This window comes from Opisthocomus hoazin, chromosome 1 (genome assembly GCF_030867145.1).
Source record: "Opisthocomus hoazin isolate bOpiHoa1 chromosome 1, bOpiHoa1.hap1, whole genome shotgun sequence".
Taxonomy (NCBI): Eukaryota; Metazoa; Chordata; class Aves; order Opisthocomiformes; family Opisthocomidae; genus Opisthocomus; species Opisthocomus hoazin.
Window position 1 is genome coordinate 142,710,838 of NC_134414.1, and position 267,683 is coordinate 142,978,520.

Sequence of the window (267,683 nt, forward strand, 5' to 3'; positions counted from 1 at the left end):
TTACCAACTGAAATCCTGCATTTCAGTGTTTAAACCAGTAGTTCCACTTATGCAACCCTGTAAATAAGAGGGCACGAAAGCTGCAGCAGAATAGAGAGGCCCTGACAAGGAGGCAGTGTGCAAACTAGCTATTTTCAGCACCACATATATCACTTTATTCCTCAAGTCACTGTACCTTTCAACCACTTGCTTGTGGACATCCTTCCAGTTCTCACTATCTTTGTCAGTTCCCATAGCAGAATTCAGCTCCTGGAGAGAAACGCCTGCCACATTAACTCCGCTCCAAACAGCCACTGTAACAGGGAGAGCACGTAAGTCTCAACAGCACTTAAGTGACTTCCCCTCCACTTTTCCTGTCTAAGATAATTGGAAACAGAGTAGCAGCGGCCAGAACCACAATAGTGTCTGAGGCAGATTTTAAGGTTTCATTTAACTGCAGTTAATTCTGAGAACTCTGGAGGGTCAAATATAAGACTATTTTAGTACTGACGCTTTAACAAGTCAATTGCAACACACAAACAGAACTTCCAGTCCTTGGAAGGTGTAGACAGCTACTTTTGATGTCAGAAGCCTCAAGTTCCAGCAAAAAGGCAGATCTTAGCTGTTCAGCCTTTTAAAACTAATTTTACTCAAAAATTGCAGCAAGTATGTACTTGTTGCCCCACTAATCAGTATTAGGGTTAGTCTTCAATAATTCTGTTTTCATTTTCCTGAAAAACAGGGTAGCAATATGCAAACTTAGAATAGCAAGAGAGGAATTTGCATATATCCCTTCATATCAGGAGCTTACAGGCAGACTCCTTCTCTGTTCCTGTGAACTAACTAGGAATTGTTAGCTACTTCAAAGCAAATGCAGCTGTAACACTGAAGCAAGATGAGCTTCATGTGTGCTCAGCCGAGCTCTGCTTTCATTACAGTGTATGGCTTGCTTCAGTAAATACTGTTGTTGATCAGACACTGTACTTTGATCAAATGCAATGGAACATTGCAGAGGTGACTAAAATATAAAGCAGCACCAATCTACACAGATGTTCTGTGCATCACTCCAGACTTGAAATACATGAACTGAATTAAGACAAATAAGCTGCTTTTATTTCACATGGTTTTAAAAACCATCTTCTCTTTTAAATAGCATGGAGAAAAGTCACAAAATAAGGTAAGTGATAATTTTTTTCAGCCTGAAACTGGACTGCTAGCTTTTTCTACTACTTGCAACAAGCTCTGCCATTGACCTAACAAGAGCTACTACTGCTTTTAGAGAACTGTCCTACAGACTATATTATGATACTGTAAAAACTGAGGATAAACAGAAGCCTTTAGGACACAACTTTAGCAACAAAATTGGCCTTTTCAGCTCATACAACCACAATCACTTTTACTAAAAACTTGTAGCTAGATTTCCTGGACTTCTCTCAACTCTAATCTTCATAAAAATACAGCAAAGTGCTAATTAGTTGAGTTCAGCTGCATCTGTTCTTTTGATTTTTAACACCCCCCCCAAGCCTCAGTCTCTAACATTGTATTTCTTATTCCCAAAATAGTCAGCACTGCTCCTTACCACTAGAATCACCATGTTCTCCCAAGATCCAGCCATGGCAGCTAGTTGGGTGGATACCAAGTCTCTCTGACATCAGAAAGCGAAATCTAGCTGTGTCTAGATTGCAGCCACTTCCAATCACACGGTGTTTTGGCAGGCCACTCAGCTTCCATGTGACATAGGTTAATATATCCACTGAAAAGAAAAACATGCACAGTAAGTGAAACTATTCACATACACCAAGAATGCTCCAGCTACCACCTTACTGCAAGCAGTAGGGCAATCAGGACTCAACACACAGTTGTCCTCGCTGGTCAAAGTATTTAGGTCTGACTATTTGGGAGATTAAAATGAAGGTACTACTTGAAACTTAGGACCCATCAAGCTACTGTTCAAAGAAAACTGAGGAAGGTCTTTGGAGATTAGTATCCTACCAGCTAAAGTTGGAGGTACTTTTTTGTCACAGCTAAACCCCTAGGGCATCCAGAATTGGAACTGAAGTCATGTGGCTAAAAATATTCAAGTAGTTTCCTGAAGTAATGTTACCTTCCACTTCATCATCACAGTAAGAGGTAAAGCAATTTACAGTGAAACATGTTTGAGATTTACATACTCTATTTCTAGTTCATATCTACTTCAGTTTAATTTCTTGAACAGATTCATGCATTAAGCAGTTTCTGCACTAATTACCTCTGTAGCATGAAAAGCCAGATAAGCAATATGCTTTAGCTGCCTGTGGCTCTAAATACGGTTTCAGAAAAAAAACAAACCTAAGTTGCAGCAGACAGAGGGATGTGAGCAGAAAGAAAAACCTCTAATCCACAGCTCAAAGCAACAATAATAAACAGACTGCAATAATTAATTATGGCTCCAAAACTCTCAAAAGCCAGCCAGTTCTCAGAAAGGAGTATATTTGTGTATATAGATCTGAAGCACATAATTTTCTCTGCTCAGGCACCAGAACCATGTCATCTCAGTACAGTTCACACCTTGCTGTTACAAGTGGCATGCGCATCAGGCATAGCTTCCCTACAGTTTCATCTGGGGCAGTTCCTGCCAGTAATCTGTACAGACTACAGAGCATCTCCCTGTCAAGCAGCCTCTGGACAATCTGGCTTTCAAGTCAGGTGCTGAGACATGCATCCAGACTTTGAGCTCTGCTCTGCAGTCTCATCATTTGCCTGCCCTAGGGCTTTCCACAGGACAGGCTGTGGACAGTCCTATCTGAGCTGGAGCACAGACAGATCTGGGGAAGTTAAACAGGGAAGGACATCAAGGTCACACACCAACACATATGCAGTTGACACCCCTGAAACCCCTTCTAATGAGCTCACAATTACTTCCATTATATAAAACTAGTGGACAAAACTCCACACTGAGAAAGCATTACAAAAATAATTCTGAAAAAACAACATGCAATTCTCCTCCTGCAGCTGCTCTACTGGATAGAGTCTGTAGTTTGAATTCAGCCTTGCTAGAACACGAACAATTTGATCTTTGACTCAGTTTGATTTTTAGATAAGTGTTTTAAATTGTCATAACTTTCTGTACTTGCACAGTGGCCATTTGTTCAGTACACTAGTATTCAGTAGTACTAACTGTACACCAGCTAATTATTTAACCACCAGCTGAGTTGCTAGCTTCACATGCACTTTTTTGACTCTGCCAAGCTATGTTTAAAAGCAGTGTCACTTCGTTGCCAGGGTTCTATAGCAATTGCTTCACTCAGACACTGAATCAAGCAAAGACAGCCCTACAGAGACACCCTACAAAGCATATCAGAATATTAGTCAGCTTTAGACATCCAAATATCCAAGCTGTCCCACTGCAATGAGATGCTTACACATATTTGTATGCTTACTTGCAATCAGTTGTAACCAAGTCTTTTCTACTCTAACTGAATTAGCTTCTGAATTAACCTTCTGAATTAGCTTTCTAATCTGAGTTTGCCTTTCCCCCACCACAGGCTTCAGCACGCAAATTCTTTTTCCTGAAAATATAGCCGAGAAAATAGCGAAAGCTCTTTGTCATGAAAAATGGCCATATCATACCCAGACACAAAAGAAAGTTATGATTTACAAACACTTTAGAAGGTCTATCCTTCAGAGATAAAGATTTTAAACTACCCGCTGCTTAAGCCAAAGCATGTAAAGAACTGAAGTATTTAGCATGAGGCATGCTTTTAAGATATAGACACCATGAGAAGTTCTGAATAAAAAGAGCATTGGAAAGTACAGAATATTTGTTTGTATTCTGCTGTTAGCAACTACATGGCATATGTCCACACAAAGCTATTAGTTTTCAACATTCAATCTGTGTTAGAGAAGATTGATAAAATCAGATGCTAGTTCTCCAACAAGCAGAATTTGTAAGTGTTCTAGGAAAAGACTGCCTTACCTGGATTGGAAACCACCAGGATGGTGCAGTTAGGGCTGTATTTGACGATCTGAGGAATGATGAATTTGAAGACATTCACATTCCTCTGAACCAGGTTGAGGCGACTCTCTCCTTCTTGCTGACGAACTCCTGCAGTTACTACCACAATCTTGGAGTTGGCTGTGACAGCATAGTCTATGATTGAGCATGGGAAGAAGACACAGAAGGTGTTAACTAGACTTCTGACTAATTTTAGTAGTATTGCGTTCATACAGGTATTACAGGTAGCTTCTCCCAAAAACCATGAGACACCAATATTAAAGCCAGCACCATCTCCTATATCATCCTGATATACCAAGTGGTGGGTCCTGAGAGTACATTCAACCCCTTTGAACATCATTTCCACTATCCAAATAACAGCATTTTTTCTACAAAGAGGTTCTAGAGTTATATTAAAATCAATTTTACTCAAACCCAAAACTGTGGGGTGACCATTAGAGATGAAAGAAAAAGCCCAGACTAACAGCCACTCCCATTGCTATGGTGTCCATCCAAACTCTCTCCTCAATTCATATACTTCAACTTTTCAATGCCAAATCCTTAGCTTTTTAGGATTGCACAACTAATGTTCCACTATTAAGCAAATTCACAGAATTTCAATATTAAATAAAAGAAACTGAGGTTCACCTTTGTCTGCCACAATCTTGTGAGTGTGAAGGAACAAGCTCCCATGCTGTAGATCCATCATTTCTCCTTTGAGTTTGTCTTCCAGAACATCAACCAGAGCAAGCTCATCACAAAGACCCTGAAAATAACAAAATTTGAAGGAGTCAATGAAGCAGTTAACTTGCATTTTAAAGTTACCCCCGAGCTGAGTTATATTTTAAAGTAACATGTTACACACCTGAAAGCATCTGTTCTCCAAAGATAAACCAGTAGGACAGCACTATCTTGGTGTTCTGATGTATCTCACAGTAACAAAGTCAGAGGCTACTACAGCACAGGTTCATAAAACTCATTCAGACTTCCATATTATTTGTGGGGAGTTTGAGTGCACAGCTAACCCTTTACTAGTACAGCACTTCATAATCTAGTTATTATCTTAGGGAAGAAGTTGCATCTTTCAGAGTCATAACAAACCCTCTAAATCTATCCAGCAAATAGGCCTAATTTAAATATTAAAATACCTATTACAACACACCACTATCAAACGAGTATTCTCTTATAACATTCCTTAAACCAATTAGATTTCACAAAAAATAGAACGGGAACAGACTTATTTTCCTCAACACTAAAAACAGTATCAAGAAGAAACACATTCTTTACCTACTTTTTCTTTACTAGAGCTACTATATTATCTTTACTTTGCAGAACAGATTTAGCCACATGTGCTTGTTGTCCAGGCAGGTTAAGTTGGGAGATAGTGTCATATAGTCTCAGAACTGGAAAACAGTGAAATGTGAGGATGGAGAGGAAAAAAAAGCATTCTGCTATAATACAAAGTTTTACTGCCTTTTGACAGAAGTGATTACTATAAATTCTACTATACTTAAAGGCTTATTATTCAGTAAGCTATACTGAGATTCAAATTACTACTTCTCTCTGTTTTCCTAGGTATTACACCCCATTTGAAAACAGTTAAGTCATTTTTATGCTATTGAAAATATTACTGCAAGCAAGCTTCTCTGTTTACTTTTATATAAAAAGGATCATTCATTACTCCACATGGAAATATTGATTATTAGCATCAGACTACTTTAAACATGCAGCAACAATATGCGCTATTTTTCACATTGAAAAATTTATTTAACAGCAGGTATATTTAAGTTTTTAATTTCATACTTTAAAATCATGTTAGAGTTTATTGCTTTTCTGCATTGTTTCCTTTCACAACTGATTTGATCAATCACTGAAGGAAAACCATAAGAATCTATATCTGCACTTGCTGTGTGCTCAAAATAGTCTGCAGTGTAAAGTTAAAGTCTCAGTTATTTAAACATTATGAAAAAATATCCTTAACTCCAGTCACTGATGATAAACCAAGAAGTTAGTGTAATCAGAATTTGATAATAAGAATATGTGCACATGTGTGATTACAGATGCATTTACACACACAGTCTAGCAATACGGGACCTTCAGTCTCTACCTTGCAGCCAACATTCACCAGACTCAGCAGGGTCAGGGAGCCAGTTCTCACGGCAACAGAAAAGCACCTGGAATAACTCCAGTGACTAGTTTCATGAATTTGCATCAGTGTTGCCTAGAGCAGAATTCAGCTCATTATCAGCACACACAGGAATGAAGTCTGCACAATCACCAAATGCAGCTTAAAATATTCTCATTGAAAACAGTTGACTTGTGACTGTGGAGATGTTTCCATTTCTAAAACAGCATGGCAACACCAATGGCTTGTTTCTGAGAAGTGGCTAAAAATAACCAACATGGAAGTTTTAGTGTTATTCAAATTTATATTGAATATAACACCAGTAAACTGAAATTAGTATTGTCACACTGTTTAATTTTAAAAACTTCAAAGCCATCTAAAACTCTACTGCATCTACATATTAAAGTACAGGGAACAAACTACAGCATTTTATGCCATGATTTAACAAAAAGACATCTGGGGGAGGCAACCATCCTGTACAAGTCAAAGCCACATCTAATTCAATGACAAGAATCAGATGGTTTTGTTATAAAAGTGTTTTATACTGCACCTTACATTTGTGAGAGAAGAAAGAGCAGAAGCCTGGTTGAAATGAACTCCATACCACAATCCAAGCTTGAAAAAATTTAAGACCAGTTTTTACCCTGGGTTTGGTGCATACAACTCATTAACAGTAAAACTTTTGTGTCCGGATTTCTGAAAGCACAGTCTGATTCTGCTTAAAGCAGTGTATTAAACCCAGATAAATGCTGGATTGTAGCGAAGTTCCACAGTAACTTCATCTGACTCCTTCACTGCCAGCTGTACAGGTTACAGTAATCCTTCAAAAACAAATGAATTCAGACCACAAGAGGCAAACATTTGCTTAAAAAACAGAAATCTAAAACCCCAAAGTAAATTGTCATTGTTTTTCCACTAAATTTCTCCTTTAGTTACATAGTTTCAAAAACTATGTTACTTTCACATCAGTACTTACTTTCACTATGACCTTTTCTTGCCATCGGTTTTTCTTGCTCAGAAGGCTCATGAATACCAGCAAGTGAAAACCCTTGCAAGTTTTTTTAACGATTAAAAACCTAGTACTTTAAAATATGTATCCTCAAGGTAATAGATACAGGAAGGATCATCTCCAAACAAAACACAGCTGGTTTAGCTGTACATGCAAGATTTTTGATTTCACTGTGAGCTACGAGATTTAAGATCTGCCCCTGCAAGTGGGCAGGGCATACCTGCTTGTGCATTATTTCAAATAAGATCTACAGCTCCCATTTGTCTTTTCAAAAACCAGCATGAGAGAAATCATATTTAACTCATTCACAACATTCTCTGAAGACAAAGTGCAAACTACAAGAGATCCTTATTGCATAACAAGCCTTTGCTTTGCTCAGAGACTGCAACATTTGCGTTGCCTAAAAAAGGCCCAGAAACCCGTAACAGGAAAAGTCAGAATAACCTCCAAGTCTAACCGTCTATTTTTAGTTGTTGAAAAACTAGCTAAAGCATCTCTGGAAACATTAAAATCAAATAACCAAGCAATACGGGCTTAAGAGAAATAAAGAAGCCTACTGAAGGGGACAGCAGTATTTTCAGCTATTGCGGCACATATGCATTAAAAGAATAAAAAGCAAATATGCATAGTCCCGATTCCCATCCCCTACTTCACACGGATTTCTGCTGTGTCTACATTCTTTGCCCTGCAGAGCTCTCCCACCAAGCAAACTCTAGCTTTGTTGTGGAAGAATAAGAAAATTAAAAAGAGAAAGAAGAGTTTGGCAGGGGCTTCAGAGCCATCGCTCACTGCATTTTCCCAGCAGCCTGCAAAATAACTGCCTAACGAGAGATTTATTGCTAAGCGCAGACAGCAAGGTGAGAGAACAAGGAGAAACTGAATGGGGCAGCCAGCCTTGAGTGAAGGGTGCACGTCACTGCTTTCTTACACAATCTGGAAGCGATTCGTTCCCGGGCTAACCTACCACATTTCCCACCCCGTGCTACAACAAACAGGCGGTGCAGAACACTACAGCAGGGGGAGCTTGACCACGTTGTCCTTGAGCCGTACCTTCCCAAGGACGCTGATAGCACAGGCCATCCCGACCTGTCCAACCCCCACAACCGTTATCTTGTTGTTTGGGACCGTGGAGCCCGCGGCGATGGGGGTCATCAGCTTCTCCTTCAGAGTAGCCATGGTGTTCTGCAAGGAGGGACAGAAAGGTTGGGTTTGAAGGGGGCTAGCAGGAAATGAAACACACGCTCTGAATTCACAAGGTCATCTGCTGCACAGGACAGGGGCAACGGGCACAAACTGAAGCTGAGGAAGTTCCATCTGAACATGAGGAAGAAATTCTTCACTCTGAGGGTGATGGAGCACTGGAACAGGCTGCCCAGGGAGGTTGTGGAGCCCCCTTCTCTTCAAGACCTGCCTGGACAAGGTCCTCTGCAGCCTGCTGTAGGTGACCCTGCTTCGGCAGGGGGGTTGGACTGGGTGATCCACAGAGATCCCTTCCAACCTAACACTCGGGGGTGGGGTATGCTGCCCTTGCTCGAGGGGTCCTTCCAACCCAGCCTCCAGCGAGGGGCTGATAAGGGGCAGAGGCTGCTTTGACAGCCCCTAACCATAACCCTTCTGCTCATGGGGTTTCCATAGCCCCCCCGCAGAAGACAGAAACACCCCCACACACCATCTGGAAGCCCAGACCAGCGAGGGGCCGGCACACGAGGTCACCCGGGCCGAGCCAGCGGCCGCCATCCCACCCCAACCCTCCGGAGCCACAGCTTGGCTCCGGCCGGCGCACCCCCCACCAGCACCGGGACCGACCGACCGACACGCAGGGATGCTCGGCCCTGGGAGGAGAAGGATGGGCCACCCTCCGTCACCCCCCACCCCGCAGAGGGGACCTCGGCAGCTCCGCTCTCCCCGTACCCACCAGCCACGCTCAGAGCAGTGAGAGGCGTAGGGAGCAGTTCCTCCACCGTCCGCGGCTCTGGCAAAGAGGACGCCGCAGCGGAAGGGGCGGGCAGGGCTGGGCCCCCACCACCGCCTCCCTGGGCGTGCCCCGGCGCCATTGCGGGGGGTGGTGGCTGCCGAGCTCAATCCCGTGGAGGTGCCGCCGTCCCGTCCCCACTTCGTCCCGCTCGCCCTCCCCGCTGGCCGCGCAGCCCTGGTTCCCGCCAACGGGCCGGGGCCGCCATGACGGGGCTGTGGCGGGAGGTCGGTGCACGCCCCTCGCGTCATGGCCGCCGCCGGGGCTGGGGGTCGAAACCGGCCGAAGTTTCGGGCGTGGGGTTTGCCGCCGTGGCTGGGCGGGGAGGGAGCGGTTTGCTGAAATTGCTGCGTGCGAAACGGCGGGGAGCAGCGAGGAGTGTTCTCTCCTGGTGCTGCGACATCGCTTCTGTCCGGCTGTCAGCGGAGAGAGCGGAGGGGAAACGGCGAATTGTACACATTTCCAGTTTCGCTGAGGGGAAAAAGGAAAGCTAAAGCTAAAAAAAAAAAACCTAAAAAACCCCTAAAAACCTAAAAGAACCCATCTAGAAAAGAAACCTAGAGGTTCCTTGTCACATGCGGCTAACTCTCCCTCACAAGAGGAAAGACCGACTACTCCCAAATAAGTCACTGGGTTCAACGTGAGCAGGCAGAGAGCCTAGCGCTTCCCGGCTAAGACTATGGTCACCTTCTTTTCCATTGTCACGGCCAGTTTAAGGTTTTATTGATATTATTTTTGCCAGATTGGCAATGACTGGAGTAATTCCCTCTGGCTCGCTGAGCAGCCAAACCATTGCTGGTGCCAGCACAGGAGAGACGGTGAGCACGAGGAGCGCGACCTGCTTCTCTGGGCAGCAGTACAGATGCACGCTGGCGTTCCGTGACTGTCTTACCACGACCTGCTTCGCTTCTGTACCTGTTTGACATGAGAAAGGGTCCCCTGGAGGGAAAGAAACCAGTGAAGTCATCCACACAACGCTTCAGGTGGCAGCTTGCTGTAAGAAAATAAATTCGGGACTTTGGTAATTACGGCTGAAGCGGGAGCTGGAGGTAAAGAATAGTTACACGATGAAATGTAAGGGTGAGAAAACCTACCCTGTATAATCAAAATGAGAACACGCGCAGCTGAATTTTAAGAAAATAAGGGGGAAGGGAGAAGTAAAGGTACAGGAGAGGTTAGATAAGGATCAGAGCAAGTTTTTTTCATTCCTGAGCCAGAACCAAGAGGCTGTGCTTGTACCCCCAGCACCTGTTGTGAGGAGTGTTCTCTGCTGCGTTGTGTCTTCTTTGGACAGGATCCTTCTCTCTCCTTATGAGCGTTCAGCAATCAATTATCATAGTAGCATTTGTAATTAAATGGAGAGGAAAATGCTACTCTCCTGTTAAGCTGTTAAAGGCAGACCAGACCACATACCACATCTTAAAACAGCTCCCCTAGGTCCTGCTTTAGACCAGGCCTTGTTTTGCTTGCAGCATTAAAAGCACAGGGTATTTAATCTCCTCCCTGAAGTGCTTGCAATCTAAATAGACAAGGCAGGTGGAGGATGGCAGAACAAAGAAGATTATTCCCTCTTCCTGCGCTTAGTTACTTATTTCTTGTTCTGGACGATGGAGGGCTAAGGCACAGAGAGGTGAAAAGATCCTGCCAAGGTCACAGGGGAAGCCTCTTGGTGACAGGTCACAGTTTCAAAGTTCAGCTCTAGTTTGGCAATGCCGGTGTTTTTGATGAAGCACGGTTTTCCAGAAAAACAAACCCTACTGTTAAGGCACACAATCTAAATACATATGCGTGGTAACCTTCATACTATTACAACATTATTTTGTGTGTGCATTTTAATCACATTTACCTTCTGGTTTGTATACAAAGTCTGTAATTAGATAACCTGAGATACTCCACTATTTGCATCTGTCCCATCATCTTTCCAAAATACATGAAAGTAGGATATGATTTCCCTGCTGTTACTTTTTTCCAAAACTGCAGTTAAACCTGATTAGAGACAGAGATTGCACTTGAAGAACTCTGTTAATGGAACCCTTTCTTACAGCAAAGCGTCGATGGCCTGATGGCCATGGTCTGATGATGGCTGTAGTCCTAAGGTAGTAAACATCATGAAGAATATGTCCTAGGAGGGGAGGGAGCCCATTATAGTGAAAGAACATGGGATATAGGCGTGGTAGCAGGAGAACGTAAGGTAAGGGGTGATCTTATGTCACTGTGTCACATCTCGTAGGTCAGGTCGTCAGACTGCAGGATTTCACATGGCTGTAATGGAGAAACAAGACTTAGTGGCCCAGTTTTGAAAAATACAGAGAGCTGGATTTGTCTGATGGAAATCACAAAGTGCTGACGCACACACAATGCTGGCAGATGCCAAATTATAATTCTGGTCCACCTATATTTCAGTTCTGTGCTTACTCATCTGGATTTTCCATTTAAAGGGAAAATACATCACGCAATAAAGAAAAATGATCTTGGAGTAGCAGTTCTGCAAGCTTCTTTTATCCCAGTTTTATGTGAAGGAAGAATTCCTTATTTTTGGCATTGGGCCTAGTTTCTATTTAATTTTTGCTTAAAGATTATACAGTATTATGCAGATAACACATCTATAATAGTTAAGTGCTTTATAATGTAGTTAATAAAAAAAAAACCTAAATATACGTAACATGCGTGTGTGCACAAGTTTGCACAGTGATAACCCGCAGCTGAAGTTCCTGGTGTTGGTGGAAGAGAGAACAGGATGCAAACCTTTTCTTCTTTAAATGAAACTTTCTTATTAACTCCTAATAGCCCACATTTTCATAATAATCTTGATTTACCCTCTGTTTTGGGGCACTTGTGTGTGTAAGTACCCCCAATATCTCCAGCTGCTTGCACAGGCACATGGAAGCTGAACAAGAAAGCGTATCTGGGAGCCATGGCAAGTGAAAAATCGGGCTGCTTCTGGCAAACCTGCGTCATGGTGGAGTGGGGTCTGTGCTTCACTGTTTGGGACCACCATGAGATGCGATGACCTCATTTAATGAATTTCTTTGATGCCAGGGGAAACAAGTGGTTATAAAATTTTGCAATTAGCAAAGTAATACCACTCATTTTGTACCAACTAAACTGCATTGATAGCTCTGGCTGATGAAAAAGTTCAGGAGAAACAACAGCTGCGAAATAAAGTGTTAAGTCAGAAATGGGGCAATACAGTACTTACATGATATGCACAGCTGGCTCTGGCAAAGGGCCTGGCATGGGAAAGACCTTCCCTCCCTCCCGTGCCCTCTTCATATCCTTGTGCTATGGTTCCCTCTTCTGTGCCAGTGTAACCCTTCGGAAGGCCTCGTAGGATCTCTGTCATCGTCCTGGTGAAATATAATCTTAAAGAAGAAGAAAAAAGGAAAGAACATCCTAAACCATTTTTGTCAAAGATCCTTTCGAATTTCATCTTTAAATTATCAAATAAATATTTTGAAACAGTTTCTACTTTGTTACAATCCAGTTTGTACACTATCCATGGATAAATCGAAGTCTGTCTTCCACAAGGACTGTTCAGTCAATGCCTTTTAAAATGCAAGCAAAAGCGTATGGAATTGAATGTATGTGTGACATACAGACAGGGATTTTTATCAGTAGATGAATTTCCATACAATAAGGACAATTTCTTTTCTCTGAACTAGTGAAGTGTTCAGAAAATTCAGTAGTCCTGAGATTTTGGTGTGTGGATTTTGTTCATGGCATGTCTGAATAAGTGAATATGGCTTTTTCATCCTAACACCTCTCCAGACACGAGTGCAAGGCCATATTCATGCTGAAGAGTTTTTTACATTAGTGCACCTACCCCCTGTAATGACATGCTGTAGCCTATCTGCCTGAAGAATGATGTGTGCCACCACAGTTTATCTTGGTAAGAAGATTTTTATAGTAATGCTGTATAGTATGATGTATTATATTACAGTAGGTTTTTCAGTAGTGCTTCACATAGAAACACGTATAACCTCTTTAATGACTTCTGACGTAGCTCCACAATGGCAGGACTTACTAGCTCTTCAGGAGTCGATTCCAGGTTTCCTTGCATGTGTATCGTACTTGGAGAAGGTGCTACACTGTTTGAGTCCCGCCCTGTCCGGACATTGCTTGCACTGAATGTTGCTAAAGAACAGATTGATCTCTCCCACTCCCTTCCACCTAGATATTCACTTACCTGATCCCACATTTACCGTGTTAAAAATGATCATAATTCTGAAGACAGACAGAAAGCATTTAGCCTGTTTCACAGAAACACACTTCTGCCCATACGCTTTAGTGCAGTCACAGACTTCCAGCCACTGCCTTTGAAGCAGATTGCTGATGTTAAGGGTCGAGGTTGATTGACCGCCCTCCTTTTGGGGAAGCGTCCATTGATATCTCAACTAACCTTTGCCACATTGCACTCTGGACCCACACTGCTGCGCAGTTCACAGAGCAAGCTTTGTGGAAAATACTGTAAACACCACTGAGCTTCCAGTCAGCGTTATTTAACACATTTCCCAGTACTGAGGAATGTTTGGCTCCATCGCTACAGCCAAGTCCAAGGAAGAACACACTGCGCTGAACCCACTGGGGACTCGTGGTGGTACAGATTTGTTGATGGAATTTGGCAGAAAGCGATCAGGCGATGTGGGGGAGCATCCTACCCTTAATGGTGTTGGCTTTATGGGGAGGGGGAAAAGAACTGTTGGCAGATGCAATGCATCAGTGCATATCTGAATGCTGGGGAGACTCCTGGAGTGTCCTCAGTCACAGCTTATTTCATGTGACCACTATATGTCCTGAGAGGTGGCAAGTGGCAGCAACACAGGGCTGCTGCTCGGAGAAGGCACAGTAACATAGCACTCTGTCAGCCTGGGGGGACTTGATCATGAAGGTATTGAAGTATCTATGCCAGGTTGATCTCATCGAAACATTTTCTGTAACGTGTTTCAAAATAGGGACTTTTCAAAATGTGAAAATAAAACTTGTTGCCTTTAAAATCACATTTGGTGGCATGCCGAGGATAAAGGCTATGCTGTGAGTCCCAAGTGCCCCTTTGACTCTGCTAATCTGTTCCTGTTGCGGGGGAAAACGTTTGTTGCTGGAAGTGAGGACAGATGCATGTCCCACGCTAAGCGAATGGGGTTACATTTTCCCATAGTGGTCCTAGAGGGTGGTACACAAAGATGGTAAGACATCCGTGGACACATTTTGAATCTTTTACTTCAAACTATAAAACTTATCCCAGTTATTGAACTAATCAAACTTTCACTTTGGTTTGTAATGCTATAGGCAAAGCAAAGTGAGCCATGAGCTTTAGGATGACTGAAAGAAATATATTGGATTTGGATTTAATAGGTGCCCACTTATAATTTCTTTGATTCTTTTTAATTATTGTGAGAAACTGTTGTTTCCTTTAGCACACACCATTGCTATATACTGAAAGAAGAGGCAGTGAAACGCTTCAAGGCTGGAATTTGATAATGTGACCTGGAGGATTTCAATGCAAACTCATTGCTCCAAAGCCAGGTCAAACCAGTGGAGACTGGAAGCCGCTGCTTTCTCACTGTCTGGCTCCATCTAAGTACCATTATTTTGGATATTGATACCCCTCTCTTATGAGCAAAGAAACTAAGACATAGAAACTGTTCCTCAGTTCTGCAAGCCAGCCCCAAAGCAACTTTAAGAAGTAGGAAGAAAAGCTTATGTCCTCATTGCTTGGGCCACCTCCTCCAGACACCCATCACCCACAACAGACACCCTTTTTTTGACCTTCTGACTCGCACCTAAGTGAAATGCCTGCAGAAGAGGGGACTTGAACCCCTCCTGTTACGATGAGAGAATAAGAAGAGCCTTCTGGGGGATGGGGTTATTCCAAATGCTAGTTCTTGCCTGGGGAAGCTATTTTCATCCCCCCACCACAGTCAGTAGAAACTCTCCTCCAGAAGCGACTTAAGAGGTGCTGGCTTCAGAAGCTAAGCCAGCTTCAGATGTTTCTGCGCCATGTTGGCAGTTTCCATTCCTGCGTTGCTGTTTGCTGCCAGCTTCTCTGTATTGCTGCGATTGCACTGGGGACTGGCTCCAAAGAAAAGCCCTGTTTTCAGGGAGATCATTTCTATCAGTATCTGTCACGACAGTGACAGCAGCATGAGGAGGGGGGTGGGAAATTACAGTGAGGGTGTAGGGACTCCTTTAAGCTGCTTCCTCCGTCAAAGCTCTCCCTTTACAGAGCGTCCAAGGGTGCAGGTACCCAGCGGAGCGGAGTCAAAGAATCAGCTCAGCGCTGCGGGAATGGGCAAGTCTCAAAGCGCTGCCCTCCACCCCTGCTCATCCCTCGCACCCACCAGCTTTGATGCTTCTCTAATCTCTTCCCGAGCCAGTTCAGCTCATTCAATCAGCTGAAGACTATAACTTTTCTTTCCCTGAAGTAATTTTCTGTGCATTGGCCAACTGACTGGGTTGAGTAAAGTGCCCAGCAGACACCAGAGACAGCTCAAGAAGGGCCAGGAGGAGCAGGCGCGAGGACAGTCCCTTTGCTTTGTTGTGGCTGAGAAACACTACATCAGGTCTCTGCCTCTCCTGTCACGTCAGCCTAAATTAAGCTCATGCTCTGAGCTGCCTTCTAGAGCAGCTTACATTTCCACAGGCTGCAGAAGGAGCTGGGGATGAAGATTAGCTTCACTCGGCTAAATTTAGTCTATGTGAATACCTCTTCCTGTACTTTGTGTTGTAATTCTAACACTTAATAATTCATGCACATTGTTCTGGTTTGGCTGCAGCCGGCAACAAAAGCACCACGCGGTCGCCACTCCCCCCGCCTGGGTGCAGAGGAAAATGGAAAGAAACAGGCAGAAACTGGTGGGTCGGGATAAGGGCAGTTTAACAGAACAGCAAACAGAGGGAACAGAAACAACAACGATACAGATGAGGAGAAAAGCACAACACAAACCGCACCACCCAGAGAGCCGTTCTCCCACACCAGACCGGCGCCCGCGCTCCCGAGCCACGAGTGAGTTCCCGCTGCCCAGCTCCCCCCCACCGGAACCCAGCATGACGGCACATGGTATGGAATACCCGGCTCTGTTTGGCCAGGTGGGGTCAGCCCACCCAGCTGTGCCCCTTCCTGGAGTCTGATGAAAATTAACCCTGTCCTGGCTGAACCCAGGACATTATCCACCCCTTATTCCATACCATCTATGTCATGCCCAGGTCCCCCATTGTCCAGTTGATCACCACCACTTCTCCTGTCTCCAGATATCATTCCCTCAGTCTATGGATCATCACTCTACAGTGTCCATTGAGTTCATTTAATCCATGACTTCAGGCTCCATCTGTCGTAATGGTATTCTGTGGCAGGAGAGGTAATGTGTGGTGATGGGTGGTCACTTGCTGCATCCGGAGCTCATGGCTGATGTATCTGGTGCGGCCTGTGCCCACAGTCTGCAAGTTGGAGATGTCAATCTTGATGAATTTGCTGGGTGCCAGTTGTTGAAAACCAGGTCCAGCTCCATCATCGCTGTGCTCTGCTAGGTTTCATCAAAAAGTCCATCCTTCTTTAATCTGGATGATTCTTACTATGCTACTACTGGTATAACATATAACAATTATAACAGAGATAACAGAGAGTGACAGGGTTATTGTAACAATTAACTTTGTACAATTTATTTATTTATGGACTATTCTCACCCAAAATCAAATCCCCATGAGGTACACATCGGACTTCCCCATCCTTCCGCATTACCCACCAGGTACACCCAGGTCCTTGAGCAAAAGCAGTCCCGCGGACGGGCTTGCCTTTGCCCGAGGCAGGACTAACCCAAACTGTCCTCCCTAACATGTTCCACATGTGCACTACAGGGACTTTATCCCCTTCTATGGGGCGCTGAGGTTTTGACTGGGCAGGACCAGCCCAGTTGGTGGATCCCCTGGTGTTAACCAACCAGGTGGCCTTTGCTAAGTGAGTATCCCAGTTTTTGAAAGTCCCACCCCCCATTGCCCTCAAAGTGGTTTTTAGCAGCCCATTGTACCGTTTGATCTTTCCAGAGGCTGGTGCATGGTAGGGGATGTGATACACCCACTCAATACGGTGTTCTTTGGCCCAGGTGTCTTTGAGGCTGTTGCGAAAGTGAGTCCCGTTGTCCGACTCAATTCTTTCGGGAGTGCCATGTCACCACAGGACTTGTTTTTCAAGGCCCAGGACGGTATTCCGGGCAGTGGCATGGGGCACAGGGTAGGTTTCCAGCCATCCGGTGGTGGCCTCCACCATTGTGAGCACATAGCGCTTGCCTTGGCGGGTTTGTGGCAGTGTGATGTAGTCAATCTGCCAAGCCTCCCCAAATTTATATTTTAGCCATCGTCCTCCATACCACTGAGGCTTTACCCGCTTGGCTTGCTTGATTGCAGCGCATGTCTCACATTCATGGATAACCTGTGCGATGGTGTCCATGGTCAAGTCCACCCCTCGGTCACGAGCCCATCGGTATGTCGCGTCTCTTCCTTGGTGGCCCGAGGTGTCATGGGCCCACCGAGCTATAAAGAGTTCACCCTTATGTTGCCAGTGCAGATCCACCTGAGCCACTTCAATCTTAGCAGCCTGATCCACCTGGTGGTTGTTTTGATGTTCCTCAGTGGCCTGACTCTTAGCGATGTGGACGTCCACGTGACGGACTTTTACAGCCAACTGCTCCAGACGGGCAGCAATATCTTGCCACAATGGGGCAGCCCAGATAGGTTTGCCTCTGCGCTGCCAGTTGTTCTTCTTCCATTGCTGCAGCCACCCCCACAAGGCATTGGCCACCATCCAAGAGTCGGTGTAAAGATAGAGCACTGGCCACTTCTCTCGACTGGCAATGTCTAAAGCCAGCTGGATGGCTTTCACCTCTGCAAACTGGCTGGACTCACCTTCTCCCTCGGCAGTTTCCGCGACTTGTCGTGTAGGGGTCCGTACAGCAGCCTTCCACCTCCGCTGCTTCCCCACAATGCGACAGGACCCATCCGTGAACAGGGCATACTGTTTCCTATCTTCTGGCAGCTGGTTATACAGTGGGGCCTCTTCAGCACGTGTCACCTCCTCCTCTGGCGATGCTCCAAAATCTTTGCCTTCTGGCCAGCCCATGATTACCTCCAGAATTCCTGGGCGACTGGGGTTTCCCATTCAGGCGCGTTGGGTGGTCAGCGCGACCCACTTACTCCACGTAGCATCGGTGGCATGATGCGTAGAGGGGACCCTCTCTTTGAACATCCAGCCCAGGACCGGCAGTCGTGGAGCTAGGAGGAGCTGTGCTTCAGTGCTGACCACTTCTGAAGCAGCTCGAACGCCTTCATATGCTGCCAGAATCTCTTTTTCAGTGGGAGTATAGCGGGCCTCGGATCCTTTGTATCCCCGGCTCCAAAACCCCAGGGGTCGACCTCGAGCCTCCCCTGGTGCTTTCTGCCAGAGACTCCAGGTTGGGCCATTCTCCCTGGCTGCGGTGTAGAGCACGTTTTTAACATCTTGCCCTGACCGGACTGGACCAAGGGCTACGGCATGAACTATCTCCCATTTAATTTGTTCAAATGCCTGTCTTTGCTCAGGACCCCATTCAAAATCATTCTTCTGGGTCATGTGGTACAGAGGACTTACAGTCTGGCTGTAATTTGGGATGTGCATCCTCCAAAAACCCACAACACCTAAGAAGGCGTGTGCTTCCTTTTTGCTGGTTAGTGGAGACATAGCTGCTATTTTGTTGATGACATCCATTGGGATTTGACGGCGCCCATCCTGCCATTTTATCCCCAAAAACTGGATCTCTTGCTCAGATCCCTTGACTTTACTTCGCTTCATGGCGAAACCGGCTTTCAGAAGGATCTGAACTATTTTCTCCCCTTTCTCAAAAACTTCCTCCGCGGTGTCACCCCATACAATGATGTCATCGATGTACTGCAGATGTTCTGGAGCTTCACCCTTTTCCAGTGCAGTCTGGATTAGTCCATGGCAAATGGTGGGACTGTGTTTCCACCCCTGGGGCAGTCGATTCCAGGTGTACTGGACGCCCCTCCAGGTGAAAGCAAACTGTGGCCTGCACTCTGCTGCCAAAGGGATGGAGAAGAATGCATTAGCAATGTCAGTTGTAGCATACCACTTGGCTGCCTTTGACGTCAGCTGATATTGAAGTTCTAGCATGTCTGGCATGGCAGCACTCAGCGGTGGTGTGACTTCATTCAGGCCATGGTAGTCTATTGTCAGTCTCCACTCTCCAGTAGATTTTCTCACTGGCCATATGGGACTATTAAAGCGTGAGCGAGTTTTTCCCTGGTCAGGGAATTTGCTGCTCACCTGCTGTAAAAATGACTTGGAGGTCCCTTCCAGAGAATCGGAATCAAGATCAAACTGTCTGCCTGGTCTGGAGAGCTGGCTGCTGGAAACTGGAGCGGCATTTTTCCTAACAATCCCCTTTTGTGATTGTTTTACCTCGCAACTCACGCACTCGTGCCTCTAGACTTGAGGTGGGTTTTCCATCCCACTTCCTCATGTCCTCTCCGTGGTCACGCAGGTAAAACCACAGGGTGCCCCGTGGTGTGTAGCCTCTGTATTCCCTCTCCTGGGCAGAGAAACACTTGCCCCTAATAGCTGAGATGCGGGCCTGCACAGGTGGGGAGTAGGATATATTCTCTTTGATTTGCCGCAGCTCCCGGACCAGTTTCTCCACAGCTGAGACAAGGGAGGAAGGGAGACTTTCCTCATGTTGCCAGAGTCTGACAGCCACCTCATCCACTGCTGGTGCCTCTTTACCTTTCCAGTTTACAACTGCCAGTGAGTTGGCATATGAGGAGGGTGCGCTTCGCACAAACTTCCTCCACATAGATGCTGTGCACTGGAGTTCATCTGGGTCTGTGGGTACCTGCTCATCGTCTGTGTCACAGTAAACCAGCTCCCGCACAGCTAATTCCCTCAGGTACTGAATACCCCTTTCCATATTGATCCACTTGCCAGGGTAGCATACAGAATCGTCACTGAAGGGGTACCTCTCCCTCACGCCTGACAGAAGTCTCCTCCAGAGGCTGAGGACTTGTTCCTTCTTCCCAACGGCCTTGTCAATGCCCCCATCCCTGGCCAGGGATCCCAGGTGCTTGGCTTCCTTGCCCTCTAATTCCAAGCTGCTGGCCCCGTTATCCCAGCACCGCAGCAGCCAGGTGACAATGTGCTCGCCTGGGTGGCGGCTGAAATCTTTCCTCGTGTCTTGCAGCTCGACCAGGGACAGGGACCTGGTGATGATCTCTGTCTCTGTCTCCCGCGATGACCCTGGCTCATCGTCATCCCTCCCGGGGCGATCTGCTCTCTTTGCATCTTTCTTTAGTTTTACGGGGGCGACTGCTGCCGGCACAGGTTGGTCACTGGGCTCAGCCGCGATGCCTGCAGCTGGAGCTGGGGCTGCAGCCGCTGCCGTGCCTGTCGGGGGAGCCGGGACAACGCCAGTGGCTGCAGCAGCCGTGGTGCCGGTCGGGGGGGAGCTGTGACTGCCTGCTGGGCTGGAGGGGCTGCAGGGCCGGCTGGGGGGGCAGCGCCAGCCGCAGCGCCTGCCGCTTCGTTCTCCCCCTTCCCCTTTAGGGCACTGAACAGTGTTGAACAGGGCTCGGTAGGCATGGGCCAGACCCCAGCACATTGCGGTGATCTGTGTCTCTCTGGAGTTCCCAGGGTGGCAGCACACTTTTTGCAGGTGTTTTACTAGTTTGTCGGGATTCTGTACTTGTTCAGGGATGAGTTTAAAACACACCGGGGGTGCCCACTGCCCTAGGTACTTTCCCATGCTGTCCCACACACCCAGCCACTCACAGCTACCCGGCCCCGGGGCAGGTCTCTGCACGATGTTCTTAACTACTTGTTTAACCCTTGATAACTGTAAATGTAACAAATGTAACATGTAGGGGATGTTATCACTTCAGGTTGTCAGAAACAAGTCTTGGTTCTTTGTGAATAATTCCGACGGTTGCAAGACAAGGGACTCCTGAATAATCCCTTTAGGCGCCTGGGCCTTGGGAGAACAGGTATGCAAACTACAGAGATAAGGAGGCTGCAGGATAATCTGAAGACCCCTGCCGAGAGACGCCAAACAAACATGTGCGATGGACATTACCATATATTAATGAATTCTCGGAAAAGGCATTACTATGATAAACATTTCTTGGAAATGTAATGAATATGTATGTTAACATAGCATAAATACCTAGTAACTGTGTCTCTTCGGTGCACACGTTTGGAGGAGAGATCCCCCGTGTGCCCGGCGCCGCAATAAAGAATACCTGCTTAATAGTCTGCTGACTATTGAGTCTTCAATTCCGGCTTTTCACGGCATCATTTCTGGCACCCCAGGTGGGACCCGCTCTGCTCGGCTGCAGGACCCGCTGAGAACAGGACTCCCTAGGGTACCCCCGGGATTTCCCGGAGGCACTCCTCGCCTCACACGGATCACTGCGGGAGCAGACAAGGACCATCTAAAGGAGTAAAGGTATTCTTTTTTTTCCTTTCTTTCTCTGTTTTGGTATGTGAGACCGGTCATTTGGAGAGTTCTCATAAGTCGTAGGAGACGTCCTACGCTGAGCGCTGTACACCAGGCTACTAGTGCCTGAGGGTGTACGTCTTGGTGCGTTGGTGCAAGCACGGGTTGTGTTTTGCACTTCTGTAATAACGTGCTTTTGGTATTGTTGTATTGGTGCGTTGGTGCAGGCACGGGTTGTGTTTTGCACTTCTGTAATAACGTGCTTTTGGTATTGGTACACTTAGGAAACCTGCTTAAGTTGTACTTCTGGTGATACGGATTTGTTGGTATTGAACTCGGATATCGGATATCTCGGATACTGGCTTGTTAACATACCCATCAGGCATCGTAAAACCAAAAAAAAAAACCCACCTTGCACGGTGAACCTCTTTTCTTGTGACCAGAATATTAATTATGACATTTTTGGAACGTGGTCAGAGCGGGACAGAAGGGGACGACAGATTAAAATTGTTAAGATAAAGACTAACAGAGGTACAGAATCAACAAAGTAAAATGGGGGACAGCAAAGCAGTGGTATTTTAAAGAAAAGCCCCTTAGGATGTATTCTAGCACATTGGAAAGCTTGTGTGACTGTATGAAGCCTCTGTGTGAAAGACAAATAAGTCAAAAAGAAAAAAAAAAAGAGAGAAAAAAAAATGGTGAAAAAAAAAAAAAAGAAAAAACCACCACGTACGTTTGGTATGTTCTGCTGATTTCCAGTTTTTGACTTGGGACTGTTGTATTTGAACTCTGAGTCTTCGGGGACGTGGTTTATGATTTCTTAAGTATCAGTGCAGGGTCTTCCCGCGGGGGGGATTTTGAGAGCCTCTCCCAGGATCTAGACGGCAACATTGGGAAAAGTAGGGGGAGACCCCTCACTCAACAACATCTTAATAATGTATGGGGTTTGGTTTGCTTAAAGAAAATCGGCATGATTTAGGAATTGAGTTGGGAGTTTGGGGATTGGTTTTAAAATGCAAGTTGGTATATATTGTGGGGTTACAAGTTCTCTAGTTATTTGGCATTGATCGATCATTTAGGGACTCTGGTTTTGGGGTATGTATTGAATATACTGTATATATTGTTTTGAAAGAGCTCTATGTATATAAACATGTTAACTGAAGTGGTTTGCCTGTATATATTGTTGTACTTAGGTGATACAGTTTGTAAACAGAAGGATTTTAAAAGATCGCTTCTAGGTTGTGTGTGTGTGTGTGTGTGTTGTGTTAACCGATTGGTGGAGAAGTTGAGAAGTTATTTTATTGTAACATGAGCTTCGGAGGGAGGTCATCCCCTCACAAGGAAACAATTAATTGAATTATGATGTTAGAATTGATGCGGTTTTGTGGACAATTAAAAAGTATAGGAGATGAAAAGTTTAACGCAGTATTGAAAAAAAAACATAAAAAACCCAAAAGGAAAACCCCTCTGGATTTTCCGAAGGGTTGTGTAAAGTGATTAGAACAGAAAGGTATCAAGTTACAAGCTGCTTTGCTAGCTGCTGCTCTAAATGAAGAGAAAAAAAAAAGCAAAGTTCTTAGAAGTTAAGCAACAGAAAAACAAAATGAAAAAGAGGGGAAGCAAGGTAACTTTTAACAGTATGGACTACTAGTGGAGTGTGAATCAGAATACAATACTCCTGTGTTACCAGTAAAAAAAAAAAAAAAAAAAAAAAAAAGCAAAACCAGGTGGAACTTACCGGGTAGTACAGGATTTAAGAGAAGTGAATAATATTGTTAGGGGCATACACCCTGTGGTAGCAAGTATGGTTTACAGTATTGGATTTAAATGATGCATTCTTCTGTCTGCCTTTAGCCAAAGAAAGTCTGAATTTATTTGCATTTGAGTGGGAAAATCCTACCACGGGTAAAAAAAAAAACCCAGCTTGCCTGGACAGTGTTACCCCAAGGTTTTAAGCACAGCAAAGCGATCTTTGGAAATCAACTAACACGAGAACTTGAAGCATGGAACCCGCCCTCCAGAGATGGAACCCTTTTACAGTATGTAGATGACATTAATAACAACTGAAACAAAACCTGACTGTATACAGTAGACTATCAGTTTGTTAAAGTTTTTGAGATTAAATGGGTATCAAGTCTCTCAACAGGAAGCTCAGATGGTGCGGCAACGGGTAACCTACCTTGGATGCAAGCTGTCTGGACAAAGAGAACTAGGAACAGAACAGAATGAAGCCATCTGCAGGACTCCCCTCCGTCAGACAGTAAAAGAGCTCAGGACCTTTCTGGGACTGACAGATTGGTGCTGGTTATGAATTTATAATTATGGAATAATAGTGAGACCCTTATGTGAACTTTTGAAAAACAACCCCACCGGATTAATCTGGTCCAAAGAAGCTCAAAACTCATTTCAGACACTTAAGCAAGATCTAATGAAGGCCCCGGCTCTGGGCCTGCCTGATGTTACTAAATGTTTCTGGCTGTTTTCTTATGAGAGACAAGGCATAGCTCGGGATCCTAGCTCAACAACTGGGACCCTAGAAAAGAGCTGTGGCCTATTTTGCTAAACAGCTGGATGGAGTAAGCAAAGGATGGCCAGGATGTCTGCAAGCTGTGGCGGCGGTGGTCTTGAGTATTCAGGAAGCCTGAAAATTCACCTTGGGCCAAAAGATCACAGTACCGATCTCACACAGAATATCAGCTGTACTGCAACAAAAAGGGAACTACTGGCTTTCCCCATCCCAATTTCCATTCTAATTGAATCAGAGAATATTAATATTGTAGTAACTAATATTACGAACCCAGCTTCTTTTCTCAGCGGATCAATCTCTGAACCATCGGTACCTGATTGCTTAGAAACCATAGAGACTGTGTACTCCAGCAGACCAGATCTGAAAGAGGAACCCCTGGAAGATGCACAGGACCCCTGGTTCACGGATGGAAGCAGCATTGTCGGACAAGGTATTTGAAAGGCCAGGTATGCGGTGACAACAGCAGCCGAAGTAGTTTGTTCTCAATCACTACCTGCTAGAACATCAGCTCAAAAGGCTGAAACTATTGCCCTAACTAGGGCTCTGGAGTTAACAAAAGGAAAAAGATAAATATATGGACAGATTCCAAATATGCCTTTGGAGTTGTCCACGCTCATGGGGCAATTTGGAAGGAGCGAGGACTACTAACTGCGCAAGGGAAGCAGATTAAATACGCTGAGGAAATCCTTCAACTATTAGAAGCTGTTCAACTACCAGCAAAAGTTGCCATCATGCACTGCCGAGGTCACCTGAAGGGTAACACTGACCAGGAAAGAGGTAACAGGTTGGCTGACTCTGAAGCTAAACAGGCAGCAGAGAGAATGTAAGAGATTTTAGCCTTAATTCCAGATTATAGAAATAGAAACCTGAGTGACCAAGAAAATGTTGAGTATTCTAAAGCTGATGAAGAATTAATAGAGGGATTAGGGGTCCAAGTTCCATCCCAGGGGTGGGCCTACTTAAGTGATGGCAGAATTATAATCCCTGCTAAACAGATATGGGGGGTGGTTAAAGAAGAACACAATAGGACACACTGGGGAGTGGACTCCCTGTACAAATTTTTAAATCAGAAATTAATAGGGAAAAATTTGTATACTACAGTCCGACAAGTAACCCAACAGTGTGAAACGTGTTTAAAAATAACCCAAATACAGGTAACCGGGTACAATTAGGAGGTATTGGGAAGTGAAGTATACCGGGACAACATTGGCAAATTGATTTCTCTGAACTTCCAGGAAAAGGAGGGTACAAGTACTTATTAGTACTTACGGATACCTTTTCAGGTTGGCCAGAAGTATTCCCTTGTAGAACAAATAAAGCAAGGGAAGTAACTAAGGTATTATTAAATGAAATAATACCTCGATTTGGGGTACCGACAATTATCTCCTCAGATAGGGGGACGCATTTTTGTGCAGAAGTAGTGCAACAGGTCAGCAAACTGTTAGGAATCAATTGGCAGTTACATACGCCCTACAGACCACAAGCCAGTGGGCAAGTAGAAAAGATGCAAAAATATGCCAAGAAGTGAATCTATATTGGTACCAAGAATTGCCTATTGCACTACTTCGGATACGTGTAAAGCCTAGGGCCAAAGAAAATTTGAGCCCTTTTGAGATACTATATGGGAGACCATATCAGGCTAAATATCAGGGGGAAGATTTGAACCAGTTGGGAAACCAGTACCTACAGAATTATGTTATATCCTTAGGAAAACAATTAGAAAGGATTAGTAAAAATGTTTTGGGTACCAGGGCTAAAGGGTTAGATCACTCGATCCATCCATTTAGCCCTGGAGATTGGGTTTATGTTAAGAGAATTTTTCAGGTGATCCACTGAGAGAGAAGTGGAATGGACCTTACCAGGTATTGCTGACTACCTTCACTGCAATCAAGATTAGAGAACAACCGGCCTGGATCCATTATTCCCGAGTGAAGAAGGCTCCTAAACCAGGATGGATGGTCAAAAAGGCTGGCGGTTTGAAACTATGATTGCGGCGGTAACTTTGTTAAACCTAGGAACAACACCCAGATATTGGTCAGCAATAATAGCTGCCTATGGAAAGCAAGATCCAACACTTGTTTGTGCTGACCCCCTTCCATACACACAAAAATTGTACTTGCAGAGATGGGTGGAATGATTATTTGATCAACAAAACTACAGTAGAAGTAGGAACTTGCAATTTGAAAGGGACAGGCATGATATATATGGATTTTTGTAGCAGAACCCAATTAGAAACCTATAGCCCCTCGAACTGGGATTATTTGAGGAATGTACCAATTGGCTGGGTAAACCGCGGAGCATTTTGCAGAGCTAATCTCACAGCCACTGACGGGGCCCTGTAAATTACACAACACGTATTGGTGGCTATGTGGTGATGGCATTAGCAGAAAGCGACTCCCTGCGGGTTGGAAGGGAATGTGTACCATAGGACATCTAGTCAGCCAGGACCGAATATATAATCGGTCCCAAATACCTAAAGGCATATTAAGAACATCATGGAGACGAGCCAAACGGGAAGACAACCCACTTGTAAGTAGGGGAACAAAGTTTCATAGCTTTGTCAGATGGTTCTTACCAAGGCTAGGAGTAAGCGAACTGGTAAAAGCCATAATAAACATTTCCACGGTTTTAGAAAAGATGTAAAATCTAACAATAAATACTATGGAAAATTTACAGACAGAAATATCATCCCTTAGCAAAGTTGTGCTACAGAACCGAATGGCATTAGACTTATTGACTGCCAAAGAAGGGGGAGTGTGTATGATCATCAGTACCAGTTGCTGTGCATATATCAATAAAGACAGACAGATAGAAGCAGATTTGAACACACTCTGGGAGAAAACACGAGTATTCCATGAAGTATCTTTGGATGATACTTCCTTGGGATTTCGAGACTTATGGGATAAATTAACCTCTTGGCTCCCCAATTTAGAATGGTTGAAACAATTATTCATGGGAATGATCACACTGGTGGTTTTGGGAATACTTGTTTGCATGCCTCTCAAATGTTTCCTTTGGTGTTGTCAGGGCTCAGTTGAGACATACAGTGACTGGAAAAGGAACAAGATTAGGCACCAAACAGAAACTGGAAAATACTTTTCCCAGAGCCTTGGTGTGAAAGACTAAAGGAATTTGAAAATAATACCTACAAAATAGAATAGTGAGGATTCATAGCTTTCTAGCTACAAATCCTCAAAAGAAAAGGAGGGATTGATAACTGTAAATGTAACAAATGTAACATGTAGGGGATGTTATCACTTCAGGTTGTCAGAAACAAGTCTTGGTTCTTTGTGAATAATTCCGACGGTTGCAAGACAAGGGACTCCTGAATAATCCCTTTAGGCGCCTGGGCCTTGGGAGAACAGGGATGCAAACTACAGAGATAAGGAGGCTGCAGGATAATCTGAAGACCCCTGCTGAGAGACGCCAAACAAACATGTGCGATGGACATTACCATATATTAATGAATTCTCGGAAAAGCCATTACTATGATAAACATTTCTTGGAAATGTAATGAATATGTATGTTAACATAGCATAAATACCTAGTAACTGTGTCTCTTCGGTGCACACGTTTGGAGGAGAGATCCCCCGTGTGCCCGGCGCCGCAATAAAGAATACCTGCTTAATAGTCTGCTGACTATTGAGTCTTCAATTCCGGCTTTTCACGGCATCACCCTAAACAAAACCCAAAACCCATTCAGGAGGCAGAACAATAGGAGAGTGCTGGCCTGAGCATCCCACGGGTACTCGAAATTATCAAAAGCCATTAGTATGAGCCTGAGGGAGAGAGGGGGGGTGACAGAGTGGGGGAAGGTATCCCCTCCGGTTTTCCCCACAGATTGGGTTTGATTATTAACAAATTCTAAGACATAGGATCCGAGGTATGGAAATGACCGCAGTGCTGCATGCAAATACAAGCCTAATTTCATGCACAGTGATGTTATCATGTCATAAGTCGATATCGTACAGTACAGCAAAATCATCATCCTGATCCTTTTTCCAGTGATAATGAACAGCACGGCAGTGAACACATAGTGCAAGTACGGATTCAAAAGCCACAGCCATCTGATCAAAGTCAGCAACATTTTTTACTGGCGACTGTTTAACTAACACAATAAATGCGTGTAACAAAATTTAACAAAATCTAGGAAAATTGTTTTAACACCCGCTGCTCAGCCCTGCCGTTATCCCCGCCCCATGCTTGGGCGCCAATTTAAATGTTCTGGTTTTGGCTGCAGCCAGCAACAAAAGCGCCACGCGGCCGCTCCTCCCCCCGCCGGGGTGCGGAGGAGAATGGAAAGAAACAGGCAGAAACTGGTGGGTCGGGATAAGGGCAGTTTGACAGAACAGCAAATTAAGGGAACAGGAACAACAACGATACAGAAAAGGGGAATACACAAAACAAACCAGCAGAACAGAGCCCGCAGAACAGAACCGCTCTCTCGGACCGAACCGCCGCTGTGCCCTCCCGAGCCTCGAGTGAGTTCCTGCCGCGCCGCCCCCCCCCCCACCGGAACCCAGCATGATGGCACATGGTATGGAATACCCGGCTCTGTTTGGCCAGGTGGGGTCAGCCCGCCAGGCTGTGCCCCTTTCCTGGATTCCGATGAAAATTAACCCTGTCCTGGCCGAACCCAGGACAGTATGCCAGTCAGTTTTATTGGTAGAGGCTCACCTTGCAGAGCAAGATCGTGTTTCTGGGATGGTTTATGTTACCTCTGCATTTAAAGCACGCTGTATCAACCAAACCACCTTTGATATCTAGTGGTTATGTGGGTGGGTGTTGTTAGAGAGTAGTTATACTATTGCATAATTACCTTGTTCCATATAGTGAATGCTACTGGTAGAATGTAGTGTTCTGACAAGCTTCAAATTGATGGTACTGTAGCAGCCGTACTTCTAAGGATAGACCAGGGCCCCGCTTTATTTATGGTGTAGTAAATGACAAAAAAATACAGTGGTGACTTCTGGACAACTTCCCAATTGCCTTTTAATGTACCATTTGTGAACTGTAATACTAACTAAATATCAATTATAAGATGTTAGCTATTAAAGGAATGCAGAAAAAATATGCAGAAAGAGCCCAGCCCTCTTCCACCTGTTTTTGCCATGAAAAATGCCCGTGGACACTGGACTTGGGCAACCTTTGCTTCTGTGGATGGCTGATCAGCAAAGGAAAGCACCTCACTGAAGGACCTGTCTGGTCCGAGGCTGACGCTGTGATTCTGAAATCTGACGTGACAGAGGCCATCCAGGGCTCGCTCAGTAGTTAAATGTTGATCTGGGGAATTTAACTGGAGAAAACACAGATCCTTACAGCCATTAATGGCAGAATATCAGCAGCTGACGCTTGATTGTGAGGGCAGTTTGACTAATCCTGAAATACAGGCTAAGAGGATGAAGTGCCTGTAGGGGTGCGTACCTCTCACTAGGATTGTAAAGGGTTCTGGTCAGCTGGTTTACAAAACTTCTCAATGGGGAAATGTAGGAGAGATGAATACACACTTTAATGATGTGATTTTTCTCATCTACCTTTAGATAAATGGAGCATAGGCTTATAGTTATCTAGTTACCTGACAGTGAAAGGCAAAAGAGAAGTTATTTTGATTCATTTGTTCTAATCCAGATGTCTGTTGTGGAGAAAAATGCGTTGAATCCTAGAAGTGCATTTTTCCTTCCCTTCACTTTAGAAGTGAGCTGAATCATTGGGGGGAAAAGAAAAAAATTAATTTTTTGTCTGACCAGTGACACAAGAAAAGCGGGTAGGGACATGTGGCAGAGCAAAAGGAGGAGGAGGGCTCACCACTTTCAGCACTTGCTCTTAGCTCAGTGTAAGCCGGTCATGAAGCTGCACCTTCAGACCAAGGTGAAGGTCATTCATTCCAGCTGAGTGCCGGTCTGCGGGGGACGGCAGGCATGTGATCCTATTGTGCCTCTGCCAGTTTGAAAGGAGAATTATTTTAGCGAAAGCAACTGCCAAGGTCAAGTGACTGCCTGTGTATTTATAGCAGCGGGGCAGTGCCATTAAGCAGCGTTCAGTGCCCAGACTAACAGAGGAAAATGAGCAGGGCTAGGAATGCCAGCTCCAGTTCAGGTTCCCTCTGCTGCTCGTGTGCTGAAAGTCTGGTTTACAGCTATAATTAATTCTGTCATGACCTTGTTAGAAGACATAAAAAAATGAAATCAGATTGGGTTACTGCATGATTGAGACACAGCGGACTCCTGCAAAGAGTGCTCTGTAAAAGCGGGGTTGGCCAGTCCTTAGGGAACTGATGGCACATCAGGATGCAGAATGACCCTAGTGCTAATCATCGTAGCAACACAAGAAGAGAAAAATCTAAGTGCTTCTGGCTGTTCAGGGCCACTGAGGTACTGGTTCTGGGAGTTTTGTGCTATTTAGATCAGTGTGCTTCTTCACTGGTAAATTGTCTTGTAAGGTATTTGCAATACTTGGTATTGCAAAAAGTTATGGATATTTCTGTCTATCTCAGGCAACAAGGTAATAGCAACATCTCTTAAATAAGTGGTTGTGAAGTACATGTGTCAGGAGCCACTGAGGTTGTCTAATTATGTAACTGATTATGTCTGTATCTCTGATCTTTACATTGTGCTACCCTCACTGACGCTAGTATAACCCTCACCTATTTCAGGTATTTGACTCAGGAAATAAAGGGTGCTTTCCCACTAACTGAGTTTCTTATAAGCCCTTTACTACTGCCACTCCCACTCTCCGTGTGCAGAGTCTCCAGGTTACTGTGATCTCTTTCCAGCTGGTCTGAAGATTGAAAAACACAGTGGAGATGGCTCAACTTGTACTCATCTATGGTTCCCTTCAGGTTGAAAATGAAGTCCAGAGCCATCCAGTTGGATGGCTTTCTTGGCACCTGTCTTCGATGACAACTTTCTGGTTTGTGCTCTGGAGGGATAAATTTGTTCGTGAGCTAGTGAGCTCAGGGAGTGCCAGCGTAACGTCTGTATCCCTGATTGGTATCTTTTGCTCTATGCTCTACTTGGAGCTTCAGCCTGAAATCTAATGGAAACTCCACCTGGAACAAAAAGTGTTACTGCTTTTATGGAGGTTTAAAGGTTTCAGGGGGGTGGGGCAATGCCTTTGAGTAGTTGGTGTGGCCTTTTATGCTCTGGGATCACACAATTTGATTCAGATTTCCAGGCACAATCGTAGCAGAAGCAACATTATGTCATGGTGTCTCACAGCGTGTTGCGTCTATCTCTGCCCGGCCTGTCTTGGCTGCCTATTTGCTTCAGCCCCATTGCTTCCTCCAAAGTTATGTTTCACCCTATTCTCAGTAAATCTACTCTGTCCTGAATTCCATCTCAGGGTAATATTTGTGTGCTGTGTGTACCCAGCTCCAAAGTATTTGTAATGATCACATCTCAGCTGATAATTTCTTTTCATGGTCTTTTCTATTATCCAGTTACTCTTTTGACCATCGATCAGATTTTTCTTTCAATCATGGTGCCAGTAATCTATATGAAAGATCAGTTGTCTTTAATGATACCTATAGTATCCAGACTTAAGTCCCCTTTGGTCCTGTCTTCAAGGTCATCACTTCCCAGCCAGAGAAACCTTAGGAAAGCTTACCCAAGCACTGACTGATCTTTCATTTTCCTCTTGGCTCCAGATATTTTTCTTAACATATAGCTCTCTGAAAATGTGTTTTTTTCGCGTGTCCATCCACTAGGTGCAGAAGAACGTAAAGCCAGAAACAAATTGTTTTACAGACTCTGTGGTCCAAAAGCACAAACTTACAGTTGGAGCTTGAGATCTGTTACAGAGGGAATACAGCATTTTACAGCAAGCATGTAAGCCAACACCAAATAGATGGCTCCAGATAGGGTTAGCCATCTGGGAGACAGCAGTATCAAGAGACAATATGAAAGGAGCTGTAAAGGTTGTGTCAAGGCCCAATTATGTGTACTTGGATTTACTGCCAAAGGAGGAAGAAAGTGAGACTGTATCTTGAAGCGAAACCTCATGACCTCTAAAGAACTTAATGCATAATTAGCACTGTGAGTGACAGCCTCTGTTATTATTTATTTCCACCACATTTTATTTCCACCGCATTTCATGTTATAGCAAGATGGACAAATAAGTAAGGGAAGAGTGGTAATCATAGAACCAGAGCACAGATAGAGCTGAGAGAGCATGCTAGAGATTGTATGGGTGTCGAAAGTACCAGAACGACTGAAACAGCTGCTTGCAGACAACACCGACAAAATCATAAACTAGGGGATTTATGAGACTCAAATTCCCAAATTAGGAATAGCCACAGAAGAACAAGAGAAAGAGAAATGCCACAGATGGGCTAAGGAGATCTGTACACTTTTCCTGAGTGCTAGGAGTCAGTCTGCTCAGAGATTGCTGACAAATCCCTTCACTTCAACTGGAAACATTTCTGTGTCTGAGCTCCTCGTAAAGTGCTTTGAGACCTGCAGAAAACAAGCAGGCTGCTGCATGGAATGGATTTTTAGTGACCGCTGTGTTGGGTCAGAGCAATGGGTCATTCAGTCCAGAATCCTGACGCCCATTGTAGTGAAAAAGGAATACAAGAAGCATGACAACTACTGAGAGAAGTTACTTCTGGTGTGTCCTCCTAACTTCCAGCAACCAGTGCTTTAGGGATGGAGTTAGCTGGTAGATCTGTCATTTGTTGGAGTTCACAATGGTAAAGTCCTGACAACACCCTGGCAAGGAGTCTCCCAAAGCAACACCAGCGGTAGGAGGGGACAGTGGTTAAACCTTGGAGAGATCTGGCCACAGTGGTTTCAGAATGAGCTCTGGTATGAAAACCCAGATCTAAACCAGCCACGTTTTGAGCACTTCAGTTCTGGAGTCCTAGCATGGAAAGTGCCTGGGACATTCAATCCAAGCTCATTCCTCAGTAGAAAAATTTTCAGCTCATGACTATGTCTGCCTTGCAGTAATTTTACGTTACAGATAAAGACAGTTGTTTAAAATATGTTTGTTTTAAATTTTCTTAACAAGGCATCTCCAGTAACTCGCATGTGGAAGTAACTATTAGGCAAAACCAAAAGCCCCGTGGTGGTACTATGAATGAAGGGAGGTGATCGTCTCAGGCCTTCTAGAGCGCTGGCTAACACAAGCAAGCAATATCACGGCCTGCGTAACCTAGCCCTTCTGGAGCGTAAATCCGTCTTCCTCAGCTCTCGTGTCCCCTTGCAAGGAAAAACGTCCCATTTCTGCAACCTTGTTGTATCAAGGGCTTGTAAACTTCTTTACCTTGGGTAGCATCTTCTCCTAGTTTAGTTCCATTTACCTCAGTGGGATTGCTTGCAAAGTAATCAGGGCTGATACAGGCTTCATAACCTGGCCGAAACAAGAGGGTCTTTTGACCCCCTGTGGAAGCTGATGATGTGGAGAGGAAATATTAATGTCGGCAATGCTTATTAGAGTTTTTCCTTAAAATGAATGCAAAGAAACATTTCATGTCTATTCACATGTGTTTTCTTCTTTAAAGCAGTTATGGTTTTGTTTAGACAGTTGTTTGCTTGTTTTCACTGTTAAAATAACTTGTGTGTGTGTGGTGTCTGTCCCTATCCCCATGCTCTGAGCAGAATGTCATGTAGTTACATTTTGCCAGGGACCATTCATTTAGACATTCTGCCAGTCAGGCAGAAGTAAGCTCCAAGGCATTTAAGCAAGGAAATTAAAAAGATAAAGCAACTGCACAAAGCAGTGCTCTTCCTCTTCAGAGTCTGGATTCACTGAGTCCGGTGAAAGGATTTCAAAGCAGCATCCTAAGAAGGAAGAGAAATGGTCAACAGTGTTTAGAAGAGAGCAGTCTATTTATGTATGATGTTAGTAAAATAGAGTATCCACAAAGTATTAGTAATCCAGAAATATGTAACCCCAATTATTAAGTGCTTACAACTGTCATTTCTGTTTAATAGGTTGTTCCATGTACAAAGCCACACAGGAACCTTACATAGACTCAGCCTTTTGCAACTGCATCTTTTTCAGGGCAGAAGGAGAGCCTAAAATATAAATGAAAGCATGGGATTTGCTCAGGTTTTAGTTTTTCTGTACACCTAAACCATCTCCCAGTTAGACCTGCTGGAGTCAGATTTGTTTCTTCTCCTGTAACAAAGTGAAAGTGAGGTAAAAAAAAATTAATTTTTAAATTTTCTTTTTGAAATTTTTGTTTCCTTCTTCACATAGATACACGCATACTTTTCGCTGAAACCCAGCAGCTGGAGAAAGGTTAGGTTAAAATTTTACCAGAAGTCTTAAGTCAGCACACAAAATCTGAAGTGCCTTTGTGTTTCCCCAAAGTCCGTAGTGAGTTTGCTTAGCTATTCCTCGATGCTTTGTGAACAAGGGCTCCTACCGAGAAAGATCAGCACTCTTTATGCTTGTTGACTCCAGTTATACTGCAGATAATCTTGATCTCCAGCACTTAAGAGGACGGCTGTAACTGCTATACTTATTGGCATCAACAAAAAGCCAGTGCTGAAGCTGTTTGCCGAAAGCCCTCTCTCCAGCGAGCAGAACAGGATACCAATCTCCCCCCATCAGCCCTCTGGATCAGAGCTGGGAACACACAAAGCTCTGGTACTTTCTTCCTCCCCTCCTAGCATGCTTGCGTTTTTTTTTCCTGCCCTGTCTCCCAAAAGGTAACACAGCACTGATCATTTTTACAGGCTTTGCTTGTGCGTGACTGCTGCTCTGTTCTCTCCTGAGAACTACCAAATAAATCCTGGGCAATGTCAGTAACACATGAGAGAGGAGTTGGGTTCTCAAAACCACCAACTTGCTACATAGTCAGCCAAAGAGGACCAGGAGAGGAGAGAATTTTTTGTGCTTTCTTCCTACATGGAAAGTTAATGGACTTGCTTTTTTCATAGCCATTAAAGTATCCGTACGATAGGGACATTTTGAGAAACAGACTTCATTCCTTCTGCAGCCTGTAGCACGGTTTAACATGCACAGTCATCTGAACAAGATGGAATGAAAGAATCAGCGCATTTTGTCACTCCTGTCAGCGCAGGACAGCAATGGTGCCATCACTGGAATGGGATGAAGAAGTCGGTGTGGGCTGGCATACACATAGGCACAAGCATGCAGTGGAAGTAGAAACTGGGTGGCTGGGACATACAAAGGAGATTGTGAAAATGAAATACACTAATTTGTTAATTAGTCAAAAAAGAATTGCCCACACAGCTTGTTTTCTTTGTTCTTTAGCTTGGGCGGGGCTCTGATGAAACAGGACGGGCGATTGTGTAATGTCAGTGCTGCACAGAAGTGTGGTCAGGGCAAGGGTAAAACAAAACCTTGAGGACAAGAACCAGGAGGTAAGGCTGGTTTGTGAAGACATATCACCAATTAGTGCACCAGCAGCGGTGGCTTGAGACCAAGTGAGTCTGAAAGAGAAGTAAAAGTGTTCTATGAGAAACGACGCTGGAAGAGCTGGCAATAGGGGTTGTGCGTCCATCCCTGGTACACGTGCCAATACAGACCATTGCTCACCAGGCTCGGTTCCTGCTGAATTCAGTGCCCCCTCCAAGACACCTTCCTCTTAGCTGCTCCCTCTGCCAGTTAACGCTCTCTGCTGATTGAACCAGAGCTCCTCTCGTCTTCTGAAGAAGAGAAGGCTGAGAGGGGACCTTATAAACGCTTATAAATATCTCAAGGGTGGGTGTCAGGAGGATGGGGCCAGACTCTTTTTGGTAGTGCCCAGCGACAGGACAAGGGGCAACGGGCACAAACTGAAGCAGAGGAAGTTCCGTCTGAACATGAGGAAGAACTTCTTCCCTCTGAGGGTGACGGAGCACTGGAACAGGCTGCCCAGGGAGGTTGTGGAGTCTCCTTCTCTGGAGATATTCAAGACCTGTCTGGACAAGGTCCTGTGCAGCCTGCTGTAGGTGACCCTGCTTTGGCAGGAGGGTTGGACTAGGTGACCCACAGAGGTCCCTTCCAGCCTGTAACATTCTGTGATTCTGTGATTCTGTGATTCAGACTAACCCAAATCATCTTTTGTTTCTGCCGGTCCCATTCCCAATTTTTTTCTCATCTGCTGGATAAGATGAATCCACTCAAACACAGCCTGACAAAGCTCAAAAAGCTTCTAAGGATGGCAAAACGGTCATCTGTGAAGCAGCCACCCACACGTTCTGCTGTAGGGGCCTCTGCCTTTGTCAGTTTTGTGTGCGGGAGGTTCAGCCACCAGCGGCAAAGCACAGGCATCTGAAGAGATGCATGACTAAAGCTAATGGGGAACATGGGCAGATGGTAATTGCTAGATGTTGTTGGGACATGCTGGTATCAGGTTGGATTGATTCCTGCTTGCATCATTTCTACTCTCCTGATATCTCGATAGGCTTTTTCTTCCCCCATATATTCAAAACCAGCAGTGATGACAAAAGCAGAAAATATCACGCGGGGGGGGGGGGGGGGGGGCCTGCATTTGCAAGAACACACAAGGGATGATTTAACTCCCACTGTTTCTCAGGACCAACCTAGCATAGTTTTTGCTACCAGTTACTCTCCTGCTCCTTTAAAAATCCATCACACTGAGGGGGTTTTTGCCCTTCCTGAGAAGGAAAATTTCCACTTTGCATTTCAATGAAAGGCATTCAGTCTCCTTCCCCCACCCCTCGGCTGCTTCCTGTGCAAACCCTCTGACTGTCACTTTCTTTCTGAAGCAGCTAAATTTGCATTTAACTAAGCCCTCTCAGGCGTCTTCTTTCTCAGCATGTGAGAGAGGGCTGTGCGGGGGGATGTGCTGGGGTGCACATCTGGCTCCTGGGGTTGTCTGAGGAAGCCGAGACCGAGTCCCTTGCAGCACGACACCAGCCATGTCAGCTTTTCTGCGGCTCCCTGCACCAGAACAGCCACTCTTTTCCACCCGGGCTGAGTATGTACATGTAAGGATGGAGGCAGGTGGTCACACAGTGATATATAGGCTGCTACGCTGGCCTGGGAGAGAGAAGTTCTTATGCAGAAATGACACTTGCAGTGCACTGCAGTTTACTGTATGGAGTAGACAGCGCTTGGGGCTTTTCAACCTTCACACCACCTGACCCCATTTAGCATGCAGGGATCCCAGAACAACTGGCCTGCCTGATGGACCTAAGCCTGAATGTGATGGTCTCCAGCATGAAGATATATTTAGCAAGGTGAATTCTGACCAGCATCCTTGCTTCGTGTTTTCACACTGATACGCCATCCGTCTGTGTCTAGTAGATAAGCTGATTTGCTGTCCCTCATGCAGCTCTAAGACGGATTGATTCCAGAAGTAAATTGAAAAAAAATAGCTTCTGCCATTAGGTATGGTGAGGTTTAGTGAGGTGAAATCGTGCCTATGACTGCTTGTGTCTGGGGGAAATATCTAAGCGGTACAGGGGAGGAAGGACCAAGAAGAAGTGGCAAGACATAGTGTCTCTAAGTGTCTTATGCTCCACGGTCAGGAAGTCTCCAGGCAGGTTACACAGAAGGTGGAAGATTTTTGCAAGATATGGGGCATAAAAACAGTTGCATGGTGTTGGATATAGGCACCTAATTCACACCCGCTGCATCTTGTGCTTGCTGGGAGGGGTAGGAGCCTAGAGCTGTCCCAGTCTGTGAGACAACAGTCCCAGTGGGAGGACTGTGTCACCATCTCATTCTGCTGTGGCTGCAGCCACAGCAGACTCTCACACTGTCATGGCACTGGTATCTAAGCCACCAAATGCTGCATGACCCTCCTGCTGCCAGTACTGCCCTCCGTCCTGCCATCTGTCCTGCCTGGTGCACCATGCACCAAGAAATGAGTGGTGGGAGCTCAGCTGGGGACCCTCTGCTAAGATCACCCATGGATGGGGATAAGGATTCTGTAGCATTTGGGCTGTGAGATGGGATTGTGGAGAAACTGGGATGAGTGGTACTCCCTGGTACTCCAGCAGCTGCAGAGCACAGAATATACCACCTGCAAAAAGCACTTTGGAAAATCTGTACCTCCGAAACAAACCAGCTAGTGCAAAGATTTCCACAGAAGACTGATGCCGTGAAAAGCCGGAATTGAAGACTCAATAGTCGGCAGACTATTAAGCAGGTATTCTTTATTGCGGCGCCGGGCACACGGGGGATCTCTCCTCCAAACGTGTGCACCGAAGAGACACAGTTACTAGGTATTTATGCTATGTTAACATACATATTCATTACATTTCCAAGAAATGTTTATCATAGTAATGGCTTTTCCGAGAATTCATTAATATATGGTAATGTCCATCGCACATGTTTGTTTGGCGTCTCTCGGCAGGGGTCTTCAGATTATCCTGCAGCCTCCTTATCTCTGTAGTTTGCATACCTGTTCTCCCAAGGCCCAGGCGCCTAAAGGGATTATTCAGGAGTCCCTTGTCTTGCAACCATCCGAATTATTCACAAAGTACTAAGACTTGTTTCTGACCACCTGAAGTGATAACATCCCCTACATGTTACATTTGTTACATTTACAGTTATCAATCCCTCCTTTTCTTTTGAGGATTTGTAGCTAGAAAGCTATGAATCCTCACTATTCTATTTTGTTAGTATTATTTTCAAATAATTCTATTTGGTGCCTAATCTTATTCCTTTTTCCAATCACTGTGTGTCTCAACTGAATCCCAACAACACCAAAGGAGACATTTGAGAGACATGCAAACAAGTATTCCTAAAACGACCAGTGTGATCATTCCCATGAACAATTGTTTCAATCACTCTAAATTGGGGAGCCAAGAGGTTAAATTTTGTTCCCCTACTTACAAGTGGGTTGTCTTCCCGTTTGGCTTGTCTCCATGATGTTCTCAATATGCCTTTAGGTATTTGGGACCGATTATATATTCGGTCCTGGCTGACTAGATGACCTATGGTACACATTCCCTTCCAACCTGCAGGGAGTCGCTTTCTGCTAATGCCATCACCACATAGCCACCAATACGTGTTGTGTAATTTACAGGGCCCCATCAGTGGCTCTGCAAAATGTTCCGCGGTTTACCCAGCCAATTGGTACATTCCTAAAATAATCCCAGTTCGAGGGGCTATAGGTTTCTAATTGGGTTCTGTTACAAAAATCTATATATATCGCGCCTGTCCCTTTCAAATCCCAAGTTCCTACTTCTACTGTAGTTTTGTTGATCAAATAATCATTCCACCCATCTCTGCAAGTACAATTTTTGTGTGTATGGAAGGGGGTCAGCACGAACAAGTGTTGGATCTTGCTTTCCATAGGCAGCTATTATTGCTGACCAATATCTGGGTGTTGTTATCTAATATCTATAGGTCACAGCTTGGTCCAGTCATGTAGTTCGAGTTGTCATGATCGCAGTATCCTAAAAAGCCTAGGTTTAACAAAGTTACCGCCGCAATCATAGTTTCAAACTGCCAGCCTTTTCGACCATCCATCCTGGTTTAGGAGCCTTCTTCACTCGGGAATAATGGATCCAGGCCGGTTGTTCTCTAATTTTGATTGCAGTGAAGGTAGTCAGCAATACCTGGTAAGGTCCATTCCACTTCTCTCTCAGTGGATCACCTGAAAAATTCTCTTAACATAAACCCAATCTCCAGGGCTAAATGGATGGATTGAGTGATCTAACCCTTTAGCCCTGGTACCCAAAACATTTTTACTAATCCTTTCTAATTGTTTTCCTAAGGATATAACATAATTCTGTAGGTACTGGTTTCCCAACTGGTTCAAATCTTCCCCCTGATATTTAGCCTGATATGGTCTCCCATATAGTATCTCAAAAGGGTTCAAATTTTCTTTGGCCCTAGGTTTTACACGTATCCGAAGTAGTGCAATAGGCAATTCTTGGTACCAATATAGATTCACTTCTTGGCATATTTTTGCATCTTTTCTACTTGCCCACTGGCTTGTGGTCTGTAGGGCGTATGTAACTGCCAATTGATTCCTAACAGTTTGCTGACCTGTTGCACTACTTCTGCACAAAAATGCGTCCCCCTATCTGAGGAGATAATTGTCGGTACCCCAAATCGAGGTATTATTTCATTTAATAATACCTTAGTTACTTCCCTTGCTTTATTTGTTCTACAAGGGAATGCTTCTGGCCAACCTGAAAAGGTATCCGTAAGTACTAATAAGTACTTGTACCCTCCTTTTCCTGGAAGTTCAGAGAAATCAATTTGCCAATGTTGTCCCGGTATACTTCACTTCCCAATACCTCCTAATTGTACCCGGTTACCTGTATTTGGGTTATTTTTAAACACGTTTCACACTGTTGGGTTACTTGTCGGACTGTAGTATACAAATTTTTCCCTATTAATTTCTGATTTAAAAATTTGTACAGGGAGTCCACTCCCCAGTGTGTCCTATTGTGTTCTTCTTTAACCACCCCCCATATCTGTTTAGCAGGGATTATAATTCTGCCATCACTTAAGTAGGCCCACCCCTGGGATGGAACTTGGCCCCCTAATCCCTCTATTAATTCTTCATCAGCTTTAGAATACTCAACATTTTCTTGGTCACTCAGGTTTCTATTTCTATAATCTGGAATTAAGGCTAAAATCTCTTACATTCTCTCTGCTGCCTGTTTAGCTTCAGAGTCAGCCAACCTGTTACCTCTTTCCTGGTCAGTGTTACCCTTCAGGTGTCCTCGGCAGTGCATGATGGCAACTTTTGCTGGTAGTTGAACAGCTTCTAATAGTCGAAGGATTTCCTCAGCATATATAATGTGCTTCCCTTGCGCAGTTAGTAGTCCTCGCTCCTTCCAAATTGTCCCATGAGTGTGGACAACTCCAAAGGCATATTTGGAATCTGTCCATATGTTTATCTCTTTCCTTTTGTTAACTCCAGAGCCCTAGTTAGGGCAACAGTTTCAGCCTTTTGAGCTGATGTTCCAGCAGGTAGTGACTGAGACTCAACTACTTCGTCTGCTGTTGTCACCGCATACCTGGCCTTTCGAATACCTTGTCCGACAATGCTGCTTCCATCTGTGAACCAGGAGTCCTGTGCATCTTCCAGGGGTTCCTCTTTCAGATCTGGTCTGCTGGAGTACACAGTCTCTATGGTTTCTAAGCAATCAGGTACCAATGGTTCAGAGATTAATCCGCTGAGAAAAGAAGCTGGGTTCGTAATATTAGTCCCTGGTATCGTAGAAATTGGGATGGGGAAAGCCAGTAGTTCCCTTTTTGTTGCAGTACAGCTGATACTCTGTGTGAGATCGGTACTGTGATCTCTTGCCCAAGGTGAATTTTCGGGCTTCCTGAATAGTCAAGACCACCGCCGCCACAGCTTGCAGACATCCTGGCCATCCTTTGCTTACTCCATCCAGCTGTTTAGCAAAATAGGCCACAGCTCTTTTGTAGGGTCCCAGCTGTTGAGCTAGGATCCCCAGAGCTATGCCTTGTGTCTCATAAGAAAACAGCCAAAAGGGTTTAGTAACATCAGGCAGGCCCAGAGCCGGGACCTTCATTAGATCCTTCTTAAGTGTCTGAAATGCATTTTGAGCTTCTTTGGACCACATCAATCGGGTGGGGTTGTTTTTCAAAAGTTCACATAAGGGTCTCACTATTATTCCATAATTATAAATTCATAACCAGCACCAACCTGTCAGTCCCAGAAAGGTCCTGAGCTCTTTTACTGTCTGACGGAGGGGAGTCCTGCAGATGGCTTCATTCTGTTCTGTTCCTAGTTCTCTTTGTCCAGACAGCTCGCATCCAAGGTAGGTTACCCGTTGCCACACCATCTGAGCTTCCTGTTGAGAGACTTGATACCCATTTAATCTCAAAAAGTTTAACAAACTGATAGTCCACTGTATACAGTCAGGTTTTGTTTCAGTTGTTATTAATGTACTGTAAAAGGGTTCCATCTCTGGAGGAAGGGTTCCATGCTTCAAGTTCTCGTGTTAGTTGATTTCCAAAGATCATTGGGCTATGCTTAAAACCTTGGGGTAACACTGTCCAGGCAAGCTGGGGTTTTTTTACCCGTGGTAGGATTTTCCCACTCAAATGCAAATAAATTCAGATTTTCTTTGGCTAAAGGCAGACAGAAGAATGCATCCTTTAAATCCAATACCGTAAACCATATTTGCTACCACAGGGTGTATGCCCCTAACAATATTATTCACTTCTCTTAAATCCTGTACTACCCAGTAAGTTCCACCTGGTTTTGCTTTTTTTTTTTTTTTTTTTTTTTTTTTACTGGTAACACAGGAGTATTGTATTCTGATTCACACTCCACTAGTAGTCCATACTGTAAAAAGTTACCTTGCTTCCCCTCTTTTTCATTTTGTTTTTCTGTTGCTTAACTTCTAAGAACTTTGTTTAGTTTTTTTTTTTTTTTTCTTCATTTAGAGCAGCAGCTAGCAAAGCAGCTTGTAACTTGATACCTTTCTGTTCTAATCACTTTACACAATCCTTCGGAAAATCCAGAGGGGTTTTCCTTTGGGTTTTTTTTTTGTTTTTTCTTTTTTCAATACCGCGTTAAACTTTTCATCTCCTATACTTTTTAATTGTCCACAAAACCGCATCAATTCTAACAACATATCATAATTCAATTAATTGTTTCCTTGTGAGGGGATCACCTCCCTCCGAAGCTCATGTTACAATAAAATAACTTCTCAACTTCTCCACCAATCGGTTAACACAACACACACACACACACAACCTAGAAGCGATCTTTTAAAATCCTTCTGTTTACAAACTGTATCACCTAAGTACAACAATATATACAGGCAAACCACTTCAGTTAACATGTTTATGTACATAGAGCTCTTTCAAAACAATATATACAGTATAATCAATACATACCCCAAAACCAGAGTCCCTAAATGATCGATCAATGCCAAATAACTAGAGAACTTGTAACCCCACAATATATACCAACTTGTATTTTAAAACCAGTCCCCAAATTCCCAACTCAATTCCTAAATCATGCCGATTTTCTTTAAGCAAACCAAACCCCATACATTATTAAGATGTTGTTGAGTGAGGGGTCTCCCCCTACTTTTCCCAATGTTGCCGTCTAGATCCTGGGAGAGGCTCTCAAAATCCCCCCCACGGGAAGACCCTGCACTGATCAAATACACAGTCCCAAGTCAAAAACCGGAAATCAGCAGAACATACCAAACGTACGTGGTGTTTTTTTTCTTTTCTTTTCTTTTTTTTTCTTTTTTTTTCTTTTTTTTTTTTGACTTACTTGTCTTTCACACAGAGGCTTCATACACAGTCACACAAGCTTTCCAATGTGCTAGAATACATCCTAAGGGGCTTTTCTTTAAAATACCACTGCTTTGCTGTCCCCCCATTTTACTTTACTGATTCTGTACTTCTGTTATCTTTGTCTTAAAATTCTAAACTGTTGTCCCCTTCTGTCCCGCTTTGACCACGTTCCGCAAATGTCACAATTAATATTCTGGTCACATAAAAAAAGAGGTTCGCCGTACAAGGTTCTTAACGAGCCAGTATCCGAGATATCCGATATCCAAGTTCAATACCAACAAATCCGTATCACCAGAAGTACAACTTAAGCAGGTTTCCTAGGTGTACCAATACCAAAAGCACGTTATTACAGAAGTGCAAAACACAACCCGTGCCTGCACCAACGCACCAATACAACAATACCAAAAGCACGTTATTACAGAAGTGCAAAACACAACCCGTGCCTGCACCAACGCACCAATACAACAATACCAAAAGCACGTTATTACAGAAGTGCAAAACACAACCCGTGCTTGCACCAACGCACCAAGACGTACACCCTCAGGCTCTAGTAGCCTGGTGTACAGCGCTCAGCGTAGGACGTCTCCTACGACTTATGAGAACTCTCCAAATGACCGATCTCACATACCAAAACAGAGAAAGAAAGTAAAAAAAAGAATACCTTTACTCGTTTAGATGGTCCTTGTCTGCTCCCGCAGTGATCCGAGTGAGGCGAGGAGTCCCTCCGGGAAATCCCGGGGGTACCCTAGGGAGTCCTGTTCTCAGCGGGTCCTGCAGCCGAGCAGAGCGGGTCCCATCTGGGGTGCCAGAAATGATGCCGTGAAAAGCCGGAATTGAAGACTCAATAGTCAGCAGACTATTAAGCAGGTATTCTTTATTGCGGCGCCGGGCACACGGGGGATCTCTCCTCCAAACGTGTGCACCGAAGAGACACAGTTACTAGGTATTTATGCTATGTTAACATACATATTCATTACATTTCCAAGAAATGTTTATCATAGTAATGGCTTTTCCGAGAATTCATTAATATATGGTAATGTCCATCGCACATGTTTGTTTGGCGTCTCTCGGCAGGGGTCTTCAGATTATCCTGCAGCCTCCTTATCTCTGTAGTTTGCATCCCTGTTCTCCCAAGGCCCAGGCGCCTAAAGGGATTATTCAGGAGTCCCTTGTCTTGCAACCATCCGAATTATTCACAAAGTACTAAGACTTGTTTCTGACCACCTGAAGTGATAACATCCCCTACATGTTACATTTGTTACATTTACAGTTATCAAGACATTTAAAACAAAAGGGTCCAGTCTGATATATAAGGAACCAGAGCTGGTCAGTGTAAGGAGTGGGACTTCCAAGTATTGAAAGATATACAATGTTCTGAGTTCCAGGAGAACCAGGGAGGTAGCCAGCAAGCAGAGATAGCCTGCTTGGTCCTCTGGTTGTAGTAACACTTTTCCACAAAACCAGCATCTTTCCTTGGAGTATGTGAACTCCAGTGAATCTGTGTGTCATGATGGAGACACTGGAAAATTTCTGTTACTGCTAATCTGCAAAGCCAAGATGTTAGTGGTAGACATAATTTTTCATTCATCAGCTATGTTTAGTAAGTATGTGTCTATGATGGATGTACAAACCAAATGTGAAAGATGCCTCTTATTATTTGAGCACTTTAAGTAGAAAGTTTTTTCCAGACATCTGTACCTCTCAAGGAAATACTGTGTGAGGTTTTGCATTATGGATTTGAAGAATGAATTCTTCTTTATCTTAATGAGAATGAAATGTAAGAGCTAATAATGTAAGAGTGTATTTTAATTTTTGACTATTTCAGTGGCTCAGTCCCTGTTCAGAAAGCCAAATGGCCTGGAGAGGCTGGTGAATGAATACAGAGTCTTTTATCTTTAAATCAGCTCGAATCCTGCTTTGGTTGCAAATGGTTGAATTGATTTAGTTACCATCCCAAAACTATGGCTTCCTTTTCCATAAGAATAGGTGGTCCCTGCCCAAGTTATCAAACTAGAGGTCAATCTTCAGCAGTCAGGGGCTCGTTCTGATTTGTGCAGTGTGCAGATGATAAAGAAGCCAACATGGGAAAGCAGAATAAAATCTCAGTAGCAAGAGACAGAATTAATTCCACTACTCAGTAACATGACATCACATGTGTTTCACTTATCTAGTGGTAAAGGCCTAGTAAGATAATTTTTAGGTGATTTCTGGGATCAGCCAGAAGGCTGGACTACTGCGTATTGAGATGGCTGTACTGCACAGGGATGCACAGCTTAGAAATCTATAGCTGGTTGACAGCTTCTGGTTGAAATATGTTAATAAGGGCATTTACCAACACCTGTGGGATGGAGACTGTGCTTCAAGAAAAACCAAGTTCTTCCAGGAGTGGGAGAAGTAGTAGGTTCCACTTCTAATGCTCCATCATCTGTGGATTCTCTGAGGTCTAGTACAGGGTGAGCTAATCACCCTTTCCATTGCTCAGGGCATTACAAGGTCTCTCTCCTCTACCCAGTCCCTGTCTCACGACATTTCTGGGAACTGCATCTCTCTGTCTTCTGTCAAGTTGGTTGAAACTGGTCAAGTGGTTCAACATTTATGGAAGGAAAACATTAACACAGGGTGGGATAGACAGCATGGTCCTCCTTAGCCTTCCTTCCCTGAGGAAACAAGCTGAAAAGACTCATCAGTGGGATTTAAAGCTGGATATTCCAATTAGCATTTTAGCATTTATTTTCCTGCTTTGTTGTTTATGCTATGATGCTTATAATAACACTGGCAAAAAAAAAAATCCAGCCAAAATCCCACTGGTTTTAAGCTAAAGCAACTTGAGCTTTTTATTTAATATGTCTGGTTGGCGCGTGCTGGCATTGTGGAAAGCTTATTAATAATTTATATTTGTCCGATAATGGTTTTATGTTTAGTCTCTTTGGTTTTGATGTTACTGTGCCTATTCCAGGTAGATTGTTAAGCCTGACAAGTACAAAAGAAGTAATTTGGAGGTTCAACACCATAGCAACCAGGCTGGCATCACAGCAGCAACAGATGATACCTTCTGAGTAACCTACATAGCATCATTAAGAATAACAGACTTGCCTTCCACTAGGGAGAATGTTTTTAGATACTAGCCCGGTACCAGCCCCTGTGGCAGGAGGAATGAGAGAGAACCTGTTTCGGAGGCATATGGGGGCTAAGGTGAATGGCAAAGCCGTACGTTCAGATGCAGGCAGTGCGGAGGGAGGTGTAGATCTAGCATTCCTGTGTGGCCAGCCGGTGAGGCAGATTTGCTTTGCTTTGTGGACTGATGCTACATCTGAAATCTGAAGAGTGTTGATTCCCTCCCTCAGTTCCCTCTTTGCAGCATCTGCAGGTGGTTAGCTCTTTAGTTGTAACTCAGGCTGGCTTTGAGAGGCTGTATGAGGCGAGGCTGTGTACCTGACAGAGCCTGGAGATAACAAAGAGGAACTCAGAGAAACCCTGGCACCTGCCTGGCTCTGCAAACCGTCTGAGCTGCACTGGGGGACAGCCTGCGTCTGGGACCAGACCTGCATGCAGAGCAGCTTCTGAGTCAGGGCCAGAAAATCTCCCAGTGTGAACCATCCCACCATCAGCCATGTGACACCCGCCTTTAATACAGGAGGAGAAAGAGCTTGGGGTTGGGAGCCAGCTTTTGTCCGAATAAGGAGACTGTAAACACGGTGATACAAGACAAGCCCCCAAGATGCAATCACATGCGGCGATGAATGAAAGTTTCTGTAATCAGGCGGTGGTTACTGGTGGCCTGTCGCTGCGGCTTGAGCACGCCTGTGTGTGATCTGGCAGGGCTATCCCCCTTTGTAGCCCCTCTGTTGTTTCCCCGTGGGCTTTCAAATGCTCATGCAGAGGGATGCTTCTCCTCTGAGATGGCAGGATTTGACTCTCTAAATTGCATTATTCCAGCTGGGCTGCGGTCTAGCATTCCTTAGTAGACAATGTTTGATGTTATGGAGTAAAAAAAAAAACCACTGAAGAAACCACTGAATATCAAATATTATTGAAGCCAGGCATTTTGGGAAGTAATATTGTTTGTTAGTCCCTGGCAGGCAGCGGGTCGGTAACCTGCCCGAAGTCAGAGCTGGGCTGAGAACAGCATGGGGTTGGAATGCCAGATGGAGCAACGCAATGTATTGCCCAGACCTTGTTTACGTTTGGCCGCTGAGCCTGGCTTGGTGCTTTTCAAAACATTTGTCACACACTCCGCGAGTACAGTCCTTTGATTTCACGGCAGGGCGTGTTTTTCATATTCTAACCTTTTTGATTCACTTTTCACTTGAAATGCATTTCACAATAATTTTTGTTAGATTTAACACAGTGGAGGTGGGAAGGAAAAAAAGAAGAGAATATGGAACATACGACTGGTTCCGTTAATAGGTAAAATGTTTTCTGCGCATGCAGACAGTGGGCTTTGCTCCATTTAACTCAGCCAAACTGAATTTAAGGACGAGGAGCTGCCTGGGCCGAGCAGGGTAAAACACAGGATGCAAGGCTCTGCCTGAAAGAGGTGGGCTTGTTTCTCGGGCTACACTGCTTGATTACAGTTGCTGATAGCAGCTTCTCCCCTTACAGAGATCCTCTCCCAGGAGGGAATTAGGGTTTCCATAGCGAGCAAAGCAAAGCCGAAATGCTTAATAGTCTCATTGTCCTGCTCGCACTCAGCGAAAGGGCAATTCCAGGCTGAGGAAAGACGTGGCAGAAATCCCCCAGGACAGACTGACTTTCTGCAGCTGTCACTTCAGCTTTGTTGCTGTGTGAGTTGTGGCTGTTTCAAATCACAGAGCTAACGCTAGGCTGAACCTTGGGAGACGAACCTCCAGTTTTAATTTGGCTTTATAGTTGTGTGCAACAATACGTCAGAAGCTGCAGTGATGATAACTCCAGAAGTCATGTTCCTGGCTGTTAAAAAATGTTTCACCCCACGCACTGAAGCAGCTGTGGATGCCCGTTCTACTACGTGGTTTTGGGCTCTGATGCTGTGCAGAATCAAAGCACAGCAGAATCTTTGGTAGGATGTCTGCGGATTTCTTTTCGCACCCTCTGGTATCTAGTATCTGAGCTAAAAAAGAGAGGTCCTGTCATCAGGGAACAAAAGCAGGCTGTTCTGAGAGGCGGAAGCAGTGCTGGAGTTTTGCAAACTTCTACAAGAGGTGTAACATTTCCATATCAAGATGCACACACCAGGCAAGCAAAATGGAAAAAAACCCCATAACCCAGGCACGTTTTTATAATGGAAGAGTGTAACTTTCACAAGAGAGATGTATGAAGTTTAGCAACCTGTAACCTTTTAGGGAGAATGTTGGAAAGCATGAGTTTGCGGTGCAATTATTACATACTCTTTCATGTCAATAACTGGAATTGCAATTGCATGTGTAACTAACACACTGAAGGTCCTATTTTACAGATAATTGGGATGTACATGTTAAGTAGGAAAAAAAGCCTTGTTTAGGCTAACATGCTGCTTTTTTCTGCCTGAAGAATTAGTTTAGCACTTCAGTCTCCTATTCATGTATTATAAAGGCTGGAAGCACAGATGGCACAAAAAGGAATTGTAGGAGGTCATGAGTGGTTCTTACTCTTTACTGAAAACACTCAATTTACTTTCTTATTTCAGGGAAAAAAAAGTATGTTAGAGCATGGTGTAAATACTGATATTTTTCCATATGTTTTTAAGCTTTTTAGAGTCTTTTTTAACTTTCAGTTTCCAAAAGCAAAGTTTCTATTTTCTCTTATATTTTTGTTCTTTGGCCTTAATGAAGTCTTGAATTTCTATAGCCTTCGCTGAAGATTTAACCCTGTTATCCTAGTTAATACCATGTTGTACCTTACACAGACACCTTGATAAATTATCACTTAAACAACATATTTTGATTTCAGTGGGTTTTGGGCTAAGTTCCTGGAGTATTTGCCTACTGGGCAGACAGTGCAGAATTAGGTTCTTATCAAAGGAACTGATTAGCGTCCTGTTTCCTTTGTCCAAGTGGGAAGATGCGATGTGATAGTTTGAGACCCAGAGTGGGAAGCAGACAGTAAAGGAGGTCCTTGCCAACAGTACAGATATGTCTCGACTGTGTCTTGCTGAAGTTTCTCAGAGATCATTTGTATTTGCAGTGTGTTATTTTGATTCCTATTGCTGCAACTTTCTACTTGTGCCGTCACAAATTAATAGTTTACCCATAATATGGTCATATGTTTTACCTTAGAGTATATCTTAGAAAATGTTCCTCAAAACTCTGCTTAAGACCGTAAGTATTTGAAAGAGGATGAAGCTTGCTTTGATTACAGGCTACACAGAACCTTTGCTCGAAGTGCAAACCATGAAATGTAGCCGAAGCTGTTCTCTGGTTGCTTTAATAGTTGACATTTGTTGGATGGAACCAAGAGAAACTCTCTGGGTTGGGAGAAAATCCATGGGAGCCTCCCGCTGAAAGCCCCTCACAGTATATCAGCAGCAGTTGCTGGCTTCTAGAAAGCATTATGTCACTTTAAATAGTTTGTATGCTATTAGACAGTCCCCATGTTTAACTTAGCATTCCTGGAAGGACTTTGCAAGTTGCGAAATATCCTAACTGTTACTGGGAACTTTTGTACCTTAGTTAAGACAGAGCGTGTTTGGTTGTTGGCTTCCACGTACAAAGACAAGAAAACCACAAAATAGGAAATTTCAGTTTAAGAAGCTGGTAAAAAAATCCAGATTCTGGAGTAGGAAACCAGGCTGTTGGAGAGCACAAGGAGGTAGGCTAGGTCTCAGCGGGAAAGAAATGGGTAAGCCACTTCATAACTAGAAGTGTGGTTTTATGTGGATGCTGCAGCACAATGACTGATTTCGAGGCTTTTCAAGCCTGGAGCCATCACGATGGGAGATCAGTTCTGTGGCAGGCTGGGATAGCCCTGCCCAGAAGTGCTCTCAGCTTCTCAGTCCCTCTGCCAGCCCCTCACTCTCCTCTGCTCCTGGGGGGGTGGGTGTCTCCAGGCAGGAATCTGCCTGGTCTCCTGCCCCAGCAGTCCTCTCTCCTGTCTGTCCTCAGTTTGTGGGGAGTGGTGCCAGCGCTGCTTTCTAGGCCAGCGTCCTTAACCCTTTCCTTCGCTGTGAGCTGCGCACCCAGTGGAGGCAGGCAGAGTCAACAGCGATGGACATAAAAATCACACAGCACATGAAAATGTTGACTTAGTTTGGAAGGAGAAGAAGCAATAAGAAAGGAGATCAATAAGAACTGCAAGGGTGAAGAACCCCAAGATCCTTCACTTCATTGTACAATGCCCTCCATTAGTTTTATGTTTTGTTTGTAATTTAGGAAGGGGTTTGTGTGTTAATTATAAAATGAAGTTTGAATCATACTTTGTGCATGTGTGAAACCATGTGGATTTTAAAGAAAATAAGAGTTCTATCTCGTATAAGCTGTCTGATGCCACACAAAGCAATTCAATAGTTGGTCATAACTTGTACTAATGCCTGCAGACCCCAGCTCTTTTGTACAATACTGGTGCTGAAGCTCCCTTTCCTGCTTTTTGCAGCAAAAAGGGTATTAGCAAAGCAATAGGAAGCACATGAGCAAATGAAACCGTTACAAAAGCAGACTGTGTTTTTCTATCAAGGCACTGAACAGAAACCCAGAATCTTTCTTTATGTCTTCCTAGAAATGCTAGAACAAAGGGAAATAGGCTGTTTATCAACAACTCTTGTATCTGCTAGTGGTAGATTGTTTTACCCTTCAGAAACAGATTGTTAAAGCATCGCTAACCTGGGGGCTGTTAAGTACCCTTGACCACCCAAGAAGTGTGGGAGACATTTTATTGACCAAGATACACAAATGCATCCCTCTCACAATCTCACAGTGGCTTTGCAGGTAAGAGAGGCCTTGGAAAGACATACACTTGCTAATGATTCCCTCATCAAATAGAAGGCCATACCAGTCGCATGGCTTTGTTTATTCAATGGCTTAATATTAGCTAAACTACAGATAGGAAAGAGTGACTGACTAGACCAGCAGTCCTTGGTCCAAACTCTTGTGCGCCTTGAACCTTCCCTCTCTTCCCTGGCAGCCAAGGAAAATTCCGGTGGCCATTTCACCCCACCATCACTTGCGCCTGACCAGGTTCATTTTCCACTGTTTGGAAGGGTTATGCCCTACTCTGCCTCTTCCCTCACTCCCTGTTTCTTAGCAGAGAAAATAGCAATCAGTCAATTTAGTTTTAAACACATGAAGGATGGAGGAGAGGATTGAGCTGAACAGTCAGCACAGAGATTTTTCCTCTTACTACTTCTTTGTTGGCAATTACTAACTCTGTACACTTAAGGGCTTTCCAGTCATACAGACAGTTTGCATTCATTAAAACAAGATTTTCTCCTGTCATTACCATTTTCGCTCTCTATGAGTGGTTGCTATTCTGCTACCTTCTGCACTCATATGAACAGTCTTTGAAGCACCCTGTATGACTGAAAAAAAAAAACCACACCAAAAAAAAGCAGGCCCCTGAAAAGTCCTACTTTGATTTCCTTACCTGCCTTCTGTTCTCCCTTAAGTTGCACTGCTACAGTGTTATTAAGAGCTGAGTTAGAACTGAAGGAGTCAGAGGGGCTTGCTAACAACACAGCTGTTCCCCTTAACCACTAAAAGACTTGTACCAGCCTTTGGTCTCTCCCGAAAGGAGACCTTTCCCCATCTCTTGGATCTGTTTCTTTTATTTACTCCAGTTTTACTGATGATTTCAGTTGTGCATTCATGGCTGCACACACTAATCGCTCTTGGCTTTGACTTCCCCTTCGTGATACCCAGACAGACACCATAGGTTACGCTGAGCGTTTTGGGCTCTGTTGTGCGCGGGGTAGCAGCAGGAAATCCTTCATTCAGAGTCCCTCGAGTGCAGGAGTTACACCTCGGGAGCTCCAGGACAACCGCATCTCTCCAGAGGCCTGGGCTCTCCTAATGAGCTGCGATCGGGGCATTCACGCTTCAGGGTGCTGTGGGAGCTGGGGAAGTGACCGACTGGTTCTGACTGCCAACTGTCATTTCCCGTGCCTGAAATGAGCACTAAATGAGTCATTCATCTGAAATTTCCTTTCTTGCAGATTGTTCTTTCATATTGATGCTGGTCTCGGAAATGTGATCCGTGCCTGCCCAGGCTCCTCTTTCACCCACCGTTCAACCACCTTGTCATTTTCTGAAAACTTTGTTCCATAACTTCTCTGTTTTATGTTCCGATAGTTGTTGTCTTTTAATTGTCATAGTTTTTGCCCACCAATGTTGAAGTTATTGAAAATAATTATGGTGTTGGGACAGCAGGGAGTATTCTTCCTATTTCTGCCTTTGCTACCGGCAAGCACAGTGACCTTGTCCTTGGAAGCTTGTTTTTGCATTTCCTCCTCCGTGATGTGTTGGTCTGGCAGGTATAAATCACAATGAGGTAACTCCAGTGGCCTGTCAAAGCCGGCCCAGCCCGGGCTTTCTGCCAGGGTGCTGTGTGTTTCCTTATCAGCGCTTTGCAAGCGGGTTCAGGAGACGTGTCCGCTGTGTGCCTGCTGCCGCTGCCGGCTGCCGTGGGGATGGACATCCTCATCCCCTCCCAAGAGCTGATGGAGCGGGGCAGGCGCAGGCTCAGACATTCTGGCTCAGGAAGAACTGTTTTGGATGTGACCATTCTCAGTTCTGCAGGAGTTTTAAAGCGCTCAGCAAAACATTTTTCCTTCTGTGAACGGCTTTAGCTCCAGCCGTGAGCCATGAAATTAGGTCCATGAAAGATCTGCACCAAGAGTCATTATCAAAAGAGCAGCTCGGCATTACCCATGCCAGTAAAGTACAATGGGGCCAGTGGTAAGAATGTAAAAGATTGAAGAGAGGAACACTTTTATTTTAACCAGCCACTTTACACGTGTTTTGTCTCCTTTTATCATCATCTAATACGTCATACATTTCTGTGGCATGCCATACATATAGAGACACGTAATTCCATTGGTACATCTCAAAATGGGAGAGCAGATATTGTAGTAGCATACCATGGCAAGCACCTCTTTACAGGTGTGACTGCAATGCCTTTAACTGAGCAGTATCTTTAACTAAAACAGGTTAACTAGGGCCTTACGTGAAGTTCACACACTGAGCTGGAAGATGCAGACACAAGGAATGTAGCCTTGTTGGCCTCAGCTCATCCCATCTGAGTTACAATTTGTTCCTTGGAGGAGCTTCTCTCTCTCCATTGCCTGTGCTCCTAATTGGGCATCTCAGTTGTGGGGGCACAAATCTGTGCTTTTTTGCCCTCAGTAACTACCTATCTTCTAATCTTTGATGGACCTTGATAATCTGCCCCCAACAAGGTACTCTTTGGTTCTTCTAAGGGAGCAGTAGCCACTTTTAGCTCTTCTTAATGAATTGCTTTTCTGGACAACTCTCTCTAGTAATCTGTTCTTTTTAGCTGTTTTGTGTCTCATGTTATTTATTGCTATTTAATTTATTATCAGAGGCTCTATTCTGATGCTCCTAATGACATTTGTGATGAAAAATACATACTTGGCCTTCCTTTTATGCTGCTAACTCAAAGATGATGCGATCTGACAGCAGGTATCCAGATATAATCAGAGCAGAGGTCGAATGTCTTTTCCAGTATTTTCCCCATGGCACAGACTGCATTTAAGCTTTTGATGAACTGATTTTAAGAGCCAAGATCTCAATTGTAAACTGACTCATCTCCATTCAATGAAAATAAAGGACATGCTGAACCTCATGGAGCTAGGATTATTCACTTCTGTGACCAACAAAGAGGCAATTGTGTCTGGAGTGAAATCAAAGATGCGGTGCATGAAGCTTTGTCCTCACATGAAAAAGAGTCCAGGTATTCCAAAAGCCAGTGATGCCAACTCTTGTGATTTTACCACAAGTCTCAGGATATAAATAGAAACAAGTATGTATATAATTTTTCTTAAAGTCCATGACACCTGGGATTGTTTGACTGTATGAGAAAATAATCTCTTCTAACTTAAAGTTTGAGGAAAGAAAATGAACCTATCGCACTCTTAAAGAAGGTAAGCTGGATGGCAAATAGCAGTTCAATGTCTCAAACAGAGAGACAAAGACTTACTATGATTTTTTCACAGCAGAAATGGAGCAACCCACCCAAACTTTCATCCTGGGACGCAATAGTGGAAATAGCTGCCATTTCTTTATGGGAGCTATTGCTTTTGCTATTCCTGTTTGCTATAGCCTCAAGTACCCCCAGGCTGGCAGAGGCTTGTACCTTGCAGGGGTTCTTTCCTGCTTGCCATGCTGGCAGCTGCATCCTCCTCAAGTGCAGACAAGATCTGAGAAAAAGGAAATGCTTCAGGAGTATATTCTTGGTCCTCAAGGAGCTCTTGTGTATGTGGGAGGAGATTTCCAGCAGTGCTGCCAGGGACTTTGGGTTATCTTCAGTTGTGGAGTGAATTCAGCTCTGCCTGGATTCGTGGATAAGGTGGGAATCAAGGGAAGGCTAGCCATGCAGGAGCTGAGAAACAGGCTGCAGGGGCAATGTGACAAGCCAGGTAGCAAGGACAGGCAGAGAATGGACTCTGCATGAAGACAAGAGAGTGCCATTTTCAGAAGCATGTCATTTGACTGCTAGCAGGCTCAGTGGGACAGTGCCTGTGGATTTCAGACCTCGTCTGGTAACAGAATTGACAGCCTTAAGCTCGGCTCTCAGCCTCCATTTTTAGTTGGCGTGCAAGAGTTCAAGTCCCTCTGTAAGCTGTGGAACGTGAAGATGCCAAACATTTTTTTCAGTGAACTTTTAAGATAAAACACTAGCACGTGTTTGGGTGCATGCACTCTAATCTTGCTTCCTCCTTCCTATATTCAGCGAGTGCCCTAATCAGCAGTCCAGGGGACCCGTCTTTCTCTCTCTCTCCTTTCTCTCTCTCTCTAAAATACCAGAGACATGGCATGACTCCAATTTTATTCAAACTCTGAGAACACAACTCATGTGCTCACTATTTTAAAAATTTTAATAAATATATAGCTGGCATTTGTAACAAACTCAAAGCAGAGCTGCAGTTACTACAGACAGTTTCCTGCTGGGGACATGGGAGGCTTCAATTTAAATTTAAGAACATTACTTTTCTTACATACTGTCCATTGCAGAAGAGTTCAGACTTTCCAAGTTTCAAAGACTTTATGTTAATTGGCCAATTTATGAAGCAGAATTATGTTTCTTTGTCTTCTTAATTGGCATGTTCTAATTCACTACAGTCAAACTACTCTGTTACGAAACCAACCTACTAAACAGTGAATGGCTTTGCATGATTACCCAAAAAGAGTATTTTGTGAAATGTTGAGAGTTTACTTCCCCTATCCACCACTGTGTATGTGTGTGTGTGTATGTATATTTTCCTTTTACAGTATGAAATGTTTATACACATACAAGTTTAAAGAGGGCAGAGAACAGTGTGTGCACAGAAAGGTGGCACAATTACTCTTATCTGTTGTGTTTTAGTCCAATGGAGAAATTCCTTTCAGTCCTAGTGATTTTTATCATCATTTTATCGTACAAAGAAAGGCTAATTCTGATCTTCTGTATGCCAGCTACTTACAATAAAGGTACGCTAAATTAAATAACAAGTTAACCTTCTGCATTCTCTTGGTGTTATTAGAATGACATTGTGCTATGTGAAGGATGCTCTGCCTGACCGAGGCACTGCTCGCTGAGCACAGCCTAGCACTCAGGACCTTTGAGACACGTCCCTGATTTCTGTCACCAGTCCTACACAGTGCAGTGGGGAGTCGGTTGGCCGGGCATTGACAACAAGGCCAACAGCAGCGAGTTTGCTTGCTTGACGAGTCTTGATGCAGATTCAGGCGGGCGTTGTGCCTACTTTAAGATCTCATGTACAGGGATGAAAAAATAGGAGGAGACACTAAGTGCTGGGATAAACTGAAGAGCTCTTTCTGATGCAATGTGTGGTACTTTTTAAAAGCATGCTGCTGTTCTCAGGGGACTGCTCAACAGGACACAAAGACATGTTTTCATTCAAAACTTAAGCAAACTTGATTTTGCATCTGCTTCCAGAAATGCCCAAGCTCAGACCAAGAGTGAGAAAGCAGAAAAACTGTTTGTGGTTTTTTTTTTTTACTCCTCCCAGAAACTGTCAAATATCAAAGGAAAGGTTAATGATACCAGGTCTACCTTGCTCATGTTGAAGAGCATCCCCTGTGCACTCTGCCTCTACCTGAGCATACACTGTTCTGCAGCTCTAGCAGGCAGCCAGTACCCAGCGACTGCATGCTGTCTCCTGCTGAGGGAAGAACAGATGGCAGAATCAAATATTTCTTTGATCCAGTTCAGTTTTTTTATAGAGATTACATAGGAAAGGCCTGTTTGCCTGAGTGTGGGAGAAACTGGGGAGAAAGATACCATTTTTTCCCCTCATTGTTTTGAACCTTAGTTTATAAGTCTCCCAGGGTCATCCAGCAAGTGTCCATCTAGTTTTTTTGCTGTCTCCTGTGGCTTTTCTGTTGGTTAAAGACTGTCTAGCTGCTTGTAGTTTCATTCACCCTGAACAGCACCATGTGTTGTGCCCCCCAGCTTCAATGTGAGGTGCCCAGCTCACTGAGGAGCATTCACAGAAACGCATCATTTCCCTCTTCCCATTCCTCTGTTGTATCTGACCTCCACAGAACGTTCCAGCAGGGGTGCCAGCAAAAATTTGGAAAATGGTTAGGACCACAGGGTGACATAATTTGTACTGTCTGATGCTGTCTCCTCATTTCCTTCTGTTTTCCATTTGACCTGCATCCATCTGTTGCCTCCTGTCCGAGATAACAAGCTGCCTGGGCCACCGCTACCTTTGTTCTGCCTGCGGACGGTTCCTGATGCAACAGGGCCTGATCTGAGTTGGGGCTTATAGATGCTCTGGGAATACATGGAAATAACAGTGGGATATGAAGATCCGCTTTGGGCCGGGTGAGCCATCAGAGTGGCCACTCCTGACATTTTCAGAGTTGAAGGTGACTCTCTCATTCAGTCACCTGCTGCTACGTACAGCCCATTACAGCTGATCAAGCCTCCGTGAGCAAACACATATCAGATTGCCACTCTGAAGAGGGCATGTGCCTTATGGAGCTAGCTGCTCTGAGATAGAACAAGCGACTATTAGCATGCCATTATACAGAAATTACTGCCTCCAGAGCCAAGCTGTTGTGCAGATCTTAGCTCTGCTGGTAGCCAGGGGTGACACTTTCCTACAGGCTTTCAGTCAAGTGCCTTGGAGTGCTTTACAAACAGAGATTACTTGCGCCTCACAGCACTTCCTGAGGTGCTTCATATTACCTACTGTCAGATAAGCAATGACACAAATAGGAAAAAACCAATTAGCTGGTGCTATTAGCTGCCCAACCCAGAGTAGGAAAAGTCTGGTTTTCACTGCTGTGCTGAATTTGGGTTGGGGCCACTCACCACAGCTACGGTGTCCCCGGACAGAGGCACCACAAATGAGCAACTGTTTCTGTGAGAGCTAGGGGGTCTCGCCTCGTTCTACCTAAAGTCAATCGCCTGCTGAAAGAAGACCCCGAAGTCCTTGTTCAGCTCCCGGCAACCACCAAGCTTCTGGACTGTGCCTGGGTGTGATGTTATGGTAGCTGCATGTGGGTGCTTGACACATCTGTCACAATTGGTTTCTGTAGCAACAAAGCCAGGGCAATTTCCAGCAAACAAGAAAAAGGAAAAAAAATCTCTCTTTTAAACTTTCAATCAGACTGTTAACAGAAGAAGATACATGTAACTTGCATTCTTTTACAGGAAACTTTCTGTTAAGAGATGGTGACAGCCATAGATAAGGAAGGGCTCAGATGAGAAAGGTGATGGGCTGAAAGTTTGTCTGGAAACTGGTATGCACAACGAAGTGAGTGAAGACAGGGTTATTTCCATAGTTACGCAGAGAATTATGTGTAAACCAAAGTTAGATAACCTTCATCTTGTGGTATTTACAGCAGGATCTGATGTTTCCATCTACCTGGACTCCAGGAGGGTTATTTTACCTTGATGCCATTTTGTGTCTGGGAGAGTCTTGTTTAGAGCAGGTTTTGTGGGCCTGGATGCAGCACAACAACTTGCTTCTGCAGGGAGGGCAACCTCATCTGTGGTCATGCCAGAGGCTCCCATCCTTTCAGCATCCTCCTTTCCACACCCGAGTGAGTCATCCCCTTCCTCCTACAGCTACACACACATTGCGAGAAGGGTTGGGCAAATGTCTTAAGCAACGCTCTCTCCCCAGAAAGGCTTGGACCAGTTCTGCCTCACACAGCACCCCAGAGGCTTACAGCTTACCGCTGCAGTGCCTGGAGATGTTCTGCTGTACTGTGGAGAGGTATATTGGGTAAGCACAAGTCCAACTGTTTGCAGCCCTTCCTCCTTTCTAGCAAACACAGGAAAAATCTAGCCCAGAGGCAGCCATCAGTTGAACCTAACTGCTACCAACCCTGACTTCAAAGGTGGTAATTTTGGAAAACAGCATAAGGCTTTTCAATACAATATTCAGATGAGGATTTGGCAAAGCATCTTTCTTCTCACTGTCACAATCCATCCATCTCCCAGGTGGCAAGATATTTACCTACTATAAAAAGAGATAAACTTCAGATTTTTTTCCCTGCTCATTCTGCATTTTTTTGAAGGGAGAAAAACCAGACGAAACAAGACAGAAGATAACATAATATTTCTAAACTGCTTTGGAATGGCCTCTGTTCAGTCCCTCAGTCCTTCACACAACCAGGTAATGGTTCCTGTGAACATGGGACATTGCTCTGCTTGTTCTGAATATCATAATCACAAATGGACTGGGGCATTCGCAGCAAATTTAGCTGCTCAGGCCAGAGGAACGCACATGCTTTATAATAATTCAGTGACCCATGTGCAGAATGAAAACAAAATTCATTACACACATGGCTGATAGCACAGCATAAACAACAAAGGCAAAAGGTTGTAAAAAATATGCTGAAGTATATATACAATTGGTATGGTACTATCAGCATAGAAATGCTTAGAAAGTTAGCTTACAGAGTTAAGGACAAAAGCTGTGGATTAATTGCTGCTGCAATTAGCTGCATCAGGCAAATGCAACATTAATCATAAAGGTAGAGCACTGCAGGAGTCAAATAATTTGGGGGGGGGGGGAAGCCATGCGTTTCAATTTGATGGGTCTATTTTACTAACAGCAAAGATCCGGACCTCTTATGGATCTTCTGTTTAGCAGTATAAAATTGATGTGGGATATCTGCAAAAAAAACTCAAGAGAGGCAGAAAATATATAGTAGCAGAATAAGGAGTTTCCAGAAAAGATTTCTGGTATTTTTGGTTGCTTTCCTGTTTTGTCCTCTTTTCCGCAACTTCAGTTGCAGAAGAGTTACTCAGAAATAAGAACAAGAAAATGCTCTCAAAACACTCAAGTGATCGTTCTGAGGGGGAAGAACAGCAGTAATTCAATTCCACATTTTAAAGAGCCAACACTAAGTAATCAGCTTGTCTTGTGCCCCCCCCTGTGTAGGCGAAGCAAAAATATATGACTGACATTAAAGTAGGTTACTGTCCTGGAGTTACAAAAATGACAGAGAAGGAAGAGAAAAGTGGAGTCCATGTAAGATGAAGACGTTGTCAATCCACACACGGGGATAAGTATTTTTGTAGACCCTCTTTTTTTTCTTTTTTTTTTTTTTTTAATTTTCCAAATACACAAGACAGCCCCAGCTTTCATTTTGAAGAGGCAGTTTCTAGCCTCAGAGCCACTCCTTCCCCCTGCAAGGGTGAGGAAATAAAACTAACAAATGCCCCGATAAATTTTATCAAGAGTCAAACCGAGAGAGGCTACAGAGAACATCATTAACAAAACTGCGCCATTTCAAGAACAGCAGACTGCTTAGTGACTTCAAACACCAGGAACAGCTCACACTATCAAGAAGATTCAAAATAAAAAGCCCCACTGGGTTTTCATACCCCAGCTTACAGCACTTTCCCTGCTCATATACTGGTTGTTAAATAGCCCTGCTGAAAAAACCCCCCATCTTTGTTTTCCTTAAAAAAACCTCCTCCTTTTCTACCAAGCCCGCGCATCCTCCAGGATAACTCAGCTGACTGCAGTCTGCAAGGCTGCAGCTTGAATTTGGGTGCCATGAGAAGAAATCCCTTTAAAAAGGAAAAATTCCCATAAAACGAGTGGTTAGAAAAAAGGTAAGGGTACAAAAGTATGACTCATAAGTGCTTCACCTTGCTGGTCTGTGCTATAGTTAGAAAGGGAGACAGGGGGTTTTGGAGAGGCCAGCTCTTAAAAATAGGTGGGAGGGTAGGCTGGAACGCTGTCTGACCTCACGGGTCTGCAGGAAGCTTGCAGCACGAGTGTTGCAAGTGCACTGCTGCCTCCCTTATTCCCCATCTCTGTATATCCCTTTCGCAGCCTAGACGATTTATTTTCTTTTGTCTAAAGAAAGCGTTTTCAAGGTGTTTTGAAGTCAGGTGCGCAAATGAAGAAGCAGGCAAATGAAAACTCACAGGAAGGACTGCTCTTGGGTCTGACAGCCTGTAGGGTGTTGCTTTTTGATACGGCAATGTTTAAACAAGGCCAGGATGCAAGAGGAGGTTGAAAAGGACTTGGCATACTTGACTGATGTCTACCTTTACACTATACCAGATAAAGGGTTATGAGAAATATATGTTCTTATTCGTAAGAATGAGTCATTTTCTAACTGACTCAGATTAGTAAGAAGCTTCCTCGATTGACATGTGTCTTCATGACTTCTGAAATGTTTGTCAGTGACTGCCTCCAGAGAAAGGCTTCAGGGAAATCGGTTTTCAAACTGTGTCTGTGGCTCTACGTCTGGCTGTGCACACATGTATGTGGGTGTATCAACAACTAAGAAAAGCAGGCACAGGGTGTTTTGTTGGTTTATTCACAGAAAAGAGTCGATACTTTTGTTATAGACGCTCATGCTCAAATCAAATTGAGAAGCCAATTTTTCATTAATCAAAGTGAATTTATTAGCAAGCGATAAAAGAGCAAAACAGCGCTGGACGACCGAGGAGTCAGTACTCCACCAACAGCTCACACCGACAGCGGATGCAACCCCCCTTTTTATAGGGTTCCTATTTCCTGCGTACGTGGCCCCTGGTATCTTCTGCGTTGTGTCTGCGCTTGCGCGACTGGTTGCTAGGTGGTCATCGTCTGCCTCTCGGTGGTCGTTGGGATGAAGGCCGAAGTCTCTCAGGCGTCCTGCTGTCTGCTCATCCCCCAAGCCATTGCTCATTCATCACCCAAGCCATTCCTTTGCTTATCAGCAGGTAGGCTATTCCCTTACTTATCAGCAAATGGTTGTTCACTCCTCTGGATGTCTGCGGCTCCAGCTTAAGTTGCAAAAGAAACTCTAACACCCACATGTGATTTCATGAACAAAGTTAACCCATTCATCACAGGGCTTCTCCTCTTTATCCATCAGCCGGTTTGAGAACAAATTTTAAATGTATACATTTATTACACTTTCACTGAGTCTTTTTGCTGGCTTGCGTATTGAAAAAGTTTGGAAGCTGCAAGTGCTCCAAGCTAATCCGATCTTCCTTTCTTGTTCCCAGGTGGGCCAGGATTTTAGAAAAAAAATTGGAAATACAATTCATTTGTGGAAAGGTCCCATAGGAATAAAGTGACAGCAGGAAGAGCTAATGGAGATGTATGCAGACAGCTGGCAGCATAGTGGCTTCGTATTCTGCCTGTTAGATGTTTGGTGCTGAGCTCAAGGGTTTTAAAGAACCTTTTATTCCTAGCCAGGCATCTGAGGTGTGCATGATGCCAATTCATAATCATGTTTTTCCTCTGATGGCAGTTTCTCCCATGGTGCCAGTCCATCAGCACACATGCTTTGTGTGAGGGGTAGTCATGCTGCTGAGGAACTTCAGGAGGAGAGTGAGTCATGTGTGAAAGGCAAAGATGGATCCAAAAATGAGTATTGCACTTACATCACAAGCTTACATCAACTTCTCTTTCCTCTTGATTAGTGTATTCATAGCTGAGAAGTATTCAACACAGAAGTAGTGCACATGAATTGGTAGTAATCCCCTGCACATCAAGGGAGGCCTCTTGTGTATTTGAATGCTGACACCAGAAATGCACTGTGGATCACCACTTTGCACACTAGGCTTGTGGTGAGTGCTACTCTCTTTTATTAAATTACATGGAGAAGAAAGGAAAAGTTTTCAGGCATCAGGGCTTCAACAACAATTGCTGGGTTAAATGCATGTTAAGAACTCTCACTCTGGGGTTTGTGTGCTGTGTATAATTAACAGGTGTAGTTACCTGAAACACAGGCAGCAAAGATAATCATATGGAAAAGGTATACATATAGGAAAGAACAATTTCTAAAAGCAAATATCAATTTACCGTGGATCATAAATAAAATATTCACTTCCACCACTTGGTATTCATGGCAGACGAGTGGTAGCTGGTGTTACCAGGAGCATTTCCCCTCTTCGACTTACTCTGCTTGCCCAAGGGGGCCATGAATAACAAAGGTAAGGGAAAAACAATAACCAAATGAGACTATATTCCCCTGCTTTATACAGCTATAGCTGTGTGTGAATGCCAGTGTTTTTAGAAAGAACAGCCATTCCCCAAATGTTTTTGTGAAAAACAGAATCAAAGTGTAGTTTGTGTTGGAAGGGACCCCTGGAGCTTCTCTAGTCCAGCCTCCTGCCTAGCCCCAGGTGACTTTCACAGTAAAAGCAGGATGCTCATGGCCATGTCCAGTCAAGTTTTGAACAGCGCCAAGGATGGAGATTTCACAGCCTCTCTTGTGAACCTCGAAGAGCCTGACTCTGCCTTCTCACCCACGAAGTAGAGGAGGACACAGGCAGATCTCCCCAGAAATATCTACAAACTGGGTTTGCTCAGCCTCTCCTCATACACTGTATGCTCAAGGCCCCTAACCATCTTGGTGTCCCTTCACTGGTCTCTAGCCAGTTGGTCAATGGCTTGTCCATCCATTTATGTCGAACAGGAGGAGTGCAAACCTGGCCCCAGGTCTGGATTGCTCAGAGCAGGTGTATGAAGCTTTGTAGTCAGGAGAGGATTAACCTTCCTGCAAATGTTTCAGTTGGCCTCATTTGAGGTGTTACAGGTGCTGTACTCAGCTGGTTGCATTCAGACAGCCCTGCTAAACCTGTAAGGTCACACCAGGGCATTTACAGGACCTAACCTGATTTTAATTTGTGCCTCTGCTGTGCATATTGTGTGAGGAAGTTCTGGTTAGAGGTGTAGCTTTCCTGTCCCCTGCTAAACTTGGGGTGGGGCCTGCAATTGAGTTTTAGGTCAAAGGCAGTTTATAAAGTGATTATCTCACAAACTTCCTTTGCATTGACCAAATTAAAAAAACCCCAACACCCTCTAATAATTCCCTCTTTGATCTATATGCATTATACTTTTATTCATAATGCATATTTTCCCCTTTATTGTCTCCATTTGCTGGAAACCTTTGCCCAAACTTGGGCCTGGGTCTCTCCCAGCGTTAGCTCAAAATGCTTCTACCTCCATTTCTTGGAAGTGCAAGAGAGGAGTGTGTTTGGGTGCAGGAGAGAGAGTCAGAGCTGAGGGTCTTGCAGCTGCTGTCATCAGGGAGGTGAGGGCTCTCAGCCATTCCTCACGGTGCTGCACTTCGGCATTTGGCACATTCATTGGTATCTGGTGCTTTGCTTTGCATAAAAGGAGACGTCAAATGATTCATCTAGGACTTTCTGGGCTGGCCTGCTCATTTTTTGAATTTTTTGCAGCACTGTGTAGCAATTCAGCAAGCTGTGAAGCTACGAAGGTTCTGGAGGCTTGAAAAGCCATGTTGTGTTTATTCTTGAATGAGAAGTTCAGTTTTGCCTGCCTGATTTACTATGCTAGCAAAATAAACCATCTGATTAATAAATTGTGTCATAAACTGGGCTGAAATGTAATGAGGCAGCCCTTAACTAGTTTTCCGTAGAGAAAGATCTAGAATTAGCCTAACAACTTAAACATAATACACTTTTAAACTGTATGGCCGTGGGGAGTGAACTAGTCTGGAAAGGGAAGGTGAGAATGCGTCTTTCCACAAAGAATGAATCAAAGCTTTCCAGAATTCAGTCTGAAATTATCTATGTCAGTCCCGAAATTGTCACTACACTGTTTGCTGTTTCATTATATTCACAGGTAAGACATAAGAATCTCAAACGTTTCTCGGGAACGGTTTTCCTCTGGAGTACATCCAATTCTTCCCTTTTCCATCCGCTGCATCTTGACACCAGGGAGTAAAAAAGAGTGCTGTCTTCTTTTTTTGAAGCCTTCTGGTTTCAAAATTTGTCCATGTGTGAGTGTGCGTATCTGTCACTGACATCTACTGACCAAGTTAAGAAACACAGCTTTATGAGGTGGGAACTGCTTTCAGCTGTGCATTTTAATGGTAAAAGCAACAGCAGATAGCAAAATTTGGAGCTTCCTCTTGTTCAGTGGCCCTGAATCCAGATCCATAGTGTGGTGTTAGGGCATTTCTCCCAAGAAAGCCAAGCAGAAACTCCACTGCCAGCATCACCGAAGCGTTGCTGCCTAGTTCCCTGTGGTCATCCCTGTACATTTGTACCTAATTTTCCAGACCTCAGAGGCTACAGGTCCACGTAGATGAGCTTTGCTTACTGCAGGGGTGCAAGTTCATGCCAGGGACAGCATGGAAAGCCAGGCTGCGTCCCTGCGGAGCTGGGCGGGAGCAGGCGTGACCTGGGAGGCAATTCAATCCCAAGGCTGCACTGGCAAAACTTGCATGAGCTGATACCAGCAGAGAAGTATCTGATCCAGTTTTAGCTGCATACATGTTTCATGCTTGTGTGCTGTTAAATTAAATAGGTTGTGGAGGAAGCTGGACATGCAGGGAGCAAAACTCTCTCCAAGGTTCTCTGGTTAAAGACCTGTGAAAGTCAATAATATCACAAGATTGGTCATCAAAGCCCATTAACCTGTCTCTGACTGAAGAGTGTACCAAACATTTCACAAGAAGAGTTAAGAAAACATGTAGTACACCAGTGGGCCTGTAACATGCCTATCTGTTAATGAGTCTCACCTGTTCCAAAGCACAAATGTTGAAGTTTTTTCTTTTAAAGCCTCTGTGGAAGTTGTGAAAGTTCCTCCAGGTGTCTAATACTTTGTTAATTATCTGCTCAGTAGAAAATTAAACATGATATTAGACACCTGTAGGAACTTTTTTTTTGTTAATCTTTAAGTCTACTGCCTGTCACTTCATTGTGTTATAAGAAACAAGAAAAAATAAGCCCCCAAGCCACATTTACTATATGATCTATTATTTTTAATAGCTTGAATCATCTGATTCCTTCTTCTGTCAAGAGTTTACCAGACCTCTCTCTATTCATAAAGCCTGCTATTAATTTATTTCTTCTATTTCCTTCAAGGCAATTCTGGAGCCAAAAATAAATAAATAAACAAACAAACAAATAATTACATTCTAGTCCTTGTTAAGACCAGTGGGCAGACATGCTTATGCCAGGCTCAGCCAAAGCACTTTCCAAAGCACAAAGACCGCAAGCGATAAAGACCCATCCCTAGGTACATGGTGCTGAAGAGCCAAGTCCTGTTTGCTGTGGGTCAGCAAACTCCTGAAAGGAGTGCACCCACCCAAAAAAGCCCTTGGGCACTGAGCTTCCTGGAATTGAGTAAGCAAGACATTCCCCAGTGTAGAATTAAGTAACTATGTGCATATATACCTATTTTGAAATGAAGAAGTCTAGGTCAAAGAATAAATATCTCATGCTACAGTCAAACTATGTCTGCAAAAAACCAATAACTCCCACGATGCTTTGTCTTTGACTTCTTTTACTATTTAGAGATAAGATCACCAGACCAAAAACATCTGGAAAGATGAGGAAGAGGTTTGTGCGATTACAAGGCATCATGTTTGCAAAACTATTTCTAGACTCCATCTGTATAAGCAATACACCTTAGTTTGCATTTTAGGACTGTTACTGCACAATGCTTTGAAAATGGGTTTGGGATTTTCTTGGGGAAGAGGGAGAAAGGATTGAAAATTTTGAACGTGTCTGTCAGAAGTGAGTAAGGAGAGCACCATGCTTGGGCAAATGGCTTCAGGTGTAGATAAGAAACCCTCTTGTCTGAAGTCCAAATCAATGGTGCCATGCTGCTGTGGATATCACAGAGCAATCTTAAACTCCAGACCTGTATTTCTCATTTAATTTGCACAATAAAGGTATGGTTTACATCCATCATGTCATTCTACCAGTGGGAAAGGGAGAGCTTCCTACACAGTGATGAGTAATCCCAACCCCTGGCCGACCTGTCTGAGTTGCACAGAAAATCTTTTCCCCCCATTTAAAAGGATTTCAGCCTCATCTGTGCTCACCACGACTAATTTGCGTCCTTGAAGGGTGGCCATTTGGGGTTGGGGGGGATGCCCAGGACTTTCCCTGTTAATTTAGATTATGGTAGCTAGGCATAGCTGATACTTAATGAGATGTATGCTGATGTCCGATGGCAAAAAAACCCCCACATATAAATGCACATACACTTCACTACAGATTAGAAAACCAGCAGGACAGGGAGCAGAGGGCTGGGCAGAAATTTCTGCTCCAAACAATCCCTAAAAAGTGGACCTGGTAATTTGTTTGTGGAAGGCTGGCCAGCCACTATGAGGAAAAATACAATGATCTGTTCTCTGTGTAGTAATTCCCCTACCAAACCTTTATTTTACTTGTCCTTGTAGTGATAGTGATGGATTATAATGATGCCACCTACACTAAAATACAATTGTGTACGTAATTATTGGAGATATTGAATTACAAGAGCTCTTGGTCGGTGCCCTCATCATCATCAGAAGTGGCTTCTGATTCATTGACTTTTTTCCTGCCAACAGCTTGAGTGCAACACACTGAGATGAAGGAATAAAGGAGAAACCTAGTGTCTTTCACAGAGGGACTGCTCTTAGCCATGGCTCTATCAGTCACTGATATGACACAGTGCAACAGCATGTGAATGAACAAGATTTAACAATATAAAGAAATTTGGGCACAAGCAGGTTCATGGAGCATGAGAGGTGAAAGTGCTTCCCCTGGGATTTCCTGTTACCCAGTTTCCAGTCAGAGGAGTGGGGTCCTCTGCTGCGGGCTGTGCTGGGAGAGGGCATGGTGCAGGGGAAGCACCCCACTCAGTTGCCTTTGCTCTAGGAGCCTCTGTGGCAGACGTGGCTGCTCAGGGGCTGCTGGGAGGCACACTCCAAGCAGGCCAGCACTGAGGACAGGACATCACAGGGAGCAGCACAGCATCGCTTGCCCACTTTCCCAGGTCTCTGGAGGAGCTGAGCCCATTGGGAGAGGTCAGGCTGAATGGACTGTTTAAATCAGAGGCGAAGTGGGCTGTCTATCCCAACTCTGGTCTGGGTAACGAATGTTAACGAATGTGACAGTAGTCACATATGATATCAAATGCCATTCTTTGGAGTCCTTGACACCAGATCACTCCACTGTACAGGACACTATACCCCCCTTGCTTTCTGGCTGCAGGTGTGGGAGCTTGTGCAGCAGCACTCCTGCTGGGTCCCTGTCTGCTTCAGTCAATGGTCAGAACCTGCTCTTCCACAGAGCTGCACAAATCTGTGCAAAATTGACTGCCTTAAAATGGCTAATCCAGCTCCAGAATGATCTGGGATAACAATGAACAAGGTGGATAATTGCCTAGTATGTATAGGCAATATACGGGTATTGCCTAGTATATCTTAGCCATATTGTGTTCATTTTGTCTGCAGATACGTCAGCTCATGTGAATTTCTTCTAAGTTCAGAGCACTTGTCAGAAGCAGTCAAGATCACAGGATTTTCCTGCTTCCAGGCAGCAGAGTGCTCTCACCATTTCCTTGGTTCGTAATAGTGGCAAGAAATCCTCCAGGCACGGACAAATCATAAAGCCAGTCTCCACTGGTATCGTTATTCCTCTGATGGTTCTTCCAGGAGCTTGTTCCTGTTGGCTTCAGTCACGCTGGTGAGAGAAATGTTAGTGCTGTTCCTCCAGGTCTTAAGGTCCTGGACCCTAAGAAGGCTGGCAGTTTCTGTGCTGCTGAAAGCTGACCATGGTATTATGACCACTGACCATGCTTATTTAATAGACTTCATTATTTGTTATATCTTTTTCTCAAAATTCCCAGTAATCCTTATTGAAGCTATTTTCAGGCTTTACCTGCCCGTATTTGTTGCCTGTGTTCGAAGCTATGCAAGCCTCTCCTCTAAACAAAGTGTAGACTGAACACCTCCCTGGAGGGGATCTGAGGAGTCTGCTGGAACACTGAAAAATAAACATTTCCTACAAACCTATTCTTTGGTTACATGCTGCATTGCTCTTTAATCCTGACTTTTCCTGGACCGCAGCTGCATCCCAGCCTGGTGGATAAGCTATGCTGTACTCGCTCACTTCAAAGTTACCAGGGGTGCTGGAAGGATGCTGACAAGAAGTGAGGTCAGGACAGTTTCTAGGAGACTCAGGAGTGTTTCCAGCTTCCTCATTGTGGAGAAAATGGTTTCTGTTGGCTCTCAGCCTTTGAGACCCCATTCATTTTCACCAAGGCTGTGCTGGCTGCTGAAAACCACCATGAAGGGACAGATGTTAAAGTGTGCGGTAAGGACTGTGGAAGTTCGTGCATTACCAGTTGGCTTCTTAACAGCTTCAACCTTAAATTGTTCAAAAGATGCTTTGAAGTAATTTACTGAGAACCTGTTGGCACCCTGAATCATTAAGAACAAATTAAAAGCAACATAAAAATGAGTGAGTCTTTTGTATCCACACCAAAGGGCCATGAATCTAAAGAAAAATCATATGAATGATGTGCACACAACTTTTTTCTGGAGTAGTTTTCATGCAAGGAAAGTGCTTGCTGCACGTCTACAAGGACTACCACTAGGTGGTGGCAACCATGCAATTTTTTGGTTGGTTGGGGTTTTTTTTCTTTGAAAAGAAGTCATAATTTTCTGTGTTCATGACACCACGCGAGCAGTTTGTTAGATGACGATGAAACACCCGCCAGGCTTCAGATGTGAAATGGAGTGAAGACTTACTTGATTATTGCACTTACAAAACTAATTCTGGTTAAAGAACCACTTCCATATTCTGCAATCTTTACTATTCCAGTTCTTGAATGCATGAAGCCTTCCGAGACTCACTTGCTAAGGTCAATGCATTTCTCCCACAATATAAAAGCTGTGTTCTATTTTATGATATCAGATAAAACGTCCGACAAAAGAAACAACCTCATATAACAAATGCAGTTTTAAAAAGTAGAGACTTTTTTCAAGCTTGAGGCAAATTTTTCCATGTCCCACGCACTTCATATTTTTGTAATTGCAGGGTATATTGCATTAACATTCAATTGCTTTATTATCGGGAATCTTATGTTACTGTGTGTGCAATGATTACTCAATGCTGTGATTTACTGGACCCAGGGGGACTTCCACCACAACTAATCAACCACTAGACAAAAGTTATATGCTAGGAAAACAGCAGTCTTCTCAGGTGTTACCTTCTTGCCCTTTTCCTCCATTTTTTCTTCAGCTCGGTTCCAGTGAAACCAAGCTTCAAAAAAATGAGCAAAAGTCAGGGCTGAGTTTGAGACCTCAAAAATCTGAGCTACTGGTCAGAAATGGACTTGAAGCAGCAATGAGTCAGGCCCGTATTTTGTGTGCTTGACAGCAAAGCCCAAGCAGCCACGCTGTTCCTAGACATGACTAAGAACAGCTGTGCAAATGGGTCGCTGCGTTGCGCTGAGGTGCCAGAATATTCTGTTTAATGCTTCCCATTAGTAAAAAAATCCATCCAGAAGAGGTCAAGAAGCTATAAAAGAAGCAAAGCTTCTCCTCTCTGATGCATTCTTTGTGGTCTGTTTTTACAGAAATCTCTCTTAGTTCAAACTGTCCTGTGATTAATTGTTCGGGGAAGGTTAGCCAGCCTTCCCGGCCGTGGAGAAGTAATCACGCCACTCAGTCAGCACAACAAATTGATAAGGTGCTGTGCAAAGTGCTCTTTTGTCTGCTGGCAGCCTGGGCCCCAAGCCTGTGTCAAATGCGCTTGGAGAACGCCACAGGAATTCAGCTGAGTGTAAATATCTGCCACAGAACACCTCCCAGTAACGTCAAAGCAAACTTACTCAAAGGAAACGAGCTCTTCCTGTAAATACCACCAAAAAAAGCCATTTTATTAGCTAATGGTGGTATTAAACATTATTTTCTTAGAACATTTACACCACAGCTAGTAACAAATAAGCCAGAGTACGCTGAAGCTTTATCATATGTCATTGCATTTGCCAGGTAAATCAGGGTTTTGCTAACAACAGCAGCTCTACAAGCTGACAGAGAGTTTGCAGGTTCAACAGCCATGGAGGGCCAGCCCCATGCCACAAGTCCAGGGGAGATAAGAGGTTGTGGGGCCATAGCACCTGGGTATGGGTGGGCAGCATGGGACCCCTTAGCAGGGTGCCTGCACCCCTATGGGGGTGAAGTCAAGCAGCGCAGCAGGGCTGGTGCCTGCTTGCTTGTGCCAATCCTGCTCTGTTTCACCCATCCTGGAGCTGCTCAGGCTGATGAGGTGGGCAGAGAAGTCCCCCTCTCTCCTGCTTTTTTAGAGAAAGTGCCCCTTTCGCTCTTAGCTCACAGCGCTGTCGGACGAGCTGCTGCAGAAAGCAATTCATTCAGCTCAAACCACCGTGTGTCACTTTGTTCTGACTCCGACTAGCACGGAAAGTAGAAAGCATGGGTTTAATTACCTGGTCTCTGTAGATTTTGTTCAAAACCATCCGATCCAGGCTTTAACTCATTGAGCACTTAATGATGTTGGTAGGCAAGAGGTGAGGGTTTGAAAACCCCAAACCTGTCTCACTGCTTTACAAGGGAATCTGAATCTGTATTCAGGTTTTCGAAGACAAAAGCGAGAGAGTTTGATTTTGCCTGTTAATCGTTTCACACAGCCGCCATTCACACTGTTGATGGAAAAGGATAGTTATTCCTTGCAAAATACTCACTCCCTGCTTCTGGCATTTCAGGAACACAGATTGCAGCATCCTTCCTGGAGACCTCTGCTTCGGATGCTCCCTGGCACCCGGATGTTTGGAATCATTAGGAAAGGAAAATCGAAGAAAACAGAGATCATCATGGTGTCCCTGTATGGGTCCATGGCGTACCTTGAATGCTGTGTACCATTCTTTTCCTCTCAGTTTGGAAAAGACATGGTAGAACCTAAAGGGTCAGAAACGCAACAAGGATGGTCACTTAAGTGGAAGGACTAAGTGAGGCAGGACTCCTAAGCCTGGAAAAGCAGTGCCCAAAGGCGCATATGACAGATGTTTAGATGTGCTTTGGCAGGGTGAGAAATCGCTTCTCGCTGTTGCTTTAATGCAAGCTAATGGGCATCACCTCAGACTGTCAGAGGGGGTTCAGAACAAACAAACAGCTGTGAGAAAGACTGAGAGAGCTGGTACTGTTTCGCCTAGCCAAGAAAAGGCCCGTGGTAGGGGGCAACCTGTCAAAGTGTGTAAATGCCTGAAGAGAGGGTGCAAAGAGGACAGAGCTAGGCTTCTTTCAGTGGTGCCCAGTGACAGCACCAGGGCAATGTGCCCAAACTGAAACACAGGAGGTGAACATCAGGAAACACTTTTTCATTATGAGGATGACCAAGCATTAGAACAGGTTGCCCAGGGATGTTGTGGAGTCTCCATCCTTAGAGATGTTCAAAAGCCATCCGGACCCAAGCCTGGGCAACTGGCTCTAGGTGGCCCTACTTGAGCAGTGGGGTTGGACAGGATGACCTCTGCAGGTTACTTCCAACCTCAACCAATCTATGATTCTGTGAACCTTCACAAAAATATACTTAAGCTGTCATTCCTCACTGCAGCATCTGGTGGATGCTATCAATGTACACATATTCAAAAAGTGTTTGGACAAATTAATAGAACAAAAGTCTACCAAAGGCTGGAGTCGTGAGACCACACCTCTGCCTCAGAAGGCCTTTGGATAGCAAAATGTAGAGGCTGGTAGAGCTTCCTGGGGGAGTGTATCATTACCTGCTCCCTACTCACCCTTCCTTGGCCACCTTTTGGGACATTTTTCTGTGAAAAAGAGCCAGTGTACTACTGGGTGATAAACAGGCAGCATGCATCCATCTCCCAGCTCAGCAAAACCTGTTAACAGCAAGTTGTCACAGCAAGCTTCTGTGGTATTATGCTGTTAAGAAGAATTACCACATTTGGTCATAACTAAACCTCCTCTAACCTGCTGAGTTAAAGGAACATTTGGTCTGATTGAGTACATATGACCTTTTGTTCTTATATGGTGTCCTTATGTTTTGTTACTCAAAGCTCCTGGCTGCCCAAGCTATGCCCAAACTCACAGCAGGAAGGGATAAACAGAAAAGCAGATTGAGCAGACACTGCAAGCCCTTACCGAATGCTGTGGTCAGTGGGACAAAACCTGAACACCATCTGACACCACAGTCAAAGGACAAACAATGATCCACAGGGATAGGAGTAGGGGTGCAGGATTGTAGCAGCAAGGAGCTAGTTGTACTGATACGTGACAGTCATAAGCCCGACATGGGAAGAAGTCAGAGATTTGTAGAGCCTGCTCTTTAAAAAGAAGTCTGGAAAACTGGGGTGATTGAACCAGCATGACAAAAACTGACACAGTGCTAGAGAAAATGGGGAGCCTAAGGAAAACTTAAATCTGTTCAGTTTATTGAAGTGTGACTTTAAAAGGCAGACAAGTAGTTTCTGAGTAAATAATAGTCAAAGATTACATTAAAGTGCTCCTTAATCTGACAAAGTCAGAACAAAAGCTGTTAGCTAGCATTAAAGAAACACACATTCAAGTGAGAAATAGAACAAGGATGCCTGGTGATGACAGTGATTACCTGCAGAAGCAAACTGCCTCAACAGCCATGGTGCTCACGCCAGTAGACTGAAGGTACTGGTAGGGAGATTTGGCCCAAGCATTCTTCCACTTTGTCACTGCGGGGGACTGTGTACTCCTTCCTTGCAGGCTTGGGAAAACAGGCCGGAGATATCTTCAGCCTTACTGTGGTCTGACACATTTGACTTCTCCCAGGTATATCGTTTCTGTTACCTGTAACTCATATTTTTGTTTGTGTTGCCTTAGTCCAAGGTCACTGGGTCTTCCCAAAGATGAAGCTAATTGTTTTCCTTTCTACCGCTTTTCTCCCCAGATCAAAAAAAAAAAAAAGGTGCAAATCTTATTCTTTTCATGCCCTGAAACTATGTTACAGAGGTTTTGTGGATGAAAACAAAGTGAATACAACCACTGTGCCTATGTGTGTCTGTCCTTTTCTTCCTTCTCTCTCCTTAATAATCTTTGAATCCTTTGGCTACCATCAACCACAAAGGGTAGAGGTTTCAAGAATAATTAAGATGCTACAAGTTTTGTGAAAATAAGTATCTAAGTGGAAGAGAGAGACTTTATGGGTATTTTTACTGAGGAAAGAGTTGTAGTGTAAGTCTACATTTTTTTCAGTCAGTAGAGAACCTGCATAAGAGAGTGCCTGTATAAATAAATACCCAATACCACCTGGAAATCTTACATCCTTGGACACCAAAGTCAAGTAACTAAAACCATAAAATCCTTATGAAAGGAGGTGTCATTAGTTTTGTTGCTCAGGAAATTGCTTGTTTCTCTGTGAAATCCTGTCTCTCAAAAACAGCAATAATCTAGATTATTGCTACAATTCTACAATCTTTGATCATGTCAAGAAGACTTTTTCTATGTACTCATTCATATTTGATGTATGTATAAAAGTCTTTTTCTACATACTCATTCATATTTGATGTATATATAAAACCAGCTCTTCTGTAAAGTGGTAGAGAGCATAGCTTTCTGATAAAAGGCAAGTTTTTACATACTTCGTTCTAAACTCCGTGCCTTTATAAGCAGATTTGTTGACTAGAACTTCTGCGATGTTTTCTGCTTCCCAACCAGAAGAATAGGCTTCCTGGTCCCCTTTCTTTGTGACAAGACGACTCAAGCAATGCAAAAGTATACTGAAAGCCCCAGAACCACCTGCACTAGGTTTTATCTGGTGCAGGAGACAACAGGAGCAGACTCTTACCAGCATGTGTGGTTTGCTAGTTGAACCAGCTCAGGCTCAGTGTCTACGAGAAGGCCAGCCACTGAGGCCATGCATAGTTTAGGCTAAACTGGGGGTCTTTTTCATAATAAGGGAAATCTGCACTTACAAGATCAAAGAATTGGACAAGACTGTGCAGTCTTAACCCTTTTCTCTAGGATCTGAAAGGGGCTATTGAAACACACCACAAAAATTCTCTGTTTCAGGTTGAGTGATCATTTTTTCAAATGAGTATCTGTCCTTTCCTGTGCTGCTCCACTGCAGACTGTTCACCAGTTTCTGTCCAATAAGTGTCACTGGTTTTGATCTAGTGGTTTACCTCCTCCAGTCCCTGTTTTCCTGGGGTTATAGGACACACAAGAACTGGTCCCTCAGGACTGATCAGGAGAACTCCAGAGAGCCCCCTCCCTCAGTCCCATTCATCACTCATACTAAAGAGCCCATTTTCAGAGAGACTCCTCTAGCATGGTACATCCTGGAAGAAAATATTTGTGTATTATGAATTAGTTAAAGTTGGCACATAAATTGCTTTTGCAACATTAGCTACCATTTACCATTGCTTTATAATATTTTAAAGCTTGTTCGCTTCCTTTCCTTTCCTTTCCTTTCCTTTCCTTTCCTTTCCTTTCCTTTCCTTTCCTTTCCTTTCCTTTCCTTTCCTTTCCTTTCCTTTCCTTTCCTTTCCTTTCCTTTCCTTTCCTTTCCTTTCCTTTCCTTTCCTTTCCTTTCCTTTCCTTTCCTTTCCTTTCCTTTCCTTTCCTTTCCTTTCCTTTCCTTTCCTTTCCTTTCCTTTCCTTTCCTTTCCTTTCCTTGCCTTTCCTTGCCTTGCCTTGCCTTGCCTTGCCTTGCCTTGCCTTGCCTTGCCTTGCCTTGCCTTGCCTTGCCTTGCCTTGCCTTGCCTCGCCTCGCCTCGCCTCGCCTCGCCTCGCCTCGCCTCGCCTCGCCTCGCCTCGCCTCGCCTCGCCTCGCCTCCCTTTCCCTTCCCTTCCCTTCCCTTCCCTTCCCTTCCCTTCCCTTCCCTTCCCTTCCCTTCCCTTCCCTTCCCTTCCCTTCCCTTCCCTTCCCTTCCCTTCCCTTCCCTTCCCTTCCCTTCCCTTCCCTTCCCTTCCCTTCCCTTCCCTTCCCTTCCCTTCCCTTCCCTTCCCTTCCCTTCCCTTCCCTTCCCTTCCCTTCCCTTCCCTTCCCGTCTTTCTGTCTTTTTAAAACTGGATGTGTTTAACAGGCAAGTCAACTTTGAAACTGCACTTGGCAATGTTCTCTTTTTGTTTGTTTGAAAAGAACTGTGCCTCCATCCTCAATAGATGTAAAACTATGTTTTCTTTTACGTTCTCCCTGTCTCTACTGCTCTTTAAACAAACTGTGGCCGAATGACTGTGCTAGTGCACTGTTTCATAACAAAATAGAGCCTTTCGCATGGTGTTGGCTATTCCTAGGGCAACACATGTAAGAAATCACTCCTTTCCTTTTGTTTCTGTTGGAATCAGATTGAGCCCTTGTTACCAAGTGACTTCATACCTCCTGTACCAGGAATATGAGTAGCCATAAAATATAACACAGATTTGGATTGATCAAGCTTAGGGCAGGTACTAGAAGTTGCTTAATGCTCAGCGAGATACTTCCTTTTTTGACCCATTTTCTAAAAGGTTCACTGATTACCATCTAAGACAAATAACTGGCAGACCTGGTTTAGAAAGACAAGTGATCCAAACAGTAAACTATGGATGTATTGCATTTGATCTGTCCTTGTTAAGGCAAAGTTCTGCATTATTTCTATAAGGAGAATAAAAAGAAACAGAAAATTTATTTAACTAATGTATTGATGACATATTGAACAAAGACAAATTTATGCCTTGATCACTTCAGCCAGTGGCTTTGGAGCTCAGAGAATCATTTTTGTTCGTAGACATACACAGCAAAACCCACAAAAAACTTGAAGCTTGAGTGGTGCAACAGGGAGATGTGGCAAGAAGCCGATGTTAGAGAGTTCAAGTCTAAATACCTTTAACATAGGGAGGGTCTATTGCTGTGTTATTTCTGTACCTTGATTTAAGATCCTAAGTCTGACCATGAGCTACCAGTTCATGAATATGAACTCTGGGACTCAGACCCAACCTTAGAACTGGCTTGTTTATGGTCAATGGCTCCAGTTTTAATTTGTTGAAACAAGGACAATTGGCTGGGGCTTTGTATCTCTTTTTTCTTTCCTTTTCCTGTTTTCCTTTTCCTTTTCCTTTTCCTTGTGTTGCTTTCCCTTTCCCTTTCCCTTGTTTACCTTTGCCTTATTTTCCTTTTCCTTTTCCTTTTCCTTTTCCTTTTCCTTTTCCTTTTCCTTTTCCTTTTCCTTTTCCTTTTCCTTTTCCTTTTCCTTTTCCTTTTCCTTCACCTTCGCCTTTTCCTTTTCCTTTTCCTTTTCCTTCGCCTTCGCCTTTGCCTTTGCCTTCGCCTTCGCCTTTTTTTTTCCTTCTCCATCTCCTTTTCCTTCTGCTTTTCTTTTCCTTCTCCATCTCCTTTTCCTTCTGCTTTTCCATCTCCTTTTCTTTGTCCTTCTAGACGTAACAAGTTTTTAACCAGATCAGCACACATTGTGTTGTCATTTGTATGCTTTGTGAGATCTTCCCACACATACATACTTCACCACTTCCTTGAGTACATGGAGCCACTAGGAGAAAAACAAGCCTCAGCATCTGTCAGGTGACAATTTTTCTTTCTCCCAGTCCTATTTTCTTGTTAATGGATTAGCCTGCTCCTTGATATGTTTGAAAACAAGGATACAGCTGTTGAAATGCATGTTAGCTTAACCAAAAAACAAATAAACAGCAAAGATGTGTGGGAAAGGAACCAGCCGTACTCACTGTGAACACAGCAGTGTGCAGGATGGACGTCATCTTCCTCTAGTTTCTCTTGTGATTCAAAGTTTTTTTACCCATGAACGAGAGAGTAACATTTGATCTCAGTTTGACTTCTGAAATAGGTCACTATCTGGTTGGGGAGCAGAGATACGCAGAGACGATGCGTCTGCTTGGAGATCAGCTTCTTGTGGCTAAGGGGGAGCAGATAGGAAAGCATAAATCAAAATAAATATCTTTGTCCCTACTGTGGCTGAAATGGGCTCCTGTGGTATCCAGGGACATCAGAGGATTTGGAAAGAAAGGTTGCATTGTGATAGTATTTTTCCCTTTGTGGGTTACTCAGAATCTCGCATGGGAAGATGGGGAATGGCTCTGAACACAGACTAATTGGGATGAATCAGTGTTTCTAATTCCACATAGAATAGCCTCTGTGAGAACCAGAGAGGTTAGTGTCAAAACAGGGAGCACTGGTGTTTGTTAGAAACATTGATGGTCATTTCAAGGTGAATGACAGTAAATAATACACAAACCCAGACAGGCTCCGGGCTGTCATTACAAGCAGAAGCACAAACAATAACATTAAAATGGTTTAATCTCTTGTTCTTCATGTCTTAGAAACTAGAATACCTTGAGGGATGAAGCAGACAGTGAAGGCTGCAGTGTGGAATAAGTGAAGTCTCTAACTTCTGACTCCGTTAGTGGGATGATGTGTGGACTTAAAAATTAGTGAACTGTGAGATGGGAAGTTCAGCACCTGTGTTTCTAGAAATAAAACAGATAAATGAGTCAAAAAGCAATGAAAACAAATGAGTAAATGACAGTATTTTCCTTCCTTAAGGAGAAACCGTTGTATTTTAACAATTGTATTTAAACAAACTGGACATATACAAGTCCATAGGGCCTGATGGGTTGCACCCACAAGACGCCAATATCAGTGAGGCCAATCTTGATTATGTTTGAAAAGTTGTGGCAATCAGCCATAGTTCTTGAGGACTGGAAATAAATAAATGTCACCTGTATCTTCAGGAAGGGCAAGAAGGACCATCTGGGGAACTGCAGGCCATCCAGACCCACCTTGGTCCCTGGGAAGGTGATGGAGCAGCTAATCCTGGAAATAATTTCCAAATATATTAAGGACAAGAAGGTGATTAGGAATAGTTAGCACAGATCTACAGAGGGGACATCATGCCTGACCAATCTCATAACTTTTTGTGATGAGGTGATGAGCTTGGTAGATGAGGGAAGATTGGTGGATATTGTTTACCTTGACTTCAGCAAAGCATTTGACACTGTCTCCCATAACATCCTCACAGACAAACTGATCAAGTATGGTTTAGCTAGGTGGACAGTGAAGTGAACTGAAAATTGGCTAACTTGCCAGGACCAAGCAGTTGTGATCAGTGACATGAAGTCCAGTGGAGGCCAGTCACTAGTGGTGTACCGCAGGAACTGATACTGGGGCCAATACTCTTTAAAAATCATGTTAATGATCTCAATGATGGGGCACAGTGATGTCACCCTCAGCAAGTTTGCAAACAGTGCAGAACTGGTAGGAGTGATTGACAGACCAGATAGTTCTGCTGCCATTCAGAGGGACCTCAACAGGCTGGAGAACTGAGCTGACAGGAATCTCATGAAGTTCAACAAAGGCAGATGCAAAGTCCTGCCTTTGGGGAGGAATAACACCATGCACCAGTACACCCTGGGGACTGATTGGCTGGAGAGCAGCTCTATAGAAAAGGAACTGAGGCTGGTGGTGGACAAGTTGACCAGGAGCCAGCAACGTGCCCTTGTGGCAAAGAAGGCCCACAGCATCCTGGGCTGCATTAGGCAGACCATTGTCAGGAGATTGAGGGAGGTGATCCTTCCCCTCTGCTCAGCCCTGATGAGACGCATCTTGAGTTCTGGGTCCAGGCCTGAGCTTCCCAGTACAAGAGAGACATGGACATACTGGAGCAAGTCCAGTGAAGGGCCATGAATATAGTTTACAGACTGGAGCATCTTTCATATGAGGAAAGGCTGAGAGAGCTGGGACTGTTCAGCCTGGAGGAGAGAAGGCTAGGGGGTTTTTCTTCAGCTGATGGGAGGGGATGAAGAAGAGGGAGCCAGACTCTTTTCAGTGATGCCCTGTGACAGGACAAGAGGCAATGGGCACAAACAGAAACACAAGAAATTCCACTTAAGCACAAGAAAAAACTTTTTTACTGTGACGGTGACCGAACACTGAAACAGGTTGCACAGAGAGGTTGTGGAGTCTGCATCCTTGGAGATATTAAAACCCAGGTGGACATGGTCCTGGGAAACCTGCTGTAGTTCAGCCTGCTTTAAACAAAGGGTTTAGACTAGATGATCTCCAGAGGTGACTTCCAACTTCAACCCTTCAGCGATTCTGTATATAGTCTCACATTGTAGGATTTTGTGAGGGCCATGATATACTGCAAGTGTTTTTTTTTTAATTGGCCATTGGAAAATGTTCCAAATAAATTTGAGGGGAAGAAGGATGGCAAAGGACAGTTGAAGAACTGACGAAAGTATCACTTGTAGAAATGTTTATGCTTCTTGTTTGTGATACATTTGGTAATCCTCAGGGGTGACACGCAATAAAAGTGCTGAAAATTTGGTTGCTTTCTTATATTTTTTTCGGAAATAATAAATGATCATGGATCCTGTTTTACTTCCAGTTGCAGAAGCCCCCATGAAGATTCAATGGATCAAAGACTGAACCACAAATACCATATCCAATGAAGTCCATATTGCAGATACTATCACACTCCAGATGAAAATTTTCCCCTCGGCATTGAAAAGTAGTGGAAACTGCTTGAATTCTCACAAGCCAGAGGGTTCCATGTACTTCAAGTGTTTTGTCTTAACTAGCCTAAAAAAAATCCCAGGAAAGTTGACACAGGAGAAATGTAAGGAAAATGACTCTGCAAAACAGCATTGTGGTATTTTTTCTCTCAGAATAAACTATACCAAGCTCACAGGAAAAGAAAAAAATTCTTCAGTAATTGCCTTTGCAGTAAACCCAGCCTGAGCTGCAGTAATCAGACTGATATTTTGTATCTATCCTATCATGGGAAACAATACCAAAAAAGGTTGAACTGCAGTGCAGTTTCCTTGGCTTTTTAGCACAATAATCTCAGATCTTTAGTAGGTGTCCAGCTGCTCCAGTTTTGGGGTGTTCATAGTCCTCTGCTCCTCCATCATCTCACCAGTCGCTGCCCTGGGAGGGGCAGGATGACTGGCCCCATCTCAGCACATTCTGGCTCTTGCCTGGCAGGGAATCCACCATGCTGCAAGCCAGGTAGCTCTGTGCTGCCGGTAAGGTCCGCACCAGTGGGTCCCAGGAGGATGGGAGTACATCGGACTGGGCCCATACCTCTGTAGGCAGCTGACTGAGGACTTACTGCCTGCTCTGTGCCTGGGAGAAAGTGGGGTAGCTCTGGACTGCCATGAGCTGAAAGGTGGGGATATCTGCGAGGCCAGGTGCTTAGGGAAAAACAGAAAGTGAGGAAAACTGAGAGTAGAGGTACACCCATACTTTTATAGTTGTGTGAATGCTTGCCTGGTCTTCTGAAGTCAGCTGGAAACCTCCTGCAGCACCATAAGGGTTTAGAAGAACTTAGACTTCAGTTGCCTGATGGCAGTCAGTCAGTCACTCACACATCGGTGGTGCTCTCAGCTATGAGAGAGCTGTAGCATTTTCACTGCAAAACTGTGGTAGGAAAGATGTCTCATTACCCCAAGGGTTCTGTGGCCTCACTCCCATTCCTCTGGATTAATGGGGCTTCTCTCAGTCCCAGTAAGAAAAAAGCCCAGTGATTTATTTTCGAGTTCCTAATGCATCAGTGAGTGGCCTGGCAAACCTGAACATGAGAAGGCCATTTCAACAGTTGGAAAAAACAGTAGTCCATGCTGGATGTCTCTCAGAAGGCTGTACTGGAACGTAACTAGCCAGCTCCCTCTGGCAGATGGGGGGACCAAGACTGTGCAAGGAGCTAGTCTGTGACAGAAGAGTTCCTTGCCATACAGATAGGTGAGGAGATGCCGGTCTGATTGCTCCACATCATGCTGGAGGAAGAAGCAGCTGAGATGCAGAAGAAGGCTGGGAGCCAGTCCACAGGTGTACAGTGAGTCTGCAGCTGAGCAAACAACATCAACCGGTGTTCACTGACGTTCATAAGCACAGTCTGCATAGATACACAAAACCTTTGATCCAAGGCTTCAGGCCAGCCAGGATGTGACACAATTTGCATTTCGCTGGGGCCAAATCCAGAGCTGGTGTAAGCAGAGATGATCCATGGGCTTAGACAGGCCAACTTGCACAGTCTGAAAACTAGGCCCTGCTAAATAAAAATTGAGTCAGGTCTCCTGACGTTTTTGTGTAGCTTTTTCTGGCTTTCCATCTTAAAATAGGCTACAAATTCTGTGTTAAGAAGCTCCATGATTTAAGTTATGCAGCTGAAGCTGAGTCCTTACGAGTTTATCTGACAGGGACAGAGATTTTTCCACACCTGCATCAGAAAGCAGCATGGATTGACTTCAGAAGTATGGTTCTTCCCTGGCCCTTTCCTGGCTCTACTGGTGTGAATCCCATTCCCAAGGCAAACCTCTGGGGGTGTGTGGGGGGGTGTGTGTGTGTGTGTGTGTACCTGCATGGCAGACCAGCCGCCACAGAGGTTGCTGTCTGCCTGGCTCGGCACTGGTGTAAATCCCAAATAATTCTGGTAGTTTCAGCAGAGTTGCTCAGTAGACACGCATGCAGTTGAGGCCAGGATCTGTTCCGCTTCATTAAATAAAGGTTAAATATCCTGGAAGATCCATTTTCCGGTGTCCTTAACCTTGTCTTTGCTGGTGACGTCCTTATTTATTTATTTACTTATTTTCAGACTGAGCTTTTCATGGCCATTGACATAAATTTTCCAGCTTTTCTAATATGGAACAGCTGTGGTCCCTATGCAGTGTCCTCTATAGGTCATGGGAAAGCTTTATCTTACTAATAAGCTCCATTCCTCTATATATTCAAGCCCAACTGACGGGGCCAAGTGTGTTTATAAATAAATATTGTCTTGTAATGACCATTTCCATATGTCCCAGAGGAATAGAGATCTAGTCCTTCTGAGCTGGCCAGCTGCCTCCTTTGTAACAGTGAGAACAGTTTTACCCTGCCTTGTCAACATTTGATTTACATGGAAATGAAGTCCCCAAGGTGACAGGCCAGTGATAGTGAAGAATGCAAGGCTCTCAGCTACCCTTAACAGTCAGGAAAGTTTGTTCATCCATCCACCATTTTTCTCTTCATCAAACAAAATCATGGGTGTGTTTATTGAATATCTCTATTTGTCCCCAACTCGCTCTGTCTGCCTCAGCCAAAGCAGGGACAAAAACATGAGGAAAGCAAGTGAGTTTCTTTGAATGCTGTCCCATTTCTTTCAGTAAGATAAATTACCACTGATGTAGGATATTGCTAAGTTATGGAACAATACATTTGCTGGGAAATTCAGAGAATGGATTTCAAAAATCTCTGGTGAATGACTGGCCCTTCTTACTGATGAATGAAACAAGAAATATACTGCAATATGCCTTCTCTTTTGAATGACGCATGATCTAACAGTTCCTTATCACTGAAGGATGACATACTGTCTCAGTGGCTTATTTCTCAATACTGTTCTGTCAGAGAGAATGTGTTGGAGTTCTTACGTGAGCATTGATCTACTCTGCATCCTCTTCCATCCAGGTAGCAGTGCAGCAGAGGTTGGGATCCATCTTTTAAAGGCTTTCAGAAGAAATCCATTGCAGTTTTTAGAAGATCAACATACAGGACGAATGTAGCATACCTGTTAACCTTCACTGCTTAAATTTTCCCTTAGCTACATATATGCATGTGTTTATGTAGATATATACACACAGAGTCAAGAATGTTGATTGTAATTTTCCACTCTCCCAGAGCTTTGTAGTGTGTGGAAAGGAAGGAATGTCTGTAGATTTCTATGGTTTGGTTTCCTGTAAAGCCAATCTTATAAGGAGCCTCCAGGGCTGATCACTAATAAGAATTAATTCATATGGCTATAATTTCATCCTGTCTTATAGTCTGTCAGAAATAGTATGGCTGTTCCAGTTGGTGTGTCAAACATATTTCCAGCAAGATTTGCCATGAATCCAATGAAAGATGCCATTAAGAGAAAGACAAATGTAAAGTATCTCTGTCTCAACTTCTGTGATTGCTTGATTTCAGATGAAAATAGAAGTATGAAAAGTTTCACAGTAGTGTCTTACCATGACATTAAAATCAGGGTTAAGTCTTTAGATTAAAAAAAATACGTCTACCATCTTCAGTAAATTTCAGGCCACAAATATTCAAGTATGAATAGCATTCTGGGAGTGATCAGACATTACTGTTCCAGAGAGAAATAAATCCAAAACCCCTTGATCCTGGAAAATGGAACACTGAAAGGTATAATTTAATAATATAATTTAACGGAATTTAAACCTTACCTCCCATGTCTTCTTACAGCCCATGACTTTTCAATAGTATTTCATTTTTAATATTTCTTGGAATTCAATTACATCTCTGATTATTTTTTGGCAGGCTGACTACCAGAGAAGACTGCCAGTGCTGGGTCAGCATGTGGCACTGTGGTCACATTGCCTCCAGCAGAAGGGTGAACTGAGCCAGGCTGCGGCTCCAGACCAGGAGCTCCATGCTAAAACTGAGTTGCCCACATGGCCACAAGAAGTGGGAGAGGACAGTGCTGATGGCAGTCAGAGGTGTGGATAGAAGAGATAGGGTGTGCATGTGTATGTGGGGGTAACCAAAACTTAGGACTAGACTGAGGAAAGAAAAAAGTCATTTTCCAGGACTTCATTTTATTTTACAGAGAAAGCAAAGAATTATCCTTCTCCTTAGCATGTTGGGGTTTAACACTCAGTAAAGAAAGTTTATATCAAAATAAGGCATCTATTTTGAGTATTTAGGTGTTTCTCCATTTTTGTGACAAATCCAGTTTTGGCTGATGCACGAAGGGCTAGACAGAGCCTCCCTTTCCTGTACTCTGGGACATGTTCTAGGGGAGAATTCAGCACTAAACCAAATCTTGTGAATGAAGTTATTACATTAGTAAGTTTTCCAATTCCTTTCATGTAATATAACAATGTATGTTAGAAAAGGATGTGTGCGCTGCGGTCTGGTTTTGATACTGATGAGATTTTGCATTGAAATCCTGATTCTTCTGTTTTAAATGGCAATGAGAAAGCCTTAACACCAGGAAAATAACACAAAATACTGTTTGCAGATATTTAATTTCAGGTTTATGAACTAGACAAAAAACCAAACCAAAACAATCACACCCCAAAATAGCTCAATTGATCTGTTACTGCTGGGATCTGCTCAATTTTTTGTTATGTAAGCTGCAGGAAGGCCTTGCTTTCTGCCGGTGGGAAAATCTCCTGAGAAGAAATGTGTCTCTCGCTTCCTCTGGGAACGCTCAGTACCCTGGAGATGCTTCTTGCCTGATGTTTTGTTTCTTGAGTGATTACTGAGCCTTTGCTGGGATGAGAGAAGTAATTTTCTTTCCCGGACTTCAAGCAGTACATGTAATTATGTAATTGTAAGGCTCTTTCCTTTGTGCTTAAGGCTACATTGCCTTGTGACAGTGAATACACAGGGCTTTGTCGTCCCAGTGATTTTCTGAGCAAGACTGAGCTGGGCTGGGCTGCTTTGGCTACATTTTGGTGGCAGGTAGCATGGCGAGCTCAGGAAATCCCAGTTCAGTACTGGGCCATTGTCCATCCCCGCTTTCATACATTCTCCCAGGGGGAGTCTGGGGGCCAGAGTCAATGGGCGTGAGTGCAAACCAGGACAGCACCCATGGCATAAGGGGCCAGTAACGGTATGTGCCTGCTGTAACTACAGTGTACTTACTACGTTATTGAACCAGAAGCAAATGCAGCATAGTTAGTGTGAATAATGCTTGTAAAATATGTTGGAATTGCATCTGGAAAACCTGAAGTCCTCTGCAGAAGACCACATTGTGCTAGTTAGGAGTTAGGGTTAGAAAGATTCAGATTATATTCAGATTACGTCAGAACTAATCACAAATTTTAGCTAATCTGAACACCTGCTTTCTACCTGATACTGTTTTCTGATATGAGCTACTTGCAGTCACAGCATTTGGTAGGCACTTTTCAGACTCACGGGGAGGACTGACCTAGTAAAGGCACATTGATGATCCAAACTACCCAAATTTGTTTTCAGTGTATAGTTTTCACATCCGTCATTTGAAACAGCACCAGTCTACCCCGCAGTGTCTGGAGTACTGTCTCTATCGAAAAGAATACAATGCTTTTGAAAACAGTACTGAACCATGAGGTATAAAATAGAGGGGGAAAAATCTTGCTGGCTTACTTGATTACTGAAGCATTTTTATTATTATTAATTGAGGTCCCACTGCTACACAATCTTCCTTTTTTTTACCAGAAACCTGTGAAACAAAAGTACACTGCTGCCATATGGAAAGGGCAGCTAGAACAGTACTGCCATTTTCCTTTCCAGCAGAGGCTGCATTGAAATGTCTAAACAAATATGCTTGTGTTTGTATGTAAGTTTAGGGATAAATAACTGCCTGGGGCAGGAAAGCTCACACCCACACTGCTTGGGAAGGGCTGCTTCAGGATTAGGAAAACTCCCCTGCTAGACAGATTTATGCTCTGGAGATCCTGCCACTTTTCACTTTGAGTGCTCTTCCTGCCTGAACTCTGCACTCTCAAGCATATATTTAACCTTACAGGCTGCCTTGAGAATCCTCCTAATTTGGAGGGGACTTACAGCAAGTGTACAGAGATTGCTGAACTGTTTAAGATTTCAGAGGTGCTCAGGTATTTCTGTCTATCTCTGTGGGTAACAGCATCCTCGGTGTTTTAACTATGTTCACATTTCTTCATATTAGCAGATGGTACTCTATAGTTCCTGCGTTGTTAGGTACCTATGTCTTACCATGTCATACCCTGCACAGCAACTGGAATCCAGTACTTGCAGATCTCATTTTGAGAATTCTTTTATCTGAAATAAACCAAAATTTACATTTACTTACATTTACTTACATTTACTTACATTTATTTACATTTACTTTATTTACATTTATTTACATTTACTTTACCAAAAAGAATAGTACACTTAGTAAGAAAGGTTTTAAAACTGTGAACATCTGACATTCACTTCTGCTTTCCTTAAAAACCATCCATCCCTTGTCTTCTTCAGTGCATTCCCACATGAGCCTGCTTCCCTGGAGGACCTGTCTTCTCCTCCCTTGGATGATGTGTTCCTTCAAGCCCGATGCAGTAGTTCGGTCTCTGGTATCCCTGGGCTCCTTCTTGCACTGTCATTGTCTCTTTACAATACTCCATGTGTGCTGAAGATGGCTTGTCTTACTGTTCTTGGTTTTTCTCTTCCTTTTGCCCAGCAGGCCTTTGCTGAGCTGATTCACCACGCTGGCACAGCTGACACCGTAGGAACTGCTTCAGCGCTCACTATCCACTATTTATTACAGGTTGTTAGTGCTCAGTCAGAGGGCAGAAGGGACTACTCTGGTTCAGAGCATGTGCAAGACCCTTACATGCAATAACCAATTGTTCAGCAAGAGGAAAAGCAAAAGCCATGGAAGGGAATCAGGAATATGGTTTGTCTTTCACAGTCCTCTGAACCGTGCTTCTGGCAGCCCGGAGCAAGCCTTCCCCGGGGGGACATTAGGCACATGTGCTTCTGGGAACAAGCAGATCCGGGGCTGATCCTCGCTGTGGCTGTGAAGTTTGCCTGGCGATGGCATGCGGCCCAGCTGGAAACGAGCCTCTGCCTGATGTGAACGGGGAGGCACGTAGCTGCGTGGCCGCTACCACTTTCCACGGCTGAAAGCTCATGTCCCGCGCGGTGTGTGCAGCTCCCCATACGGCATCAGCTGTGGCTGAGAGCACGCGGGGAGCTCCCTGGGGCCCTCAGCGGGTACTGAGAGTAAGGGTTAGCCTTTAAAAACTTAGGTCTCTGGATGAAACCATTTGGTAAGCCTGCCGTGTCCTTGCTAATAAATATTTCACGCTTTGGAAGGTACTTTGGTACCCTCTTCTGCGTGCATGCCGTGACTGACGCTGTTGGGCAGATGGGTCCCTACGTGTGGCAGTTTTACTGGGTTGAACCGCCACAGCCTCTTGACGATTTCATGCACCAAAATTACTATGGGCAAGTTTTTCAAAGGGAGGTCTGAAATCTGTTTCTACTAAAACAGCCCTTCTTTTTTCACAAAGAAGTTCAGGAACAAAACATAAATGATCTTTGCATGTGTATTTGCACCCTTACTCTTGTACATGCACACATTTTTCCATTGCTGTTTATTTCCCCTGTGCAATACACCAAATGACATTTCTGAAGTACCCATATGAAATGCCTGGAAATCCTAATACGGGAAGAAAAATAAGTTTCACTTTGTAACTATCCTGCCCCATTTTCTGTCCAGATGGCACACTGGCATGTGCCAGCCTTTCTCCACCACTGCATCCATACGTCAGTCAAGTTGAAAACTTCAAAGAGGAAAGTGGTCATGTGAAACTCTTTGAGGCACTTGACAGAAATCTAAACCAACACATTGCAAAGAGTTACAAACAAAAAATCAGTCTCAAAACCAGTGCTTCTCCCGTGACATCATGTCACATTAATCACTGCTAGTGATTAGTTGCCCTAATAAGGATGAAAATTCTTCCTTCACAGCCTGTTCTCTCCAACACAAAATGCATCTTCTGCTGTGTTGGACCTTCCTTAATGTCTGCCAGCAGAGACAGAGCTGGTAGCTTTGCTCAAAGGACAATGCGGTTAGTCAAGGCCCTGGATGGGAGAGAAGCCCCTCACAGTTGTGGTCTTTTCGTCTCTAAAGCACATGCAGGGGTCTCTGAGACATGAGGATTCATGACATATATATATAATTTCCATATGTGTGTGGGCAGAGACTAAGCTTTACATGGAATCTTTTAGCTGGAGAACCAAAGTAACAGTAACCTGGAGAATCCTTACTGTCAAATCTGGCAGTGCAAACACTTATCTCTTTATATATATTTTTATATCTATATGCCCAATTTAAACAAGCTTTTCTCCTTTGATTTGATAATATACAAGAGGAGAATTTAAGTTTAAGGAATTTACTGATGAATTAATAGCCCTGTGCTTGAAGTGGAATAGGAAAGAATGCATTAATATACACAGATGTATTATGTTGGAAAGACAGAAGGAGTTATCACTAGTTGCTAGCTGTGTGATCTGCAGTGAATTGCAAGCACTGTGCAAGGTGTGGCTACCTGCTTAAGATGATCTTTCTATTTTGTGGACATGGCTAGCAGCCTCTCAGTGAGTAAGCGTTCAGGTGTTGACATCTGAAATGAGAAAGATATGGTTGACTTAGTCTACGTGTTTCCATGCTAAATTATTATGCGCGTACATGTCTGTGTATGGTCGCTGTTTGAACATCTCCATCAGTAAAGTTTCTGCCACCTCTGCTTTGAAGACTGTTCCACTGACCATTCAGTGCATGGTCAGGAAATCTTGAGTTTAGTCATCTTAGCTTCTCATTTCTCTGGTTTTGTGCCTTTACTCTAGTAATTGATATGGCTGAAGTACATTGGCCGTGGACCTTCTCCAGCTCCTCCTGAAGGCAATGTACAGCGTAGCCCTTTACATTTCAAATATAGGATTTTCCATTACTTATAAACATGAGAGGTTTTAAACTATTGGGACGAAATGTTTCAGGGGTTTGTGTATGATTTGTGTTGCACTGTTTCCAAGTTTAACTAAACAGGGTTGAAACATTTGTTAGGACTGAAGCAAGGAAAAATAAAACCAGAAGATGGCCCATTTTGCCTGGAGCATTCATTGACAGAAGGGCCACAAGTAAGGGTCATGTGGCTCCACTAGTGGCAGCTGCTTTGTGGCCTTACGTGGTCATCTTACTACTCTTGGTTTAATTCTGTGACTGTCTTATGGGTGATGTATGTATGTTTTTTCTATCATCCTGGCGTTCTAACTTAGATTGTGACCAAACAAAGCACTCCAGCATTAACTTGAAGCCCTGTGTGAGTTAACCCTGGCCTACAGACAGCAAGGGTGTAGATATACAACATGCAGTTGGGTCAATGTTATCACACCCATGCCCCTAAGGGAAGGGTGGCAACCTCTTACTCCACGTTAAGGCTTTTGCAGGCATTGTCTGGCCTCAGTGGAACTGGTGAAACTTTGTTATACAAGCAAAAAATAAACACAGTTTTAATATGGGACATAGCCTTGCACGCTCAGTGATGGGACAGCTGTCCTTCAAAATCAAACACAAGTTGAAGTGTATGACTGAGCTGGATCTCAGTAGTAAATGTATTCATGCCCAACTATAGGTTTTCCTGGAATCCTTTCTCAAGACGTACCACAATAAATTGGACTGTGGAAGGCTGCTTTTTTTTTTTTTTTTAATTCCTGTGGAAGGACACACTGGAAAACTTGGCCTCAGTCACACAGTTTACTACAAACCTTCACAGAAACATGATGTAATATCATCAGCAATTTTGTTGTATTCAAGCAGTTGATCAAAATGTAAGCTCACTCTTTGCTCATGGCCTGTTACTTTTTATCATTAACCAGAATATCTGAATTGATATTTGAACAGATTATTGTCCCTGAAGGAAAAAAAAACCATAACTGGTGGTGACATACTTCATACCAATATAAACTGAAGGATACTTGTGTCTTTAAAATTAGTTTAAATTAAATATTTCAAGAAGCACATTCAGACTTGTATTCCATTTTTCATGTTGATGTATAGACAATATAAAGGGGCTGACTTTAAGGAGAGTTTCAGTTCAGAAATCTTATTACTCTCTTAATTTAACACAAAAGTTCTAGAGAATATGGCGAGATTTTGCATGCAGAAGAAACAGCACATCACAAACAATTTAACTGGATCTGCCAGGAATAGTATTTGTTTATAATTTAAAACACTAGCTAAGGCTGAGAATAGAACATCTTTTATTTTTTGATATATTTTTGAAATGCTGTGAGATGCAAAGCTGACCACCCAAGGGGCTAACAATTATCACTTGCTTTCACTCGAACTCAGAAGTTTCTTTTACTGGGTGTTGCAACCCTTCAGTTTTGCTTTATGGCCTGGCCTTGAATGAATCTGAAAACTGTGACAGTCAGCAGGAGCAACCCCTTTTTGACAGACCAACTTGGATCACCCAGAATCAAAGATCTAACATCAAATAATATACCCTGAAGGATAATGAGTCTGGTCCTTGGAAGGATGCAATTAATTTTCATGGCTATTGTGGTTACAAAAATAGCACTTGAGGAGAGCAGTGATGTTCACTGGGTGAGGAAGACACTGAGCCCCAAACTGTGACAGTCCTTTGTAGCCACTCCAGTGCCATTCCTCAATTTAATGATCTTTGCAGTAGACCTCAGACCATAAAACCAAGAATTATAATTTCAGTTTGGCCCACACAGAAGCTGGCTTTCTCATCCTTGCTACTAAGCCAAAATTTAATAACATTAGGAAGCAAAGTAAACTCCTGTAATGATAAGATACTCTCATTTTTACAGATTATCCCCAGGGACATTTGTCAGTACTGTTTGAAGGATCCGTAATTAGCACTGAAATGCATTTGTCAAAATAAATCAACAATTTGGGGATGCTTAAGCCTGGGTTGTTTTATTTTTGTTTGGTTTTTTTCCCATATTTGTTTGTTTCCTTGGTGGGAGCTTAATTTAAGACTTTTGAATCAGAGGAAGCCTTTTTCTTGACCAAAACTCATTAACCCTCCTTATTCATAACTCTGGAGTGCAGAAGGGACCATCATATAATCTCGTCTGACCTCCTAAGCAGGACAGGCCATGACATCATGCACAGCTACTCCTGCACTGAGCCCAGAAAAGTGTGTTGACACTAACACGTGTCCTCCAGAAAACTACAGGAGGAGTAACGTCTTCAGTCGGATCAACTCTTTTTTAGAGTAGAAGAAAAAAAAAGGTGTTAAACCTTTCTTAAAGGTGAGGAGAGAATCCATATCTTTTTTTGTGTGCCTCTGAATTTTTAACAATTTAAATGTTAAAATTATTGGTAGCAATAACTAAAGTATGGACGGTGTTTTTCTTGAATGCATGGGTTTTGTCTTTCTTACATTGTAGTATGTCTTGATGGTCCTAGCATATTCCCTTCACTGTTAACTGATAACTCATCAGTGGTCTGAAAGAAGAATCCTCAGCCGGAAACCTACTGAGTACTTAGTATTTTTAAACATTTCTCTTAATCCAAGCCACTTGTTGATGTGTCCTGACTGTGAGTGCCTCAATCCCAGTGGATGTTTCTCTTGGATAGCACGGGTCTTGTCTCTGTGGGCTAAATCTCTCTACACTGTCCAATAAGGGAATGCGGGAACATATTTTATCTTTACTGTCCAGTTATTACATGAGAAATCTTTTTTTTTCAATTTCAAAGAATTCTTAAGGGGAAGTAAGAAACATAATTCAGAGAGATAGGGCCAAGAAGCATTATTAATATGTTAGGGATATTAGAAATTCTTGCCTATTGGCTTAGATTAGTCTGAATGTGAAGCAAACACACATACATGGAAAATATATTTTAACATAAGCATTTGTGGGAGAACAAGCTAACTCCCACCTGGCCATGCAAGCAACCCAGACCAGGAAATCAGGTTTAGAGAAGTGGGAATTTACTCCTTCATTTTGTATTTCACAGCCATCCACTATGTGCAGCAAGAGTGTCCCCCCATCAGCTTGACATGAAGAATGATACCTGTCTGTGAAGGACACTGTCCAAAGCACCTGGGGAGCCACACCACTTCCCAGTCTGCTCCTGGGGACAAGTCACCAGCCCAGGGCACTGACACCAGGGTCCTTGCTGCCTCCAGCCCCAACCTTGCATCCACAAGTCCCAGCATCACTCCCCATAGAGTCTGGCGACCACAGCTCCTGGAGCAAGCCACCACCCAGCTCACCGCGAGTCCCCAGCATCATGTGCGGTGACTGCAAGCATCCAGAGACCAGGCTGATGCACACTTGCAGGATACCATGCTGGGACTACAACACCCTGCTGCTAATAGTAGCACAGCACAGAATCAGAGTCTAGAAGAACATGATTTGTTGTTTGATGGTGCCTTCCAACCCCCCACCAGCGTTTTGAAAATACCAGGCTCTGCAGAGGATGTAATTTGTCAAAAATAGTGAAAGCTTTGTTCCTTTCATCGTATAATATCTAATGTTTTTTTCTCCAGTCAAAGTTCCTTCTGGTCTTGAACTAACTACGTTTTTAGCTTGCAGCAACAAACATTTGCTAATAACAATCACTGGAGAGCTTGGAAAGTGGTTTCACAAAATGTCCTCAATCTTAGTTTGTGAGGGAAGAAAAGATATGCAGAATTAGCCATGTTTTTTATGGTCAGCAGGAATGGTGTATGCATACTGCTTTCCAGACAGAAAAGCAAAAGCGTGACTCCTTGCCTAAACTTTATGCAATATAGATAAAGGCGTATGCTTTTGTGAAATGTATTCAAGATAGCTGTGAGGTAAGTCAAGTCCTGTGCCTCTGAAATGACCTGATGGACTACAGTAAGACACGGTGTTAGGGTAAAGGCCTATTGCATGCACGAGGTATTAGCTAAATCTGAATATACCTCCTGCTTTCTCGCTGGTTGGTGTCTTGAGTATCCCAGAAAGCTTAGGATAACCCTTCTGTGTATGGAGCCATGCAACTTGTGTTCGCAAGGGCAAACTGCGGTGGTGCAACACGTGCCCATGAAGCAATACTTGAGAGGGGGATTGTTTTAGAAGGCCACAGTGTTGCCTAGTGTTACGGAGAGGTTCAATGCACAACTTGCAGCAGGCTTTAGCGGGGGTTTGGTACACACAGCAGGATGCAGCTGGGTGCACTGGAGGGTGCCCAGGAGGGGTGCTTTGAGCAGGCAGGAGTCTCATGGCCCTGACAGGAGACCAGTGGCCGTCTGAGCATCTGTGGGGGCCAGACATGGTGCCCCAGGGCACCTGAAATACACCCAGTTATTGCTTGTTGAGTCACAATCTGACTTCCATCAGATTTTAATGCTTAGGTGCCCATCCTGCTTGTACCTTCGGCAGCCCTGATCCAGCCTAGGCCTTAAGGGCTACCCTGCTGCCTTGCCTGCAGCGCAGACGCCCTGGCAGTCTCACTCATCCAGGCTACCCCCTCCAGCAGCCACGTTGAGCCCTGTCTCGTTCGGCTGTGCGCTCCTCCATGCCACGGGTGCTGAGGGCTCCTCCCTGGAGCCAGACCTTCTGGGCTTTGGGCAGCTCTCAATTGCATCTGCTGGCAAAGGCTTGGCTGCAGCTGGGGCTCTCCGGTGGTTGGCATCACTACGGGGTTTGATGACATTGCTCTGGGGAGAGGAAAGGAAGGTGTTTGTGGTCTGCCAGCCCTCCCGCAGAGACCTGGTTTAACCGGCTGGCTCAGGCTGCGCCCACACTAGAGTCCTGCCTCTGTCCCTGGCTCGCACCAGATGTTTCGACAGAAGGCATCAGAAATCCTGAAGGTGACAGCTCCAGAATAACCTGCCAACAGGGAAAGTTTCCTCCAAATCTTATTACTCAGAGGTTGGCTTCCACCTGGGAGCATTAAACTTTATATCACCTGCAAGCTCTGTCTGTGTTTGTTTGCTCCCTGTGTCCCCCACCACGGCAACTCTGAATCTTCGGGGTATCCAAACAGAGGGCAAAGGGTCTCACTGTCATTTTTCTCTTTAAAATAGAGAAATTCTTTAAGTAAGGCTAGAAAGAAAAAATAAAATGCAGTTCTAGATATTATGCCTGTCCTGGAAGGACTGCATAATCACTTTTCTACTCTTAGGAAATAGTTTTGCTCCCCACAGAAGACAACACAGCATCATAATCCTGGTAAGCTGTTCAAAGAGCCAAAGCGTATTAAATACATGGAATAAGCAATGTCAAATAACGCAGTTCCAGGTATACCATATTACAGGGGGATGGGAATGGCATGGACGCATATAAGTGCGAAGGGTTGGCAGTCAGATGATGCTTACACATTATTGCTTCTAATTTTCAAAATTGTTATCAATGAGAGGGATGGTTAAATGCCAGCATGAACTGTCAGCAGTATTTGGTAAAAGTCTCAACTGTCATTCTTAACTTGACAGTGTACTTGAAACACAGAAAATTTTAAATTTAAAATAAAGCCCTTTTAATCTGATAAAGTTGCCAGGAAGAATAAATGACTAAACGTATTGAACTGTGTTGCTGCCAGCTCATCCCCTCTTAGCAGGCATGATGCTGTGAAGCTGGGTCTGATACTTGTGCTTTGGTGAGGAACGCAGCTGCCAGCCCTAAAACATCCCCACCCTCTCTCTACAGCCAGCCAGGTGGCTTACCCTGACTGCTTCTGCTGCCGGCCTCTTCCAGGTCTGCAAAACTTACTCAAGAAAGGGGCTTTGCGCTAAGCGATTTTCTGCAAGGAGCAGGAGCACAGCACATAGGAGCATGACACTCATGACACAAGGGTCTGCCTTGTGTATCTCTTCAGCATCCTCACATAAGACTGAGGAGCCTTAGGGTTACCTCAAAATACCAATATCCCTAGAAATAGCCTTATGGGAAAGAGAGTAGATGAGGCGCGAAGCAGAGAGAGACATGAAGGCAAAATAAAAATTGGGAAGAAGAATATGTTTAAGAAGAGAATGAGAAAATGGTTGTGGGTAAAAAAAAAATCTCAGCTGCAACACTGAGAGAGTACTGAGATAATATAAAATTATCACTCAAAGGGACCATGGAAAAGGCTGGGATACAAGAAGGACTAGGAGTACAGAAGAATGAATGGACAATACAAAGGCAAAAAGGGGGAGAAACAGGAAAAAATCAGAGACAGAAGAAATAATTATTGTCACCTTTTTATTTTGTAGAAAATTTACTTTTGTACAGCATCTGACTTAACCATAGATCAAATAGCCTCAAGGAAATTCACAGCCCTGCAAACGGAGGCCAGAGACAAATTGTATGTGCTTCACTCTGACTCTTCTTGGAAGCTACAGAGGTTCATTGTTTGGACACACAATGGACAGATTAATATCTCCAGATGTTCACCGTCCATCCTCCCAGAACATTAATGGGCAGGCCAGGGAATGAATGCTTTTAGCAGAAACATCAGTTTCCGCTACTGCTTCAGATGAAGTATTTTGTCAGTGTTCATGTTCTGGAGAGCACCTGCTCCAAACATAGGGAGCCTACACTACAGAGCAATGCCCCTCCATGCCACTGCCCAACACCGCACGAAGCCTGCAAACTGTCCATGCAAATGCTGACAAACTGACTTCCAAAGAGAATGAGAAACCAGCATTTAAGTGGTTGAGTGGCTCAGAGAGTCAGTACAAGGATAGTATGTCTTTTGAGCCACAGACATAATAAGACAATTTTTGTAAGAAATTTGAACAGGAATTTGTCCATAATTCTTATTCACGGAGGAAACAAGCACGCATCAATTTAGCATTAGCAAATATCATACAATTAGTTGTCATACATTTATTTATTCTTGTAGAAGAACTTGTGATGACATTTTTGGGAAGGGTCTAGATAATGAATGGCCATTTTAATTTGAAGACAAAAGCTGCTTACCACCAATTCTCAATGCCATATTGTATAAAAAAACAGGTGAGACTGATGAAAAATAGTGATTCAGCAGCAGCACCCAAGTCCTCTTGAAAACTATGCAGATAGTTTTGAAAATACTATCTTTACTATTATCAGCATCATTCCCTCTCGTTCCCATTCATGAATTCCTACTGGCAAAAAGTAACCGCCTGCTGAAGCAAACAGACTTAATCCTACAAAAAATACTGTAAGTGAAGAAAGTACATTTGTTGCCTTCAGTGTATGAATCTATAAGAGAAAACAAAACAGGATTTGGTCTTCCACCGACATGAAGAGGATGTTAAAGAGCCATGTGCTTTTTTCAACTTGAATAATTTCAGTGAAATGGATGTTCAGGTGGCAGCCGGGAGGATTTGAGTTTCACAGCTTGGGCTACAGCCACATGGCAGACGCACACTGCCCTGCAGCGGGGTACCTCACTCTGAGAAGAGTGGTGCTCTGCAAGGGGCTGTGCTGTTTTGCTGGTTTGTCTGTCAGTGCTGCCCAAAGCGGCACCAGGTTTCCTGCGGGATGGTCAGGTCACTTCAGCTGACCTGAGTTTACTCTCAGAACGCCTTTGCCATAAATCAATGGAAAGAAAAGGTCTGGAAAACTGAAGGTAAAATACTGGCTCTTCACCAGTGAAACCACTGAGGAATCTAGCTACTCCTTTTAAGGGAATTCACCCCCCAAAAATTAATATACAAATATCCTGCACAAAATCTGTGCGACCTGTTGCATGAAGCAGTTTTGAAGAAGCACTCACTTCTGGCTTCAGTTGGGTAACCCACTTACATAGGAAAAAATCGCATTTTGTGGCAGCCAGCAGAAGAGGATAAGAAAGAGACCCTTGATAAGAAAAATACGATTAAAAAAAATCAGCATGCCATTAAAACAAGTATAAATACACATTATATTACATGAGTGAACTGTGTTTTCTTTAGTGTACATGCCATTTTTTATTAATTCATACACTAAGTGCTAAAGTGTTTCCTAATGCCATCAGGTGGTGCTTTCAGTAAGTAACAGAATAAATAGTTATTGCATAGTTCCTTTCTGCATCGTGTTCTCATTTTCTTAAGTAAAAGAAAATTTAAACAAAACACCATGGTTGCCTTCTCCTTCTGAAGCCCACCGACCTTGCATAAAGGTGTGTATCACGTTTCTGAGGCACTCTGGTTCCCCTCGGGTGTGATAAACTGCACTTTGGGCACGATGAGGGAGGGATTGGTTCTCCGCATGGAGTTGCTCCTCCGAATGGAGTTGTTCCTCCTCATGGAGTTGCGTTTCCGCAGGGAGTTTTGGTGGGACAGCTCGCTCTTCTGCAGGGTCTGGATGAGAATGGATGGCTTCTCATCGAGCTCTCGAGCACTGCAACGCGGCGCTGCCACTTTGACAGTGTTGCCAAACTTTGAGTAGTCAACTGCGTACACGCCTTCCTCTTCGGTGACGATGGGCACAAAGCGGTGACCCCACAGGATTTCCTCTGCTATGTAGGAGGTTCTCGCCTGCGTCGTGATGCCAGTTGTTTCTACGACTCCTTCAAGTATCACGATCAGCTCCAGGTCCTGCAGCACCAGGTCAGCAGCGGAGATATCGTAAAGAGGACTCCGTTTGTCTATGACGTGACAAATGATTAAGGGAGCCACGAGGAAAATATTGTTGCTTTCAAGGGGGTTATCCACAGGGATATCTACTTGGTGAATGGGTATGACTTCTCCTTCAGGGGTCGTAGTCTTCCTCACAACCTGGATTCTCACCGAGGCGCTAATGATCATGCTCTTCCTCAGGTCTCCCACGCGAAACATGAAGCAAAGTTTGCCATTTCGAACTGCAATGACTGCCTGCCGGCTGAAAATCAAGGTCTCAGCCCGCCTGTGAGCTTGCGCAGTTTTCATGAATATGCAGCCCAGCATGACAGCATTGATGATCAGACCCACAATGTTCTGTAGGATCAAGACTGTGATGGCCAAGGGACATTCCTCTGTCATCATCCTGCCCCCAAAACCAATGGTCACCTGAACTTCAATGGAGAAGAGGAAAGCAGAGGTGAAAGACCTGGAGAAGAAGATTGCACAAAGTTAACTCTAAGGACATCAAACACAAACTGAGAAGCTATTAACATAAAATTTCTAGAAACAAATTTAAGGACCTGTTTGTACAGTCCTGGTACGCTTAAGCCTTCTGTTAACACCAGCAAAAGCATTGCATGCTCGGTGACACTGTTTTTGTATGATCGGTGCAGTATGTGATGGTGACAGGGAAGACGTCAGAGCCTGAGCTCCTGAAAGACCGTCTGTAACACTAGGTGACCCTGGGAAGCTCAATAGATCCTCTGTTCAGGAACACACGCTGCCTACTGTGTTAGCTGACAGTGCTGTAACACACCTGGGCTTTCCAGCTGCTCCATCCCATGAAGCCCTTGGTGGAGAGCAGTGGTTTTGGCAACAGCGAGCAATTGGCTGTCACACTGAGATTCTTCCACCAACATGTGCAGGGAAGGGAAATGAGGAAAGTTGCAGCATTTCACTCATACTACCTGAGTCATGATCCCCTGTAGCAGGATTTCCTGGAGGGAAAGGGGACATTTCCAGATTCTTGACACTTCCCAAACCCTTGCTCGCCTTGCGACTGCACCCGCAGCGTCAGGCTGCAGAGAGAGTCCATGGTGCCCTCTGCACGTCCCAGCAGGAGGGCAACGCTGCGACCCTGGATCTGGGTTTGGCTCACTGCCGTGGCAAGACTAGCTGGAAAATTTCAGCCCAGGAGTGGGCTGTAGAAGCGTGGGTGAAGTTAAATGTCCCTAATATGCTATAGTGCTGGACTATATCAGAGGATGCTGTCCACAAACTTTCCAAAATACATTATCTGTAGTAGTCATGGAATCATAGAATGGTAAGGGTTGGAAGGGACCTTAAAGATCATCTGGTTCCAACCCCCCTGCCATGAGCAGGGACATCTTCCACTAGACCAGGGTGCTCAGAGTTCCATCCAACCTGGCCTTAGTCCACAGTGTCATGTCCAGGGTCTTTAATTTCCTTTTATAACCAGATACATCCTTCACTAAAGTGTCTTATGTCTAAAATCAGTTGGGGTTGATCCAGTAGACTTGCAGCACATTGAGTCTCATATGAACGAATACCATAGTCACCCTTTTAATGCAGTGCAATCCACCAACATCTGAAGCATCACCATGCTCAACATGGCTTTACATATGGAAAATACGTCCTGCTCATGAAGATGGTTCTAAACCATTCATTGGGTTTGGTTTGCTTTTCAACTAATCTGCCTCAAAATAAATTTTATTTTTTTTTTCCTAACCATATTTTCTGTGAACCTGGGGTCATGAGGAGACTTTAAAATAGCATAGGCAATATCAGGGATAATTTTCTGTAGAATGAGAAAGTTCATCTTTCAGAAAACCAGCCAGTCTGTGCAGAGATATCTTTGAAAGAACTTTGTCTTTTTTTTTTTGCTTTTTGATTTTCTTAATCTTCAGCAGATTCCCTTGCATTGAGGGGTTTACTTTTGCATTTCACTCTGAAGAATTGTGGATGAAGGAGTCAATTAATAGAATCCATGGAATGATTTCCTATGTTCATGAATATTTAGTTACATGCAAAATGAAGATTCTGGTTTAAACTTCATTCAGCTTAATTCAACTTAAAGCTCTGTGGAGTAAATATTCTGATCTCCCCTAACAGTACTCCTTTTTCAAAAAAAAATCAGAAAAGAGAATCCGGCTTTTTACAGTGGAAGTAACAGAAGCAGCAAGTTTGTACAGCATTTTGACCATGCGAAGAGGGAGCCATAAACTCCAAATTGCACTATTCGCAGGTCCCTCCCCTTGGAGCTTGTGTAACAGTGTTCCTCTTTGGATAATGTTTGCTTTCTGCAGCAAAGAGCTGTGAGACTTAGAAATTTCTGCAGTACTTTGAAAAAATAAAGTCCTGTGCAAGTTCTAGGCACTGGTTAAAATTTCCAAAACCAGATTTCCTGTAAATCTGCGATGGCACCTACCCAAGAAAGCTCTCCTGAAATACCTGTGGGCCTAAATCTCAGGCAAGCAGGTTAAAAAAAGTATTTGCCATTATTTTGCCACACGTCATTGCAATATTAAATGCATTTTACATTCAGCAATTCACCATTCTTAAAAATGTCAGCAACATTGCTATTTCGTGACTTTGTCCAAAGCCATAGCTGGATTTAACAAGACAAAATATTTCGCTACGAAGGGAAAAGACGTTCCATGGTTTGGGCATGGACACATGAGCAGCTGTTGGCTAAACCACCCCAGGTACTTGGACAGGGGAGCGACGCGTGTTCTTTCTCATGGGCTCAACCAGAGAGCTACCCTGATTCATCTGCTCTGCTTTGTCACAGCCCTCAGGGCTGCTCTTGGAGCAGTGGCCAGCAGACCCCCGGGACTGGCCACTGGCATGGGGCTGCCCCAGCGGGGCCGTGGGGAGGGAGCCAGGCACAGAGCCCTTGGCAGCTGGATCAGGCTCTGTGGGGTGGCCCAGGAGCCCCGTGGGGAGCCCCACGGGGTGGGCCAAGCCTGGGGCTCCGCCAGCTGAGCAGAAGGATGTCCCCTCGGGTGACCCTGCAGAGCTGGCGTGGTGTAGCTGCTCGCTAGCTAGGGTCGGACACATCCCACAAATCCCAGAAACGCCGGGGGTGACACCCCAGCGGGTGCAAGCTGGGTCATGACATCTCATTTCACAGCCGATTGCTTGTGGCCAGTTATTGGAAACGAACTAAGACAGTAACATCCCTCCCCACCACCAGAGAAGGTTAGCTCGGAAAAAATCCCTGTTCCCTTTAGCTTGGAAAATCCCCATTTAGCAAAACAGTGTCAAAACGAAGAGAGAATGAAATCTCCTCTCCCTCATCAGCTAGATACAATGTCCCTTCAGACCTGTTGAGGTGCCTCAAATCTGTGTGCAGAGAGGACGAAAGGAAAGCGAATAATCTGATGTCTCAGCGGGCCCTGCAGCCCCCCTGAGTCCTTCACAGCCCTGCAGTGGGTTAAGGCAGCTGATCTGGAGCAGTCTGGTGGTACCAAATCAGGATTTTTCTGTTTAAAAACCTAGTGCTATAAAAAGAGATTTTACTGAAGAGATGATGAAATGATCTTATTGCTTACCCCACCTCCAATTAACAAACACTTTTCTCTTCCATGTATGTCTATGTCAGTTTATCGGTGCCTTGAAAACTGTTGTGGCTTTGGGGATGGAAAGTAAAATACTTTTCCAGAAGACACTTAACCTAGTAGCCCCTTAAGCTTTCACTGTCTGGCACATCACGCATGCTGTGGAAACTGTTCCTCTGTCGAACTGCTAGCCTATGGCTTCACCAAGGTGTTTTGAAGCACCCTGTATTTAGGTGTCTCATGAAAGTCATCTTGAAAGACATCTAGTTTCGCCCTAAGCATCACTTTCCTTGCTAGCCCTACCTGACACCCACGGCCGGTACCCTGCCTCACAGGCACCGCTCTCGAGGTGTCCACCTTTTGCCAGCGCAGCTTGTGCCAGGCTGGGGATGCTCCTGCTGCCGTAGACAACATGACGATACAGATAACACATACCCACTCTTGTAGCAGGCTCTTACCACGACAGGCAAGGTATGTTACCCACAGAGTGTGGAGACACATGAAAAGCAGCAGGTCTCCCTCTCTTTCAGATCCTGTAAGGAACCAAAGAAATCTACAGTACAGTATTTTCCAAGCCCAGAAGGCTTGCTGAATTTACGTAATTTAGAGGAAAACACTGCACTTTTCAGCTGTCTCAACCAAACACAACGGTTTGTGTAAATCAAAAGCTGCATTTTAGGCATCGGCAGGACAGCAGGCAGCTCTGTTCCCCCCCTTTCTTCATCCCGCCAACCGTACTTTACCTGACACACGTCACACACGGTGTCCACTTCGTGCTGTTCGTCGTGCTTTCTGTGCTTGGGTCCATGTCGCCGTGGGCAAAAGCCACTAGCCACCACATCATGGCGAAGAGCAGCCAGCTGCACAGGAAGGACATAGTAAAGATGACCAGCGTGTGACGCCACTTCAGGTCCACCAAAGTGGTGAAAATGTCTTGCAGGAATCGCCCCTGCTCGCGGATGTTCTTGTGTGCCAGGTTGCATGCCCCGTTCTTGGCGATGAAGCGGGCTTTGCGTGGCCGGTCTCGGATGCGCGGCTTGCGCAGGTTCTCCGCAGCGATCCGTGCCAACACGTACTCTTCAGGGATGATACTCTTCCGAGCCAACATCTTCCTGCCACCATAGTCCACTCAGCGAGATGTGAAACGGGGGGTGGTCCCTCAGGCGCGTCTCCGCAGGGCTCGCTCTGCAAAAAGAGAGAACCTGGTCAGGTTTGTCACCGCCGCGCTACAGCCAGAAGCCCCGATGAGGTACCTGCCACCAACAACCATCGCATTAAACATGACTGTTTATTCTGCAGTGCCCTCCCGCTTTCAGACCGTCGGTTTTTTATGTGAGCGATGGGTATAGGCTCGTAACAGAAAGGAGAGGTGCTACTTGGAGACCCCTCGCTGGAGGGGAGGCTGAAGGACAGTCCTGCAGACTTGGAGTAACGTGAGGCGCGGTGGGTCGGTTCCCCAGGGTGTTTCTCCAGGAGATGGCCGTGCCCAGGCGGGTGCAGCGACGCAGAGCACTAAGTTATCCGCATCCTTCGGGACCCGAAGCATCAGGCTTCTCCGGTTTGAACCCGGGCCGGTCTGCGGGGAGCCCGTGGAGACGCGTTTCTCACGGCGACAGCTGACAGCCCCTGCCCGCTCCCCGCAAGCAACGCAAGAAGGAGCCGGGCAGGGGGTGCGGGGGGCCGGGACTCGGCGGAGCGCGCGGCCGCCTCCCCTCCCCCCCCCCCCCCCCCGCAGCTCTCCCTCCGCTCCACCGCGAGGCGGGGGAAACCCTCCCATTCTGCCCAAACTTCGTCCCCAGACGGGTGACGGAACAAACCCGCGGACAGCCCCGGCTCCCCGCAGCTCCCCGCCGCCCGGCCCGCCCCACCGCGGGAGGGCGGGGGCTGCCCCGCCGCTTCGCAGGGACGCGCCCCCCCGCCCCGCGCCGGGGATCCGCCGCCCCGCCGCTGCTCACCGCAGCGCGGCCGGGCCGGGCGGAACCACGCGGAGCGGGGCGGGGGGGTGCGGCCGGTTCGGTGCCGGGCGGTGGGGCGTTTGGGGCCGGTAAGTTTAGCGGGGGGCGAGCTGGCTCTGCCTGGGCGGGCTGCAGCGGGGCAGCGGCTCGCTGGCTCCCTCCGGTAAGCCCAGAGTTGTGCCTTTTTGCCCTTTTCTTACCCCGAGTCTAGCCGAGACAGGTTGCTGGCAGAAACCGAAGCGTGTGCGTGAGTGTTTGAAGGGCCAAAGCGAGCATCTCTCGGCCCTTGCTGCCTTTGACAAACTTAATTACCTGTTTCTGCCGGGGGTGGGGGGGGGTGGGGAGAAAAAAAAGGGCGTTCCTTTTTATGGTCCACAGCTCTTGCCAGGCACAGAGTCAGGCCCGTTACGAGGTTCATTGGGTGTTTGCAGATGGGATGGCTATAGGAGAAATTACGCACGACTGCAAAAAACCAAACGGTGAAGTCGCAGAAGTTCATCCCTTTTCCCACAGGTCGAGGTTTAGAGTTTTGGCTCTTGTGTTTAATGGAAACTTGCATTCCTGGAAGCTGCAGCTTTTTTTTCCGAAGTCTTAGGGTTTGTAGTAGGAAGAATAAACAGTACATCAGCTTTATGAAAAGATCTAAATTTAGGTTTTCATGAAGCAAAGTGCAGCAATCTCATTGTGTCTGATTAACTCCTCCACGCCCAAGGAATGTGTGCAGTGGGGAGGCTTCTAAAGCCTTCTGTGTATCACGCAAGTGAATGACCTATACAGTATAAAATTTATACAGAACCTAATACCTTACTTCTCTCTGTAAACTGGGGAAAGGAAGAAACGCTGGACAGGCCTGCTGCATTCAGGAAGGTTTTAAGTGTATCCAGGCTTGGAAAAATTGTGAAGGTGCATTTGACAGGCAGCGTAATCCTCAGCCTGAAGATATCCACCCTGCCGAACACATGCACGTGCTCAGCTTTAAATAGATGAGTGATTCCTGGAAACTTTCCTAGCGCTGTCCTGCTCTAATACCAGATGCCCAACAGTCAGAGCAGAGACAGACCCTAAGCCCCAGTCATGTTAGGCAATAGCTAAACGTTGGCGTGTGGAATCAGCTTCAGGCAGATGACCAGCTCTAGCCTGAAAAACCAGGATCTAAAACCATTACCTGTAGATTCTAACCAGACTCTGAGTACAAATGCATGACAGTCACTTGAGCGGGTATCTGCAGGATCGCTGTTGTTCGTGTCAGCTGTGACACTTGATGGGCTGAGCCCTGCTATAAATCGGGTGGCAGAGACTGGCTTTGGGAGGCTGACTCCTTTGTTTGATGCAGCCTCCAAAAGTGCATCTCACATGGGTCTAGCTGTTGAAAGTAACTGATTTAATACACATGCAAAAGCGTTCATTTTCTTTTTGCCTTTTCCTTCTCTTTTTTTTCCATCTCCTTTTCCTTCTCCTTCTCTTTTCCTTCTCCTTCTCCTTCTTCTTCTCCTTCTCCTTCTCCTTCTCCTTCTCCTTCTCCTTCTCCTTCTCCTTCTCCTTCTCCTTCTTCTCATTCTCCTCCTTTTCCTTCCTTTTCCTTCACCTTTTCCTTCACCTTTTCCTTCTCCTTTTCCTTCACCTTTTCCTTCTCCTTTTCCTTCTCCTTTTCCTTCTCCTTTTCCTTCTTCTTTTCCTTCTTCTTTTCCTATTTCTTCTCCTTTTCCTTCTCCCTTTTCTCCTCCTTTCTCCCTTTTAGCTCTCATGAAATATTTCTTCCATGCTAGGGCTAGAAACAAGATTGATGCTCCCCAGTATGGATGCTAGCTGCATCTCAAAAAAATAAAGAAAAGTCTGGGAACTGCATGGAAGCCCCCTTCCTTTTTCATAAGATCCTGAAATTCCATAATTTTTCTTCGGACACAGATTTACTTGTGTCACATGCCCAGTTGCACACTTTTCCTCTGAGGTTATTATTGAAATCAGCAGCTTTATAAACAGGGACACAGAAACACCAGGAGATGTCACTCTGATTTACTTGCCACCTTAGGGCATAACCCACCCCTATGGCTGTGTTCAGCCTCAGCCCCTCCTCGCTCTGCCAAGGCCCCTCAGCCATGCTGGGGTGCGAGGGAACAGGAGCTGCCACGGCTGTGCTCCTCGCCCCGTCTCTGCTGGCAGTGACTGGGATGGTGTGGCACAAAGTTAGCGCGTGGGTTAGCAGCTAGTCTGGCAAAATGGCTCAAAATCATCTTTGAGGGCAGGCGGGAGCAAGGAGGGACCTTCCTCAGGCTGGTCAGGTGGAACAGAAGCTGCTGCCAGCGCTGGTACTGTCAGAGACCCCTACGACCTCTCAGCCCCACTTGCTCCCCACCAACCTCCTGGGGGTTTCCTCCCCCTTAACTGGGCACCATGCAGAGGCCTGGTATTTTGTAGGAAGGGGTCCAACCAAACACGCACAAATAATCTTGGCACAACCCCAGGTGTGACCAAATAAAAGTTATTGATGGCTTTCCCCGTCGTCTTACATTGGAAGAAAAGTGCTCATAAAATCCTGCCTTTCCATCTCTACCTGTTCAATACCGGCAGGGCTTCCCCCTCGCAGGAGGGGATGCCTTCCTCCTCTCTTACACTGCAGATTAGCTTCGAGGAAGCCTGCTGGGCCGCGACTGCCGGGATGTGGAGGTCAGGAGCACCAGAACTGTTCCCTCCTCCTGGTTAAACATGGTGAGACATGATTTTGAGCACAACATCCACTTCCCCGAGTTACAGTGTATGAATATGCTCTGGAGAGTGACAACTACTAAAAATGTTCCCCTTTGCCCTTTCAAATACTTGCTTGGTTGCCACATGCACATTGAAGTCTGAGGTTTAAGTAATAGCTGGGAAAATCGCCCAAAATGTCTCTTAACCCATTTGGTAAGGAACATAGTGTCTGAGTGCTGTGAACACAGCCTTTTCAGGCAAAAAATGAACAGAACTGATGGCAGGTTTGGGTCTAATTTTATTACGGCCCATCAAGCGTCTCCCTTCTTGCTGTTTCATTTCACCCACAAGAGTTACTGATATTACGGTAAATATCACTTTACAATTATGCCTACCTAAAAAAGGATTAAATAATGTGCTTAGACATGTATCTGAATTTTCCACATTATAGTTGTGTCCAGCCCTTTCAGAAAATCCTGCTTCGTAATAAGTTTTGTTTGAAATTCTAATCTTAGCTTAGATATAGGGTGACTTTGCAGGCGTCCAGATATGTCATGCACACAGCATGAGGCTTCCACAAAGACACAAAGCTGATAAGCCACATTCGGATAGGGTGGATGAACTCTTTCCCAGCTGAACTGGCAGTAGATCCATCAAACATGAAAGAGCAGAAACTGCAAACTAAGGGCGTCTGTTACCCTGAACCAGCTATTTTTTTTCTGTTTCATGCAAGAGCAGCAGGACAAAAATAGTCTTTATCATCAAAATACATGTAAGTAGTGCCCATCATCCGATATTACTAAGTTGCATGGTGAAGTTTGCAGATGTTCTGTGGGTTTGCTGGCAGAGGGATTGTTTCCCATTAAAACTATCTGGTTTAGAAATGGTACATCTGCCTTGTTCAACTAAATCTGGTACTCTGACTTCTCTGTGTGTGTCAGGCTGTGGGGTGCAGGCTGTTGACCCTCTGCAAATCTTGCAATATGTTGGCAGTTGTGTAAATCTCTGTTAGGTTACTTCCAGTGCTGACAAACAGGGTCTGGTGCATTTGTCATGGGGAGTTTAGCATTTTCTGTCCCCCTGCATGTAGTCACCAGGTAGCAGATGGGGTGATATGTTCTGGTTTAGCTTCTGTAGGTCGGTGAGCTGATGGGCACTGCTGGCCATAGTGAAGGTCCCCTACATTTGTATCTGCTCCCTGTGTAACATGGGGAAGAAAGAGAGACCCACACCATCTTGGGTGGACTGTCTTAACTGACAGCAGCTATATCCCGTACAGCATGTCCTTAGCTCTTCAAGTAGGTCTGAGCTTGTTGTCGTTTGAACAGCATTGGGCTGAGTTTGTCGGTTGAACAGCATTGGGCTGACTTCAAACTATCTCTGCTCGCAGCTGGCTCCGTGCGCTTGGTGGGAACTGGTACTCCAGCCAAACCTGTCCAGAGCTGGGCCTCTGCTGCTGCTTGCAATGCAACACCTGCTCCTCTGCAGGCTCCTGTGGCCTCTCCTAGGAAGCCCTGCTGTCCTTTGAGAGCTCACCTGGTGCTGCAGAGGGTCAGCACGTGGGCCACCAGCATGCATCGGTGAGAGGAGGCAAGGTCCTAGAGAAATGTATTCAGCCCTGTAGCGTGAGAGAGCAGCCAGGGAAGTGTTTTGGGCTGGGGCTGCAGCGCCTGGCCTCCTGCACCGTCAGCGGTGCGGGGGAAGGAGGAGGGAGAGGACAGGAAGGATTCTTACACCCAAATTACATGGTTCCTGCAGTCATCTGATTTATGAAATCCAATGTGTTTTAGCCTCTGTTTTCCTAACTCCACCTCTGCTCCAGGGACACGCATGAGCCAAGAAAGGGGTAGTTGAATGAAATGCCTAGTGCTCCAGGATATACCTTATACTCATTCTCTGCCCTAAGCCCTAGCCTCATGTCCCTCTAGAGATGACCACATCATATTAAATGCTTGCGCAAAACCCAGCAAGATTTCTTGCAGCTCCACACTTCTACTTATTGATCTCACTATCTTTGTCTTTAATTTTAGCTGTGTGTTTATTTCTTCCCAGATCTCTCATGTATAGTGCAGGCTGAAAACCAAAGGCTGCACTTTTCTGAGCCTCAGTGCGACGGAGACTCAGCCTGTCACAACACCTCCGTATCAGGAACTCTGGGACCGCTTTTACCCCGTCGACTTTCTACATCACGGTATCCCTGACCAGCAAAGCCAGGTAATCCTCCCATTTTCCAGTTCACAGCAAACATTAGCTCCCACATACTTCAGTTGAAGCCTTTAGCTCAAAGTACAGAAATACTGTACCGTCACATCTGGGACTTACCCAAGTCAGTCTCTGCTGCAGGGTCAGATGGCAATCATTAAAGTGGTACAGCCTTTTTCTGGTACCTGGTGCTCTGAAGTTCATCTGTTACACTACTTGCCCCTTCCTGGAGCAGCAGTTTCTTCTAAGGCTCTGGGAAGATACCAGTTTGGGATTGTTTCTTTACCTCCCCATGCCACAATTTATGGAAAGGCTGTAAATCAGTTTCTAAGTAGGTTGAACATGGTTACAGTAAGTCTCTAGCTGTGTTGCTAATTCACTGCAGTGTTCTTTCCCTTAGGAGTTTCTCCTCTCTGGCTTGCTGGCTATTTTGCTGATGACTTTTTTTCTGTGAAAGAACTGGCTGCTGATCCATCTCTTTATGATGATTCTCACATCAGAGTTTACAGGCCAGACCAGCCTCTGAACAGGCTGAGTAGCGATGTGACCTGTTTGCCTCCTCTAGCTGGTGGACATGCGGATGCTCCTCTTCCTGCTCTTTGCCAAACTCTTATGATCAGTCATCAGATGGAGGCATCAGATGGTTTAAGCTCACTGATGGGTGAAACCACAGTGTAGGAGGACTTCCAACAAGATCCTAACCTGCTGCACAGTGCCAAGGTGACTCCCTGCAGCTGGGGTGGAAGAGCTGGTGGGAAGCTTCATTGCTGTAACTCACATCACCAGGGCACTGGGGAAAAGGTACATGAGGGTTTGGACCCCTTAGCATCTTCCACTTGCATGCCTCCATTTTTTCCCCATAGGTCTACCTGCAGCAGACTACACTCAAAACAGCAGAGCTCCCTGAACATCTGAGCTGTTCCCAAACCCAAGGGAGCCTCAGGGCAAGGTCTGCTAATCTGCTCCTCAGCGACCAAGCATGGCTCTGTACTTGCCTTGGTGTCATTGTCCTCTTCCCTCTGCTCAGTCTCATCTCAGATTTCCATACAACATTTGTATTTTCAGTTTTATGGGGCAGGGATTTCCTCGCTAAATGATATCTCAAAGTGTCTAATAGCTGAATTTTTTAAAACATCTTCCACTACAATGTTGTTTCTTCAGTTCTTCCATGGCAGGGTTTTGGCTTGTGTTGGGTGACACCCTCCTACCCAGTAACCAGATATGGTTTGGATGTGGGATGCTCCAAGCATGGTCTAGAGACTGTTCTAAATGCACAGAATGGACAAGGCAACCTTATTTTGGGATATTTGTGGGTTTAGACATAGATGCTCTCACAGGTGGGCTGTGCCACTTTTCCTATTTTACTTAGTAGTGTAGGTAGAACCTAAAAGCTGGCTCTAGGAACAGGTAAAGCTACCTCTGGTAGCAAAGTGCTGGAGGCAGCAAAAACTCAGAAACTAAGAGAGGGTACTGCTGGGACAAACGATAGGTGCCATTTCTCTTCTACTTTTCTTCTGGTGGTATCTGGAGCAACAAAGCCAGGTATTGACAGTATTGAGGGCTTTTCATTCCATCTCCTTGTCCAAACTGTGCTTATTCTTCTTGTGTAGCAGGAGCCAGAAGGCTTCCAGCTGACTTCAACCGCAGAATTTTGTCTTCTCTCCTGAGGACCCCAGAGCTGGCTTACAGGGCTGCACTGCCAGCTGAATGAGATTTTTCTTTTGATTTGTGAAATGGAATTTTTTTGTATCTCCATCTTAGTGCTTCCAGGTCCCCTTGCCTACAAGTGATTGATATCTCTACTGGCTGCAGAGTGGGTGTTAAATTAAGATGCCATTGATGAAAGATAGATGCCATCTCTCATCTTAAGATCATATCACAGAATAACTGGCAACTCCAAGCCCTCTGATCTTGGATGCTGTGGTGAGACCTGGAGAAGAAGGTGGCCCCAAACCTGAATGATTCAGCCATGAAAAACTGCAGTACACACAGCCTCTTAGAAGCTCATGTTCCTACCTCTGATGGAGATGTCCAATACTACTAATCTAGCTAGTATGATAAAAACACATATAACCATTAAATATGAATCTCTAACTTTCTACTTTTCTAAGAATATGCTGCTTTTGGGCATCTGTAACTGTGATACTGAAGGGTGGTGGTTCTGGACCATGTCATTTACACTAACCTGCGTTAGTTCCCTAGTTACATGGTTAAATATTTTACTGGACATTTAAATGATATGTAATGGATGTAAGCTGGTACAGCCAGAAAACCCTGAAGTAAATTAAAAGGAGAGTTAAGAAATGTCATGGGAATAGCTATGAGACACTCCTATGGGCAGTGCTAGCTGGCACTGTTCATTACTTATTTATACCTTTTATCCAAATGTTGTATAACCATGTATATATAAAATGGCCTGATATACATACATGGGAATGAATGCCCTGGGCAATGAAATGTGCAACATGGTAACACGTGAGCTGAATGCTGCATTGTTGTATAGTAATTCATAGGATGAAAATTTCTATGTTCAATGAAAATGAAAGAAGGCATCTTGCACGTGATGAATGTCAATTACACCAAATAGAAACTAATTTTTTAAATATATATATTTTTAAATGACTGCTTGTTTATGGCCTCTTCAGAATGTGGCTTATTGTAGCTTATTATATTAGAGAAATAAACAGCTCCTGCCAGGAATGTCTGTTATGTTTGCATGGGTAGTGTCTAGCAGCTATCAGATTATATCAATAGTGAATAATTAATAAGAACTATGTAGTAAATAGATTAAGACTTTTCTAAAAATCTCTTTTCTCTTGAAGGATTACTTCTGGAAGCTTCTCCGAACTCCGTGGCTTCGTACAAGCCAATACTCTAAGCAGTCCTGCCAACACAGCATCAGCACATTTCTAATTTGTAAGAGTCAGAGAACTTCTGCCTCACAACGGCTTTTTGATAATTTGAAAACCTGATAATCTTTCCACACAATTCCATGCAGAGGTCAGTTCTGGTGGAGAAAAACCAGAGCAGTAAAAAACCCAATGTGGAAATGACTGGGATGTTTGCATGGCAATGAAGAATTTGATTTACAGTTTTGTTTTCAGACTTTTTTTTTAGTACTCTCTTAGTTTTTCATTTGAAAGGATTTATTCCCAAAGAAGCCAAAGAGCTCTTCACATGCCATCATTGAATTCATGACACAGAATTTACGTAACGTATTTTGATTTGAAAGTAGTCTTTCAAAAGATACTACTTGAGGATATAAAATAGTAAATGTGCTGAACTAATTTTTGCTTTTTAAACACATTTTATGAGAGAATCGTTGCTCCAGAGAGATTTTAACAAGTGGCACTGTGATTTCACTAGATATTTTGGAACCGATTTCTATTGGGAGTATCACACTGGGGACACTGGGAGATAGCGCTTGCAAGGGAAACATACTCCAACTTTTGCCACTAGATAATGGAAACACGATAATGGAAACATGACCCTTGTCCACAGCTATTTTATAAGGGTAGCTGTTTCCCTCAAATATATTCTGTCTCCATTTGTGATAAAATGCCTACATAGCTTGTGTAAAATGTATGTGTGATGTTTTCCTCAGCTTCTCATTACACTTCAGCAGAATGGTATGTGAACGTATCGGCACCTTTTCACAAGAAAGCGCAAGAGCCCATTGCTTTAAGAAGACAAAAGAACACAAATCAAACAATTTCTTGTATAAAAAGTTTGAAGAGACATACTTGACCACATACAAAATTGATATAATCTGCATTTTAAAGAAATGTAATTCAATACAATTACCTTTTGCTGACAGAAGTTTTACAAATAAAGAGGTGCCAAATCCTTTGAGCCATATTCATGTTGGTACCAATTGAAATCAGTGTAGGTGTATTAATTTCTAGCAGAGGTATTCTGCTAGTTTACACTAACCTAAAAGGGACTCATCCAAGTGCTTGAGAAGCTTTTCACAGAAGCTTTTGATAATATATTCTTTCAGCTGAATGATATGGTTGGGAAAAGCAGGCACACTCTTGCAAATAAAGAGCTTTTTCAGGTCTGCAATGAAACTGGAACTTACAAAAACTTGAGATAGCTGTTTTGCATATCAATTTGCCTAACAAAGCAATGATCTCTCCCTGCAGAATTTGCCTTGCTTATGCCCCTGGCTTGTCAGAGCTATCCCAAGCTTCTATAGGGAAGTTTCCTGCCTTGAAGGAAATGCCAGCAGATCAGTGCATCCTGTTTGGTTTATATATGGCTCAAAATCCCACGGATTGTCTGCCTCTACCTCCCAGAGGCTCCCGGAGGCTACAAAGTTAGCAAAAGGCAGACATCTAGTTCAAGCTAGATGCCCGGACTCCTTCTGCAGAGGTGGGAGAGAGACAGGCACCTCCAGCGATCAAATCATCCTGTTGACTGATGTCCTGTGGATCTTTGTCTGGCATTGGAAAAAGCCTACTTTTGTTCTTTGAAACGTCTCCTCTGAACAGAAAGGACATGAGCCTGGAGTTGCCTGTACCATACGCTTCTTTAGAAGAACAGATGGCGTGTGTGTTTTTATGTATACGCACACACAGAGACAACTTACTGTATATCAAGTAGAAAACTTATCCAGGTGGTTTTAAAAGCTCTTCATAACAAAGCAAAGGGAGTATGAACAGTTAGTTATAAGGGAGTCATTGAAATAACATATAATATTAACCTAAAACAAGTTTGAAGTTAGAAAAAATCAGCAACAAACTTGGCTCAGAATTAGGAGTCCTCACAGCCACTGACTTCATTTATTTCCTTCAAAAAAAAGGAAAAAAAAAGAAAAGAAAATTTCCTATTTGGTAACTATATTGTTTGAAATGTCAAGTCCAATTGTTCTGCTCCCAAAATCCCTGAAATGTAAATAACAATTAACAGAACACAAGTGGTTTAGGCAAAGTTATTCTTAAGAAGATTCTCATGGCCTTTCGAGCTGCGATTTCCTGGAAAACATCATCAAAAGAATTCACCTTAGACGAATCCCAGCATCTCCTGTGCTGGTGCAGGTACCCAGCAAAGCGAATAGATGGAGACATCTGTTTTAAGCACTGGATCTTCAGGAGGGAAAGGCTTCCCCTTGCTGCCTGTCAACAGTGTTGCTCTGTGGCAGAGGCTTGCGGACCTGCTTGAAGAACTACTTAAAACCCCTACAGTGTGTGTCCCAGTGCAGGTAAGTTTAGGCTCAGTAATAAACACAAAGGTTGTATGGGATATTTCTAGTTTAGAAGAAGCACTAATGAGCAGTTAACTGTTAGGAGTTTGACAAAAGGCCGTGTTTAGGAAGGGGGCAACCTCACCTGTGCCAGCCATTAGACCCGGCTCAAGGAGTGGGAAAGATAACCCACTGGTTGCAAGGCAAAGGTTGACAAACATGGTTGTGGTTCCACAAACAGTTCACAAGCAGTTTCAGTACTTAAAGGGGGCCTACAGGAAAGATAGGGAGGGACTCTGTATCAGGGCCTGTAGTGACAGGGCGAGAGGTAACGGTTTTAAACTGAAAGAGGGTAGATTTAGATTAGATGTTAGGAAGAAATTCTTTACTGTGGGGGTGGTGAGGCATTGGAACAGGTTGCCCAGAGAAGCTGTGGATGTCCCTTCTGTGGTAGTGTTCAAGGGCAGGCTGGATGCAGCTTTGAGCAACCTGGTATAGTGGAAGGTGTTCCAGGGGGTTGGAACTAGGTGATCTTCAAGGTCCCTTCCAACTCAAATCATTCTATGATTCTATGATTGGCAACTGTTACTCCTTCTTACTCCTTCTATTTTGCTTCTTCTGTCACAGAAACACTTAATAGAAAAAGAAATGCAGATGACACAAAAAACATAATTTAGGATCTCTCACAGAGATGATTCTCCTCCGGCCATAGTTGAAAGAAATGTACGTGTGGCCAGTGTCTGCATTCAAAGTTCCTTTGTAAAAGAAATAATTTAATAGTTCTAGAGCGTAATATTGCAATAATGAAAGCTTGCTTGCTTTAATGCTTGGAAAATACCCAGCCGCAGAAGATGATGACACTAGAGTAAGTGTCCCCCTGAAGAGGAGGGGTTATGGTAAAAAGTGAGAGAAAGCCGGGGGAAAGGAGAGTGAGTGCAGAGCTGTGTCAGAGATGAAATGGAGCAGAGGGTATGGAGCTAAATCAGGAAGCAGTGGGAGGGCACAGGCAGAATAAGGAGCATTCAGGGATACAAGCAGGAGCCTCAAAGAGGGTGTAATGTAAGGAGATGGTGTAGAAAAAAGCAAGCAAGGAGGCTGTGGCAAGAGAAGAAGGGCTGATCAGCAGAAGAGGCAGTGTGACAAGAGTCAAAGAAACAAAATCTCCAGGCTGATGTTTCCTTTAGCATGTATGCGCCACAGCCTAAGGACACTGCTCCGAAGAGGGACAAATTTAAGACCTTTACACGAAATTAAGAGATATTTGTTTCAAAGACTCTGTCCCTTTCTCACCCTTCATAGTAACAAGACAGCTGTGCGACTGTTGGGAACACAACAGTCTCCATTAGAGAAAAACACAAAAACCCCAAAGTTCAGCAGAAACCCTTGGTGAGTACGTAACATCCCATGCACAGCATCTATAATGCAAAGACATCTGGCACATCTGTAGCAGTTGGTTTATGTTTGCTGTGTCTCCTGGGATTTGTGTATGTTGAACAGGATTAATTGCTGCAGGAATCAAGTTGTGCTTTTAAATCTGCTAGGCAGCCGTGGGATACGCTACAACAATCATCCAGCACTCTGACCAAGCCAGTCTGATGTAGTACTAGGGCCAATACTCCTGCATGCCTCCATCAAAATTAAAGAGTTGTTTTTCTCAGGTTTTTCTCGAGGATACTTTCTTTTCTACATGTTTCGACAACAGTGTTAAGTTCTATAACTCTGGAGGGATGGCTGAGCAAAGAAAATGCTTCTTATTCCTGTAATGGCTCTGGGACAAACGTAAGAGCAGAGAGGTACTCATTATTGGCCCCTCTTAAATACTACAAGATACCTGATACAATCCCAGGCCCACAGCAGCCGTTTAATGTAGTGGGAACTGGGACCTCGCTGAACTAGTTGGCACCACAAAAAATAAATCAGGATTGCATCGTCATCAAAGACAGACAGATAAAAAAACTTATATGTACTTCATCTTCATAGTGACAGAGTCTAACAGCAGTGAATCCAATTAGCTTTTCACTGAAGACAACAAAATTAAATCCATAATTTTGGCCTTTTTGCTCTGAAATCTGTGTAACAACATGTGCTTCTGCCATAAACATCTGCTTTATTTTTTTATTTTCTTTGTATGACAAAGTTCAATACAGGGAATTAATCCAGAAAAAAGCAAAAACTTCTCACAGCAGTAGACAGGGAAATCACAGAAGCACTTCCCCCATAAAATGTTCAAGACTGAATTTTTTTGTTTAGTTTTGTCACACAGCTTTTGTTGCCAATAGTTAAGATGGGAGCGGGGGGGAAGATATACCATTGTGTCATTTTTACACTACTAGACCAAATGTAATCCAAATTTTAAGTCCTACAACTTCTCTAAAATTCATAGCTTTTTTTTTTTTGCCAAGTACTGTGCCTTGTGTTCTTTTCGTTACACTAGAAATAGGCTTAAGTGCACCTCGTGTTCCTCCTAAATCTTATAACAACAGACAGATAAGAATCTCATTGTGTACTACTAGTGAAGCTGATGTCTCAAGCTCTGCCTTTGAATGTGTCTGTGAAACTCCTTCCTGAGGTTTAGTGCCCGTTGTGCAGTTGTCCTGGTTCAGAGTCTAGCCATCTGCGTTAGTCAGGCAACCTTTTCAGAGCTGTGTGATGTAAATATGTACCTAAATTCACCTAAATTCTTGAAGGTACAGAAAGAAATTGAAAATCACACCTTCTTGGACTGGATCTCACTTAGAGATATGCCAGAAATCTGTAAAGGAAAAGAAAGGTTGTCCCAGAATAAAAAATAATGTGAGGGACTAAAGACATACAAAACAATTAGTGGTTGGCTAATTGCATGCCATTTTAAGTAGAATATTTTAGTGGACATGTTTAAAAGATTGGCTAATATCAAGTTTATAAATTCAGATTATTTTTAATACAAAGCCTTAAGATACCATACAAAATTCTTCTAGAAGCCTACCAAAGCATGCATAATTACAAGATGCTTTGCATCTTTCATTGAAGAAAGTCTGCAGAACAAATACGGTTTTAGGAACTGGCTGTAGGGATAAGCCATCATTAAACTGAAATATAGTACTGTGCCAACTATCGTGTGTGAACTGAAGGGCAGGAAGAATTTCCTTATTTCTAATGAAATTCCCTCATTCACTGCTCCTCCACTACAACTTGACTAGCAAAGTTTATGCCTTTGGAATGCAGCAGATTGCCCCGAGTCTTATGGGTTTGGATTTGCTCTTTTTTTAATTTTCCCCTCTGGGGACACAGTGCTCCTGGGGATCTCTCATTTCCTTGACAAACTGCACGATTTGGTTGTCAGTTCCAGCACAGCATATGCAGTTGATAAGAGCTGTGCATTCTTTTGATCTCTATAAAAGAAAATCAAATCAATAAGAAGTCTAAGGAAAACGCCAGATTCCCAGGAAATAAAAACTTCTGCTTCTGTGTGTGTGTGAAGTTCAATAGCTTTTGAATGAAGTGACATTTTTATTGCTTTGAGGCATACATGTATTGCAATAGGTTTTATTATTTTGGAAGACAGAAGTGTGAATAAAGATGCTCTAAAAAAAAATAAAAGTGATGTTACATTGAATAGAAAATATTTGCATTTCATTATTTTAAAAATAATCTAATAAAATGCATCATGAGATTCTTCACATGTCAGCCCGGACAAATGAAGCAAAGATGCCGTCTTCTTGAGAAAGTAGGTTCTCAGGTGTATCATATTCTAAAATGTTCCCTCGCTTCATGACGATGACCAGGTCTGCCGTTAGGATGGTGTGAACCCGATGCTGCCGTAAAGAAAAGCATACAGAAGTTTTCGTTATGATAATTCTCACTGTGGTTCATTAATGGGCCTAATGGGAGGCATACCAACTTGGTGAAAGGCTATCCTTGTTTACAGTGCTATTTGAAGTAGGTCCTTGTACCATATCTTCAACCTGAAGAGATCTCCAATTACTTTACAGCCACTGGCACCAAGCCTGAAAATACTTCAGCATGCACTTCACTTCAAGTCCACTAATTGCCATTATGGACAGCATAGCTGTTGAAATAAATCCTACAGCATCACTGAACTACATCTTCCCTTTAGGAAATATGGGCGAGAAACATCCTGGGTATGCCTGCACTGCCAGGTGGCTTAGCATGCTACTCCGCTCCTCGGTCTCTGTACCCTGACTGTCTGCTCTGCATCTATCATAGGGTGCTCCTGGGCTGTCTCCTTCTGTAAATACATTAGCTCCCTCTAAGATTGAATTTATGGGTGCTACAGGCAATAGTTTAGCCCTACAGGCAACAGGAAGGAAACCAGGCCGAGTTTGATTTCAATGCCGTATGAATACAGCCAGTCAGGTATAGACAGGATGAAATCTGAAAGTGCAATATTTCACTACAAAGGCTGAAGGTCAGGGATTACCTTATGGATTGGATTCCTTATTCCTTATTACCTTATGGATTGGTTTCCTCTATCATTATGGATTCAATGCTAGCTGACTGTCTAAGCTTTAGTTAAATACAATTAGCATAAATAGTCATGAAATTCAGTAAACCCAGGAACCACACAATAAACATCTTCTTGCACTGTCATCTCTGAAGTCGTGCAGTAGAAAGGAAGCAGAGCGAAAGGAAAGTAAAGAGGTAAAAATAACTACCAAAGAGCCAGAAGTCTTGTGAACAGTGTGGACTGAGAGAGTCTACTTGTGAGTCTTCACCAAAGTGGTGAACAGGCCATCCTCTTTGAGGAGTAAGTTTGAGGCAGTGTCACTTTCAACTAGAAAGCCCTCTGAAAGGACTAGGACAATATTGGCATCCAAGATGTGAGATACGCGATGCTGGAAAAAAAGAAAAGAAAAACAGGTGGGTGAAGGAAGGATCAGCCATGACTGAAGAGAGGAAGATAATGAAGCCAGCTCTGTGAGGTAAGCTAAATATTAACATGTGCCAGTTTGCTTGAGACACCAACTGTGGAAAGGCAAAGCAAAAGCAAAGTGAGATTTCAGCCAAAAGGACAATACTGAAAATTATGTGACTGAACGAGAATATGCTTACTGCTAGCATCTTCAGCATTTACACATCCGAGACCCTTAGAGTGTACTGTAAACGAGCTAGGTTAAGTGGTTTGCTTGACACAAACTGGTCACTGACAGACTTGAAACCAGAGTCCAGAAGGCATAACTCTAATCTCTGACCACAGGACTGGATTCCAGACACAGCAAATGAAACAGCTGTTGAAACACGTGTTTATCTCGTGGATAAAACATCTGTTTGCTGAGTAAGCCTGCCATCACAAGGTGGAACACTGTGTATGTGTGTACGTGTGGAGGCATGTATATGTATGCAAAAACATGTGCGTACCTGCACAGGTATATGGAACTTCTGGCAGGAATGGCAGGAAAACAGGAAAAAAAGGTCAGAAATCCTTAGCTGAACAGATATTAATTTTTCAGCAATTCCTATTGATTCCAATTTTTAAAACCTTTATCATAAAACCAACTTTTTATTCTGAAAGAAAAGACAATCCAACTTGAGAAAACACACCAGCAAGCTTTTGAAACCTCAGCGCCTTTGATGAGCTCTTGCCATGATTGTAGACACAATGCATGCATAGACTTCAGAGGCAAAATTCAAATCTAGATTTTTGAGGCAACTTTCAGTAATGGTTTAAACCATGGGTTGGGTTTTAAATTTTTAGTGAGAATGACTTCAAGTTTTCTTGGAGACAGTATAGATGCTGAAGCTCCCTGTGAAATCTGTATTCAGATCTAAGTGTTTTCGTTTGGTCCATATGCAAGATAGCATTTACTGCAAAATTCCAGGTTGCTAGTATGTGTCTTCGCTTGTTCTAGTACCTGAGAATATTCTGACCTTGTGTTTTAGTTCTATTTTTTGATGGTTTTAGTTTTATATAGTGATGTTTAACTGGTGAAAGGCAAGATAACTGCCTGAGGAATGAGGAAAGAGGGCATTTACTGCCACCAGTACTTACCGCTATTGTTACAACTGTGCGGTCTGCAAAGGCGGTCATCACAACCTTCTGCAGAATGTTTTCCTGTCAAAGGAAAAGGCTTACATCATTACTTCATCCTTTTACATTTTAGGTCATGTGTCTTCAAGCATATAAGACAGAGGATCATATTCCATGCTATCTCTAATCTGTGCACCAGATCCTCAGTAATGAACTGCCACATGGTATTTTCTAAAATATTTCACTTAGGTTTTTTCCCCTCACCAGAGGCATCAGTCGCCAAAACACATCAACAGCAACAGCTGAAACCAAGCACAAGAGAAAGGCAAAAAAGCTGTCAGTTTTTTCTGTGAAAGAGATCTCATGGCTGACATTTAGGGAAGATGACGCCTCCTCTCCTAGTAGATCCATGCATCGGTGATGCTAATTGCTATACTCACTGTGGCCATGTCGATAGATGCTGTGGCTTCATCCATGATGAGAATGCTACTCTTGCGGACAAAGGCTCGTGCCAGACAGAAGAGCTGCCTTTGACCTACACTGAAGTTCTCCCCTCCTTCTGTTACCATTGCATCTGTAATAAAATCAGTTACTTTGAGTGTCGCACCACTGAAATGCTGTACGTTCACACAGTCAGGACCCAGTGATTTTGTGTGGGCACCATGAAAGCTCTGGTTGTGCCCCATTCCAGGACCAAGCAAAGTCCCTGTAAAAACCGATAAGCAGAATCTTGACTGAACACTGTAGTGGACTGATACCAAGAAAAGTGAGCATAGCTTTTTGGGAAAGAAGCAATATATCACTAAGAAAATAGTTGGCACAAATAGTTAGCAAATCTGGTAGGCTGAAGGATAACATCTTAGTAATACGAAATATACTTAATATGGAAGGAAATATGTGAGTTTACTTCGTCAACCAGATCTGAAACGATAAGGAAAATGTTCTGCTGGTGATACAGACGAGCTACAGCTCTGCTGGCAGAGCCAGATTCTGCTGAAGGAGCAGAGGTAAAACTGTTCTTTTTTAACTCTTTGGTTACTAGTCACCCCACTATGATGCCGAGGTGCCGCAGGATTTTTTCTGCAATGAGTGGAAAACCAGACTACTCTTCAGCTTTTTAGTAAGAATATTCTCTCTAGCATGGAGATGGAATATGCATTAGGTGCCTGTCAACTCGTACATGGTGGTTCAGAGTGTAAGATCCCATGTATCTGTTTATATGTGTGCATGCTCACGCATGTGTAATTTCATTATTGGCCTATGTTCCCAGAGACTTTTTCCAGACATACCAAGGCCTCCTGGCAATGACTTGACCATGTTCTTCAACTGAGCAATCTCCAAAGCTTCCCAGAGTCTATCATCGGTGCACTTGCATTCTGGATCCAAATTAAAGCTGCAAAGAAAACCATAAAAGAAGTCTGGCTACTGTAATTACAGTTCATTCAGGTCTTCTGCAAAGGAACATTTTGGCATTGTGTATGTTACTTGACTTCCCTCGGACAGACTGTGTAGACAGATTGGCCTGAGTTAGGAAGGTTCCTTTCGTTTTACATCCCTTGCTGTTCCACTGTGCCCATCACAAACACGCCATGCAGTGCTGCTTGTCACCCCCTGATGGCATACACCTACCGGATGGAGCCACTGAACAATATTGGATCCTGGAGGATAATAGACAGTCGGGAACGGAGAGTATGAAGAGGCAACTTGCTGATGTCTATTCCATCAATCACTATCCTCCCTGTTTAAAACAACATGCAGAAGACATGTGAGGAAATTAGAGAAAGCACGTGATCTGCAGGTGGCAGGCAGGAAGGGAAAATGGATAGCTTGGGCTGGACTCCAGATGACGAGGCAGCGTGCCTCTGCGATCACTCAGCACTGTTGTATAAACACGGGAAAGGTGAATGTACCTAGTAACGCAAGCCAGACTCAACCCAGCTTATTAGCAACGCAGTTGCCTTGCTCTCTTTCTCCCCTCACCCCCCACCTTCCCTTAAAGGAAATAAGTGGCTTCCATCCGATGTGATTAACGATAACACCAGAAGGAGAGTTTATTATGGGGCAACCTGAGCTTTACAGCCAAGCACAGTGAGAACAAGAGCAATTTGTGTAATTAGGCATGTCCTCTGACTTTCTCTGTTCCCCTTGACTTTAACAGTTGCAGAAGATACATAATTTGAGATTGTGCACAATTTCTTCCACATAATATATTTATGTATCTGCAATCCATACATCAGGAGCCAAAATTATCCTTTGAAGTCTAGAAGGAATGGGGTAGCATTAACTTTTTAACAAGAGGCAGATCAGAAAAACAGAAAGGATGTCCTATTCCAAGCCATTTTAATATCCTTCATGTTGGTTCCTATGGCTCAGTTTCATTTGAGTATTTGGTTGTGAATTAGCCACATACTGTTCTGCTAGCATAAGGTTACTAGAAGCAGACACATTAATCACTCCTCAAACTAGTAGTTCAATCCCCAACAAGAAGTTGCTACAATAGCTGGGATACTTGGTAAAGTAAGAGGATTTTTCCTTTTCTAGTCACTGCTTCAGGTCAATGACCATAAGGATCTCATCTGAAAATCTGATTTGGGATGTGCTGCTGTTCAGGCAAGGGAGACGGGGGAAATGTACAAGAGAAACTGGTTGGCTGCTCTGTAAGGAGAAAAGGGTAAGGGCAGAAGGAATATCTTCCCCTGAATCCTTAAAGAAAAGCCAGGAACTACTGACCCCACTGACTTTCCCAGGACACAGAAACTTCCTCCGGGTTATGGGGAAACTGAATGAGGATACGGTAACGGGTATTTTCATCAGGCTCACTTCTGCAGTTTCCCTGTGGGTTACTTCACTGGGCAGCTGCACTCAGCCCTGGGAAGTACCTAACATTAAGTTCACCAGTTGTCTCTCCCACCAGTGAGACTCTAATTGTCATGATACTGCATTTTGTAGGTTACTCGATGTGGCCCTATTCTGATGAAAGACTTAATCTCCACCTAGTTAGACTACTGTTAGTCTCGTGCTTTTATTAGAAGATCAGAGGAACCAAGATTTCATCTGTAAGGTGCAAAGTCCAGTTGTTTTCAGACTTCCAGAAAGTCTGAATCAGGTTATACGACTTCAGCAGGAGACACTGGTGATTGCATAAACTTAAGCAATTCCTTTTCGTCACAAACGAGGACATGAGAGAAGGTTAACAGAAGATGAGGTGGACTAATGAGAGAAAAAATAATATGCCATGCATTGGGAACAGGGGAATGCATTTTTGACAGAAGCCAGAGTGTTCAAGGAAAAGAGAAGAGCAGATGAGGAGACCTAGCAGAAAAAGTAAATTAGAGAGGAGTTGGGAAACCAGTGAAGTAATGAGTGGTAGCCAAGCAAGACAGAAGAGAAATGAGAGGTGATTTGAACAGAGGGCAAGAGAAGGGAAACGCTACTCAGCAAAGAAGTGAAAGTAGGGGAACTTTGTGTAACACATACAAATTCAAAGAAATAGCAGAGCCATAAGGAACCAAGATGGACAACATGAATGAAATTTGGCTATAGTAAAGTTGCTCGAAATCTTGTTATGTAACTTTTATTAGAGCCAGGACTCCATCCAGAAGTGGACCTGCATAGAGGCCAAATATGGGTCTAGATGAGAGAGAGAGAGAGAGAGAGAGAGAGAGAGAGAGAGAGAGAGAGAGAGGGATATGCACAAAAGATAAACAGAGCTTGATTAGAAAAGACTTACGCATTCCCACTGGGAAAATTCAGAGATACAGAAGGAATAGAAAAAGAAAAGATACAGAAAGATTAAAGTAGAAGAAAACTTAAAGTTGGCCATAAATATAACTATTGTTTGTTTGCACTATTTATGTATCCAGGAACCCTGGTCATAAATCATAAAGCTATTACCATGGATACATATAGGCACAGAACCACAACAAAAGCAAGTATGAACTTATCCTCCCACATCCTACTGGGGTTTCCCTAGCAAACATTCCATGTGCGATGGCTAAATTAGAAACATGGAAATATTTGAAATGAAAATATGACTTTCTAGTAGGTTTCCATATTCCTGCAACAGTACACATGTGTATGTATTATAAATGCCAGGGTTCATATTGCTGCATACCAGTTCATTCCAGTTAGCTGGGAGAGTGAAATGGTACAGGAGTGAAAACATAGTAAAATGTTTCCAAAACCTTTAGTCAGTCCCTGCTGTAGTTGTGGGAAACCACAATAAAATAAAGAATGAATATCAAGGGAATGGACTTCTTGAGTTCTAGTTTCTATTCTGCTAACCTTTTGACAGTCATCATAAGGTAATACAGTTATTCTTTCGGGAGAAATTTTGAGGCTCCAGAGGGCTGCATATTTGTATCTCCTATCTAGAAAATGGCATATTGTTTTGTCAGAGCATGCACAAAAAAAAATTTTAAAAAGTTAGAAGTATAATCTGTGCACAAGATTTCCTGGAAGAACCAAGCACTACTCACAATAGGACACTTTGTACTTTGAAAGATCAGGCATAACAAGCCTCATTCTAATCAATTATCTTCTGAGCCAGAGAGCCAGGATATAAACTATCAAAAAGTCTCCTTGTTTCTTCTGAAGAAATAAGGGGAAGCAGGTCAGGAGTGACACCATACTCCAGTGAAAACTAACCATCAAATATGTCCACCATTCTGAAGAATGCCAAAGACAGGGATGACTTGCCGCTTCCCGTACGACCACAGATCCCAACCTGCAAAAGGAAGCAAGATGTTACTTACTTACAGAAGGAAGCTGTAAATCAGACTTGGAGTCCTGCTGGGAAAGCTGGACTGGACTGCCCTACTGGTGAGAAGAAAGTTCCTTCCCAATGGCCAGTGGCAGACACCAGGGAAAAAACAAAAGAGCACAGCAAGCACACTCCTCCTTTCTGCCTCTCAGCATCATGAGGACTTGTCCCAGGAACATTTATGAAACTTAAGCATTTTGACCTGGAGTCATGCTGAAATGTGAGATATTCTTGCATTTTTACTCTGTTCCAGTCTGATGTTCAGCTCATCTCATCTGGCCCCCTAGGAAAACTCTACGTGAGGAAGATGGACTTGGAAAGAAGTGGGGCTCTCAGAAGGAAAACTGATTCCAGTGAAGAGTAAGATGTCATAGGTGTAAGTTTCTTGACCCATGCCCAGAGACCTCAGAGAGGACCGTCCGTGTATATAGCTGTCACAGCAAATTATTTTTATTCTTGCTCTTCTGCCACCTTAGGAAAGAAGACACAATAAGGAAGGATCTACTCCAGAATGAGGACAATAGGTAATTGCTTGACATGGTACCTTTTGTCCTGGTTTGATATACGCCTTCACATGCTTAAGAACAGGCTTCAGGTTGTTTTCATATCGAACACACAAATTTTCAATCTTGATTTCCCCCTCCTGGGGCCAGTCTTTGGGGACTTGAGAGGGATCTGAAATAGTTACAGAAAAACAAACTGAAATGAATGCTATCAGAGGGCCACCCTTTATGACATTCCCCTTTCCCCCTCTCTCCCACTTGGGGAACTTCCTGAAGCCACTTGAGAAATGGAGGCCCGCTTCCCTGCCAAGGGGAAGCTGGGAACTGCCTGGCAGGCACATTAGCACTTAGCTTCCAGATCTTGACACAGAAGACGAAAGGGCAAATGCTAAAGTGGCTCTTGGCAATTAAACAGGGAGAGGCCAAACGAGTAGAGAACAATGTCACGTCAGTGCCGTGTTAACATGTTCTTCTGTCAGCAACCGGCACAGGAAGGGCAATGCAAGGAAGGATCTTGTTACTGCCTTACAACATGAGCTGTTGACATTATCGCAGCTCATATTTCATCCTTATTTGCAAATATGCAGACAGGTTTTTTCTCTGGACTAAGGGGCTTGACTTTCCAGGGAAGCTTGCTGATCTGTGAGCTTTTTTTGGCCTTGCCCTTCTAAAATACCAGTCAGAGTATGAATAGCAACATGCAGTTCAGGGAAGAGTTGCTGAAGTCCAGTTGCTAACATGCCCCTGTCCTGTAGCCCCCCCTTTGCTGCAAAGATCAGAGATTTTGAAGCATGTGACTGATGGTCCATTTCTAATTTTTATCCCTATTTTTGTATTTTGAATAGGTGCATGGACATTTTGTTCACCCCATCTATAATTGTGCCCTGGTACTTTCTGATTGTACTACAGGGCCATGCTCTGTCTCCCTGGCATTTGGTAGGGATTTTTAATATTGACTGACATGGGCTACATATCTCATAGCTGCTGCTGGCTATCCTTCTCACTCAGATCAGTGGAAGTACCTACATGTCAATGAGAACAGACTTTGGCCAAAGAGGCGTATACATTTTACACAGCCAAGTCTAGCATCCTTTCACATTACCACATTAAAACCCAAGAAGGTTAGAGTGCAATACCCAAGTAGCCATCATAGTTCTCCGACTCCATGTTCAGGAAGCTGTGCACTTTTTTTACTGCACCCATCTGCACCTCCAGATCAGCCAGATTCCTCACCACCCAATTCAGATAGTTGGTTATCTGCATCACAAAATGAAAACAAGGACAGGGTTCAGCCGTATGTCTCTTCATCTACCTGCTTGCGAATAAAGGTTGGATAAATCTGTAATAGGCTTTGGCCTGACTCAGCACAGTGGGTCTCTTCTTGATGTTACAACAGTTCAAGACTCAGTGCAACAACACCAAATACATATGAAGCCAGTCATACTCCAATACAAACAACCCTGACACAATAATTTAGTGCTCAGTATTCTCATCCTTGTTTTTGAAGGAGAAATATGGAAAGGTTGTACCTACAGTCTGAAGATGTGACTGACTAAGGGAATCTCTAGTTCTCAGCATCCAGTAATCAGTACTGAAAGGCATCTTCTTCAAACACACACACAGAGAAAAAATGAAAATTGGAAGCACTGTTTGGAAATATTTCATCTTCTAATCCTTCAAAGATTAAGCAAGTTTAGCATTTCCAAATATATTGAAAAGATTTGATGGGCATTTCATTTCTGCTTCCTTCTGTCCCTGTTTAGACAATCCATTTATCTCTGTGAAAAATGTGAGGGTTTTTAGCATACAAATATATGAGAAAAAATGTATTATCAGCCCAATGGTATTTCCTTCTTGGTTGTTCTTCCCATTTGTAATCAAAAGGATTTGATCAACAGTAAAGGTATTACTTGTAGTAGATAATAGTCGATAATTAGTTGTCTAACAATACCCAGTAGCTTAGAGAAACTGACCTCTAGTCAGGACTGATCATTTAAGACTGAAAGTTGTAAAGCATTTCCTAAATGTTCCTAGGTCTCTATGTAGGTGCTCATGTGAAAAAGAAAAATTGATGCTATTAGGAATAGTTGATTGCCAAGCACCTTTAGAAATTGAGATAATATACATAGCTGAATAAAGGTTTAGAAACTTAACATCCTATACAGAGACATATTCAGAGAAATATTTTGTCATTTATTTGTGGGAGATTGCTGAATCTGCCAGATAAGAACTTTATACTGAATAAATTACCCAGCTCCACTTCTTTTCCACTTACCTAATACTGATGCAATGGGCGTACAGTGAATAATTTTCACTGAGATTCAGCAATAACATGTATTGTCAATTTAGAAGATTTAGTGGATTGCTTTATCCTTAAATACAGTAATTCTAGGAGGTAGTGTGAAGTATTTTCTTTGTTATTCAGAAACCCACTTGTTCTGTGCCCAGCTTTTGTGTCAGGAAGTTATGGAAATGGGTACGTTGGCAGATAAGCTAAACACTCTGCAGAACTGCTGCTTGCAGAGTAGCAGGCTGCAATCAGAGGTCTGGCAGACTTGGTAACAAAGCCTGGCATCTGAAAGGCTCTACCCATTATTTCAGCCTACATCGCAGTTGTGCAAGGGAGTTGGCAGTGTTTATACAAGGGGAGAGAATAAGCTTGTGGATGTCTACTGTAAACGCAATGTTGGTACAGTTTCCTCTCATCCAGGTCCAAACATCAGCCCTCTCTTAGCTCCGAAGACAAATGATACAAAATCCGGTGTCAGGGGACACAGGTAATGATCCAACTGCATTCAAGGGTTCATCAGTGTTATTGTGGGACAGGTAAGAGACAGGTAATCACTTGGTGACTACAGCATTTTTTCCTCTGCTATGCCAGACTTCAGCACATGACTGATTTGCAATGATGATCTGTTTACAAATACAGACTAAATATAAAGAAGCCAATGATGATGCAGACATCTCGGCGCTTCCAGATCTCTGCTAATGAAGCAGGATTACCAGGAATGTTTTCAGAATGAAGCTGAAGCACTGGAACTGATTCTCTGTTGCTGGCAGATTCTCAGTGCTGCAAGAGCAGCACGAAGGGGATCTAAGGCCACCCTAAGGCAGCTGCCGAGAACTTTCTGTTTTAACCATGGGCTTGCCAACATTTACGTGCAAAACCAAATCTCAGTGTTAGACCCATACCCATATCCCTCCTTCATACCAGTGCCGTAAAGCAGCCAGATATTTGTCATGCCAGCCATTACTTCAAATATTCTTCCTGCCACTATCCCCATCCTGCTGTTGTCCCCTCTCTTGTGGTTAATTCAGTGACATTTCTACGCTCTGTGGTGATCATACCCTGTGCTCATAATGCACTCTCAGCCTCTTTTATAGTCTAGTACACTAAAACACTGTTCCTTCTCCATGACTCAGTTCTAATAGCTCAGTGCTAACAATAGAGCCAAAATGAATCGCTAGCGTGCCACCAAAATCTCATTGTTCCTAACTCCATCTCCTCTGCTTTCCTACTGCTACCTGTCATGATGACCTAAAGGTCCCAATCCACAAATCCATTCAGAACTGCATGGACAATACTGGGCATCTGAGTAGTTTCCCTCCAAAGGCAGAACTGGTATTTCTGATTCTTCTGCAATTATTTTATTTGGTGTTTGATTAAAGATTAACCAGGTTATGACAGCCTGTAGAATAGCATTTTCTGGCAGGTTTTGCCATATACAGGCGGAACCAACACTGTGTCATGCAAAACAGACTGCACAGCAGGTCCTCTTATGCGTTTTTAATTTTCCTGCTCTGCTTGGGAGCACGCAGGGCCTGGGAATGGTTGTGTTTTTTTAATTGGCTCATAAAACCTGAAGCAAGTCCAAGTTGCCCTGAACTCTCTCAACTTTGGCCCGAATCCATTATTTGCAAGATTGTTTTTTTCAAAATTAAGAAAGCTGGAAGAGAATCATGTATGTGTATTTTTCAAAATATTATAAAATTAATACATTTGTCTGAAAGTTCTTATGCTTTGTGTTGGTACATACCGTCAGAGCGTACAGGAGACCTAGTCCCACAAACCCGGAGTTAGGCCCTTCGGTGATGGAAGTGACAGCTGCAGTCAGAACTATACAAGCACCGAGGTAATCCTGGAGTGAGAGAGAGGGAGAGAGAAAGATTCAATGCAGCAACAAGAAGATGCCTTTAGTGGCAGAGCAGGTTCGCTTTACTGAGGATTATTTCTATAATGACACCTAGTCCTAGATTATTTCTATAATGACACCAACCAGTCCAGACACCTGTTTGGTTTTTCGTAGAAAAGGTCAGGGGTTGTTGTGCCCAACCTGAAACGCTCCAAAAGAATTTGCTGAACACATGTGAAACAGGCTGGTATTTTCTGCAAATCCATTTGGGCTATGGTATCTCGTTGTGGTCCCCCCAAAAAGAGCAGGTATCAAAGCAATCGAATGAGCACATAAAAAAAAAAATCACAAGAATGGTATAACAATGACACCCCTAATTCCTACCACTAAAACAAATCAATTCCACGCTCTCCACTCCCCTTCAGGTCTTCTCAAATGTGGCTTTGACTCCCCCAGAAAGAGAAGCATCAGTGACTTCACAAAGTCCATGAAGAATTTTGGTAGAATTTATAGTCATGCACGTGTTTCATCGGGACAAGTGGGCAGACTGGGCAGACTGACCTACAGCGTCTACATCACGCAACAGGACACTGCATGGTGAAGGCATCCCTGAGCCTGCTATACACTCACAGCCTGCAGTGAAACCCCATGCGGGTGTTGGCAGTGTGGGCTCTGAAAGCAGTATAGCTATGTGGTTGTGGTGCTGCAGATGGGCTACTAAGCCTTGCTCCTGTCACAGCACTTTGAGTTTCAGAGTGATTCTGTGGTAGATATCTGCAGGATCTCAGCTCTGTTGCTTGCATGGTGATGACTTGCTTTACAAAAATTGCTATGTAGGCTGTATTAGAAAGATCTGACTTCTCATAAGCTTTGCAGGAGCTTGAACCCATAATCTTGATGTGCACCTCAGTTTTGAAATGAACGCCACAAGTGATCTCATGTAGTTGTCAAGGTGCCTGATTCATGAGACTGCTGGTATTCCCACTCTCCCACTGCTCCCTGCATTATATTTACTTTGGATTACAAGGTTAGCATTTTCCATCCATTTTTTTCCTCCTGCCTGATAATATGCTGCCTGGAATCTTTCCTTCTGAGAATTGAAACAAGGGCTGCTTAGTTAATCTGTCTGTAAAAAGTGTGGATGAGCAGATGACAGACTCGAACTGAACATCTACAGGGAAGCAGTAACACGACAGTCTCGAGCCTCCACCAGCCGTTGGGATAGGACTTCACAGTTGCTACTAAATCCTACAAACTTTTGAGTGATCTTAGTACCACTGCGCCATTAGGCAGAGCTAAATGAACTATTCCTTGGCAAGACCACATTATTTCTAATGCTATGATGAAGTGATGCATATTCTTAGATCAAATTAATTCCGCATGTAAGCAAGTCTAAGACTGTGAGACATTAACAGGCATTGCCACAGCTTATTCCAGCATTGGCTGTTACTCTGTTATTTATCTCTGTTGATTTGGAAGCAAGTTCAGCTTGATCTTGGATGCTGTAGGAAGGTGAAAGCTTCACGTACAGGGAAAGCTATGCCATCATAAGAAATGGAGTACAACTTTGTTGCTCCCGCACCATACCAGCAAATGAAGGTGAGGATGCAGCCTTTGATGTGAGGATTAATCATGCCTATTACTATTTGTGTCTAGCAGAATCAGGTCACTGCTCTTCTACTGTCAGATGAATAAGGAAATCACGGTGACTTTGCTTGCCTCTTCTTGCCTTGCAGATGAGGAAAGTTCCTCATATGTTGTCCCTGGAGAGCCCCCATGAAAGCCAGGAGCCTGTCTCACTGGCAGCGGCTGTGTTGTGCCCTACTGCTATTTGGTTTTCAGTTGGAGTCTAGTTCTGTCATCTTTCATGATACTGAGCAGTAACATCACAAACAGTATGGCCTCAGATCTGCAGTAAGGGCACTGCAAAGGAGGGGTTTAAATTACAGTTGTGGGATTAAACCTGTTGCTGGAGAGATACCTCAGGACTGGGAAGCTCAGTGGTGCCTAAAACAGCCCTGGCAGAACGATGTTCACAAAACTGCTAAAAAGCAACGCTCTGCTTTGAAAGCAGATCCTGCGGTGGCAGCTCTGCAGATGCTGCACAGTAGTAGAGAAAGCCTTAATTTCAAGTTATGTAAATGTTTGTTCTTGCACTCTCTTTGGATGTTAGACATCACAAAGGCAAAAGATGAGGGAGGCTTGTATTTTCTTACTCCTGGCCAAGAAAGCTGAAAAAACTGTGAGTTTAACATAAACAATCCCGATCTATTTTAAGGAACAGTGTGTATAATCTCACTGTGAGATTAATTCTCATTATTATCTTTGCATCAGGCAAAGTCTCTGTTTGCTTCCAAGGTTTCAAAACCATGGCTGGGACTAAACTGAACGTACCGTCCTGACCTCCAGCCATCTGTTGGCAGCTGAGAGAAATAAGTAGGCAATGTTGTTCGTGTCCGTTAGTTCCAGCATACGTTGTTTGAATCTGGCTTCGTGCCTGCCAAGAGCAAAGTTGTTATATTACAACACATTATGCACTCATACACAAAAGGATGAAGCATTAAACTCTTCTCTCCCTCCCCTCCCCCCAAACCAGAACTTTTTGCCCTGCTGCCTTTGCCTAACTTTGAGCTAAAAACTCTTCCCTAAGGAAGCTTCGGCAGGGGGATTGGACTGGATGATCCACAGAGGTCTCTTCCAACTCCTACCATTCTGTGATTCTGTGATTCTGTGAAGGAGCCGTACCTGCTGCCGGGGCTCTCCTTAACCAGGCAGAGCTACCCGCACAATGGGGAGGAATTTGTTCACGAAGCATTTACATTGGACTGGATTTTGGACCAGAGTCTGTCCCCTCAAAGAGATGGCAGTGCCAGGGTGGTAGGGACGATTTTACTCCCCAGAGCATGGCTGCTTTTTTAGCCGCCAACTGTGGCTGCTGCTGCCCTTCAGTCCACTCACAGGTGGGTGCTGCCGTGGCCCCTCTCTTCTTCCTCACAAGCCACCAGCAAGAGCAGAGGGCTCACCTGTTAGCTTCAAATCTGATCTCAGAAGCTACCTGACCAGCTGCAGGAGTTTTCAACTGAAGCAGCATCTCTAAGGCTTCAACTAATGTAGACCGTAGATTGATCAATAGACCAATACCTTTCAGCTGCTCAGCTCAGCTGCTTTCTCAGTCAGTCACACATTGCCTAAGCAACTCAGACAGCTACAACGAGGGAGAGCTATCGATCATTTCTGAATTACAAAAATGAGCACTGTTACCTCCACTGGCATGTGTTTTGCAATCCCCCACCTAATGCCTGTCATGTTTAAAAACCAGTGCAAGGATGCCAGAGGACCTAAGAATGGACGTACACTTCGGGGAGGGAGGGGGAAATCTCGGTTGATATGAGTGTATTAAATTCATGCGGTACTTTAGGTATGACCTGCAGTCAGATGGAAACCATTTTGTTATTTCATATTCTACTGTCTGTTAAATACCCTCACGTGAATAAACTAGCCAAACTTAATTCAGGAGCTTATTCTCTGTTTTATCGTGGCAAGCTCTTTCAAAGTCTCATGGCCCTGTTGTGAAGCACCTGTAATCCCTGTTGGGCCAGGAACCTCTTGGAGTTTTTTTTGCCTTTTCACTCCACACAGCTTGTAAACATGGCAAGCAGCCTCCCCAAAAAAACTGTGAACAGTAATGACGTGGGGTGTAGCAACGATGCGCTGAATATTCTGCTCATCTGCCTTTCTGGCAGCAAAACTCCTGTTTTCCTAATGGAAAATCTGACATGCTCAATCTGTATCTTTTCATCCACATCCAGCTTGTCTTCTGGGCAGTTTTAGACTCTTATCCTGTCAGATGACAAACAGCAAAGGTCACTGAAATTGCTTTCTGATCCAACTGTGCTACTTTGTGGTAAATTATACAGGGGCTGCTCTGTTTTATCCTGGAACGTACTGAACTCTAACTGCAGAAAATGACTAACAGGGCTATTAGTAAATACAGGCTTGCTTACAAAAAATGGTGGAGACTTCAGGTTTGATTGACAGCGGAGCACGGACAGGGAAATGAAATGGCTTTGATTAGCATCAGAGATCCTGGAAAATTCAAGTGACGGTTCTGATGCCTAGTCCTTCCTGAGGGCTGCCTTTTGCTCTCTGCCATCCATGCCCACGTTGCCGCTTTGTAAGGTAAAGAAGAGTTGAATGACTCCCAAGAAGTGCTAAGCTCCTTCATCTTTCTCAGGAGACAACGTGATGAAAGGCCATGCTGAACCTCTCAAGAAGCACTCAGCATACATCAGCATTGGGCCTTACAACGCTTGTTACAGCATTTCTTGTTGACCGCTGACTCGCATCTCTTAAACACAGCAACATTTTTGCTTGTCCTGCCCCAGTCCTTACCGCAGCACTCTGAACTCATCGCCTAGGTCCTAAAGCTAGCTTGAAGTGATGAAGCAGTCTTAGGCTGATCAAGCACACGTGGTAAATAGTAGTGCGGTGGGATCCACAGCGGTTTGAAATTCTACAGTGTACAGAATGAGTGCAAGTTACACTTACTGGGGGACAACATCAAGCTGGCACTTTGACAGTTTCATACCAGCTATACTGTAGTGAATTTACAAGGAGAATTTGGCTTATATTTCATGTAGTAAGCAGAGAAAAAAATATATGCATGGAAAGTTGGAAAAATTATCTGAATCTTCTGGAATTTATCTTTTGCTTTTGACTGGCAAGGCTAGGTTTTACAATATTATGATCAAGTTCTGTTCTTCGGTAATTTTCTTGGAAAGGCCCTCTAGTTGCATAGCGACTTTCAGTTGGAGAGTACTATAATGATGTTTTCCTGCCTGAGGAGTGGATTAAATACAGAAATTATTCAGGGGCACTTGGATAGTACAGCTTGTAGGATGTAGCAGAGGGGGCTGAAGCAGTGAACCTGTGTCTGCCTGGCAAAGGAGAGATCCCTGCTGTCCAAGCAAGGCATGGTTAAACTAAACACCTTGCAAGTTTAAATACTGTATCCTAAAAAAGTCATCGGCTTTAATTCAGTGGATAACCAATGGAGATAAATTAGTGTGTTACTGAAAATATGCACAAGCATTCAGAGATGTGGCAAAGCAACAGGAAAACAAAAATTTCTTCCCTATTTTGAGACACCTTGACTAAAGCCTACCAAAACCAATAATTTGCCCTCAGACAAGGTCCAACAAGCTGCATGGGCCTGAGCAGAACCCAGGCCTCTCTCAAATAATTTGTTTTACGGACCTGAATGCTCTGATGGTGGTAAGGCCTTCAGCTGTCTCAGAGAAGTGACAGAGTAAAGGTAGCTGGGTGCTGTCATCAAGTTCCTGGAGGTCCCTGGAAGTATGAAACACAACAGGCAGTCATTACAATGTAAATGTCTCTCTCTGTAGAAATTTTACTGCATAACAGACAAGAATAGACATTTCCTGGATTGCACATATTCTTTTCAGGATCAAACAAAATAGTATTTCTATGGTATAGAAAGACACCGACATGTGAATATCGCAATTTTCTTTTGCCATGGGAGCCTTTGAATCATCTCCTAGCCACCTCTACAGATCTAGCTTTTGGTCACAGCTAAGCTTCTCTCTGTCCCACAGCAATAATGACATTATCACAACTCTCCTGGATAAAAACCTGCTGTCCATTTTAGACAGATCCTCATTACCTTTTATTCTCGAAATTTCTAATCCATAATTATTATAATCTAGAATTAATTTAATATAATTAATATCTTTCACTTAAATTCAGAACAGGTGATTTTCAACTTTACACCATGTTATTTGTGGCTCTTACATCAGGTGTAAAATCAGGTTGGTGTGTCCGCAAGTCTATTTTACCGCAACTGCATCAGCTGGCCTAACAAAAAGGGTGCCTTTCCATATAAACTTTGCCTTGTTTTGGGTATCTGTAATACCATGATATGCTGAACGTAAAAGTAACAGACTATAGCACACTTTCTGTTTGTAGTGTTAACATTATCACATTGGTAGGAGTAGAGACAGCACTGACAAAGATATAATATGAATGAGAAATTTCCTCAATTATTCAACAATGGCATTTTCAAGACCGGCATGGAGCAATGATATTTAAATCTAAAAAGTTCCAATCTCCTGAAAGAGGAATGTTTTCCAAGTCACAGAGACAAATACATCCTTCTGTAACACTCTGCCATTGGTATAGCAGCCAGTTGTATAAACAGAAGAGGGGCCGGACCATTAGATATTTAAACTCTTTGTTAAAATCCTACTACGTTTGCACACTGTATTAGATAGGACAGGAGGAATAACTGCTTCATGATGCTGAATGTTACAGAATACAGAATTGAATTTGCTGCTTATGTTTTGATAATAAATATGCTCTCTTTCAAATTTATGATGGAAAACACATAGAAGTTTTTGAGAAATGTAATGGAAAATACAACAAAGAGTCAAAGCGCAAGAAATACTGTAAATATTTGCAGTTCTAAAAATTAGTGAAGCTTATATGCCTGGAAAGTACTGCATGCAAGAAAGTTATAAATACTGGCTGGAGCTATTCCTTTATCCTACATTTCCCAAGACTATTTTTTCTAGAAATAAATTGGATTTATTCATTTCTGATGTGGATTGAAAGAACACAAGCCAACTCTGGATGCTTCACAAGTGATTTAAAAGAATTTAATTCAAACAGAATAACAAAAAAAATCACCTTCTGATACTGATTTTCCCAGAAAACTTCAAGGGAATAAAATGAATGAGGTAGTTATGGACTTGCAGAAGATCAGCGATTGCAGAGACAATGGGGGTGTGTGTTGACCTACATGGGTGATCAACTTCTTGCTAGCTTGCATGGTATTGAAATCGGTACAGCATGTGAGAAAACCAGGTTTGGAGACAGATGGAGACTTTACTCTCACTTATAAAATCACAGAGAGAAACTGTAGCATTTCCCTGGGGTCTAATACATCAGATTTTGCCTACTCTTGTGTATTTTAGGTAAGAAGTTTAAACAGTGTGCACTGCTATGCGTAGCAAGACAGGCTGACACTCAGAAGACCACAATGCATTTAAGAATGAAAACCAGGTCTCCTGATTCCTTAGCCACCTTCAGACCTGGTGTACTGCCACGTACAGCATCAGTTCGGAAACCTGGTGGGGAAATGTTATGGTTTGGCTGTGACTGGCAACAAAAGCGCCATGCGGCCGCCCCTCCCCCCGCCGCGGTGCGGAGGAGAATGGAAAGAAACAGGCAGAAACCGGTGGGTTGGGATAAGGGCAGTTTAACAGAATAGCAAACAAAAGGAACAGCAACAACAACGATACAGATAAGGAGAAAACACAACACAAACCGCACAACCCAGAGAGCCGACCTCCACGACCGCCGCCGCGAGCTCCCCAGCCGCGAGTGAGTTCCCACTGCCCAGCTCCCCCCCACCGGAACCCAGCATGATGGCACATGGTATGAAATACCTTGCTCTGTTTGGCCAGGTGGGGTCAGCCCGCCAGGCTGTGACCCTTCCTGTATTCTGGTGAAAATTAACCCTGTCCTGGCTGAACCCAGGACAGGAAAGAACAAGGTTTCTGAAAAATCTCAGCAAATCCACGCAAATTATTTCAGAATTAAACATTCTGGATTTGTGAATTCTGATTACAGAGTTTTATTCTAAATGAATCTCCTTGGAAATTCTGAGGAAATACGGTGAAAAGTAGGCTAAAGTGAAGCTAAATTATTGATATGCTGCTATGTGCTCCTCCTCCTCTTGATTTAAGGGGAATAACAGACACAATTCTTTCTCAGGTTACCTAAATAAGAGTGTTGTCCATAAAACCAACTGTACTGGAATGCTCAGTTGAAAATCACAGCTGGATGCTACCAAACAGCAGTTAATGCTTTACCATGTGCATACTGCGAAGACAGGGCCAGAAGTGACAGTTGCTAACAATGGTAGGTTATTTTGGCTTCCCTGCAGGTCAGCAGGCACCTTGATGGGTATTTTTAAGTATCAGAAAGTAGAGTAAATCCAGCCAGAAATCTGGCTGATAAAAAAAAAGAAACATAATTGATTGAATTTAAGAAAAAATTTTGAATGACTTGCTTAAGGTATTTTACTAAATTGTATGATGGATTTAGCACTAGAAGCAAGAGTCTAAGAAATTATGACTCTCTTTTTGCTGAAAAACATGTACTCTTTGTAGCCACCAAACCATTCTGAATATGAAACGTTGCCGTACAGTGGAAATTACTTTCTGTGGAGTTTTTTTCCCAATATGAAGAAGAAGACGTGACTGACGTTAATCCAGGAAGTTATTTTCCATTCTCTACTAACCCTCAAAAGGTCAAAGAGGAGCTTTGACCAGATGCGAGCTGGCTCAGTTGATTAACAAACTTCAAGCTCGTCTGACTCTATAGCCAACAGTGTACAAAAGTGATGCAACTAGTGTTACTTCCCCAGATACCCCACTTCTAGTCAGGTCAGCTGGAATCATCCTCCAATGTATGTCTCAAACTCTTACCTCAGGATCAAAATCAGGTTGTCATGGCCATTTTTCTCTTATATTAGCTTCTATAATCTCACATTTCATCACAATTCTTATGTACAAACTTTTTAGAAGGAATTTTCAGGACAGTTTTTTAATACATACTTGGAAGCAACTCTGAAGTATTTCTGGATGAAATAAAATGCTATCCCAAGAGGCACGAGGGCGACAAGGAACCATGGAGTGGCATAGGAGATCATTCCAATGGCTGAAAGGCAGAGTAAGGTGGACCGGCTAAGAGACTCCAGGGTAGGAGGAATGTGCTAAAGTGAAACAAAAAAGAAACATAAGGCAAAAGTCACCGGTAGTATCACGATACACCTTTTCCTATAGAGGACCATAGGGAAAGTGGAATGATACCACTGTGCACTCATTGATATTCTCCTTATATCAGGAGCCTTTATGTAACTGTGGGTCGTCGACTCAAATGTGTAGAGATTAAAAAACGAGTTGGTAGGTTTTTTTCTAAAGGTCAGTGTTTCAAAGATCATGCGGAAATAGAAGCCATTTCCACCTTATTCATATAACAGGCAAGAAAGAGAAAATTTTTCTTGATATCCCAAATATTTAGAGAAACGCCATGCTCTTTCTCAGAGCCTCTTAATTTTCTTGCCATGTTCCCATCACCCTTACAGTCAGGGTTATTATTCATCCAAACATTTGAATTCACAGACATAGAGAAAGTACCCCTCCCTCCCTCTGAATGCTCTAAATTCACGTGTGCTAAAGCCAGGATGGAACATCTATTTGTCACGTATACTCCTATATAGTTAAAGTTATTATATTCTACCGTTTCCTGTTTTGAGCCCCAAATCTAGTGCTTTGCTAATACAGATCTTCCAATAGAAGCAAACAGTCTGCATATGAAGACATTAAGAGCCATCATCTCCCACCATGTTTATTCTAATGGTTACCTGCCTTCATTACTACAAATGTATACTTTCTATTTTGAATTTGTCTATTACAATTCCCAGAGCCTGTTTTTGCTATGCCTTTCTCTACTGCATATTTTAATACATCATCTTACAGTAGCTAAGTGAAAATTTACAAAACCAAGATGTAATAAAACAGGATATATTGATATGTCTACCTGATCAACGATATTTGTATCAGCAGAGAAGCGATTTAGAATTAGCCCCAATGGAGTCATATCGAAAAACCTGTTGAACAAATTAAGAACAAAAAGTTACCTGAAAAGGAATTCCAGTTTTGGATAAAAAGCCCAGTCAGACAGAACACAGAGCTGTGCCCAGACATTTTCTAAAATCAAGTAGTAAGTGTGAGTCACATCATAATGTCTTCATCCTGACTATCCAAATGCTTCTCTCGGCATTCCCCTACCCCCAAAACTTTTAAGTCTCCTCTTCCAAAAACCTACTGTCTTGCCCCAAGCTCTTTCATCCATGCTCCCTCAAGATTTAAGATCCCTTCCAAAGATCACAGCCTGTCCCTGGCCACTGTGCAACCTCCTGCATAGTACTGGGCACCGCGACCCAGTTGTTTCATAAAAGAGCTGTGATTGCATCCTTTTGGCCATCCTGCTGCCTGTGAGAAGCAGTGGTTATTGTGCACAGAACTTGTCCCTGGCCATCAGAGGAAACTTGGTGTCCACATCGTTTGACCTCATACCCATTGCTCAAGGGTTGGAGTTGGGTGCCCTGGAGCTAGAACTGCACTCAAAGCTTTCCTTGACACCCCAGCATTGAAGGGGGTGCCAGCTATCTGACACATTTCGGCCAGACAAAAAAGGGTGCAGAATGTCACATGTTCTGACATCAAACTTCCCCCCCCTGCTCACTTCACTAGTTATTTTCACTTTTTGAGGCCTTGAAGAAACAGGACAATTTCACAGGAGTATTTTCCTAGTTACAAAATCAGGACAAGTTTTGGCCATGTAGGTTTTCAGGAAGAAAGTTATTTTTGCTGTACCTAATTGGTCCAAGGATGATCTTGTTGAGGAGATTATGGTGTAGGTTCTTGGCTGCTGTGAGGCCCATCCACTCCACAGTCAGAGATGTGATGAGGCAAAGGACAATCCCTGCTCCAGAGAGGATGCTGAAGACAGCTACATGATAAGTCTAATAAAACAACAAATACATCAATCCTAGAAATAAACACACATTTCTCTTTTCTACTAGGAAGTTCCTAAGGAAGCTGGTACCAATCAGCTAGTATGTCACATCACTTATATTGCATAATCGTATTACTATAATCTTTTGGAAATAAAAGAACTATGATGGAACTGCAATCCATTAAGTTCACATAATCAGGAGATCTGGCAATTCTAAGATCCCTCAACCTACTGATGAGTACCCTTTAAGACCCTGAAGTGATAGTACTTAGAACTGTGACAACAGACTAACTGGACAAATACAGAAGTATGCAAATTGTTAGCCAAGAAACTCAGACAACCAAAGCAGAACCTCCCAGGACTTAAGGCATGTAAGAGATGCTGGAAAGTTCCACTTTATTAAGTTCAAGCACCACTAAAATTCCCAGAACAAATCCTAAACTAATCTGCCAGTGCTATAACACATTTAAGCCTTTCGAAAGTTTACTAAGTGGATTCCAGTGAGATATTTGTATATGAGTCAAATTTACAGCTACAAGCAGGTTGTATTTAAGTAGTACATTTGAAGAACTTTTTTCTTCTGGCAGGACAGCCAGTACTTAGGAAAATAGGGTCATTGACTTAGGTGTTAAAAAATCCAGATGGAAAAGTTTAGTATGAATTAGTTTCTTTGAAAAGTCAATCATTTTTTCTAACCTCAAGCACGCTTCTGTTTCAGTTTTGCATGTTTGAAAAAATTGATAAAATTTGAATTTTCTTATGTTTTATCATAAATAATTCATCCATCCTATGTAATAGTCAATCTTACTGTATCTATCTGTCTTTCTAATCTAGCTGGCTTCTGGATGAACAGCAGATAATTACTTTAGAACATTTTTTCTTTATTTTTTCCCCCCTGTCAAGCTTCCAGACATGGCCCACCTTATTTGTGCTCTTAACATCAACAACGTTCCTGACTTCATTTGCATTGTCCATGGATGTCCACGTAGCAAGCCAATAGTCTATGGCCACTATAACTGAGTGTTTCAACAACTTTGAGAAAATCATCATCAAGAGCAAGAAAAATCCTCCAGAGGTTAGGTATCTCCAGCAGGTTTTCCATGGCATCTTTGTCCTGAGCCTCAAGACAGTTGACATATTATCATCTTCATCTTCTTCCTCTTCTTCCTCTGTGACTCAGACATTTGATCAAGTTAGCTTGGATTCAGTGCTGAGAATTACACCTGGTTTTACTGGATTTGGTTGACTTTGTTGTTTTGAGTTTTAATTGTAATGTCAAAGTTAAATTTATCACTTAAAAACAGCAAACACTTCAGATATATTTTCATAAGACTTCTCCTGTGCACTTTGAGCCGCTCTATAGACTGTCAATCTTTGACTAGTTACAGTTTTGGTAATAAATATTTTTGTAAGTCACGTTTTCAGTACTGACTAATTATAGCAGACACTATACCTTTCCCAATCTGTTGAGTTGCTGTTATTGTATAGGCAGCAGAGTACTTTGGGTCACATGGAAGATTCTAGAAAGCTCTCCAAAGCTTTCCATCCAGATGCTCTGTCCCCTGTTGCATGAAAGAACTCCATTTTTACTTTATTCCTGAGTACTAAAGCTTTGTCTATAGAAAAGAGCACTGCTGTGGGATTAACGTTTCTTCTAGTTCTACCTTTGACTATACGATAATTGCTCACTTTATACTGAAATACAATTGGTGGAAGATGTCTGCTATGGGAAATGTATTTTATAGGTGCATAAGCATTACATTTAATTTTTTTTTTTCCAGGTAATAAAAATATACAAGCTGCACTTGGGGAAGAGAAATGTTGACCTCCCCTTAGCAGCCCGGAACTGACAGCATTTCCACATGTTTTTGATTTTGTACATTAAAAATGAATTAGCAAGTGATTCCTTGAAAATTGTAATTCACTTTTTGGGACACAGAGAATTTGTGAACATTTCCTAGGTCACATAATAACTGTGGATGACCTGGAATGCTATGTCAGGTTATATTTCTGTCCTGAAGTTACTGATGTGTCTTTTATGATCTTAATGATGCTTTTTGCAGGCATTCTGTGGACTATATGGACATATCTTTTTTTCCCCATGTTTTCTATCTTACCTCACAAAGAAGGTACAGGTTTTTGGCAAGGTTTTCTTGAACAGATCAAAAGGAGGAGGTTGGGATTGACCTCAATTAAAACTCCTCCGAGAATTTAACTGATAAACTGTACTGATGACTCCACATAGTAAGAGGTGTTCTGCTCAGCTCTGCCGTAGAAATACGAAGCCAACATAATATTTCCATCTTGGGGGCTTTGGGGTCCAGCTCTGCTATTCTGCAGTAATTGGAAATCTCTTCAAAATGGAACAATCCAGAACCTACAGACCTATGACTTAAGATGACAATCTGTCATCAGCGTTGCCAGATGAAACACAAGGCAGCAATAAAGAGTCTGCTAATAGCCAGTGTGTGTTCTGTGATCACGCCAGCCAACATCACCGTGATAATCCCTGCAATTAGTGGCCCTGATGAGTTAAGGTTCACCTCTTCTCTTCCCTGGCACAAACTTACTGCTTGCCATGATCGACTACTCCCTTTAGGCATGGTTTAGCATCCCAGGGATGTTCTTGATGGGTCTTGTTGCCAGCTGCCAATATCCAGCTGTGTGTCCCCCTCTGCTTCCCACTCCGATTTAAAAGTGAGGTGAATGTGAATCTGCAGCCTCTAAAACCACCAAGACTACGGGGGAAGAAGCTGAGATTGAGAACAAAGCCTAAAATTTCTCCCATAAATAGTCTCAGGTAGAAAAATAGCAGATTAACTCCATATCTGAAGAGGAATTGAAAATAACTACAAGCTACAAGAGCTACCTCAATTTGCATTAATAACAATTCTTAACATTGTTTTACTTCTATCTCACCCCTCACTACCTCCAGACAGTACAAGTTAGAAAAGAGATTGACTTGTTTTGGTACACCTTATTCTTGCACAATGTTTAGAGAAATCTATGGAGAATGCCTTAAACAAGTCATATTTTAAATAAATCAAAGTATTGGACTTTTCACTGTTAGCACCAAGTGTCATCAACATCTTCATAATTCGTTGCTAAGGACTACCAGCTGTTCAAGAGGAAAGGTAATGATACCTGGTAACAGACTAAATAAAGTGAAATGATAAAACATACCTTCATCTTCATCTTCCAGCTGTGACTTGGATTCTCTGGGGTACATGGCCCTTCTAAGAGTTTTTCTCTCAAGAGTAGTCTGGTCAGCTTCCATATCCTGTAATAAGAAAACTTCTTTACTGATTTGAGAGCTTAGCTACCTGTCACTGCAGTAGCACCAACAGTAACCTCAAGACTATTTGGATGATGTAGCTCACAGAGTGCAAAAGCACAGTATTTTAGGCTTTTTGTTTCAGAAAATCCTGCCTTCTCTTCTTTCTTCCCTCTCTCTTTCTTCCATTCTTTCATACTTCTCTTCTGGAATGATAAAAACTTCAAAAACAGCCTTTACAGAATCCTAAATGCTTATGGCAATAGCAGAATAAAAGGCTAAGAGATACTTTAGGAAGTCTCTTAGTCCATTTCTTGCCCCAGCAGAGGATCAGTTGTGCACCATTCGCCTAATCTGTGCTTACAAAACACCCATGAAGGATACACCACACACTTTCTATACAATCTGTTCCAGTCCTTAAAGTTCCTTACAGTTCATGTGTTTTTTCCTTAATGTCTAGTTTAAAACTTGCTTTCTGACATGGTTTGGTTTTTTTAGAAATTAACTGAAAAATGTTTCTTTTCAGAGAGGTCATCCTTGCCCAAATGCTCCTATTTACCTTTTCCAATTCTTGATCTTGGCGATTCATCAAAGTTTTCCAGTGTTCATATAGCTCAATATCGTTGTTTTGGATATCCTTTAGCGTCCCTTCTCTAAGCACCATGCCATCCTTCATTGCTATGATCTAGGGGAGAAAGCATCCAATAGGTCTATTCAGCAGCATAGACAGCATTATCACTGACCTGGATCCTACAAGACATGTCTCAGAATTGGTGAGATGATCATTTTGCAAAATTCTGTGTTCATTTTGTTCAATAATTTATTAATAACTTCTTAAGTTTGTTGACACAGCTCATAAACTGAAACTTCTATAAGCCATGCTTACCTGTACTTGTAAAAATCATGGACAAGACATAATAAATTATAGTCATATTTGCAATTAAGTCATAAATCTCTGGTGGCTTTCAATAAAAAAATCATACACAAATAATGTAAAAATAAAATTGTTCCTTCTACTGTGAAATCCGTATTATGTAAAGTGGCAGTTAGCCACATGACATGCAGAATTAAGGAGGGCCTCTATTATAAAGGCAGTGATCTCATCAAACGTTACGGTACTAACTTCAAGTGTATGTTCATCATTAGCATCATGGTATCTCTTCTCTTACCCAGTCAGCATGTGGTAGATATTGTAGCTTATGTGTCACCAGAACAAGAGTCCTCTTGTCTTCTTGCAGAAACTTCAAAATCCCTTCCTGCATTAAATGATCGCTTAAGTGAATGTCCAGCGCAGAGAATGGGTCATCCTGCAATCAAATCAAATTTAAAACATATTACAACACATAAAAAAATTGGTTTCATTTATTTCAAGAGTTTTTTAAAAATAGAAAGCATCTGCCTTTACCAAAATTTCATCTCTCTGTAATGACCAAGACCTGTTCAGAGGGCTGCACAACAAAACAGTGAGCTAGAATCCACTGCTCTTCAGTTCATAGCAATGCACTTGGGTAATTTTTAGGGTCTAGATGTGTGCAGTGCTGGTGCCACAGGGACAGTGTGAAGTAATCCTGATCAGAAACACCAGAACTGAAATTTCCCATCCAAATTTGAAAATGGCAGGATCCAGAGCCAAGCTTGGGCCTAATTTTGATGGGAAACTGGCACAGGAAAAACAAAGCAGTTAGGAACTGTTCTAATTTCCTCCAAACTAAACTGCAGATGTGCTTGGTCTGCACTTTGAGTGACTTTGGCTAGCAACAAGACAACACTCAGATATGGATATTAATATGCAAACACTTCTCTGATAACAGAAGCCCCAGCTTAATTTTGAAGAGCCTCAAACAGCCCCTTCATAAGCAGTAGCCTCCTGAAATTCCTGACATGCCTTGAAATTAGTAGCAGAGAAGCGACAGTTTGTCCAAATCCACAGCAGTCTGCAGGAGAGTGCTGAACCCTCAGTCTGTTCACTGCCCACAAGTAGTTGCATTACAGTGCTTTTCCTTCTCTTAAGTCCTGCTGGTTTCAGTGGGACTACGCTGATAGCAGGTCACCACTGAGAGCGACCAGAAGTTAGACAATCTGCTCTACTCTGCCAGTGTTAATCTCTGTAGGAAATTCCACCTTCATCAGTCTCCCAGAATGTTTGCATGCTGCCTCTGGTGGATGTTTATTTCCCATCTCTATAATTTGGATTTGGAGTTGAATACAAGTCCCTATAGTTTTCTAAATTTAACATAATTTTTTTCTAAAGCTAAATATAAGGAATGACAGTTTTATTAACAAATTTCCATGCTACATGTGAAAAAGAAAAATCTTACCAAGAAGACAATGTTGGTGTTCTGATAGAGTGCTCGAGCTACACAGATTCTCTGTCGCTGGCCGCCACTTAAATTAATCCCCTAATGAGTATAATGGATCAGAAATATGCATCTTTGAATAAACATTATGACACAACTTTGGAAATGGGATTTTTTACAATTATACAGAGTTCCAATAGAAATAAAAAGCTTCATTAAAATGCTAATCCTGGTGATAAATAAGCATAATCCTCATATAATATCAGAAGAAAAATGATTATTCAGCATCTAATCATGGGTAAGTATAAATTACAAAGAGCTTCTTTAAGCACAGTAGTCTTTGTAGATTGAAAATGCAGTCGATACTAGCATCAAATTCTGCAAGCAAAATATAGGAGATTTTGATCAAAAAATACCATTTGAGAAACAGTTGAAGAAGGAAAACAGAAAGTTTTCAACTTTTTTTGCAATAACCCGTGGTGAATTACAATTATTTACCAGGCAGGCGGCCCACTACAGACTAGATCTGTCTGAGTGACATCAGCATCTTCTCAATACACGGGCTAAGCAGACATGAAAGCATTCACAGCATTTACCCTTTCTCCAATTTCTGTCTGGTCACCAAATGGCAGTAAGTCAATGTCAGGCTGCAGAGAGCACGCATCTGTCACAGCTTTGTACCTGTAAAAACAAGATGGTCATTGCAATTATTTAACCAGCTGCTTTCTTTGCTTACACAAAAACCTCCAGGTCAAATTCCCTGCTCAGTTATTATGGCTCTATGATGGCTAGGTAATTGCAAAAATAAGTAGGGCAAAAAGTTTATTCAGCAACTAATCACGAAGTGTTGTAAACTAAGCATTGTAAAGAATGATGCATTTATTAGAGATCTTTATTGGCAAGCCTACTGTTCAAAGGTTCATTTACGTAAACTATTGAGTACATTCCTCCCTATTGTGGAGCTGTTTTGCTGGACTCTGTGGAGTATTTGAAGCCATTTTCCAATGAGTTATTATTCTTCCCCCTTTAGACGCCCCTTCATTTACTTCAGTGTGATATTACAGGACAAAGAATCCTTACAGTGCTTCTGCTCTTGCCAGAATCAGGAAAGCACTTGCAAAAACTTGAAATTTGTTGTGAGATTTCTAGGGCTGTGGAGCATCGCAGATGGTCTGCTAATAAGAAGCTAGGATCAGACAGTTTGAGTGGTGTAATTCAGCCTTGCCCCTTTGCTACGAGTGAAGCAAGGCTCATGGGGGCAGTAGCTGAAGAATCTGGTCCCTGAAATTTTAGATGTTTATCTGGATTTTGAGATATTTAATCATTGCTAAGTGTTATTAAGTAGGAATGCAGTAATACATCTTAACAAAATACACCCTGAGAGAAATGGGACGTATTTTTAATAACTGAAAATGAAGAGAGTGTTGTCTTTGAAAACGTCAGCAATCTGTTTTCCTTAAGTCAAGTCACTTTTTCCACTACATTTGTTAGCTGACCTTTTAGAAGGACACAAGAAGCAAGTGCTGGATAGGAATAACAGAAGCTGTGCACCTCAGTTTTCATACTCCCTTCTCCTGCACTTCTAAAGAAAGAATTAAGGCCATTTCCTTGAGGTACCCCAACTTCATACGTGCAGTGTTTTTGTGAACTGGCTGCTCCAGTAACATGATCACAGCAGGATTAGCACATATGCTTGGTGGAAAAATGCCTAGTATCTCTATTTCCAGAGTCCTCTGTCAACCTCAGGCTCCACTAAGCAAAACAAACACATGTCAGTAGACTCCAAAGATGGGATTCATCTCACCTAACTTTAGCTGCTTGAGAAATACACATACGGCTTCTGCTGTATTCCATGGAGAGCCACTGCCGCTGTCTGATTTCTCACAAACATCTGAGACAGGCACTTTGGTTAGAGAAGGACCCTTCAATGACTAATCTAAAACAAAAACCTTTCTCTGAGATGGCTAAAGTCAGGTTAGCTAAATCCACCCCAGGGTTAATATGCATTGATATTTTTCAGAATCTACAAACTTTCTCCAGGAGAAACCAAAAGCTTCTTCAACAGAAGCTCCCAGGTGTTTTTGCAAGGGGGTTGATATTTACCTCTGTTTATTAAATGGGCTCCCAAAGATGATGTTCTCCTCCACAGTTGCATTCAGCAGCCACGGCTTCTGAGCTGCATAAGCCACTGAGTATCTGTTTCTACGGCAGACAGATAAAGAGTATTAGTAAAAAGCAAAGCACCCACATTATAAAATGTCTGAGAATCAGGGGGGGTTAAAATTAATTTTATGAATGTGCATCCATAAAAATACAGAGAAACACACAGGCAAGCAACTGTTACAAAAGTGAAGGGAAGAATTTTAAATTAGATGCTTTGGTTAGAACTGCACCCACTCTCTCCCCTGCTGGCAAAATCTACACTTTAGGCTGTATTCCATTCTACTGTAAACAGCTAGTACCTACCCCAATCTAGTGACTGCAATTCCAGTCCAAAGACAAATTATAAATCATCAAATTTATTAAATTCTCACAAGAATAGTTATCTGGTATTTTTTTCTCTAATGTCAAGACAGGTAGTGAAAAGGCACTGTTCAAATGGCAGCAGTACATTTGACTTGCTGCTTTCTGAAGTTTTAGCTTATTTTACGTGGCCATACACATGAAATACTTTTTTCTCAGCAAATTTTTTTCCTTTAAGTCCATTAGATCCTCGGTGGACTGGCATGATATCGAAAAAGAGAACAATTCAATACAGATTGGGAAAGAATCACTACAGTCTCCCAAGTGCTTATTAGATGTACTTTAAATGTGTCTAAATATCTAATGAAATGTGTATGATAGGGGTATGAATGTTCTTTACTTCTCATTGTTTTGCCTACGTATGGCAAAAAAGGTCATGTGATGTCAGACATTTTTCTGAAATGCCTGAGATGTGTGAGGAAGGAGGTGTGTGAACTGGTACTGGCTTCTGGATCTGAACACTTCTCGTCCTTCTCAGTCTCTTTGATGGTACTGCTTCAAACCAAACATTTTATATAGCTTTGCATGTAAGCGTCTAGGATTTGCTATTGAGAGAGAGGGTGCTAGGGTATGAGATATAGCTGGTTAGAAGTAGTCAGTAGTACCCCCAAAATTTTAGGAGTTTTAGCAGCTCAGTATGCAATAGTAGTATGATTTACGTCCTCAGGATTATTAGGTAGAAAATCATGGTGTGACTCCCAACCACAGCTATGTGTGCCACTACTTCTCTATCATTTATGATGTGGTTTCAGTTTAGCTTGTCCTTCTTTTAAACCTGCAGGCCCTTTCCCTGAAGCCAGGGATGGAGTCGCTGCTTGGCTTCAGCTGGAGTACAGCCGGCCTCCTTCGCACACTCTGTGCCCTGCTCCATCCCACACCATTGAGCTGGGCTAGAAGCAACACAAAACCCAGTCCTGATCAGAAAACATGCAAACGTGTGGGAGGGTACACATAACGATGTCTTACATCTAGAGGCCCTGTCTTGCAAGATACGGAGCACACTAAACTCCCAGTGATGTCAAACGGGAGCTGGGAGCACTGAGCATCTTTCAGACAAGACTGAGGTAGCGGCACAATGGCTGGAGAAGATTGGGATCCACTGGATTTAACTCAATCTGTCAGTTAATCCTACAGTAAGTGATTATCAACATGGCAAGAAAATACAGAGATGGCTGCAGGGTACAAAGATGAAGGTTTGAGGAAATTCTGAAGAAATGAATGAGCGGATTATGATACACTAAAAGCAGAAATAATACCTTTTGGATGCTTCAAAAGAAGGTTCAGTTTCATTTACACTGTAAGATATGGTAAATGACATTTAGTAAGCAGGAAATACAGAGAATAACATTTTGTGCAAGTTTTATATACAGGGAAACTGGAGTTAAGTACATTTTAGGAACTCAACATCACTGGGGTTTTTTTGTTCTTAAAGGGAAAATAAACAAGGTCTAATTATAAGTATATAACTTTTCTAAATACAGTAGTTTCATACGTATACTGTGCGGTGGCGTAACAGGCAAGCTATGTTGTTAGAAAATGTATTAAAATGAAAAGTGCATTGTGAAACCTTTTAAAAATGAAATTATTAATATTGCCTGGGCGTATAAAAGGTTGACAAGCAGTAAGTTAGCTTCTCCACACAGTTCCACCAATAACCTGCAAAAGTCAGTAACTACTCTAATGTCAGACTTCTCCTGGACCAAATCTAAGGTTTGCAGATACGATTTTGCAAGGTGCAAACACACTTTTGAATCAGAAGAGATCTGGAACCTGCTTATAGCAGTACGGCTGCATCAAGCCATGCATGGCACTGCAACACATCGGCATTTCTGGTCATCCTCCACTTAGGGATCATATCCATGAAATATGATTTGAAGAACATGCAATGGCAGTAATGACAGGAATGATTTTGCAGTTCCTTCTGTTTGTTAATTGACTTATTAACAGTGCCGAGGACATGGAATGGGAGTCAAAGCAGTTCTGGACAGCAATGGTGCTCGTGTCCAGGCATGGCAACACATCACTGGAAAGTGCAAAACCTAAAAGAGTAAGTTTATGACAGGTAAATGGAAATAGGCATTAGAAGGGACTAGAAAAATTAAATTACTGTTATTTGCTTGACTTAAACAAACAACCAACCAAACAAATCCTCCCCTCCCAAGCCTATGAATCCTCCAGATGAAATATTTTACTGCTGAGACATAGTTGTCTGCTTGCTTGCTGGGATAGCAGTAACTGCAGCTGCACTCATAAGCAGAGGTTCCAAGTCTGGCAAAGGGCATAAAACTTCTAATAGCAGAGCCCTCATAATGCCAGACTCACATATCAAGTATTTCCCCAAAATGCTAGAATTGAGACATGTTACTTTCTGTGCTGCACATCAGCTCTCTAATCACAATTCATGCTTCCTAAATTGCACAGTCCGTGTGTTTCCTGCATGCAGCTATCTCCAGAGAAGATGTCACATCAGAAGTGAATAAGCCCTGTTGATTTCTCAGAGGGGTCAGAGAGCCATAACCTGAGGCTCAGAACAGACATTGCTTCACCAGAGTTGGTCCTTTATCCAGCAGAAGTTTCCGGTCTTCTCTACAATGGAAAAAAGTTACGAGAAAGCAAAAGATGGAGTCTAACGAGAGATTAAAAGAGGTCAGAAATTAGGTCAAGCCAAACAAAAAAGCAGAAAATCTAAATTTCCTCTATTAAAAAACCCCAAACTTTTATCAGCAGAGTATTGCAATGGTAGAGAAAAGGAAAATTGTCTTCATGTGTACATTTGGGAGTGGCCTCTGAAGTATAATTTAAGAAAAAGTGGGCACAAGCCTTACAAGACCCCTTGGAATTCCATACCAGATTTAATATGCTTGCCATTATAATCAAAGAGATTATCTGAATGAGCAAGGACTAATTTTAGGATCTCATTTTCTTAAACTCTCTTCCTTAGTTAGAAATTTCTTTCAATGCTTAGCTTGACAAATACACTTTAATTCTTCCAAATTCTGAGTGAGATTCCTGTGAGAACCCACGTTCATTAATAATCTCGTGAATAAACACATATATGACCTCTGCTGAGCTGGGGCCTTCACAAATAAGGGGATTTGAGTATTTGGTCTTGTACTTCATTACCCTACTGAATCTGAAAGTGTGATGCAACTGCAGGGCATGGGAGTGGGCTGAAGCTGAAGCTCCTGAGATTTCTAAAAAGAGTATTTTATTTGCCTGCTGGGATTAAGTAATCTTTGCTCTAATTTCTTTATTTATTGCAATGTGGCTATTTATACTGATTTTTATTACATACTATAAAATATACATACTCCCCAACATGGGGCATGGTGAGTTTGAGCCCAAAACTATAGGAAAGACTAAACTGATTAGAAAATTTTATAAGATTTTGAATATATAAACTAATCTGTCAGAAATATATTTAAATCAAAGTTTTGAGGAAAAATCAAAAAGAAACCTTGTTGACATTTGGACAATTTTTATGCTAACTCTAGCTATTTTAAAATAGGCTAATGCAGCTGTATACCAGGCCCAGGTGCCCTCAGCCTACAAAATGCAAACAGAGGAGAAAAAAGGGATACAAAGGATCCCTGTATATCCCTAGGATGTCACTGCAATGGCAGAATGAACCATTTCCACTGCTAATACAGGCAAGAGATTTGAGGCAAGACAAGGACCAAGCATCTAAACAAATTGTATCCAGCAATTTGGAGGAATTTGTTCCCGTCCCTGCAACCAGCCACAGCAGTACAGCGGCACTAGTAAGTATGGTGACTTCGGCTACTGACATTTATCTGGCTGACCATGTATCCATCTACGAATAGTGTCCTTCAGCGTGTTCTGCGAGCTACTGTGGTTGTAACCTTTCAGTAAGCAGTTGTACTTAGCAATCCTTCTGAGGGGAGCACTGACTTTTCCTAATTTTTCTTGAAGCTTTTCATAGCTTGAGGGCAGAACAGACCATTTGGGAGGATCTATTTCATAATTCTTGTGTTTCCCATGCTTTTCACTTAGTACACAACAACCTGTTTGCACAGAAACCAGTTCAATGTACAGAAAACGTATACCAAGTGAAGGGCTTCCACTTAGTCATTCTTCTTTGTTTGGCGGTCTGAGAAGATTGTTCTGACTGTTTGGCTTGGTGTGGATGAGGGGAATACAATTCTCTGCATACTCCCCACATCTGTCCCTGTATAGACCTAACAACTTAGGTCTGAAACAGGCTCAGCTGACCCACTGCATCCAGATAGCCTCACGCTTCAGTGTTTAAGAAGTCTCTCTAGCTGATTGCTCACTTGGAAAACAAAAAGCCAGCTCCTTGTCTAAGGTTTGTAATGTATTGGAGGCATGTCTTGTGTAAGTGGGAAGAAATGAGATCTGGCCCATAAGATTTGCCCTGGCCAAGATCTCTTCCAGAAAGATACACTAACACACTTTCTTTCCTAAGATCCCAAACCAGTGACCTAGGATCAAACAACCCTGGGAGCAGGACATACAGCTCTCACTGCAGACAACCACAACAGCAACAGGGTATTCAAGCCCCACGATGGGCTTTCTCAATGATACACTGCAGGATTACCCTAATATAACTGGGGCTGAAATCAGACCCATCATTACTATTGCTGTGGTGCTACACCTGAATTTGCTGGAGAATTCACCCAGCCTGCATTTCATCCCTGGATCAGTAACTGTGTTAGTCATGCATGTGGAATCACATGGAAAAGGATTTAAGAAAGTGAATAGGATCTTCGTTATGGTTTTGTAAAGTATAGGATCCACTTAGTTAAATACCTGAAGTATCCTTCTGTATTCATCTGTCTGTCAGGCAGTCTGAAATTATCAGCAAAACATAACCATGTTTGCATCAGCCACATCACAGTACCAAGTTGCAGTTTGCAATGAAAAAAAGTCACTCAGTAAGGCCTGAGATGCTTGCTAAAAGCTGAGTTACCTGTTTGGTTATGTTCAGACTGCCAATCAACTAGCAATATGCTCTTAATCCCTCTTGAACAATGTGAAACTTAAACAGTATTTCATAATCATTCTCTAGTGTCTTTATAAGATTTCTCTTTTTGTCTAATCTTCCTAGGATTCCCTATCTTTCTCTAGGACAAATTTGATTCTTCCTCAAAAATACCATTTGAAACAGCTGTGTGAATAATTTTAAGGTACATGCTGCTCCTTGTATTTTCTTAAACTACTCAGTAAAAAAAAATTGCCTGATTGTGAAGTCAAAATCTTCATTATATATCTCAAAGAAATTAACTGTGGTAACTTACATATTCTTCTTCCTTCAAAGCTTAAACTCACATATAATTAAACTAAAGTTCATCTTGCCTTGGCTCCAATTGTACCTGCTACTCCAGTGAGATCATACATTTAGAATTGCAGACAGTGAAATATGGGCTGGGGAACAAAAAATGCCATGCATACTAGCAGAGGCTAAGCAAAAAGATCCAGCCTGCAACATTGCTGTAAGAAAAAGATGACAAAGGAGGTTACTAGTCAAGGGATGGGGCAACAAAATATTGGTCTCTGTGACAAAATTCACCCTTCCTGCTTGAAAAGTTAATTAAGAAGAGTTTGGCTTGGTAGTTTTAAGGAAACAGAACTGATCTTTCAAATCAAAGAATAAGTCTTCGGGTTACAGCACATCCCTTCCATGGCCTCTGCCTGCCTAGGCTGGAAGAGTGGTTGCTGCCCTGCTCTTCTGTGGGAAGTTCTCGTTCGCTGGGTCTGAAGTCATGTGGATCCCGAGGCCTGACCTCACTGGCAGTCCCCTCTTCAGCAACAGCTGCTTCAGAGCCTTTAGTCCTTAGGTGTTCGGTGTCCTCAGGCTGCTTTCTGAACATGTTACTGTGAAGAGTGACACTGACTTCCCCAGGCGAGGCTTGAGCAGGTACCAGGAAAGGGGAAAAGCATTGCTCACGTGTTATTGTATCACCTTTCTTTCTGCCTTTTCAGTGTTAACTATCCCACCCCTTCATTGCTTCTTGAAGAACTTCATTATTTGTGCAACCTGAGTTGCAACTATTATTTGAAATGTTACTAGACTACAAACACCTTTGATGAAACACAACAAAAGTAAATTGCACCTCATTGTTCTTACCAAATGGGAGTTTGGAGACAGCATGGGTGTTATTTGCTGTGAGACTGTCTTCAATTGCAGTGAGTACCATAAATCCAGAGCTGACTCCCACCACTGAAGACTACTGGATAACACGAATAGTATATGCTTTCTATTGAAGTCATTTGAGAGGGATAATATATTAGATATTGTAATATATTAAAATATTATATATTAATCACCAGACTATCCTCTTTCCCTTCCTGAGGCAGTCCAGTCTGAAACATGAGCAGAACAGCTATGAAAATCCTTCATGAGTTTGCAGGTGATGCCCTCCAGGGAGGACCTGGATGATGATAACCATTTAACACGCAGTTCTGAGACATGAAGTTTACATTTCTCACAGCAAAACCCAACTCACTCCTTCTTAAATGAATGTAGCAGTTAATAGCTATGAAACATACTTGCTCCAGTGAACTTTTCCCTCCAGTGTCTGCATCTCTCCCAGTATAGCAAGGAGAAGTGATGACTTGCCACAGCCAACCTGGCCCACAATCATTGTCATCTGACCTATGATAATAATAGTAACAAAAACATTTTCAAAAAAGAAAAAGACCAGTTCTACTCAAGTCCACAAAGCCCAACTAGATCCAATTCTAAGCCGCTTGAAACAGTTGGCAAATTTATTAGCATCTACTACGTAAATGGGCAATATTGCATGTATTCATCTATGGAAATATACATTACCGGACAGTGCAAGTACACACTAATCTCCAAAGGAATGAGACTATTGCTTTGACATAAATTATCACACATTGTATGGGAGTGTGTTACTTTACTGAAGTTTTTTAGGGTCAAATGATATGAAGTGGGGAGTGATCATTTAGACTGTGATTCCATGAATATTCGGGCCAATCTAATAAAGTGACTACAACTGAAATAACATTCCTTACTCTTTTCTGCTTTTCTGTACTCCTTCCCCTACCACCACTTTCCTACCTCCAGTCCTACTCTGTAGTGGCAATGGTACTTCTCAGATCTTCCCATAAACTAATGGAACTCATTAACTATGCTAGCTAGTGCACTTGCCAGGTAAGCTTCTCGCCAGCTGGGGAGTTAATGGCCTTCTTCCTTCTAAAGGAGGTAAACTCTTCGACTGGCTCACCCAGTTTGTAAACCCATGGCCTTAGACTGTAAACTCCTGCGAGTGAAGACCTTCTGCTGGTGTTGTGTGTTGCACTAGGCCAGTACAAAGAAGGGTTCATCCATGCACAGGACACATAATGCTACAGTGAAGTGAATGATATAGACTTTGGCATTAGCTATAGTAGTTTGGGATCACATAGTAACTGCGTGACATCTAAGATGCGTCAACCTAACGTAATAATACAGTGATAGGAATTTTACAGGAAGAAGAAGAAGAAGAGGAAGTTGCTACTTTTCGTGCTTGCTATGTAGGTCATCCAAAACAAATCAAAGTTCTGTTATTCTGTGAAACTCCTAGACAAAAGACATAGAGGATGCAAGAAATGATGGGAGCTCATCTGGACAAAGAGAAATTAATAGAAATTCACTGAGGATTTCTTGACAGACAAACTGCATGAGGCTCAAGGAATTCTCTCAAATGAAAATAGTTGTGAACTGGGAGACTAATGTTGAAGAAGATTAGAATAAGTATACTATATGACTTCTGTGTCCCTGTGCACCCACAGGTAGCCACTGTTGGAAACAAACTACTGAATTAGATGGCCCTTTGGATTGGATGAGTGTGGAGTTCTCCATCTTTCTTTTTTTGTCTATTACGAATAATAATGAATCTTTATGCAACAACCTTTTCCATATTTATTCTTACTCTTGACTTTGTTCCCACTGTCACAAAAACTATATAAACTATATAGGTATATAAAAACAATGTAATTTTTTGTTTATTTATGGTACTTTAGGTTAATGATATAGCTACATGACCAATACAGTTCATGACCTTGTATAAATTTTTAACCTTCATTTTTTCTTATATAAATCTAAATTTGTGGGTTTGTGCTTTTCATAACATCAAGAAATGGAATTAGAACCAATCTTATATTGCTTATTTCATATTGAAGGTGTGCATTATCCTACCTGTTGGGATTCTGATGTTTATGTTGGACAATGTAGCTAAACCACTTCCCCACGAAAAGTATCCATTGGTTACCTACAAAACAATTACCACATGTCAGATATACAAACACGAGGGGAAAAAAAAAGTAGAATGTCTAGTCTGGATTTAAATTATGTTACTAAAATAAATTTGTGATTAATAGACATGGTGAGGGACGCTCATACACAAAAAAACCAAGTTAGGCTAGTAAAGATTGCCAAACCAGAAAACCTTGTGAATAAGAGAGGTTACATATACAAATATATATACTGTATGAAATGCAGTACAGGGATGATCTTGAGTTGAATTCTAGCAACGCACAAGATTAAAGACCAAGAATAATGATCACAGGATCTCACAGGTGGCAATCTAAATATCATAGCTTATCAAGGAATGAATCATCCTGTGTACTGTGGTGTATAGCCTCTTGTGAATGGATTCCCAAAGCACAAAATCAAATATTCACAAAGTTTATGCTGAACATAAGAAAAGTGCTCCCCAGTGCACTCTAGCCTTTTTGTACTTCCTCTGGAGTTGACAGAGCTGTGAAACATTCTTTACACAGAGCGCAAGGACATGTGTGAGGAAAATTTGGCCAACATGACTCAAAATTATGTCATAATAAATGACACGTCATAATAAATGTCGAAAAATATTTCAAAATTTTGATCTTCGTTCTAAGCGTGAAAGAGAAGTGCACGAAGGGAAAGTCTAAGAAAATCTATATCAATTTCTGCGTATCAGATTATCTTGGTTTTGTTCCTTTAGACTCATGATGCCTCTGTTTCCTGAGAAGACAGAGAATCATTATAAAGAGCTGGTCTGTAGCAAATACTTGTCACTGTATTTTTGGTTGAAGTGCTAATTTGTTTGAGGGCTTGTTCTTGCAATGGACTATTTGCCTTTGGAAGAACAGCATCAATTCAGCACTATCTGGTACGGTTGCAGGAGGACCTGCTCCTCGTAAAGAATGAGACGATGCTTTCAAGCCACCTTGATTGCGATATCATCTGTCTCCACTGGACGAGTTTGCTTCCTTGTTGGCTGTTCATAGCTTTCAAGCTGATACCTCAAGGGCTGTCTCCTGTTGATGGCCTTGGTGTGCTACATAGTGAAATGAAGAAAGCAGAAAAGTTGGAATTCTCAAGAGAGGACAGCATTTGGTTCCTTATAAAACAGACCATCCATTCCCTTTCATCCCACCATTCTAGGTCACAGGAAGAAACCAGAAATATGTGTGATAGTACAGACACACTACTGTAATGCACATATTGTAATGTTCTAAACACCCTTTAACCGAAGCGCAGGAAATATCTGATTTTTGGTTTCCCATGCATACCCATCACAAATTTCAGCTCTGTCATCCTCCTCAAACCACTAGGTAAGTCCGCCCTACCTGAAGTAGCTCCAGACAAAGCTGTGTCAGTATAAGTGTAATGACATGCAGAGTTACCAGTTTGGTTCTTGGAAGCAGAATAGCTGCAGGAGCAAGAAGTGTATCAAATCAGCTTGTGCAGAGAACTTCAGTAATGCATAACAGTGATTATGGAGCCAGCTCACAGAGAGCTACCTGCAGTATTTGTAAGCACCACTATATTAAGCTGAATCGGTGTAATCTTAGTGATTCCTTAAAGCTGGGCTCTCTACAGTGAATGATTTAACCTTTACAGTTATTACCTTCACTTTTCCCTCTCCCCATCATCTAGACTTTGTCTGTTTCTCTCTGTAGGGCTGGGCAGAAGGTGGACAAGAGAAGCAAAATAAATGCTGAAAAAATTTCATTTTTATTTCCTCTATTACAACTGTTAAGCCAGAAAAACAAGAAAAATGTTGGTTTGGGTTGGCAAACTAATTTAATTCAGCTCAAAATAAAACTTATTTTGTGTTTATCCTTTCTTTCTGTTGCTGTCTTCAAGTTTAAATCACATTTCAAATTATATCATCAGTTTGAAACAGTTGAAAAAATATCAAAATGAAAAAATATCTTTTCCCAAATCGTTTCCCTTGGCTTCTTTTGCCCTCAAATTTTACCCCAATTCATTATATGTTTAGCACTCCAGAAACAGCATTTTGGAATGAATTCCTATTTCACAAAGTTTGGTATTGTTTTTTGCACCTCCAATTCTGCATTTCGCAGAGCAGGAATCGGTCCTACCTAAAGATGTCCAAGATATGATTGCTTGTACTGGAAATATGTAGTAGAAACCCCATAACCACAGGAAACACACCTGGGCCTTTTATAAAACCTGAGAAGAACAAATTTGAACCGTGTGTAAATGTGTTGGTGTATTATGGAGTTTTTATTACTACTGGTACTTCAGCTATGCTTAAATGTGTTTGGGGACCCTTCATGTCATAGATGCAGAGATCCTGACATAGAAGAGGCCAAACTGGGCAATGTTTGGGTCAGGCTAGAAGCCGACACTCCCAAGCTCTACCAGCTAGTCCATTGACCTGGTACACGGCTATATGGCCTCTCTGCTTTGAAACTCAGTGTCATAAACCAGAACTTACAAGTCCTGTGTGCTTCTTACAGGATTCATAAGCTACAGAGCTGTCCCCACCTCTCCAGCTGTCATCGCCAATCTCATCACTCAGAAGAAACTCATTCAGCTTCTGTACACTTGAAAGAAAACAGGACAGTGAGTTAAATAAACTCAGGTTTCCATGAGTCCATTTACATTTTTGTGCAGCCCAGCCAGCAGGATGTACCAGAAGTGTTCCGAAAGAAGTTTATGGGATACTTTTGGTTTTCTATCGAACTGTCTGCCACCCTGATGGCAAGTGAAAAAATATTTATGTGGAAGAAGGACAGATGAAAATAGCTAAGCATCGCACTGGTAGTTGGAAATGAAGAGGAGAACTAGTCATGTGAGTGCCACTAGAGCTCTGTGGGAATGGTTTCCATCTTGGCAGACTTACCTCTTCTGTGCCTTTCTCATGCCTACACACAGCCAGGATGCATAGATGAGTCCTTCACCGTCTACATCCTTGGAAAACGCCAATGCACTAGGTGCATCCTGAGCACAACCTTTGCACACACTGCATGCAAACAGGACTGAATACTGCACAAATCAGCACAGCCATGGCCAGCCTTGGAGAAATATAGTAAGACCTCTCTTGGCCTACTTCTTCAAACTGTCCCCCAGGAAATACAGCTCACAGATTCAGTTCATTCTTGATCACAGAAGGATTTGATCCTCTTTCTGCCCTGTTTCCTTTCACAGTGCCATAAGAGCTTGGCTCTTTATTATTTTGGGGATGAACAAAATTGTTCATCTTATCGTTTTGGATGAACAAAAGCACCCACCAGTCAGGGTGAAGCAATGTTACTTCGCAAAAACTAAAATCAAGGTGCATTGAGCCAGAGACCAAGAAAGCAGAAGGGCATATTACTTCAGATCAGTGATCTGGACATTAATCTGCAAATGGGAAAGCAGACCTGTTTCAAGGCCTGTCTGAGCATTTCATATGAAATTATCAATACATGTTCAAGCCACAGAGATACTGGTTAGCAAGAAAGCACTGCTATTGTCATTATTACCTCTTGCCAGTATACCTGTTCCTATCTCCTCTTTCAAAAGGAAAATGTATGTGTCTGTATCAGAATTTCAGTCTTACATAAGTGCATCAAGCAAGAATTTATCTTTTTGTAGAAGAAAGGAGACCTTGTTCTGATCATCCGTCTGAGAAGACATGAACCATTACTTAGCATTTGAATGAGGACAGGTACCCTCAAAAGCTTTCATGGTATTAGAACTACTCTTTACAATAAAATGGTGATTCTGACCAAAGTATAAGCACTTAATCATAACACAGATAAGTGCATACTCATATATGTATTTGATTCATGATAGAGCCATAGAGTGGCCAAGCATGCATTCTTTGTTCTTCACTTGGGGGACATGATATTCATGGGAGAAAGATGTTAGGAAATAAGTTTGCCAAAGGGTAAAGTTTGTTTTGGCAAATGTGGACTTCAGATAATGTCCTGAGGGGTGGCCAGCAGTGCTAAGGAAAATGTACACACCATTTTGATATGAGGGCTATGCTAAACCTAGTGCAGAGATGTACAGGCTGGGATGATTTATAAAGGAGCCTTGAGATTTTCCACTAGTCAGAAATCATTTTCAACACAGGGAAAATCTCTCATGTGGTCCTACTGCTGCTTCGATAAAAATAAACCCTGTTTGTTTTTTTTTTGAAGTGAGTGTAGTACTGGCAAACAACAGCTGACATCCCCTTGACCACTACTTGTTATTGCCATTACCCACCAAAAAGGGGCAGTGGCAGCAGCAAGGATATACCTTGCCAATATGCCTCAGTCTTGGCAAGAAGGAACTATGTTTCTGGGTGGGATGGTTAGTTTGGTCTTCACATCCTACTAGCGCTTGGCATTGGACACATTACTGGCAGTCAGGTGTCAGTTTGTGCCTCTTGGGACATCTTGGCAGTGTGTATGTCTACATAACTGCCCCATGACCATGACTCTTTCCATACAGACCACTGACGCAACAGCCAAAAGTCTGAAATTCAACTTACTACCAACCAGCTCCCTTGAGATTAAGTGCTCTGTATCCCAGCATGAAGGAAGTTGTTTTGTCGGGTTATTTGCAGTGTGCAGCCTGCTGTAGGTGACCCTGCTTTGGCAGGGGGTTTGGACTAGATGACCCACAGAGGTCCCTTCCAACCCCTAACATTCTGTGATTCTGTGATTCTAAATGCCTGGAACATATAAGTTTCTGTCGAAGCAACACCTTTTATGAGTTTCATTTCCTTTTTTTTTAATCTTCACCACCTCAAGCCAACTTCCTTGCTCTCCTGCCATGTAGATCCCTACTCTCACAGACTAAACTCCCAAATGTCTGCCTTGTCATGCTTCTTCTCCTGCATCTCTTTACTGCCATTAATGGGAACACCATCTCCTCTATAAGACAAGTTCTGAAGGGCTCAGTTTCCCTTAAGTAACTAGTCCTTCAGTGTCCAATGTTCCTCCATCCACTCTCTTTCCTAAGATAGTCCATGCCAGTGCTAGACAGTAAAGAGGCAGGACAATACCAAATTCTCACTTAAATCCCAAAGCGCCCTTTGCGGAGGTAGAGTTAAGTCAGTTGCTCTTCTTTGCATCAGCAGGGCCAGTCTGGCTAGATAGCTTCACGCCAGTCTCTCTCATTTCCCTCTGTGTTGACAAGAGCCCAGCAAAGTACTAGGTGAGAGCGATGGTGGGGGGCCACACTGTAAGAAGAGGAGCATATCCCAAGGAAGGATGGTCCAGCTCTGAATCTGGACTGCCAAACTTGATGAAATTATAAAAAGCATGGAACATTTCTTTGTCTCTGTATCATGCAGTAAAAACAAATGGTTATTCTGATTTCTCTCACATTTTTAAACATCGTAGTCCCACCTTTAAATCCTCTTGCATGTCAGCAGGTACAAACAATCTTTTTCTCCAGCACCTTCCCTCTTGTATTACTGACTGTAGGCATTCAAGAGTGGGAGGAATTAGAAAGGCCGCTTACCTGATGATAGCCTTGACTGCAAAACGAACCACGGTAGAGAGCAGGAACAGTGGTGTGACCAGGATGTGAAACAAGGACAGCGATGCAAAGGCCTGGGCGGGCTGCAGTGGCTTGTCATTGGTATACGCATAAGTCACAAAGGTCTGTCACATCAGGAAAATAGCATGTCAGAGTAAGGACTCTTGAAAAAGACAGACAAAGACAACAAGCAAAATATTTTGCTGAACTAAGGCCAATAACTATATAACTCTATCTGGAATCCCAGTAAATGGAAAAGTGTCTTCTATTAAGGTGAAAAAGATTTTAAAAACTTGCCAGTGATTTCAAGCATTTAGTTTTGTAAAGTTTTTGTAATTCACTTCAACGTTTAGAAGAAACATACAAACCAGAAAAATCAGTAAGAATCTAATAAATCTAATAAATACTACTTTATTTTTTTTTCACAGATGCAGAGCTATGCTCATATTTCATCCAATGCTGGCACATACTGTCAGCATACTCTGAGTAATGAGTAAAGAGTAATTTGGTCTATGAAGAGTCCTTACTGAGTGTCATGCCATAGTTTCTCACATTAGGCTGAGGTTTAAACCTGGCCAGAGGATAAGCAAAATTTATTCCTCATTAAACTGCACAGCACCTTTTCTTGAATAGTGAAATGGTGGCTTATAATGCACTTTGACACAGGAATGATTTTTGCTGCTGGAAAATAAAAAGGCAAAGCCACCCAAACTCCCTTCAAAATGAAAGCTTCTCAAAATGGGTCTTCTTTCAAGTTGCAAAGATTTTTTTTATTTCTTCTAGTAAAAATTGATCTTTTTTTTCGCCTTTACCAATCCAAACCACAGCTAGTGAAATACAAGCTTTGGGAATGGGCACTTCCAGCGTCATGCTGTCCTACAGTTAGCTGGGGCACATTACATCATCTGCTGGTTTTATGAGGAATATATCCTACAATAACAATGGTGTCCTTTCTTTCTCTCTCTCTTTTTCTCTACCTTTTTATAAGGAAAAGTGAAAAAAACATATCTTACTGCAAGAACAGCTGCTATTGGTATGGCTGCATTCATAAAAACTGTGAAAGAGAAATAAAATAGGCATCTGATTACATGCAATAAGAAAAAACAATTCTACAATTAGCTGTATGGCACTAGAAGAATCCCGCTATTTCCAATTCAAGAAACTAAAACTCCCAAAGGAAAATTGCTCTGCAGGAAGAAATTTCTTTCCATGACAGAGAGATCTTAAACACACAAACAAATAAGATAAGCAATTCTCTTTTTTGTATATTTTAGTGAACCCGGATAAAAGTTTTACATGCACAATTACTATGCAACACAACTAAAACATGTCCTTCTCAGCTCTTCTACATTACAGAAAACACAATTTCTTTCAGACACTACTGTATCTGTGCTGCAGTCAGAGCTGCTGATATCATCCGGACCCTCCTTACTAGAAAGCAACTTGTAACTTTAAAGAAGGTGACAGAAAACTTACTACAAAAAAAAAAATCAACAAGGTATGTTCTGTATTTTCAAGTTTCTGTGTTATATATTTGCCATGTTTTTTATTTTAATTACATTCCACACACAAACAAAAAAGTGTCATAGGCACAGCTGTATCTCACTTCAGTTGAAGTCAGAAGGAATGTTGACATGAAGAACAGGAGCCATTTCTGAGTGCTAAAAACATATTTACTTACTGGAAAGAGATGTGTGAAGCGCAAAGGTTTTGAGACTGGTGAGTTCCTTCATTCTCGTTTCTTCCACACTAGTACAAAATATGTGCTCCCAGGCATACAGCTTTAATAACTTAATGCCTTTTAGTATCTCATTGGTTTTCTTTAATCTCTCAGTAGAATAGTCCTTCATTTCAAAAGAAAACATGGATAAGAGATTGATAATGTTTGTAGTTTTAATGAGAATGCTCTTTTCCCTCCACTTCTGTTGTAAAGTTCATTAAAGATTTATAATTTTGTACGTTTGTGATTTTGTACAGGCTTTCAGTTGCCATACTGAGTAAAACAATATAAAATTCCATGTTCTTTGGAGACATTAAAATGCTTACAATTACGAGCGGAGATTAAGTGATCCTGTTCTGAAAAGAAAAATAAACCAAAACATCTGAATCCTTCAAACAGAGGGTGACACTCAGGGAGGTGGACTAGCAGGTCGGTACTGTCCATAACAATAGACAGAAGACTACATGTGTGTAATTGCTGATAGAAGATTCCTTCTGGGGTTCATACAGACCAGTCATGAAAATAAGTGAAATGTTTATTGATGTATTTAGCTAACTGCCCCTCACCAGAAAACAGTAATCATAAGTTTCGGTAAAATCATAATCCAAAAGATGTTATGAGTCAGAGGAACTCAGAAAAGAGCAAAAATAAAGGTTCAGACTATTTCTGAAATTATGCAAAGACAAATCCTCTGTTGGTGCAAACTGGCACAACTCAACAGGACTGAAGTGTGCTGAAGATTAGATCCAAGTATGTATAATTTGCTCACTGCCTATTAAGATAATGAGGATCTTTCAATATTTGACAACTCGAGTATCAGAGTTTGATTAAAAGATATTCAAGGATCACGAGAATAAAGTTAAAAATTAAACAAAGTATCAGAAAACATTTCTAATTGGTGAACTAAATTAGACAGCAAAATAAACTTACAGCACCAACAAATGTACAATACACATTAATCCAGCCACGCCAGCTGAATTTTAGAGCATACCAAAGCTGGAGGTGAGAGCACAAAGTCTCTAGACATTTCAGAGGGGGGGTTCACACGTTCTTTAAGACTGTCCTATCGTTTATCAGCCATTTGTACTCTGTGCTGACATCACATGAAATACAACTCCTGAATGCAGGAAGAACACCCTTTCATGGAATCGAATTCAGATGAAACTGTGCCAGTTGGGTTAAAAATGCTGTCTGCAGAGAAGGCAGGTCAAGGCCCACACACTTTTTTTCAGATTCTTGTCTGACAAATGTTAGGAAGGAAGAGATACTGAGCCATGGAAAAACAGAAAGGGAGGGACAACAGAATTCAGGGACAGCTTGCCCAAACCTCCGCAACGAAAGTTCGCTAACAACAAGAACCCCTGGTTCCCTGTTCTCATTTCTGGATCACAAATGTCACTGAAATAATTTACTTACAAGAGTGCTCTTCTGAGCCTCAGCCAACTTCGTAGCGATGAAGTACTGCATCGGAGCTAACAGCACAATGACAGCGGCACCGACCAAGGCACTCACTCCAAGTAAATTGTAGAGTAGGATCACACCCATTATTATCTATGAAGAAAAAAGCAACATAGAAAAAAAAGTAGATTTCAATATGTCAGAGTGATAGCAATAAAAATATATTTGTTCTTCTAATAAACAGTTAAACAGTTCACAGGAATCAGCTGAGCCCATACTTCAGGAGGTCAAGTTTGGAAAGTGTGGGAAATGAACCCAACAGCCTTTATTTTTGACATTAACTGCATAGTTTGTATTACTGCCTGGTAGTCCTAATTCCAGACAAGGTTTCCACAGAACTAAAGGAGCACTAAAATGATGGTGCTTGCCCCAAGGCGTTTTACAGAATCACTGGCATCAAGTCTTGTTTAAACTAGAGCTCCTTACATCACTCTGGAAGTATTCAAAGGTCTCGGACTGTCATGAATCACAGTTGCACTCTGTCGTAGTGGTCCTCTTGCAACTGCAGACAGAGGCACATCCATGGCAGGCACTGAGGCCTGAAGCAGTTGTGCTAGGAGTGACACAAACCTGAGCTTGTGCATCAATACCATGTAGCTCTGCAGAAAAACACCAAGATGCTACCTCAGCCCTACAAAGAGTTTGCAAACCCTTCCCACAAAGATTTACCTGGGAATGGCTCTGATGCAACTCCCGTGATTCTGGTTCCCATGTTAATACTCTACTACATAAGTACTTTTATTAAAAGCTCCACTTCATGGTAAAGAGATGTGCATAAACTGAAGCCCTTACTGGGGGCCTGATCCTGCAATGAATTTTTGCCCATGATAGCAGACCATAAGTGGTGGATACACAACGTATTCTCTAAGATTCACCCCAACCTTCTGCAGGGTATGGCTATATGTGATCACACTGGGTGGACAGAAGTTCAGTATTTGCCACAAGCTGTTCTGCTCAAGGAGGGGGCAGCCTTGAGAATTGCTGTTTCTTGGGACATCCCTTGAAGCTCAGCTCCTTTGCATAAAGCAAGCCAGGACAGTCCTATCACCTTTTCCAGAGCGGTATAGTTATAATCCAGTTCATAGTTACCAAGGGTTAGTTTTTTCCCTCTTTTTTTCCAAAAAACAGCCAATTGAGCTTGTCAGGCAGAAAGACAGATTATCACAAAACCACTGTCATTGACACCAGCTGCATAACATTTTGAGAACAATTTTATTTTTGGAGCAGAGGTGTAAGGTAGTCACTGTGATTAAGAGCTCTAAGAGCAGAAAGGGGAGCCCTGTGTGGCTTTGGCCACAGACGCTCACTCACCAAGTGCACTCATCAGGTGCAAATTCATGGGTGAGGCTATGCTCCTTCCCAGCCAATGCTGTGCTCAAGCTGCCCTTGTGTTCCCTGTCTCCTGATTGCCTGAAGGTGAAATACAGGAGCCAGCAAAGTCATCAGAAGCTTCCTCAAACCAGCCTTTTACAGTAGTGGTGAGGAAGGCCATTACATTTCTACAGCAGCTGGGACAGAGACTTTATTAAAGAGACAAATGAGTGGTGAATTTAGGCTACATATAATTATTCACTAACCACAGCCATCAGACCACCTGTTCATTTAACAACATTCAAAGTATTAACAGCAACACTTCCAAATAAATCTGGATGTGAAACAGTGACTTACAATGAATCTCCCTGTATTATGTCTAATTTCTGTTGCTATGTAAACTTTTTTGTTTTTCCTGCCATGAATTATTTTGTGCGTCTCTAAACTCTACCTGATCCATTAGTAGTAGTAATATTGCTGACTACTATAATAGACTACTGATACAGTTCCAGGAATTTCAGCAAAACAGATCTACTACAAGAGTGACTTCTATCCCTTTTTAAACTGTTTAGTGTCAACGGGATCACCTATAGGTAAAGATCAAGCTAAAATTTTGAAGGTGCTACAGTAGTCCATGCTTCATGGAAAATCAGCATGGCTTAGGTGATGAAGTCATTTGCCACTTTTGAAGATTTCTTTCAGGTTAATGATTTTTGCCTTTCCTTCCTGCAGATCTGCCTACATGTCTTTCCCAGCCTTGTTAAGAACCAGATGTTTGCAGTAACTAAGTTTGTTTAGGTGAGAGCTCCTCCGAGCATTTCGTGCAGTGCGCTGTCGGTGATGCTGCCAGTCACTGAGCAGGGTTCAATTGCTTTTTGCTCCTGCCACAAAAAGGCAGTTACAAGTGGACACTGCAAATGCAATACTTAGCCCTGGTCAGATGCCTGTCCTGCTGCCGTGTGGCAGAAATAAAAGCAATGACTTGTGTCAGTGGTGGAAGAAATATGAGCGGGGAAAGGATGACAGATCATCATTCTTAAAGTCACAGACCACATCCATCTCATGGAAATCCTGCTCAAAAACATCCTCTCTCTTTACTGGCCCTTGGAGACGCAGCCTCCCAGCCCTTGGAGGAGATGACGGGCCACGTTTCTGCTTGTTAGCCTTCCTGGCAAACGAGTGTAAAGTCCAGGTTCCGCTCTGGATTTTGTAGTAGTCTCACAGACATATACTCTTTTCAACCAGGTTGGAGGATCTCTGAAATCAGTCCCTTACTTTGATGCTCTACCTGAACAGGCATTGCCCACAGATTGGGGCACAGGAACAAGAACCACATTAATTGATTTGTTTCTATGGCAACCAAGTTATTGATTTGTCCCAGCGTCATCTCTCCCATGGACAAGTTGGATGTGGAAAGCCTCAGGATCTTATTATATATCATTGCCTGTGGGAAAGGAATAAATGGAAGACGTGAAAATGATATAATTATAAAGCAACAGTAGTAGCAGGACATTTCAAACGGCAGCATCAGTCTTTACCTAAGACAGCCCTTCTCCTAGTCTCTCACCTGAGACAGAGAGAGAGATGGAGACAGAGTGAGAGAAAGCACAAGAGAGAGAACTGACTTTAAAAAACTCCAGTTCTTCTTAAAATGTTTGTGGCTTAACGCAGACCTAAAATAGAACACAATGACAACAAAACATCAAAATTTAGGAGACTGGGCAAAGATCTTTCTTTAACAAACATTTGGTAAGCCTGCTTTTCTGTGACACTCTCTGTCTAAGAGATCCTTGTTTCTGATTAGGTAAACTCATGATATTTTCATCAGGGTGAGTATGTATTCCTTTGGGATTCTCTCCTTTATCTGACCATCTAGTTCCATAAAATTTGTAGGAGCTTAGCAGGGTTTAAAATTAATCAGGGCTTATATCTACCAGAATTTTAAAGACAAATATTGTGAGCCCAGTTCACAGTTAGGACCAAATATCAAACACTGCAGCTTCAAGTGAGTTTTTAAAGTCATCTGTGCTCTTTGTCCTGCTTTGTCCATGAGCAAGGTAGATTCTACAGAATTAATCAGAAATGCCTACAGACCATGGTGAATTACATCAGCTGCACACAGTCCTAAGAGCCCCCATTTTGGCAACCAGGAGTCTCAAAAGGACACGGCAATAATCAGGTACTCTTTCTTCACCAAGTCTGTACCATCTATCCCGGGAGAAGGCAGAAAATGTTTGAAACAGCTACATCAATCACAGCATGCACCAAAGCCAGAAGCTTCCACACTGAGATGATAGATGATATTCCTATGGTCAGTTACACCTGTCAGAACATCAGCTCCAGCTCCCGTTCTGCACACAGTGCTACTGCTGTCTGTGGACTTTGGTCTGCAGAGACCCCTGCTGCAACCCACCCACACGCTGAGCTGGAGCTGCTGGCTCCAGTCCATGAACGCGACTCTCAGAGAGGGTTAATGGATGCTGGTTTTCAAGACACAGTTTTGGAGATGAATCACTCCTGTCCCATCCCCCAGGGCTCTGTGCGAAAGGGCATAAATGTTCAGAATCACCACTCGCAATACATGGAAAATGTTGCCGTAAAACATAGCTTGGCCAAAGATACTCTGCAGATGACTCTGTTCACAGTCCGCAGACGTAACCTCATAAGCAAATGAACAAAGCAGATTCAGAGCCAAAATGACACTGCTTATCTTCACACACATAACATCATCTGCAAAGATATGTTCTTATACTCACAGAGTGAGTGTTAAACTTCTGCTCGTTAGCATGATTGTTTCAGTTTTTAGCAAAAGGAATTGCTGCCATCGGTTTGGCTGTACCAGTGACATTACTTTTTCCAGTTTTCTATATAAAATACAGTACATATCTTCACTCAAACAATTGTTATCTGAGTCTTCAGATAAAGAACAAGACAAATGAAAGTACGAAGCTGGAGCTATTAGGAGGGAATTTTTGGCAGATCATGGGAACATCTTTGCTCACCAGTAAAGCACCTCGTAGGTTGATGCCAGTTTCTGTAGTCACGTAGTAGGATGCCTGCAGGAATGTCCTCTGCAAGATAAGGGCCAGGAAGAGAAGAACTGCCAAAACATAAACATTCCTGAGGAATTCCTCTGAGGAAAGATAAGAATTTGATGGATCCTTCACCTGAAAATAAAGGAAAAAATGATGAAAGTGGCACAGAAGCGATTGTATATTCTTGAGACATTGGAAACAAGGAAGTTCAGTCATTGCATTAGAATAAAAATCATTGATGGTATTATGGGAAAGTTATGGATATCACATTTCTCATTGTCCTATGTATCAAAATCATTTGGATACAAATTCAATAATCTGCTCATGTTCCAAAGACTTAGGATCTTAACCTAGCAGTTCTAAAATGAATTGGTTTTAGCACAAAAGGGACAATGAGATCACCACGTTGGTCATAGCTTTAGTTTCACCATCGAACCCTGGTGATGCTTAGGATAGAAATGTTACTCAGTAGAAAATAAAGCTCATTCCACCTGTGCTATAAAGAAGATGCAAGAAAATTTTTTTTACCCTATAGGATTAGTTACTTATGTTGCATTTGTATACTATGGAAACAATTCCTTACAGAAATATAGTTTATGATACCTATGAATTCTGAATAAAATACGAATATATAGGCCAGTATTCCCCACAAAAAGAGGTTTAAATGCCTCAACAGTGGAAAAAAAATTTCTTGTTTATATCACTTTATTTGTTTTCATTTTCTAGTCTTCATGTTCACTGTGCTGCTCTGTTTCAGGCAGAAAAGGAAACAAATATACCAAAATACTGCAAGGAGGACTGTTCCTTTGGTATTTCCGATCCAGCTGGAAGCAGGATGTACTGAAATTCTTACCATAAAAAAAGAAAAAGAACAAGGAAAAAGCCTGTTCTACTGAAATACCCAGCCTAATTCTGAGAGGAAAGGTTTGGAAAATATTGGGAAGTAAGCCACATACCTACCCTCTTGAAGATGCCTTCACTACTCTGGATTACTGCCATCCGCCATGAGGCTGCAGACAGGAGAGAGGTCCTCCGAGCCACGCAGGCTCACCCCACTGTGGTGACCCAGCCTCTCCACACCACACACATCCCTCTGCCACAGGCAGCTGACACCCAAAAGGTGTCTGTAAGCACCTAACAGTGTTTACAAGAGGTCCAATGGCTGTAAGATACCTAAATCCAACTGAAATAATAGGACTACGTTGCTCAACCAGCCCAAGACTCTTTGAAACAAGGGCTGCTTAAGTGCATGAACAGTCAGATAAATATATTTATAAACTCTTCATTTAAATGTTCTGCTGCATCTAACTTTGCTGTGTTTACATAGTGGGGATATCAATAAGAAAATAGCAGTTGTAGATACCTTAATCAATGTACATAGAGTTCTCAGGAATTAAGGGGGAATAAGCATAAAATTCAATTAACTCATGTTAATTTAAACTAGAGACAATTGAAAAGTGAAACACATAATAATAAGAACAACCAAGGGAAAGTTTATCAAAATCCATAAATTAAAAGTAAATGCATTCTGAAATGTACCCAAGAGAAACAGTGACTGTCACCAAGCCAGGCTCTTGGAATGGTTTCAAGCTCTCCAGTGATTTTAATCTTCTCTTCAGCCAGTGCTGATTAAAACTGAAAAAAACCCACAAGTAAAACCACTACACTGAAGAGTACAAAAGATAAAGGAAGTGGACAAGGTACAGATTCCTAAATTTGTCATCCAGAAATGATAATTTTAAAGCTAAAATACCTTGTTTGTTCAACACGCAAAACCCCCTCATTTTTGAGGCAAAATATGCACTTTGCCTATTAAGTCTGTGGCTCAAATCCAACACATAGAGGCTCAAGGATGATAAAGAGCTTAATTTGATAAGCTGCACAATTAAACTCTCCTTCTTCTGTGCAATGGCTGAATGAGAGTCTAAAACCAAATTAAGACTGTCAGTCAAGAAATTGAACGTTGGGAGCGAGCAGCCAAGGGGAAGATGTTTGGATAGTGATGACAGTCGAATGCTTTATCTGGAGGGGAAAATGTTATTCCGTTACATACCTATCTGCTCATTCACATACAAAACACTCACTGCATAAAGTGGATGGAGATGTTTCTGTATCAAAAGACAGACACAGGAAAATTTCATCATGTCTTCTCTGCTGTCAGCTAGTAAAATAATTTTACCTGTGTCTTTTCACTATTTACTAATACATTATTTTTCTTATGATAGAAAATGTTCTGTATCAGAGGCTTGCTCAGTGCTTAGAGGTGGTCTGTGAACGTTCAGTCCCAGCGAAACTTGAAATAAGCTGTTAACTAGCATCTTTTGTGTATCTCTAGTATCAAGAATGCCATTGAATAAAGTGGATGCTTTTGACCTTCTCACTTGTGCCAATGCATTTCATCACAGCAACATGCAGCACAATAACAGGGAGTGATGACTCTTGGTTTCCCAGTGGAAAACAGATTTCATAGAGCTCAAACCTGCCATCGAACTACAAATGGACAGATGGACAGAAATTCAGCAAAATTCCCCGACTCCTCCTTGCTGGATGCATCACTGATGCACCACCAGTGGGTGTCCTGCCTGAAATGAGGAGGCATAGTTGAAGAGCAGCAGAAAAGCTGTTCCTTCTCCTCAGAACTGCAGGGATGACTCCACCAAGAGGCAGACAGCTGGGCAACTGGGGGAAGCCTACACTACCTGTGCTGCATTTATACCAAAGACTTCCACTACTCAGGTTTGTAATTTGACTGTCTCTCAAAAAAATACTCAATGTGCTTGAAAGAAACAATGAAATAATATAATGGTGATCATAGGCATACAAAAGCGTGCAGCCAGACGTATTAAATACCTGATATGAATCTAGAACTAATGCCAAATAAAGTTTTTAAATCCATGTTGCCAGGTTACCTTTTCTGTTGTATTTGTATTACTGGTTGTGTTCTGGAAGCCCTGGACAATGCCAGAAATGCATAACGGCCCAGCAAAACCCAGCAGGTCAGCCAAGTAACGGAACGTGCTGCTGAGAAGGATTGGTCGTCCAAAAGCGCTGTACATGGCTAACCATATGGAGGGACTCCGATTGGGTTGGTCTGCTACCTTTTTCTGGAAAACAGAGAAACAGGTATCAATGCACTAGGAAGAGGCCTCCCTGGCTGCATACAGCAGCTTGCATTTCATAGAAGCACAGAAAGTTTTGGGTCAGAAGGGACCCCTAGAGGTCATCTAGTCCAACCCCCCCGCAGCGAGCAGGGACACCGCTAACGAGATCAGGTTGCTCAGAGCCCTGTCCAACCTGGTCTTGAACGTTTCCAGGGATGGGGCCTCCACTACCTCTCTGGGCAACCCATTCCAGTGTTTCACAACCCTCATTGTAAAGAATTTCTTCCTTATATCTAGCCTAAACCTACCCTGTTTTAGTTTAAAACCATTACCCCTCGTCCTGTCACTGTTGTCTCTACTAAAAAGATTGTCCCCACCTTTCCTATAGGCTCCCTTTAAGTACTGAAAGGCTGCAATCAGGTCTCCCCGCAACCTTCTCTTCTCCAGGCTGAACAAGCCCAACTCTCTCAGCCTGTCCTCGTAGGAGAAGTGCTCCAGCCCTCGGATCATTTTTGTAGCCCTCCTTTTCATTTCTGTCTGGATGCCCAGATGGTTCCTGAATGGTGTTTTGGAGTAGGTGAGGTAGCAAACATGCTGTTGATATCAACAAATTTAGAATCATAGAATTATAGAATGGTAAGGGTTGGAAGGGACCTTAAAGATCATCTGGTTCCAACCCCCCTGCCATGAGCAGGGACATCTTCCACCAGACCAGGTTGCTCAGAGCTCCATCCAACCTGGCCTTGAACACTGCCAGGGAGAGGGCATCCACAGCTTCTCTGGGCAACCTGTGCCAGTGTTTCACCACCCTCATGGTGAAGAATTTCTTCCTAATCGAAATCTGCCCTCTTTTAGTTTACAGCCATTCCCCCTTGTCCTATCATTTCAGACATTCTTCACAGCAAATTCAAATTCTGCCTCCTCTTCGTAACTGTGGTTCCTCACCTCTAAATCCTACCACTTTTCTGAACCTGTGAGCACAGGAATGCAAGCACAGATTAATCACACTGGCATTTGGCCATTGCTCCTTGTCACATGCGCGCTCAGGAAAAGCTTTGGCCTTTCAAGGCCTTGCTCATACAGGTTATCTTGACTTTCACAGCAGCTGTGAAACCACTTGATCTGGTAAAGGCTTCTGAAGGAAAAAACCATGGGCAGACACCTACAAGAATATAGGTTAATTTAACTTCTCTGGATTTTTTCTATCACTTGGATGCCTTCTAGGAAGATACACCTCAGCCAGTCACTAATTACTGGGATCAAAAGGGTGACAGCAACAGGCTATGTTGAGAGGTAAGATTAAATCAGCTGAGGGTCTTTTCTAGCCTTCAGTTCTGTGAATTTATGCAGTATCACAACTCTCTGCCCTAAAACACCAAACAGTGGGCTTCTCTGTATCTAGTCAGAGGAGTTCTGCTGTTCCTGAGATCCCTTCAATCGAAAGAAGAAAGAGTTTTACTCAACAGATCCATGGTCTGCAGAGTGCTTCCTTGCACTTCAGGCAGCAGCTTTTGACACTTTAAAAAACCATCTGTCATTTTTCAAGTAGCACGGATGCCTGAAAATCGTAACCCAAGCCAAGCCCTCTTGAGCGTTCACAGAGACATTTGAAGTATAGCCCAGTAATAACAACCCCTTGCCCCGGCAAATTAACCAAAGAAATGCAAGTATGCCTGTACCCTGCCTGGCTGCCTCGCGTCTTTTTTCCTCTTTCCTCGGTTTTTCCTTTTATGCCACTTCAAAAGTGAGATAGAATATGTGCATGGTGCCAAAAATGTGCAAGGGTACAGGAGGGCCAGATAGTTGCTTACTGGCTTCTAGAGATTAGGGCAGGCTGGTCATACCCAGTGCCAAGAGGCTTGGTACAGAGAAATAAGCAGCACGGGGACAAATTAGAGCTAACATTTCAGAGAGCGGTGAGAATGAAACTGCTGCTTCTGATGAGGGAAAGAGCAGGAGGGCCTCATGCAGTTTCTGAGGCAAAAGGCTCTGAATTTGTTGCCTAATGGGTTTTGAGCTAGACCGCACTAGAGGAGCTACCATCATCCTCCTCAAATAAATGATCTGCACTTCAACAGCTTGAGAGGAGCTATATTAACTTATTAGGAAAATGCACCTGTCGTCTTATGGAAAAAATAGCACATACTATTCTGGGCACTCAATGAATGGTAAATTTGGTAAATGGCAATGGTAAATCCATATTTCTTTAATAAGATTTTGCTATTTCAATAGCCATTTTCACTAACACTAAAATTCATACAATTGCCATCACTACATGAAACCTATTTACTTTGCATTGGAAAATAACACTAATTAAATTAAATTATCTAATAATCTCTACTGCTAAACACTCTTGTTTTTTTTTTTAATGAAGACTTCAAATTAGCTGAGGTATCTAATGGAGAGGAAGGAGAAAGAAGAGTGGATTTTTCTTCTAATCTTACGCTCTTTTCCAGAGTGGTTCTTGAGGCCCAGTGTTATGGGCTCGCAGTATAGTACGGTGTATGTGCCAACCCTATCCTTTATTTAGGTGCTGACGGATGATCTGTCAATCACCACTCATCCCAGTCCCTTTAAGCCTATGTGGCCTGGGAAGCCACCTGAAGCCAAGAGCTTCTTTTCCTGGGCTTGGGAGGCTGCAAGGAACATACTTTCCTTTTGGAAGGTGAGAAAAAGAATCTTAAAACATAATGGTAAAAATGATCCAGTTACTGAAAAAGAGAAGAGCTGTACTGAAGACAGAAAAGAGTTGCAGCAACACAAATACGAGCTTCATCAGTTTACACAACTGTGCATCTTGGTGTTGGTTTAAATTTTCAAGGATTATTTTTGTTAGAATGGTCCGCGTTTGTTGTTGTGTTAATTAACCAGACCTGCACTGCTGTTCTCACCTGTGGCACTTGCTTAGGTTTTCCTTGGCTTTGTCACCTCCCTTTTAAATCACTGTAATTTTCTCTACCTTGGGCACTCAACAGTTGAAATAAGGGCAGTGAGACAGCACTTGCTGGTACATCAAGCCACCCATAAGGTACGCCTCAGTAAATATGGAGATCTGATTGTTCCCTTAGTGCTGGAGCTGACAGTGACAGCCTGATGCTGAAGGGCAGTGCTCTGTCCCTCTGATTTCTAGCTAACACACTTTCTTTCCTCCTCTTTTTGCCATAGTAGGTAAGATCCACAGTGGCACATGAATAGCAGGTATAGGAAGCTAATGGTCTTTAACTTAAACAATTGCTTTTTCTATTACACCACCCCGGAATAAGAACTTTCTATTGACCATCAGGGCAAATTATATGGGATTTGGGTTGATGGAATAAACCAAATATAGTATCAATGTGCTAAATCTATTTTGGGATATGTGATGTATGATGCATTAGTATGTGGTTTGAAACATCTAGACCACTTGTATAAAAGCCAAAACAAAAGCCAAGCAACAACAGAAACAGGACCAAATTTTGAGGGGGGGGGGGTGTTACGTGACAAGGACTACCCACATACAGTACATTGGTCCCAAAATCTGGTTGTGAGAGTTTTGTTGCGTATCATTAAGGACTTCTTTCTCTTCTGGATCTTATTAAAGAATTCTTTATCTTCAGCCAAAATGTCCATTAATATAGTAGGAACTGTGAGCATGTATTAAAGAGAATATATGAATTTAAGGTCATGGGTCTAGCTCTATGTGTACGATGTGCATCACTGCTTATTCTGCAGAAGCAACCTTCCTATCCACAGTTAGAATTTCTCCAGAATTCTTAGAAAGTATGATAAAATATTATTTCTGATTCTATAGGAGACTTTCCAGAAAAGCAAGAAAATATAGCATGTCCATCTTTTAGAATATTTACTGATGGCAGGAAATAATGGGATAAGAAAAGCCAATTGCAATGTGGTTTTTGGCAATACTTTGTTTAGGAAAAAACTCAAACAGCATATTTAAGTAGGCTTAATTATCAAAAAAGCTTGTTTTACCTGTAGTTTTACAGTATCTTCTAATTTGAAGGAACATATGCTGTGTTGTTTTCTTATGATATGCTGTGTTCTGCTACGTTACCAAACACAAAAAACCCATAAAACCAGTAACAAATAACCTATATCTTCCTGTAAGAGTTGGAATGCCTTTGCAGTAGTGATTACCAGACTAATAGCCAATTAGAATATCGCTCACTAGTTATTAAGCCTTGTATTGTGTTGTTTTATATTACCTAATATTATAATAATATTACTGATAACTGGCTTTAAAATTCTATAAAATATAGAAGAAAGTGGTATTAAAATTAAATTACTTGATGCTTTGAAAAAATTACTTCAAACTAAAGAATTTTGAGTAGTGAATGTATTCATAATGCTAAGAACTGTTTTATGAAAAATTGAAAATGTAAAAAACAGAATAGCGAATTCAGATTTGCCACTGAGAAGCATTAGCTTAAGTCTCGTGTCAGTGGACAAACCTTCATATGGCAGAAGCCAGAAGAATTCTGTCTAAATAGTTGAATATGGATTTCAATTGTTGTCCACTGACAGCAAAGAAAACAAGCAAAAGCTGAACCCAATGTTCACAGACTTCATGGTTAGGCAAGTGGCAAAATGCTATTTTAGCAGAACACAGCAGCCATAAAAAGTTAATCTCAGACACTCTAGTTTACACTCCTGTATGCTTGGGACACAGGTTTGGGAAATGGTGATTTTCAGAGAACAGTCATCAAAAAATTGACTAATTTCTCTCATGCTATTATTTGGTAGAGAACCTCAGCTGCTTTCGGTTTTCACAGCATGCAGAAGGGATAGCAAGACAACATCACACGAGCTATCTCAAAGGCGTTTTACAAGACAGAGTGCTCGTGGTCATGTTCAGTATCTTTCATCAGGGCATGATAAGAAGGGTTTGGAAAGGAGCAGAAGCCTTCTTTCTGCCCGGCCATGGAGCACAGATGAGATTAGCTATCTCCAGGCACAGGCAGGGGTAAACCCGCTTAATCCAGGGGATGCTGGGGGACTCCCCTCACCAGCTGTGGAAGATAAGTGTAAAATGCACCCTGGCAGCAGAGACCCTGACATATCATCTCTTCAAGATTGCAGGCCATGCTTCAGCCTGAAGAATTTTCCTAACTCTGTGGCTGTTTTCTGACCCAACCATGCACAAACCAACAAATTTCTCCATGGGAATGAACTGCAGTGAGTTCCACTGCCTGACTGCCTGGCTCTTTGGATTTGTTTTAGCCCTTTGGTTTACTTTAACTTTATCTGCGAAGTCTCAGTTTACTTTAGCGTTACAGCCTGGTTTTGAATATTAGCACAAATGTGCTAGAGGCTGTGGTAATCTCAAGACTTTAAACAATTACACAAACCAGAAAATCTGTTGTAGGCCAGCTTTATACACTTAGGTGCATGTAACTGCATGGTCACATTTATGCAAGTCTTCATATGTGCGTGACGCATGAGCAACAGTCTGCGTTCACGCATATGAGCAGCAGCACACTTCACTTTCTTTTTGGCATCTGAACCGCACATTTGTGCAGGCACACACAGTATCTGCAGGAGCAAACGAGCCACAGTCGAATGCTTGCACACAGACATCGTGCCCGTCAGTAAGAATGGCACAAAGACTCCACTCCTTGGGGTGTCTAGGTGTCAAAGACTCTTTAGTTTCTTTAAGTAAGATTTAGGCACCAAATGCTACTTTAAGGAGCTGGTCTAAGGGATGCACTTCTCCTTTGCTTTGAAAAGCTCAGTTCCAATGACTCAGTATATATATATTTGTATACTTTTGTCCTACATGCTGCATTTCCCAAAGTGGCCTCTGAATGCCTGTATTCTCTCTGTTTATGCTTTAGAATTGATATGTACGTACAAATCCAGGAGGCAGGCTCTTGAATCCTCCCTTCTTTCTGGAAAACAAAATACTTCTTTTTTTTTTTTTTTTTCAGAAATCACCAGCTTTAAGCACAAATCAAATGCCACAGTTTTGCCTACATGCATCCAGAAGTTTCTCTGGAAATTCCAGCCCTACCCAGTGAGTTTGCCCAGCCTTGGTTTTGTATTGGGTCTGGTTGGGATGGAGTTAATTTTCTTCGCAGCAGCCCATATGGTGCTGGGTTTTGGATTGGTGACTAAAAGGCTGTTGACAAGACACCACTGTTTTGGCTATTCTTGATGTGTGTTTTTGGCTATTTCTCTTTCTGGAGAAAAAAGTGAAGTTGAACGTTTCCAGCTGAAAATATGGACAGAATGTCCTTGAATTTAAGATGCTGTCACAAGTAGCTAAGATTTAAATAAAACTTTCACTTTTAAAATGAAATCTAGCAAGTGATCTGTTTGTTATGGTTTTAGTTTCCAGTTGCTCTGAATCTGGCAACGCTCCTCTGCTGTAAATTCATTTAAAACCAAACTGTAACCATTGGATTGGAACTTCTTAAGCTGAGTTTCACCTAGGAACAAACAGTCCTAAGTTAAAAATTCCTAAAACTAGGGTTTTATAGAAGCAGAAAAAATTGAAAGTGAGGCTGTAGTTTCTAAGGCCAAACACTGACATGAACATCTCTGGTTACCTTTTGTTCTTCATACGCTTCTTTGAGACAAACATAATTTGTCAGTGCTCTCATTGCAATTGGAAGCTTTCCGATTGCCTTCAGGTCCACAGGTTTCTTGTGAGCAGATATAATAAGAGTATTCATCCACCAGTAAGTCGCCTTTGAGAGCAAATTGACAAATGGCTGCAGAAATCTCACCCCCAGGTCCTGTAGATCCTCTGGTGGCTTTACTTTCTGAGGGTTCATGAAAAATACATACCTCTGGAGAGGAGAAAACGGACAGCATGTGCTCAGGAATTCTCTTATTAACAGCAATTTTTAGTAAAAACTACATATAATACATCTATAGTGTCAAATTTGCATTTAAAGGTAATTATACATTGAATTTAAATGTGAATTTGCCTGTAAATAGGAACATTTCTATTTTGACAGCATAACTGGCAAGAAGTTGAGCAATATGGGATGTGGACACAGCTTTGTAGTCTACCAGTGCTACCAATCTCAATCTGAAGAACATCAAAAAAAGAATTATTGGGATGTAATTACATTTTAAATTATCATGAGTGAGAACTTATGCTAACTTATACCTTCACTACATACAGAGTTTATCTGCATTAACATAGCATGTACTGTACAGCTTACATACACACACATACACTTACATGCACAAATGTGCTTGCATACCTATCCATACAAACATGTATGAACTCTCTGTGTGTATACATACACACAGGCACACATACATACCAAGTCCAGGGGACACATCAAGGACATACATTTTAACAAGATGCCAGGTTCCACTGACGCCTATAGAATTAACCAGACATTTATGGCTAAGCTAAACTTGGGCCTAAACTTGACACAAGCTGGAGTTACTGGACTAAAGACACAACTTTATCCCCAAGACACTGTTGATATCTTTTCAGATCCTGACAAAGAAAGCACATACCCTAACTCGAATGACATTGATCTCCACAGCCATCAGCAGCCCATAGAGAATGACCATAATTCCAGTGATGCAGAAACGCAGCTGAGAAAAAGGCACACCGTCCTGGCAGTATCTGACAAGCTTGATGGTTTTGGTGACAAAGGCCATTATCCAGTAAAGAAAGAGAGCTGTAAAATAGGTGCACATGCATAATTAAAAAAAAGAAAACCAAACCAGCTACACCAGTGCTGCAGAAGTTTTAGCACTCTCAAACAGAAATATTTCATGGCTTAATTCAATGCAAGCATGGTGATCCTCTGTCTCACCAGCCTGCAGGCTGGCACAGTGTGATGTCAGCCAAAGTCAGGAACTCAGGTTTGAGAGATTTGCTTTCCACTTCCTTTTCCTGGGTCACTATTTTCTTTCCTGGGCCACCACCTTTCAAAGAGATCTACAATGGTGGGTCTTTACCAATTACAGAAGTCCATTGAAGATAGTCTGAAGATGAACTTTGCTATTGAAATGAAGCAAAAGTCACTTCAATTGACAAATACCATATTGCCTCTTTGCAAAAGCAGAGTGCATTGCAGGTAAGCTCCTTCTGAAAAAGAGCTCATGTAATTTAATTGTACCCTGCATCCTGGTTTGTTTCTGTCAACGGCTAGTTTGGGTTGTTGATTTATAGGTAATTTGGACCATGTGCTTCTATGAAACATTATCCTGCAATGTCTAGTCAAATTCTTCTGACCCTCTTCTGGCTGTGACTGATGTCATGAATACAAGGCAGCAGCTTCTCAAAGGTAAACCTTCTCCCCCCCCCCGCCCTTTGGAAAAAGTGAGAAGTGGCATTCATCATTAGACTGAGTAATCTCAGAATCAACTGCAATGGATGCTGAGAAACTACAGCCGTCTGCACAGGATGGTTTGTGATCAGATTACTGTTAAAAGTGGCTTTTTAAAATAGCACATTTGAATGAAGACAAGTTTTTGCTTCAAAATAACGAGCAGTGTTAAAAAATACCTAAAAGCTCATACTAGAAGTACAATAGGCATACTACGCTTTCCCTTTTGTGATCAATTTTAAAGAGAGTTTTCAATGTGTACCTTCTAAAAGATGCAATAACTCCTACAATAATATCAGTTCAAAGAGCAGAGAATTGTTCCTCTCTCTTTTAATATTCTCATGCACTTCACCGTGTCTTCAGTCTAGCAAGCTGACTTGGGCTAAACTACTGGGTTTTGTAAGAGTACATAAATATCAGACTTAGACTTACCCAATAGCAACTTTGGAAAGTTAGATGTTTCAATATTATGGTAATAGACTATGGATACAGTGGCAGCCACAAATCCCATTATAGCTGGTAGAAAGAGATGCAGATGGCGAGATTTCATTTGACTGAAAATAGATAAGGTATAAATTAGTGAACTGGGTGTCTTTTTTCACCATTATTCTATTCCTAGGTGTTCTGTTAATCTGTTTAAGAGGACAAATACAACTTTCCTAGAGACAATAAGATTTTTTCCATATGAATGCTTTAACTTCTGTCAATATTTACTTGCCGTTATAGTCTGAGAGGAGAATAACAATGTGCTAAGAACAATGGTTTAACCTTCATCCATTAAAATCCAGAGAGTTCATGAAATGATGCCCCATTTTTTGGGAGGAAAAACGCCTTACGCCTTACTAGCCAGTCCATCACATATTATCAGTATACATTAACGAATGCTTTTAGCTTGGTGATCCACCAAACACCATCACTTACGTATCGGAAACTATGCCCTCCGCTATTTCACACACATGTACGAACAGAAGGGTGAATGTCAGGATCCACCGCAGGTTGTGCCCAGGGAAGTGCAGCCAGGTATTGTGGTGAATCTGGACTTTGGAGCTTTGGCTTCCCCAGCCTGGGAAATAGTAATAATGAAAGAGGAAGTTTATCACAGAGCCAGCCAGTGAGTGATGTGGTTATCAATCCCCTATTCTAATCCATAGGTCACACTGGATAGTATACACTCCATACAAAAAACCCTACAAGACTATGGGGTCTGTTGTTACTTATAAGATGACCCAGGAGTGTCTGAGTTTCCATGTAGCTCCCCATAACTTCAACCTAACCCTGTGGGCAATGTGACAACAGACTTCCCACAATCACAATCAAAAAGAAGCCGTCCCTAGCCAAGAACAAAGATGAGAAAACCCAAAGGAAACAACTCAGACTCTCACCCTCACACAACAGGGACTGACAGATCTTAAGTGACGGTGTCATCGTGCCTCTTCCAGTCACAGACAAGAGTGGACAAAATTTCCAACTGATGTAAAAGTTGTATCCTCCAATGAGGCCTCAAAGAGATATATTTAGTTCAAACAAATAACATTTATTATCTGTCTCAGGCCTAGCTGGGAGCGCTGTCTCAGGGGATGCAGTCTTCGCTCCTTAGGCACAGCACAGCCCCCTTGCCCTGTGCATTCCTGGCACAGGAAGGCTCCCAGCACAGGACTGGGACTCAGCTGATTTAATCAACCAATTAATCTCAAAGCCTATTTCCATGTCGTCACCTCACATGGTACCTATTCTTTCCAGGCAAGATCCTCTCTGAAGCCAGCAACCTGGCAAGAAGCGGGACACCAATGACCTGATGGATGTGACAGTGCCGGGGGGAGCTGAGGACTGATCAGATGGTAGGCCCTCGTGATGGTGAGTCTTGTCCTGCATGGTGCTTTGTCCTCTGTTCCTTCCTACCCTGGTACAGGGCTGCCCTGGGTCAGTCAGCTCAAATGCCTGTACACATCCCTCTTACTGTGAGCAAAGCCTGGAATTTACTGACTGACTTTCCCAGAGGCCACAGAGAATTCCCAGCACAGCACATTTTGGGGAAGCAAAGCAACAAAACGAAAGAAAAGAAAGACAAAAGCAAAGTTGTTGGACTAGGGCAGTGAGCATTGCATCTGTTTCTTTCAGTAGGTGCAGAACTGAGTTTAAAATCCAGGATATGCTTTTGACACAGAAGGATGCAGCATCTCATTGTGCCTAGAGGCTCATCAGGTGACTCAGGAACACATAAACAAGAGCCTAGGTTTATTCATTCTTGGAAACTATCAGGATTTCACCATTTCATCGTGGAAACTATCAGGATTTCACCGTTTCATCCTTGTTTAATATGCAAAGTACTTCAGGAACAATATACTCTCTCTCCTCCATATCCATCTCAAGCATTTTCTATAGTTTCCTGAGATTTTCCTAATCTCATGTGGCTTTCTTTGACCTTGCTCCTATCTTTGTGTCTCCCAAGCTTCTTTTAATTTTGATTTCCTCTTTGCTCATACATTGCACAAACATGGTTCATCAATTCCAGATTTTGGAGTCAATCGATACTGTGGACTCCACCTGGCTTTTAAGGCTTTGCTCAACAGCTGTTTGTCCTGATAATTAAGGTAGAAAATAGAAAACAAATAATTACATACATACCAACCACACAATTTCAGCTATTATGTGTTCTTTCCCAACGTTGTTAGAAAACAGAGGGAACTTTCAGTGGCTGCAATACTATTTCAAAATTAATTGGCTGATACCTGTAAAACTATTAAAACAGCCTGCTACAACTTGTTGCATAAGATGGAATGTTGTAAAAGGTTACCTCTGCCCCCAGATCTTGCATTGGGTTTCCATCAAACACTTCTGCAGAAAGCCCTGTAATTCAAGGATGACTGGCACCTCATCTCAAATAAAGATCCAGCACTGACGTAAAGATCCAGCACTGTTGGAGATTTCTCCACAACCCTTGGGGTTTTTTCCAGTCTTTAGTTATTCTTTTGCTAGAACTTGTTTCTTATCCCCTTGCTTAATTATTTAATTAGCTGTCATTCACCAGGTCTTGTTATACCTTTGATTGCTAGGTACTGAGTGTCTTAGCCCACAGGTTGCTGTAGCCCATTATTGAATCACTTCAGATTCTTGTGCATAATGGAAGTCCTTCAATCTCTAGTTCGAATATAGTCCCAAATTCAAATCTTCTTTGCAGAAGAAATGTATTACTATGTATGTACACAACACCAGGAAGGTAACATGGAAGAAATGACATGCCATTTCTCATGCAGTTGACAGGAGAATATTTCTTTTTATTAATACTTCTTGTCTTTTGACAGTTATTCAAGTGTCTTTATCTCCTACAATCGGTTAGAATGACACCACTTGACAGCTCTGAAAAAAGTGTTAAATTGTCTTTATTTCCTCACTGCAAATAACTATGACAAGAGATGATATAGAGAAAGATATAGATATAAAGATATAGAGAAAGAGTATCATTAGAGTATTAGTTTAGATAGGGCTTTTTACAAGAATATGTAAGCTAGATCCACTCCACTGTCCTAAATTCTTCAAAAGAGATTTATGGTTTCTTATTTTCATTCCTGTGGAAAAATATTGCCTCCTTTGCTCTACTTTTGTTTACACACGTTGGCAAAAGAAGGAGTTACTCTGTTTTAAAAGTTTCCTACACTTGTCCAAGCCTTAGATCCAAGTTGCACACTTTGGATATTCTCTGAAATCCACATAACTTGAAAGGAGTTCAGACCCTAAGTCTTCTAATATCTAATAATAGCAAAGATTGCAAGCTGACAATTTCAGATCTGAAGAAAACTTCTCCAGAGATAAGCTTCAAAGCATTTGCATCTGATTTCTCTGGTTCTCATCCATCTTTTCAAGCTGCTTAGTTCAGATTTGCATCTAAAATTCCCACATTTTCAAGTAGGTTGGCTTTGGTTCCTCGGGGTCAAGCCATTCTCTCTTCTTCTTTAAATTTTAATAAATACAAAGCATCCAATGGTTTGCACCAAGGCCTCCAAGCACATAGAAACATGACTGATTACAAATACATGTTCAAGTGTTTATAGGATTGCACAGCTCCACGGAACAACTCACCAATAAACAAAATCGGAAAGGTGATAAATAGCAAGAAGACATGGGGAACCAAGTTGAGGGCATCCACAAAGCAGACATTTCTTAGGACACCAGCAGTGATGTTGTAGGCTGAAGCATTGTCGTTACCACAAAATGCAAGCCTCATCGCTTCCAGAAGGTCTGACTATTAAAAAAAGAGGGAGATACTGAAGAAATAGTTGACTGCCAAGACTACTAGCATTCCTTTTAGTGAAACACAAAATAAATAAATCAAAGAGATACAGAACGAGCACACTAAACAACCCATAGAGAATAATTCAGTTGTATTTTAAAAAGGCTTTTGGGCCCCATCAAGTATAAGGACATTAGAATGAAGGCTGTGTTTGTATTAAATGTACTAGTTAGTACATACTCATTAAATACGTTACGCAATGTCTTCTGGTGTTCATTTTATGCACAAATGTTACACTGCAAGTGTTCTATGAGAAGATACAGAACAAGAAAGTTTTGAAAATGTTTCCTTTTCTCATAAGCAAAGTCAAATGCACATAAGCTGACTCCTCTGTGTTACTGATTCTTTGATGAGCCAATACTCTCCATGCAACAACTCTGTTCATACAATTTGTTGCACTACATTTTCAGTGCAAGCTCTGAACCTTTGATATTTGTGATCTGGCAGCTTTGCATTCACTGATATTTTGTATTTCTTCATTGTTCTATAGAACAACAATACTCACATACACTAGTCATTACCAACAATGTGCTAAACTCTTAACCGAAGTAGGTTGCACTGAAGATTGCATAGTCAGTAAATCAGCATTTGTGCTTGATTCTGCAAATGCTTATGCACGTGCTTAGCCTCATCTAAGCAGTTTCCTGACTTCCACGATTTCTTGCAAGATTATCTTTGTACACCAAGATAAGCTCATGCGTTCATGCTTGCAGAGCGTGGGCCATAGTATGACCCACAGTTATGGCCAGCTTCTGGCTTTTATCAACCTGTGCATAGTTTATTTAGTCATTCTTCTCTACAGGGAGATGAAACAAGATTGGAACAAAAATGTTTCCTTGCTGGTTTCTTTTCCTGAGACTTACACACAGCAACATAGTGCTGTAGAATAGGTTGTACAAACTCATTTGCTCACATATTTTTTTCCAAATTTTGCATACTAAAATGGAAAGGATATCTTTAATTGGGCAAAGTAGATGTGTACTTTGGTGAATACATCTTTCTGCAACAACATTGGCTTTCATGAGTTTCATGGAGTTAGAACAATATAGACATGCAAAAAATGCATGAACACAGTTTAAAAGAAAGTTCGTTGAATGGGGAGGAAAAGGCTTTCCTGCTTTCCTCAAATAGTTCAGAATAGTTCTGTGAACCTAGTTGTTCAAACAAGCTAAACATAACACGGTAAGTATGACCTACTCAAGTACTCTCTTAGAGAGAGCAGAAACATAGAGATCTTCAAAAGAATAGAGTTCAAAGAGGCACTTTGAACCTCTGCTAAACCCCCTTTCTGCTTTCAACTAACTTTACGCTGGATCTGAAAAGCATAATCCATATTGAAATACATCAGTGAAATTTGTAAAGGCGCTTCATTGAAAAGAATGTGATAAATGCAGTCCCTTTCTCAAACATATCAGCAGTTTATGGTCTGAGATTTGCCAGAAGTTAAGCATAGCTCAGAGTCATGGTGGACCACATCCTGCAAAAATGCATGCGTGTACTTACTGTGGTACAAAAGCTGACAGGCAACCCACTCAATCTTCAGTAGAACACAATTTGATGGAGAGTTTTGCCAATTCTCTGTAACAAATAGAGTTATATGGCCACTATCAGTCTATCATTTTATTTTTATATAAAATATATTCATATATGCATATGACTAGTCACACAAAAGAAATGTTATGTTAATATGAATTCTGTCTGAATAGACTGAGGAGTTCTCAGCTAAACAAATATGGAACTTTTCAAAAAACTACAGAGAGATTCTTTGGTTTTAATTTGTAAAAGCTTGACATGTCTCTTTTAAAAGAAACATAATGGTAATGATAATCTCTTGAAAATCAGAAGTGTTGTTTCCTCATTTTTATCACAGGTCAGAAGTCCAAGGGAGTTCTGCTGGGAATTTTCCTCCCTTTCCCACAAATAGGACTCTTTTCTGAGACAGCGTAAGACGCTATTGTTGTTTAGCAGTTGGATTGGTACCGAAAGGCAGGAGGATCCTAGGTTCAAATGAGCACTGAATCATTGACTTCCAGCATAGCTTTTGGCTTCTAGTCAAAAATAAATCTGGGAGAAAGGATTACAACCATGTCCGAGAGAAGCTAACGGAACTGTTGGGTTGTTTCCACTTTTCTGGAAGGGAAATAGAATATAGGCAGTAGTTGTTCCCATGGAAGAAAGGACTATTAACTGCATGGAGAGTGCCATCTGCTAGGTAGGTCCTACCACCAGTTGGTAGAGGTTTCACAACACACCTCAAACAGTAGTCCCTAAAAGCTCCCAAGAAAGATGCATCTTTCAAGAATCATATCTGCATCTTTACAAGAATCTGTGCTGTGCCTAGTTTTGTGATAGGGTGTGTCCAATAACACCCTCTTAAAACCAACTAGTCTTTGCATGTTGGTAGGATTGAGGAAAAATCTGGTCTTATTGTTAATACTGATGTATAGAAACAGTGTCCATCACACTGATGATAATTTTCAAGAGTAGACATAGCAGTCTATTCACAATACTTTTGTTACAGGTTCATTTCAAAAAAGAGGTAGCATTTAACTATCTTCTCTTAAAATGAGATAGAAAATCAAAGAACCTTAGCTGATTAGTTTTTTTGTTAAAAAAACCTAATAAAATAAAAAAGATTGCATTGCCAATGAAATGAGATATGGTAATTACTACCATAAATTTCCAAGTTTTAATTCAGAAAACACTTCATCATCAATCAGTATATCCAGTGACCATCCACAGGCTTAAAATCTATCAAAACGTTCTGATCAGTTTCATGATGCTGTGTGGACCCAGTGCAGCTTATGATTTGGCCTCCTAAAACTCTCACCAGGTACAACTTCCCTTTTTAGCAGCACCCACTTCAGGACACACATCTAGTACAGTATGGCACTGATGGGGAATAGAAGAGGTAAGAACTGTAGAAGCAGTAATAGTCCAGTGATCCTTCCTTCCTTCCTCCCCTCCTTCCTTTCTTCCATTCATTTGCCCATCACCACTGTGCTAGAAATGAACTATGACTGGAAGGACTTCTGTTCTGCATCTGTTGATGTATGCCAACTCTCACAGACACTTTCTGGCATTCACACAGACAGGCTACTAGTAGTTCTCTGTACCTTCAAGAGCAGCGTATGAAAATACACTACAGTACATTAGAGCTCTAAGAAACAATTTTATTTTCAGTGTGCCTCATGAGGAGGAAGAAACCACTTCAACATTCCCTTCCCATCCATTTCTGGTGCAGAAGGCAGATCTGACACACCCTCCACAGTTCTGCACACGTGACTCAAACCACTGGACCTTGCTCTGCTTTTTGGAAAACCTACTTACACAGGAGGCTCTGGAGATGCATTGATGCACAGGCCCATCACCCCACCCATAAAGCATGTCATGTAGTTTCTACTTCTTTGCTCAAGTTTCACAGATAGCGGAAATGTATTGGATGAAATTTTACTGACGTGTAAGGGAGGATGCTTTGCATTTACACTCCACGGGAATGAGACTCATATTTGGTTCGAAGTTGAAATTGGCCATTACTTTCTGCTGCATCAGGGCATGCCTCCAGCAGCTCCTTTTCATTGGCCTCCAGTTTTAACAAGCTGTGTTCATTTCCAAAGAAGGACAGAAAGAAAAGCCCCTAAGACAGAAGACCAAGTCCTTGATTTCTCTAGACAGTATGGGGCATTGTACAACAACGCTTGTGCAGCTCCACCGAAGTTAACAGGAGTTGGACCATGACAGGTTTCCAGATGCAATTGTTCATCCAAGGAAACTGCAATCTTCAGTCTTCTTCAAAGGAAAATTTGACAATGTAGCAGGAAAATTTCTTGTGCCCACACTCAGATCCCATGCATGCAAAGTTCAGCACAGCTACAGATGAACACATTCTTAGGGCTGCAAACAGTGCAAGTGGCATGTCCAAAAGCTTCAGACTAGTTTGAAAGTCTCCATTGCATTTTCAAACACTATTTCAGTGCTGGGAGTTAAGGCTAAAGAGATCTTTAATAATTCTAAAAATATTGAGGAATTTTAAAGGCCTGAGCTATGCTGACTTTTAATGAGTCCCAGTTTTGAAAATTTTCACTTAAAAAACTAAGCCTGGAAACAAAGAGAATTTGGAAGATCTCAATGGCAGATAACTAATGAAAGGCAGAGTGAAAAGGCACTCTTCCCTCCTCTCCTGTAATGTCATAAGATTTAATTTCATGAAATGAAAACGTGAAATGGGAAAACAACAGATTTAGAAAAAAAAGGGAAGAATTGCAGTTGTGCTTACTGTTGTAACTCATCAAAAACTGCAGCTGGATTTAGAAAAGAAGACGGAACACTTTTATGACTAATCACTGACCAAATCTGGTTCCCCTAATAACAATTAAACTATTCTTCCATAGGCTTTAGCTCTTCTGGGAAGCCAATGCTGGACTCCAGTCAGAACTAGATCTGTAGAGAGGTGGATAGAGGTATCCTGCCTATGTGAGGAAGCGCTGCCTGTTTTGCTCAGTGCTGAGCATTGTGCAAGTATGTAATTAAATACACTGCAGACCTTCTATATTTTTCCCAAGCACCAGTTGCTGATCATTGCCAGAGACCGAATGCTGACCACACTGAACAACATTCTAACCCTGTAACATCTAGTCATGCTGAAGATCTTTGAATTAGCCCTAAGCAAGGCAGCATACAGAGCTGACTCGGGGTTCCCCAGTGCAGCCAAAGGTGATTTTCTCCTTAACAAGGGTGTGGAGATGACTTCTTAGGCCACAGTGAGTATGCATGGAGAGAACAAAGAGGAAAAACTGGACTACAGAGCCACACAAAGAGAGTTGAAGAGACTTTTGTTGTCGAGGGATGGAAGAGATAAAAGTAGTCATTGCTGCAGCTCAGAGAGGTTATGGCATTCCCTGGCAGCAGTTGCCCTCCTAGACCAGCCAAGACCCCTTCCTTGGTAACACCAGCAGCACCACAAAGCTGTGTTTCCTGGAACTGTACATAGGTGAATTCAGCAGCGAAGCCAGATGGTTTTATCATCGTCAGCAGTCTGCTGCTGTAGGCAGCTGCCTGCTTCACTGTAGGCTACGCAGTGGAGAGTGGAGTGGAGAGCCACGCAAATATTAGTTCAGTCTTAGAATTAACAGTACTATGTCACTACGGTGCTGTTCCCAAGATAAGAAGCCCTGCTCACAGCAGCCTTGAGGTTGGTGCTGAGTTGTTGCAGCTGCCATACTTCAGTTTCAAAGTTAGCTCATGCAGGACCCATGAGACATGGGGCATAACAGCTGAGAAACGTCCACTAGTTTCTTAGCAATTCTTTATCTATGTGGAAGGGATATTCACCGGAAAGCAAAAGCCTCTTCTTCTCATATGGATTGCCAAGACCTTTTCTCTAAGCTTATGTTCAGTTTGGAATCTTTGGAGATGAAGGCTCATTTGCAGGCAGATGGCTTTGTCTAGCAAACAGCAATGTCTGCAGAAAAAGGGAGCAGTCCAACTGCCAGATGGAAACAATGTAATGCATAACCCAAACATGAATATTCAGGAGAGAACAGATGAATAGGTAGCAAGTTGTTTTGAAATTTGTTGGTCGTCTGAAGTTATTAACCACTATTTCTCATCAGGTAGTAGCAGCCTTTCAGAACAACTGTCGAGATCCTTGCATACTCATTGAAGAAGACACTGTTATTCACAGTTGTTAGAAAAAATTACTTTCCCAAAGATAACTTCCTTTTCTGCTGAACATAGTAGGCCACCAAATTATGCTGGGTTGACTACACCGAAGTGAGTACATCATAATATATTTGCTTCACTACTATTACAGCGGGAATTGTATACTTCATAATAAAATTACCAAGCAGACGAGGTTTAACCAAGCATTTCAGTTGGGGGAAATGCAGCGATGAGATAAAGATCTTCCCATAAGAAGCACATGCTATTTAAGGGTACCAGCTACATTCAGCACCCTAACAGGGGTGACAAACACCAGGTAATTTTTCATTTTAACACCCGTAGGCTGAAAGACTTTTGTCCTTCAAAGTTATTGACAAGTTGCTCACTTTAACTTCAGTCTTTACAAATTCTAGAATTGCTCACAAATTTTCAGAGGTTTTTTTTCTTTCTGCCTTTGAAAATGGCCTTTGCTAAGCAGTCAGCTACAAGCTAAAGCCACAAGCAAAACTTCACAGAGGAGGGAAATGGAAAGAACAATCAGGATGACGGGCCCATGATGGTGCCAATGGAAGGCAAGTTTCAGTTCTCTTTTACATCATTTGGGAATCTGATTCCCTGTTGGTTTATTTTAATGAGGATGTGGACTATCTGAACAGCAGATCATCCTGTAATGAAATAGCTAAAAAAACCTTACGTCCTTTAAGCATTTAAATTTTCATGCTAAAATCCCCATCACTGGCAAGTTGAGACGTTCTGGTTTTGGGTTAATGTGTACTGACATTGTAATAATATAATAAATAGAAATCAGTACAAAAGAGATTCAGGAATAAATACTCACTGTGAATAGGAAAAGGGTTCTGGGAATTTAGAAAAAAAAAGGACAAAGTTGTAAACATGAATATGATGTAGCATTGAACCTAAACAAATGTCATTTCAACAAGCATAAATGGGGATTCTCAGGGCACCAAGCCAGTTCCTGAGATATATTTTCCATAAGCAACTGTGAGAAGAAAATAGCAGATGATTTAAATTTCCATAAAAATTATGAGAACATCCTCACCAAGTGCAAAACTGCAAGAATTCTAGTTAAAGACATTTTAATTACCTTGGGGTCTTTTAAAGGGTACTTAAAAGTCTTCATATTCAAGAGTTTCATCTTACCTGAATTATCAGTCTGTTCAGCATGCTCTGTAAGATACTTATGACTATAAAAAAGAGAGTACAAATACACTCCTCAGATGGACATTGGGCGAAATAAGAATACTTTGAAAAACATTTATTTCAGTAGTTCTGTTGCCTACATTTAAAAAAAATAAATCAATAGCTGCACCTCCTAATTAAAATATATTAGTTTACAGAGCATACTTGGGTCTCGGTTCATATTTTTTTTGTCTTACACATAAAGTGCATTATATGTTCTTACATGCATATATACATGTATATATGCATATATATAGGTATGTCTATGTATACAGGAGAAAGTATTCAGAGTTTTACAAAACTAGTTAGTTCTTTTCTTCTGAATAATTAAGTCATTACAAAAGCAAGAATTTGTCTGTCTTTCTTGAATTTCACATAGAAAATTTTAACTAAGGTCAGATTACAAATTTATATACTTGGATAAGCACAATGGAAGGCCTAACTCTGAGTTTTGCCACAGATTTTAGGTTAGTGCTCTGAATCTTTTTCTTTTCTAGGCATAAACCTACTAGTTCATTCCTCTTACCTTCCTAAAAGCCCTGGACCTAACGCAACCTATGTGATCTACAGTCTATGCATTATTTGCAAAGAGTTCCACTAAGGTAATGGAAAAAAGCACTGCCCCTTTAAAATCTATTTTATCAAAAAGAAACCTGTACAAAATATCCTTTTCCTTTTTATTCCTATTTAAGCTGTGACCACCTATTCTAGACAGACTCTGCTTCCTTGTTACGCACTGTCCCAGTTACCTTGGGCCTAAAGGTGATTAATTACCTCTCCAGCATTCGCATCGCTAACTGCCGTATAACAGCAGCCCAGTCCAAACACTGCTGAAGTCTGTGCAAAGAATCTCATTGTCTGTGGTAGATTTCTGGATCAGGCTCCGAACACAGAGAAAATCATGACAGCACTGGTGCTAAACAGGCTACCGGCACTGAAAAGCATTTCACACAAACAGCAGCGCTCTCACACACATCCAATACATCGCTTCTTTTCTTTTTTGGTAAGCTTCTTAGCACAATGCGATTTCCAACACCAGCGTGCTACACTGCCTGCTGTAAAACCCTCAGCTTCACATGCCAAGCCAGGACAGTTTAAAAAAAGAAACACAACCCTGCGAACCAGCAGCAAAGAAAACATCAGCAGGAGGGGACGGTTAAAGGTTGACAATGGCTGCGAATGGAAAAGGAAAAGGAGAAAGAGATTGGGGTTGTTATGCCAGGAAAGAACCAGGAGCAGCTCTGCCCCACAGATGGAAAGGGAAGGAGGAGGGGGTGGTTAGTGGGAGATAATGGGGGAGGGTCATCGCATGCCCCGTTTGGTTGCTGAATGTTAGATCAAACTCTGCAGCTTACCTTTGTAAACACAAAACCAAAATACCAACCCAAACTGCCACTCGGTTGTGCTATGTGATCAATATCATCCCGGTGGCAGGATTTTCCTCCACTTCGCGAAGCGGCTCCAAGCCCTGGAGTGGATTATTTTTAGGCTGGTGATGGGAAGATCAGCTGCTGCCTCCTATCGAGTTTCCAAAATGCACAGACTCTTCTTGTCTTTCTCACACGCTGAAGGGGGCAGGAATCTGGGAAGAGACAGGCAAGCAAAAAGCACCAATTTTTCGCCTCCTGAAGCTACAGTCCCCTGGGATTTCTTCCGCTTGCTTTTATATATATTTTCAGTTCTCGCTCACTGGAGTAGCAGGGTTCCAAGAGGCTGCATTACAGCGCACGGATGATTATCAGGTGGTCATTCTGAAATAATTGGTTTAGACCAGGTAGTCTTACTTTTGGTAGGCTTGGGGAGCTTCAGCTTTTGAATTCTTTCGAATTAATCTTGAATAATTTGAATTAGACAACGCAATTTTGCACGTCTTCCATCACCTTGAGCAGAAGAGAAAAGAGAAGGCTACTCAGATATTTTATTTTACCCTAGATCCCTCCAGAACCTTCTGCTTAAAATACAGACCAAATCCCACTTTCTGACCACACAGATCTGTTTCTTTCAAAACAGACTTTTTAAACTTGAAATAAAATTCAAGACTAATTCCATGCTCTTACTGGGAATATCACCTTCAATACAATAGCCCTTATTATACAAGGGATAATTTTTTTTGGCTGCAAAATATGTTGTATACTTCTACTTGGAAGGAAGTCCTGAGAGAGCCTACATGCAGCTGGTTGGTTTGCTTGCTCATTTTCTTTCAGTGCCATTGAACCAAGATACACTGAGGTTCAGATTTTCCATCATGACAGTTTCATTTGAGCCCTACAACTCGATGCCACAAACAGCAAAGATCTGGGACTTGGTGGTCCGTCACAGGACACATGGTAGCACAGGGTGGGTTTGAGCACAGCTCTTCAGTCGTTAGGTACCAGAGCTGGAGGCCCTTGGAACAGAATTGGCTCAGACTTTGCAGAATCCAGGGGCTGCATCTCGATCGCTAGAGAGCAAATGGTTTCCTGTGGACTGCAGTCAAAGTCATTTTCATGCCATGAAAGGGATTGCAGCGACCTCTGAGCTGAGAATGTAGCTGTGGATGGCTGAGGCCAAACACTGGCAGGACTCATCAAAATCTCGGCAAACCCAGCTTGCTCCTTTTTCTCTGGTGTTTCCTACCTTGTGATTGTAGGGATAAGCAAGCTGAAACCTCAGATCCAGAGAAAATTAGTGTCTTTTGTTACCTCCCATTGACTTGAAACATCAACACCACATCACACTAGACAACGGAAACAGTTCTCACCAGTCCGCCACGGCACTTGCATTTACTATTTTTCTTTTTTTTCTTCCCTTTCATGTATTGAAGTTCAATGTTTTAGAAAAAAGATGCTGGATTTAAAGCTTCTGAGTTGTGTTATATGTCTGTTTGATTAAAGAAAATAAAAGATAAAATCTTTAACCCATCTAATCATCATCCAAAACAGCATTGTCATGTGATATTTCTGAAATTACGTATAATTTCAGGCAGAAGTGAGAACCATTTACGGTCACAATTTACTTTACCGAAACATGAAAATTTGGTTCATTGTCATTCAGCTCTGTGGTTTCTGCCAAATTGTTTAAGCAGGAAGGAAAAAAAGAAGGTAAAATGAATGTGGAAGCAACCAGCACATTTCATTTTGCTGTTTCTAAACGAAGTGCTTTCAATCCTCCAAAATGTCTTGAAATGCATTTTCAAAAGGATTAAGAGAAAGGAAAAGCTCTTCAATGTCAGAACACATTCTGCTCTGATCTGAAATGATTTTTTGATCTGGGCTTTTCAGTTTGCTGGGGGGGGAGGAATGGGGGCGGGAAGGAAGCAGTGACGGGGGATGTTTGCGGGGCTGTTAGGACCCGTACGCAAATGGAAGGCACCACCGGCCGATTCCTGGGCAGCCCCACGCACAGCATCCCCCAGTTCTCCCTGTTGGCCTCCAGCAGCGGTGGCAGGGCTCCCTCTCGGGGGGACAACCTCAGGGAGGGGGTGCAGGCCCTGGGATGGCGGCGGTGCGTGGATAGGCGGTGTAAGGACAGAAGGCAGCTTTACCGGCTGGCCTTGGGGCGGGGAGGGGAAAGGGCAACGAATTTTCACCGGTTTTTAATGACACCACTGAGTTCCGTGTGGTGGTGTGCTGCCGTGAGCCCGACCAGCTAAATCCACAGGAACCTGGATGGTGGAGTATGAATAGCAGGAGTGGGAAAGGGTTTTAATAACTTAGGACTCACCAATGTGAGGAAAATAAGCCAACAGCTGCTGCGGGCATGGATTAATTTGCCGTAGCTCCCAGCTAAGCACTCTCCACCTGAATTGTCTTGGTTTATTTGAGTCACTGGGCAGGAAAGGAAGGGTATCTGTGCTCTGGATGGCATTCACGTAGCAAGCTATTCTGGCTTCAGCTGACCACAGCTCACTCTTCCATTTTCTGTATCGCAGACCAGTCCATAGGTCTCCCTCTAAATCTACTTCATGGCACACCAACACTAGCAATCAGGTCACTGGACCATAACGAGCTACCACTCCTCAGCCAAACTCAGGTAGCTGCATGCAGGCTCCTAGTGCCTCTCATCTCTTGGGTGAAGAGCTGAAACCACCACCATTTCACCCATGCGTGCAGGTTATTTTATTAGAGCTGTGGACACTAAAGTAGCTGTTTTGGAGAAAGCCTCTCATGGATATTGTGCTGAGCAAGCAGGGATAAATCCGTTGACTTATTTTAAACCTATGTATATAATTTATATCAGGGCTTTATGCTAATATCACAATATATATCAAGTGTTTGGAGTAAATTATATGTTATGTTCTATCAAGTCTTTATTTTACTTCCAAATTTGTCACAGTGACTGAATCCCCATAGAGCTATGTCAGAATCCGTGTCATTATATAAAAAGGTCAGACTGACACAGCTTCAAGATTAATATTATTTACACTTACAATCCTATTTAAAAAAAGAACGGTTTGTTGTATTTAATTACACACTGCTCATTTTATCTAAAAAAAACCCACATGGATCTACCAAGAAAATGTTGACGAAGTAGCAAAGACTCCATTTTCCATTTTACTTTTTTTAATGTAATGGAAAATGCAGCCTGGTCTTTGAATAACTTTTCTGCCCCTTTTAATTATTTATTTTGATTAAGCTTGGAGGGTAGAGGCAGTAGAAGCACAGTAATTTTTTAAATATTTCCCACAGGTTTTTAAAAAGTTATTATTCCTGGTTTCTATGGGGAAAACTGTTGTGGAAAATGTATACAGCAAAAGTTCAACAGAGCAACCTAAGCAGAGAAGAACTCTATATGGAGAACTACAGGAAAACCCCAGATTGCAGAGTTCATCACTATAAAAGGTGTATAAAGCCACAGGACTTGCACAGGGATTTACAAACCTTCTGATCTTTGATGGACAACTGCGCGTAAGAGGCGCAATGGTGGAGTCAGAGGCGTCGAACGCAATGCTACCATTTGTCTTGGTAGCTATTCATCTTGGCTGAATCTGTGCAAAGTTGCAGCTTAGACGTCACATGCAACAGAACTTTTCAGATCTCCAGTTTTATTTGTTCTGTTTGATAGAGGTGGTTTGTTTTTTTTTTTACACTAGCAACAAAATACATTTTTGAAAATTTTACCCTGTATCTTTTTCTTTTCTTCTTCTTTGAGGCATTGAAATAAATTTTCAGCCTGAGATATTTTTGCTTATATCTACTTTACATTATTGTGTACAGCAAAAGAACACGATAAAAGGGTAGTAATCATGACAAGTATCTCGTAGAAGTCATCCCCACCATTTTTAGTAGACCTGATAGAACCTATGCAGTCTTTCTCCAACATCCCTTACCACCTCTGATAGTAACTCCAGAAGTTGTCATACTTGAGCACTGTCATGTTCTATGCTGGGGTAAATGTATAGCATAAGGAAAGATGAATCATCAAAACTATAAGAAATCTCTTTTATAGGAAAAGATGAAATTAATTTATCTATACCAACCCTGAAATCTGACATCTGCTGTATACAAAATCCAGCTTTTTTTTTTTGTTATTTGCACCATATGTGGTACATTCTTCAAAAAGCCACTGCCATAAGAGGATGAATTCAATCCTTAAGAAGATCCATATCTTCTTTTTCAGGCAAGATATGTAGTGCTGTTGCCTTGCTTTTCGAAAAAAACATTCAAACATAAAGGGTCCCACATCTGCCTTTTATCTAAATCCACATACTCCAGTCTCTGAAGCTGCGTATCTCAAAGCTGGAAGCTTTTTAACAAAGTCTCTGTTCAGGTTTGTTTCCGGGATCAAAAAAGAACTTCTACTAAAATTCAGTTTCCTAAAAAAGGCAAACCCCAAATATATTTAAAATCGTTGAGGTCACTCTCTGTGTTGCAGTTCAGTTAATAATATATGTCATCTGGGTAATTTAACTGCTGCAGTGTAAGTGTAGTAATCGAGGCTTTAATACATGTTGCCCTGTTCTTTGTATTATTAGCTACCCTGTGTACAGTGGGTACTAAATGCTGATGTCCTGGATCTCTGAAATTTTCTTATTCTCTTCTTGCTGATGTCATCTGCGACCCTTGCTGGAAATCAGGAAATGGTAAGGCAAGTATAAAGTCCATCTTATAGCACACAGAACTTTATAAAATCCCACGCTTACAGGAATTAAAATCTGGAATAAAAGTTAGTCGAGAGGATTAAGGTTAACTTAAAATAACTCTACTTCTTTACAGTAGGACATGCCAATAGCACAGCACTGGAAGGCGGTATTTTAGCAGAAGACACAAAAGCCCATTAATGAAAAGAAATAAAAACTTCCTAAATTATGCAGAAATCAGCACACTGCAGAAACATGACATCACAAGGAATGGTGCCCCCACAGACTCTCCCAAAACACTTGCTGAAGCTCCTTGGTAGGGTACATCTAAGATTCTTCTGTAGCACTTCATCATCAGCCTGTGACAGCAGTCTGACAGCACGCTCAAAGGGTTCATAGAAGTAAACAAAAAGTGGGATACATTGTTACAACACAACTTCTTCTTGTTCCGAGACAGCAACAAGATGTAGTACAAAGCAACAACCACTTGGTACAAAATTATAGAAAATAAAAGTCTTTGGGGTGAAAATAGAAGTTCCTGTAGAACAATAGTAGTAAAACACCACCCTGAAGTGTAAAATGCTTAGGCAGACTCTTGGCACACAATACAAAATTTATTACTATGACTTCAGGGAGATTTACATCATATTTGCTGTAATAAACAAAATGGTCTGAGAAAAGGAGAAGGGAATTAAACAGACTTTCATCAGTGTTCCCTCTCTGTTTTACATCTTGTCCCCGCAGTGGTCACAAGCTTGATAGGAAGCACCATCTCATTTCAAGTGGACCTACGGATTCTTTTGTAACTTTGCATGAATATGCTGACATGTTGAGGCAATCTGGAGATCATCAAACAAATACGACCAGAATCACTCTAGCCAGATTTTCAGTTTGCGAATCGGTATGTAAATCGACTTCAGGTGATCCTGCATTCAGCTGTTCTGATGAACTCATTTATCCTTCCTCCCAGTTCTCTCAGGAAGACCAAGCTAGTATCTGTGCATGAGTGTGTGCTGCGTGTTCAGTGATGTATTGCTTACCACTCCAGCTGCAATTAAAAATGAACCCCATCTGTACCACTCAGATCCAAATCTGCTCTGTAGATGTATCATCATCCAGCAGATGTTTCAAACTAAAGGGTGGATTTTTATCTACAGCAAGACAGATTCTGTGTGTCAACTTGCAGCAACTGACGGTGAGATGTGGCTAAGGGATGTCTGAGAGCAGCTGAATATAACTGGATTTAGATTTGAAACATAAGGCAACAGCCATCAGTGATAAGAATCATATAGAGATGACATGTTGTGTCTGAACAGATGAAATGGTACCTTCAGGAGGTCAAACTCCCATTTTGCTCCTCAGAAAACCCTAGGTGGAAATACGACTTCATGAAACTGCAATGCAATTATGTCCAATATGCATTTCATACATTGTGTTTCATCCTGAGCAGCTGATGTGTATGTGCACTCTTTTATTTAGTTTAAAAAAACTCCAAATTCACTTCATCTGTTGCTATGGCAATATTATGTTGTTGGGGAAAAGCAGCTAAAGATATTCAGATTTGTGTTATTCCACAAAACAGGGAGACCAACTGTGAGAAAAAGCGAGGGGAAGAGAAAAGAGAGACATGTTAGAGGATGTCTCACGGAACATTTTTGTCTTTGAGGAAAAATACAGCTGCACATCCTTTTTGCCTTCATTGAGCAGACCCTCTTGTAAGACAAAGTGGCTTCATTCGAACTGGATATTTGGCAAAAGTAACTCAAAAGGTGAGATCCAAGTAAAAAGGAGAGAGGAATCTGGTCACTTTTGGGAATGACAAAGATGAGCAGGCCCATTGTACAGCAGCCGTGTTCTGAAGCGTCTCCAATTTGTATGCTGCCTAATCCTTACCACACAGCCCAGGTAACTCGGGTTTAATGAAGCTGGTTCACTGCCAGCTGACAGGAAATCCATGACTAGTAGAGTTGGTTGGAATTTTGCTTTGAGAAGCTTTTGTCTTACTCATATAAAAAAAAAAGTTCAAAGTATTTTTGTATTTTTTTACTTTTTAGTTATGAAAAATACAGCCTTTCTTTGTTATTTCTATCTTTTTCTCCTTCTTTTATTTCCTCCTTCTTTTTAGGAACAAAACACAGAGGAAGAAGTTGGAAAACGTTTTTTCTGGAATTTTGAGAGTCCTTAGTATCTCATATTTGTTGGGATGGAAATTATGATAAAATGGTGAACAGTCTTATGCATGAAAATTTATCTTTCTGATTCCTACGACATTTGTTTCAGCATTTTCAAAATGCAAGATGTTAACTTTAGTCCCCATATTCTGAAAATCTTAACTTACCTTCTTAAGAACCAGTGCTAACACACAGTATATTCCCACTGAAGCTGGGAGGAGATGTAAATTCCTGATACCCTTGAGAATAAAATTTTCTGAGGGAATTTCCAGAGCAAAAAATAAAGATATTAATTGAAGTAAAAGAAGATGGGGAAAGTATGGGAGGATGTCATTATTTAATGCACTAACACATTTTATTATGTCTGGAGGACATAATAAATAAAATGGGATCCTGATACATGAAACAAACTGAAATACTACTTTATAATAGATAATATTCCCCCTACATTTACCACAGTTTCTGGACAAACTTTGAACAGTAGAAAAAAAGATTCTTGTTCAGAAAGCTTTCTCTCCTGCAAATATGCATTTCAGCTTTCACCATGAAAATTTACAAAGCTTGTAACAATAGCAGAATAGTTCCCTTATCAAAATATTCTGTGTTTCAGTAGCAGGTATCACCAGTAAAGGTGTTCATTGCAGCATCCATCATGTTATATAGGTATCTACAATAACATTCTCCAGCAGTCCTTTTGAAGGAAGTATTGAAGTTGCTGGACTCTCAGAAGCTAAAACATTATGTTCATTCAATAAATAAAATACAAAAGCATTAACAGTCTCAAATTTATAAACTTTATCTTGCACAGACAGAAGCTGATGCAGTCTTCCAAGGAAAGTGAGTTTTCCTACTGCGCCATGTTCCTGGCATGTAACTATTAATAACAATACCTCTATCATTTTGAAACCACCTCCTTTTCATACATACTTTGACAAAATTCACCACTGGTACTGAAACAAAATGTACCAGTATTCAGGCATCTTCCATCTACATATGGAGTTGTGGACGAAAGGAGATTGATACAGGAGAAAGCTCCTCCTCCCTAGACACAGTGCTCGCTGTCAGACCTACATGCATCATTCCCTCTGAGCAATAAGAAACACATCAATGCAGACAAAAAGTTCTTGGCTTGAGCTAATACAGTAGCTGGTTAGGGGAAAGGGGAAGAAAGACAGGAGGAAAGTTAGCCTGCAATGACATTTGTGTGGGCAATTTGGCCTGAAGACAAAAATGGCTGACAGAACAGTTCGATGCTCGTGGTCAGCTTGGCAGTGGTCAGCACCAGGAGGAGCTCTGGCTCCAAAGCAACATCTCATTGCAGCTATCTCTGCGCTTTCTGCCTCAGCATAATTAATGCAGCCTAAGAAAAATGCTTATTGCCATGTCAAAAATCTATTTTCAGGTAGTTTTCAGTTAGTGACAGCTAAAGAAGATGTGTTGCATTTCAAATACTGTAATAGGCAAGAGATTTCACTGGTGCCATTCGCTGGACAAGTCCTTGCAAGTACTGTACTTTTAATAGTTACTAGGGTTTTCCAGGAGTCCTTTCGTGAGAGACAAGGTACAGAAGTGATGTCTGATGTGCCTTCAAATTCCCAGGAAACCTCAATCCTGTGCTTGAACAGATATCTTTGTTTCAGATCACTTAGAACAAACTATTGTGAATCTCCTAAATTGTTTAAGACATTGTCTACAACACATGCCATGTAATACAGGCAAGCTGTAGCCCGAATAGTTGAAAGCAGACCACTGTGTGGTACTGAAGGGCAGAACCTTTAAAAGACCACCTCTGGACCAGGCTTGGACTGTGGTTTGGAATATGATTGGACATTACATGGTAGGACAGACTGAGGTTTTAGTCACATGCTACCAAAACCTCCTGAACTGTTCTCAGAGATTTTATTGCAAAATGACAAAAAACTTGCAAAGGCAAGGGTAAGGATTTCATAAGATGGAAGACAATAAGGTGACAAGACAATGTCTGTCTCTATAAAGTAGAGGTTTCTGTAGCCAACTCTTTTCCAAGACATAGCGAGGAAAAAGTCCAGAATACCTGAGCCACCCAGCGTCCCTTTAGCCACTTCTTGGCCATAATGGTCACCTCAGCTATTTGTTTATGCCCTCGGGAGGCAAATCAATCAAAATTGCATGACTGAAGCTGTTTAAAAAAAAAGCTATAAAATCATTTTGCATTATATATATTTTGAATGTTCCATGTCTTCATTAACAAAGTAAAATAAATCTTTACTCCATAATCAACATAGTACTACTTTTGGAGAAGGTCAGTGAAAAATCAAAATTTATCATAAATTTTCTATGGCTGTAGGTCTCTACAAATATATAATTAATGACTTGCCCTTCCAGCAGCAACTACGAGTGAAATGTGGCTCATGCGCTTGTATGGGTAGTCCAAAATGACTACTTGCTAACTCATTAGTTAGAGTATGTGAACTATCTTTCAAAAATTTCCATTTTAGAGAAACAGGAAGGTTGTACGTGCAGACCTGAGCTCTGTAACACTCTCAGCAGCTGCGCTGAGGCAAGTGACCCTACAGAAATGTAACACAAAATATCTCCGGGTCTGAGAAGACAGGCAGCTAAACACAGGGGCACGAGAGCAACAAGAACTTTCTGACTCGACTGGCGTTTGCGCAAGCAATGGGGAGTGGGAAGTACATTTCCTAATCGCGTGGATTACGAAGGTAGTATCAGGAGACCCTGATCTCTGACTGATCTTTTGTACAGTCTCCTGCGACTCACATGCTCACAGTGAAATTATTAAGAGGGCTATTTATCTGACCTCGCAAAATTATGTTCAGGCGGTGCATGTGCTTTCTGTCTAGGGCTTGTTTCGTGGGTCATCAGTCAGCAATGAGACTGGAAATAGGAACTGGTCCAAACAACAACACTTTACTGTACTTGCTTCCTGTCCAGCTTGAGGCCTAGACAGAGGGAGAGTGTTTACACTGAAAGGAAGACGAGCAACATGAGGGCGCAAGGGATTAATGTCGCTTAAAGGGAAACTACCATCTGCTTTATACCTGTAAGCCTTGCTCTGCGAGGAATAGGAATCCCGATTCAAGATAACAGTAAACGAAGCAAAAAATACAGTGGCTAGGAACTGCAAGCAATAACGGCATAATGACATCTGCAGAAGTTATTTCATGTGCAATAATCACAGATGCCTGTCTGGAAATCTGTCTACAGTAAAAATAGCCCGTGATTTTACTGAGCTCTCCATGGACGTATTTTGACATCGTTGTTAGAGTAAAAAGGGTAATTTAATCAGAGTTCTTGTTGTCCCTCTGATGATGATTTTCTCCGTTGATTATTACTTGCTTCTGTACCCCATGGTGTTAACGCTGCTATAATAACGGCACTAGATGGCTCTGTTCCCACCAGCTGTCGAAATGGCATGCAAATACTGCTTTGGGTTGCTGATTCCGAGTTACGCGGGGTTACACCAGGCTACCTTACAGGAGCAGTTTCAGAACACATAGCAGACTATGAGCTGTACAAATCTATAATTAAATCCACTGCTTTAGATAGAGGAAGGTATAAACTGCTTTAGACTAGCTACAAATAAAGTAAGCCCTATTCTGATTAGGCCACAATTTCAAATCAAGGATTTCTCTTCTATGGAGAAGCAACATGCAAAGCCTTGCACTTGGCAGACCAAAACCATTAGCAGCAGTCAGGGATGTTCAGTGTCAGGCAAAAAGGAGGCACTGTATACACATTCCTGTGCTTGAAGTGAAAGAACTTGTTAACATGTAAAATAATGTGTTTCATAAATAGTTTTGACATATATTGTGGGCAAAACGCTGCAGCAGATTGAGGATGTTTATGGACTCAGGCAGAGAAACTGTTTAATGACCCAGTGTGCAGATAAAGTGAGTGAGCTGGCTCCTACAGTTTTAGAGGGCTGCAACAAAAAATTATTAAGAGTGTTATGAACACAATATGAATAGAAACGTGTGTGAAAGCACTAAACGAGACAGCAGAGCAAGGGGTAGAAGAATAGCCTGTACTGATAACGCAGAACACCATTCCCTTGACACTGTTCCCAGAATGTTGTTCTCAGCAGTAGAATTGAGCAATGTGATGTTTAGGTCAAGCCCAAAGGCCTCCACTCAAGCCCACAAGGCCCACAGTCTAAGACCACAGGTCAAGATGACTTGTCAGCAGAAGATACTGCATCCTCACAACAGGAGGATGGCAACAAGGCTGCAGCATGTGACATTTCTTTTCCCATTGGCCTGTTGGAAAAACAGATGTACATTTCAAACAAACAAGTAAAAATGGGCAAAACCAGCAACTTCGCCCAAGATTCATGGATGCTGAAGTTAGCAAGAGCCTGAAACAAAGGACTGCCCTATAACAAACATTGATTCCTAAAGGGTATCAAAGGTCTGTCAAAAAACAGGTTCATTGTTGTCAATCAAGAAGAACTCCAGAGAAATGATGAACAGGTGACAGACAGTGTCCTTTGCTATCTATATTGCACACAAGCGAACCTCTCCAGGGAGACACATGTAGGTGCTTGTAACTGTGATACGGGTCTGTGAGCAAGTGAAATATTTGAGAGAGTGCATAACATCAACTCCTGCAGAGATTTTGTAAATACATGAAAAGTTCTCTTTCTCTAAGATCTAGTACTAGGTTTTGTTATGATTAACTTTCCTTTTTTTTTTTGAGAGTTATATTCCCATGTCCCTTGACTCCTTCACCTCTTTTAACTCCTCTCTGTTGTAATCTTCTCTGAGACCTGTGTATGATAGTGGGTTTGGGGTTCTTCTCTCTCTGTTTTCTTCATTAGATTGTCTTCCTTGCAAATCACATTTTTAATAAAACAAAAAGGAAAGGGAGATGGAAAGGACTAAAGAGATCATTTAGGTCACCCAGTGGTACCTAGAACAAATCCTAACAGCGTTGTCAGTGTCAGCTGCCAATGAGGGAGATGCCACATCCTCCGTAAGCAATGCATATAGCGTAATCAAACCTTCTGATTCCCATTTCTAAAAGCTGACCTGAATATCCTGTGATGTAACTCCAGCTTGTAACTTCTTGGCCTAAGCACACCGACATGACAAAGATTTTTTCTTTTTTCTTGCAGCAATCTTTTACTATCACGTCCCCTCTCAAGTTCTCCTTCTTCTAATTAAAGAGCCCCATTTCCCTCAATGTTTCTTCACAGTTTCGGCCTGAGAAGCAAAACCAGGCCGGATTTTGGTCCTTTGCTTTACCAGCTGGCAACAACTCTCTCATATTTTCGGGGTTCAGCTAGCCTCTCATGGATGGACAGAAGATAGAAGAACAATAGGCTAGAAAAAAATCACCTGGTCATCAGCGTGATAAAGGGTTAGTCCAAAAAAAATTGCAAAATGCTGAATCAAGGAATTTCCTGACACTGTAACAAGACATACAAGTTGGAATAAAAAGAGTGAAAAGCCACCAACTACAGAAAGAAAATATCATTCATGTACTAAGTCCCTTAAGTAGGAGGGAACTTCTGAGGAAGGTTTTAGGGAGGATCAAACTAGCTCACAATAAAGAATAAAATCTAAAAAACACCAATCAAGGTAGCACAGGTCATTGCAAGTCTCAGTTAGGGGAAAATTTCTTTTTGCTTACACATCTAGCTAAAAGCGTAACCTTGTCCATGACATCAGCACACACTAACCTGGCATCTGAAAAAGCTGAGTATTGTGGGATAACTAGCACCACTAAGCTGGGGAAAGCTGCTGATCTACCCTCTCTGAGGGCAAGCCAAAGTTTAGGTGCCTTCAACTGTTCTCTAAAGGTATTTTCTGAAGGATACTTGAACTACGTACTTTGGCTATACAAAGAACCTGAGGTATTCAGGGCTTCCATCTTACTGCCTCATTTAGACGCCTGGATTCAGGTAGGATGAATCTAAGTTGTGGTATCAAAAATGATCTATAAGTGTAAATGTCTGCAACATTGGCTTGATTTACAAAGTTGTTTGGATTCTTTTATGGCAAAAGTTGAATACAAATCAGTGTTGTTATTAGAAGAATTAATAATTATTTTATAGCCAGGCAGGTAATGTCAACATCATTTGTCAAATAATGTAATAGTCTTGGTAATAATAATAAAGACTTCACTTCAGCTGTTTGAAATTACTCTTAGATATACGTATTTCAATTCTTTCTGATTTCTTATGTGTACATCAGATTGCCAAAGGGAACACAACCCATCCAGCAGACACTGAATTAACAGTGCATTTCAGCATGCTGCAGCAGTTTGCTCTATTTCATTTCTGCAGAAAGTCCAAGGTCAAGTGTAAGCTCCAAGTAATCATATTCCTTCCTGTCTGCTTTTAAGAAATCTCAGACCCTTGAACACTTCCTTGGCTTTTTTTCTAAACATATGTTAATCTTTATTCACCTAAATCTCATGTATGGACAGACTCTGTTAGCCCAAGACGTGCATGAAGCTTCCAATAACAGGAACAGGTAATTTGCCAGACTTTCCCAGGCCCATTCCTTATTTCCTTTCCACTGGTTTGACTCTGGCATAACTCCACGAATTTCACTGGAGCTATCCATGGCTCAGGGCTAGGAAAAGAGATCTGGATCTCAACTCTTCTGTTGCTGCAGAGGGGCCCAGAAAGAGTAACTCCTAGTTTACCCTGATGCAGCATATCCCTAAGGTTTCCACTACAATTCCACTGAGTTTTTCTTATTTGTTTCTGTAGTATTCATTAAGCCAGATATGTCCTAGAAAAAGACAGGACCCTGCAACTGGACCTACCTGCACCCTTACTTATGGAGTCCTACTAACATAAACTGAATTAGAGTCTATGCACACAGCATTAAATCCTGGCCCCAGTTAGGTCAACAGCAGTTTTTCCACTGTTTTTTAGGGTGTTTGGCTTTGACCGACACACCACAAGGCTCTGCTCGTGAAGCTCCAATGTTGAGCTTCAGAGAGCCACTTTTACACACTTCTGTCTTAAAGCCTACAAAGAGTGTTGTGACCAGTGTGGGCATCAGAAAGGGCAGAGCAGATCTCAGGATTGGCAATTTGGAAGGTGAAAGGGCAGGGTAGATCTCATGGCTGGCAACTCAGAGGATGTTTGTTTGAAAGCAGACCCCAGCCGTCATTAATAGCGATGTTTCTTCTTCAGCTATGCATGGTACACATCAATAACAGTTACACACTGCATAACAAAACATCTTCCTAATCAATAGCCTAAGTTCCACAATGTGCTCCCTGTTAGGAGATTATAACCTTCGAACAGTAATCACAGTAACACCTTAGCGCACACCTACTGAATGCCTCCAGTTTTGTTCATTGGCTCTTACACACAGACTTGAATGAATGAACAAAGAAGTCTTGAGAGAAACTACAATGTGATACTTTATAGCAACTGAATGGTGGCCAGAAGGGAAATTCACAGATTTTATTACCCCCGACGGAATCACATGGCATGGAACATGTTTTTAAAATAGGTTTATTCCCATTAACTTTACTAGTATACCAGTATTTCCTTGAAACGAGCCAGTTTTGGTACTTTTTCAGGGCTGTACTTTTTCAGGGACAGTCGGGCATGAGAGGACTAGGGGCAGGCAGGCTTAACAGTCACGAGATCTTGACCATGCTATGTGATGTGGGAATACGTGCAGCACTAGCTAGCGGTGACAGGAGAGCTGAAACCCTTTCCTCTATGCTGGGAAACCTGTGCCTGCAGGCCATTTCATGATTACATAAAACAGGGTACATGTTCCAAAGAAGTGGAAAGCATTATATCCTTTGTTTTGTTCTCTGCTGCTCTATTATTAGAATAGCAAATGTTCTTATCTCCCTGAGCGCTGTTACCCACACAGTCCCTTCAGGCGCAAGACGTCAGTACAAATATGGAAGAAACGAGTCAGAGTGTATTTAGGTGAGTAACACGCACTCAGACTAGCTCAGAGCTGAGTTTCATCCTCGCATATCAAAGCAGCTGGCTGATAAAATCTCAGACCCAGGTAGAGTTATCGAGACTAGAAAGCGTAAAATGCCCCCCTATGTTAGATATAGGGGGAAAGGAAGAGCCTGAGAACCATCTGCTATGTCTTCTTTAGCAAGCAGTGCAACACGGTAACAGTGTATGTGCTTGGATACTCAGTTTAGAAGTGCACTATTGATGAGAACTGAAATTTTGATACAGATGCATTTGAACTGTGAGTCAAAACACTTGATCCTGGGGGGGGGGAATTCTGGAATAAATAATCCACAGGTTTTGGTAAGCACACAAAAGAAATAAAAGCAATTAACAGCAGTCAATAGTAACTTACCTAGAACAAGTCAAATCAGTATCATTTCAATTTACAAAACCAGGCCTGTGGCTAGAGGAAGATGGATTAGATACCATGTATCTTAAGCTTAGTAAAACTCTTGACAAGGTCTCACACAGCTTTCACGTAAATAAGCTAGAGGAATGCTGTTTACATGAAAAGATTTTCAGGTGGGGACAGATCTGGTTGCTGCAGGAGTAAATACAAGATACTGCATTTGGGCAGTTATAGCCAGATGCAAAGACAGAGAGTGGAAGTATCTGGCTATGTAACAGCTCTTGCAGAAACAAATCTTAGGTCATAGTGAACCACTGGCAGAATTATGTCAACATTGCACAAGAAAAGGTAAATTATACTGAGATATACAAATCAGAGTACAACCTTCAAGGTATGTGAAGTAGTAATCCTTCTGCTTCGCTCACTTGCAATATTCTGTTTGAGTACTACATTATAAACAGTCCAAAAGAGAACAACGGTGATGAACAGAAGTCTGTGAACACTCTTCTGTGAAGACAGGCCAAGAGAGTTGGAGTTGTTTAGCCTGGAGAAGAGAAGGCTTCAGGGAGACCTTACAGCAGCCTTCCAGTAACTGAAGGGGGCTTACAAGAAAGCTGGAGAGGGTCTTTTTAAAAGGGCAGGAGGCAACAGGACAAGGTGTAATAGCTTTAAACTACAAGAGGGTAGATTTAGATTAAATATAAGGGAGAAATTATTTGCTGTGAGGGTGGAGAGGCACTGGCACAGGTTGCCCAGAGAAGCTGTGGATGCCCCTCCCTGGCAGTGTTCAAGGCAAGGCTGGATGGAGCTCTGAGCAACCTGGTCTGGTGGGAGGTGTCTCTGCCCGTGGCAGGGGGATTGGAACTAGGCGATCTATAAAGTCCCTTCCAACCTCTGCCTGCCCACCTGGTACTCGAAGACAGCTGCTTTGGGGCACGTGATAACGTCTCCATCGTAGACTTGGACCCCGAGCCTCCAGGAGTCACTTGACGATGCTGTTCAACCGTCTCTACTCCCCATTTTCCAAAACACATTAAAAACCGAATCCCCGTGCAGCCTCACACTGGCAGCGCGTGACTTCATTCATCCAGTTTCTATGGGTAAACGGGACTTCGCTTACCACCCGATTCACCAGCCCGACTTGGCCGCGGGTGCTTTGTACCCTAACGCCTTTTAGGAGGCGGCACACCGCCGGCCGGAGGCCCCAGGGAAGGCCCGGCGCACCGCCGGCCGGAGGCGGTGAGGGACGGACGGACAGCCTCCCCCCACACACAGACCGCCTCCGGCGCGGCCGCTCTGCCCTCTGCCGGACTCCGCCCGCAGCGCCGCCCCCCCCGCCCTCCCAGCACGCAGGCGCGACGGAGGGACTACATTTCCCGGCATGCACGTTCGGCGCGGGGCAGGGAGCGGCGAGGCGCGGCGCGGCGCGAGGCGATGGAGGCGGGCGCGGGGGGCTCGCGGGCGCACCTGGCCGCGCTGGTGCTGGCGCGCGGCGGCAGCAAGGGGATCCCACTGAAGAACATCAAGCTGCTGGCGGGCGTCCCGCTCATCGGCTGGGTCCTGCGCGCCGCCGCCGACGCAGGCGTCTTCCACAGGTGCGCATGCGCTGTCCGCACCCCGAGGCGGGCCGGGGGGACACGCGGCTCAGGCCTGGGGTGCTGAGGGGTGGGGGGGGGAGAGCGGCCGCGGCCCGCAGCAGGCCCCTTTTCCCAGCTAGCTTCTCCCTGGCGGGCTCGGCGCCGGAGGGCCGGCTGAGCGGGGAGCGGCGGGCCGTTACAGCAGGGCGGCTGGTCTGTCCAGGAGCGTGCTGAGGCCGCGCCTCGGGGTTCTGGGGGACGCCTCTCCGGAGACGAGGGGCTGCCGCTAACGTGGCAGCAGGTTAAGGGCGGGGCGGGGCGGGGCGGGGCGCAGGGCAGGAGGCTCCGCCCCCTCCCCGCCGGGAGCTCCGCCCCCCCCACCTGGTGGGGTGAGATGCGAGGAGTGAGGGTCTCGAAGTCTTGCAGACACAGGGATTTGAAATTAAAGTTGTTCTGTTCCGTGGCTGGGAGCCACTGGTGGGCGATGCTTCCCAGTGAGGGCTGATATTTTTGCTGATGTTAGGAGCAGCCCTGAGGAGAAGGACCTGGGGGTACTGGTGGATGAGAAGCTCAACATGAGCCGGCAGTGTGCGCTTGCAGCCCAGAAAGCCAACTGTATCCTGGGCTGCATCAAGAGAAGTGTGGCCAGCAGGTTGAGGGAGGGGATTCTGCCCCTTTACTCCGCTCTTGTGAGACTCCACTTGGAGTCCTGCGTCCACCTCTGGAGCCCCCAGCACAAGAAGGACATGGATGTGTTGGAGCGGGTCCAGAGGAGGGCCACGAAGATGATCAGAGGGCTGGAGCACCTCTCCTATGAGGACAGGCTGAGAGAGCTGGGGCTGTTCAGCCTGGAGAAGAGAAGGCTCCGGGATGACCTTACAGCAGCCTTCCAGTACCTGAAGGGGCCTACAGGAAGGATGGAGAGGGACTTTTCACAAGGGTGTGCAGTGATAGGACAAGGGGCAATGGCTGTAAACTAAAAGATGGCAGATTTAGATTAGATATTACGAAGAAATTCTTCGCCATGAGGGTGGTGAGGCACTGGCACAGGTTGCTCAGAGAAGCTGTGGCTGCCCGCTCCGTGGAAGTGTTCAGGGCCAGGTTGGATGGAGTTCTGAGCACCCTGGTTTAGTGGAAGATGTCCCTGCTCATGGCAGGGGGGTTGGAACCAGATGATCTTTGATGTTGCTTCCAACCCAAACCATTCTATGATTCTAAGATTATTTTTCCTTTTAGTGCATTTATGAAGATGGCTGCATTAAACGCAGCTGCCAGGCTGTAGGTAGTCGCCCGTGAATCACTGAATCGCAGGGTGACTTTGGTTGGTGATCGCCTGGTCCTGCCCCCAGTGCAAAGCTGGGCTGGTTGGGGTTGCTCGGGGTCGTGTCCAGTTGAGCTTCGGTATCGCCGAGGATGGAGAGCCCGCAGCCTTTCCACACACCAGTTCCAGGGACTGATAGCCCTCGTGGTGCAAAATTGTTTTGCGATATCTGATGGGCACTTCTCTTCTTGTAGCATGTGTCTGCGTCCTCTCACTGCGCTCATCCAGGAGAAGTCTCTTGTTTTCTCTCTGCCTGCACACCAGGTGTTCGAAGACAGCAATAAAGTCACCTCGGTGCCTTCTCTTCGTGAGACTGAATTGAGATGGCTCTTCCGGCCTCTCCTGGAATGCATGTGCTCCCAGGACCCTGTTGTCCTGCTGACTCTCTGCTGGGCTTGCTCCAGTCTGTCCAGTGTCACAGAATGTTAGGGGTTGGAAGGGACCTCTGTGGGTCACCCAGTTCAACCACCCTGCCGAAGCAGGGTCACCTACAGCAGGCTGCAGAGGACCTTGTCCAGGCGGGTCTTGAATATCTCCAGAGAAGGAGACTCCACAACCTCCCTGGGCAGCCTGTTCCAGTGCTCTGTCACCCTCAGAGTAAAGAAGTTCTTCCTCATGTTCAGCTGGAACTTCCTCTGCTTCAGTTTGTGCCCATTGCCCCTTGTCCTGTTGCTGGGCACCACCGAAAAGAGTCTGGCCCCATCCTCCTGACACCCACCGTATTGAGGAGCCCACCTGTTGAGGCAGCATGTCAGGGGCAGTCTCGCGAATGTCGAACAGAAGGAAAAAAGTCATGTGTGCACACGTGACACAGAAGCTCAGTTCGTGACAAAGTGCACAAAACTTTGATAGCAATAATTAGAGCTAGACAGGGACAAGTATGTAGCTAGTGTTAAATACATGGGCATTAAATTTTTTTTTTTCTGCCAGAACAAAACTTGGCATTTTCTACACACATGTACATAACTTTAATAAAATCAGTACGTGGTTAGGATGGACTTGGTATGTAGCATACCTTGGTGCGAGTTCCCAGTGCAAAGCTGCTGCATTATGTTCAGAGCAGGGACTTGATATAATCAGGCAGAAATGTAGCCCGGCTAGATCTAGAGCTGGAAGGAAGCGTGAACCTTCTGTATCTTGTAGGTGCTGTACCGTTACCTGTTCTGGAAAATCTCTTTTACTGCATCTGAAAAGTAGGGGTAGTATTACTGACTTGGTTTTATTTTGAATAAAGAAGCAGTCAAAAATGTTTCTGACCTGGATTACAGGGAATTATTTAATTCATGTGAATCCATATTGCTTAATGACCTGTGGTGGATACGGTGGTTTGAGTGACCTCCTCATTTTCTGTCTGGTGTCGGAATTTGCCTGACAGGAAGCCAGTTAGGAGGCATGACAGGTGCATTAGATGGGAGCTGTGCTGACAGGGTGCGTGTTACACAACAGAACTCTGTTAGTTGAACGGGGAGTGTATATTTAGCAGGTATGTATATTAAACAGCCTGAAGCAGTTGATGGAAAATACCTTTTCTGTATTTCTTCACATGGGTGTGACTTGACACTGCTGTTGCTGTCATACATATTTTTGTTCTGATGATCCCATGATGTCCTTGGAAGGAAAAATTTGACTGAAGCACTGTTTGCTACGTACAGTGCATTGAGAGCACCAGAGTTGCTGAGAGAAGGGTTATTTTTCATAGTTTCTGGTTTTATCTCTCACACAATTTTTTGTCACAATGATGTCAGCAGTGGTCTCGCATGTTTATCATGATGTGAGTATTCAGGCTTAGCCCTTCCTTTTGTAAGTGTTTGTGATCCCTGAACAATCACCATCTTGCTTTATCAGTATTGAAGGTTTTCTGTGCCAAAACATATGTGATTGTATCTTCCCAGCTCTTACTCTGGGCTTGAATGAAGCCTAATTAATACATTTTAAAACACTTGCAGAATAAGCTGATCTTCTAACTGCGTGGCAGCTTTACTTGTGGTCAGCCTTGTTTCTGGACTCTTAAATGAGTTTGAATGCCTCTTTCAACCAGTTCCCAATTCATTGATCTATTAGCTTGCCTAACAAATTGTGGTGTGCCGACACTGGATTTTTCTGAATTTTTCTTCCGAATTTTATGCTGCTTGAGCTTCCTGCATGGAAGGTAGATCAAGCACCCTGCAGTGTTAAACTGAAATGCAACCCAAGATTGAGATTTTATAATCTAGTGAATGTGTGTGTTATATTTGCTTGTTGGACTGACAGGGATAGTTTTACTAACGCAAATGTAAGAACTAGTTCTTTTCATTGCAAGGTGTAGTACGTATATAAGCCAGGGCGTTGTTCAGGTTAGATTATGGCAGGCAAGTCAATAGTGTTGGGATTTATTCTTTCTATTAATTTCTGTCACTGTCTGCCAACAGTGTGTGGGTTTCTACAGACCATGATGAAATTGAGAAGGTTGCAAAGCAGTTTGGCGCTCAAGTTCACCGCAGAAGCCCCGAAGTTTCTCAGGACTCCTCAACTTCTCTAGAAGCTATCAGAGAGTTTCTTAATCATCATCATGGTAAATCAGTAATGAAATACGCTGAGCTTTTATATTACAGCCCCAGAGGAATGATGCACTTACGATTTAGAAAAACAAGTAAAGCCTTTAGTAAATAAAAGCTAGAAAGATTTGGCGATTATTTTTGTGGCATCCACTCATACCACACTTCGTAGTTGTGTGTATTGAAAATACTTATTGTTTCATAAATGTTTCTTTGTTTTTCTTTAGAGGTTGATATTGTAGGAAATATTCAAGCAACATCTCCCTGTTTACATCCCAGTGATCTTATTAAAGTGGCAGATCTGATCCAGAAGGAGGGGTTTGATTCTGTCTTCTCTGTTGTGAGACGGCATCAATTTAGATGGAGCGAGGTAAAAAAAGGAGGTAATATTTACTGTTTCTGGTTACAGTTATAGTTAATCAAAATTTTTTTCAAATGGTTCATTTTCATACCCGTGGTGCATTAGGAAATGATATCGGAGGCAGGGCCTGAGTTCTTGGAGAGCTGTGAGATGGCTTAGAAATTCCATTTAAGTAGTGCTGTTTTCATATTACTGATCATTGTAATTGTTTTGTAGAATTGGTAAGGTATTGAAAATTAAAATGTTTTTAACTTGTCTAGGCTCAAAACACAGCTCCCAAAAACTTAACATGTTAACTTCTGCTTGGCGGGTATTCATGTGGGTGTAGACATGACACTGAGGTTCCTAGCTGAACTAGGAAAGTGTTTGTTAGCACTATGCAGTAGCTAACAAGTGACAAATAATATGAGGTAAGGTCTGGGTGAAGATGGGATGGCAACCTCTTAGTCTGGAGACTTAGGGTTTGTTTCAGCCTGCTCATTTGGCTGCTGACTTTTGTCAGATTGCAAACTGCCTTTGAGTCATAAGGACTGGACTCATATTAATTAGCTCATACAGAAGAATGTGACTGTTTTTCCCGGAGAAAATATGCCCCTCAGCTACAGTTGCCAAGATGACTAAAGACTGAACTCTTTACTTACAAATAAAGACTGTACTTTGTTGTAGCTATAGAAGTACCTTTTGTCCTTGTACAAAGAACTATTCCGCACATTATCTATGTTGGTTTTGTTTCTGTGATTAAATCAGAAATATTTACTTCTTTTTCTGAAAATGGTTAGTTTGGATACTGTCACATTGGTTTTTTTATTTCTTAAAAAAGAATACATTACTCAGACATTACAGCTATTCTGTGGAGACATAAATTGCTTCAGATAAAAATTTTTTGAGTTTACAAAGCATCGTACTGTGAAAAAGCGTGCAAGATAAATGAAGCTTGGATTACAGATGAGCTGGAATAAAAGTTAGGCCTTTGTTTAGAGTAAACAGATAACTTGAACATTCTCATTGTCCCTCATTAGGGGAGAAATAACGTGACACAGTCTGTTCATAAGGTAGAAGAGGAGTATCAACGTCGTGGATGGCAGTTTAGGAATCTGTGGATTGCACTTCAGGCAACCAAGTGAAAGTCCATTTCACATCTTGAGATGCCAGAATGGACGTCTATGAAAGACTAAATCTCATTTGGATGTACCGTGTGGCTTTCTGAAGTGATTGTGTGCCACCTAGTCTTTCTAGCTAGATTGTTAAAATAAGAAAGCTTCAAGGCCTGCATAAAAAAGTAAATAATTATTTAGTATAAAATAGCATCTAATGCTTTATAATGTGGCAAGAGATAAAGAATCTTTTGGTTGCGAAGAGTGTATGTGAGGAGAACAAGGAACGCATTGTGCAAACGTTAGCAGCTTAAGGGTAAAAGCAAATGGCCTTTCGGGAGTGTGGTGTTTCAGGTGACAGCAATTCATAGGAGTATTATGCAGATTTTTACTTATTTCTTTTTTTATCCCCCCCCCCCCCCAGATGGCTTTAAATTATTGATTATGTTAAAAGAATTTTGTATCTTTTCCTCTGTATTTCTGTTGTTTCTTCTGCATTAAGGTTTAGTATTGATACACCCTGAAAGAGAAAAATGTCTCTTTCTCACTGGAAAGGTTTACTTCATTGAGTACAAAGTCCTAGTGTATTTATGAAATACAAGTGTGTATATATACTAAATCCTCAGGATGTTTTGGCTGGTTGAGAATTTCCTCTAACTTTTTCATGGTTACTAGATCAAGAGAGCTGGTGAATTTTGGCTGCTTTGTGCATGTGAATTTGGGTGGTGTAAGGACAGAAGTCTCTGGTACCTGGTACAGTTTCTGCTGCATGCACTACTGGCATTGGTAGCTGTGGGAGCTTACAAGTCCAAAGACACTGGTTTGTTTATTTGTGGATGCTGATTAATCCACATATGCAAAGTTAATATAACATGTATCCTTACATAGGAAGTAATTTGGGGAAGCGCCAGGATGTTTCCACAGGCAAAATCTCTTCTCGAATGCTCTTTTCTCACCATCCAGGTTTCAAGTTGGTCCTCTCAGAGTTCATTCAGGGCATTCCTGGTTTTAGGCATAGGTAGCTGAATGGTTTTTTTGTGTTTGCCCTCACTTTGAGTTAAACCCCTTCCTATTATGTACTAGGAGACAGAGTATGAAAAGAGTATAATATTCCTTTCACATTGACAAGGGCAGTCTAGAAGAATGTCCCTCCTCCTCCTTGTAGTAACCAGCTTTGGAGCTGATGACCTCTCAGGGTTTTCTGGTGGGGTTTTTTGTTTGGGTTTTTTTTTTTTTAGGTTAGAATGAAAAATTTCCTGTTCCTCTGCTAGAAACGCAGGGCACTCCTCCAGTTTGTTATCCACAGTTCCAAGAAATAGAAGCAATTCAGTGATTCTTTATAAAGCTAAGCAGTGAGAGGCAATAACGAAAGATGTTAGTGACTGAATTGTGTCCTTAATTTTTCAACAGAAAGCTATTTAAAGAAAGTTAAGTGACTCTGAACATGGAAAACTTACTTTGTCATGAAATTTTCCTGTTAACAGAAAACAAAATGACAGAGCCCCAAAACCTGAATCCAGCAAAACGATACCGGAGGCAAGATTGGCCTGGGGAGTTGTACGAAAATGGCTCGTTTTATTTTGCCAGGAGACATTTGATTGAGAAAGGCTACTTGCAGGTTAGTGCTTATGTTTTTTGTGCTCTTTAGAATAATACATCTTTTACTCTCGTTACTGAGGGTTCTGAATTCAGTAATGTATTTCTGTTTCTGTTGCAGTCAGTAGTAAATAACAGCACTTTGACCTCAGGACAGTTTGCTTATTATTTGTTACCTAACTGTGCTGTAGTTAGGACAGTTCCCGTAACAGAATCCTCCACAGCAAACAGATTTATACAAATAAGATTGAGCAGTATATAGCTATAAGCCTAAAACAATACAGTATTGAGTTTCACATCAGTTCACCAGGATGTAAGTGTGTGTCTTATAATTCATTTTAGTGTGACTAAGGGTGTGAAAGTGGCCTTCAGGCAGTGTTGTAGGCTTGTCATATAATCTATAAACTTGTATTCTTGGCCAGTTTAGTCTTATGCCAGTTTTGTACTGTAACTTAAAACAGTCTTTTTCCCTTTTCTGATGTTTACGTCACAGTGTAGTAATGCAGAACAAATGTATTTACTTAGCTGTCATTTTGTTTGTCTACAAGTACAGTCTCTTAGTCTTCTCATGCAAGACAGGTTCTCCATCTTACAGATAATTTCTAGTGTTTTTCAGCAAAACTGAAAAAATAACCCAGCCTAGATTTTTCCCTATTTGCAATGGGAATACCTTATGAGGTACATCAAGAATACCACGTTCGTTCTTCTCTCTTTTCCAGATATCTCACTAATGCAGAGGTACTGGCTTTCGGTCTCTATAGTTTGCACAGACCCATACAGTCCCAGCTAGTACTGTGTGGACGTGCAAGCATTGATCTGGCTAGCACAATTGTGTTGAATTCTCTATTTTATGAAGGCTGGGCCACCAGCTCTCTGAAGATCAGGGCTTTTATTTTTTTTAATTACATTGGGGTGTGGTGGATATTTTCTCAATTGATAAGAAGTCTTTGTGTAGATAGCAAATAAAAAATAAGCATACTCTTACTAAGTAAATGCTGAAGTATTACTATTTTACTGTATTAAAAGACCTAGTGAAATCAGTGTGACGTAATGACTATAATGCATAGCATCTTTCTTGCACACTTTCTCTAGTTGTAAAATGAAAATACTTATTAACCATTGCCTATAGAAAGTTGTTTCAAATGCTTGGTTCTGTGTCACTGGCAAAAGCATTGTTATTGATGGTTCGTTTATATATAAGCTATTGTCACCACTGTCTAGTCAGATACTTAACTTTCATTAAGTGGTACTAAATTGTACAGTTTCATATTTGTATTAACCCGAGCAGAAAATTTTAATGGGTTCTATTTTATTTAGGGAGGTAAAATGGCCTACTATGAAATGCGTGCAGAGCACAGCGTGGATATTGATATAGACATTGATTGGCCTATTGCAGAGCAGAGAGTATTGAGGTAAAGGCACCTTTTATTTCTTTATTTCTTCGATATAGCTCATTGTTTCAAACTATGGTCATATGAATTCATAACATATGTGTAATGCAGGTAATCAGGATCAAAGATAATTGGACAACTTTATTTCTGCCCATTTTTTTTCTGTCTCTGTTGCAATCATCTGGATTACCTTTGCTAAATGTTTTGGTTTTGGGGTTTTAGGCTTCCATGGTCTGGAGCACATTTACTGATGCGCATGACTGGAAGTGTTTGTGTAGAAGGCGTGAGCTGATTACATTTTGCCAGCTGCCTTTTCTTTGCAGCTACTCTGCACCTCTCTAAGGAAATAATGGGTGGGAATGCAATATGTTTTGTGTGCCTTTATTATCCTTTACTCTGTTTTGGTTTTGCCCTGGATAAATGCTACAGGACATAACCTCTTATGCTAAGGAAATAAATCGCATCCCTGTTTTTATATAGACGACATAACTGGGCTGTCTTTTGGATCATTCTGTTTTTCCTTTGAAGAGGGAGAATATATATGGATAGTGACAATGATGCTCAAAGACATTAGAAAAAAATAATTTAAAAGCTGATTCTTCTATCTGAAGGTCACAACTGTATCTGAAATATTTGGATTTGGAGTGTACAAAAACTTCCATCCTAAAAACATAACTTCTTTGTCTAGCTTTGGATATTTTGGCAAAGAGCCGTTAAAAGAGGTGAAGCTGTTGGTTTGCAGTATTGATGGATGCCTGACAAATGGTCGCATTTATGTGACGGAAGATCAGAAGGAAATGGTCTCCTACGATTATAGAGATACTGTTGGTATCAACCTACTAAAGAAAAGAGGAATCCAGGTAAGCGTCATTCTGAAGTGTGAGGCTTTATGTCTGATGTAACCTGAACATTAAGAGATTCTAAAACCCTGCAGCATGTAAGTTGAAGTTTCTTCAGAGTACTTTTGATCAAGCAGCATAATATATTGCTTCAGGGTTCATACAAATGTTATTCTCGGATCCCTTAGAGGAAAGTAGAAGTGTTTTGAGAAAGTTCTCAGTCTCTTTCGCAGTAGCTATAGCATCTTTCTCTTTTTGTCCTGGAAAAATATAGGAAAAATTTGTCATGGTGTTTTGCTAGCACAAATCATATTTTTCTGTGTAGTCTAGACACTTATTACTTAGAAGTCGACTTTACCAGGCAGGGATATGTTGTTATCTCTTGGCTGTAGAAGAGGAATAAATACCCAGGCAAATTAGTTGGTTCATACCTAGGTCACCCATGATTGTGGCAAAGAGGGGAAATCAAAGCCCAAACACTTTTATCTGCATAGTTGTTTTAACCATAACTTATGTACTTTGGAGTTGTAAGAATTTAGTGTAAATGAAAAGCTGAAACAACACAGATTGTAACATGGCTACCTTCATTATTATTGATTGTTATTACTGCTATTAAATTCTGCTGATCTGAATCTTTGCATGTATGCCTGTGCTGCTGCCTTTGATGTTGCTAGAAGACTTTTTTTGGGGTAAGAACTAAGTACAGATTTGGGCTGCCTTCGAAGAGCCTCAGTTCTATTGCAGCTAGAGATAGATACAGATAAGACAAAGGCAGCTACACCTCAAGTAGACTTCTGCAGATACATTTTTGGAGTGTATATTGCAGGATTTTCTTAGAACAGGTTAGCCGAGGCATTCATGACATAGTGTGATGCAGTGGTTGCTGCCTTGGGGCAGTGAAACGGAGTAGATGGTTTTTCAAATCTCCCTCAGCTTCGTTGTCTGTGAGGCAAAAGGTGGAGGAAGCTTGTAATCATTCTTTTGTTGCCTGTGAGAGCCCATTTCCATACTTGCTGTGACTTGGAATCTTTCATTAAAAACCTCCTGGGCTTTGTGCTGCAGTTTTAATTCTAGTATATGTATTTCTAGTAGATGTTGCTGATATACTCTTGCTTTGTGCACCACTCCTGTTCATTCTGTGCTTGAAATCAGTGCCAAGGATTTGTTATTATTTCAAAGCAGTTAGGGAAGAGAAGCTTTTCCACAGCTTGGACAGAAAATTTCGAGGGGCTGTGTCTGAGATTTTTTAAAAATTCTTCTGCAATAATCTTCTGGTTTTAGCTTGCCTTCTACATCGTTTCTGAAATTTCAAATTCAGAATGAATTTGCAGAGATTAGTGTGCTGTGCTACTTCAGTCTGTTCAGTGTTCTGTTGATGCTCTGAAGTCCTACTGTAAATAAAATTATGTCATTAGGTAGAGGAGTCACAGAAAATAGTTCATAATATTCTACTTCTACAAGTATTACAGAAATCTTCCTTGGGACGTCTCTTATTCCTTAGCGTGGCTTAATTAGATGATTTTGCGCTAGATAGTCAGCATGCCACTGTACTGCGATATCCAGTATTTTATTTGGTACATGTTGCCTTTAAAAAGACAAATGTAGATTTCTTTTTTTGAACCTCAGGGAAGCCTACAGAATGGTATTCCACTTTCCCAAAGCGACTTTAAGACTGTAATGTGGTTTTGGATGCTAATCACTTTGGCTCTGAGTTTTGATTGAAGAAACCAGTTGTTCAATGCTTTTCTAATATCTGAGAGACCTTCTGTGAGCATGTCTTATTTCTTTCTACGTAGAATTTCTTCTAACTTGACTTTATTTTAATAGGTTCGACTCATCTCTGAAAGAGATTGTTCAAAAACACTGTCAGCCATGCAGCTGGGATGTGTAGCAAAAGTTAGTGCAACAAATAAATTGCAGGTCCTGGAGGACTGGCAAAAAGACATGGCTTTGAGCTGGAAAGAAGTTGCTTACTTAGGTCAGTTCCTTTTTTTGGGTAGTAAAATTTCTTACAGTATACACAAATACAAAGTTGATAGTGCTGCTCAATTTCAAAACACTTTGCTCTTTGTTAATACACTGAACTTAATGGGATTGACATGCAAGTTATAGCACACAAACACCAAAAGCAGGAATGTATTTGAAGGCTTGTTAGGGTACAATCTAAATACTAAAGGCATTGATGAATCAGTGTCTAATTCGGTAAGGGAAGTCTTAGCTGTTTTTGTGATGAAATTTAGGAAAGCCTTTGATACGACACAAGCATACAGTTACAGCTCAGAATTTTGAACTGATTCTAGCTTGTTTCAGGTGGATATTGTATATATTATATTCTGAAATGTAAACAAGAAATGGACAGAATGAAAACTGAAAGCCATGTGATTCTGTACAAAATTATATTTCAGTGACAGCTTAAGCGTATAGTCCTGCAAACGCTTACTCAGTTGCTCAAATAATTTTTGCACTCTTAAAAGTACCATTCTCTTGCCTGAAGATTGTGCGCAGTGTGATCAGCATTTACACGTATTACTAACATTTTCTGAGAACTGACTCATATGTGCAAAGTAGTGTTGAGCTGTTGAGATTAAAATTGTGGCAAGAATACGATTTTTAAAAAATAGATTAATATGTACATGAACAATACTGAGTTTGCTCGGTTTTGCCCTCTGTGATATTTTGCCTTGTCTGTCCTCTTTCTCGATAGGAAATGAAGAGTCCGATGTGGAGTGCCTGAAGAAGGCTGGCCTGAGTGGTGTGCCTGCTGATGCTTGTGTGGTTGCTCAGAAGGCTGCTGGTTATATTTGTAAAAGCAATGGTGGCTGTGGAGCTGTCCGGGAGTTCGCAGAACACATATTCCTGTTGTTGGAAAAAGTGAACTCTGCAAGAAAGCAAATGGAAGAAATGAGTTCAGCAGGAAAGGAAACAGGGGGGGAAATGAGAACAGCAGGAGAGGAAAAAAGGAACTAATGAGAGAAGAGTAACGCAGTTGGTCAGTCGTGCTTTTCTTCTCCTCCTCTCTCAGTAGGTCTGTATCCCAAAGGATGGCTTATCTTTGAAGTTTGACACTGCAGTAGAATTAAAAAGTTGTTTCCCTCTGATTTAAGGTCCCACTTTGATTAAGCACTGATACTCATGATCGTATGCTGATAATCATGATCATATTCATTATTATTTTAAAAGCCATTTAAGTGCAATGGAAGGAATGCTACAAAAGGTAGTGTCCTGTAAATCTGTTCTTAATCATTACACCTGTCCTACAGGAATGATGCATCTTTATTTCATCATCTGGGTATTTTCAGGGATCAATGATTGTGCATAACTTGAGGATTTGTAATTCAGACTTTAAAAAAAATTCTGTCAGTTTTGCTCATTTTGTTTACAATTCTTCTGTCAAATGTCAACATGATGTTGTAGCTGTGTGCTTGTTTTTTACAGGATTCGTCTGTAGTAAGGAAGAGTTTTAGCATATGCTGGAGAGGTCAGGTGTAAAATAACTACCAAACTTCTTCCTATATTTTTAAAAGACAGCTCAGTTACTGTAAAACTGTTAATATTAGTATTAGTAAAGAAAAGCACTTAAGCATGTGTTCAATTTTAAGCTCATAGATAATTAAATGGCATTTGGAACTGTGCCTCTTATCTTTGTTTATACTGGGTTTTACTGAAGTGCTTAAATTAACATACTCAAATACTTTGCCAAATTTGGAGTTACATTTCCCATTAACTTTGAGGTCTTCTCTTTGCAGAAACTTGGTTTCTTTCTATGAAGGGTTTATTACAACCACTAGTGAGTAAAGGCAAAAAAAACCCAAACACAACCAAACCTTTAATGCTTATTGTATGGAAAAGTAACTGCTGTTTAAGAAAAACCAAAAGATAGTTGTTGGTTGTGGGTTGTATAAAATATATATTTAGACTATTTTTAGCATGTTAATTTAAAGCTGATGTATATGTATGTTTGTATTTATGGAAAATACAATTTTTAACGTGTCTTGATTTAAAGAACTCTGTATCTGTGTAGATGTGTAGAACTGACACTAAAAATATGCATCAGTTTTTGATCCTAGTATTTACCAATGAGTCAAATTCTGCCTTGGGTTGTGCTAGAAAATAAAAAACACCTGGGTACACAGGCAATTACTACTGAGGTGAGTAAGAATGGCTTGTCATTTTGTTTCTCTGCTAAATAGACAATCCCAATATAATATCCCCTGTTATATTGCCCTCTGGTTAACTTTGTATTTATTTCCTTTTGCAAAGCAAAATTTTAAACTGAAATACTTTTACCACCTGTCTACAGTAGCAAGGTCAACAGGTGAATGGTTTACTAATTAGCTCTAAGTTATTTAAGTATTTCCTTTCAGTGAGGTTTTAGGCTTCTGCATTGGATAAATCCCATGGACTCTAGTAACAGGAGTGCCACGTTTTGGACAGAACAATAGACTGGATAGATAGATGAATGATTTTAGTTGTATAAACTATGTGGTAAAGCTTCGGAGGTCCAGACTGGATGAACAATTCAGGTTTGATAATGTCATATAGAATTGGCCAAGCTTTTGGTTATTTCACCTTTGTCGTTGTCAAGTAAGTTGCTGACTGATTTCAAGAACCGTTTCCTGTGAATAGGTAACTTTAAACAAGGTGACCGTGATGAGCTTGATTCCCGTTGTTTTTATGTTGGAGAAAGCAAAAATATGAGTAGTGCAACTATAACAGAAATTTGAGCTGGCAGTACTGTTTGTAGCTTACTATTTGAATCAAGAACTCTGCTAATGTTTCAGCTGTGTGCTGAATGTGCTGCGTCTATGTTGGGTCTCTACCCAAAATTTGTACAAGTATCGGAAATAAATGCGGAAACACTTTTGTATGAGTGTTGGTAATGAGCAGAAAGAAATGGTAGCTGATCTGTAAGCATTTTCACTGTGACAAATTCTTGTTTAGAAAAATGTGGTATAACCTTATATTGGGCATATAGGAAGAATATGAACAATAAAAGAGCTCTAGAGACTATTTACAAAATAAAGCCTGTTTGAGGTATGGGAGATGCATGATCCGCTGCCTGAAAGGTTCAGATTTGTGTTGCCCATACTGCAAGGGAAAGCCAGAATATGAACTAGAGTAGCGTGAGGGCTGTCTTAATTACACCTCTTGATTTTATAGAAGATCCTCAATGATATGAAGGGTTTAGTGGTCACAGAGTCAGAGATGGTGAGGAGAAGTCTAACAGTCACCTTAAAGGGGAAATCCCGGGTCCCGGGCAAGCTGCAAAAGTGGAATATCTTGTGCCAATGCCTGTTGTTCCAGTAGATATCCTGGCGCCGTGATTGCCTTTTGTTAGAGGTGTGTAGTTCACTCAGGCTAGATTTCAGTGGTCATTTTTGTTATAGTGGGCTAATTTTGGAATAATCTCTTTTGGTCATGTGAGCACTTGTTTTTTACTTTAAATTGCCTAGTATATTCCAAAAAAGATCTGAGATACTGTGGGCTGTTTTATCGTAATTTCATGAAACTGAAAGAAGTAAATTATGTAATATTTTGTCATAAGCTATTATGAAAAAAGAGCTGATTAACTGAATTTTGAACTAAACAGTTTTCTTTAGTCTTTTGAGTAAAGAATGGTTATGGGGGATTTATGATGAATTCGTATGTTGTAAATCATGCACTTCCAAGTTCATGTGCCACATGAATGGATTATACCTGATGAAGGCAGACAAATTTAATGCCCAAGTTAATCATGTGCACACGCAGTCAGTGCCTGAAGATCTTCATCTTGATCTGATCTTGGAGGCAGATCTCGAGCATTTTGTGTGTGTCGTTATACCCTCTTGAATAAACTTCTTCACTTGCCTGTGTTCCGTGTTTTCAGATCGCTGGTTTCACAGCGCTGTGTGCTTTGTGCCTATGTCTGTGAAAAGGTAGGATTCATCTCTCTGTTGAGCAGTCAAAGCCTGCTCAGTGTTTCTGTAGAAGGATAATCTTGTAAATTGAGCAGAACCTGTTGAGAATTATTTGGCAGGATGTTCTCAGAGAAAGTTCTATTTTGATTAGGCCTGGATATATCTGCTAGCTTTGGCTGTTTGGTGGCCCTTGCCAGGAAAGTTGAGGAGAGGGAAGAAAGATAGGCAGTTACATATTGTCATTACATTTGCTAACCTTGGCACAAGGTGTAGGGTCTAGCCCTGCACCTACTTTTGGCTCCATTAATTTATTTTTATCTGATCTTTGGCCTATTCAGTATATGTTTCTCTCCAGTTCTGTGCTGTTTTCCATAGGGTGATGTGACATATTCTGACCTTAGTTCATTTCAAATCAATATGAATCATGTAAAAGTCAGCCTTTTGAGGTCAGAGAGATTTTACAGTACATAATGATTTCAGGTTCTTAATACTTTTAAACCTTCAGCACACATTAGTTAACTAGCTTTTCCAGAGCTCATCTGGGTAGGTAGTTTTTTAAATTATATTTTCTATTAGTACTCTCTTAAAACACAATTTCCTGTTTCCAGAAATAACTCCAAATGAGTCTAGTTACAACCAGCTGGACCAATTATCCTAGATCTCAGCATTATAAGAGCAATAATAAGGTGTGTCCCGTGGAAGAAAATCACTGTATTACGCATGTACCTGTTGCATAAAGGAGTTCGAAAAACTTGTCACTAATGCATATATCTGAAAAATGCTTGGATGATAGGTTTGTTTCTTGTTCTCAGACAGATTAATCTATCCCCATTTCTGATCCTAGGTATGTTTATGTATGTGGCCCTGGTTTGATAGAGCTTTCCCACTACTAGAGGTACTGGTGGAAAGAGAAACATTTGGGAGCAGTCCCATTCTATAGCTGTGTCCCACACCTCTGTAGCATTACAGACCACTTCCCCTGAAAAGGTTGCCATTATTTTCTTTTTGCAGATGGAAGGATTTTTTAATTGTTTATAAAAAAATGTGTTAAAGGGAATGAGCAGTAAGCAATGTGGAGGTAATGATGCCAAATTATTCAGGTTAGTAAAGAGCAGGGCTGATGAAAGTGAACAGGTATATATAATGAGATGAGCTTAATAGAATAACAATCCTAATGTTATATATAAAAAAAAATCCATTTCTACTGAGCACTTACAATCCAGAAAAATATCTGTTGGTTTGAAGTGTGTGCTAATAGTTAAAGCAAACTGAATTTTAGGAATTATTAGGAAAAGTGTGTAGAACAAAAAGGAAAAAAAGTAATTATTCCACTGTAGTAATCAGTGATTCATGTGTATCTTCAATACTGCATGGTTTTGTTTCTTACATGTTAAAAAAGTTGTAGCACTCAAAAGGTTTGTGGAAGGATAAAAAGGATGATGAAAGGAAGGAATCAGGCTCAATGTGAGCAAGAGCCAAGTAAGAATTCTTCGCTTTGGAAGAAGGATGACTGAAGGGAGTTGTGTTATATATCTGTAAAACTAAAAGGGACGGGGAGCGAGGGAAAGACCACTGAAGAAACTGGAAGTGACCAAAAGCAGATGCCTGAGAAATATAAATTTGCCATGTAGTATTTGCCAGTTTTTCTGTGGCCTCAAAACATTTGCAGCTCATGGATTTCCGAAGATGGGTGTGACTTACAGACATTTAGTAAACCTCAGCACACTTAAAACAGCCTCTGGTTCTGAACCTTGGTTTCTTCCTCCTATTTCTTGTATGGGAAACACCCAAGTGCATTTTTATCTGTATTTCACCATATGTATCAGTAGCTCATTCTGAAATGTCGATGTGTAGCTCTGGCACAGTGAGGAGCAGGAGCAGGCATTACATTCCAATAGGAATTAATCATCTAATCTTATTGAAAATAGGGCAAAAGTGCACACAGAACTGTGTAAGAGTATGATGACGTGAGCTGAATTGACATCCATTGGCCTTAGATACTAATGGTAAATTGATTAGGAAGTTCTTGGACAAATTTGAATTGCAGGTTTTGAGAATATTCAGGAAAATATCATGTGCTTGTCCTGTTTGTTCACATACTCTTTCAGACACATTTCTGGGATAAACTCTGATGTATGTCTGAGCTAGGATGGCCACTCCTGTATTAAATGTGGGGTTAGTCTCTCAAGGGATGTAACTTTTAACTTAAGGCTATAGTTGCACAACTTTTTATTGCCTGTACAGTCCATGTAAGAGTTTGACTATTTTTATTCTCACACCTTTTTTTCCTGGTTACCTGTCATTACAGCAACGCAGTCTCAGGTTGGAGCGGGATTCTTCTGATCCGTGATGCCCAACTGAAGTGTTGCAATTGATTACTTGAAGCCTGGTCTAAAAATCTTGAGAATGGGATGAAGTAATCCAATGTAGACAAATATAAAACACCCGTGTTCATCTGGCTTAATGGACTTAAAGATTTCTTCAGAATGTTTATCGTGATCTGCCTTTGGATTCATTCAATTCTATGAATGCTGCCATGTGTTCCCTTAAAGGAGCTGGAGCTACACTTGCACCAGACTGGAGTATGAACAAGTTTTATGGGCAGTAGTTCTGATGACTTGCAACAAGCCCTAGTCCTGACTCGTCACATCAGTATATCAACATCCTTGTGTCTTTGTGCACTCTCCCTGTAAGAAAAGCTGGGCTGTCTGCAAGCCATGCTGCTTTTGACTTCTTGCTCTCGCATGCTTCGTCCCCTTCCAGGTTTTTACCATCATATCACTGAGCACCTTGCAGCTTGTAAGAGTGAGGCTTCCCAATGTTTAAAGAAAGCGCACATTTGATGTGTAATGAAAGCCAAGAGATTTCAGAGGTTTTCAGGGTAAAGTTGCAGGCAGTGCACAGCAGTGAAGAGAGCAATGAGCTAACTGGAGCTGTGCCTTGCGGTGCATCTGTACTGATGCCCCCGCTGAGAAGCGGGGGAACTCAAGTCTGGGCTGCTTCAGTTAAGCTGCTGTCACCGGTGTCTGAGCTTGGATAGCAGAAAGATGCACGAGCTAGCTTTGTATTGCTTTTCATCCACCTGCCAATGAAGTCCTGCTGTACCTTTTTTATTGTAGTGTAGGTAAATCCTTAATTTAGCCAGCAGGCAATGCTGTAAACTGCGTAATTCCTCATCCCTCTTAAGTAGCTAGGCAACTAAGTGCCGTTTGAGCAGCATAGCCATACATACCTGGCTGTTGGATTAAGGCTAAGTAGTTTACCAAGATCACAAATGTCGGAGAACAAACCACAGTTAACCTTTGTTTCAGCGACAGGCCTTGCAGGCAGAAAAAGCAAATCTGCTTTTATTACTCCCAAGTGTCGATATTTGCTTATAAGTGAATGCCATCGTCTGTCCCATTGTCCTGTCTACTGTGGCTGCTAGTAGATTCTCAGTGGTGCGGGTTGATCATTCCCAGGTACCTCCTTGCAGACACTGGCAGTCAGAAATGAAGGATTTCGTAAGCAGGCTATGCATCAGGACTGTCCCTCGATACCTGGAGACAGACCTGCTCCCCCCAAACCTGTGTCTGATTCCCTTCAGGGTATCCTGCTGCTTTTGAGCCCCGCAGCACCCTGCGAAAATGAACGCAGAATTCTTGTGTGGAGCTTTGCAGTTAGAATGCTGCAGTCAGTAGATGTCAGTGAAGAACAAATATTTCTGTTCCTTTCGGAGGCAGCGCTGTTTCCCTGTTAACTGGCAGGAAGCCTGGGTGGCTGCAGAGCCTGCACCAGGGTGGACATGTCCCTGGTGCTGTGGGGTTGCGGTCATCCCAGAACAGCTGTTTCTCCACTTGGCATCAGCCTGCGGGACCAGTTTGGAAGGAGGCCGAAAGGAGGCACGGCGATGTAATGGGTGGCCTCATGCTTTTCTGTCGCTGGGTTTTTCACTCAAGCAGCTGTTGGGTGCTCCTGCTTGCTCCCTGTTGGGGCCACGAGGTGCCACCACTCCACTCTGCTTGGCCAAGGAGAAGACTTTTCCACAGGAGGCCAGGAAGGGCAATGCCTCACCAGGCACACCCACTGTCTTTCACTGTCCGCTATGGTGTACAGCCAGGTAAACAGACTTAGGAACAGGGGAGGACTGTCTCCTATCAAAGTTTGTAGAGAAGTTGTCTCATGGTTGCTGGTCCCTGAAAAGAAGGTGGGTTGTGGTGATCTGCGAGGCTGGAACTGGTAAAAGGGTGATACGGCCACTCAGTCCTTTTTTCCCTTTCTGGGCATGGTCTTTCAGCAATCGCTTTCACCCCCACGCTCAGCCCTTTCTGTCAGGCTTGGTTTCTCCTGTCCCGTCCCCAGTGGGTCTTTGCAGCAGGAGTGCCCTTGGCTCTTTGTGGTCTGTAACTGTCTTTCCTCTCTCATCAGCTGGTCATGATGTGAGTCCCGAGGAAATTCGTTCTGGTCCTCCATGTTTAGTTTTCCAGCTGACAGGTGGTTACAAGTTAACCCTTGTCTTGGTCCCCCAATCATCTCTGCTCTACTTAGACCCAGTGCAGAAACCCATCAAAAGATCTCGTGCCCTGAGTCTTCTCTATTTTCCTGTGACTTCTGGCTTCAGAGATTATCAGAACTGTCTCAGATTCCTTCCTCCGCCTGCTCTTCCCCCCTCACTTCTCCAGACTCAATGGCATCTTCTACTAGGTGTTCCTGAAGCTGCTTGGTGAGATTTTTTCACCAGTCATTGTTTTTCTCCAAGAAAATGCTTTAGGCATCAAACTCATTGTATCAGAACTGATGTGACTTGAAGTTTAGTAAACATCCTTGCTAGGATGTTTACCTGAGTACCTTTTCTTCTCCGAGAGCTACTTTAGAAGATGGTTGTGTGATATTTTAAGGGAAAAGATCCTAGAAGCCTCACATCTCAGTTCTGATGGCATAAATGTTTAATGCTGTCCTCTCTAATTAAATCAACCTTGAGAAAAGCCCTTACTCAGGAAGGTGGAATATGTTACCCGAATAGGAAAGCAACGTTGTAACCATTCACATGTAATAGAGATTGTACACGTCTGTGTTCCTTCCAAACCCAGTATTTCTGTGGTCTAGGTACATTTTGGACCAGTGTTTATGTATTTTGTAGGGCTGAAATTTATCTTCAAAAGTTTTAACTGCCATAGAAAGAAGAAAGTAAAATGGAGAGGGGAAGAGACATTTTTACAGCATCTTACTATGGAAGTTTTGAAAATTTTTGAACGTCTCCATGACCTGCCAAAACGACTTGTGGAGCCCAGATTGACAATTCTTTGAAAAATTACGTTTGAATCCCTCTGCTACAGTCACAGGAAAGGGAGGGGGAGTAGCAGAACAGTGGGGAGAGCAAAGGTAAAGAGGATGAAAGAAATGGTGGGCGTAGCGACCGCTAGGAGACCCTGGTTGCCAGTGGCTACCATCACATACCCCCCGTCCTTCAGGAACAGTGCCCAGCCTAGCTTTCTGGACCTCTGATGCAGGCAAGTTTTGCTACGCTGTCCGCAGCGGCGCTGGGCTGTGCCAGTGCCTGGGACCCTGTCGTTTTCCTGGCAGAAGCTGCTTTCCTTCTCAGGCTGTTACTGCTGAGCAGTTGCTGCGCTGTACCTTGGGTGTGACTGCGTTGTGTAAAGCTTAACTAAAGCTAGATTTCAAGCACTTGGAGATAAAAAGTGCTGTGTAAGTACAAGGTGTTACTGAGAGGAGCTTTATTTTAAAAGTCCATTTAACTTTGCAATGCAGTGGTGGAGGTCAGACAGCTGGCAAAACACTGACTGCCTTATATTCTAATGCTACCCCTTCAGCCAGTTCGGGACTGTACACTGTAACCCCCGCGTTGGTCCACATGATATGTCCTTACCCTGTCCCTTCACACACAGTTTCATATTGTGAACATACATATGCTTACAGCAGTGTTTTTAATGCAGTTAATAAACTCGCTTATAAACTTCTTTTACCCACGGACCCTTTGGCTTTTTTCCATACTCAACGGGCTGGAAAAAATAAGTCTTAGAGTAAAATGTTTAAGCATCTTCATTAGCCGACCTCTTGCCATTTATTAATAGTGGAAGAATGACACCTGAAAGGAGGGCAGCGCTGGTTCATGGCATTTTAGAGGGAGAGAGAATGATTTTAGTGTCAGAAGAGCAAAGCAGCACAAACAAGCTTCTGGTTTCCAAATGGGTCATCTGCATAAAACAGAGCGCAGGGCAGCATCTCCCTTAAATTGTGTTGAACTGGCAAATGGGGAGGGACGGCAGTCAGACAGGCTTTTCTCTCTCTGAGCTCTTCAGCAGACAACTTCGGTATCACTTGTGCAGACGCAAGATCGGTAGGCGTTGTTGTCAGCTTGCACAAGCAAGGTATGAAATCATAGGGCTGTGGGGCAAAGGTGAAGCACTGGTCTAGAGAGAGCGTTAGCCTTCGCTGTAAGCAAGCCCACACCTCAGCTTTTCAGAAAGAACGCACCCAGAGGATGAGCCTGCCTGGCAGATGGGTGCCCGCAGAGCACGCAGGAGTCGGAGCAGAGTAGTCGTGTTTGTCGGCCTGAGTGTCTTTTCGATCAGCTTTTGCTGTTTTTTCTGCCTGCTGATGCCTTGGAATTGTGTGGTTGGGAACAACTACTCTGGGGAGAAACTGGTTTGTCCTTAAAGCCAGCCTACAAAGCAAGTTGGAGGTGAGGACAGAAAATGCATCATGGAATAAATGGGAACATCTTCACTGCGTCCCTAGAACAGTCCCTCAGATGGGAATACAGGCAGCTGATTCTTGAAAAATCTGTCTTATCAGGGCAGGGTGAATAAGTAAGCTGTGTTCAGATTAAACTGTCTCTGAGTAGTGGTTTGTTTACCCCAGTGGAACTCTTGAGTTCTGTTGCACAAGGACTATGAAGTGGAACACTAGAAACAAGCATTTTGCAGGAAGAAAGTCAAATAGGAAAAAACAACATTTATAGTTCCCTAATATACGGTGCAGAAATTTGCATGGATTTATATCAGTTGCATTTAAAACACAAACACTATACAGTGCCTAACCCAGAAATGTTACATCAAAAACTACATAATGTAAAAAAGAAAAAAGAAAAAATGTTTTGTAAACAAATTTCATTTCAGATCTTCAAACGTACAGCTGCAGTTTTCAACTTCAGTATCAATGGCAACGTCCAGTAAGATAGGCACTTTCCAAATCGTGATGAATCAGGGAGGGACCGAGTCTGGGGTCAAATCTTTGGTCATTTTCTTATTATGTGTTTTTAGACGTTTTGTATATTCAGATTCTTCTGGGTTTGTTTTTTGTTTTTTTCTTAACATCTTAGGTAAAATTTCTAAATCAGATCTAAGAAGTCAATTTGTATCCCCTGAGAGATAAATAAATAAATTATATAAATGATAAAGTAGATTTCGCTCTAGAAAAATGAGTCTGACACCTGACCCTGTAAAACCATATACATTTGCCCACCGAAAACTGAGTTAAGCTCTGGCATTGTGTCAGAATTTTCCTATCCTCGAAATCTCATGTTTACACAATCCTTTCTACTGGAAGGGTTATAAACAGAATGAGGGCCCCCATTCAGAATTTCCCACCAGTTGCTCCATCTGTTTGTTGGTAACTGGGTATTGTTCTTCACATGGAGTCAAAATTCATAGGTGAGATTTTTCGCCATTTTGCTGAGTTTCATTTTCTCATTAAAAATCTCCTCAAACCTTAGATTCTGCTTTGGGGTGAAATGATTCTTCCAGTCACCAACAGTGCCTAGGAGAGCAGGAGCAGAAAAAGAACAGAGAGGCTAGCAATACACGCTGCAGAAAACACTTTAAAGGCAACCTAGTTTTGTTCACGTTGCAGTTGGCACAAATTATTAATATGTTATTTATCATAGTCTCTGCAGTAGGTCATGATCGTGAGTAATTGTTTTACTGGTCTGGTGAGACTCTGGTGGAAGCAGCTGGATCATCATCCATAAAGGCTGTTAAACTCTCAGCCTCAGACGTGGTTAGCGCCAACAACACTAACGGGTAGATGAAGAGCAGCAGATTTCCTAGGTGGAATTAGAGCTCTTGGTCATCTCAGCAGAGAGGCATCTTGCTGCACGTAGGTATACGCAAGTTAAAGGGCTCTGCCTGGGTTCTTATCACAGTCAGTAGAGGGAAATGGTTACTTCCCGGCTGAAATTAATCTCATCCTAATCAACATCTAGAACTTGTCAAATGAATGTTGCCCCAAAAGCAGCCATATGTCTCTACTGACTAAAGAAGACTCCTAAAAATGAAGCCCAGAGTGACCTGATAGATGAATACCACCCTCACACCCGCTCCTGATCTCTGGAGTTTTCTACAGATGAGGTGTCCCACTACTTAAGTGGGCAGTTAACTACTTCTGGGTGACCATGCACACTTGTGTTCAGTAAAGCGTTTCAACTGTTATCCAGTTCGAGCAAACAGGAAAATGTTTTTTAAAATGACATATTTTAATGCGAGAATGCTTACAGTTCACCCTCATGTGCATCCTCTAAAGATCCTGCATCCCCAAACTGCTGCCTAAAATAGCATTCTGGACAGCAGGGGCAAGAAAAGAGAGCTGGAAGAATAATGGATACGTATAAATCTTTCTGGCTGAAACTAGTCAAAACCCCGGGATTTGCACAGGAACTACTGGGAAGTGAAACTTGTTGGGATTTTTCAAGTTTTTCAAGATATCTTTGTCAAAGTTCACTGACTTAGAAAAGCGTATCTGATTTTTTTGTTTGTTTTTTACTGACAGATTTTATTTTGGCATTTGCTTCAGCTTGTTGGTAAAAGCATTCTGAGTTAGCAAAATGTACTGTTTTCCTATTTATTAATTGAAACAACTCTTAGTTTTAAACTGTCTATTATTGTTCAAAAATTAACTAAGTAAAAAAAGTCAAAATCCGTCTAAACATTGTCCAAATCTGAGGAAGCTTCTGAAACGTCAGGAGCAAGAAAAAGCTTCTGCAGGTATTTTAAAGTCACATCTGAGCTAAACACTGTTGAAGATTCGACCGCGGATTCCAGCTTGGCCAACGTCTGAAGGCTACCTACGAGGCCATCAGGTGACCGAGTCATCCATGCTTTCATTGTTGTCATTGTAAGCATATTCCTTTTTCAGGAAGATTTCAAGAAGATAAGAGGCAGTACGGAGGATAAAGGGTATGATCAGTCTCCCTCGAAAGGAATGTGTCTCACTCTTTCTCATTCTAGTAAACTAAGTGACCTTGGCTGGTGGTATCAGAGGGGACATGTTGTAAAAGACCAAGGTGGTCAACTTTTAGATAAAAAAACCCCAACAGATAAAAGAGTAATGCTTTGTGAACCTTTCCTTTTAACTCAAAAGCTCCCACCGAGCAATACTAGTCAGACTGTTGTTCCAACTCCGTGCTTCTCTACTATAAGTGTGCATTTGCAACCAGACAACGTAGAAAGTGATTTTTAAGATGGCTTCAAACCGAAGGCTCCTGTCACTGCTTCCCAGGGATGACCTGAAGCCTCACTACAGCCCGGGAAAGACCGGGACTGCGGCCTCTGGCTGGATTCCTGCTCCTTCCGCAGTGCTGAGCCTGGCCCAGGGCACTCACCTTTTCGGAAAATCAGCTTTCTGTTGGATGTCAGTGCACAAACTGTGTGACTGGGATCGCTGTTTTCCTTTTCTGTGTCATGTTTCATTTCTGAGAACGAGGACTTCTTGCAGATGTCTTGGATATCATTTTCACTGATGTTTAAACCCAGGAACAGAATAATTTCCTTTACAATCTTAGGGAGATCCTGAGGTACAAGAAAAATAAAGCTTTTATATTTCTGAGCTGATTTATTTGCTTTCATGCAAAGCTAAACATGTCATTAGACTGTGTAGATGACAGGTACAGTAGATTTGATTCCCCTCTTACCCATGAGAAATGAGTAAATGCGAAGTATTTGATATCAAATACAGTTACATTGCCAATTTTACTCCTAGTTCAGGCACTGTGTTCTCCTGTCCCTCAGAATTATTTCACTGGGAATAGAGAAATACTCGAAACTCAGCATCTGTGTAAGTAGCTTATTTCATTTGAAGTCCGATATCTAGAGATCCAACAAGTGACTCAGGATCCCAAATGGCTTGTTTATATTCCTTGTAGTGGATTTTTTTTTTTTTTTCAAAAAAAAGGAACAGAACTATTATAAAGGAAACACTAGAAAGTATTTTTCATTCATCCCAAAATTCATTCTCTGAACGTGAAGTGATGTTGGTACTTGAGTAGTAATTTCCTTTTGTAAAAACTTTCTTCCTGACCCTCCCAGCCTCTAATTTTCTTTTTTACTGGGAGCACAAGTCCCACTGACCACAAGTCGTTATGTTGTCTTCTGTCACGTTTTGAAAATTTCACCTGAAATGTCAGGCAGAGCAGGTTAATGTGTGGCCCTCAACAGATGTCCTTGGTTGGTCTCTCCATAGGACCAAGAATAAGAAACTTAGAAGTCTTCCTGCAGCCTGGGGAAACTCCTGTAATATGTGTCTCACCCTTGCATCTGTGAAATGCAGCTCTCACAGGGTTGGATAGTCATATAACCTGTGCAGTCAGAATTAGCTCACTGATACAAAGTTCTGTGCAAATATGTAATACGCCCAAAGTCGTACATTCACATTTTCCTTCTTTCTCCTGTTTCATTGTAACTTGCTCTTTGATATTTTAATGATGTTAATTTACAAGTAATGCATTCTGAAAGAAGAGCAGAGAGCATATTTACCTTCTTCATGTCTTCATAGAACAAAAAGAGGATGTTTCTGTCATTTTCATGTTCTTCCCAACTTAGGAAATGATCAAACCAGGATCCACAGACAACTGATAAGAAAGCCCATGTAAAAGAGGTTTATATAAACTTTATTCATAAATAACGCTGACTGTATCTCACATGTTTAGGGGAATGATCCCTTCTTGGTGTGTACCCTGTGTTCCTTGAAAAAGGATTAAATTCTCTTTGTGAATGGCTCAAACTTACAGTTGAAAGAGGTTACCATTCTTGTTGGAATGAGATTTTGTATCAGAGATGCAGATGCGTTTCTGAGAAATGATTCTATAGTGGGAATAGGCTCCAAATCTAAGGAAAGGCCAGTAATGAAGGAAAATGTACTGGGCTAACAAGATGTGAGCATCTCAGCAAATGTCTGCATGTCTGTGGTCACAGCTAGAAATGTGATCTCTTCACTAGGAAGTGAAATAAGGAGTCTGCTAAATGGAGCACACAATTAGCTCTGTTTTGTCCCAGCAAAAGGGAATTTGTACTATTATTCAAACTCAAAGAAGAGTTATGTAAAGACATTATTAAGTAAATACATCATTCAGCCAACAACACAGATAATTTATGGTTTTATAGATGACTTATAGTACTTGTGTTTTTCTGAATGGTCCTTTTGCTGAACCATGGGAGGGAGCTAAATTTCATCCTTCTTTTATAAAACAAAATTCTGACCCTTCTGGTTGAAAGACAAGATGGACTGCATTACCAGATGAGTTGAAAGACTCCTGTAGGGTGATGAGAAGGGGTTTGGACAGAGCAATCACAGCCAGCACGCTCCAGAACTGCGATTTTTCTTTAAAACTGTCCCCAGAGAAGTATAATATTGTAATGGGTGTCATTTTGGTTGCAAACTTTGAGTTGTAATGAAGTATTTTCCCGAATGCTTCAGTCTGTAGCTGCCTCCTGCACATAAAGCACTGTCTAACTGCAAGGCATGTGTGCTCCATGGTGTGCAATTAAACCCTGCTGTCCTGGTCAAACACAGTGGAGTTGTGGTCAACCACAGCATAGAGTCACTGTGTTAGCTTCAGGGGTACAGCATACAGCCTCGGAGACTCCAGGCACAGCATCCCAGTTGTCTCTGTGTGTTCTCACCCTTGTTCTGAACTGAGATTATCTGTGCAAGAATACTACAGGATCTGAATCAAGCAGCGGAACCTTCATATATTTCTATTAGGAGCAAAAATGACAGCCTCTCCCTCTTCTTCCATAAACTTCTGTTGTAACCAAAATAGTCACCCTTTTATGCCATGTGTAAGCACACAGATAATAGAAGATGGCTACTAATTTACAGATAAATGGGAGATGCCTTTAAAATTTAATATAGTCCTCTTTTCTTTTTTTCACTCTTGTACCTTCAGAGTTGATACTAAACAAGGCAAGATGTTGCAAACCACTGCAGCACGTGCCTTAGGGCTGCTCTGAGCTAGGAACACAAGATCTGAGCAAAAGCCCACAGAAGGCAGTAGACAAACTGACTCCTGGAGCTCTGATGTAAGACCATGATCACTGCAACAGCACTTTTCTTCCAAAGTTTTGAAGCTGATCTATCATTGTGCTGTTATCATCATTATGGTTTTGTAGCAGGAACACATGTCCTCAAAGCAGTAATAAAACACTAAAAATGGGAGTGGGTAACTGGAACAGGATTGTGTTGTCTGTTTCCATGCCACCATGGCCACTCATAATAACCTCACTCCTTGATCTTTGGACCCTGCTACGAAGTCAACACATCAGGCAGAGTGCCAGAGGGCCTTATGAAAGCACCTGGACTCCCTTTGAAGGGCCACCCACGGCTGTCTTCACGATTGGAGAAGGCACTACCCCTGCAAGCATCGCTCCCAGTGCAGCCTGGGGACAGTCTCCCCATGTGCCCCGTTGTCCTCCCTTTGGCACGGATAAGCCACGTGGAGCTGGCTGAGCACCTTCCAACAGAACCCCTGCCCCACTGGCCTGCTCGCCGAGGACAACCCTTACATCTGCTGGGGAGGAGCTGTGTTCACATACTCTATCACAGTTTCAACATGAAGTCTGTTACTGTGGTTTGCAGGACAAAGTTGGAAATGTTTTAACACCGGCAAATCCACATCAGAATCAACAAATTGTCAGGGGCTTCAGGGTGTTTGTGGGAAGAAATGAATTTGACAACTTGTTGGTGAGAATATGTTTTTAAGAGATATGTCAAAGAGCAGCAATCTGCAAAGAGCAGTTGTGCTGAAGTACTGCAGCCACTTATAAAAATGTCTCCTTGCAGGGCTGAAGATAGCATCCTATTATTTGCTCTTGTTTAGTTTGGCATTAGAATTTGTCGCGAAAGAAACCCCAGCTAAAGCCATGTGCATAAGGAGTTCAAAAAGGAGTTTTCACACGTTTCACATTTCTTAATCCCTTCTCTGCATAAGAAGTTATAAATTGCAAGGAGAAAACATAACATTTATCCATACCGTCTCCTTTTAAGAACAAATCAAAGAAAGCGGTCCAGGTGTCTATAGTGGGAAGGTTTGGGTTATCTCTGTAGTAATGATACATGGACACTGCAGTATCTTTTGGATTTCTGCTGATGTAGATCATCTGTAAGTGAAGATGATATGGTTATTAATGACAATATACTTCCTTTATTTTAGAGCAGCTTTGTGTAAAAGTAGCATTTTCAAAGGTAGTTTGCAGGGTCAAAACCCTTTCCTTTAGGATTCCTCCGTTGGTGACTATGCCATTAAAATAGAAATGTATTTGTCCCTGCTTAGGCAGGGAGTGGTTAGTAAACTAGGCCATGTGGACAGCGGCATGTCTCCTACAGCTGGGTAATGTTAATGTTTATGAAAGAAGTTGTGTTCATTTTAACTCAGGAGTCAGTATACTATCTCATATATCTAACATGTGAAACCACTTCATTAAAATTCACAGGACAGCTGCGAAAAATAAATTGCGGGCTTTCTTTCAAAATCACCCTGCCTGAAAAGTCTGGATCTGAGTAATCCTGAAATCTTTAACTTCTAACCTAAAATCTGAAGCCCAGAACTGATTTTTTAAGGACCTCCTACATTAGCATGGGAGGAAACCAAAACTGTGATCTGAATCCACCTCCCACATTTTAATTCTCCTTTATTTGCTCAGTATCTCTTTGGGTCTTCACAAAGCTCCAACAGGATGGGCAGGGTTCCTTCACTCCCAGAACAGCCTGCGAGTACCCAAGATAGCTATTTACTAAGCCAGTGCTCCAGTCACTAGGAAATGGGGCCCCATCCCTAATAATTGAAAGATGTTGATTGAAAGATGTTGGTGTTCTATTTTCTGTGGTGCCTGGTATACAAATCACCCTGTGGGAGCAGTGGGGTGGGGGCAGAACCCAGTCCCTGGCCCAAGCCTCTGCTTATGCTGCCTTGGACCGCTGGTCAGCTGTGTCTCCAAAATTCACATCAAACCACTTCTGGAAACTGTAAATCATTTAAAAATTATTCAGGATCAACAAGACAAAATAGATTCCTAGTAGTCACTTAACATATCTTACTGCTTTTATATCTTTTTGCCTTACCTTGCATTTTTTATTCTTAAAATTTGGAGGTAACATGTTGTAGTCTAAGTGTGTTGGAATGATTCTCTTTGATGAGAGTTTATTCAGCTCCTCCAGTCTGGAAACATCTCCAAATTCAATGGGAGATGTTAGTGTAACTTGAGTATTGTAAAGCTTTGTTATAACTCCGGCAAGCCAATGAGTGCCTGCAGAAAAGTAATTTTAAGAAAAAAAAAAAACGAGAAAAAAAGGAAGACTTGTTACTGAGAAAATATGTAGAACATGCATTTTGCATGTGGAAACAGCTTGCTGGTACACCAGTGATACTTTTAATTCCCCAGATTCAAGAAACTTTACATAACTGGATAATCCTATTGGCTCCAAATGTATAAATACTGGAAAAATTAGGGTTGTAGCTGAAGTACAGAGTAACTTTGTGAGAAGTGTTAATATTGGTACCAAAACAGTCTTATTAGACAAACTGATTGTCAGCTGAGATATGGTTAATAATTTTTATAGTTTATTTTCCTTGTAGTACCTTGAGTCTGTATATTTGGAAAGTACTGGCAGCTTCCTCTTTGGTGTGTGCGTCTGTGTGCAAGTGAGGCGAGCGGAGAGGGAAAAAGAAACGAATAAATCTACAGCCAAGAGCCAGACAAATAACTTAATGCAACTCTTGACTTGCTCATAATTGAGTGTAGAAAGTCCTCAGGAAAATCCTATAAGTACAGAGTTTGCTTACAACAAAGAAATATTTATTTGCTTTCCAGTGTGAAAACACCTGAGATTATTTTCAATTAAAGATTCAAAGTCGAGATAAATGACCCATATTTTTTTGTAATTTGAACGCTTAGTGGCAGAATAATATATGCACACACTCAAACATCCTTCCCTGTTTCTTGTACACAGACATTTCCCAACTAGTTTAAGCAGAGAACATGGAACAAACAGTTGAGATTTCTTGCAATTAACTTCTAAAAGTAGAACTTACCAGATTTGGGATAGGAAACCAAAACGACATCATCTTCTCTAGCATCAAAAGTATCCAAGCATTTTAAGAGTTCTGGAGAAGACCTGGTGGTAAAGGGAATCCCCTTAAACGTGTGAATGAGCTCTGACTGACTGGGGTTGGACATGGTTGCTTAAGTCTGGGATGCCTGCAAATCAGATAACGCTGAAATGACAGGAGGATTTAAGAGTCACTTCAAAGTCAGATGATTTGAAGCGACAAATTGAGACCAAGCAATATAAATCTCACGCTTATATACTTTGCTACACGCCATGGAGTCCTATCAGTAAATGATTTTTCCGGGTGGTTGATAAAGGCAACTGAAATATTAGAGGCAACTTGATAAATGACTGAAATGCAAAGTCAGGAAAAATGCATGGCATTTGTCTTTTATTAGCTCTCCAGATAAAGTAAATAGGTGATAGTCATAATGTATTAATTGTGGAAAATTACAAAATGAACATTATATGTTGCCTTAACTTATGTTTAATGTGATTTTTCTAGAAGTTTTGCTGGAAGCTGTTTTAGCTTCCAAAAAAAAGCTACTTTTTAAAATACTTTTTGTGAGTACAAAACCAATATTTTATTTCATATAAAGGAAATATTTTTGGTTTCATTTTACAAAATACACAATGACCTGCATTGTCAAAAATGCAAATTGATTCCAAATGCTTGAACTTTGTGATGTTAAAGAACTACTTTATTGAACGTTTTTGAATTTCAGCCTGAGACATCTTAAAAACAGAGGTGCTTAGAGGCACCGTCTTTTTTTAAGCTGTCATAGGTCTCCATAAGAGGAGCACAGACAATGAAAATCACAAACTTAAAATGGATATTTAACATTGGCTCGAATCCTGCATGTTTCATGACTAGAAGCAGTTGAAGATTTTTAAATATTTCCACAGAATATGCGGACTCATGAAAATAAAGGTTGCTTGCAGGAAAGAGGCAGTCCTTAATTAATTACCTGTTTTGAAATGTATTTTTTGAAAAAAATTGAATCTATGGAAATCATCATCATTGTTTTTTCAAACTGAAACCTCCATTTCTGTTTAAAGTGACCTTAAGCAATGTGAATGCATCACAGTAAAATAAATAGCTCAGTTTTGAATCAAAATGTTTTGGAATGCTCAATATTTTAAATTTTCCTTTCAATGGCCACAAATTATTAATTTTTACATTCTTTTCCTCAGCCATCCAGCGGCTTCGCTAATCCTATTGAAAACCTCCTACAATGTATTCAGCTGAGGCCCTTCAATACCTTCAACTCAACTGGAGAACCTGTGTGCAAATCTTGTTTTAAAATAAAGCAGTCCTTCATGAATTTCCCAAGTTTACCAATGTCCCAGCAGTTTTTTTATCATAAATAATAACTTAGGTTTGGTCGTGGGAGCTGACTAACAAGTGTACCTCCCATGACCCCTGGCAAGAAGTTAATGATTAGAGATGCCCTTACAAGAAATGTGTCTGAGCAGTCAAGGTTATTCACAGGGAGTAGGGACAGTTATCAGCTTCTGTACTTGCTTCTTTCTAATCCAATCTCCAGAAAAGCCAGCAATATAGCATTGATTTTTCCCCTCCTTTCTTTTCTTTGCAGTATTGCCAGCCTGCCAGCCAGAGAGACATGAAGTCATCCACCCCAGATCTACTCACCAGTGTTGCCTATAAAGCTGCCCTTAAACAGTTACAGCCTGCAAAATGTGTCCTGTGCCATCAGTGAACTCCGAGTTCCAGTTACGCAGGGCCAGGTGGGGATGAAAATAATGGAAAATATGCTCTGGAGAGATGTTCTCCTTCACTAGGGAGGAGACGAAATGGGGGAGTCTTTCCAGGAGGAAAGCAAGTGAGTCAGTGACGGTACAAGAAACACGTGCATACAGATGCTCAAGCAGGAGTTGGGTGATCTCTCCGCAGTGAGCACATTTTTCTTTTTTTTCTCTCAGCCATCACTTCATATCTTAAGGTGTGTCCTGTTTTCAGCTGGGAAAGAGTTAATTTTCTTCCTAGTAGCTGGTATAGTGCTGTGTTTTGGATTTAGTATGGGAAGAATGTTGGTTATACACTGATGTTTCAGCTGTTGCTGAGCAGTCGAGGCCCCTTCTGCTTCTCACCCCACCCCACCAGTGAGCAGGCTGGGGGTGCACAGGAAACTGGGAGGGGACACAGCTGGGACAGCTGACCCCAACTGACCAAAAGGATGTTCCATACCATATGACGTCATGCTCAGCATGTAAAGCTGGGGGAAGAATGAGGAAGGGAGGACATTTGAAGTGACGGTGTTTGTCTTCCCAAGTAACCGTTACACGTGATGGAGCCCTGCTTCCCTGGAGATGGCTGAACACCCACCCGCTGATGGGAAGTCGTGAATGAATTTCTTGTTTTGCTTTGCTTGCGTGCATGGCTTTTGCTTTGCCTGTTAAACCGTCTTTATCTCAACCCCAGCGTTTTCTCACTTTTACCCTTCCGATTCTCCCCCCACCCTAGGGGGGGGGTGTGAGTTAACGGCTGCCTGGTGCTTGGTTGCTGGCTGTGGTTAAACCGTGACAAGGTATAAATCCTCAGATCTGTTCTCTGTCAACAGATTTCACTTTGCTTACTTCAGGTATACAAAGTGTATTTGGAGACATAAAGAAACCTGTTTCTGTGTTATTCTGAATATTAGAATTTACTAATATGTATTAGTCCAAATAGAGAGATTTCTAAGGTTTATTTTGCAATCATCATTCCAGCCATATTTATTTAGCGTGAGCTAATAAAACTCTATCATCAACTTGACCTAGCAAAAATAATCTGTTTGCAAAATGCTTTGTATATTTACTATACCTTTTCCTTTTAATTTCTTCCTGCATCCCTATTCTGTTTTGTGTCAGCGCATTTACCCAGTCTAATCATTTGGACCTTAATTAATCATTCATGAGTGAAATGGCCAAGGTGTAATATAGAAGCAATAGAGTAGCAAGGAAAATTCTGATTTTCATAACTCATCTCAATTGCTTTTTGTATTACCTTCTCTTTTCAGCATACGTAATGTTAATCCAGGGGAATCAAACAGAAATTGGTCCTCCTCAAATGCTGCCTATAGATGGAAAATAGGGCCCAGCCCTGCAACGGTACAGTATCCTGAATTGCAATGACTTAAGGAAAAAGAGAGTATTCAACACCTTGCAAGAAAATATTATAAAAGCTACATTAACTACATTAGCGTGAAAGGGACATTATTATAGCTACATTATACAAAGAGAGCACAGGTTTAAAAAATGTCGTGCCAAATCCTCCATCAATATTCTCCTGTATCGGTATTACAGCACAGAATTTAGACTGCGGCTGATGCATTTGAAACCAGATGAACACAGGCATGGCAAGCAGCTGCTGTAGGATTCCTGTATCTATTGCCTAGATCTCTGCCATGAGCTCTGAGGAGCTTCCCCCAGCAGCAGGTTATCCTTGCGCTGGTCTCTGGCCCTGCTGTCAGTGCAGATGGAATGCACATTTCGCCAGCAGGTTTCACAGATACTTTCTAGCAAGAGGGCAATGGTAAACTTGGAGCTGGGGGTTTCTCTGTGGTTTGGGGAACACGCAGCCTGGTAGCTGGACACTGCACTCCTGGGCTGCTTCAGTCCAGCTCCTGCTGCGTCCGCATCTGACGTACCTTCTCCCGTCTATATCCTTGTCTGGGTAAGTGACTTTTTTCTGTTGCTTTAAATGACTCATAGAAATTGACTGTTCTATTCTTGCCTCTACCCTGCCACCTCCACTTCAGGCTCACCATTCTCTTCTCTGCTTGATAAAAGATAGTAACATTTTCATCTCCTTCAACTGAAGATTTCTCAACTGAGACCAATCACAGTACTGTTCCCCTCCAAACACGTCTCCGGCAGCATGTACAAAAAGAAGTAGTGACATAGTGGAAAATATACCAATGAAGTCGTATGAGTTGGTTACATGAGTCAGCATGGGATGTACATCCACAGGGCTCTGAATGTCTTTAGCTAGCACTGTCAGGCACTGGGTTTCTCATTTTTTGAAATGCCCTAAAGCCATGAAATATTTCAATAGTGTCATATTTACTGATGAGTGAAGAGGTAAAACTGCCACCGCCAGTCAGAAGGTTTTGTTGCTCTAATTCTCCACCAGATACATGAGTCACCTGAAATAGGTAGAAGTTGTGCCCATAAAGATTGTCCCCGAGCATCGAAATAAGATTTGAGAGGTAGTGGAGGCCACATCCCTGGAAACATTCAAGGCCAGGTTGGATGGAGCTCTGAGCAACCTGACCTAGTTGAAGATGTCCCTGCTCACTGCAGAGGGGGTGGGCCAGATGACCTCTTGGGTCCTTTCCAACCCAAAGCATTCTATGATTCTATGATTTGTACAGAGGGTCTGCAAGTCATGAAGGAGAGGCATCTTTCAAGACTATTTCAGTGCAGAATATCAAACTTAGCTGCAGTTACAAAGTGTGCAAGACTGATCTCCAGTACAGAAGTTCAGCTAGGAAATCCACTGTTACAGGTAAGCTGTGTAGTCCCTTCCACAACTCCAACTTCTTTTCCGTATCTCCACAATGATCTGAACCCCACAGTCTTTTCTGTAGGGGTGAGTGACTCCGTCCAACCTTTGCTTTCCCATAGTGCAGAATGACATTCGTATTTATTTTAATGTTACAGCTAAAGTGTCTCTTCTAAGTTTATGGTCGATGACTATGTAATAGAGACAGCCTGCAAAATGTTAAATACAAAAGGAGTGCTCAGACTGATTGCGAAGTTAGGGCACCTCAGTGCCTAGATGTCAACAGTTTAGGAACATAACCCTGGGCTTCTACGTGGTTCTAAAAAACCCTCAGCTGCAGGGTGGATGTAAGGCCATCCACAACACATTGAGACCCAGCTGAGCTGTAGTAACTGTTCATTGGTATACTTTGAGCTGGTCCCAGCTATCAGGTGGTGTGACTGGGCCAAAACTGCTTCACTATGATGGGCATTGCATTGCTTTACACTTCCAGTAGCAGTCCTCTTAGCTGATAGGCTTTCTTGCAGTGCCTGGACTCTTGCAGAGAAGCCTCTGTTCGTTGTCCCATAGTTCAATACTAATCAAGAACTATGATTTAACAACTCTGATTTCAGAAGTCTCTGATTTCGCAGGCATTGCTATCTGCAGCAGTTACACCTGCATTTACATATACTGTGAAGAAAGTCAGCTACATGTGCTGAGTCATGTTGCGTTTATGTCATCTTACAAAGTTCCTTGACCAAGGATATTTTGTGCCAGATCCACAAATGATACAGCTAATCATAACCATCCCATTGCTGCCAGCAGAGCTGTGCCCTTTGGAGAGCTGGCAGGCGAATGCCATGGCTGTGAGGTTACCACTGGTGCCCCAGCACATGATGGTACCTTCAAGGCGTTAACACTTACGTAATGAAGACATGAAGGGGTGGGGAGATGGGGGGGGAGAGGGAGGCTGATGGCAAAAAAGAAAAGCAAATGAGGATTTTAACCTTCGTTGGGGTGAAAAAGGTGATGCTGTGTACATGCAGGAGGGCTCAGCCAGGTAAGCGTGCTTGTCTGTCAGGGTGGGATCACCTGGGGATGTTCCCAGGTCCCCAGGGTGAGAGGACAGGCCTTGGAGGCCAGGTTTATTTTTTGCTTATCTTTATTGTCATATCTAATATGGAGGTTTAAATAACAGAAAGTAGTCACCCTAATGAGTCACTAGTGCACTAGCACTTCAAAGGGTGCTACTGACTTCCCTAGTGACTAGAAATGGTTCCACCTTGTTTTGATTTGTTAGCATAACTGCACAGAAATTGTCTGATATTTTGAAGCACACATATGACAGTAGGCTAAAGTATTATAAATTCCAGCGAAAAATCTTTTTGAGATGTATGTCCTTCAGAGACATCCACCCTGCGGAGCATCACTGCACATAGCAAAATCAGAGCGGACAAGTCTGATGGCGAATGCTAACACTGTCAGTTTGCACACTGCCTTTAAATCCTGTGGCTGGGGACACCGGCAGTGCAGCTAGCCATGACTACCCCTGGCAAGGCTTGTAGGCAACAGCCCATGGAAGCGTGCCAAGATGAAGAGGAGCACTTCTGTCCCTACGCACAGTGAGACTGTGCCTGGCATGCAGGTTGTTGTACTCTGTGCCAGCTATCTGGGGGCGTCCAACCCCAATGAGCGGGACAATCCTGAGGTACGAGACAATGCAGTTTGCATTTGGGGGAAATGACTGGAAACCTTGGGCTCCTGCAGATGCCAGAGGGGAGCCAAACTTGGCCACCAGGAAATGGAGGCCTCCAGGTTCCCAAGATGCACACAGAGATTGCAGAGGACAGCTGATAGCCCTATTGTACCGTGTGTCATTTGCCTATGACCTCATGACAGCCAAGGGCCAGCTAAGGTGTTGCAGCATAAGTGGTGGCCAGGAGCGTGCAATTCTGGTTTCGCTGTCCCTCCAGCCAGCCCACTATGACAACTATGCAAGCATTTCTCTTCTCCCAGGGGGAAGTAAAGCAGCGATCAAGCAGTACCAGCTTGACATTACTTCTCCCTGACCTAAGGAGGCTGAACCATGTGCTCTAGGTCTGCACCCTATCAGTTAAGCAGTACCATGCAGGACATCAACATGGAGACCTGGTAGTGGCTCGGCTGCAGGACCCATGTCAGCAGTACAGACCTCACATTGTAGCATGGCTCCTATCTGCAGTGGAAAGGTTAGAGGAAACATCTTGTTTTTAAGTGGTACCTCCACAGCAGCTGAGAGGAGTCTGTGACAAACACCAATGTGTCATGTCAGGTTTTCCAGGACTTGTTATCTTTTGACATTCTGTGATTCTATGATTCTGTGACATGGTGGAGGAGTGGGTTTTTTTCCTCATACCCAGGAGAGATTGGGTCAGCAGCACCCACCCCCCAAGTTACAAAGATGCTCTTCAGTCCCATCCACACCTGCAGACTCCTCCCCATAGCAGAGAGCTGAGCGCACAGACCCCTGTCAGGATGGCCTCCTCCACCTCTGCTTTCCCATGCAGCAGAGCTGCACTGCCTTGGTATGAGCTTATTTTAAGGTTTTAGTTTATCCCAAGGTCCCTTATTTTAAGGTACTTCAAGGTCCCTCAGTTATAAGTTATTAGGCATGAGCTATAAAATGCTACAGGAAAATCAGAAGGTAGTACACAGGAAACATAGCACCATGACCTGCTTGACCAACCTGATCTCCTTCTATGACCAGGTGACCCGCCTAGTGGATGAGGGAAAGGCTGTGGATTTTGTCTACCTGGATTTTAGAAAGGCCTTTGACACTGTTTCCCACAGCATCCTCCTGGAGATACTAGCTGCCCATGGTTTAGATGGGACTGCTCTCTGTTGGATAAAGAACTGGCTGAATGGCCAAGCACAGAGAGTGGTGGTGGATGGAATTAAATCCATCTGGCGGCCAGTCACAAGTGGTGTCCCCAGGGCTCAGTTTTAGGTCTGCTCTTGTTTAACATCTTTATCAATGATCTGGATGAGGGAATTGAGTGCTCCCTCAGTAAGTTGCCGATGACACCAAGCTGGGTGGAAGCGTCGATCTGCTTGAGGGTAGGAAGGCAGAGAGATCTGGACAGACAGGATCGATGGGCCGAGGCCAACTGCCTGAGATTCAACAAGGCCAAGTGCCGGGTCCTGCACTTTGGTCACAACAACCCCATGCAATGCTACAGGCTCAGGGAGGAGTGGCTGGAAAGTTTCCTGGCGGAAAAGGATCTCAGGGTGTTGGTCGGCAGCCGGCTGAACATGAGCCAGCAGTGTGCCCAGGTGGCCAAGAAGGCCAACGGCATCCTGGCTTGTATCAGGAATGGGGTGGCCAGCAGGGGTAGGGAGGTGATCATGCCCCTGTACTTGGCACTGGTGAGGCCACACCTCGAGTGCTGTGTTCATTGTTGGGCCCCTCACTACAAGATGTAACTTAGCCGAGATATTTATCATTGTCTTACATAATTAAAAATCAGAGTCCAATCCAGACTAACAAGGCTGAAAACATTTAAAGACTGTTGGCCAGCAGTATTTAAATTTGTGGATCCACATTAAAACCTCCTGGATGTCATTCAGGTGCCCAGGCTTAGTATTTCACATTGGCTGTCTCTCTGTTTTCAGAGTTATCTTGCCATAAGTTATAGTAAGGTCCGTGATTAGGGAGTAGAGCAGTATGGTCTATTAGTTCTTTTTTTTTGATTCTGTTTGTTGGCTCACTAGGTTCCACAGTGCATCAAGGGCTGGCCAGCGTCAGGAACTTCCATTCACAACAGCAACATCCTTATTCACTGAGTGCACAATGTCTTCGGATGCACTTTAATCAGCAAACTTTTTCAAAACTCTCCCGTGCTGTCAGCTTAGTAATAACTTCATGAGCTATTTTATTTTCCTCTGGAGAAAAGCAAGTGCTGCTGAAGACCGACAGGTTAAATGCAAAATCAAGCAAATTAGTGCCAGCATTAGAGATTTAGAATTCCAGCTGCTTTTCACAAAATTGCTCTCAATTTCCTGAATTTTCAGATCATTATTTCTTATGCTTGTACCATCATGTTATTATTATACAAAAAGAAGAAAAAGTAACTGGCTGAGGGATAAAAGAAAAGTTAATAGAAGAGAAAGAACATACAGTTTATATCTGTACATTGAATGGCAGTCAAATTCCTAAAATGGTCCTTTAAATAAAATAAAATACAGATAGCAAATACAAATATCAAGATCTGGATTCGTATTTCTTCAAGGTTTCAAGTATATCCATAATTTTGCCTCAGTTCTTAATTAAAAAATGTTTCTTCCTTTCTCGTATGAATGAAACTCTAGGCTAAGTGCAGTGCTTCTTATTCAGAAAATAGGAAACAACAGAGTTTAGTGGGAGTGGTGTATTTATGCATGGATGTAAGAATCTGGATTTTTCATTAGGTCTGACTGAAAGGAAAGGAATTTTTTTGAAGAATGGAAATAAAGATATTAAATGTCACCAGCTGCAAGAATGCCACTTTGCATAAGTTCTTGATTGCTGAAGACACAACGAAATAGTAATCTGCATGACTTTTTTAACAATGTGTTCAAAAGTCACACGCATGTACAGAAGATATGACTTTAGAATGTGGAAATGAATATATGAATATGTGTAAATGTAATCCAGAATTTCTTTTATTCTTAAAATCAGAGAGATCTTCAAATTAATATTTATGATTTGTGCAAGCGTCTCATACAGTTATTAGGCCTATATCTTTTTTTTAAGCTTGTGAATTTATTTATCCTGCTGGGAGTGAAAGATTTAGCATAAGTCCATCCTCATTGTCAGGCAGCCCAATAAGCAGTGACTACATCACTCTCATTTGATGAAGATATATTAAAATGTCCAAGATATTTTTCAATTACTTTTGCTGCTATTTTGATGAAGTGTGAAAGAGAAGGGCAATAGAAAAACAGTGCAGCCAGCCAGTATCGTGCACCTTAATGCAGAATTAATGCTTATCAATTTTTGAGACATGTCACTTTTTGTGCTAGGCATTGTGCCACTGCTTAGTTTTAAACGAGTAGATAACATTTGGATTTGATTCAAATTAATTTCTAAATAACCACAAAATCAGATTTAAACTATTTATTTCTTCACTTCATGGACAGAAGCCAGTTCTGCCATTGAGGCATATTTCTACTAAGCAGCAACAAACAGAACTCTGTGTAATAGATATTTCTTCTGTTACAAACATATAAATTAAAATGTGGCAAACAGTAGTGCTTGAGTGCAGTTCCTAGTCTCTCAGTTTTGAGCTCTGGAATGTGAAGATCCTGGGTTTAGGTAATAATAAAATACCAAATCTATTCAGTCTAAAATTCATAGAATGATAGTAACATCTTCTGAGGATGAGTAAATGAAGTTTTCGCTCTGGTCTGAAGGTGCCCTTTCAGCTGGCTGACAAGATTCATGCTGACAGTCTGATGCCGGTATCTCTCCTATAGTGTGTTGATAGACTTGAGCTTTGCATTTCAGCCGTGGTCTTTGGTGTGGAGCAGCACAAGGAACAGCAAGCTCGCCCCAAGCCCTCTGGCAAGCATCAGGGAGCATTCCTTGTCAGCTCCCAGGGTAAGAGGAGGATGGGTCTGTGCCAAGGGACCTGAGGTCTGCCATGAATGTGCTTCTGAATCAGGTCTGCTCTGCGCTGGGACAGGTTACAGCAATGCCAGGCCAAGCTCAGGTCTGGCCGTATGTAACTGCACAGGAACATCCTTGGTCAACACTCTCAGACCTTGACAGGTATATCAGCAGGGAGCCTGGTAGGTAACTGGGGGAAACTGGGATTTCTCTCTTGTTCTACAGTAATATCCCCTCAGCATGCTCTCCTTCTGCTCCTCCTTCCAGCACTTCTTCCACCACTCACTTGCTGTTATGTGCTATTGAGGTGTTAGGACTAGTAGTAAAGAAGTAAGAAAAAGCTGATCTTTGCTGAATGACTGTTCTTGCTGCTGTGTAGGCACATCACAGCCAGCAGATTGTTAGAGGACACCAAATCAGGCCCTTAATAGCTGCTACATCTCTATTCCTGCTGACTATCTCTCCCTTCACTCAACACCAGTGAAAGATAAAAGACCCTGTACTCTTTCTTATATAACAAAGTTAAAGAGAGGTGCAAGACACAGAGACATTCAAGACAATTACAACTTGTTTGGAGGTCTTGGAGACGTGTCCAGGACCCAGAGCCTAAGTCCCCCATTGTATTTATATATGAGCAGGTTCAGAGTACGTGAAGGTCTCCCCCCCGACTGCAGGCCAATTTCCCACGTGCAGGCCGTGGGCTCCCCTTAACACCAGCACATGTGCCGTAGGCATGAAAGTGGATGTCTGTCTGCTTTCTAGCCGGGAGACCTCCAGATTTCTGATCAGCAGAGGAAGGGAGGAGGATGGTTCAGCCATGCCCACACCACAGAGAGGTGTCTCCAGTCACTTTCTCCCATCTGAGACCCTCCCCACTAGCTCATGAAGGATCCCCCTTTCAGATCCACCAGTATCTTTCCCCTCACTGTCATGTCCACATCAGCCTCACCCGTACCTCTTCTCTGCTACTCTCAGTCCCTGGTTAGCTGCAGTCCTTGTAATCCCCAGCTACTCTTCTCCTGAGCCCTTTGTCAATAGAAGTTCACCGCTGCAATTTTTATTCTTTAAAATGTAGTTCAAGTTTTGCATAGGTGAAGGGATCTGCACTGGTCAGCATTTCTTACTGTCTCAAACAACACTGACAAAAGGAGCTTGTGGCTTCCTTTTTTAAGTTTTTGCTTATCATGCTCAGGTTAATATTGTCCAAGTGCAGTTTAGATTAGATAGCACAACATAGCCCTTTGGACTATTCAAATCACATAGAAAACAGCCTTCCAGAAACCATCTTAAAAAGTCTTCTTGCACATCTGTAGGACAGTATATTGGTATGTGAGCATTTTGCATAGACATATCCAGACAGCTTCACCCTTGCTCAAAGTCATTATATTGGTACTGCCTCAAATCTGGAGTTAACTATGCAGCAAATAAGAAAATGATGAATGTCTTAGTTTGGGGATCACTACAAAAACCCAGGAAAATAGAATCAGAATCACAGAATGTTAGGTGTTGGAAGGGACCTCTGTGGGTTATCTAGTCCAACCCCCCTGCCGAAGCAGGGTCACCCAGAGCAGGTTGCACAGGACCTTGTCCAGGCAGGTCTTGAATATCTCCAGAAAAGGAGACTCCACCACCTCCCTGGGCAGCCTGTTCCAGTGCTCCGTCACCCTCAGAGTGAAGAAGTTCTTCCTCATGTTCAGATAGAACTTCCTATGTTTCCTAATACTTGGTTTCATTTTTCAAACCAGAAGGATTATATTGAAGAAACCCCTGATTTAAATGGCCTGAGTTTTGGCTCGTCAGCTTTACTCTACGAGCCATTAATATGCAAGAGAATTTCAAGAGAATGAAGGATTTAAATCACTCAGAACTGACCTTCAAGCTGTCTTCCTCTCATACACTGATAATATAAATGATACTTTCCTGTGATACAGGGTCATAGGCAGGATGATTTTGTGCTTGAAAGGAACAAGATACTTTTAGGACCTGTTTCTCATGCTTAACCTAAGTCATGTGGTCTGGGATGACTATTTGTAGTGTATCATCCCCTACACTCTGGCACGTGCAGCAGGTGGTTCAGACCAAATCACAGGAAAGTCTTAAATGCATCTGCAACATGACAGATGACTTGCTATATGGATATATTAATAAACCAAAACTGAGAGCAGCCACATGACAAGACGAATAACAAGATACGTTTATTAGTTATCTCTTCAGGAGTTACAGGAGCACTGAGTCCACAATCTAGTAACAATACAACTATGTGTAGCATCTGTTATGCATGAGGCAAACAGTCAAAAACCTGTCAGGCAAATATTTTTGCAACTTAGGGGTTAGTGGGACACAAAATCTTCAAAACAGATAATGTTCTCTGAATGTCCAACCCATTCCAGCTCCTTTTATTGGAACAAATTCTTCACTGACAGTTGCTGCTACAGCCTTATTATCGTCTCTTGGGCCACTGTGTTTAAACAAACCAAACGAAAAAATGGGAAGTAAAATGAGCATCTAAGCAACATCATTTCTATGGATTTGCCACAGGTCTCATATTAAATTAGTTTCTGGAGGAAGCTGCAGCTGCTACCTACAAGATCAATCACTTGACTTTCATTATATTTGACAGCTATAAATCCTTCTAGATGCAGAGTCTGGCAGGCTTAGATTAGTCTCCTTACAAGAGAAACATCACACTTCAGATAATGCAAGCTTGGGCTAATTGCCCTAGTAAGCATTTACAGGGGGCTGAGAGAAAAATATTTCATATTTGGGTAAATGGTTATCTTTGGGTCAGGCATTAAATTCACATGAACATTGAATGAAGCAAACTCCCTTCTGCAGCTCCATAAAAAATGGTCTGGATCTTTACGTCAGGTAGATCAGCAACTCTTTTACATTCTGAGGACATTTATACGGGAAGGTACATGTTTCTGTAGACTGCTTGTGTTTGGATGAAGTTGTATTTTCTAGTAGAAAAAATGTCTTCAATTATTTAGCCAGCTGTATTGACATCTCCAGCAGCTCTGTCTGGTCACTTTGCTTAACAATGTCCCCATCTGTGACCGGTATGTACTCATATCACTTAACACAAGTGGTACTCACAGTGCTTTGTAAACACTGAACTCCATGAGAAATTAGGGTATCTGAAATTTGGTCCATTATCTAATCAAGCTCTGCACAGCCTTGTGGGAAGGTAAATGAAGTTTGTTGGTGATGACACTGTTTATTTTGTCCTTTCAGAGCTCGACTTTGGTCCCAGAGAAGTCCGTGTGTGTCTATAATTCTCTCTGTGGCCGTGCGATCCCGCTGGTACTGTTTCACAAAGCTCAGAGGGCATGGGATACTGGCACATGGTAGTTTAGCTTGCTTAGATTAGATTAACTAAGGAGTAGTGAGGTAACAGCACAAAAAGTCACAGATGGGATCTACACAGTGGAATTCATGAAGAAATGTTAAAAATGTGTGGAGTCTTAAAGAGATTAGTGCCCAGATGTCTTCCCTAAGTGAAGTCTCCTAACAACAGCCCTAGAGAAGAGACTGCATGTAGATAGGCACTGAATGAAGGGTGTAACTTGCCTTGGTATTAACCCGTGCTGGGTCTGAGCCACTGATTGAGATGTGCAAATCCATTACTAATCCCTTAAGCTATTCAGGCCTTCTGGGTGTTTTTTTGTTTTCTATTCATATTTGTTGCTTAACAATTTAGCATCTGTACTTTGACTTTTCCAATGTCTCTAGATAAATTATCTCTCAACCTTCAGGAACCTATTTAACAAAATTTGGCAGAAGAATTTCTACTGAGAGGAGAGAGATGCAATCTTTAAACAGGTGGATATTTTAGTAGGGATTGTGTTCTACGAAAATGCAAAAAAAAGCTTGATTCAATATTCAGGTGTAACAGTCTCCATTCCCGAAGTAGTTACCTCTTAAAGATGACGGGAAGTGTGCTAATAAAGGCTTTATGGACTTTTTAAAAGTATTCAATCCAGATCATAAATAAAATTCAGCCTGAGGATGGGGAAAGGACATGTTCCAATGAGTTTTCAGCAGCTTAGCTCCATCTATTTCAGTCTTCAACCTCTTCCTGTCATAATGTTCCCACTCCGTTCTCTAGTATGCTGTCCTGATTTTGGCTGGGACAGAATTAGTTTTCCTCCCAATATGTGATTGTTTTGGATTCAGTATGAGAAGAATGTTAACGACACTGAAGTTTTTAGTTGTTGCTGTGAAATCAAGGACTTTTTTGCAGTTTCCCACATTCAGTTAATGAACGGGCGTGCAGGAACTGGGAAGGAGCACAGCCAGGCAGATAGCTAAGCTGGCCAGTGGAAATATTCCATACCATGGCTATCATGCTCAGTTTAGGAATGGGGGCTGGCTGGGGGTGGGGGGGAACTATTGGCTCTTCTCTTTTCTGTGAGTTCGAATCCTCTCTTGGCCAGGAGTTCAAACCTTTTTTGGAAATATGCAGTTTCCGGGGTTCTGCAACAACTGCTCAGGGACTGGCTGTGAATCGATTGTGAGGTGGTGAGAAAAATTGTATTGTATATTTTGCTTTGCATATTCATTATTATAATTAGTATTATAAGTGATAGTGGTGGTAGTAGTAATAGTAGCAGTAGTATTTCCTTTGTTGCCTTATTAAACTCTCTTTATCTCAACCCATGAGTTTCCTCTTTTGTCCATTTCTCCTCCCCATCCCACTGGAGGGGAAGGGGAGGGGTGAGCAAGCGGCTGTCTGGTGATTAGTTGCCAGCTGCTGGGTTAAACTATGACATATACCCAAAGCAAACAAATGTGACAAATAACAGAACAACCACTGAAGCAATCAGAATGCATTGACAGCCATGTTTTAAAACAATTATTTGACAAACTGAAACTTTAGGAAGGCCCGCCTTCATATAAAAGGATAAAGTTAATATATGTTGGCCAATTTTTGTGGCTTTTATTATAAATATCCCATATCTTACTCTGCTATTTCCTTTTGACTTCGTTATTGGTTTGACTAACGAAGAACTTTGGAACTGTCCCGTTACTCCTTAAATCATAGTGTAATTGTTAAATCCCTATTCAAAACCTGTTTCTTGGTCTTGGTTTGCTGTCCACAGCTGCCATTGTTGTAGCTTTTGTGTTCAGGCAAGAAAGAACAAAAGCCTACTAAAAGAGCAACAGAAAGAAAATTGATCTAAGCTCCAGTTCCCCAAAATGTGTCAGCAGTGAGATCCAGCAAGGGAAGATCACCAGATTTTCCTAAGCCCATTGAATAAGATTTTTAAAGGTATGATGTTTATCTCCTGGCCTATTTTTTCTTAAAACTGAGCCATAATAAATACTGAGGGTGGTGGAGGCTAGTTTGACTGACAGAACTGAAGAAAGCATCATGGTGATAATGGAGGCATTAAGGAAAGGTATAGCAAAGAAAGAAAAAAGATATTAGAGTAGTAACTATATAAAAGTGTTACTGGCAGAGGATGTGTACAGAGAGAAGAACGAACACGAAACAGAAACACCTGGGAAAGGAGAATGACCTTGGGGAAAGCATACCTATGAAGAAGAACTAGCGTAATAAGATAGATTACATTAAAGAGCAGCAAATCTGGATTTACCATTAACGTCTGCCTTTCATGCAAGTGTGTTGTCTGCTTACATGGTTCTTTTTGAATTTAGCATCCTCATTATGTGTGCAGTGGGTAACACTGGAGGATTCCAGTTGCAATTGTAGCTGCTGTGTGCAACTGTGATATATAAATAGCAGAGGGTATAAAACTGGCAGAGGGTTTAGGACATGTATGAGGAAAATGGAGAGCAGACAGAGGTGGGCAGGAGGAATGATTGAGGTAGGCAATATGCTCAGAGGTCTTGCAAAATACCATGAAAATAAAAATTCTGAGGTTTCCTCAGCTCTAGCCATAGGTGTGCACAATGTCAATGATATGAAGGAAAATAAATGTGTGATTCCCATTAACATTACCAAAATACATGCAGCGAAGTCCCCCAGTGAGAGCTCCAACAGCTGGATCTTACAAGGTCGATAAATGACGCTGTCTGTTTTCATGTACTTCTGTTTTGTTGACCTGCTAGAAAATTCTAATTGAAACATCATCTCTGTAAGCAGATGGAGAACTTTGGGGCACAAATGTCAGATGTATTGTTATTCATGCCAAATCACTGCTGGAGGTAAGTCATCATAAGCAAAGGAATTACGGCAGGGAGGAATTAGCCCTGCAGTAGTTAGAATGCCTACAGCTGTCTCAGGTAGCTGTGCATTAGGTAAAATTTTATAAGTGAAGGTGGTAGTGTCATTATGGTGAGCAATGAAAGGAACAATACAGGCAATTAGGTTTATCTATGGCCACGGTCATATAGCCCCGTTAAAGTACAGTGGGATTTTTCTCCATTTTAAAAAAGACTAAAGTCAAAACACTAAAAGAGACCATTTCCTGTTGTAGTTGTCAGATCAACTGCAGTAAATGAGACAACACCAATATGTAATTTATGAAGACATGAGCATTTATTTTTCTGGCAAAAACGTAGCTAGATCAGGGTTTTTTCACTTCTGAGGAAAATTATATCATAGTAGTAGTTTTGAGGGGAAGGGTACTGATACTGTAATCCATTATTGTTTAAAGGGCCATTTTTAAATTATGAGAAAATAAAGCCCTTCTTCTCCTCACTTTTTTCTGTTTACCGCCTAAGTTAAAAATACGGGGAACATTTGAGGCATTCACATTTGAGTCAACCCCTCAATGCAGCACACCCATGCAGATGCAAAACTAGTAGGTTTATAGTCATTGCAAAGATAAATCACTATAAAAAGATTAATACTTCTTTTTGCCTTTTGAGCTATTGTACATACCTGCCTCTGAACTGGGATAGATTTTTTTTTGCGGCACATGGTGCAAGAAGTACATGCAATGACGGCGTGCATTGGTCAGCCTTATGAAGGGAACTGAAAGCAATCAGAGATGCACTCTTCCTACAGTAATCCAGTTTCTTAGGATCAGAGCAGGCTGGAGGGACCCTAATGGCAGGAAAAGAGACTCTTCCCTCCTTAGCTTGCTCTCACCTTGGAGAGGTTTTTGGGAGGGCAATGCCTTCTGGTGTCCTCAGAGGAGCTAAAGCACCATCACAACTCCATCCCACCTGTGACACAACTTGCACAACTCCCCGTGTTGTGGACATAGACTGAAACAGGCCGCACTGGGCTGACAGCGAGTTTGAGGACATCTCTCAGTATGCCTACAGTCAATAATAGCAGCTGTGAACTGCTGACCAAGGCTATGGTCATATCGAGCAAAGGCCTGGAGGATTTGCCAAAATGACGAAGTGTTTGGTAGTGATTACTTCATTTGCAAAAGCAGATGAGTTTACCATGGAAATTTGTCAGAAGAAAACGAAAACTTATATTCACGTGAGGGGCTTAATATTCATCAGGACAATATCTTCAGCTTATAATTTTCATAGAGCCTTTGGAAGTATGGAAAATTTCACCCTCCAGCAACATTTTTTCTGCAGAAGCACTGCATGGAGATCACATTTTAATGATTCGCATCTTGTTGACCATGGGCCCAGAGGAGAAATACTTATTTGCCTATTCAGACTAATATTGATTCCTGAGCAGGAAATATTGGCAGCTTTCCCACATCTCATTGCTACACCTACAAATGCTCATTGCAACCTTTATTCTACCTTGTGCCAAAACAAATATATAGCCTATGTGAGGGAACACAGAAGGTGCCAGTCTTGAGAAAAATATATCCCTGTTACACTGTCAGTAGAAAGAGCACCACAGTCTCCAACCCAAATTACTATTTTACTAATCAGGATAGTCGCTCAAAAGCAAAAAGCAAACAAGGAAAAAAGTGTGATATGGGAAGTGGGATAATGTAGAAAAGTATGTAAGTGAAAGGAGGTCATCCCACATGACTGACGTGAAAGGAGAGAAGTCTGACTCAGCGGTTCTGCAAGCTCACTTTTCAGAAGTAAGCAGGTGGATAGACACAGGAGAAGCATTGCAAACCAAAAGCCAACTAGCAGCCACAGAAAAGGAGGTGACAGGTTGGTAAGTGTTTTCGAGCTTTATCAGCCACTTTGGGATTGTGGCTGTACATTATGTATTGTTGTAAAGCAATTTTGATAAAACGCTAGTGGTACCGCCACTAGGCATTAATAACAAACACTTACTAAAACATTATATAAATTATTCTAAGTGACTAGCACCATTTAGGCTGAGCTATCAATTGCCCAAAAATAAGAAAGTGTAGAAAGAACTTTCACAAGAGGATAAGAGAGATTTTGAGAAGGCAGGCACAGGATGAAGTCTTTAACCTCAGGGCTATAAGCAGACATTCTGAGTGGCTGATTACCAGTCACTAAAGGAATACAACTATGAGAGGGACCAGTTTTAGTGCCTAACAAAATAAATAGCCTTTTAACAAGGAGGTATGCATGCCTGGCTTGTATTAATGAAGCCATTAGTTGCGCTGTGAGAATGTTACATCTCAGACTGTAGAAGGAGAATAGGAACACCTTGGTGAATAATTATATACACATCCTATAGCTAAGTCATAAAAAAATACATTACATATGTCCATAACTAATTATTTTGAACAAAGACATCTGTTAAAGTGTATAAAGACTGCAATTCAAACCATTAGTTGTGCAAGCATGAATGCTTCAGAATTAGGTATGCAGAAATGATCATTCTGGCATCTGCAGCACTGTATATGTAGGTATTATCTTAATACTTCTAAGGAGAATTAAATCTCCAGTTCTTGTCCAACAACGAAAGGTTCAGCTGTAATTTGGATGCAGCAGTCTGAAATAGTAACAAAGTGAATGAAGAGGAAGTCTTACAGGTGATGAGCCAGTTTGTTGGGGAGATTCATTTTTCTGACAAGAAAGCTGTCTAGGGGTGAAATACCGAATTTGTGAGAGCTGGAGTCGAGCAGACAAGAGCCTGGGCTCAGTGGCTTGATAGAGCCTTGAAATAAAGCCAGTAACTTGCTGTGTCTGTAACAGAGCACTGCCTGCAGGTTTGCCTGTTTGCATAAGCCAACATTGACTCAGCCAGGCTGACAATTTACTTATAAGCTCAACTTATCTGGAGCTATATTCTAGGGTGGACTCTGAAGCTGTACTCAAGGGCTTAGGGGTGTTTAGAGTGAAAAATAGGGAAGTAGTAGGTAGAAAACTGAAAAAACACAAGCAAAAAAAGTTAGTGGAAGTTATTCCAAAGTCCGTATACATGTGGTGGGTCTTATTTCTTAGAGTTCTACTATGTTGATATAATCACATCACCTCCAGTTACTGAAAGTAATGTAAAGCCTACCCAAGCAATTTTTCTTCAGGACTCTCAGAGGCACAAACACCACATTCTTCCAAAAGCAGAGCAGAAATCAATATTTTAATTTGAGGCACATTAAAATTTTCAAAGCAAATTGCAGAGAGAAAAAGCACATTTCAGCTGCATAGGACAACCACCACTGCCCACTTAAAAAAAGGACTTGAAAATCTTTGTGTACAGTTAGCATCTTTGGTTCACCTATTTGAGCAGGAGTACTAGCTTACCCTGGTTTCTGCTCCATCTGGTATTTCAGGGAGTGAAAGGGGTTCTGGCAAAGTGAAGTAAGCTACAGTCTGCCTCATTTTCTGGGGCACTGATATTAAATTTCTCCCTGTACAAACCATTTCACTACTGTTTGTTTAAACATAATTCTTCACTACTGTTTGTTTAAACATAATTCTAATGGACATTTCTTTGTTTTTGTCAAATCTTCTTATCATCCTTGATAGCACTAATGTGCTTAGCAGGTCTGCTCTGACCTGAGGAGAGTGTGTCCAACACCCAGAAGCTTTTATTACTGAGCAGTGGCCTCGCTCCATCTAGGGCAAGCATATCTCTGCCCACTAGAGAGACAATAGATCCCCTTTTCATTGATTGCAGTCCACAGTGTGCACACCGCTCACCCCCCAGATACCATCTCAGCACAGACTGGTGTGCCAGCTCCATGCCTGCATGACCAGCCAGTTTCTGATGTGCCTCAACAGCACAGCTCCGCCCAATATATGCTGGCTTGCAGATTTATCACCTGGCTCACACTACGGCAGCACAGGCACCAAGAGATGGCCAGCCACACACCAGAGTGACCGTGACAGATGGCTGTCTAATGGATTACTGAATTACCATGAATTTTAGCACACGTTTTCGTCAGACTAAATGTATCGATTATCTTGTGTTCTTTCTACCTTAATGCCTAATTTAAGACTGTACTTGTGCAAAGCTTCCTTCACAACTAACTTGCTCTTGGACTAATGCCATTGACTGACATTAGAGTTCTCATCAGCAGCACTGAGTCTAGTTGGAGGCCTGTAACTAGTGGTGTCTCCCAGGGGGGTCAGTAATGGGCCCTGTCTTGTTGAACTTCTTCATCAGTGACCTGGATGAAGAGTTAGAATGTACCCTTAGCAAGTTTGCTGATGACACCAAACTAGGAGTAGTGGAGGATACACCAGAAGGTTGTGCTGCCATTCAGCGTGACCTGGACAGGCTGGAGAGTTGGGCACAGAGAAACCTGATGAGGTTCAACAAGGGCAAATGCAGGGTCCTGCACATGGGGAGGAATGACCCCATGCATCAGTACAGGCTTGGGGTGGACCTGCTGGAGAGCAGCTCTGTGGAGAGGGACCTGGGTGTGCTGGTGGACGACAGGCTGACCATGAGCCAGCAGTGTGCCCTAGCTGCCAAGAAGGCCAAAGGGATCCTGGGGTGCATCAAGAGGAGTGTGGTCAGCAGGTCGAGAGAGGTTCTCCTTCCCCTCTACTCTGCCCTAGTGAGGCCCCATCTGGAGTACTGTGTCCAGTTCTGGGCTCCCCAGTTCAAGAAAGATGAGGAGCTACTGGAGAGAGTCCAGCGGAGGGCTACGAGGATGGTGAGGGGACCGGAGCATCTCTCCTATGAGGAGAGGCCGAGGGACCTAGGCTTGTTCAGCCTGAAGAAGAGAAGGCTGAGAGGGGACCCTAAAAATGCCTACAAATATCTTAAGGGTGGGTGTCAGGAGGACGGGGCCAGACTCTTTTCAGTGGTGCCCAGCGACAGGACAAGGGGCAACAGATACAAATTGAAGCAGAGGAAGTTCCATCTGAACATGAGGAAGAACTTCTTCCCTCTGAGGGTGATGGAGCACTGGGACAGGCTGCCCAGGGAGGTTGTGGAGTCTCCTTCTCTGGAGATATTCAAGACCCACCTAGACGCTGTCCTGTGCTGCCTGTTCTGGGTGACCCTCCATCGGCAGGGGGCTTGGACTAGATAACCCACAGAGGTCCCTTCCAACTCCTAACAATCTGTGATTCTGTGACACCATTAATGAATGAGGCAAATAAGGATCAGGCCAACTGAATTATTCCATCTGGCATCCAAAGGCAAAAATATGCATATAACATGCTGTTGATTGCCCGATACTCTGCACAGCATCACTGTCTCCCAAGCTACTTGTCTCTGAGAAGGGCCTCTCTCAGAAAGCAGGAGCTTAGCTAATGAGATCAGACATGAATGACAATCAGTTTTCTTCCACTTGAGCCCACTGGCAGAAATTGTGGATGCTGGTCTTTTGCAAATGCATTGTCTTGCCATGGTTCCTCCCTGCACTAAAGCTTAATGATTTTCTGAGATATCTATTTTACCCCTTAGAAATGTTCCCTGGCTGCCCACACAGCAGAGTTCTGCATCGACAGTGAACCTCATTCTTTGTGCTGTGAGGCATCCAGCAAGTGTCAGAGAATTTGAGGAAATTTCTATTTCATGTCTATGTGTCACCTGCAAAGACAGAAGTGCTGCTTGGAGAGACAAAGAATTTAGCGGGAAAACCAGTGACCATTTAAGGAATTCATTCACATTTTCTTCTGTGTGATCCCTGAGCAAAAGAACAGCAAATTTCTTATAGACAGTGTTTTGGCATGTTGCAGGCTCTGGATTGTGCATTGGACTAACGTTCAGGACTCCTGAGTTCAGTGCCTGACTCAGCAATTGCAGGGTGGCTGTGTTCTTCCCTCTGTCTGCACAGCAGAGGTGAGGCAGGGGCATTAGTACAGACCTCCTGTGCGATCTAGAGTCAAAAGCCATGGCAGATGGATCAGGCATTATTCTCTTCAAAACGGTGGCTAATAGCAACACCTTGTGTCTTTTGACAGACAGATAAAGTTGAATTTGGGAGGTTAATATGGGAGGTGGAAGTTTATTTTAATAACGTCAGGGTGAGAGCTTTGCAGTCCTATTTCCCTTCCCTTTTTCCTTCTCCTTCTTATAGCGTGCAATGTTTAATTGAAGTAGGTGTTATATTGATCTGGTAAGACACAAATAAAACCCTAAAAAACTAATCAAGTGGAGAGAAGAGAAAGGGAAAACAGGAGCCTGAAACTGCTTGTAAGTGCTTGTTATATTTCTAATGCTTTACATAGTCCATTCTTCAGTAAACCAAAGGATAAGCCTGTCCTTCGCTCTCTTGCAGTTGTTTGCAATGTCTGGGAAAGGATGCATTTATTTGACATAAATCAGTTACCCAAATATCGCTTTTAGCTAAAACCAGGCCAAGGTAAGAAGAAACAAAAGCAGATATGAAAAGCAGAAAACACAGTTTGCAAATGCTTCTGAGAACATGGGAATAAACAGTCAGGCGCACTGGGGTTCGTGTTACCCAACTTAACTGTCCACCCCAGGTGACCCATGAGCTGGCTCGCTGATCTCCCTCTGCGATAACGGGCAGCTAGACTATAAGGTGTGTACAGTGGAGGTCTGATGTCGTCACTCTCACCTGATTTTGTCCAAGGAAAGACACAGGCATTTAAAGATGCAGTTCAATCTAGAAGTCATCAACAGACTGAGATAAACTGTGCCCTGCAAATGCTGATTTCTCTTTGCTGACCAGAACTGCAACTTGGGGAACAGTCCAGACAGGGACATCTCTGCCACAAATAACTATGTTGAGTCAGATAGTTACAGTGAGGCCTTCCCGTTGGGCTAGGAAACATCTGAAAACTACAGTGAAGCCTTTTTATACTTCACCCTTTGTAGTTCATTCACTCCCAAGAACATGCATCCATAGGTCATAGACGCAGTTACTTATAAATGGGACATTACCAGAGGAAGACACAGAAGTAATCAGTCAGGGAAAAATGAACTCCTCAGACGTGTCTTTGACAAACAATGTGACAGGGACTTCTTGTGTCATGCAGTCTGAATGAACCTCGTGCCACAAGAGTACTCCTAATTATAAATACTGCTAACAGATTGCTCTGTAAGCAGACACTGATCAAGGTCCTGGCCTGAAGAGGTATTTCACAATGGCAGGTCAGTAGCTCATTAAGGATATGTAGTTCCAGCTGACTGCTAATGAGCATTTATAACAAACAGATGCTTTCTCTTTTTTTTAAGTGGCCAATTTGGCAGAGAAAGTGCACAAAAAACGCTCACCCCATCGTCTTTGATAAAACTTTGATAAGTAGAATCTACCTCCTCCTGTCTGTGAAGTTGTTGAAAAAATCTGACTGTCTACAGAAACTGCTGTCTTTGGTTCTTGCTGAAAAAATATCTGCCAACAACACAGGATTTCCTCCTCTCTACCGGGAAGGAAGAACTGATGTACCTTAAGCACAGATTTAAACTACGTGTTATTGAAGCGATACAGTGAGGACTCAGAGGAAAGAGAAATGATTGGCTGATATGGTTGTGGTGTTAGAGGAAGAGGGGATGTAGCACACAAATCTGTAGGAAAATTTGACTTATTTGGCTCTGTTGCTCTTTTGCACATCAGTTTAAATGTGCAGACCATCAAGTGAAGAAGTGGCATAGTGATGGTCAAAGAGAATTAAATTCATTAAGTAGTAGCCCTGGCAGTGCTACTGCACCTGCAGTCACTTCCTTTTACTGAAAATAAATTCTTTGCAGACAGCAGTAAAACAGTTCCTAGACGAGACCTTTTCCTAGCCACATTATTATAAAATTATCCTTTAGATCAAGAAATATTTTTTATGTATTCTTCTTGACGAGCCTAAAATCCCTGAAGGATTTTCCTTGCTCTCCTGTGGGTAGGAAGAAGTAGTCAATTACATTATTTTTACCATACACAAAAAAAGGACCGTCTTGTGCTTAAGGCATGATAAGAGGAACTTGTGTTTCACATCCTGATTTACTTAAGAGTTTGCAAAATGTGAGAAAAGAGTGAACAGTAAAGGATAGTTATACCACTTAATTTTGTGTTCTTCTTTTAGTACAATAAGTGCACATTCAATTTCATATTGGAATTATATATATGGATGTGTGTGAAATTAAATTTGTTTCTATTATGAATTTATTTAAAAATGAGACATTCAGGATCTACTGCAGGGTTGTGATTGGTCACAGCATCACATCATATTATTTGTGCTCCAGGGCTAAAGGAACATAAATAAAGTACCCCAAAGGCAATGCTTTCACAGAACCAAGACCAGCTGCCAAGAAAGCCAGGTGTATGGCCTTGACGGAAACAGCATTAAGTTCCCAAATCCTAAAATTGGCAATGTTTTGCTATACAGGGCAGCCTCATGAAAGGTGGTACACTTATAACTGAGCATTAGGAGGGAGGGTGAAAGATCCTAGCTAGGAAAGCAATCCACTTATTAAGGGCAAAATGGTGAGAACTCCACTTTCCGTATGTGAAAACAAACACTGCCTGTGTCCATAGCCTCTCAGTACTTCTGAGAAAAAGAGTCTTGTAACAAGCTTAGTATTAGCTGTTTTGCTAAAAGAAAATAGAGAAGACTCAGGGGAAAAAAATCCAAGCACCTGAAAGAACTGCAAAAAAATGTGTTCTCAGGAATTGCTTTACTGTTTCTTGACAAGACATGGTATCACCATGTTGTTGTTGGCTTCAGCAGCAGTTAGGAACACTCTCTGTTTTTATTAATTGCTACAGATTCTTGAAAGAAACAGTATTTTTTTCCACAAGTTAAGAAGTCATTGTGATATAAGGAAATCCTGCAATAAATGTGCAGATTAAACATCAGTTCTGGACTAAATTAATTTATGGTGATAAATGAATGGCTTTAATCTTGAAATGAAAGAGTGAAACAAAGGCTCCCTGCCACTGCGTGAACAAAACCAAACTTAAAGTGGACAGGAAGGAAACGATGTAGGTAAAAAATACAGACACATTACCTGGACTAGATACCAGAAAATCTGAATTCTCTTCCACTGCTTACCATGATGTTGCTATAGGATTTGGAGTGACTGTAAAGTGGGATGTCTACATAGATTCAGGTGACAAAGTCCCATTTTAGGCACTGATGTGCCTCCAGTTCTTGGCACAGAAGTTTCTGTCATCAGCATTTCCCAGGCAAGTAGATGTTTGCCCCTGGACGTGCCTGACCATCTCCTCAGTAGGCTTTTGCATTCCCCACTCCGTCTGCTGCACGAGCTTAGTAAAGCAGGGCATCTATCTCATTGTAAAGGCAGGTGAGTCTCTGGTTTCCCACCTGACAAAATATTTATGTATGCAGATTTGTATTTTTTGGGGGGGCATCAGACCTTTTGCACATGTTATGTGCTTTTTCCCAGAAGGGATGGCACTATCTGTTGAGTCAGTATTGCTGCCTCTGATTTGCTAGGTAAGTAAGTGTGGGCTGGCAGAGAAGGAAAGCAACACCAACTTATGAGAGGAGTGATCAGAAGATACATGAAAGAAGCAGAGAAACTAACATTTCCACACAGTACAAGGTGGACATGTGAAAATACATTATTGTTTTATATATACAATGCATGCAGGACTAAAAAGGATCAATGTAAGTATCTTTGACGGCTGTTTGCTAACAGCAATTGCTCTTACTGCCAAGAAACTTTTCAGGAACTACTCTACCACTTATCTCGCAGATCTATATGGAAAGTGAAAAACAACCTTCAGAGAAAAGTCTTTCAATATAAAATTAATCAAGAAAATTATTCAGGTTCGACCTATCTTAACTATTATGTTCAAAGCTGGTGTCAAGTAAATCTTGCTGCAATTTATCACACTCAGAAGAGAGGTAAGGAGGATCACCATTAAAACATACAAGCCGCAGTAAAATCAAAGCTGGTTTTAATGAACATTGTACTTTAGTTCTGGACCCAAGTTTTCTAATGTTCGGGCCTATCTTGAATACTACATCTATGGAAGTTTCCCTTAAAAAAGCCATAGAAACAAGTCTGGTTCACATGGAGGTTCTGTCCTTTTTTTCTGATCCCTTTGCTTTAAATTCACAAAACTTAAGTGCATGTGACAGCTTATTCTTTGCTGAATAAAAGAGTATCTTGCACTGAAGGCTAAAAAAGTGTATTGCAAAGACATAGGCATGCACATTACTCCTGACCTCTGGAAGTCTATTGACTTGGTTCTCAGAGGGCAGTCAGTGCGACGGAGTCCAGCCTGCCTGGAGGAGCTTGGGGGCTTCAAGCATGCTAGGACTGACTTGTTTCTAGCTCTGCCTCTCTGTTCTCCTACACACTCATCCCCACCCACTGTCTCACCAACTATTAGGCAGAGGAGGTCTAGTCCTTCAGAACAAGTGTCCTCAATCAACATCTGTATGTATAGGGAACAGTTAATTTTAAAAGCTCTTCACATGAACACAGGTTGTAAAAATATCCAGTAGTCAGAAGCTAAATTACAAATGAGAAGTAGCAACACTTCAGTAAGGTACAGACAGCAACCAAAATAAAATATTCATCCTCACTCAGTCCTTCATTCGTGATGTAATGGCTTTCTGAAAGATACTTTTCAATTTAACTGAAATTTGTTTAAACACAACAAGCTTCTCTTGCCTAGGAGACAAGATTATTTCTGTCTACAGTTGGAAACAGAGGGAAAGTCAGAAGCTTATGCCATGCAAGAGGGCCAGCTGTCTTAGGACAAGCTATTGTTTGCTTAAAAAAAACCCAAACAATCCTAGTATCAGGTCACGCACTGGAAGAAACATGTGGTCTCTGGTTTTATGACCCCATGTAGCCCTCTGCCTCCCACTCTTCTCCTGCAGAGATGGGAGGCTGAAGTTCCCAGAGCTATGGGAAACGGACAGAGGAGAAACCTACAACCATGTGAAATAACGGGAAGCTCTGGTGTCTGCTTTTAGATGCTGCAACAGTTCCAGACAAGCTAGAGTATAGTCACCTTACTCTAGAAATGTGCTCATTTTCTCTGTGTTTAGAGATCTCTGTGAGCAGTTTCCCTGAAGAAGCAAGGTCAGCTTACTGCTATCGGCAGATGGGACCTTGACTGTTCTGCATGAACCAGCCACATCACAACTCAGGCTGGAAAGATAACGCGTTTCCGATCAATGCCTCTCCTTCAGAAGGCGCTTTACTTTTTCTGCTGTACACGATGTATAAATAGAGCAAAGTCAAAAGACTGTGTCCTACATAAGGGTGGACTGCAGAGGCATCTCGTTTACTGATGGATAGGGCAAGTGATCAAAAATTAAGGAGGGCTATGCAGAGCTGTGGTTGCTGCATAGGTCCTTGCAAATCCCTATTAGCTTGCATCAACAGAGAAATAAACTGCGATTTTACATGTTGTCATCTGAAACATATAAATCAATCATAAAAAACTGACTGATGTACCCATTGAACTGCTAATTTCAGGTTGAAGTTTCTTTCTGTGCGCCTAGAAAAAACAACATCAGCAGAGTTTTTCAGACTAATGGCAGAAGTTAATCTAATGCTTCCCTATGGGAGTGCCATAGTTATTTCTCTGTAGCTTTATCTCTTCATTTCGCTAAGTGTGTGGCCTTCCTTCCAGTATGACTAAGTCTGAATTCCAATAGAAAACACGAGCGATACCATTGAAGCCTATCACATGAGCTTGGGTACATACAGTATATTTTTCGCCTTGTGATGGCCAAGCCATGGCTAAGTTTTCCCCCTTGTTTTGCAGAAAAGGGAGGTGAATATGAAGATATCTGGAAGGAGGATGAGAAATAGTCATAGCATGATAGATGACAGGAAATTAAATAATTGCTTTTATTTCTTGTGAAGAACATAACGTTACCCCAGTAAAGAAATTTCATGTTTCAGAATTGTATAGAAACTCAACAACAAAT

At 42.5% G+C, this 267,683-nt stretch overlaps 5 protein-coding genes across 9 annotated transcripts in view; 1 reads left to right on the forward strand and 4 right to left on the reverse strand.

Moving 5' to 3' along the window:
* The window catches only part of LDHB (lactate dehydrogenase B), an 11,040-nt gene extending 1,931 nt beyond the window's left edge, over window positions 1–9,109 (reverse strand). Inside the window, exons 1-6 of the mRNA XM_075439594.1 lie at window positions 9,002–9,109; window positions 8,137–8,268; window positions 4,601–4,718; window positions 3,935–4,108; window positions 1,559–1,732; window positions 176–293 (exon numbers count right to left, since the gene is read on the reverse strand). Of these exons, the coding sequence (XP_075295709.1) occupies window positions 176–293; window positions 1,559–1,732; window positions 3,935–4,108; window positions 4,601–4,718; window positions 8,137–8,262 (710 nt within the window). The 5' untranslated portion in view covers window positions 8,263–8,268; window positions 9,002–9,109. The remainder of the gene's footprint in view (window positions 1–175; window positions 294–1,558; window positions 1,733–3,934; window positions 4,109–4,600; window positions 4,719–8,136; window positions 8,269–9,001) is intronic.
* An 86,107-nt stretch (window positions 9,110–95,216) lies between these two features.
* KCNJ8 (potassium inwardly rectifying channel subfamily J member 8) lies at window positions 95,217–103,348 on the reverse strand. Of its 2 annotated transcripts, none has more exons than XM_075439609.1 (3): window positions 103,264–103,348; window positions 101,852–102,293; window positions 95,217–98,014 (listed from the first exon to the last, which is right to left on the reverse strand). In XM_075439609.1, the coding sequence occupies exons 2-3, from the start codon at window positions 102,214–102,216 to the stop codon at window positions 97,114–97,116; spliced, it is 1,266 nt and encodes a 421-aa protein (XP_075295724.1). In that variant the 5' UTR covers window positions 102,217–102,293; window positions 103,264–103,348; the 3' UTR covers window positions 95,217–97,113. The 2 variants fall into 2 exon arrangements, with proteins under 2 accessions (XP_075295724.1, XP_075295717.1); XM_075439602.1 differs by lacking the exon at window positions 103,264–103,348 and adding an exon at window positions 102,485–102,825.
* Window positions 103,349–115,297: 11,949 nt separating this feature from the next.
* On the reverse strand, window positions 115,298–192,579 carry ABCC9 (ATP binding cassette subfamily C member 9). 4 transcript variants are annotated; one of them, XM_075439629.1, is made up of 42 exons: window positions 192,368–192,579; window positions 190,974–191,017; window positions 185,655–185,729; window positions 183,941–184,103; window positions 180,785–180,926; window positions 180,296–180,417; window positions 179,043–179,209; window positions 178,112–178,354; window positions 171,375–171,569; window positions 168,433–168,597; window positions 166,719–166,874; window positions 164,078–164,212; window positions 162,623–162,785; window positions 161,955–161,995; window positions 160,924–161,066; window positions 157,919–158,027; window positions 156,398–156,508; window positions 155,386–155,458; window positions 153,732–153,837; window positions 148,457–148,495; window positions 146,781–146,879; window positions 145,274–145,358; window positions 144,699–144,779; window positions 143,550–143,687; window positions 142,940–143,065; window positions 142,290–142,386; window positions 140,028–140,275; window positions 138,965–139,113; window positions 138,126–138,195; window positions 137,141–137,298; window positions 133,758–133,850; window positions 130,896–130,998; window positions 128,406–128,507; window positions 125,505–125,625; window positions 124,410–124,540; window positions 123,751–123,829; window positions 120,733–120,841; window positions 120,393–120,496; window positions 119,544–119,677; window positions 119,125–119,187; window positions 117,791–117,970; window positions 116,846–116,929 (listed from the first exon to the last, which is right to left on the reverse strand). In XM_075439629.1, the coding sequence occupies exons 4-41, from the start codon at window positions 184,083–184,085 to the stop codon at window positions 117,833–117,835; spliced, it is 4,683 nt and encodes a 1,560-aa protein (XP_075295744.1). In that variant the 5' UTR covers window positions 184,086–184,103; window positions 185,655–185,729; window positions 190,974–191,017; window positions 192,368–192,579; the 3' UTR covers window positions 116,846–116,929; window positions 117,791–117,832. The 4 variants fall into 4 exon arrangements, with proteins under 4 accessions (XP_075295760.1, XP_075295744.1, XP_075295737.1 ...); XM_075439622.1 differs by lacking the exon at window positions 190,974–191,017; XM_075439638.1 differs by lacking the exons at window positions 190,974–191,017; window positions 192,368–192,579 and adding an exon at window positions 187,610–187,756.
* Window positions 192,580–208,960: 16,381 nt separating this feature from the next.
* CMAS (cytidine monophosphate N-acetylneuraminic acid synthetase) lies at window positions 208,961–223,118 on the forward strand. The gene is made up of 8 exons (XM_075439656.1): window positions 208,961–209,139; window positions 212,851–212,993; window positions 213,204–213,359; window positions 215,916–216,049; window positions 217,345–217,439; window positions 218,107–218,278; window positions 220,085–220,235; window positions 220,962–223,118. The coding sequence occupies exons 1-8, from the start codon at window positions 208,979–208,981 to the stop codon at window positions 221,222–221,224; spliced, it is 1,275 nt and encodes a 424-aa protein (XP_075295771.1). The 5' UTR covers window positions 208,961–208,978; the 3' UTR covers window positions 221,225–223,118.
* Window positions 223,119–231,793: 8,675 nt separating this feature from the next.
* LOC104327196 (sulfotransferase 6B1) lies at window positions 231,794–239,600 on the reverse strand. Its single transcript, XM_009932082.2, has 6 exons — window positions 239,456–239,600; window positions 238,486–238,670; window positions 237,398–237,524; window positions 234,903–234,997; window positions 233,753–233,939; window positions 231,794–231,912 (listed from the first exon to the last, which is right to left on the reverse strand). Exons 1-6 carry the CDS (start codon window positions 239,598–239,600, stop codon window positions 231,794–231,796), a joined length of 858 nt encoding a protein of 285 aa, XP_009930384.1.
* Window positions 239,601–267,683: the final 28,083 nt, after the last annotated feature.

Bases quoted from the DNA above. Each gene is read 5' to 3' on its own strand.
- KCNJ8 (XM_075439609.1), bottom strand. From the start codon at position 102,216: ATGTTGGCTCGGAAGAGTATCATCCCTGAAGAGTACGTGTTGGCACGG. The intron at 98,015-101,851 runs GTAAAGTACGGT...CTTCTTCTCCAG, and splicing joins CCGTGTGTGACGTGTGTCAG to GTCTTTCACCTCTGCTTTCC.
- ABCC9 (XM_075439645.1), bottom strand. From the start codon at position 184,085: ATGAGGCTTGCATTTTGTGGTAACGACAATGCTTCAGCCTACAACATC. The intron at 179,210-180,295 runs GTAAGTCTAAGT...CCTATTTTACAG, and splicing joins CTTTCCAAAGTTGCTATTGG to CTCTCTTTCTTTACTGGATA. The intron at 137,299-138,125 runs GTAGACATATCA...GTTTCACTTTAG, and splicing joins ATACAAATATCGTTGATCAG to CACATTCCTCCTACCCTGGA.
- CMAS (XM_075439656.1), top strand. From the start codon at position 208,979: ATGGAGGCGGGCGCGGGGGGCTCGCGGGCGCACCTGGCCGCGCTGGTG. The intron at 217,440-218,106 runs GTAAAGGCACCT...TTCTTTGTCTAG, and splicing joins GCAGAGCAGAGAGTATTGAG to CTTTGGATATTTTGGCAAAG. The intron at 220,236-220,961 runs GTCAGTTCCTTT...CTTTCTCGATAG, and splicing joins GAAAGAAGTTGCTTACTTAG to GAAATGAAGAGTCCGATGTG.
- LOC104327196 (XM_009932082.2), bottom strand. From the start codon at position 239,600: ATGTCCAACCCCAGTCAGTCAGAGCTCATTCACACGTTTAAGGGGATT. The intron at 238,671-239,455 runs GTAAGTTCTACT...ACTTTTCTGCAG, and splicing joins GGTTTCCTATCCCAAATCTG to GCACTCATTGGCTTGCCGGA. The intron at 234,998-237,397 runs GTATGGATAAAT...CTTTCTTATCAG, and splicing joins TTTGTTCTTAAAAGGAGACG to TTGTCTGTGGATCCTGGTTT.